Source organism: Phyllostomus hastatus, unplaced genomic scaffold (assembly GCF_019186645.2).
Source record: "Phyllostomus hastatus isolate PE091 unplaced genomic scaffold, TTU_PhHast_1.1 phas_scaffold_12, whole genome shotgun sequence".
Taxonomy (NCBI): domain Eukaryota; kingdom Metazoa; phylum Chordata; class Mammalia; order Chiroptera; family Phyllostomidae; genus Phyllostomus; species Phyllostomus hastatus.
The window spans coordinates 19,166,685-19,407,448 of NW_025334007.1; the positions used below are offsets into that span (position 1 = coordinate 19,166,685).

The following is a 240,764-nucleotide window of genomic DNA, read 5'->3' on the forward strand; positions in this document are numbered from 1 at the left end:
AGTCTCCTGCCAAAATAGTTCCCTAGTATTGCCGATTAGATCATTAAGACTGTTGACCGAGGCAGGAGCATGGTTTTGGAAGTCTGAACCCCAATTTCTGCCCTCTTTCCTAGGCTAAAGTATCTCATTTGTTATCTTTGATTTCCCATTTTCCATTAAAACCCTGTGAAGTTTCTGGTGGCTGTTGATCACTTCCATGGCAGAGTGGCAAGCCTGAAATGCACTTCATTCTGAATTTGTGTACAATTAAGGGTTCAGGAAAGGTCCCCAGGCTTCACAATTGTACTCAAACTGTACCATGAAGAATTTAAGAGGGGACAGAGAAAGAACAAACAGTCTACAAATCTGATCAAACTTAACTTAGAGAGGATTGGGAAGCGCTCATCGAAAGCAGGATACTATACAAGATCAGATGAATAAAATGGGAGGTGACAGCTGATTTTTGAGAAGACATTTTAATTAAGTTTCTAAGTGAAAGAATAGTTGCTGACAGCTGTTGCTACTATGATAGCAGACAATTTTCTTGGCCTTTAACTAAGAAGGCATTTTGTCTTAACCAACATGTCCATATTGCAAATGCCAGACCTTCGGCACATGCAGCACACAGTTCATGACATTTAAAACTTTGGGTGTTGGCCTTCTCTGCTCTTTTGTTCTTTCCAAACCTCCTGCTTCTAATATTTACCTTTCAGGATTACATAGTAAAAGACAGGATAAATTCATTGGTCACAATTTCTAAAACATTAGTTTGCCAAAACTAAATTATATGTCACAAAAATAAATAGAATCTGAGCCTCAGTGCTTGTGTTTTTGCAGGACATGTGCTCCAAAAAGATGGTCAGGGAAGTAGGAAGGGGAAGCTGAACTTCAAAATGCAAAAGGCAAAAACATTCTGTTCATGTCCCTGATTCTGGATGTCTCCTTGGCCTGCACACTCATTTGCAAAGAGAAGCCTTGCAGCACTCATTTTGCTGAGTTTTGATGTACTATCTATAAGATCTGTAGGCTAGCTTAGCATGAGGTGTCAGATGGTTCTTACTTCTTTCAACATCATGATGTTGCAAATGAGATGTACAGTTTGTCAAGCCAAAAAGGATGATTTAGTGTCTGACATAATGCCAAACCAGAGAATGACAAACTAGGGCCCCTAGGGTCAAATCCAACTCACCACCTATGTTTGTGTGGCCCACAGAGCAAGCTGGCACTGTGATCCAGGGGACTAACCAGGGCATCATCCTCCACCCCTATTTCCCCTCTACTCCCAGAAGTAGCTGCTGCTCAGGGTCCATACTGGTTGCCAGTTACACATGGGGGCCTCTGCTGTTGGCAACTCCTGGGCAGTGAGCAGCCCAGGACCCTCCAGCCTGCTTCTTGCTGAGCGGGTTTGGCTCCTCAGGAGGAGGGAAGAGTGTGCTGGAACCTGGGTGGCGGTCACTGAGACATAGATTGAAACTGATCAAGACAGCGTGCCCACCCTGAACCCACCACCGCACCCCTGTTCTGCTCTGTGGCAGACCCCCAACCCTAGGGCTGGTCACTATTCCTCCTTAAGTCTCCTGCAGATGGCATTGGGCACAAAGTTGCCCATCACCCAAGACCAGCCACCTCAGTAAATGGGACAGGGCATGGCAGGACCTCTCTCTTGTTATATCAGAATCTATACAATATCCTCAGTTTTGCCTCTTGGTTTTCAAAGTCAGAAATATTTACTACCTAGCCCTGTGTTGGAAAATCAGAAGTTCTTAATATGCATTCAAAAAAGAAATACAAGCTATATAGTATATGTATACCAGAATGTACACACTTGTGAAAGCTGCATTAACTCTTTAACTTTTGTGTCATTTGCACACCAGCCTTGGTTATATTGGGTATTTGAATGCCATCTACTGGGCACAGATGGCCTCCACTCATTGGACATGATCATTCACCCTCTAGAACAGGGCAGTGACAGCTGTCATGTGCTTGCGTTGCTTGTGCTGGGTCACACTGCACATGGCAGCTGTCTGAAGGCCTTGAAACAAACCAAAAGGTGTTCTCTGCCACAGTCGCCATTTATCAGGTATGGACAAGCAGGGTTCCTCTGCCTCTTTGTGACAGGGGCTGTCTTCTGCTGCGTAGTATGGTTCTCAGCATCCCTGGCTTGTACTCATGTAGTGGGTTCAATGTGATCCCTTCAAAAAAGTATGTCCAAATCCCAACCCCTAGGACCTGTGAACATGACCTTATTGGAAAACAATGCCTTTGCAAATGGAATTAAGTGAAGTGTCTTGAGATGAAATCATCCTAGACTTGGGATAGGCCTCAAATCCAATGACAAGTGTCCTGCTAACAGAAAGAGAAGGGATATCTGAGACACACAGAAACAGAGGGAAAGGCCATGTGAAGGTGAAGGCAGAGAATGGAGCAATGCAGCCACAAGCCACAAAATGCTAAGGACGTCCTCCAGAAGCTAAGAGAGAGGCACAAAACATGTTCCCCTCAAAGTCTTCACGAGGTACCAATTCTGCCAACCTCTTTTCAACTTCTGGCCTCCAAAAATGTGAGGGAATAGACTTCTGTTATTTAAGCCATCCAGTTTGTAGTAGTTTGATAGGGCAGTGTCAGGGAACTAATATAACTCACTAGATGCTAGGAGCTCCTTATCCCAGCTGTGATGAGCAAAATGTCTCCAGATATTCCCAAATGTCCTCTGAGGAACAAAATCACCCCCTGGTTGAGAACCACTGAGGTAGCATTATAGACTCTAAAATGTAAAGGGAAGAAATCTTCCATTCGAACCGGAAGGCAAATAATAGCCAGCCATCACACCAACTGAACCCAGGTTAAGACCTTCCACTTGCTAGCCAGATAGGAAAGGCATATTGAGGGAGTTGGAATGCAAAAACAACCAGTATCTTTCTCTCTGTTCATTAGACATCCTCTCTGAACCACCACTGGACAAGAGCAGGAACCCTTTTTAACCCATTTTGATCACTAAACATTAAGAGAATTGTAATCATCACTTGTTTGCATAGGGCGGGGGGGGGGGGCAGTAGAAGTAAAGTCCAGCATCCTGGAGCTCAGCACCCTTACTCACTCAGGGAGGCTCTCCTTCACAAAGGTGTGTTTTGGAGAAAATGCACCAATGGTCTGCTTTGCCTCCAGACCCTAGGCCTCTCCCACTACCAGTTACATAGAGATGCTGACTTCAGCTCTATCTCTGGGGAAAATAGTAGGTGACAGTATTGTTGCTAATTAGAAGTGGGCTCAAGAGTCATGCTGCCTGGTTTCAAGTAAAGCTCCCATGAAGCCCCAAACCTCCCCAACCCCCACAGTCCTCATCTGTACAAGGGGGTAGCTATGGCCTACTCAGCTCAGAGTGAGTATGCAAAAATGAAAACATGGTGAATGTAAAAAGCACTCAGTCTGGAATCTTACTGGCAGAGGAAAGGGGTCAGGAAATATTTGCTATTATTATGGAGAATAAAACCTATTCTTAAATTATCACACCAATTTGGTGAGAAAATAGAAATTACTGGTGCTGCGTTGAAGGCTCAACTAGAGGTGCACAGGAACTACAACACCATTTTGCCTCAGCCTCCTTGAATCCCCAAAAAGGAGTCAAGTTGCAGTGTCCTGGGATTTGCCTACCGACCCAGAGTCTCCCTGTGAGAATTTTGGGCTGATGGACTTCAGCCACCTTGGATGTCACTTTGCAAAAGATTAGTATGCTCTATCTCTAGCTATATTTTTATTCCCCTGTAGACATGGCTATTAAATATACCTCTTGGATACTTTTCCAGTGAGTAAATAGAATCATTTTCTTATACTTAAAAGAGAGAATCTATTAACCAAATCCAGAAATACTGAAATTTAATCTCATTTGTATGCTCTCTCAACACTGAACACCAAAAGAATTTTCCAGTTGGTGGAGCATTTTTCCCCTTTGATGTGACATGTTCAGCAAAGTCATGAGCATGGATTTTCTAAGCCACTAGTCTCTGCAGATTCAGTTTGATCAAAGATGCACCAGGCCTAGGAGAGTCTTCAGACTCCACCTTCACATTCTGTCTTTGGAAGTTCAAGATCTCTCAGCTGAGCAGCCCTTCTCAGGCTGGGAAACACCAAGTTGATTGCCACTTTCTTTTGACATGTGACATTTCACACAATGGTGGATCTGTCTCTTGTGAGGAAACACTGTATGTCTCCAGCAAACTCTGCCAGGATTATTTTTTAAAGATTTTATTTATTTATTTTTAGAGAGAGGGGAAGGGAGAAAGAAGGAGAGGGAGAAAAACATCAGTGTGTGGATGCCTCTCACGTGCCCCTACTGGGGACCTGGCCCTCAGGCATGAGTGGGAATCAAACTGGCAACCCTTTAGTTTTGCAAGCTGACACCCAATCCACTGAGCCACACCAGCCAGGGTTATTTTCTTGATTTATTCTAAGAAAAAATCAGAACTGAAGAACAGGTTTTCAGCACTTATCCATTCTGCAAAAATATGTAATGATTACCATCAATATACAAAATACTAGAACTGACACTGAAGAAAGGCAATGGAGACAGAGCTCCTTGATCTTGAGAAACTCATAGATTTGACCAACAATCCCAGTTTTCCCCTTCAGAATTCCCACTTTAGGAATCAATACTCTATATTAGCTCTGATCTGAAGAAATAAACTAGAACCACAAGTTATCACATCTGCTTTCAGAGACTGTGCTTTGGAACTTAAAATTAAGCTATTATGTAAAGCAAGGCCTGCTCTCGTGAACTCTCAGAGTCAAACCTGAATGTCAAAGTGCAGATCTGAAACCATCGCCGGCTCACATGGTCCCACCCATCTTGGAAACAGCATGTGCTTGGCAGTCGCAGTCTCGAGGCCCAGTAATTGCACAAACATGCTCAGCTCAATGGCGTTTATTTCCCCCACAACAGCCCTTGCTAGGAGTCTGCAATCACTGTTTATCCTTTCCCATGTCAGTCTGCGGGAGGCCCCCTCTCTGCTTTTCTTCTCCCCTTGGCAGCTGGTGCTGTGTATGTTTGGTTGAAACAAACATTCTTTCCCGGGGCATGCACGTCTGTCCCCTCTCGGCGACCAGCACAAGGCCTTGAATTATGTATGTCTTGGTAGGGTTTTCACATGGGGAATGGCAATGCTTTGGAGGGGAGGCTCTGAAAGGGACCGAGGACAAGGCTGAATTCTTTCACCCTCATGCCACACTGAGGTGTCCCCTCCCCTTGACGAGCCTTGACTGATGATGCCTCTCTGTATTCCATCTCGGGGACAATTTGGAGCTCACATTACAATATGACTTCTGGAGCCTTTGAAGTTCCAGCTGCAGGGGCAAAAGCACTGTAGTGATTAGGGGCCCAGCCCTCTCTGGAAGGGGGATGGCTGTACAATTGAATATGAAATGCAATTAAAAGGAGCACCTGGGCTGAAATCGAAGCACAAAATGGGACTTGGACTCCAAGCAGAAGAGGGCTCATTCAATCACACAAGAATGTTCAGCTCTAAAAAGTGCTTGATTCAGGAAAACCCAAAACTTTACAAAACAAAAAATGAAACAAAACCAAAAAGTCCCTCCAACTTTGCCGGCACAGGAAAGGGATGCATGAATTGTTGCTAACAGCTCCTGGACACACGTAGTCCAAGCATGTTAGCAGAGGCTCCCTTGGACACTGGTGAGATCTTGACTTCTTCCTGCTGCCCTGGTGTCTTCATACTCTGTCAGGTGGCCTTGAATTCTTACTTTTTCCATCCCTTCTCACACTCATTCTGCCCCTGTATATCCAGGGCTAATTTCCCAGAGGCAAGGCCTGTTCCAGGTGCATATTCTCAAATTCGAGCTGCATCCTAATCAGCTGTTCAAACTCAGGTCACTGGGCTCCGTCCCAGGACTTTCTGGTTCACTACATCCAGGGTGGGGCAGAAAACATGCATGTCTAACAAGCTGCTGGTGGACCCTGCTGCTGGTGGGCCAGGGACTGCACTTTGAGAACCAGTGCGTTAGGCCAACCTGTTCGACTAAGAGACTTACGTGAGCAAAGGTGGGTTGTCATGTCGTAGGAAAAAAGATCCTGGACTTAAAGGCACCAAGAAGAACCAAGCTTCAGCTCTAATCAGACTATCACCAGACTACATTTACTTGGGTGAGTCCCTGGAGCCAGAGGTTCTCAAACCTGACCATGCTTTAGGTCTTGATAAAGGTGATGCCAGGCCCCACCCAAGAGTGGTTGAATCAAAGTGTCCAGGAATGGCCCCAGGGCACCGGTGAGCTATGAAAACTCCATAGCTGCCTCTGCTATGCTTTAACCTCTTAGAGCCTCAGCTTCTTACCCTGAACAATGGGTATCGTCATTTTTATTTCACAGGATCATTAAGAGGAATAAACACAAATAAACGTGAAAACACCTTCAAAAATGACAAAGTACAAGTCAAAGGTTAGGGGTTGCTTTCCCTTGCAGAAAACATATTTAAATTTAATAGAGATCACTGATACCTCTTCATATCCAAGTCAGGACAGAGATTTCTGGCACGGGTATAGCTGTGGGGGAAACTTGGAAGGTAGAAAAGCATTTGAACATGTTCATCCTATTCCACCAACATGCACATCTTTACTTGTTTCTGTTTTAAAAGCTCTCCATATTTTCCATCCAGTCTAAGAAAGAAAGTTGTATTACCCCTGATGGCTATCCAGTGGCTTGGTGACCCTAATCTACTCTACTTCAGGAGTCAGCAAACTTTTTCTGTAAAGAGCCAGATAGTAAATGTTTTAGACTTTGCAGGCTAGGCAGCCTCTATTGCAGCTGCTGAACTCTGCCACTGTAGCTCAGAACGAGCCACAGACAATTCGACAACAAATGGGCACGGCCATGTGCAAACAAAACTTGATTTACAAAGACGGGAGGGTGGCAGGCTGCGTTTGGTCCGCGTGCTGTAGTTTGCCAAGCATGGCTCCAAACTCAATAAAGACACAAAAGTGTTCAGAGTCAACTCAAGAAGCCAGCTGGGAATCTTTCTAATGAGATGGAACAAGCAAAGGTCACCGAGGAAAGGGGACAGGGCAGATCATGCAGCCAGCTGAACCAGGGAGCATTCACTTCAAAATCCCCAGCTGGTGTGAGATGTGTGCCCAGGTAAGATAACTGTGATCTTTCCAGGAGCCTTGTTATATTCTCAAAAAGAGGCAAAGGTCCCCTCTTCCGTAAATTGTTGCTTTCTGCTTAAAGGTGGGGGACACTCTTCTCCAGCCACACAGACACACTAAAGCCTGTCCCCAGGCCTTAGACTCCCCACCCCATCTTTGCCTACCACCAAGGAGTTTCACCCAGCTTTATGAAAAACTCACCAAAACTCCCGAACCCTCCCACTCCTGGCCCCATAGCAGGGTTTCCCAAGGGCTGGCATGTGGAACCCCAGTCCCATGAAATGAAACTTACCGATTCAGTTAGCCACAAAATCCACTCTTTTCCTCGGGCACCTAGCAGCATCCTGCAGAAACACTGCCTCCTGGAAGCGCTTTGGGAAGTGCATCCCCACCAGGTGGCGATCTGGTGGTCCTCCCCACGCTGTAATAACTACCTGAGACTCCTGCCCGATGGAGTAACTGGGCACTGGGCAACATCCTGGAGAAAATTCCTCGGTGATCATGTAGACCACCCATAGCCATTCTTGTAAAGGCTCTAGTCTTTCTGGGGACAGCCTGGGTTTGAGAAATGCTTGAAAAGGAAACCTGTTCATCAAAAGGAAGCCAGCACCCATTTCCACTTGGGTGACTATTAGCTGGAAACAGGTGGAAGCCCTAAGAGTGGGTGTGAGTGTGTGAAATCAACATGGAGCCCTGCAGAAGGCAGGAATGTTCTACCACCAGCAAGTGTCCTCTGGATGCAACCTGTCCGGCACTCTGCAGGACAAGAATATATGTATGTGCTTTCAATGCTCTCACAGACTGTTTGGACTGAGGACAGCTGTTTAATCTTTGACATATGTGTTCTACGACAAGCGCTGGAATGACATAGAAATTGCTCCCTTCATTCTGTGAGCCAAACCCTGAGTTTGGGGGTTTGGAAATCCCCACAAGGTGCACTTTCCTATTGCTCATTTGGAAAGAAAAAAAGCACGTCTTTAATGAAATGCAATTTTTAAGAAACTGCCAAAAATAGATGCTCCCTATCTGCCTTCACAGATGGTAGCTTCTTTCTAGCCAATTAACTACCGATGAACTGGGGAAGAGCTATAGCAACAGGCATGCCAGGCTCCCCCGTGCTCAGCCGGCCTGATTGTCCCGGGGAGACACAGAAGTTCCTGGTCCTGTCTCAAGTCATGAAAGCTCAGGAAGAAGGCCGCCCAACCCCAACATTTCTGTGCAAGGCCATTCTGGTTCACTATAGCTAAGCTCCCAGAATTAAACCTGGTGGGTTGTCACCTTTCAGGCAAATCCTGTTCATTTGTTCTCCCTCTCTGGTTTTTAACTACATCATGCTGAATGGAAATATCCAAGGCCCACAAAAGGCTGGTTTTTCATGACTTTTACTAATGAGATTTATTTATTTCTTCATTAACACCATGCTGGTGAGATTGTTCTGTCTGGAAGTGTAGTGGGTATTGGGTTTTTACATTGTCTGAAAATTAGCAAGTTACACACAGTCTTGTGTTTCATGAACTCTTGTTCCAAATTTTAAGCTAATCAAGAGGTCAATATTTACACATATTTATGCATTTCTGCCCCCCAAGCCAATACAAAGCTACAGAAAAAATGGAATTTCCTACCAAGTGGTTTCTTTTCTAATGATTTCCCATTAATTTGGAGTCGGAAAGAATTTTTTTGACATCCCTTAAGTGATCTGAGGTTTAGCTTGTTTTGTTTCATTTTGTTTTTTTTTAAAAAAATGACCTCAGAAAGAGTTGGAAATACAGGCAATTGGTTAGCCCAATCTGTGTTTACTTGTAGGGGTGTTGTAATTAACCTGAAGTGTAATGTGTCCTTTAAGGACATAAAGTTAATTAATTAACAATTAAAGCTACTGGGAGGGCTTCATAACAGGAGATGATAATATCTACCATTTGTGTGGTCTATTCCAAGCCAAGCGCTTTATAATAATTAAATCACTTAATTCTCACAGCTATGCCACTGGTCAAGAACAGTAGTTGACTCTACAGAGATGGGGAAACCCAGGCTCAAAGAGGTTCAGTCCCTTTGACAACGTCACACAGCTAAGAGGCAATGGAGCTGGAATTCAAGTGCAGTCGTCTAAGTCAGTGTAACTCCCTGAAAGCTCAAGACAGTATTGAAAGTTGGTTAGAATGCTGGTTATGTTTGGTCTTAGGATACCATTAGACCACAGAAGTTTCCAGACATGGCTTTAATACCACTGATATACCAATGGCTTGGTTTATGTCTCCAACCCTAATGATTTCCCTCAACACTGCACTTGAGTGTCCAACTAATATCTCCAATGTAACACTTCCAAAATAGAGCTGTTCACCTAGTCTAGCCCATCTCAGTAAGTGGCAAATTTGTTGTACCATTTTATATCCACTCTACCAGCAAATCTGTTGGCTCTATCTTAGAAATGTATATGGAATTCAAGAACCCTGGGGAAAGCCTCCATCATAACTCACTTACTGGCAATAGTCTCCTAGCTTCTAGTGTTGTTTTATGACATCCTAAATGGTTCACGTACAATGCAAATCAAATTATGTCATCCCTCTGAATCCCATGTCTTTACCTGGCCCTACAGGCCCCTGAAGCATCTATGTATATCTACCCTTTCCCACAAGGCAAGACAAAACTAACTTGAAATACCCCACTCCCTCCCCAAGGACCACACATCCTGTAGCCACTCACCCTTAGCAGGTCCTCAGCAGGCTAGGCCTGTTTCCACCTCAGGGCATTTGCACTTGCTGTTTCCTCTGCTGAGGATAATCTTCCCCAAGCTGTCCCTGGGACTGGCTCCCTCCCTTAACCAGAGGGGACTCCTCTCTCTGCCTCTTCTAGGTAAAACATATGTGGGCTTTCTTTGCGCTATTTTGTTTCAAAATTTCTGTGAAGTTGAAATTTTAAAAATAAAAATATAGTAGGAAAGAACATAATTCAAATCCTACGTTCTCAGAGTAATAAATAAAAATGTTCTGTTGAAATAATGAAAGAATGAATGTTAGACCACTACTCAAGCTGTGCTCCCAGGCTCCGTGCACAGAGCAGACACACAGATGGCCTAAGGACAATGGTCCTACCCCATCTTGGGAAACTTGTAGCCTCAGTCTGAATGTTCAGCTGGCCATCATCCACCAGGCTAAGAACAATGGATTCTAAAGCTGACCAAACAAATGTCACAATCTTGCATGACAATGTTAAGACAGGTCTCTAACTTGGCCAGATACTTCAGCAGTCACCAGAATCAAGTAGAAATGCTGTAAAATCAGCATCTCTTCCATTTACATTGTGCTCCTTGAGAAGTCTGTGCTTGTTATATTTTTAAAAATAGAGTTTAAATATTTAATTTTTAATAAGGTGCCAATGTTTACACAGTGTTACAATAAAAAAATTGCTTTGTGGTTGCTCCAACACCAAATGCAAATAGATCTCATAAAAATCACACGTAGGCTCGTTCCCAGCACACCAAGGCTGTTGAAAAGCTCGTTATGACCACATGGGTGAAAATGGAGTCTGCTTCATGCTCCCTGAGTTAGGCATACAGCCTCTCCCCTCCTGTAAATCACTGCAGAGGCTGGAAGCTGAGTCTGATAAGGCACTGCCCAGTGAGATTAAAACAGAGGTGTACTATGACGATTATGTAATTCTCTTCTCCAGCTCGAGTTCCTTCTCTCTTCCAGCTCATCACCTGATAATGAACACTGAGCAATATTTGCACGTGTTGATCACTTGAAGTAACCAGCTCTCACCTAAGTAAAACAAAGTGCTCAAAGTTTTTCAATTTCTGTGACTTATTAGGATCAAAAATGTATCTACTAACCTGTCTTCTCCTTTGTGAGGTCTTTAGGAAGGACTAAATGGAGAAATTTGAGATTGCCTTTTTGTAAGTAACAGCAGACACTAAATGATATTTGTTTCTAGCACATTCTCTTTCTCTAAAAGCCACACACACACCTGCATTTCCAGGTGGTGTCTGACTTCTACGACACAGTTCCTTCCTAACAGAGAGAGCAACAGATAGGTCGATGAGCCTGCTTAGAGAACCCCTTTTCCTTTGTGTACTTATGTCTATTCACATAAAAAAAAGATTCAGAAAGAATCCAGTAAGTTCTACAAATGTTTAAAGCCTTTGGTTCTGGAAATGTTCCTCTGAAAAATGTTTAGTTCATCTCCACATTCCAGCTCTACTCCTCTTGCTCATTAGATCAGCAGGTTAAGTGATGAAGTGCTACAGTAAATACTTTGTGAATCCCTACCCATGTGCTTTTTAACAAGGAGTGACGAAGTTGAACAGCATGTTCCCCATGGAGTGTGATGGGTGGCTGAGTGGACCACAGGGCTGAGTTAGGGCTCCAGGTAAAGAAGGCAATTGGCTCTTGCAGCCCCTATTGCAAACTCCCCCATCCTTGACCTTAACCTGCCTGTCTGACCCTGGCCCTTAGTTGAGAAGAGCCTGGACCCCATAACAAATTGGAGGTTCAACTTATGAAGGAAAACAAGGTTAGGTTATTTAAGTCAAGTATCACTCCCAACTGTTCCTTGTGAATTCACAGATGTCTCTACGTTAAGCATTGGGGTGAAAGACATAACTTCCCTTGGTGACTTTGGCCCAGAGGGAAGTACCTTCTCCTCCCTCTATGGCCTCAGCTGAAGGAGAAGGTCATTCTCTGGTGTCACTGCTCTTTGGCTGTCTTTTCACTGTTTCATGTTTCCTACTGAAGCTCCTTGTTTTCAGCTAAAAGGCTATCCTGGATTATCTAAACCCAGGCTATGACTAATACTCTTTGGAGCGCCACATGGGAATAAGAGGGGAACTACATGAAGCAATCCCTAAGACTTTTTCAGATTTAAAGTCCAGGAAACTCCAGCTTCACTTGCATTTGTTCCATGGAAACCCAATAACAATACTAATATTAGGATCTGTTACTCAATACATACGTGTCATGGATGAAACAACAAATTTTGTTTTATTATAAGAGTGAATACTGAATTCCCTACTCCTATATGTTCATGCTGAAGTAGCCATCTGATATTATTTTGGAGGGAGCCAATTACGGAAACAAATTGTCCATAGTTTGTCAGCGTGATCTAACTTAAACTTTTTAAACATATCAACTAGAAATTGTCATAGAAAACCACTTTTAGGTAGGTTTTTATCCAAGATTAACATTTTTATTTGGGCTAAGAAATTGTGGAATCTGATTAGGAATTCTGTGTCACATCTGAAAGAGGAGTGGAGACTATAAGGTTAGAAGAGAGTGTTCAAAGGGCTTCAGCAAACAAAGGTAAAGAGGATAGGAAGGACAATGACAGGGGCACAATGATGGCATCCAATACAGCAGGCAACACTCCCCTCCCAAGGACCAATACCCCCTTCCTCATTAAGAGAATCTAAATCTTGTTCAGAGAGTAATATGCCTCACTACACACTGTCCTTCCCAGACTCACATGCAGCTGGGGGCGCCATGTGACAGAATTCTAGCCAATGGGTGAAAGCTGGGCATTTCTTGGACAGCTTTGCTTTCTTGATATTATCATTACATCTATTATTTGCCTCCTCCTGCTTAGAAAGCAGACATCACACCAGCAGTTCAGTAACCATCTTGAGACTATGCCACAAAGGATGGTGGGAAAAAATACCAAGGAGTGTGGACCCTTGATGATACTATGGAGATGATAGTCCTGGGTGTGCAATCCCAGGTTTCCTATTCAGCTCATCACTGTTGATTGGATTTTCTTTGATTTGCAGCCAAATGCACCCTTGATACATCAATATCCAATAATGATATTGAGAAGGATGAGAATGACGCAGTGAAAAGAGAACAGACTAAAGAGAAAGAGCAACCAGGATAACTCTTATTCACATAGATCATACAGTGGACCTAAAAAACATAGCTTAATTTCTTCCCCCAGAAAAGACAGAAGTCCTGACTGAAAGAATAAATGCATCATTACATTCAATACAAAGATGCCCAATGCACAAATTGGCTGTCTAGAATTTAACTCCGTCCTTCTGTGCTTTGATTGCTGGTATGAAAATGCATGCTTATACATTAAAGCTGGGCATTTTGCATCCTACAGAGAAGAGAATGGAACAGATTTAGAATCAATTTAGTATTTCTCTTGCAATCCATTTGGAGGAGTTCCCACTGAGAACTCATATGCCTCACCCTCTCTGCAGTCATATTTCTTAAGATCTGAGAGGGAAAATAAGTAGTAACACTGGGTAGCCTGTTCTGATTCTTGTATAGGCTATTTGGAAATTAAAGCACACTTATGGCAAGCTGGCAGCATATAGGATATGGCCCATAGAAAGTGCTGGACTGATCAATATTTAAGAATACACAGGCAAAAGCAATAAATAAGCAAATGCGATGAGGATGCAAATCAGTGATTGGGTGTGTACACTCTCAAAATAAGAATGAACCCCTTTGCATGGAAGGGAATACAGTGCAGCACTAAATGTTCCGATTGTTCACCAGGCAGTCCCAAGATGCTGGGCTTGGAGAGAGAAATGATTTCTTCATACTCATCATAACAGGTGACCCTGATGTAGGTTCAGAAACTGATGGATAAGTAAAATAATAGACTGAGAAAAGAAGCAAAAAATGGGGTAGACATGCATGAACCCATACTTACAGTTTTCACTATGTTCAAATTTAATTTCTTTTTCTATTCCAACAAAGTAAGTGCAAATATCTTTAGTCTGATTCAGTAACATAGCAGCAAAACTTCAGGAACCAGTAAGTAAGGACACCGACACACCAATAGCCCTTTGCCTTATGGACTCAAAGCTTCACAAACATCAGCCTTGAACAGAAGGGCAAACATTTGTTGATTCAGCATTTCTGTTCCATGTCCCTGTACAAACCACATAGTTTACACCCACCCACATGCCCCCATAGCAGTTAGTAAAGTCATTAACAAACACAATTTGAAACTTATAAGGGGTTAAAGCTATAAAAATGCCTACTCATTGATGTATTTTTTAACAAAAGGTTTCATCTGTCTTCCCTTCCTTTCAAACAAAGCTTTTGGATCATTCTTTAGAATTATAACACATCATTTGTTTACTTCTTTTGAAATGACACAGTTGTTGTATTTTTCTCATAATAATTGCCATCTTGTTTCTAATTAAACATGATGGACTCAGGGTCCTGGTTTGCCATCTGGGCCATATGTCTCAGAACATCCTTTTTTGTGATGATGCCAAGAAGTCTCCTGGAGAAGAAACAAAATAGAGAAAAGAGGTCAACCTTGCAGTACTGACTCGTGTCTGTCCCTAAAAACCAGCGCCTCTCTCACTTTTCACCTGGGCATACAGAGAGACAACACTGCCAGCTTCCCTTACAGTTGGATGTGGCCAACTGAGTGAGCTCTGGCCAACGGTATATGGGTAGACATGAGGGGTGCCCCTCCCAATTTGCCCACAGATTTCTTCATACTCTCTCTCCTGATCTACCGAATAGAGGCACAGGAGCCAGTGAAGGACTCTGAGGTAACATGGGTTTGATTTAGGAGCCACCAGATTCAAAGACCTGATCCTTGCATGACTGTGTGTTTACAGCCCAGTTCTGCTACAACCCACACTGGATGTGACATGGGGGAGAAAATAAACCTGACACACCAGGCCACTGACATCGCAAACTTGTTTATTCTAGCAGCAAACTTGTGATGACTAACACTCCTAAATTTCAAGATGAGAATCAATAAAATAAAATGGTTTTATCAAAGCCATTGTCAAAACTTGCCCACCTCACAGAAATTCCAAGTGTAAGGTATTTTAAGTATAGTAACTGATGCTATTTTAAATCTATCTTACTAGAAGGGTACAGTTTCACGTGCATCTCGGACTACATCTGTAAATTACCTCCTCTTCCAAAATTCCATTGCTTTCAACTTAGGAAAACAATACCACCTGCCAGGGTCACTTGTGTAGGGCTGCCTAGACAGTACATTGCACAACTCCAGGGAGAGCCCTTCACAAATACTACCATGTAAATAGTGCCCCCCGAATTATGCAGTGCACACTTGGACATCCATTCACAACACCCCTTGTTTTGCTCTTGATTTTATTAAATATTTAAATGACCACCTGCTGAAACGAATCATGCCTTCTAGCTAGGTACAGTGAAGGGCTTGAAAGAAGGCGATAGACACAACTCCTTTGGAGAAAAGAAGTTCCATTGCAAAATTAGTTTGCAAAATGCTGCTCACCATGTCTCCATCATATCCAAGGAAATGGGAATGAAGAAATAAACTATGGCAGTCTGACACTGTGGGATACCGTAGAGCTATTAAAATGACCAGCTTCTCTGTAGCTGTATAAAATGATGATGTACCAAAAAAGCAGAAAACACAACTGTAACACACTGCCATTGGTCTAATTAAAGCCAAATCAGTCAAACTCATCTCTTACTAATAGAAAATAAATATTCAAAGGGAATTCAAGTATTCAGAGCAGTATTCAAGTTAGTTACATCTGGTAAAATGCACACTGGTTCATGAAATTATCACGCCAAAATTCTGACTTCTTTGTCCCTGATCTCATTGGACCTTAAACAAGCGATTGATTTCTTGTGTTAGTTTCCCTCTCTATCACACTGGGGGAGACAGCAGATACTTCCCCTTCCACATTATCACATAGGAACAACTCAGGAGATGGGAAAGGAGCAAAAAGTGGCCTTTAAAAGCATGTTTAAAAAAAAGAATAATGACAATATGGATGACAAAACACTGAAATAAAGCATCATGACTCTATCATGATAATCAAAAAATTAGGAAAAATGTAGAAAGCAGAATAGAATTAGAAAACCAACATTTTGCAACCACGATGTAAGAATTAGTTCAGTCAATAATTACCAATGGATTCCAAAAGCACTGGGTAAATGCCTGCTGGGAAACAGAAAATTCACATGGTCTGAAAGCATCCCTCCACAGATTCCTTACAAAAATAAAAATGTCCCTTTATAACTGAGGGTTCCGGCCATCACCACCTCATCCAAGTGATGGAGCTTATCACCAACAAAGTCGGAAAAGCTGACGTTATGACATCATCTCCTTTGAAATGTTGCCAAAAACTACTTAAACCAAATCAAACCATGAGGAAGCAATCAAACAAATTCAGAATGTGAAACTACTGGTCTGGACTCTTCAAAAAAAAATCTATGTCACAAATAACAAACAAAATAAGGCAGGGAACTATTTTCAATGAAAGATGAATGAGGCAAAACAACCAAATGCAATGTATGAACCTTGAAGGAATTCTGGATTGAAACTTGGTATGAACTAGATATTGAGTGATAAACTAAGCTATTATTAATTTTGTATAATTATGGTTTAGTGGTTATGTAAAAAGAGTGCCCTTACTCTTAGAAGATACATGCTTCATTCATAATTTCCAAAACTTGGAAGCAACCAAGATGTCCTTTAGGAATTTAAATGGATAAACAAACATGCAGACAATAGAATATTGTTCAGTGCTAAAAAGAAGTGAGTCATCAAGCCAGATAAAGATGTGGAGGAACCCTCAATGCATTTTGCTAAGAGAAGCCAGTCTGAGAAGGCTGTGTGATTCCAATTCTCTGACATTCTAGAAAAGACAAAACTAAGGAGACAGTAAAAAAGACCAGTGGTTTCCAGGGGTTGTGGGGAGGTCAGAGAAGGAGAGATGAACAGGCAGAGCACAGAGGATGTTTAGGGCAGTGAAACTGCCCTATGTGATACTCTGTGTGATACTATAACTGTGGGTACATGCTGTCCTCCATTTGTCAAAACCAATAGAACATGCAACACTAAGGGTGAACCCTAATGTCAACTACAGGTCTTTTCACAACAATATATTGCTATTGGTTCATCAACGGCAACAAATACAACACAACAATGAAGATGTTAACAAGAAGGGAAACTGAAGGTACAAGAGAGGGAATATGGGAACTCTGTACTTGCTGTTCAATTTTTCTATAAACCTAAAACCGCTCTAAGAAATAAAGTCTATTAATTAAAGAAAACAAAACCCTTGGAGGGGAGGGTTTGGCTGAAGGGATGTGGGTAGTGAAGAAGGATAAAGTCTGGAATTGTTTTTCATTCTAGCTGTTTAGAGCTACTTGACTTGAAACATGTTCACATGATACTTTAAATATGTTTCTGAAATTTATCAAAATGCAGTCAAACTGATGATGCCCCAGAAAACCAGATGCTGTTTACTAAATCTTCCAAGCTGAGTCTGAGTCCTGACTCAGTCTACTTGAGCTGCCATAACAAAGCACCACAGACTGGGTGGGTTAAACAACAGAAATGTAGGTTCTCACAGTTCCGGGGATTGGAAGGCTGAGATCAAGGAGCCGACAGGGTTGATTTCTACAGAGATCTCTCTCCTCAGCTTGCAGACATCTGCCTTTTTGCTGTGACCTCACATGGCCCTTTTCTCTGTTTGAGCATCCCCAGTGTCTCTTCCTCTTCTTATGACGACACCAGTTCTATCAGATTAGGGTCCCACTCATGACCTCATGTAATCTTAATTATTCCCTTAAAGACCACATCTCCGAATAGTCACATCAGAGGTTAGGGCTTCAATGTAAGACTTTGGAGTGTGAGGATGACATAATCCAGTGCATAACAGCCTTCGACTCCCTTTAATATAAAAGACGAATAGGCAGAAGGCAAGCAGAATGCCTATAACACGGCACTAAGACAGTGTGATCGCAGTAGAAATGGGAGCAGGTGTGAGCAGCTGGGCTGGGAAAGGTGTGTCGGGACATGGTGGGAAGAGGTTCTGCTGCCGGCAGTTGCCGGCTGATAGATAATCCCTCAACTTCAAATGCTCTTTTGTTCTCTTTGACATGTGTTTTCTGCTTGGAAGCATGGCTCAGGACATGTGCCTCTGCGGCACCTGGGTAACACCACTTAGATTAGATTAGACCCATGTCCCTCAGTGGATGACAAACCCCTGGTCTTTATTTTTAAACACTTCTTGAGCCTTTTCCGGGTCTCCAATCAAATAGATCCTCAGTGAGATGAGCAAACCAATGTTGCTTTTTAAAAATATGACTTGTTGGTGTTTGCAAAGTGCTGAGAACTTGCCTAGACCACACACACACACACACACACACACCACTCCTCCCATATCTTTAAAGCCTGGTTTTTATTTCCTTATCTTTACCCTGGAGACGGCATCAAAGATCAGGCTTTTGCCTAAAGCAGTCCTGACAAGACCCCCTCCGAGCCCTGCAACAATGTCTGAAAGTCAAGCCAGTTACAACAGTTCGGTGGGGCAAATACAAATTCAGGAGCTGCCTTGGGTGCAGGCATCAGTTGTGCCCTGGCCCTCGACAATAATTACCACCGAAGAACACTGCGCATCCATCTGGAAGGAGGCGACATCAAATCACGCAGGGGTCATTAGTACTGTGAAATGTCCCACTTGATTTAAATCAAGACTTTGTACTTCCAGCCCTTTGGGTAGTAGTTTAAATGAATCCAGTAACTAATAAATGGCCAATCTAGGACCATGAACATAATTCAGATTAAAGCAGCTGAACTCTTCTGGGGTCACCTAGCAGATCTTGGGAAAAAGCTGGCACCATCTCCCTGACTCGCTTGTTCTTTCTAGATCCCGTGTGTGGAAAATCCCATCCAAATTCACTCTTTGCCACTGTAGGTTTCTGGCATTCTGGAGACAAAGACTTCTCTGGTTCCCGGTCTGGTTTCACAACTACCTTGGACCCAAGGCCCCAAGAAATCCTGTGGATGATGCAGGCCCACAGGATGAGCTGGGCTCTCAGCTATAAGCAAGGAAGGCACACAGCAATAGAATAATCAAAAACGCGCGCTGGCTTAAGACATGCCTGCCCTGGCTGAAAGCCCGGGGAGATGAAAGGCCCTGCACATAAGGACCCCTTGCCAGCACTAACTTATCAGCATCTGTGTTTGTTTAAAATATGTAAAGCAAGAGCAAAAGAGAGAGTGAGAGAGAGCGAGGGAGAGTGATTTTGTTTTCGCATAGAACATTCGGAGCCAATTTCAGCACCCAAATCTTCACAGGAAAACCTCATGGGGCTCCATGAGGTGCGAGCGGGTGTTAGGAGCAGAATTTCCTGCCAGAACTGGAAATTCCAATGATAACTGACATTGGATGATTATTTGAAAGGGAAAGAGAAACTGCTATGCACTTGAGACGACATGGATGATCACAGTAGTATTTATGCCAAGTGCTGGGAATTCAAGTACAATATATACATGGGCTTCAGTGTTTTGCAAAGTGGGTTCTCCTGACCAACAGCAGCCCTTCGGGGCTTGTTAGAAATATACAGTCTATGCACCACCGCCCGAGACCTGCCCTGGGGCCCAGCACTCTGGGGTCCACTTGGAGGTTTAATCCTTGGGGATTCTGATGCACACTCAAGTTTGTGAACCACTGAGTTCCTTTAAAAGTCACAGCCAAAATAATCTCTAGCCTTAACTATCTGTTTATCTGTTTCCCTATTGATTGCCCTTCCCAAGGGCAAGACACCCCCTGCTCAGCTGTTGTCAGAGCTAGGAGGACACCTGTCCTGTTGGCTAGGCATTCTCTGGGTCAATGTGCAAATCCAACTGCTTGCAGAGCCCTGTGCTGCTGTTGGTAGGACGGTGGGAAGAAGGCTGAATGAGTAAGGACGGCTCAGTTGGTTATTCTCTGGCATCCAACCCAGGGTCACTCAATGGCAATGCTAGTGACATTTAGGGCCCGATGATTCTTTGTTGCAATGGGGGCTGTGCTGTGCATTGTAGTGTCCTGAGCAGCATCCCTGACCTCCACCCACCAGATGCCAGGAGCACCCCTTCCCTGCAGTTGTGGCAACCAAACTCTCGGGGTGGGGAGGAGGCAAAATCAGCCAGGTTGGGAAGTGCCGGATTAAACTGGAGTGTGCTGGCTCTGGAAATGTAAACTATGTCAGGGAGTAAAGCCTCTGGAGCCTATAAAGGCCTAAATCATACTTAGGAGACCAATGTCTCCGCAGCCCACCCCCCACACCCCCTAGCCCCAGCCCATAAAGGAGTGAACTGGGCAGACAACCAGAGACTCTAGGCTACCCTGACCCAGCCGAGCTCTTCCTCCTACCAAGCATCACAGGCCATGGAATTGGGGGTACACCCCTGAGCCCAAAGAATGACCCCAGGGGCATTTCACTGCTCATGTCATCATGACCCTTTGAGCTTTGCAGTGCTGCCTGCCTGGTTTGTATAAACATGAAGCAAAAGGAATGCTGCTGCCGCAGAGACAATACCACGGGACTGCTAAGTCTCTCAGCTCTCCCATAACGTTTGTGCTGAACACATGGACTTGTTTTGACCGCACTGACAAAGCAGGGAACAAGCTGAGCATAACAGAACTTCACATTTGCTTCTGGTGATTTCATCCAGGAGGCACTCCAGGTGAGTGCAGACAAGTGCACCCAGCTGGCCCCCAGGGCACAGGGATACACAAAATGCTCAAGAGCTGTGGCCCGTACAACACTCAGGTCCACGAGCCAACCTCGGAGTCTCTCAAGGTGATGTGACTTATTTATTGTCATATTGCTATATTTCTTAATCATTTCATGTGTCTAAAATGGTACTGCCATTTTCATTACCTTTCCATCTTTCTTTTTTAATGTGTCACTGATGAAGCTTTTGAGTATTATGCCCCTAACTCTATTTTTTTCTCACAAGCCCTGTGCTTTTCATTGCTCAGTTTTGCATATGACCAGCACCGTGATTGTAAGGAAGGTGTATGCCACATCACAGCAGAACAGGCTGTGCCTTCTCCTTGAGCCAGGCTTCACCTGGGTAGTACAGAAGCAGCCCCAAGCTCTTTCTTTTGCCTCCTTCCCTTTGTGGCTCAACCTACAGCCTCATGCCAGATAGCAGTCCCACCTGGAAGCTTCCTGGGCTGCACTAGTCCCTGTGTTTAAGTTCCCACAGCTCCCAGTCATTTTCTTCTCAACGTACCCACAACAACACCCCGCCATCCTCTACCAAGTGCTGGTCCTTGAGGGCCCTAAGGACCAAGACCACGTCTCATCCATCTTGTTCTCCCAAGTGTGGCCACAGTACACATTCCATCAACACTAGTCCAGCTACTCACCCACTGCGTGTCACCAGGCATTGCCGGAGCCCCAGTTTCCGGAAGATATCCACCACTGTCTCCATGGGCGTGTGGTCCGTGACCGTGAAAGGACTGAGGTTTAGGACACGGCGCAGCTTCAGGGGTTGTGGGCTGTTGGCCGGCAGCTCAGGGGGCTCCTCCGTGAAGTACATGATGGAATTGCTCACGATGCCCTCCTGCCTCTGTCTGGCGTTCTCTAGAATGAATGGGCGAGCAGAAGGATGAGCCAGACCAAAATCACTTGCTTAGCAACTGTCCCGACCCCAGAACCACAGGAACACACATCCCCCCACCACCCGCATCCTAGAATGCCACAGAAAAGGGGTTCAGAGGGCAAACTCCACATCCTTAATGAGGGGCTTCAGCCAAACATCTATGAAATCAGCCATTGCTGGGCTAGAGTCCCTTTGCTATGACCCAACCATTCACTGCCAAAGTCTTAAAACATGGGCCTGACCATGAATGCTCCTCTGGGGGAATACATTGCTTCCCCTGAACTCCAGGGCACCCAGAAGGCCCAGAGCCCTCCACCCTCACCTTTCTAGCACTTCTTCACCTCATACCATGGGCTGAAGTCTGACATGACAAGAGACTTCATTTAGCTGCCTAGCGACCTTAATACATTGGTTTGTTTGTTTGTTTGTTTTTTCCACAAACTAACTCACAGTTGGCCCAAATGGTATTTTGAGTCCTGAAAGGAACAAGAAATGAATAGGGCCATCCCAGGCTCACAGCCCAGAGATGTAGCTCAATCCCAAATAAGACCCTTGGAACCAAAGAAATACCCCTAGAAAAGCCGCATCTCCCTCCCCTTGGATCTCCATTCTTAAAAGGGGGCCATTTTGAGGATTTCTCCAAGAAATAGAGTAAAACTGTTATGGTAACAATTAGCCTATTTCTATCTATAGGCAAGGCCATGTAAAAGAGAGCTGAAGAAAAGTGGGGTAACAGGAACTCATTAGAATACAGCTTTCTGCAGCACTAGAAACTCAGGCTATTTTAAGTCACACATGAAACAAATCCATCAGTCTCAAGATATTTCTCCAAGGCAATTTTCCTTCTGTTGGAATGTTAATCTTTCTTCTGGTTCATGGGAAAAGGTTAGGAAAAATGTACAGTGAGGCTTGCCTTCAAATGAATCCTGGTTTTTATAATACAGTTCTTGCTTTCTCAAAGACTACAATTCACCTACACTGTTCGAACTGCCTGCTCTACAGCCATGAACTGCATAGAGTACTCTAATGGAGAACTGGCAGCATTAGGGGTCAGGCGAGTTGGAAAAGGGGTCTCTGTTTAAAAGAGAAACAAGGGGCCCACTGGGCAAATGCCTGCACATTATTTGGGTCAGGTTAAATCTAGTCACCTCACATGGGATATGACTCATCCACAAATGCCAGACGGCATTGAGGCACAACGCATTTTCAAATGGAGATGCCACATGACGCACACCACCCACTTCTCTCCTAAATTGAGATGGTTCTGTCCTGAGCACTCAGGTGGGAGGCAAGAGTCAACACATACTTACTGGCTCATTTTCATACACCAATTGATTCGCCAAAAGTCCCACATAACGAGAATCCCATCTCTTTCAATAATCGGGTCGAAATTAGAAATGGATCAATCCACACACCTCAATCAAGGACTCATCACATGAATTTGCTGAATCCCTTATAAAATCAAATGCAACTTAGTACCCTGTCAGTCCACTTGTTGAAATACATGAGCTTCCATTTCCTTGGCAATCTACTGTTTGGGTTAGAAGCCCCGATCCTAACAACAGCTAATTCATTGAATTCTTGCTTACCAGTGCATTCCCAGTGCCTGAAGGATACCTAGCATACAGCAGACACCAAATACGTATTTGCCAAATGCATGCATGAACCAATCCATCAACAAGTGAGTGAGGAGTGAGTAAGCCCACTAAATGTTGGTGGACTTGGCTTTGCCTGTCATGTAGAACAGAGCCTACTGCACGTAGGAGGCATTAGGAATGAAAGCCCATGAGCTAGTCAATGCTGGACAAGGAATAAAAGGCAGCAGGTGGGGTTAGAGCCGGAGGTCTGAGCTATGCTCCTTGCTATTCCAAGAGCACCAGCTGCTGCTCTCTCCAGACGAGCTCTGCTAGGCCACTTCAGAACTCTATTAGAAAGACACGTTAAAGCTTTGAACTCTGGGGGTGGAGATCCTATGCACAGGCCAAAAGCTGGTGAACAGAAGAGCCAGCAAGAAAGCTCCGCACATCTCTCCATTACAGTGACCAACCCACTCTCAGTTTGGATAAGAAATCTTCATTAGTCACCCAAATGCCTGCAACACACTTGAACATGTAAGTTCACAGAGGGTCACCCTTGAACTCTGGCTCCTAGGACTGTCGGGGCACATGGTGGATATGCAAGAAATATTTCCTGTGTGAAAGGTTACACTGACTCCTCTCCCAGGGAAAGATCTCATGCTATAAGAGACTCTCACACCCCAAATATTCGTGGGAGCCTGTGTTAGAAAATAATCTCCCCCAAACACCCAATGTTTACACATGTAAAAGACAAGAAGGAAATGCACCAAATATTAACCATGGCCTTCTATGGCTTTGAGAATGTGGAAGCCTTTTTCTGCTTGCTATTTTACTTCTGACCTCCCCAATATTCTCTCAGTATGTATTACTTTCACTTTAAAAATGCAGTAAACTTCATTTTTAATTATTTTAAAAATCAAGTAGTTAAACTGTTTTTAACAAGGAGGTTTATTGTACATTGTACCAGAACTGGTATTAATGACCATGGCTTCCGAAAAATGATGTACATTTTAGGAGCACCTGCTAAGGTCATTTGACTTGACATTCCATTTTCTAGCAGCAATATGATCATAATGCCAGGTGCAGGGAGGGTAAGAAAGTGTTGATAAAGTGAATTTCGCAAACTATGATAAGCCAAAAAATTTTAAAAGACTAGAAATAATCACATATTCAGTAAGCTATTACAATGACTTTAGAGCAATGGTTCTTGACTGAGAGCAATCTTGCCTACCCTCAGGGGACATTTAGTAATATCTGCAGATACTTTGGGTTGTCAGAACTGGGGGATGGGCTTCCTACTCACATCTACTGAGTAGAAAACAGAGATTTTGCTCAACACCCTACAGTGTGCAGGCCAACCCCTCTCAATAAAGAATAATCCAACCCCAAATATCACCAGTTTTAAGGTCAAGAAACTCTTTATTTATGTTTTTAGAGTAGTAACACTCCATCCTCCTCATTAAAAATGTTTCCACAAGAACACATGTAATTAACGAGAAAGATTAAAATGGAAAATAGGAAGCAACTATGGTGGTAGTCAGTGCAAAGATGATGGGATAACAAAGTAAAAAGTATTAAGCAAAGAAAGCAGATTATTTTATGATGTTATAGCTCACTAAGGCATGGAGAAGTCCCTCCCTATATATGTTTTATTTCCCAGCAGAAAGAACCAGATAACACCCACTGTTCTCCTGGCACAAAACCTCTTTACTCCTAAATGGCCCTTCTAACAGATCTGACATTTATGTTCTTATTCAGTCCTGGACGTAGATCCCTTTCTGCAAGTAAGCATCTTCCACATGCTGGAGAATCATCATTAAATCATCCACCAGACAAAAAAAATCAGAGTTCCCTTAACTCCTGCCCATAACTCTAACTTTCCATCCCTTTAATCATCTTTGTGGCTTCCCACTGAGTCCTCTCTCAACCGGTCCTCACTTAATTGCAGAACTCAAGACTTGGAAGAGCCTGAGCCCTGCTGAGCAAGGAAAGAGCTTCATATTTGCAAATGGCACTGAGGGGTAAAGTCCCATTTACCAGGAATTTGAACAGGGGTCACATATGGCCCTGTATGCTAGTGTGTAATAGTGAAGAGGGCCATGCTTCCAAGATGGTGCCAGTGAATTATTCTCTAACAAAGACGACAGCCATGGTTGTCACATGAGCAGCTGCTACAATTTTTAACATGACCTATAAGAAAAATCCTGATTTGCCTTGTTTACCATTCTTTTCTTATCCAGACTCTCTCAGATCTATTCTACAATTTTTGCTCCTAATTCCCCTGAAAGCAGAATCTGCATGGGATCATTACTAACTAAATGCTAATGTCATATTTCCATATTCACAAAAGGGTATATATAATTTTGCTAATATAGGTCACACATTTCTCCACCCGAGTACAGAGAGTCTTGTATTTCCACAGACCAGGAAAACAGCTTTTCTGATTGCTCAGAATGAAACACTCCTTGCCTTTCCACAAACCATGTAAATAGCAGCTTCTATACTATCCTTGGTCTGATTGAAAGCATATAGGTATTATTTACACTGTGTGTTGCCTCTTCAGACATTCCAAACATAGCTTCGAGGGGAGCACTCAGTTGGCAAGCTTAAATTTCTTCTCTAACTGGTTGATGACAATTGCTGCTTCCCACTTGATTACAGTAATGGCTTTCAGCAAAATTAGTAAACTGTCTCTTAGCAGGTGTGCCTGGAGCTACACAACAGGTAATGGATTCTATGACATTTATTACTTTATTTTTTTTTAATTTCAACCTTTGCTTAAAGGATTTTAGGGATTGAATACATTTTTTACAGGTTGCTGATTACATTATTTTAGAACAAACCCAACCTTCTTTACAGCTTTTTAAAATTTTTTGTTTTTTTATAAGATGATATTTATGGATAAAAGGCACCTACCTGTTAAGCAACAGGACCTATAAGAGAAGCCTCACTGAGCACTTAAGCACAAATGTGCTATCATGTCTAAAACAGACAATCAGTTATTGCTCTGTGACAGGTAAATACGTTTGAGCAATAACCTAAAATTACAGGATATAGTTTATCTAAATTTATTTTATAAAGCCTTCGATGAACACACTTTAAAGATAGCTCCAAAGCTATTTAACATGTGAAGAGATTTGGGAATTCAAAGGGAGAGCCTGAGAGATAGTCAACAAAGGGTAGGGTGAAACAAAGGGTTGTCCAGTGGGGTGTTCTGCCTTCATACCCAGGTGAGTCCCACTGACAAATTCCATCAACACTCTGAAAAATGGAATATATAGTAAAATCATTGGTTGCACACCTCGGCCACACCATGGGCCCCAGCGTACAGTGAGATACTGGGATGGTATAGAGGCCACAGGGCAGGCACGTGAGCAGGATGGCATTTGTGAATGTCATGCATTGCAGACACACTCGGATGCTCCCTGCCCCGCTGCATCAGGAGGTCCACTGGGACTCCAACGGAGCGAGCCCCCCGAGGCTCACTGCTCCTCCTGGCTGGGGCTCCAACCATTCACACCCAGGCTTTGCTCTTTGGAATCCTTCTCTTCCTATTCCCCCTCTAATGCAATCATTGCTAGAATGATGGGGCGCACAGGCATGCTTGTCTGAGCCACCTATGTTCAGGACACCCCACCCGGGCATGGGCCCCTCCCTCCTCTTCCATCTCACCAGCCTACCCCCCAGCCCAGCTGATTTTAGTTAGCACACGAGGAGGAAAAACGTCACCCAGAACTGACATGACTTCTGCTCATTAACCCACTTGGGCCTCAAACTAGTGGAATGGGACGTAATGTCATAAAATGAAGTAAAAGGCTTGTGTGGACCCAAGGGAGGCACCCAAGGCAAACAGCATACCACCTCAGTAGTTAGCCGGCCTGAAAGTCTGTCTGACAGCAGCTCAGCCCAGGCCAGCCCTGCCTTCCCATAGCTTCCTTCTCAGCTTTGCCCAACAGTGGATTCCATAAAAGGCAGCCACCGATGCTTGCCTCCTAGCAGGACTGGGGCCCAGGTAGCTGCTTGCAAACATGGTGGTCATCTTCCAGCTAAGCATGCCCTCTCAAGACACTTCTCCTCACTGTGTGATGTGGGAACCAGCAGCACAGCATTACTGGGGAGCTTGGCAGAAATGCAGAGTCTTGGGCCCCACTGCAGATCTACTGAGTCAGAATCTGCACTTCAACCAGATCCCCAGGTGACGCAAATACACATTCAAGTATGGGATCCCCTGGCTGAAAGCCCTCTGACCTTTGTACATTCTCTCCACCTTCTTTGAGAATATGAGGGGTACAGAGACTGCCATTTGTCTCTGAGTAGCACGAGAGCTTCCTTCTCTTTACTCACTTATGGCAAGAATCAGTTCCCTCCTCTGGGCAAATCCAATGAGGCGCTCAGAGTCCCTGGAGACCACCACAGGGAAGCCGTTGTAGTCGGTCTCTTTGATGAGCGTCTCCACATCCTCCACGGTCATGCTGTCCTGGGTGAGCACAGACAGTGGTGGCTCTCCCCGCCGAGGCCGCATGACATCAGTGGCCAGGGTGCGGTGAGTGAACTCATCCTTCACATCCAGAAATGGGTACCCATTTAAGTGGATGTGGGCCTCGTAGATGCCTTCTTTCCCAAAGGCATCAGCCACCCACTTGCTGGTCACAGCTGCTGCCATCAGGGGTACAATGTACTCTAGACCACCCGTTAATTCAAACATGATGACCACCAATGACACCGTCATCCTGGTAACTCCACCTGTAAGTGAAGAGAGGAGTGAAATTCTGAAACTCAACCCCAGATACTCAGGAGGACAGGAATTGTGGAAGCTGTCAAGTTGATTGTAGTAAATTCTCCTGACAGGGGAGTATGTAAGGAGACAGTCCCATCCTGTCTCTTCTAAGGAGACAGTTCCACATGTGGCCCATGTTCAGACCTCTGGAACTGCCACCAGGCTGTGTTAAATGCAGCCTCGCATCAGGGAGCCATGAGTCACATCTGACTGGACAACTTGGTTCTCCAGTCACCTAGGACCACATGCCTTGCTTTTTGGTAAGTGGATCCTATATGGGCTATGCAGGTTTCTGACTAAGCAAGCATGAAACCTGGACCCCATAAGCTGGAAAACTGTAGAGACTCTTATGGGCTATAGACTGGAGAGAGACCCACCCTTGTGTCCTTTGGTATTCAAAGAGAGAATCCATACCAACTCCTCATCTTCCAATGAGCTTTAACTGGGGTTTGTTGACCTCAGCACTAAGAAACATTTGGGACCAGATCATTTTCTGTTGTGGGGGCTATTCTGTGCACTACAAGATGTTTAGCATGATACATGGCCCTCACCCACTAGATGTAAATAGGACTTCTAAGCCCAGGTGTGACAGCCAAAAATGTCTCCTCTATTGTCCAGTGTTTCTGAGAGGCACAATAGCCCCCAGTTCAAAACCACTGTTCTAGACGGTACGGCTGCCAGATGGTAGAGACTCCATCAGCATCCATGAATCCCTGAGTGATGACTAAGTGGAGAGAAACCATCTGCTAACTCACACTATACACCCACACACAAGAAATGATTCTCCTTATTTGTAGCAGTTATGATCTATAAAGTCACCACAAACACTGAATTACCAAATTCTGAATCATTGCCCTAGGGGAAACATAAGGTGAGGGTTCTGTGAGCCTCTGGTCACAGCATTTTTGTCAAAATCAATACAAAACTTTATGCAGAGACTTTGTGTTTCTCTTCAGAGCCATCTTAGTTAATATAGGTGGCTGATTCTTTACTGTTGAACTCAACAGCCAACAGCACTGTGTAATGTGTGCCTGAAGGAAGCTTCTGTAGCACATGTATTTTCTCCTTAAGGCAATCCCAGGCTTCTCACCCTGGGAACCTCAGACAGCACCTTGGTGCTTTGCTTGGAGCCCATTGTAAACAGCAAATCATTAACAAGATGCGCAAAAGTGCAAAACATATGGCAGGCACTAACTAGGCCATTAGAAGGACATTTGTGTACAATCTGAGAGCTGAACCAAGCTGAACCAAGTAGACCTTCAACTTGGTCAGCCTCCAATGAGGACAGACACGTGTGTTGGATAACTCCAATTTTCCACTGCTCTGTGACTGTCCAAGAGTGACTGTGAAAGCCCCACAGATATTGACTTAGGGATTATAAACAAATGTTAGCAAGTTGACAAATTCCCAATTATGGATACCACGAATAATGGGGACCAACTGCCTATCACAGACCAGATGTAAGCCTGGGTGTGTTGAGCCACTGAGATTTAGGGGCTTACTTATCACAGCAGCACGACCTCTCCTATCCAGAGAATGCAAGTACTCATGTATTCCTTGTGACCAGTCCTCTAACCAAGATCAGCCTTTGTGTTTGGTCTGTCTCAGCTTTCCTTGGATCTCTCACCCCCACCTCATCCCACCTCTGGCTGTACCTAGGCAAGCTGCCGCTCCCACCATTGCGTAAAGTCCTGGGGTGACACAGTCCGCTCCAGGCCTGCACCAGTTCCTGAAGATGATCCAGTCGTGGTGATGGTAAGCCAGCTGTTCCACGCCAATTCCCACCATCCTGCCCGCCATGGCTCCCACAGCCATGCTGGGGATGAAGAGGCCTGACGGGATCTCCAGGGAGAACACACAGAAAAGAAGTATGAGGCAAGGTGTCCGGATTCCCACCTCCTCACCCCCAGTATACAGTATGCCCCCTCAAAACGCTTGCATTTTGCTTCAGTCCTCAAAGGAGGTGCAGCCCTTCAAAGTAGGTCACCTGGGAAAAGGTGGGACAAGCGATTGCTCCTACTTAGTCAGCCCTATCTACCGTGACTTGGAGAGAATGCAATTTTACACTTTCATTTGCTGGCCTTCAAAAGCCGGCCTGGTCTGCCTGCTGTGGATTAAAGAATGATAAGCCCCACTGCAAACAGCATTCAGAGCAAGCATCTGTCACTTGAGATACTCACCACTTTCTTGCTCCCCTTGCGTGTCCTCCAAATTGGCTTTTAAAATTAAATGTCAAGCCACAGCACGAAAATGGAAAAGAAGGGCCCGCGACTGTTCACAGGTAGAATAAAGAAGCTGAAAGCAGCAGTGCAGCCGCCTGGATCTTCTAAAAAGCTTTCAGCGGCTTACTGCCCTCTTGAATACAGAGTGGTCAAACACCTTTCAGGGGCAGGGGGTAGGGCCCTTTTCCTGACAAAGTCCATTTTCCAAAAAGTGCAGTGAATATTTTCAAGCCAGGTTAGAGGTAGCAAAGACATAGACTATGTGAACGAAAAGATCTTGGTAATAGTGTGCTTTCTATTTTGCTGTGTGAAAATACATTCTAATTTGTCTAGTGATCAGACATGCACTACGGGGAACACACATGAACACTGCACATGAATGCAATGCTGAGTGGGAGCTGCATTTATGCCCAGTCTGGATTGTCATCAATCTCAGGATGCAGGTGGATCTTTAACCACATTCCAGGTAAGTCTGGATCCTTGAGTGTGATTTCTAGAATGTGGGACACTCCTAAGGAAATTGTTCCTTTCCGAGCTGCCCCTTATGCCACGGCCACTTAATCCCCTGTAACTTCCAAGTCAACTTCTCCCAGTAGGCACCAGAAGATGTGGCCAGTGTCTTCCTGACACACAAAAATAAATCCCTTTGCTGGGAGAGGATGGATCGGAAACAGTCAGTTGTTTAAGAAAGTCTGTCCAACCTTGTTCTCAGGGCAAAAATTCGGGTTTGTGTTTGAGCATCACACACTCAATGTAAACTCCATACGTGGTTTCTAACACTTTTTAAAAAAGAAGCAAATGAAAAAATAGCACACAGAGAGCAATGGTGACGGAAAACGATGGGGGTTCTGGAGGAGTCTCGACGTTCTGCTCCTGGTGCTGGGTGCTGGTTACACAGGCATGTGCTGTTCCTAGATGTTCACCAAGCTGTACGCATCTCTATCCCATTACTGTGCTCTGAGCCTTGGCTTTTTCACTTGCAAAATGCGATGAAAACCTCTACTTCATACACTTGCTGTTCATTGAAAGCATAGTTTCTTACTAATTAAAAGAATGTCCAGTGCCCATCACAAGACAACATTCAATAAAGGTCAATTCCCCTTTCCTCCCATCACAATTTTATTTTAACAAATCGGGTACTATCCCCAGAAGGACATGGGTGCCCCCCCACCACATCTTCCTCCCCCTTCATTTACCTTCATGCCAAAGGTAAATATGGTAATGACGATTTTGAAGATCAGCGCCAGGGCCAGCTGCCACATGGCTGTGTATACCCCGAGCCCAGCCGGCCGGTCAGGAATGTCATCCACGGGCCGGGTCATGTTGGGGTCGTTGATATAGTCACAGAGCTGCGAGGACTCAAGGGCCCCGCAGTCATTGAACAGCTCAGAGATGAGCTCGCTCGTGCTCTTGCGTGTGTAGGGGTTGGGGTAGGCGATGATGGCTGTGATGGCAGTCACCACAATGACCTCCAGCACCGGGTACTTCCCCAGCTTGGTGGTTTTGCGCCTCCTGCACCAGGCGATGTTGCAGCGGATAAAGAGGGTTCCCCACAAGCCCCCAAAGACCCCCAGCAGGATGAAGGGGAAGAGCTCGGCCATGTACCAGGGCGTGTGATATTCCACATAAAAGAGAACAAGGCGGCTGTTCCCAAAGGGGTTGATGGATCGCAGCGTGAAGGCCGCCACCAGGGCCGCAAAAAAGGACCTCCACAAGGTCTTCAGGGGAAAGTAGTAACTAACCTGAGACAAACAAGGAGAAAATTAAAGACGGGCCAAAGATGGGCAGTACTCACTTCCTCAGTCTAGGTTTAATTATGACCCAAAGGCACCAACAAAGATACTTAAAGGACTCCGTGACTCTGTCTAAAAGTGGAGTGGATACCAGTCAAGGTGTTTTTGAGCTATGTTTAAGAGACATAAAAATATTGAATCATAATTCTGTTTATGCCACAGAGACCCTTCTAGAAGCAAATAAACCTCTGAATTTGATTCTACAGACAGCAGACTAGACCAAGGGTTGGACTAGCCCAGCAAATGTAGCTGCATGCCACATGAGTTAAGGATGAATTTTACAAGTTTAAATGGTTCATGGGGAGTATTTTGTGACACGTGAAGTATTCAACAGAACGCTATTTTGTGACACGTGAAAATCATATAAAACTCAAACTTGAGGGTTCATAAGGAAAGTTGTGTTGGAATGCAGTCATGCCCAGTCACATATATGTTGTCTGTGGCACCTTTCCTGCTACATGGCTGGGTTGAGTCGCTGTGACAGAGACCAGGAAAGCCACAAAGCCTAAAATATTTCCTATCTGGCCCTTTAGAGAAAATGTTTGCTGACCCGTGGAATAGATCTTTCGGGTTGCCAAAACCAAAAATGCTTAATTAAATTGGCTATGAGAAAGAGAGGATACTGCAAGTCTTCCCCAAAATGTATATTGGCAATTTTTTTTTTCAAGCAATTCTCAAAAGCAGATATTTAGCAGTAAAATCATGGCTCCTTATTGAGCTACAGGAATCATGGCAATACTCCTTTGAGTCTAGTCCTCAGAGGGCTTTCGACAGAGGCCTACTGCTGAGCTAACCATGCACGTATCCTTCAGCCCTCAAAACACACTCCCACAGCCTCCCGTGCTCACCTCTTCTAGACTGAAAAGCACACCCCCAATTGGAGCACCAAAGGCAACAGAGACTCCAGCTGCAGCCGCCGCTGACAGTACCTGCAAGGCAAAGCATTCTGTGTAGCCCAAGGCCTTTCACAAAAACAAGTGTGCGCAGGGGGGAGTGCAAGGGGGCACCCTCCAGAAGATGGGAGCTGGACATGCTCACCTCGCGCCTCTTGCCCTCATTCTTGCTGTACTTGGAGAAGAGGCTGCTGAAGAAGTTGCCACAGCAACAAGCCACATGTACCAGCGGCCCTTCCTTCCCAAGGCTCAGGCCCGAGGACACCACCAGCACCAGGGTGACAGTCTTGATCAGCAGGGTCCACTTACCCAAGTAGCCCCTGATGATGAAGCCACTCAGAATGGTCTTGATCTGCAACAGAGGATGGAGAACTAGGACACGTGAGCTACTTCAATGCCGCAGCTGGGAACTACTTCCCTTGAGAAGCAGTTCTCGAGCTTAGAGTCACTAAATCACATGGAGGAGAGCCTGCTTTCAGTTTGACTTAGCTATACTTTGACATTAACTGAACTTATATTAATATAGAATTTTATGTTCTATTCATAGAAATGGGAAACAATGCACAATACATCTTAATTATTCCTAGAGTAGTAAGATCATAACAAGGGCCAAAGAAGTTCATTATCAGGGTCTCGTTTTATTCATGCATTTTATCCTGTTCACATTAACCCTCTGTTATGTTGAAAAGAGACATGAAGCTATTGATTTAACTGTTCACTTTTGACTATTGAAAGATGTTCCAGATGGAGACAAAGCACAGAGAACAAAATGGAACTTCAGGTCGGGTCTGTGGCCTAAATGCAGCCCGTTGCCTATTTTTGTATGACCCACATGCTCATTTCAAGAGTGCTTTCAACATTTTTCTATGTAATGTGTAAACAAGACTCCTAGCCTTTTCGTGAGAAGAGTGGCTCGATTTTGCCTGTTGGCTTACAAAGCCTAAAATACCGACTCTCTGTCCTTTTCCAGAAAAGTCTGCCAACCCCTGCTGCGGGCCACGGGTCTATGGGTGTTTACAGCCAATTCTTTCAACTTTTCTGTACATGTGAAAATATATTTAATATCATGTTGCAGAAAGGAGATGCTCAATAGTTTCTAATAACACACCTCTGGGGGATTTGAAGATGTTTGAATCCATGACGACCTCCTTTCTTCCAACGATTCCTGCCCCCTTGTGTTAAAAAGGACTTTGACTACTGGTAAAGTTGTCTTGCACCATTTTCAGACCGGCCACATTTTGTAAGTGCCAAATAATGGCGTTCTTCCTAAAGGTGGACATGAATTTGCCTAATGCTTTTAGACTTCAACTAGGAGCCAATCTCAGTGACAAACTTCATCTGTTGGAAAACTGTATTCTTTGGGATACAGAAGCATCACCAGTGGCTAAAGAACTTCTTACCTGAATGGCTGAAATGGAGTGAATGTTTACTGCTGAGCTACCAATTTAGAAACTTGCAATTATAAATGAGTTAAGACACCGAGCGAACCAGCTAATACAATTCACGGTCAAGTTCCATTCTCCCGTTGTATAATATCAATACATACTGGGACAATGTTATCTCTTGTTGGTGTTAGGACATTTATGTCACTTCAGAGTGCCTCCAGGTGGGCATTGCTCTGCCAGGGAATCAATTTCTCAGAAGCTGTTACAGTCCTTTTCAAGCTTAGCACTCACTGGACTCACCGAAAGAATAAAGAGCCCCGGAGATGTGATGTCATTGATCTGAAGTGTATCCTGGGCCTGAGGATTTTTACAGGCTTCCCAGGTTATTCTAACATGCAGCCCAGGTAGAAAAGCACTGACTGCTGTGTTCCCAAAAAGAGCAGTACAGGTAACCCTAATTTCTCCACAGTTAAGGGACCAACCTGAACCCCTCTTCGGCATCACGTCACCTTTGGCAATTTGGAGAGGGTCATGAAGTGAGCTGATCCTCAGAATTTTAAAGGGGTGTGAATGGACCATTTTCATCTCAGAATTGATAGCGATCTGTTTTTTATTTCCAGGGGAAAGATCAAGAGCAAGTGTGCAGGCACGTGTGCACAAAGAACTTGAGGTGGTCAGGTGTGCTGGTGGCACAATCAGATGGTGTCTCCTGCACTAGCCTTTAACTAATGGCAGCCAAACTCGCAGTGGTTATACTGGCCTTCAACTAGTAGTACTTGGCCTATTTGAGCCTGTGCTTTGGGCATCTGTGATCCGTTTATTTAAGGGATGTTTTATTATGCCTGCCACAATCCTGCCCTTTTGTGTTACCTTGAATAAAATGATCTCAAATTTTTTGTCAGTTAGCTAATGTGGATTTGGACCCTAGGGGAGAGTTTAAAAGCATAATACCATTTAGAAAATGACAAGTATCTCAATTACCTGAGCCTCCGCCAGCCATGACATGTGGTGAATGGAACAATGTAATAGGTATTTTGTAATTCTCTACAATGATTTTTATAAAATTGTCATGATCAAATTAAGGACTAAAGAAAGCAAATTCATTCCCAGGAAATGCCAAAATCCAATCACTTGCTTTCATTTGAATAGAGACCAAGTCAAGCAAGGCTTTAATGAGATGAACTTCAGCAGATTGGGGACTCAGTAGGGTTAACTTTAAACCTTTTCTGGTAAACAAATATCTGTGAGAGTGTTCGGGTTTTGTCATGAAAGACCAACTCAAAGTAAGTTCTAACAGGACAGGATTAACTGTGTCTTTCTTACACAGTTAATAATGGTTCTGATAATGAAGCAAACGAAATAGAAAGTGGGCCCCCCTTGCATGGTCCTCCCTAAATCCCCAAGTCCAAGAACGAGCATTCACTTGTAAATGTGCTTTAGACAGCTTAGACAAGAGTATTTCCTACACGGAACATCATTCTCTAAATTTGCATTTAAAAAAAAGTGTTTCCAAAGGAATCTTCATTCTAAGTAATCAAAATGCTTCAGAGGCAAATGCTGGGGAGGACAAGCAATTTTTAATACTTTTTAAAAGATTTTATTTATTTATTTTTAGAGAGGGAAGGGAGGGAGAAAGAGAAAGAGAGAGAGAGAAACATCAATGTGCGGTTGCTGGGGGCCATGGCCTGCAACCCAGGCATGTGCCCTGACTGGGAATTGAACTTGCGATGCCTGATTCGCAGCCCGCGCTCAATCCACTGACCTATGCCAGCCAGGGCACAAGCAATTTTTTAAATGCACACAAGCTCAGTGTGGTCGCTGTTGGTCTGACACTGCACACCCCATGTAGCAGCTTCGAGCGGATCTGCTCAAACAACTCCAGGCACATTTTCTAAGTATCGCAGCGAGTGTCTGCTAAAACCAAGGAGACGGCCCGTATCTGAATTTGAGAGAAGTCATTGTATGTAGTTAGTTGGTCTTGACTGGGAGGAGCTTGTTTTTATCGGGGAACTATTTATTGACATTTACCTTTTACTCTACCCCCTTTGGGAGTACCTACCCCTCCCAAAACTGAGGGTAGGTACTGCACCCTTGGGTTGCAAGTTTCCAGCTCTAGTATAGTAATGACAATGTCGCTGTTACTGAGTCATAATAACCAAAATTGAATTATAAAACCTCTACTGGGTTTCTGATGTTTTAAAAGATGATTGTGAACTCTTTTATGAATGCAGAAACGGGTGGTATATAGTATATGTGGTTAACAGCATACAAATAAAACAAACACCTATGCACCCCCTGCCATGGGTAAGAATGCAGACCTTTGAAAGCCCTGTGTCGGCTTCTTCAGTAGAACCCCCTCCGTCCCCCACTCCGAACACCTCCCTGACTTGCTTTATAGCTTTGGCACGTGTGTGCATCACTGAAGAAGTACTAAAGTATGCTGTTCCATCAATAGCATCCTACTTTATCTATTCTTTTGTGACTTAGTTCTGTCTCTGGACCTCACTGTTTTGCACTTCATCCCCATCAATGCATTCCTTGCATTTTGTCACATAGGAAGCTTTATGCTGAGCATCTTAGCCCTTTTCGGAAAGGCTGCACAGAGAAAGACGCCCACTTCAGATGAAGACCCAGTTCGGGCAGCCCCTCCCACACGGAGCTCAGGTTCCCGCCCCCTGTCTGCAGGATCAGAAGCTAAGCCTGGCACGTCTGCTTCATGGGGGGGGAAGATGGCAGTGCCCATCACACCCTTCAGGGCTGCTTTAAACTTCCTGCCAATTCCCCATTGGCCACCCCCTTATTTTGACAAGGTGGCTTGAATCCGAAAATGCATACCCTTGGCAGCAGGATCCCAAACCGAGATGCCAACAACAATCTGTTCCCTTTAAGGTCCAGGGTGCCTTTACGTCTTAGGTATCAAATAAAATACAGTCACTTCTGCCATCGCATTTGTTTGGAAAACACACATTTGTTCCAATACGTTTCAGGCATTAAGGAAGAACTTGAGCATAACAAATTTCGCGTCTGTTTATGCACAATTTCATCTGGGAGAAACACGGCGTGAACACACAAAAAAAACAGCACCAGCTGAACCCAGCCGTGCAGGAATGCGCAAAACGCACACAGGCACGTGCCTCAAACACCTACCAGGTCACGTGCGCACTAGGGGGCGTGCATGTATCCCTTAACCATTGAACATGTGCAAAATGGTGCTACTGTTTTTACCGGGCTCCTCTTTTTTCCATGTGTCACCAACGAAGTTTCTGCGGGCTGTGCCCCTAAGCCCACTCCGCCAGCAGCTCCGTGTTCATAGTATGCGATGGTGCACAGCATTGGGCTTGTGAAGAATGCAGACTGTGTCAGGGCAGAACTGACTGTATTAAAGAAGTGGGATGGTACTACAGCTGTTTTGGGGGTTCCGGCAGCAATATGTTAACATACACCATCAAAAAGTCAATGTGATATATTCAGTCTTTTTTTTTTTGTATTGTTCCTGAAACAAGACATGTCAAGCTTTTCTTTCGACAATCTTCTAATTACTCCAGCCCTTGCCATGAACCGCCGGGGCCAGCAGCAGTGCTGGCAGCACCAACGAAGCGTGTGGGTGCGGGGAGTGAGGAGGCGCGCGCATCTGTCGCCATAATCGCTCACATCTTGCAACTTACCATCTCCACTGCCTGCGGGCGTGGCTGCGGCACCAACCCAAAGAGAACTGAACTGACTGCTTATAGTGATCACAGAATAACTGAAAGAATTGTTTCTGGCTAAAATGTTCACTGTCTGGGCTTTTCAGGAATTAGCTCAGTGACCGCTATTCTACCAAGAGATCATCCCAAGTTTCAAGTCTAGTCTCAGGCATTCCTCCTGATCGATGAGGTCACTTCCCTCATACTTTGGTTACATGAAAGTGCTGAAAAATGTAACAACTCTGAACTCATGGGGATGCATTCACAGCGCACGCCTTGAATGTGGAATGAAGTTTTGTAAACACCGCTATCGCCTTGTCACCACAAGAGCAAATTGTGGCAACAAACCCCCACTATTGTCTATTTCCACATTACATCATAGATATACTTATGAGCTACTCAAGTGCCACACATATGCGTGTGGTTAATGAATTCTGACTCCACAGGCTTTGAGGGTTATGCGTGGTTTGCAAAGACAAGACTTTAATCATCTGAGAAGCACTAGAGCCTAAATCCCGAATATAGAGATAAACCCTGAGTTCAAGTCCCAGCTGACCAGCTTAGTGACCTAGGGCAAGTTACTTAGCCTCTGTGCGCTGCAGCTCCTCAACTATCAAATGAAGAATAGTAGTACCTACCTCGTAGGTTCATCATGGGGACTCGATGAGTTAAGAGCTGTCAAATGCTTGGAACTGTGCCTGGCCCATAAGTGCTACGAAGTATTTGCCGTTCTCATTATGGGCACAGTAGAAATTCAGCCAGCACTCACCTCCGGTATACCAGAGCCACAGGCGTAGGGCGCAAAGACGCGCACCAGGGAGACAGCCAAGAATGCAAACAGCAAGGCCCACAGGATGTACAACAGGTAATTCAGGATGTAAGCACTGGCACCCTGAACAACAGACACAAAACAAGAGAGAACTGGTGAGCCACAGCAGACCGAGAGCCCCGCTGTCCACTGTGACAGCAGAAGCACGGAACAGATCAGGTAGCTTCTGTGTGGGTCCCGTGTCAATGAAAGGCAGTGTTGCTTTTATCAGCTCTTGCTACTGCCATACTGGCATCCGCACACGCAGCCAGGGCTTCTCCGCAAGCAGTTTGCACAAGCCTTCCACCAGGTGATACAGCTCAGTGACCAGAGAAACTAGGAAGGAGACTTACTTTGAATCACCATTGCGCTCGAGTTCATGAAAGGCGTGATGCAGAAAGTTCTGTATTCAAGCGCCTGCAAGGTCTGTTTTGTCCTGTCTACATGGGTCAGCCTCCCTTTGCTTTCACTGAGGCCACAGCCACGGCAGCCACAGTGCCGGTGACTATGAGAACTGCTGCTTAAATGTGTGCCTTGGACCCCCGGTGGTCAGCACCCCCATGTCCCCTGGCGGGACAGCCATACAGAGTCCCAGGCCCTGCCCCAGAGCTGCTAAATGAGACACTCCAGAACAGGTGACTGGCCAAGTATCTCCAGAGGGTTCGGATACGGGCTAATCCTAGAGAGGCACTTCTGCAGGGGAAGTTTGATCATCAATCAAAGTGAGTCATTGAACCATTTCTCCCAAACTGTCTGATGTGCGGAGAAAGCTTTCTCAAGAAAGCACACAGTTTGGGCTCGCTGGCACTGAGGACCTGGTCCACTGGGTGGAGACCACATTTCCTTAGGCCTCTGCTTCTTGCCGCCATGTGGATCACTCCAGGGAGGGGGAGGGGAAGCAAGGTCACCTGCAAGTCAGGCCATGGACACAGCCGCACGTGTGCCTATTAAATGCAGAAACACGTTCCAGGAGACTGCTCGGCCTTTACAATCACACACATTCACACCTATGTGGTGGGGAAGCGGACCGAGGAACACATGTCACCCACTTAAAAACGTACCTCTTTCAATCTGAAAATAACTTCTCACTCTTGCTAACAGTAATTCTTTGAATCAAAACATAAATCTTAAATCTCTAGAGTATAAAACTGTAAAATGACGGAAAAGATGGACAGCCATATTCCCCCCCCCCAAAAAAAACATACTGCAAGTGGGAGGGAAAAAATAAAATAGGGCGCTCAGCCAGTTTTGCCTGTCCACTGCCGTCAACCCAAGAGAATTTATTTTGGAAGCAATGGCGAGCACTGAGAACGTGTGAGATTTCAAGATCCTGTCTACTTCTGAGAGTTGAAAAAATTAATGTGCAGTTCTCCAAGAACAGGTTTAGCAAAACGGCAAAGGGCACTGCAAAGGTCTTCAGCTGAGCTAAGCCCGCCGGGCACGAAAAGGGGGGGCGAGCCCTGGCTGGTGGGGCTCCGTGGATTGCGTGCTGGCCTGCAAAGTCAAAAGTGGGGACAGGAGGAAATAAAGAAATAGATGACATCTCCCAAGAATAGTTCTAGCTTGAGTGGTCTTCACATTACCCTTCATGTGAATCTTGGCAGCCTAGCTCCCCTCACCAGGGTTTCTGCTCTGTCGGTGACCCACAGTCATTGTTATAACTACTGCCTTTGGTGAGACATTCACTCCTTTCCCAAACTAAGATTTTTAATCAGATCTGAAGCTTGTTGTGCCACGAACGCCAGCTCCCAGTCTGTGATTCACCACCACACCCTGTGCCCGGACATTCCCGCCATAGAAGACCCAGACACATGCGATGCCACCTACTCATAAAATGTATTGGGAGATAACTGAAGCCACATGACATACCACCCACGCCTGCTAAGATGGTTAGAACCAAAAACAAATAATAACAGGTGCGGGTAAGGATAGGCACAATTTGGAACCCTCATGCATTGTGGGTGGGTGTGAAATGGTGCAGTCCCTTTGAAAACCAGTCTTGCAGTTGCTCAGAAGTTAAACATAGAATTTCCACATGACCCAGGAATTGTCCTAGTACAGGGGCATCAAACTCATTTTCACCGGGGGCCACATCGGCCTCGTGGTTACCTTCAGCCACTTCAAGGGGCTGAATGTAATGTTCGGACTGTATACATGTAACTGCTTGGATGAAACAAGGTGGAGGGCGGGATTTGGCCCGCGGGCCTTGGGTTTGCCACCTATGTCCTAGTAGCTATATACCCAAGAGAAATGGAAACATGGCCATACAAAAACTTATACACAAACGTTCAAAACAAAATCATTCACAATAGAGTGAAAGTGAAAGCAACTCATGTTCATCAACTGAAGCATGGATAAATAAAAAGTGGTCTTCCCATACACTGGAATATTATTAAGCCATAAAAAGGAACAGAGTACCAAAATTGTTATTTTTTAAAATCATATCTTATTCCTTTTTTTTAAAGATTTTATTTATTTATTTTTAGAGAGGGAAGGGAGGGAGAAAGAGAGAGGGAGAAACATCCATGTGCGGTTGCTGGGGGCCGTGGCCTGCAACCCAGGCATGTGCCCTGGCTGGGAATCGAACCTGCGACCCTTTGGTTCGCAGCCCGCACTCAATCCACTGAGCTACACCAGCCAGGGCCATTATTCCTTAATTAGAAGGTATAAAAATCAACCTTATTTCTTCAGGAAACCACTCTTGGTAAAAAAAAAATACAACCAAACACAAGACTTTTAGAAATATATACAAGCCTTGTGCACATGAAACAGTAGGGAAGCATTTTTCTTTTTTTTACTATTTTATATATTTTATTTTTAGAGAGAGAGGAAGGGAGAGAGGAGAGGGAGAGAAACATCAATGTGTGGTTGCCTCTCACGTGGCCCTCACTAGGGACTCAGCCCACAACCAGGGCATGTGCCCTGACTGGGAATCGAACCTGCGACTCTTTGGTTCACTGCCCGCGCTCAATCCACTGAGCTACACCAGCCAGGGCAGGGAAGCATTTTTCAACTGAATCTTGAACACTAGAGCGAGAAAAGGCGAAGTCACACCAGTATGAAGCTGTGGGTGATCGATAGAATAGATACCTGAAGGTGAAAGCGCAGACACATTCGCACAGTGCCCAGCAGTGCCCCAAAGCACCTGTTGGATGGCAGGCGTTTCCAGTCAAGGCCCTGCCCGGAAACCCACCTCTGACTGATTCACCAACAGCTCGGACCATTTCTGCCACAGGGGACACTTGTCCCTGTCCTCAAAAGTGGTCTCAGTGGAAGTCCAGCAGCACTGCTCGTGGCTGTACCAGAAGGCAGACAGACAGATTCCCTCCTTCAAGTCGGTCATCCAGTCGACAGCGAGATCGATGACCCCAGCCAAGGTACCTGGAAGAGACAGCAAGAGCCACCTAGAGGGACTGCCACATGATGACAGGGCGAGAACGCACAGCATGGGGCCATTGCAGGGCCAGCAGTCAGGAAGGCCACACACCAGAGAAGGACGTGAACATGCCCCAGGCTGACGCACATATAGGAAGTTTCTTCATTAGCCAGGAAGTCCCTCGAGCATTTAGGATGTGGGCAAGGCAGTGCCCAGCCCAGTGAGGTACAAAGGCCGATGATATGCGGTCTTTGCATGCCTTTAACCATGCAAGAGAGGAAGACACGCAGGTCTCACTCATCACAAGCCACCGGGGCCAGGCAGCTTGCAGAAGACATCTCCTACAAATTTCAGGAATCGGGGACATGCGCGCTACAAAGGATGTAGCCCCACAGCAGCTTCTGGGGCAGGGTGCTGGGATCACACACATTCACAGTTCCCAGGAAAATGTGCCAGCCCAGACAAAACGGAGGCGTGATGACTAGCAGCCTCCTTATTTAAGTCAGGTTTGGCCACCAAATGGGAACTAAACTTGGCAAATCTCAAGTATTAGAACTCTGTGGATTTTTAAAATTCTTGTATAAGGGGTTGTAGGTCTATATAAGTAAATAACTACTTTAAAGGTTGAGAGAAGTAGGATATGAGAGACTATACAGTAGGCCACAAAGGGCTACCTTGGGTCTCTTTCTAGGATAAGCCACTCTAGTCTTTTATGACGGCAAGGAACACTCTCAGCCTACTAAATTTTCCGAACTTTGAATATCACCTCCCCACCTGTACCAACACCGAAAGCGTCCATATACCTGCATCAGGGCTCCCCCTCCCCCGAGTTCTTCCCGTTACATTAAAGCTACATGTTGTTCTTAGGAGGACGCCTGAATTCTCAACAGGTCCCGGACTTGAACAGCTGGTCTGTTGTACCTCTCCAGCCTCACTGCTTTCCATCACTAACTCCCATACCTACCCACCCCATGTTCGTGGAGCCCAGCAGCTCTGCTCTTTACACCAGCTCAGGCAGCACTGCCCTCCCCGCACCTGGCAACCTCCTATTTATCTTCCAGATTCCGGCACTTACATCACCTCCTTCAGGAAGCCTTTCCTGATTTCCTAAATTTGGGCTAGGTGTACTTCCCAGGGATTCACCTATCACCATACGTATCATATCCTGATACCATGGTTTTATAACGTAATATCTAATATATAATGTCATTATTACAATATATATGTATTATACAAAGGCATATCTCATGTTATCGAGCTCTGCTTTATTGCACTTGACAGATGTTGCATATTTTACAAAACCATGCAAGAGAGGAAGACACCCAGGTCCTGAGGCCACAGCCCAGGAGAAGACAAAGGAAGACAAGACCCTCTTCCAGCATAAAGATTATGCCCTGCTTTTATTGTGATATTTGCTTTATTGCCACATTTGCTTTATTGCGGCAGTCTGGAACTGAATCTGCATTATCTCTGAGGTATGCCTGTTTACTCCCACCAGAGTCTAAGTTGGGGCAGGGGGAGAGTCTATTGTCTGGTTTGCATGCCACCGTGGGGATCAGACCAGACGTCCATGCCCTGTGTCCGTTCTAAGTGGGCAAAGGCCATGTGCCTTATCCATTGTTGTGTGCCTTCAGGTACACAGTTAGAAAGATTTATCCATCTTGAGTGAAGGAGTGTAATAAATGAATGAACATCAGAAAACTCAGGTCCATCAGTTTACTCTGGCCACCAGTTGAGCACCTGGTTACTATACACCAGTCACTATGTCATGCCCTGAGCACACAGTAGTGGGCAAAGCTGACTCAGGTCCCTGCTTTCATGGGTGGAGAAAGAAACACTAAACAAAATAAGTAAGTACATCAAGAGCTCTGTTTGAAGGTGATTAGTAGTGGAGAGGAAAATAAAAGGGTGGGCAAAAGTAGATTCATATAATACAAATAAATAATATAATGATGAATAAGTAAATGATAATACCAGGATAAACGCTGTGTTTGGTATACTCACCACTGTAAATCTACTTTTGCCTACACCTGTATAGCGCACTACAACGCTGTAGATGCTTTGGAAACTAGTGTGGAAGTTGCTCAAAAAGTTAAATATAGTTACCATCTGATCAATCAGTTCTACTCTAGGCGTACACACCAAGACTTGCACACCAGTGTTCAGAGCAGCACAACATCAAAAAGTAGAAGCAACCCACTTGCCCATCAACTGCTGAATGGAAAAAGAAAATGTGTTACATTCATACAATGGAATGGTATTTGGCAACAAAAAGGAGTGGGGTATGGTACAGCGTGGATAAACCCTAAAAACATCATGCTGAGTAAATGAAGCCGATCACAAAAGACTAAATATTGTATGATTTCATTTACATGGAATGTCCAGAGTTGGCAAACCATAGAGAGACAGAAAATAGATGGGTGGTTGCCAGGGGCAGGGAGGAGGCTGGGACACTGGAGCTTGACAGCTAAACAGTATGGAGGTTCTCTGAGTGTGATCAAAATATTGTAACACTGACTGCGGTGATGGCTGCACAACTCTGTGAATAGACTAAAAACCACTGAACTGTATACTCTAACTGCATGAAGTATAGTATGTACATTATACCCCAATAAGGCTGTTACATACAAACATACAGCACAGACGTCCAGTGGGCAAGGGGGATGAGGCTCAGACAAGGAGAGGTGCACTTTTAGAAAAGGTGATCAGGGAACACCTCAACTCAAAGATGACAGCTGAACAAAGAACTAAAGAAAGTAAGGGAACAGTCCTGCTGATAGCCAGGGAGCAGACACCCCAAATTCCACCACCATTCATTCACTCGTCGTCACATCATCCTGCACCCAATCTTCCAGGCTGACTCCGCTTCTCACAGTGCTGGGAGTTTCCGCTCCCTTCTAAGTATGAAATAACTACGACGTCCCGTGGTGACTTCCGATAAACACTTCGTTTGTGAGGCAGCAGCGACACCCAGTGGTTACTTTGAATAAATGGTTCATTAATGTTTTCTTTTGTGGAGCAACAGTGACACCCAGTGGTGATTCATAGTAAATGCTTCGTTAATGCCGCTTTGAAATTTCGTTTGGTGGAGTAATGGCGACACCAAGTGGCGAGTTCTCATAAATGCTCTACAGAGGAGACCCTTTTCTGACCTGTCCATCTCAGGAGTCAGAATACAGTGTCCAGGGAATGGGAAAGTCGATGGGGTGCACTTTGCTGACTTTCCCTTCAAGCTGCGCACATCCAGATCAAAAGAACACACTTTGGCCACCTTCACTGCTAGTATCATGCCACTCTTGCCTTCCTCTTATATGCATTTGCTGATGTATCCAGGGGCTAGCCTTTCTCCAGTGTGTTCTTACCCAAGCTGCACATTAGAATCACAGGTGGAGGAGAGGAGGAAGTGGCGTTCTCTACTCAGTGCTAGGATATCATCTCCAAACATACTATTTGAAACGTCACGGAGCATTATTTTTTTTTAATTCCCCAGGTGATTCTTCCTAAAAGAACTGACGGAAATCAGGTTGAGAGTGAAGCCAATTGGTTAATATCAGGTTAAAGACAGCCCAATCAGACTCTTAGATTAATCAATAAATCTACACTGTGCTGTTTACTCTGGCAAGATGGCACAAAATCTATTCTGGATTTCTTCATTTTTCTATTCATGTCTCCTTCCTAGGAGCCACAGATACATACATACATACATACATACATACATACATACAGTGTATGGTTTTATAAATCTATTCTAAATAGGGGGGGTATAAAGGTCATGTCTTCATATTTCATAGCCAATTCACGCCCTGCCTACTTTCAAAATTCATAGCCAACTTGCACCCTGCCTGCCTTCAAAGGTCTTCAGAGAAGCGGTCAAACAAATTGGTGGCAAGACACCATACATCCATAAAATTGAATTTCCCTTCCAGCACTGCTGCTGTTATGTACTGGGAATGCCACTGGGAGAGGACAGACTGGGAGCAACGGACGAACAGCTCCTGAGACTAGAAGGAAAGTAGTCCCCCTTAAGCATTCCTCTTGGCTTTCTGTGACGTGTCAAAGCCGATGGAGCCCCTCCTACAATTGTATATGGAACAAACGAAGAGGCACCTAGGAACTGAAATTCTCAGCAATCACAAAATCTACATCTGTGCCCCATTAGCATTCTGTCTGTCTTAGAGCATTTGCTATTTTCTGCCTGTATTATAGTAATTGTCTGGTCGATCCTATAACCATAACTCTTATGTTATTATAGCTAGGGGGTTTATGAAGGGTATGTGTTTAGCATGCTCAAATTCTTTTTTTAAAGATTTTTTATTTATTTTTATTTTTTAGAGAGGGAAGGGAGGGAGAAAGAGAGAGAGACAGAAACATCAATGTGTGGTTGCTGGGGGTCATGGCCTGCAACCCAGGCATGTGCCCTGACTGGGAATCGAACCTGAGACAGACACTTTGGTTCGCAGCCTGCACTCAATCCACTGAGCTACGCCAGCCAGGGTAGCATGCTCAAATTCTTTACTGTAGACATTAGCATTCAAAGCCTCCTAAAAGGAAGCAAGTTTCAGGAAAGAACTTCCATAGAGAGCTGGTGCATTAGATATTAAAAGGGTAGGTTTCTCTTCCACAGACTCTGCCATTCACTCTGGAAACATGGTGTCGGGATTACAAAAATGAAGGATACAGAGGCCCTGAGGGTCAGAAGAACATATGGGCTGGACATATCTCCAGCTCCTAAGGTGCCTCACATTCTTTGCAGTGTCTTGGGATGTTCACAATTCATTCCAGGGCCTGTCGGTATTAGTAAAGGCCAGCCTCATATGGTATTTTATTATTAGAGAGAAAAATTTGTCCATACTTTTTTGCCTTCTACATACCCAAGTAGTATGGAATGTAAAATGTGTGCTTTTAATGAAATCCAGTATGGCTACAGACCTTCGTCCTGTGTGGAAAGACCAGGCAGGTCTCCAATTACAGCTTTGCAATGACCCCACTTGGGCTCCACCTTCAGATCATGCCTTATAGATGACAGATTTTTTATTATTTTTAAATGTATTTTTAGAGAGAGGAGAACGGAGGGAGAAAAAGAGGGAGAGAAACATCGATGTGCAAAAGAAAATATCAATTGGTTATCTCTTGCATGCCCCCATCTAGGGACCTGGCGCGCAACCCAGGCATGTGCCCTGACTGGGAATCCAACCTGCAACCTTTCGATGCACAGGTCTGCGCTCAATCCACTGAGCCACACCAGCCGGGGCTGGGCTGGGGATTTTCTGTTAAATGCATGGTCATGTATTTTGCTGTCAGGCATTTCAAGCACTACATTCCTCGCATGGGGTAAAAGAGACACACTCCCTCTTCAGAGTACCAACCCAAACAGCTCGTGCTTTGGGTCCCAGTAGCTCAGCTCTGCCCCGGGAGCACCCTCCCACGTACCTGCCAGCAGGCCGATGAGCAGCATGACCACCCATCCTGACCAGGCGTCCAGCAGACCCTTGATGAACTCCCATACAGACTCCTTGCTTTTGCTGGTTATCTAGGAACAGGAAGACACAGTATCATCTGCATACGTTTTCCAATTCAGGCTTCCTTGCCTGAAACCTTCCTCAGGAAACAGGGTGCTGGAGAACACAAATGTAAATGGCCCACCGATTTCCCACGACGTCCTTCTGTCAGTTACCCACCGCAATGACAAAATGGGCTTTCTAGTTCCAAAAAGTCACTCACTTAAACAAACTTACGAAGTGTGATTTGATCTTCGATTATTCAAAAGCCACTTTGAAGGGAGATGTCGATTCAGTGCCACCATTTTGAATAGAATTCTTATTTTAATCGACATCATAACACCGTGTTCACAAAAGAACCTCCTTAACAAAGACATCACTAACTTCTTTTGTTTTTCACATTCAGTGTTAAACACCAGAACTCTGGATGCTCTGGCATGGATGACACTCCCAAGGCAGGTGGATACATGTAAGCACATCGCAAGAGCACCCATTTGCCTCCCTGCCTTAACAGAAGCCCACATTCTTCTGAGACTCAGTATTCTCAGGCCGCCTCTCCCGCGGCCCCTCCCTTCCTGAGATCCCAGCCTAGCGGTGACACAGGAACCGAAGCGTGATCTCAGTAACTGTCCAATGAGAGCAGAGGAGCCCCTTGAACATGTCTCTTATGACGGCCACCTACCTTCCGGTGCCTGTCAGTGTCCCGTGACTTTTCCCTCAGCCAGTCAATGGTGTGGAAGTCCTCATACGTCCCCACATCAGGGAATGGCTCATCGAGAAAATCCATCAGGTTTCCAGAGCCGCTCATCACTCGTGCATGAAACCATGCTAGTTACACCTGGGGGAGAAAGCCTGCGGTTAAAAACACAAGCGGGGTACCTGCACACACCCGGCAGAATAACCCGCTTGTACTATTTTCTCACATGAGGAAGAACTATTTCAGCACAGGCATCTCTGCTGTAATGAAATGTGCACATGCGTACACAGTCTGCCTTAGTCCATACGGGCTGCTGTAACAAAAACACCCTAGACTGGGTGGCATTAGGAATGCTGGAAGTACCCCCGCACTGAGTTGCAGCAGCACTGTAAACAGGGAAATCGCCAATAAAAAGGCACGAGAATGTAGAACATGTGGCACTAAACAGACTGTGGACAGGCGCTTGTTCCCAGTGTGAAAGCTGCAACAGGACTGCGGAGGGCTGCCTTCTTCAGCCCCAGCCAGACGCGCGCACGGCTGGAGACGCAACCTCTTCGCCACTCCGCGCATGCGCATGTGCGTGTGAATGGACGGGGAAAGTGCCACGTGCACCGATGTGGGGCTTATGAATACATTTTAGCGAGTGGGCAAATTCATTCATACAGAGCCACAAATAATAACACTCAACTCTACACATTTCTGAGAAATCTCACGTTCTGCAAAAGCGAGGGGTCAAAATGAGAGAGAAGGCTGGAGGGACGAGTGGGGTTGAGGCATACCACTCAAAATCGAATCATTGTAAGCAAACCAATAACTGGTTGTCCTGGTAGACAGACCACTGAGGCAGACAGCCTATGTGGCTGTCACTGTGGATAGTCAAAATGCAGGGCGACAGTAGAGTGTCCATGCTGGCAATGCTGGAACTAACTGGTGTGAGCCAAGGTGCTCTGCAGAGGGGTCCAGGGAGGTGGACAAGGGGATAGACAGACCATGCTGTAGTCTGAATGTTTGTGTACCCCCACCCAAACGTGTATGTTGGAATCCCAACTCCCAGTGTGATTGCATTAGGAAGTGGGGTCTCTGAGAGGGGTCAGGTCCTAAGGGCGGAGCCCCATGAATGGGAATAGTGTCCTTATAAAAGAGAGTCCAGGAGCTCCCTTGCTTGTCCCTTCCATCCTGGGAGGACACAGCGAGAAGTCTGTGATGGGGAAGAGGGTCCTCAGCCAACCACGCCGGCACCTGGATCTCAGACTCCCAGCCTCCAGATCTGTGAGAAATAAATATCTGTTGTTTATCAGCCACCGGCCTATGATATTTTGTTACAGTGGCCGGAATGACCTGAGGCAAGCCGAGACCCGTGCCAAGCAGGCGACACTCTGCCCTGGGCCAGGAGCTCTGGGTGCACGTGCTCAGTTTTCATTTCTCTTAAAAGACAGTCAGCTCTGGCTGGTGTAGCTCAGTGGATTGAGCACAGGCTGCGAACCAAAGCATCGCAGGTTGGATTCCCAGTCAGGGCACATGCCTGGGTTGCAGGTCACGGCCCCCAGCAACCACACATGGATGTTTCTCTTTCTCTCTCTCTCTCTCTCTCTCTCTCTCTCTCTCTCTCTCTCCCTCCCTCCCTTCCCTCTCTAAAAATAAATAAATAAAATCTTTTTTAAAAATACAGTCAAAAGGGCTCTCGCTGCCAGGACGGTAGCAGAGTTGAGGGTTTACTCCTTTCCTGCATAACAATTCCACTCCCACTGTCCTGGCTCCTCTTCTCTGAAAAACAATTGCAAAGAAACCAACACATTGGCCATGTTACACCGCCATCGGAGCCTGATTACAAATCACACCGGAGCTCATCTGAGAGGGAGAGAATGCTTTGCAGAGATCCAGGGCTCACCAGCAGTTAGCAGGAAAAATATCACACTCTCGCAAAGACAAGAGGTTGGAATAAGCACTAAATAAAAATTCCTTTGGCAAGGAGGATGGAAATTTGAATTATAGGACGAGAACCACAAAAGTGCTGAATAAAGAGGCGAAGGGTAGTTATAAAAATATTTAAGTGCAGGCTTCTCTCGTTGCTTTATGTATTTTTATATACGGAGGGCTCAACCACGACCCGCTGAAACTGCATTTTAATCAAATTGAAAAGTCACTATGGGCAAAGTGGGGTAATCACCTTACAAGCAATAAAGTGGCCATAGTGATTGATTTATCGGCCATCTGCACAACCCAGCTGCCTTAAAACTTGAAAAGTTTGAGGTTTGAGCCATGCCAAGCTGAAACATATACTGGCTGATGAGTGCCCGGGGAAGAATCATGTTGCATAAGTAAGTAGCCTCCAATAATAAAAGGGAAAGAGTAAAATTAGAAAGCAAAGATTTCGCTCTCGTTTTTACAAAAACAAGACGGTAATAAGCCTCGTATGATATGTGGTAAAGAAAAGCTCTGATGGGAGAAAGAAGATGGCAGATTGTGGACCCGCCGAGGGGAACCTCGGGGAGAAAGACTCGGCCCGCAGATAGGAAAACTGCAGGCTCGCACACTGTATCAAAAATGAGTCCTCGTTACCTAAGATCCAACCAAATCTCCAGTGAAGCCACAACGCCGGGCAGTCATGGCTGCAACGAAAACTCACTCTGCCCAAAAACGTCCGGGCCACACATTCGGACGGCGATTTGCAACGAGTGTGCCACAAGGATTTTTCACACACACACAATAGCTGGCGATGTAGTCAGCCGGGGGCACTGACCTCTTTTCCGCGAGTTTGTCAAATAAAAATAATGACAACAGCTAACACAACAATAGCCGTCCGGTGTGAATCAATGAACATTACACCTATTTGGTTTTTGTCAGGTCAGCAGGAATGGAACATGTTTTCTGGTGTGCTGCAGAATCTCAGCAATGAGTTTCTGTGCGCGCGGAGTTGGCTTTGAGTGCGCCGTTTCCTCCACCTGGGCCAGCCTTCCTGTCCTCTATCTGAAAAGCTCCTATTCACCCTCGTGACTCCGACCCGCTTGACCCCATCTGTGGAATGCGCATTAACTTCTCCGGAGGGACCCGGGGGCTTCCTCCCCGGCGATGCAAAAGCATGAAAACACGAATATGTCTGGCGTTTTAAATATCTTTTCCTGAAAACTCCTCAGAGTGTTTACATTATTACAGACTATATTCTCTTTGTTCCAGAGAGATCCATCTATTCGTGACACGGAGACCAAACGTTACCAACCAGCGCCTTTTCACCCCCCTCAGGAGCAAGCAAACGTTTTTGAATTAATTAAAAGTATTTGTCTCTGCCCCAGATACTGGTTTAGCCCATGGGACTTCCCAGAAATTTCAGAGCTATCCTCGCCGCCGACTCTTTACATCAGTCATTACAAAGCAGAAAATCACGAAAGAGAATAAAAATAATAGCACTCTTTGTTGTTGGCAAAACTAAAACGTGGGGTAGTCTCGGTGATAATCCCGCTCCTTCCGCGGCTATCATAAAACCTGTGACCCTTGCCGCCCGTAACACTTAGAAGTGGGCACCGGAAAGTGGGATTTAGAGATCGCTAAATACACACAAATGTATATACAAAAAGCAAGCGGCACCTAAGCTGAAGGATATGGTAGAACCCAGCCCAAGGCCATGGCCATGCTGGTCAATGGGAATTCCCAGCACGGCTGCTACAAAGACTGATTTCTGCCCCCTCGGACCGAAGCAAGACAGACATTAGGGAAATGGGGGATTGAGCTGGGAAATCATCCCGGGGCACATCCAGGACTGAGTTCTCCATCATCTCTTAGTCTGTCCTGTTTTCTGTCGAATGAAAGTGTTAGTAAGCACAAGGAGGAAATCGAACACAGCCATTTTTGTTACATTGCAGAAACTACTCAACCAGCCACGTGCGGGGGACAGGTCTGGGTTAGCTTGTGGTAAGCATTTTCAGAATTCTTTTCGCAAAAAGAACACACCTACGCAGATCAAAGAACAGAACAGGAACAGCCCTCGACGCCCCCTCGTGGCCCCTTCCAGGCCCTGCCCCAGCCTTAAAGGTACCCGCTATCCTGACCCTCACACCATGGCCTAATTTTTCCTGTTTCTGAACTTCGTATCAATGGAATGTCTTATTACCCTCTTCTTTTGTTCTACATTATTTAATAAGATCCATCCACATTGCTGAGTGTAATTATCATTTGTGCATTGTCTTGGCTCCTATCACTGCAGACTTCTTCCATTTAGGGCCAGATAACAAATATTTGAAGATCTGTGGGCCATGTGGCCTCTGCTGGGATGACCGAGCTCTGCCATCGTCACAGAAGAGTAGTCAGAGATAGTGCACAAAGTAATGACTGGAGCTGTTGCAATAAACTTGGACTTATGGACACTGACATTTGAATTTCATATAATCTTCATAGGTCACAAAATCTTTCTGTTGTTCTGTAATCATTAAAAACTGTAAAAGCCATTCGTAGCTCAGGAGTCATATACGGACTCGCCTTGGCCCTCAGGGTGCTCGGTGGTGGGAATAAACCCCTGTGGGTTCCGCCATCATATCTGGAGGGAAAGACATTGGCGTGCCTTTCCACTTGGAACCATGACATGCGGGCTTGCCATCATGTGGCGTTTTTGACACCCACTTGTAGATGTGTCATTGTACGCTTTCCACCGTCCCCTCCTCTCTTGGCCCAGCAGTGACGAGGTGCCAATAAGAACCTGACCACCTTGATGCCAGTGTCCCTCTCCCAAACCCCACCACGTCGCCTTATCTTCCACCTTGCTCTCTTCACTGAGCCCCAGGTGACTTGAGCAGATGGACCGGAAAGCCGTAAGTTGGATGAAAAGACTAAGTCTCCAATCAGCAAGGGAGACCGGCCACCCAAGGGGTAAGTGCCAGCAGATTCCTTTGCCACCAACGTCTCCTCCTTGTTTCAGAAGCCTTTCCAAAAAGCTGTCCTCGTCCCCTTTCTCCACTGGGGGTTGGCTATGTTCCCTGCAAAGAGCCAGATGGGAACTACTTTCCGTTTTGCAGGCCATACAGTCTCCGTCGCAATTACCCCCCTCAGCCACGGGAGTGGAAAGCAGCCCCAGAGAGGGGGGAAATGGAGGCATGTGGCCCGTGTGCCTGTGACACTGCATTTACGGGAACTCGTGGTGGAGTGGGGCTGTGCTTTGACGGCCCCTGCCTTAGGCCAAGCGCGTATTGGACATCTGTGACCTGCCAGGCCCCGGTCCAAGAGACCAGAGCACGCCACAGCCCTACAACCCTCTCCGAGCAACAGAAGCCAGCAAAGAAAGCCCCACGACCCACTGGGAGGAGGCCAGAGATAAGCAGGCACAGCCGTCCCTCACAGAGGTACTGGCAGGAGGGATGATACCACGGAAATGCAACTAAAAGACCTCAGTTGCGATGTGTCAACCTGGAAGCTTTGGGAAAATAAAAGGCAGTCGTGCGCACACATGCACATGCATATACACACTTGCACATACATGTACACACACAGTTTGAGGTTTGTATGATGTCCTACAACCAGAAAAGTTTCTCCAATAAATTAGCTATTTAAATGCTGCAATATCCCAGATACCCTCGGTTCCTAAATAAAAATATGACCACACTATTGCTCTATAAACTGCTTGTGGCCCACGGAGCTGGAGGTCACCCACAGCACAAGGCACCGTGAAAGGTTTTGGACACAGGGAAGAGAGCACCTGAGAACGCAGGGTTCAGAGCCAGACCTTGGTTAAATGGCTGCTAAAGAAAAAAAAAACAAAAAACTTCCCAAAAGCTTCATTTCTCACAGGTTTGCCAGGAGCTCCAACAACAAGTCACGAGCACAGTTTCCAGACTCACTTTCCTTCATCCTACGCGGATCCTACACGGCACGGAGCTCAGGGGCTGGTGTCTGCTGGCTGCCAGCTCCTTGGTGCTCACCGCTCCTCTGAAGGCCACCATGCCGGGTGCCCCAGGTCTCACAGGGGGTGTCGTTGCATCACATGGCCACCAGATGGTGCTGTACATGCAGGTCTTCTGCCTGTAGTTAAGTTGGAGCAGCCCAAAAACACGGGCGGGGAATGCCTCGACCTCTCTCCATGTGCTCCAATATGCAACTCCAACCTCCACTCAAGACACGGCAGGCCACCTTCACACCCCTCAGGGGCTTCTCTTCCTCTGCCTCCCTCTACCTCAAATGGCCCCCCAAATGTACTGGTAACGGGAGAGTCTTAAACACAGCACGTTGACCAAGTCAGACACATCAGAATACAGTGTGTGATCCCACCCATACAGAACCGTATCAATGATGCCGGGCGTCAGGGGGTGACACAGATGTGTCTTTTACAATCCGCGAAGCCATACATTTAGGTGTTGCGTGCTTGTTGGCAACTCTGTGCTATTTTGCGATCTTATTAAGAAGTGTAAAAGTGTGGCCTGCCCACCAGTAAATGCACATTGTTAGGCACAGTTTTCGTGTGTGGTTTTTGCTCAGGGGCACCCACCCCTTCTTCTGGCATCGGTATTGTCATCTTTCTTCCACAGACTCGCCCCCACTCTCAAGGGCCTTGGGGTTCAGGTAGAGGGGACTGTGCTGGAAAGAAAGCCCCTGGTTACATGGGAAGACATGTCAGGCCGTCTAAAAATGCTCACTTTCCCCCCGACTGGCATGGCTCAGTGGGTTGAGCACCATCTCAAACACCAAACGGTCTCTGGTTCGATTCCTAGTCTGGGTGTGCACGTGGGCTGCAGGCCAGGTCCCTGGTTGGGGACACGTGAGGCGCAACCAGGAAATGTCTGTCTCACACATTGACGTTTCTCTCCCTCTCTCCTTCCCTCCCCCTCTCTCTAAAAATAAATAAAATCTTTTTTTAAAAAAAGATTAAAAACGGCTCAGTTTCTTTGGAGGCACGCTTTTTGTTGTCGTTTGTTGAGGCTTCTTGTTTCAAGAAGTGTGCTTTAAAACGGGCATCTGAAAGCAGCACGGGGCGTGACCAGGAGAAGGCAAGGACTTAAAGGGGACGCGAAAGCACTAACGTTGAGAGTGGGGTTGCTGGGGGCGGAGAGGCCCCGGGGCCCCACAGTTAGGTGTGGGCCCTACAGCCAGGCGAGGTGCATCACCAGCCCATTTTCCAGGTGAACATTCGGCAGCCCCAACAGCCAGGCACAATGCCTGCCTATGGGGGACGCGTGGGACCCCCACAAGGCCACACGAGTGCAACGGAGAAAAAGGAAGTGTCTCTTTCTAGGGCTGGTTACCCTGGGAGCCACCAGCCATAGTGGGTGTCTACAGGAGGGGAAAGAAGCCAGGCGGCAGAGGCCAATGGAAATATACCCAACAGGTACTTCTGCCTCCAGGGGATGCTGGGCAATGTCTGCAGAGAGTTGTCACATCTGACAGGGGCACTCCTGGCATGCAGGGGACAGACACCTGGGATGCCGCTAAACCCCCTGCAATGCGTAGGCCAGGGCCATACACAGGATGACCCCACCCGAAATGTCAGCAGTGACAAGTTGAGAAACTGAACAAACAAGGAAGAGATACTCAGTGCCTGAGGCCTGGGGCCCGGGGCCCGGGGCCTGGCCGGGCCAAACCTCGTGTTCTTATCGCGGTGGAGGACGTGACAGGGGAACCGCTGTAAAACTTTCTCAAGAAGCTTCTCTGAAATCAATTTGGATGAGCTAATTCGAACAGTACTACAGGAAACGCCTTCCTGTACAAAGAGTCAGAGCGTTAGACTGCAACCCCACAGATAGAAGAAGCTCCACAAATCCCAATCACACACACACAAAAAAATGAACCAACAGATACATCCTGATCAAATTGTTAAACCAGGGAAAAAGAAGACAGCTGAAAAGCAGCAAGAGAAAAAAGACACGTGCACCAGGACAATTACTCAACTGAAGTGCCCATGAAATACTTTCCTTCTCTTGTAAAATGCCTCTGCCGTCATCTCTGACAAAAATGATCTCCCACTGAAATGGTTCAGGTCAAAAGCTGGCGTTGGTGCGCTTTTTTTTTTTTTCAGGACATGGGCTCCCTGCGGTGTTACAGGTCGGGTCCCGTTCACTAGGGAGGAGGAAACCGGGACATGCCACACAGAAATGCCAGGGGCCAGAATGGATGGCCAGACACCCAAACCCCATTGGCATTTGGGGGCTACTGTAGCGAAGTCTCCAGGCCATGATGATGGATGTGCAGATATACGTTTTCATGAAATATAGGCAACTGTCCATTAACTTAAAGTCAATACACTCAAGCCCTGGCTGGCGTAGCTCAGTGGATTGAGCGCGAGCTGCAAACCAAAGCGTCGCAGGTTCGATTCCCAGTCAGGGCACATGCCTGGGTTGCAGGCCACGGCCCCCAGCAACCGCACATGGATGTTTCTCTCTCTCTCTCTTTCTCCCTTCCTCCCTTGTCTAAAAATAAATAAATAAAATCTTTTTAAAAATCAATACACTCAGAGTCATCATCAATATGCCCTAGGTTAGCATCGATAAACCCAAACCCAGCAAGAAGCTCCTCTCCTCCCCTCACTGAGAGACCGGACACACGCCAGGAACACTCGTGGGGCCATCGGAGAATGGCGGGGCTTTGGAAAAGGCAAGACTGTGGTAACCACAGGCTGGGGAGCTGACCTCTTCTCCCAGAAAACTTCGGGCTCTTACCAGTTGTATTTGCTACCCAGTGCTGCAGAACGCGTTAGGCCAGAACTCAGCAGCTACACATAACCATGTGGGATCTTACAGATTCTGTGAGCCAGGACGTCGGGAGAGGCTTGGTTGGGTCTTCCTGGCTTGAGGTCTCCTAGGGGATTGTGGTCAAACTACTGGCCCTGCCTACAGCCATCTGAAGGGTTAACAAGGGGCAGGAGGTCCCACTTTCCAAGTGGCTCCCAGACATGCTGGCAAGTCGGTGTGGGCTTTTGGCAGGAGGCCTCAGTTAGGCTCCACCCTGCACCTCCACAGGACTTCCCGGTGCCCTCAGGACGTGGCAGCCGGCTTTTTCCAGGGCACGTAATCTGAGGGACAAAGCAGAAGCAGTGGGGTCTATAGTGACCTGGCCTTGGAAGCCATAGCCCATCCCTTCCGCAGTACCCTATGGGTGGCACAGGTCAGCTCTGAGTGACCAGGGTGGGAGGGGACCACACGTGGGCATCAGGGCCCATCTTTTCACCTGGCTTTGCCTGCGACGTCACCCATTTCATTATTCACTCGGAATCTCGGAGCCTCCCTTTTTTCAACGCAGGCACCCTTAGAATACCGAGGGGCCATGCGTCATTTGCCCCTTCCAACTAATCCTCCAGACCACAGGCTGGGGTCCCCAGGAGGGCAAAGACCGAGGGGTAATGACAGAGCAGATCTCAGTGGCCACGCGGTGAGGGGGCCAAGGGCCACAGGACCCAGGACAGGGTCACGTCCCAGTAAGAGGGAAGCTGAGAGACAAAGGACGTGCAGAAACAGATGTGAGAATTCAACTTTCCCCATTTCAAAATTGGGCCTGAAGCCAGTCAAGTGGGGAGGGTCACTTCCTCCTCCTCCTCCTCCTTCCTCCTTGGCCCCCCTCCCAGGCCCAGGTGCTCCGTGCTCCGTCAGCCCTGCCGGGGGCTGCAGGACTGAGGAGCAGGTGTTACCGCTCCAGGGCCGTGCTGCTATCTGTCTCCTTTTGAAACAGGGTCTGTGAATAGGAAAAGGACTCGGGCGAAATCCTGTGGCGTTAGGTGAAACAATGCAGTCAGTGTTGTCACATCCCCACCCCAGGGGACAGGGAGAGGGGGCGTGAGGGCTCTGAGCCCCAGAGACTCCCCCTCACCACAACACCAATGACAACGGGTTGGTCTGGGGCATCCTTCTAAGCCCATCTCCCGTATTCAGTCCCTAGGGCTGTTGACGTGCTCTCAATGATATACGGCCACCCTCGGCCCTTTGTTAAGCAAACTGAGGCAGAGGAAAGGCGAGGTCCCGGGCCCAAGGGTTCCAGACCAGAGGTCCCAAAGGCCCCTCTTCCGCAACAGCCTAGCAGGCTCCGGGGACAAGTCAAAGCCTGCTGGCCTCCCTGTGACCTCGCAGGTGGCCGATGGCTCACACTTCCCCGAAACCACCGCACCCCGTTCATCCCCGCGGGCTGCCACACTCAGCGCCAGAGACTGGATGGCGCAGATAACAGAGCCGCTGGCCTCACAGAGCCGGAGGCCACGGGTCTGAGGTCACCGCGGTGGCACGTTCGTTCCCCGGTTCGTGCAGGGCTGTCTTCTCCCTGTGTCCCTTCACGGGGTCTTTCCCCTGGGCCTGTGTGCATGGAAACTCCCTCTTCTTATAAGGACACCATTGAGACTGGGTTAGGCCCCCCCTAATGACATCATTTTAACTTGATCACCTGTGTCATGACACTGTGTGCAAATAATGTCGCACTCGGAGGGGCTGCAACCTTCACGTACGAATTTGGGGGGACGCGATTCAGCCCATGACAGCTGTTCTGTGTCCCTCACTCACCTGGGACTGCTGCGTACGGACCCCCTCATGGGCCACGCTCTCCCACAACAGTCTCTGTTCTGCTCATGCGGGGTACACTCCCTCATGGAAAAATCAGGTTTGAACAGCTCCTCATCGCTAGCAACTTTGTACAGGGTAAGCGCAGGGAGTCATCGAGTACAGCCCTCAGGTGTTCCTCCCAGTGTCCTTGGAGCAAGGCCACAGAGGAACATGGCCGCAGGGTGGCTTACCCACATTCTAGCTGGGTTGCCAAGGACAGCGCTGAAACGGCAGTCCATTCCTCAGCTCGGGGCCAAAGACGTGCTGGTAGAAGGCGTGACTAAGCGAAGAGGAAAAATGACTCATCTGTCATCGGGGAGGTCAGCCCTCCTAACTATGAACCACAAAGCCTTTCGAAGCAGCTAGCACCTCCAAGGGTTACAGCTCGGGGCGGGGGGGGGGGAATAAGTACCCCATTTAGTCATCTACAGCCAGAAAAGAAACGAAGACCCAAAAGGCAGGGAAGCACAGTCAGCCCATAGACAGACGTAAAAACCGCCGGGTGGGCACAAGGGAAAGAGGCCTGGCCACCATCCCGGCCACCGTGGCCACCACGGCCACCAAGGAAGGGAGAAGAGCACAATGCAGCCACTGTGGGCATGTCCCCCTCTGGCCAAGCCCCAGACCTACCCTGGGCATCGGAGTTGCTGCTGATGGGAGGGTCCAGGGCCTGGCCTGGCCCTCCCAGACTCCCGTGAGTGACTTCAGTCACCTCCCACAGGGAAGGCTCTGGCCTGGAGCTTTCGCCAGTCCAACCAACGGCCAGGGTCCCTGCTCCTGCTTACCGCAAAAAGACCAGCACGACAGGAAGCAAGTGCCCTGTGAGCGAAGCTGCAGAAGGCAATAGGTCCAGGAGGAAGGAAATCCCAGATGAGGGTGTACCATGCCCGGCAAGGGGAGGGGGAGCTCGGGTCAGACCCTGATGGCCCGGGAATGATGGGGGGTGGGACCAGTAAGCGGCCTAGGGACTTAGCCATCAGGCCCTGAAAACAGCCGGCTCACAGAGTGTCCTGGGCTCAAGGGGCAGTGAGAAAGCTGTCTATAGGCATAACTGTGATCTCAACGACCATGGCCACCAAACTGTGGCCTGAGGACTCAGGTGACTTCATCCACAACAGGACAGGCAGAAGGAGACATTTCTATTATCGCATGGAGAACGTACATGCCGGGTCTTTTGCTGTCCGTGTGGCCACGGCCCCGCAAGGATAAAGCTGCCCTGACCTGGTAGGAGAGACCCATCTGGAAATGTGGTAATTACGGGAGCAGAATCCGCCCCCTTTGATAGGCGAGGCCCCTCAGGTGCCTAGCACAACATTGCTGCTAGCTCACTGCTCCCCAGCCACCCTGCTTTCTCCCTTGGCCACCTCCCAGTGAGCCGCCCTTTGGAACACAAGTCTCAACGTGTCCCTCCGCCACCCAAAAGAACCCGGTGGCCCCCCATCACACCTAGAATGATCCAGGGTGGGCAGCGCTGCTGCTGAGCTCCCACTGGTCTGCCCCGGCAACACCTGTGAGCGAGTGCCGTCTGCACGCACCGGCCTCCCTGCGGCTCCTGAAATGTGCGAGGCCCTGTCTCGCCTCAGGGCCCTTGCACGGGCTGTCCCCTCAGCCCTGAGCTCTCAGCTGCCTCGATGGTCACAAAATCCTCCCTCACTTCCTTCAGGCCCCCGTTCCCACACTAGCCCTCAGAGAGGCCTTCATGACCGCCCTAACTAGCATTTTCTTTTTTTTTAAGATTTTATTTATTTATTTTTAGAGAGGGAAGGGAGGGAGAAAGAGAGAGAGAGGTAGAGAGAAACATCAATGTGCGGTTGTTGGGGGCTGTGGCCTGCAACCCAGGCATGTGCCCTGACTGGGAATGGAACCTGCGACACTTTGGTTTGCAGCCCGCGCTCAATCCACTGAGCTACGCCAGCCAGGGCCACATTCTCACTCCCTCACTGTCAGTCCTTGGCCCCCTCCTGTATTTCACTGGATGGCAACATATGGAAAATGGACTTGGTTTCTCTTTCCTCACCATGAGAGTCATTTCCACAAGAGAATGAGCCTTACCCATTTGATTCTAGTATATCCCACTGCCTAGAGTGGTAGGTCTCTACTGGGAGCAAGTGTGCCCACCAGGGGACATTTGGCAATGTCTGGACTTTGGTTGTCACAACTCAGGGGGTGGGGCAGCAGTTACTGGTGGGATGCTGTCTAGCACGTGGCTGTGCGCAGGACGAGCCCCCCCCCCATAGAATATCCATCCACTCCAAATGCCCAAGGTGCAAGGATAAGGAAGCCTGACCTAGACACACCGCAGGGACCCAGCAAATATCTGCTACTTGAGTGAATAAACAATGAATATTGAGGCTCACATCTATGGAAATGCCTGTGCGGTTCTCATGATACTGACGGTCTCTCCTCAGGATACTAGTATCTCGCTCCCTCTTCATTCAACACGTGTTCACTGAGCACACACTGTGCCATGTGCTCTGTGCTGTGTGTGCAGTGGGGAGTGGGCCGCACCCAGGCCCTGACCTCTGAGCTTAGAGGGAAAAAAGAAGATTCTGTAGAGGCATCCAGGGACCTAGGTGCTTCCCCAGCTCTGCCGCTACCAGTCACACGGCCTCGGACAAGTAACCCGACTTCTCTGGACACCTCTTCCTCATATGTAAAATGTGAGGGCTGCTTGGGTGTTGAAGCTCCCTTGCAACATCTGAAGTCTATGCATTTGATGGGTCATAGAGGATCACTTCCTCTTGAGCATTTTTACATCCATGCAATACCATTAGCGTCGATTACAAAAGCTTCAGTGAGCCACATGTCCCGCAACAGGGAACTAGTTCAATAAACGACCGCCCGACCGGACACACTGATGTCAAATGATCTCCAAACAAAGGCACCTGGAGCTCAGGGGGGCAAAACACGCCTCACTCCCAGACCTCCTTGGTCAGAACCCCCCGCATGTCCAAAGAGTCTACATTTCTTTTCTAACCTTTTAAAAAACTTCCTGCCCCGGCTGGCGTAGCTCAGTGGATGGAGCGCGGGCTGCGAACCAAAGTGTCGCAGATGCGATTCCCAGTCGGGGCACATGCCTGGGTTGCAGGCCATGACCCCCAGCAACCGCACATGGATGTTTCTCTCTCTCCCTCTTTCGCTCTCCCTTCCCTCTCTAAAAAATAAATAAATAAAATCTTTAAAACAAAGAACTTCTTATCATAAACATTTTCAAGTGCACAGAACATCATGCAGAGGAGCCCAGTGAAGAGCCCTGATCGACCCAACAAGCGTTCCTATTGAGCCATATTTGCCTCATCTCATCCTGTCTCTGTTTCCCAGAATCATTTAAAAGCCAACTGTTGATCTAGAGCAGTGGTCCTCAAAGTGGGATCTGAGGGCACCTTGGGGGTCCCCAAGACCTTTTATGAAGTTCTATGCCGTCAAAATATTTTTATAATAATCTTAAATTATTTACCCTTCCCATTTTCATTCTCTTATGAGTGCACGGCAGAATTTTGCAGAGGCTACATGACACATAATATTGCAACAAGTTGAATGTAGAAGCAGGTATGAGAGTTCATCTAGCCAGCCATTCGTTAATGGTTTTTAAAATGTAAGAAGTAACTTATTCTATCACGACACTTCACCCCTGACTAGTACAATATGCAACCCCAAAAGGGAAGACTCTGCATACACACAGTGTATCTACCTATTGCTGTGTAACAAAGTATCTCGAAATGTGGTACCAGAAATGAACATCTGACTGTTTCTCCCTCTGCCTGCCATCCAGGAGGGGCTTAGCTAGGTGTCTAGCACACCGTAAGATGATCACATCTCATCAAATCTCCAGTAGTTTCCTCATATCAGCTAATAGGCAGTCACATAAACATAACCCAGCTGTCCCCACCCAAATGCCTATAACAGACCTTTGTTCAGGCCAGAAGCCAATCAAGAGCTACAAATGATATCTGATGACTGTCAGGGACTGAATGTGTCTCCTCCAAATGCACATGTTGAATCCTCACACCCAGTGGGATGGTGTTAGGAGGCGAGGCCTTTGAGAGGTGATCAGGTTATGAGGGTGGGGCCTTCATGAATGGGAGTAGTGCCCTTCTTTGCTTTTTTAGATTTTTTAAAGATTTTATTTATTTATTTTTAGAGAAGGAAAGGAGGGAGAAAGAGAGAGAGAGAGAGAGAAACATCAATGTGTGGTTGCTGGGGGCCGTGGCCTGCAACCCAGGCATGTGCCCTGACTGGGAATCAAACCTGCAATGCTTTGGTTCCCAGCCCACGCTCAATCCACTGAGCTACGCCAGCCAAGGCAGTAGTGCCCTTCTAAAAGGCCAGAGAGCTGGTTGGGTCTCTTCTCACCATGTGAAGACACAGTAAGAAGTCAGCCATGTGCAACCCAGAAGACGGCTCTCACCAAAAACGGACCATGCTGGCACCTTGATCTTGGACTTCCAGCCTCCAGAACTATGAGAAATAAATGCTGATGGTAAGCCACCCAGTCTCCGGAACCGTCCCGTAACAGCAGAGCTGAGCAGGGCAGTTACTCAGTCTCGTAAGTCTCATTGAATGAAGAATCTTCCCTTTTCATTTTTTGGGCCTGATATTGACTTGTTGCAAAGACAGGGCCCAATGGCTCACTGAAGGTGCCAAGCCCTCTAAGGCACACGGGGGTGCATGGGGCCACTCTGGGGTACAGGATACAGAGGAGCTGCCTGGACAGCCTGGAATGTGACCTGTACGGGTAACGGCCAGCAGAGGTTAAGGGGGCTGCTGGTGCCCACCCTTCTGCACGTCTTCCACACTGAACATCAGCCCTCTCTGGGAGACCAAGTTTTATGGGGCCAGGAGAGTGCAAGAGACAGCGGATGGCAGGGGAATGGGCAGAAGGACACATCACAGTCCCGGGCCAGGGTGGGGGGACAAGGACAACTATGCCCCTACCCTCAAAGCCACTGTCATCACTGTTTCCTGCCTCTTGGGAGCTTTCCAGCACATCAACCCCCTTACGTCTATCCGATCCCTGCAGAAAGGCAAGGGAGCAGGGCCAGCACACGCAGCTGGTCCCGTTTTATGGGGGTGGCAACTGCTCTGCAGGGAAGGGCGGCGGCCAAAGCCCCCCTGCCAAGTGGCAGAGCCAGACTTTAGCCGGAAGTCCCACATGGAAGCTTAAAGCATGTGACCCCCCCACTGCCCAGAGAGGGTATCCACGTCAAGGCTCAGGGGCAGTTTGCCTCAGCCTCCCCTCCCTGTGGTCAACACCCCACTGCCACAGCCCACCATCGGCACCAGCAGCTCGGGTCTTTTTGTTCCCTGCTTACACCACCTCCGCCGGCACCACCCAGCCCACTTGTGCAGATAAAGAGGGGGACTCAACACCAGGTTCCACACCAGGCTCCAAGTGGCCCCATACAAGGACAACGTCCAGGCGTGCCGCACGCTGAGTCCAGCAGTGGTGGACACACACTGACCTACTGTCCGCAGGTTTCTTTTTCTCTCACACCCCTTCTGCTGAGGTGGCTTCCCAGCTACAGCGAGCACACAAAGAAGTTGCCCCTCTTTGACAGAAGCTACTTCTGGACCCCACAGCATTTTTTTAATTTAATTTATTTATTTTTAGAGAGGGAAAGGAGGGAGATAGAGAGAGAGAGAGAAACATCCATGTGCGGTTGCTGGGGGTTATAGCTTGCAACCCAGGCATGTATCCTGGCTGGGAATCGAACCTGCAACGCTTTGGTTCGCAGCCTGCGCTCAATCCACTGAGCTACGCCAGCCAGGGCAGCATTTTTTAAAAAGCCTTCACATTGTATTTCCTCTATATACAACACAGTAGAAGGGAATCTGAACTCTGACCAAGGGCTCAGCAACGCACAAATCCCAGGAAAATGAAATCTAGAATACTGGAGCCAGAAGAACATGTACAGACCTTCTAACTCATTGGTTCCCATCTGACCAGTGGAGCCCCCTGCCCACCCCCACCAGGAGGGCAGTGTCTGGAGACATTTTTCGTTGTCACAACATGGAGAGAAGGGAAGGCGTGCTACTGGCATCTGGGGGGTGGAGACTAGCGACGCCGCTAAACATCTCACAGTGTGCAGGGCAGCCCCATGACGAAGAATGATCCAGCCTAACATGTCACTAGTGCTGAGGGGGAGAAACGCTGCTCTCAACTCCTGGGTTCGTTCCAATACGAGAAAACCGAGGCGCAAAGACGCAAAGTGACTTGTCCAGGGTTACACAGCCCCAAGCCACAAGCGGAACCGGGGTCTCCACCACCTCCTTCTCCATTGTCTGTTCTGCTCCGGTTGGGCTGGGGGACAAGCGAGGGTGGGGGACCCAAAGGAAGTCAACCTGTGCCAAATGAAGAAGGCAGCAATAAGGAAATGATGGGTGTGCAACCTCAGAGAGGAATGCCTTCTTCAATGGACAACAGCACTGCCTTGCGGGTCCCCCAACAGTGGCTGGTGGCTCCCACTATCCGCGGTGTGAGTTCCAATAGAGTTCACTGCCGCTGCAGCTCCCAGGGGGCAGCCCGGTTTGCAGGGAAGAACGCCACTTTCTCCTCCTACGTGCGCCCACATGTGTCCTCGCCTTGGGTGGGTTCTGAACCAAAGCAGGGCGTCTACACACACGTCCGGACCTCTCAAGAGTCCGTAAAAATCCCACTGAACCGAAAAGTCACCTGACCCCCCTTCCATCTGCCGCTGAGTCATCGTCAACCCCTCCTGCCAGCAAGCTCATTATTCTGCAAGGGGATTCACAACACCGGGGATTCTTGGGGTTTTGTGCTTGCCTCCACCCCCATCCTCTTCCAAAGACCATTTTGTTCCTAAGAGAGCTGATTCACTCTCTTTTCCCTCACATGTTCTCTTTAGGGGCTACATTGTATCGGAGTTGATATTATTGGCTACTGTTATTTTTTAAATCTACTTCAAACACCTGAAGGGGAGAAAATACATTTATGAGCTACCCCCTTCAAAGGCTGCAACCTTGCAAAATAATGCAAAAACGCTTCGGATTGCATGCCTCGCTCTTTAAACTGCTAATGAAGAAGTTTCCGTTGCATTCATAGCAAAGCAGCTTTTGCTTGAAAGAAATCAGGCTCAATTCTGAGGACAAATCCCGGTCAGAATTCGTAAATGGACCGTTATTTAAGAAGCACAATGACAGCTGGAAATAGCTGCTAGTTACCTTGACCAGGCCCTACTCTCTCCTTCGAAAACCTGTATAGTGGTCATTCCAGATTTTTCCCCTCCTGAGCAAGAGACCAAGTCTTCCTGCCTGGCCCCTGCCCACTTTCCCGGGATGGGCATGCAAAAGACCCAAGTCACGCTGGCCTGCAACCGCCCCTCTCTCCCCCGCCCCCGCACCTGGTGCATGCAAAACTGGAGCAAGCAGACACCCCGCTTTGCCTTCCTGGGGCGCTGCCGGGCCGCAGGCCTGCGGGTGGGACTAGGAGACGCTCGCCCCTTACCTGCAGTGCCGCATGGCGTAGCCCGGCCACCCACCTGCACAGCATCCTAGCTAGAGCATCCTTTCTTCAACGCCAGGGCTGCGAGCGCGGTGACGTCACCGGAGGCGGGCCCCACGCCACCACGTGACAGCCTCGGGGGCCCGCGGGAGGTGGCGAGGAGTGGTGGGCAGGCGGGCAGGCTGGGCTTTGGGGAGACCCCGGGTATCTCTGGAGGTGAGGAGCGAGTGGCGGGGAAGCCAGCTCCAACCTCCCTTCTGGGCGCTGAGCTCGCTGCGCGCAGCTGGCTTGGCCTTCCCCCAACTGTGGGAAACAAACGGCAAAGAGGGAGAAATCCAAATGATTACAGGCTCTGCGCACGTAATAGGATTTCAGGAGAGCTAGCCGTAAGGGGATTAGTAATGAAAGGAAATAATTTAGTGTTTGCAGTGGAGAAATAAGTATATTTTCTGTAAGTGAAATTGACAGTGAAAACATCGAGTGCATGGACATGCTTTACATAGATGTTTTCAATGTTTTCAAATCACATATGAAACAGGACAGCAAACACTTGCATTGGAAGCATATTCATTATGGAATATTATACTAATTGCACCTATGAATCATGCTCTTAATTACTCCCAATAGCTACATTCCAGCATTAACCTGTATTTGCTAAAGAAAAAGGTGGTGGCAACACATATTTATACCACTTCCTTGAACATCTGATTACTTGAAGTCAAGTCCTATTGCATGAGCGTGGCCGTCCACATGTCTGTGTGTGTTTTCTTAAATCTTCTGGCAGAGACTTTTGATCTGTCTTGACATGACAGAGTTAATTCACAGTAGCTCATTATTTCACGTTTTCTCATTTTTATCCCGTTCTGCAGAAGTGAGTCATTGTCCTACTCTAGAAAATATGTACAATGTCAACATTCCTCGTGCACGATCAACAACAGCCTTGCCTAGAAAGCCTCAGACAATTCCAACTGTGGTCATTTTGTAAATTAGAAATGGCATATTTCAAACTCAAGCAGCGAACGTATCAGCCTCGCTCGCCAAACCACATAAACGTTTTTGAACTGTGAAGGGACAAAAGCAAGAGCTGTTTTTATTTGTATTCCAGTTTCACAGAGACTCGTTTACTTGCACTTGCACTGGAATCACCATTTTCACATTCCCTTCCTCGGGCCCCTGGAGGGGATGTGAAAATGGATTGTTTTACAAGCAGGGCCAGGCTTCCTTGCTATTTATTCCAGCAGCTTTCGTGTCCTTCTATATTTAACCCCAGGCCTTTGACTGCCATTCCCTCCAGATGAACACAATTTCTGTTCAGAACGCCAGGCTCTAATTTGGGGGTAAATATGACCCTCTCTCTCAGCCACCGATTATTTTCAACACCAGATTTTAAAAATCCACCAAGTGGCTGTGAGGTTTTCTAGGTCACTCTGCTCGAGTTTTGTTCCTTTGCGTGATAAGCAACTTACCTTCTGCTTTCAGATGCCTGAGAGATAGAGTTAAAATGTTACCGAAATCCCCTCTCCTGTGGGTTCAGGGTCTGATGGAGACAGAAAGTGACAGGCTCACTCTCCTGCCAGAGGTGACAGGCGATTTCAGCCTCACACAGCCAGGCCTTCCCACCCCACCCCCAGCCAGCCGGGGAGTGTCACGTGCTCCGCCCAGCCACTCAGCCCTGCCCAGCCAGCTCTGTCACCTCTTGTCTCTGGAGGCCGCTCAGGCCAACTTCCCTCGCCTACACTGGGGCATTCTTGCCCAGAGAGAACCCAGCGTCCCCAGCACAGGAAGCACTGCGGGGCTGTGCAGACCACTGCGACATAGTTCCCAGAATCAGTGTGGGGCGGGGGTCCTATAAAATGCCCTCCTGCGGTCTGAGGTGATTTGCTGTGTGTTCCGGATTGGTGGAAATGTCGAAAGTAGAGCCACCTTCCTCCTCCGAGGGTGACTTTTTTGCCCATTGCTTAGTTTCACCTTCCGTTTTCAAGGGGACTGCTCAAGTGTCAAAGGCAATACAGCAAATAGGCAATTCAGAAAAGGCCAGAAAACTGTGCAATTTTCAACAGAATGAGATAACTCTTCCAACATCCTCCATGCCCACCGTGAAATGTGTCATTTTGGTAAAGATTTTTTTAATTAAAAAAAAGATAGCACCCATGAGAATGTAAATTGAACAATCTTCCTTGTGGGATGTTTAGCATTTTTTACCAAGAGCCTTCCAAGTCTGCATGTTTGAAAATACTGTGGTCCCCGTGACTGTGGAATTTTGACGTAGAGGGGAAAAGGAAGGGAGTACAAACAACCACTTTGGGAAAGTTTGCTGTAGTATTTGTTATTTATGATCTCAAAGCACCGAAAGCAAATTAAATCTCCAAAAACAGAGGATGGGTTAAATTAAAAAGACATCTGTTCAATGGAAGACTTGAAATTAACACGGAAGTAGATACTTTTGACATGGAAATCCCTTCACAGTTTATTAAATGACAAAAAAAGCAAACTCTAAAGTATTGTGTGTTGATTGACCCTTCTAGCGTACTAGGTGTGATATATTTCTATCTGCCCAAAGACTGTAATATATGAACGTGGAAAACAATTAGGAAGTGAATTCATGAATGTATCAAGCGTGGTATTTCACTGGTTACTGGGATGAGGGGTATTTTGCATGTTTCTTCTTTGTAGTTCAGCTACATTTTCTCATTTTTCTGGATTAACGTGTATTGCTTTTGTAAGAAGAAACAGTTACTGTTGCTTATTTTCTTAAAAGCACTATAGTAGACATGTGATCATGGAATAAACACTTTGGGGTACTTTTTAATGCAGATTTTAATTGAAGAATCTCAGATCTTGACCACAAAGCCCCTAGAAAACAATTCCTAGTCTTCCTAGATTGTTCTGCTCATAAAAAATCTTTCTTTTTTTTAAAAAAAAAAAGCTATGTTCTTTTACTGGAGCAAGATTCCTGACCAGTATACAGTGATACATTTACTAAACAGAGACCTGTGCAAAAATTACATACTATCCATCTAGATAGGTTTTCATGACACTTTGCCTATTGATGGAATAGTTTCATACATCAAATAGCTTTTAATTTGACCAGGCTGCCCATTAATTTATCTCTGAAAAAGTTAAATGGCATTTCATTTTTAGCTGCTATATTTTACATCATTAAAAAGCATAGGTAGCCCTGGCTGGCATTGCTCAATAGATTGAGTGCTGGCCTGTGAACCAAAGGGTGGCCAGTTCGATTCCCAGTCAGGGCATAGGCCTGGGTTGTGGGCCAGGTCCCCAGTAGGGCACACGCAAGAGGCAACCACACGTTGATGTTTCTCTCCCTCTCTTTCCCCCTCCCTTCTCCTCTAAAAATAAATAAACAAAATCTTTTTTAAAAAGCATAGGTATTAGGTAGCTTCTCAAAATGTTGCTCTATGGAACAATGGCATTTAGCGGACAGAGCAGAGTCCACCATCTTGCCCAGACTCACATAGATGGGTCTCGTTTGAGAATGATATGCTCATTCTCAATAGCTGGCACTTAGAGACAAAAGTACTCCTGACCTGAGTTCCTTAACCACCAGTTCGGACTTCTCACTGAAAACCTGTCTTCTCGGCCACATTTCATAGAGCCAATGAGACACGCCAGCAATAGCCCTGTGTATAACTTAGCTTTAAAGCAGCAGGTCTGTGTGATGGTGGTGGCAGGCGCTATTATTATACCCAGGTATATATACATCCACCTTTTTAAAATAGCAACATGAAATACACAATGAAGAATACAATATACTCAGAACTGAGTTTTAAGCAATCTGGTCTCCTGAATGATTTAGAGGTTTCAGAAACTGATAGCAAATTGTACGTGTAATGTTTTCCAGCTATGCAGACCTTAATGCATTGATTCAAATCCCTTTCCTCCATGAACACAGCCCTGGGGTCAGGCTGCAAAGAGCGGGGATTGAACCCACCACCCTTTGGTTTGCAGGACGATGCCCAACCGACTGAGCCATGCCAGTCAGGGGTAAGTTGACAAAGTGTGACAATATGTTATGCAACTCCAACTCGAAAAGTCCTATGTGTTCTGAGAGGGAAGCATCGCATCCTTTGTGTACACATTCAGTTTTACTGTAACAAAGCAACTTGTACACTTTTAACATTTAAAACTCAGCATTGCCCTTCCAGTGAAACAGACATTTTCAAATGAATAGGCACGAAATTACAACAGAGAAATGTCAAGCCCGAATGAGATTGCACAGGTTCTGCTGACCCTCCCATTGAGGGGCAGGGCTCAAGTCCCCATTCGGAAAGAATTGTATTTGAAAAGTGTCATCTTCAATCGCAAGGATGTCCCCTAAACATCACAGTTGAACGTGCCAAAGGGGAAGCTGGCCTATAACCCCTTTTCTTTTTTAGTTCCTTTTTTTTAAACAAGAGAAAGGAGACAGATACGTGTTGGTAAATGCTGACTGTCCATATTCACATAGAGACACAGTGTAATCCCTGAGTCCAATATACAGAGAAAGGAGGGGAAAAAAGCTAGAATTCTATTCGCTGCTACACAGACACCTAGCACCTTCCAGCTTCCAGCAGTGCTAAGGGAGCGGAAGATTTTTCTTTTTTCCCACAGAACACAGTGTGTTGATTCCGTAATGTTTTTGTTGACACAGGAAGGGACAAAAATGAATTTGGAACAGAAAAGGGCAGAGATTTTTCCCCACTTTCTTCTGCTGAACGTACAGCACCCCCCAAATGAGGTGACAACCATAGTGTGAAGGAGAGAAAAGATATCTCAAACGCAGGGAGATCGAGCATAAGAGAAAAAAACAAAGCAAAAAGGATGGCGACTTGCTTCCAGCGACTGGAGAAAGTTAAAAACGAAGGTTGGAATCCATCAGTGTTCCCCCAGGCATCTTCTCCTTCATCTTCCTCTCCTTCATCTTCATCTTCATCACCATTGTCTTCTCCTCCTCCTTCTTTGTCATCCATGTCAGGGACCAAGTAGTACTGTAATGGGTTTGGCCACATGTCAGCGTTGATGACTTCCCCTGACTCATCTGCACCTGCATCAGAATGGTCGTCCGGTTCCTCACGCTGCCTGCCTTCGCTCTGCATTCCACTTGAACTTTTTGTCGTATCCTTCCGAGATTTCCACTTAATGTCAGTGGACTTTGAAAATGAATCACCAGCTCTGGCTGGCGTAGCTCAGTGGATTGAGCGCGGGCTGCGAACCAAAGCATCGCAGGTTCGGTTCCCAGTCGGGGCACATGCCTGGGTTGTGGGTTGCAGGCCACGGCCCCCAGCAACCGCACATGGATGTTTCTCTCTCTCTCTCTCTCTCTCTCTCTCTCTCTCTCTCTCTCTCTCTCCCTTCCCTCTCTAAAAATAAATAAATGAAATCTTAAAAAAAAAAAAGAAAATGAATCACCACTTTCATCTCATTCAGATAAAATTCTCTGGAGAGAATTTTGGTTTTGATACAGGGATTTTCGTGAAAATAGTCATCTATTCTATAACCTGATGTACTATCTTCAAACTCCATCACTTGAACTCTTGGCCAATAATGCAGCGCCTCTTCATCCCCTTTTCCCAGCAGTGCAGACACTTGTGCGTGGTTGACACGTGTTGTTACCCAGAAACTGGGGATTTTGGTAATTAATTCTGACTTCTTCTGGACAAAAAAAAACGGTTGGCAGTTTGTTATATCCCATTCTACTTCCAAAATCTCCTCCCTGGATTGTTCATTAAATCTATTTCATTTTTTGCATTTTGTTAATATGTTCGATAGCTCCTTGCTGTCCCTTCTTTCCCTTCAGTGTTGAGAGGTCGCAGTGTGCTCTGGCTTGGGGACAGGAAGCAGTCCCTTCTTTGATCTAGGTGGGAGCAAAGATGGGCATTTGGGGGCCCTGCCGGGAGGCACGTCTGGGGGTGAGACCACAGGGAAGTCACACGTCTGGAAGAAGCCCTGAGAACTGCTGCTCAGAAACATGAGCAGGGAGGAAAAGGCAAGCCAGGAGCTGGTGTTAACGCTCAGTCATGTGGGGGACCAGGCGCCAGTTGTCTCCCACCTAAACCCACTCCTTACTCTGCCCTGTGGGCAGAGAGTTCATGGTCACCATCCTGCGTGAACAGACTCTTTAAATACTTCAGTCATAACATTTGAGCTTTTATTCCTCCACACTGGCACCTTCTCCCCCCCCCCTCAGATTTCGGCTTTTCATCCCTTTGAATCTTTTTCCTCTTGTGTATCCGCTGCAGGGACATTTGGCAATGTATGGGGACATCTGGCAACATATGGGGATATTTCTGGCAGCCACAACAGAATGGGGGCGCTGCTAGCAGTCAGTGGGTGGTAGGCAGGGGTGCTGCTGGGCAGCCCACAGTGCCCAGGACGGCCTCTCAGCGGAGAATGTTCCAGGCCAGGGTAGCAATCGTGCTGAGGCAGGGAACCCTGCTGTAGAATGACATAAAGGTGATACTCCTGGCATGTGGCACATAACCACCTGTCTGTTCATACACTCTCCCGATCGATGCACAGGACACCGCCAAGGGTGGTTAATCTGGGGCCAAGAACCCAGTGGCTGCGGCGCAGAGGGAGAAGGGAAGTTGTCGTAGACATGGGAGCATATTACACAGTAAACACCAGTGCTCAAGCGCCCTTACGTTCATGCCGCCGATATCACTGGATTCCTGCAGCAGCCTGACAAGGGGCGGGGGAGGGGCGGGAAGCATGCTGTGGCCTGTTTGGAAGGCGGCCCTGACCTGACAGTAGCCGCCTGCTCCACTGCTTGGGGAACGCTGTGCTCAGGCAGGGTCCTCCACCACGTGCCTGAGCTGGTCACGCCGGCGCCCCCCCAGCTCCCTGGGGCCCTCCGCAGCATTTGCCAGGGTACCTCCAGGTCGTTGCCTCCCACACACACCAAGGCTTCTGCAGGAGAGCGGGGAGCTGGGCTTGTTTACCTGTCTTTGAATGCACCAGGACCGGCACTGTCTCTGAAATGCAATGTCACATCAGAACCAAAATCGTCTCCAGATGTCCTCGGCCAAAATGATCCCCTTTTACCCGACACCCATCTCGAAGCAGGACTATGACCGGATTACGGCATTCGTGTCTGGTCTGTTCTGCCAAGCCTCTGCCAGCTTCCACTTTGCCCTGCGCGAAGTGGGGAGCTGTGGCCGTCGTCGCAATAATACTCTGTGGCACGGAAAGAACAGGCAATGCTCCGCAGAGCTGCAGCAGAGCCTGACGCACAAGGCAGGTGTACACCCCCGCACGTGCTCATCAAAATGTCCTCCCAGATTTTGAGCCAAGTGGGTAAAGTGAATAAAGGCTCTACAAACACACATACGCCACTGTATGCAAAGCCCCGTGTGGGCCATATTTACACTCCACCGTCAACCACAGAAACTCAGTCTGCGGGGACCTACAGGGCGTGCAACCCCCAGCTGGCTAGGAATCACTTGTTTCCCTTGCCCAGTAGTGCGGAGTTGTCAAACAAGAATGGCCTGTTGTTATTTAAACATGTGACATTTTGCTCACTGTAAGTTGTTCCACCAAATTTGGTTTTTATAAATATTACCTTGATTAGTCATTTTTTTTTCTTTTGGTGCCCACATACATTTTGCAGCCTTCCTTGCCTCCTCTGAAATGCCAGACCGAGTGTCTGGTTAGTTATTCTAACTAAATGGTGGGTCTTCTAAAACCTGGAGGTGAGGACCTCCTTCTTCTGACCTGATTATGTCCTGAGCTCCTGCGTATCTAGGCACACTCTCCAAATGGATATATGAATGAGCCCACACCTATCTTGGTGCTATCCACGTGGTCAATGCCATCTAAGACTTGAGATCTAAGTGCATGACGGGGGCTACTAGCATATACAATCTAGCCTCCCCTGTGCATTCTGAGCTGTGGTCATAGACCATGGTGGCCATTTAAAAGCTGCAAATGTCACCATCTTATCCTGATGTCTATCCAAAGGGATGGCCTTGGGTGAGGTGACAAACAACAGCTTTGAAAGCCCTCTGCATTTTTAAAATATTTTATTTATTTATTTTTAGAGAGGGAAGGGAGGGAGATAGAGAGAGAGAGGGAAACATCCATGTGCAGTTGCTAGGGGTCATGGCCTGCAACCCAGGCATGTACCCTGACTGGGAATCGAACCTGCGATGCTTTGGTTCGCAGCCCAAGCTCAATCCACTGAGCTGTGCCAGCCAGGGCTGAAAGCCCTCTGCATTTTTGCCGTGGAGCTGTTGTCGTGGGTGCTGTCCCTTCTAGGAAGCCTGGGGAGACAACCTGGATTGCACTAAGGGCCAAGAGAGCCATGCTTCCCCTAAGGAGCCCCTCCACCATGTTCCTCTCCCACAGTAAGCACTGTGTCATTGACAGCGCCTCCTTTTTCTCCCTGGGTGCCAGGAAACTCAGGTTGTCCTAAGGCAGTTCAGTATACCTGTCTCCCCACATTGGGTGTGCTGGTCCAGGTTCAATAACCTGGCTCTCCAAGGGTAGGGAGTGGGGGAACCCTGGTTTGTAGCGTTTGCAGAACCCCATGGTGTAAATTCGCTCACCACAGCTGGCGTCAGGCTACTGGGCGTGAAGTTGGAAGGTGATACAGCCTCTCCCGCGGACCGAGGCGATGGACGTAAGCTGCGTGATTGCACCTGGACAAGGGGCACCTTCTTCCCACCCTGGTCTTTGAGAAAAGCTGATACTTGTCCAGGTGCTTTGCATTGGAAAGAAGAGTTTCGTCGAGCTGCTCTGCTTCTGTGTGGTAGCACAAGTTTCTGCTTACATTTAAATTCATTCCAAGTAATCAAATCTAAAATCCAGTCCCTCGGTCACATTAGCCACCTGTCCAGCAGTCAATAGCCACACCGTGGCTAGCAGCCACCGATATTTTAGAGCAGATACACCACAGTCCTGTCCTCACAGATAGTTTTATTGGATGGTGCTGTAAAGCACTTATTTTCCATTCATTCCCAATTTATTAAATAAAACAGTTTGTGTTTATGACCGAGGCGATTCTGCCTGTAATTGCAGGAAAGGAAGAGCCATCTGGCCGGGGTGTCTGCTGGCGGGAGAGGTAGATCCCAGAAGCCTGCATGGCCCTCGCCACAGGGCCCAGGCAAGATGCTGCCAATGCCACAGAATGTGAGACGGTAGCATCCGACCTTCTGTTGCAAAGCAACCATGGAGACGCCTGATAAGAGTGCACACATATCGGGATAAAGGAGCGCGTCCTTGAGAAATGGGTGCTTCTGTGCACAGCTGAATAATGACGACTCCCCCGCCTCCAAGAGGTTCCCAGCTCCATTCCCAGGACCTGCATGTCTGTTACCTCACGGCACAAAAGAGACTGTGCAGCTGTGATTAGGTTGTAGCTCCCGAGATGGAGAAGGGACCCCGGGTGACGTCATCACAAGGGCCCTTACAGGAGGGAGGCGGGAAGGGCGGAGTCAGAGAAGGAGGGGTGACCACGGAAGCAGAGGTCGCAGAGACAGATATTTGAAGGTGCACCACTGCTGGCCTCGGAGGAGGAAGGAGGGGCGTTAAGCCAATAAACACAAGCGGCCTCTAGAAGCTGGAAAAGGCTAGGAAATGGATTATCCCCCGGATCCTCCAGAAGGAGTGCAGCCCTGCCGACACCATTGTTTTAGCCCAGCGAGACCCCCTAGACACTTGTGAACCCCAGAAAGATAAGAGAATAAATCTGTGTTGCTTTAGGCCACTACATCTGTGGTCACCCGTTGCGGCCCCGATAGTCCCCTAGTAGAGCCCTGACTCACTGACTCGCTGACTCGTGTGCCAGGCTCGAGGGCTAGCTGTGCTTTGTGGTGACCCGCTGCCCTGTGCTCAGAGCTTACCATCCATCGATGGTGGGCAGGCTCTGATGAGGGCAGTGTGGGGCTTTCCAAGTGCAAACGGCCAGTGACATGAGGAGAAATACAAACACCGCCGCGCACAGTCAATGCGCCCCGGGCAGCTCCAGCAGACAAGACCTGAGTAAAGGGACAGCAAACCCACACTTGACCAGCGATCAATAAAGTAGAGCTGCGTGCGTGTACGTATGTGCAGTGGGGCTGAAGGGCGTCCCTCTGAATTCATGTGCACAGCAAGCTCAGAATATGACCTTATCTAAGAATCTTCAAGGTGAAATGTATGGGGCCCAGAAGTCAGAAGATTCCATCCCAGGGGATGGAATCAATTGTCACCTCCACTAAGGCAGAGTGCAAAGGTGAAGACAAATGGAGACTGGACGTACCGCTCTGGGGACGTGGGAGCCGGTCAACGGAATTTGCAGGTGGGATGAACACGAGTTTGGGGGAGCCAGAGGGCAGGTGGTAGTGGCTGAATGATGACCATCAAAAAATACGCCCATCTGCAATGTGTGGGTGTGACCTTCTCTGGAAAAGGGACTTTGCAGAGGTCATGGAAGGTTTGGAGGTGAGATCACCTTGGATTAACCAGTGGGTCCTAAATCCAAGGACTTGTGTTCTCCAAATAGACAGAAGAGGAACTGGGGGAGATGAAGAGGACAGGGCGGTGTGGACACGGGGGCAAAGGTTGAGTGATGGCTCCACAAGCCAGGGATCTCCAAGGACAAGGTGGTGGGGCGCAGGCAGGAAGGAGCCTCACCGGAGCCTTCGGGCGGGACCGGCCGGTGGCCCTGATTTCAGACTTCTGGGCTTTAGAACTACTGACCATAAATTTCTGTTGCTTTAAGCCAACTGTGTGGTAAATGATCCCAGTGGCCAATGCGGATGTTGGTGGGCTGTTGAGATAGATCTTTCAGTGACAAAAGCCAGATGGAGAAAAGTCTGTCTGGTGTGATACCATTTATTAGAGGGGAGTGGATAAAAACATAGATGCGTGTATATTTATGTATGTTCACATGCATATGCATGTCTATTTTGTGTACATGCTTGTATGTGTGTATATATACTTATATATCTGCTTATATTAAAAATAATAATTCAGCCCTGGCTGGCATAGCTCAGTGGATTGAGCGCGGGCTGCAAACCAAAGTGTAGCAGGTTCGATTCCCAGTCAGGGCACATGCCTGGGTTGCAGGCCATGACCCCCAGCAACCGCACATGGATGTTTCTCTCTTTCTCCCTCCCCTCCCTTCCCTCTCTAAAAATGAATAAATAAAATCTTTTAAAAAATGATGTTACAAGTGTTGGCCAAAACGTGAAGACATTGGAACCTTCAAATGCCGCTGATGGGAATGCAAAATGGTGTAGCTGCTTTGGAAAGCTCCCCTGGCAGTTCCTCACACGGCTCAGCAGAGAGTCAGCATATGACCCAGCGATTCCACTTTCGGTTTGAGACCCAGGAGAAATGAAAACATCTGTGTGCACCAAAACTTGAACGTGAACCATCACAGCAGCATTATTCATAATAGCTAAAAATACCCGTCTGGTAGATGGATCAACAAAAAGTGGCTCCTCCATACAAGGCAATGCTATTCAGCGATGAAAATGAATGAAGCCCTGACACACGCTGCAGCACGGATGAGCCTGGAAAACGTGACGCCAAGTGAAAGAAGCCAGACACACAAGGCCACATGTTGCAGGGTTCCATTGATTTGAAATGTCCTGAACACGCAAATGCAGAGACAGAAAGCAGATTAGTAGTCACCGGGGGTGGGGGAGGGGAAAATTGGGTGTGACTGGTAATGCGTACAGGGTTTTGGGGGGGATGATGAAAAAGTTTTAAAATGGATTGCAGTGATATTTGCACAGCTCTGAGTATACTAAATACTGCTGAATTATGTTTTTTTAAAAAGATGTTATTTTTATTTACTTACTTTCAGAGAGGGGAAGGGAGGGAGATAGAGAGGGAGGGAAACATCAGTGTGTGGTTGCCTCTTGTGCGCCTCCCACCAGGGACCTGGCCCACAACCTAGGCATGTGCCCTGACTGGGAATCAAACCAGCAACCCTTTGGTTTGCAGGCTGGTGTTCGATCCACTGAGCCACACCAGCCACGGCTGAATCATATGCTTTAAAAGGGTGAAATGTATGATAAGTGAGTTCTATCTCAAGAAAGCTGTTACTCAAAAAACCAGGTTGGTGGTTGCCAGAGGCAGGAGGTATGGGTCAGGGAAATGGGTGAAGGGTTTAAAAAAATGCATCAAGATTTAAAAATCCCAATAAACAGACCGTATTTGGATTCCGCTGAGTTTAAAGAAGAATGATCTATGAAACGACTGGAAAGGTGACCCTTGGACAGTGAATGACATTGAGTCAGTGGGTGTTCAGACGTGACAAGGACGGGGAGGCAGGGGAGATGCAGACAAAACATTGCCCACGAGTAACCCACGCAGAAGCCGGGGATGGCTGCCTGTGCGTTCATTTTACTATCTCTATACCTGTATGTTCACGTTGCAAAAAATGATATGTATTTTTATATATTTGTCTCTGTAATGACATTGTTGTTTTTTTTTAAAAAAACACACATTTCCATTTTGTTCTTAAGGCAGATTAGTTTAATTTTATAGAAGAAATAGTTTCAAGCAATACAAATGACACAATTAGAACAGAGATGACTACTGATTAGAACTTATTCCCACAACAGAAGGTTACTGATTACAGTGGTGACAATTTCAATGATCAATGAAGTGAAGATCAAATTCCCTTTTCCCCATCTCTGGACTACAACTGCTGACGAACACGCGGCACAGTGCTGCCTATCACAAGGCGTAGCATCGGCGGAGCTAGACAGAAGATGGAACGACCCCGCGTGGGTGTTCGGCTTGGGCGGGGTGGCGGTCTGAACTACTCAAAAGCTGCAAAATCAAGTCACGAGTGAGAAGCCACTCAGGTGCTCGAGTCCTCCTGTGTGCCCACCCCAGCTGTCACCGGCAATGTGCCCTTTCGGGACGGGACAGCAGAGGACGGGGAGGGCCACCACAAGATTGCCTGGGAAAGATAGTGAAGCAGGCTCCCGTTGGCTTCTGGGTTTCTGTTCGAAACCCTCGGGTGGGGAGGCACTCTGACTGTAAATCTGCGCATGCTGGGCAGTGGCGTGTATTGGAAACCCTTGCCGGAGAGCTTTACGCATGCGCATGGCAGGCTTCCCCCACAGTGCCGCTTAGTGGGGGTTGGCAGAAAAGGGGCTTCCACCCACAGGCCCACTGAGAGGCAGCTTCGTGGGGCAGCTGCTGAAAAGACGCGGCCAGTCCGTGCGGCCAGGGGACTCTCCCACGGGAGGGGCTGCGCGCCCGAGGCGCCGGAGCGGCAGACTGTGGATGGTGCGAGTTCCCCAGCGGGGGCACAGAGAGGGCCTGCCATCGTCCTGGCGCGCTCAGTGGCGCTGTGTGCCACAGGACCGCGGGGCTTTGCGTGTCCCCATCTCTGTTGTGGGTATGTTCCCAGAGAAGTTAGCCCAAAAAAAAAACAAAAAACAAAAATCCAGCGAGACTCGAGGCAGAAATACATAGCAAAAGATGACAACTGTGAAAAGCATAGAGGTTTCAGTCTTACCGCCACTGACAAGGTCCATTGCCCGTGACAGGTCGCGTGTCAATGAAATGCTTTTTACAAAATTCACTTTTAATAAATGCAAAAAGGAAGGCGGATTATACAAGGGGGACAATTACAGACTAATGAGAAGAGAGACATTGATTAAAGGGGGCATTTCCAAGGGAGGGGCAGAGCAGTCTAGGACGAGGAAGTTCTCTTTTCTATTTTACGTGACCACCTCGTTTCCTTCTCCGAGGCCTCAGAAAGGAGAGTGCATTCCATATATAATAAATATGCATGAGGCAAAATAGGTATATCATTTGGCATTTTAAGAGAATAATGGTATTTTTTTAATTACATAAAACTTTTTTTTTCATGAACTACTTCTAAGATTTATTAAGAAATATTAGGTACCTTCCAGTACCGGGGAGAAGGATTATGATTTAAATCAAAATGAATCAAACACTCTCCTGTTAAGTGACTTGCCGGGTAACTGCAGCTACCCGCGTGCGCTTCCTTCCACGGCAAAGCGCCTTCAGAGGTCATCATGTCTATGGCAGAACTGCTGTCCGCATCAGCAGGTTCGCTGGCTGATGCGAGGGCGCGTTCCTAGGTCCCTTTCACTTTCCTTCATGACAGAGCAGTAGAACGGGAGCCCCGGCGCCGCCTTCCTGTCGGGCACAGCCGCATGGGGCGCACTGGAAGGGCAGGCGGCTGGGTCCGGCACGGGGCAGGGTGGGCAGCTGCCGCGAGCAGGCAGGGCCCAGCCAGGGCGCCGGGGCTCTGTGGGGAGACTCGGAGGGAGCACAGAGCTGTGCACGCTGACACAACACAGAAATGAGGGGGCTCTCGGCGCGCAGTCACCGTGGAGACGGAGCTCCGCGACGCGCGCACGCGCACACGTGTGAACTACGGCTGAGCCCCCAGGCGGGATCTTAACAGAACACGAGTGTGACAGTGGACAATGTACATGATAAAGGCACACATGAGAAGCTGGCACGAGTGACGAATGTAGCACAAAGTGTTTGCATTTCCGTGTCAGAAACAAAACCGGCCCCAAAGTTCCATTCTACTGCATGACAAATACTGAAGAACAAAATTTCAGTCTTAAAATACATCTTAAAGTCAGTATTTTCCTTCAAGGAAAAAAAAAGTACTATAAATAAATTACAATACAGTGAATTTGCCTGAACTCACTTCGTTTCTGTCTTCCAGCCTTTAAGTCAAATAAAACAGCGTAAAAACTGTACACTCTTAACATGATAGTTGATCTTTTATAAAATAACTTGTCTTCAGAGATGTCAGTTTCACAACAAGGAAAAACCAAGCCCTGTTGCCGTCACTATTATAAAATATATATGTATAGATATGTGTTTTTTTACAAAATGTGTATATTAATAGCTTTGCACAAATATTTTAAGACAAATTTAGCTAGTCTAAGAACTTCATGAAAACAAGACAGGAAGATAAATACTTCACGCGTACAAAGCACTACATCAAACATCATCGGCGGGCAGAGGAGGTACGTTAATCCTTGGTCTGGTAAAAAATGCTATCTTCTCCCTGGGAATGGAAAGAATTACCGGTTAGAAGCTGATAGAAACGCACTGAAAGCTGCCAGGATGCTCTCAATATCGATGACAGCTTTTCTTACTCATAGAACGAACTGAATTTAAATCTGAACAACACACCTGTTTGAATAGAGAGCCTCTACACTTTAATGGAAGTTACGAAGCCCCGGGAGGGCAAGGATTCAGCAAATATTTGCTTTATTAATAAATTAATGAATAAAGCACTGGCTGGCGTAGCTCAGGGGATTGAGCACGGGCTGCGAAACAAAGTGTCGCAGGTTCGATTCCCAGCCAGTGCACATGCCTGGGTTGTAGGACATGGCCCCCAGCAACCTGACATGGATGTTTCTCTCTCTCTTTCTCCCTCCCTCCCCTGTCTGAAAATAAATAATAAATAAAATCTTTAAAAAATAAATTAATGAATAAAAACTATACAAATGAAGTCATTCTAAATCATCATTGAAGGAAGATAGTTAAGCACTTTGTTTTTTTTATGATGGGGATGTGAAAATTCAGGGTCTGAACAAATTAAGAGTAAAGGTTGGGCACGTGTTATTCAGCCCTGAAAAGGAATGCAGCTCTGAGACGTGCTACCATGTAGATGGGCTTTAGAAACATTATCCTGAGAAGCCAAGCACAGAAGACCACACACTGTACGACCCCACTTACGTGAACGCCCAGAGTCGGCCAAGCCACAGAGACAGGGGCAGATGGGGGGGCGGGGGGGGGAGGGAAGAATGGGGAGGGACGGCTCATGGGTGCGGGGCTTCCTTTGAGGGTGATGGGAATGTTTTGGAACTAGACAGAGGAGGTGGTTGAAGGACACTGTGAATGTTCTAAATGGTGTGGAATTGTTCACTTTAAAATTCTTGTGTTTTATTTACTTATTTTAGAGAGAGGGGAAGGGAGCGCAAAAGAGAGGGAGAGAAACGTCCATGTGAGAGAGAAACACTGCGCGTGCCATGACCGAGGACCAAACCAACCCACAACCCAGGCCTGTGCCCTGACCGGGAATCACACCAGCGACCTCTCGCTTTGTGGGACAACGCCCAAGCAACGGCACCACTCCGGTCGGGACTGGAATTGTTCACTTTAAATGCGTAATTTGATGCTATGTGAACAGACTAGGGAAAGCTCGTCTATGATACTCAGATTCAAAACAGGGGTCACTCTGGTGTGGGAAGCCTGAGGCTGGAACATCTGTGCTAATTCCCTGAACTAGTTCACGGCTCCGACATGCACACTCCCCGGCGTGTACATTGTGCCGCAGTCACAAGGTAACGAAAAAGGCCGAGGTTCTACACAGATGCATATATAAGTAAATCAATGTGCTGTGTTCAATAGGGAACGTTTGGGAAGAAGCAGGGCTATAAAATAGAATATTCCTGTAAATTGTATCTACTGGGTGAGCCACGACAGCCAACAAGATGACAGATGGTGTGGCGACACAGGCTATCGCATCTAAACAAAGCTAAACGCACAATTGAACCCACATTATTATTACAAGTAGCATGCAAAAAAAAGTGTCTAGAAAAAAAAAGATTGGAAGAAAGCATGGAACTGCTAATAGCAGCGGGGATTCCTGTTTCGTGGGTTTTCTCAAGGCTGTCGTGTTTCTAACGACAAGTTAGATGGCAAAGAGCGGGACAGCGAGGCCCACACCCCCCTACCTGAACGTCTGCACCTGGATGGGCTCCTTGTGGTTCTGCCCACGCAGCTGGCAGACCCCTTTGGAGGCCTTCTTCAGCATCTTCTCAGCTGCCTGTTCTTGATGGAAGTCAAGTTTGGTCTGTCTTGTCTGGAACGGCAACATTGGATGAACGAGACACTTTACTACCACTTTAAGGAAGAATGAATGAAACCACTCCCAACTCTGGGGACCCAGAGGGGACCCACTCTCCCCAGGGAATCCTCAGAGCACCTACTCAGGGTCCCCGGGGTCATGGCCTCACAGACACGGGACACAGAACACCCCATCCCAAAGCGGGTAGTGGGGGTGCTGGCAGGGGGCACCCCTGTGCGGCAGCTGCAAAGCATCCACATGTGTGCTGGTGCTGCCCGAACAGAGGGAGAAACCCAGCCCCTTAATACAAGTGCCTGGGTCACTTAAGTAGTTTTGTCATCTGCAGTGCTGACTCCCGGGCCACTAGCACGGGAGCAGAGGGCGGTGGGGTGCGGCCAGGCCCCGCGCCTCTCACCTGCCTCTCCGCTTCCTTCAGCAGACTGCGGAATCGCTCGTCGCGCAGCACCCAGTGCGGGAGGTCGGTCTGGCCCCGGAGCTGGGCGTCTTCCAGGCGCTGCCTCAGCTCTCGGAGCGCGCAGATCTCCTCGTTCAGCTGCCTCTGCCGAGTTCTCGACGCCTGGAGGTCCAGCTCCAGGTCCAGGGAGGTGCGGGCCATGAGCTCGGCCAGGGATGACCTACAGGACTGCGGGAGACCACAGCCGTGAGTGCGCGTGCTCACCAAGCGTGCGGGCACCACGTGGCCAGCAAGCTCGGGCCTTCCAGAAGGTTCTCCCGCAATTAAAGAACACAGGTGAACCAGTAATCTAAAAGATCAGCTTTTTAAGTTTTTCTAAAAATAACTCCCAGGGTACGTATAGGTTCCATATTAGCTTACGCAGCACACACCTGCTTATAGCGAAGGGTTCGTCTTTCCAAAGTGTTTCGGACAAAGGGAGACTTCCGGGGCAGTGTTGAACTGTCGCTGTCACTACGATAGAGCTGCACCAAAAAGAATGAGGTTCACAAACACTTTCTTGGAAATTCGAGATTCCTTCTCTTTGCACTCTGAATTAGATTATTTTCTTTCTCCTCATAGGCACTCAAATGTATTTATGAACCGTAGTGCTTTTACCGAGACCCCTGGTTTGAGTAACGAGACTTTTCAGTAAAACAAAGGACAAAGAAAAACAAACCAATGAAGCATACCAAGATCCCCCACTCCCCGCCACCCCGGCCCGCCTTCGTGTCCATCAGCCGGCCCACAGGAACTCCCTAGGCTAATCGAGGCCACAATATTTCTGTTCCACCAATAGCAACTGTGACTTGATAGGATGTGTGACGCTCATGAAAGCCAGCACTGTCCTCAGCGCTTGGCACTCGTCGTCATTGTCATCTGCTGTGTTCCTGGCTTTGGCAAGAGCCGGAAAGAGAGCGCTTTCCAAAACCGAGCCTCGTTCCTGCAGCGGGACGCGGCAGCGGCCCTCACGCCCGCTCTGCCAGTCAGGGGGAGAGGTCTGCCTTGGAAAAAGAAAAATAAATAATGCCTTCTTTATGGGAGCCAAGACATTATGTATTTCATTTGGTGGCGGGTTCCTGCTTCGGGATCAATGTGGATCTGTGTGAGAGCCAAAGTCCCGGCCTTCGTGGCCTTATTTTCCACGCCAATTAACCCAGAACACTCGGGCAGAGCCATGGCATGGCAGCTGCCGGGCCTCCTGATCGTGACAAATGTGTACGGAAACAAAGCGGCCTCTGACAGCGCCGTGAGCGAACGCGTGCTTCTAGGCAGGGCGCCGATCGCAGACAGGCACCGGAAGCCTCCCTCCAGCCTCCCTCCGGGGAGGCAAAGGCTCTCCTCGCGCCTCGACTTTGCAGGGAGCGGGCTCGAATCTGCTCTGCAGCGCTCAGCAAGAGTCCTGGGAAGGCCTGAGGATGTCCCTCGAGCTAGCCTAGTGTCTGCAGCCGCCTGGGCTGAATCCTTCTCCCCGCTCCCCCATTTTAGTAAGTTCTATCACCTCTCTGAATTCAGCATCGTTCAGTACGAAAGTCCACACGTTACTGCAGAATCTGTACGTACTTAGAGAACCCCTGGAACTGACCGTTCCTGGCCTCTGAGCCACCGCTGGGTTCATAGCTCTATCAGACTGAAGCAGAACTGGAAGAAGGGCAGGTTGGGGAGTGACCTGTTGAGACTGCAGGGCCTCAAGCCTCGATGACTGTTTCCCCAAGTGCTGTTTCTGTGTACCTGATCCGCCACGACTTAGGAGGAAGCAACCGGTTTCCTTATTCGGCCTTGCACTGAGGTGCTGTGGGGAAGGCGCTTTCCACTGCGGAGCAGACAGAAGCAGCGGGGCCAGAGGCCGGCACAGGAGCCGAGCCCTGGCGGGGCAGCGGCGCCCGGGCTTCGCTCTGGGCCACCCGGGGCAGCCGTGAGCCCGACACCTCACGTCCGTCCGTGCCAAGAAGAGCAGCAAGTCTCACAATCAGGGCAGGAGTGCGGCTGGGGCCCCTGGGTGCCACTTCCTGCTGTTTGGTGCATGTGGCAAAGGATTAACATTGCCCCAAGGAAGGTCCTTAGCCTGGGAGGTCACCTGGAAGGCCCTGCAATGTGCTGCCTAAGTGTCTCTGGGGACCTGGGGCCCGTCTACATAGTCTCTGCCGACAATGTGACCTATGGTAGGGACCTCTGGCCGTCAGCCTGACCTCTCTGGAGGGCCTGGTGACCACAGTCAGCCATGTACGACTGGATTGGGACAACATGGCCAGCCCCACGGAAAAGCCTGCCCACCAAGGCTCAGGAGACCCTGCCCCATGGGCAGCACTCTGTGCGTGCTGCCGCCTGCCACTGCCGGGAGAGAGACGAGCTGTGTGCACAGCTCTCTGCAGAGACCCGCCGGAAGCTTGTGCCCAGTGTCTCCTGAGCGAGGCCCTACGTGCCTCTCCCTTCTGCTAACTTTGGTCTACACCCCGTCACTGTAAACAACCGTGACCGTGAACATAATAAAGGCTCTGCCCTAATGAAGCCAGCTCCTTGGCAGCCCCTTCAAGTCCAATCCAGAGGAGTGGGAAGGCTCAAGCTTCTCCCCAATCCAGTGTCCCTTTCAGGGCACTGCGTCGAAATCACTTATGCTTAAAAATCCCTTCTCTGTCCTCGTCTGTGCTGTCACTATGACACTGTCGCTGCCTGCCAACCTCCAACATGCTGCCCCCTCTTTGAGAACCACAGTGGACTGGGTCTCCCTGTCCAAGTTACTCGAGGTTCTCAACCCTGTGAGCAAGCTACATCCCAGAGCTCCTATGCCCGGGCCACAGCAGGACCAGTGACAACCCCTGGGGGTGGTACCCAGGCACCCTGACTGCGCTGCAAGGAGCAGCTGGGCCTGAGAGCCAGCCAGCACGTCCTGCCATCACCCGCGGGGCGAGGCTTTACATGCAGGGAGGCAGGACGGGCAGCCCCAGCCCCTGAGTGCTCAGGGCCGCCATCCTCCCTGGGCCTCCCCCGTGGCCGTCCTCCGGCACTTCCGGCCCGCAGGGAGCTGACTTGCCGACCTCAACCCCAGTCAGGATACTCCCTGTTGCAACTCACTCACCCCTAGACTGCGGTGCAAAGGAGTCACCCTGCTTCCTGACCTGAGTCAGTGCACACACGGCACCGCAAGTGTCCCGGGGACAGGGGTTGGAATTCGGGAGAAATCCACTTAGATATAGGTACGGGACGAGGTAGGGCAGACGGGAGCAGCACGGATTTCGTATCACAAGGATGCTGCTCACTGACGGGGTGAGCTGGGAGAACACCTCTGTCTTTCAGCATAAGGAATAAAAAGGAAAACACAACCAGGGAAGCGGCGGGGGGAAGCAAGCTTGGTGGCAAAGGAATTGCAACTTACTCTGCAAACATACTGGCTTCGCGCCCCAGGCGAGAAAGTCTGGGAACGGACAATGGTGCTACTGCGGACAAAGGGTGCCCCTCGGACCCTGCGGCTGGCCCGCTCCTTCGGAAGACTGGCTACTTCTTCTGGGAAGAGGTCTTCGGTGTTGGTTTCCTTATCAACCTAGACAGTAATTCATTATTACCACCACTTTTTTCTAGAACACAGCAGTAAACTTTGTGCGCACACACCTCGTCCCTGCCTTCTCTGCTTGGAACTCGGGCTGCCGTGTCACTCTGAACACATCTGACACTGACTGGCAGTTTTTCTCCCAACCCGTCCTCCTCTGACAAGGGTCTCTGCTGGTCAGTTTTCGTGCAAAAAAGGAAAAAAAAAAGCCTTGGTGTCGTCCTGGACTCTCGTCCTCTTTCACACACCTTGTGTCTGGCCCCAAAGCAAGCCCTGTTGGCTCTATATTCCAGATTACGCATGTGTCGACCACCTGTCACCACCCCTCCATCCGGGTCACTGTGGTTTATGCCCAGTGAGCGCGGTGGGCATCTCGCCCACCTGCTCCATCCCATGCCCGCCCCCCCTCCATCTCCTCTGCACGGAGCACCCGGGAAGACCCTGCTAGAGCTGCAGCCAGACGCAGCCATTCCTTTGCCGTGAGCGTATGGAAAAGACCTGAAAACAGGAGTTCGCTGCCGAGAAAGGAAAGGCTGTGTAGGCGGCCCCAACCTGACCGGTAACCAGGGGAACAGCAAATTCCTACCCGAGGCCTTCCGTGGGGCTGGTCACGTACACTCTCTAACAGTCCCAATTACAAAGATAAATGGTTATAGGAGGCAAAGCCTGTTCTTTCTACATCCTGATAAAGGTTTCAAAATAATTGCTTCCAGGCCCATTCCCATGACTCCCTGACTCCAGACGCTGGATGACCCCACCTTATCTGCACATTCCCTCCGCCTGAGGTCGTCCGTTTCCTTGACTGCACGGGACTTACTCAGACTGCTGACACACAGCTGTCTCTGTCTGTGTCCTCCTGCCCACAGAAGCTCCCGTCACGCACTTGTCTAAAGCTGGACACTGTTTCAAGGTTCCTTGGAACTCTGCTCTCGGGCATGTCCTCAGTGAGGCCCACCTAAAAGTCTTTTCTTAAATCTACAAAGGTTCGAGTCTTCTTTTTTGCGGACAAAACAAGTATTTGCACACGCACGTTCTCGCAGCAGCGTTATTCGAATAGCCGGAAGGGGGAGACAGTCCAAACATGCACAAACAAGGGAGCAGACGAGGAAACGTGGCGGGCCCAGGCGAGGGGAGGCTGCTCAGCTAGGAACAGGGCCGAGGCCCTGACGGCCGCCACAATGCGCGCAGATGAACCGAGAAAGCATTAGGCTGAGTGAGCGAAGCCCGACACAAAAAGCCACATGTCGTGTGATTCTATTTACACGGAAACGTCTAGAATTGGCAAACCCGCAGAGACAGAGGCAGACTGGTGGTTTCCAGGGGCTGGGAGGGCGGGCACGGGGAGTGACTGCTCATGCGGACGGGGTTTCGCTCTGGGGGAACAGAGGTGCCGGGGACCCAGCAGAGGCGGTGATCGCACAACTCTGCGAATGTCCTTAACGCCACCGAACTGTTCACTTGGAAATGGTTCGTTTCATCTTATGTGAATTGCATGTCAGTAAGTTAGAAAGCAATCAACAAAAAACCTGAAGTCAGATCGTGTCACCCCTGGGCTCAAACCAGCCACTTTCGCATAGATCTGAAGTGTTTTAAAATGAAAAGCTGGAGTGGGCCACACCACACGACCTTCCCACAGCCTCGTGCCGTGATCCGGGCCAGTGCTTTACGGCAGCAGCCCGGCAGCCTAGCCTAGCCCTGCCGTGCACGCACCGCGGCGTGGGCAGCTGCCCAGGGGGTGGGTTTCACTCCCCGAGTATTTGCGCTGCACAGGGTGGGAACAAAGTTTCCATAGAGCCTTGGTAAGTCATCTTCCAACTACACTGGTTCCCTGAGACATTTGTCACTGCAAGCCTGAAAGATGACCTCCCTGAAGACTTGGGGATAAAAAAAAAAAAAACGAAGGTCAGGTGAAGAGAAGAGGCAAAAGGATACTTTGCTGTTCTTAACATCCCGGAGGGAGGAGAGCAAGTGTCCAAAACCGTGGCATCCCCGGAACAGCCTGCGCCTGGCTGGCCCTGGAGGCGGGACTGGGTCATCACCAGCAGGCATGTGAAGGAGTTGAAGTCAATCCTTTTTAGTTGTAGTTGTCCTTTCTTTTTAATTCAAAGTTGACACACATTGCTATGGGCCTCTTTATTGATCTTAAGCGTGCTCTCCTGCCGGGCGCTGGGCGACAAAGCACATGGGGTTCCAGAGACCCCCTTGACCTTAACGACTTACCTTTAGAGGACGGGGCTGAGGTTTCCCGGGGCTGTAAGCATCTGCCCGGCCCGCCAGCGGCTGTCCGTGGATGGAGTCCACAGTGGTGCAGCAGGGCTCTGGGTGCGGGGGGCTGGTCTGGGTGCAGCTGCTACAGCCGCTGTCCACCGAGTCGGCCTGCCAGCTCCTAAGGGTGCATATTGCAAAGCCCACAGAACGCTCACCCAAGGGACAGGTCCCTGCTGTGCACGCAGAGCACAGCAGCAGAGACGCCCCATATTCGCTTCCAGTCTTTGCCAATAGCTGCTTCTCTTATAAAAGTGCACGTATGTTTTCTAGGAGGACAAAGCCACGGGGACTTTCTTGAAGAGGCTCTGTCTGTCCTCATCCCCCAATTGCACCTGCTGCAGATGCCAGCGTCCTGAAAATCCCCGCCCCCCTGGGACTCTCACAGCTTCCTGCCTGGCCCTGAGTACAACACTGCCTCCCTGCCCCGGCCATGCACCTCCCTCCGTAAAAGAAAGTGCTCTCAAAGAAATCCAGGAAGAGCTACAGGAAGAAGTGGGAAGCTTTAGAAAGACGACACTCTTTATGGGAAACCGCGGAAGGAAAGCCATGCGAAAGCGCCTCTGGAAAGGGTTAGACAGAAGCCAGTCCGCTGGAGATGCCGGGCATCTGCATTGTTGTTCTGCGGCAGGCGGGGCTGCACTGAGCCAAGGGGTCACCAACAGGCCACTTCCGGTAAAACGGAAAGGAACCTCACACGGTTGCACTGAGATGAAATGTCCAGCCCAGGCAACTCCAGACGCGGCCGGCAGATTAGCAGTTGCCAGAGGCCGAGCAAAGGAGGAATGGGGGTGACCGCTAATGGGTATGGGGTTTCTTTTTGGCCCGATGCAAATTGATTATGGTGATGGTGGCACAACTCTGTGACTGAACGAAAAACCACTGAATTGTCCACTTTAAATGGGTGAATTGTACGGTAGGTAGATTGCATCTCAATGCAGCTGTTAAAAAAAAAACAACTTAAAGGGACCTTATTGTATTCACTCCTGGCGGAGTCATTCAACAGTCCCGCTCTTTAAGAGAAATCCCGCAACAGAGGGAGAAGGTGAAAAGCCCACACAGAGAGCAGGGGGAGCGAGGTCAAAGTCCTGCCCTCGTCCAGATCAGCACTCAGTTTCCCAGGAGAATCCCGCTTCTCTGAATGAGGAAAACAACTCGCACCCCAAGGCGCCCAGACCCGTGGCTGATGAGCACAGCGCCGGCCTGGCCCCGACGAAAGGAGCACCGCCTCGCCTCGCCGCCAGACCCGGGAGCCTTACCGCTCGGACACAGCCTCCACCTGCTCCTCCTTCCGCTCCATGTCCAGGATGCCCTCCTCCGTGTGCTCCAGCTTCACGCGCTCCTCGGCCAGCTCGCGCTCCACCGCCTGCAGCTGCGCTGTGGTTCTGGCCAGCAGCACCGTCACCGCGTCCTGCGGGAAGAGAGGGGCGCGTGTGAGAACCAGCTCGGACCGCGGGCCGGGGGCCCGCCCCTCCGTCAGGCCCCTTCCTCCAGGCTGGCGGCTGAACTTCAGCTGCTCTCCAGCAGGAGGAAGTCCACCGCACTGCTGACAGCTAAAGGCTCAAATTCAAAAACAATAAACGTGCCACGATCATGAACACGTTTGTGTTGAAAAACACTATCGTGAGTGGCCACGCACATCCATACCTTCCACTTTCATGACTTCCCTTATAAGTCTGCCGCTTGCCTGCTACGCTCTAACACTAATCTACACGGAGTCTTCTCAGAGAGGACCTCCCCCAGTCCCAAGCCAGTCCCAAGGCCGGGAAGCAGGAGGGAGCTGCTCTGCGGGACAGACACACGCACCGTCTTCCCAGTGGCGGTGGCAGTGGCGGCGGCGGTGGCAGCGGCGGTAGTGGCAGCTGCGGCGGTGGTGGCAACGGCAGGGGCAGCGGCGGCAGCAGCAGCAGCGGTGGTGGCAGCGGCAGAGGTGGCGGCGGCGGCGGTGGCAGCAGAGGCTGTGGCAGCAGTGTGCACAGGGTCCCGGGCCCCACTTTTCTCAGCCCGAGGATTGTCCCGGGTCCTGGGCAGCTCGGGGCTGGTGAACACCTGGACTGGGTACCAGCGCAGCTGCATTTCACTCAGGCTGTTACAGTCGGCCAGGTTAATCTGGGCAATGCCCTGCACAGGTGTTTAAAAAAAAAAAAAGGCAGAACAGGCACAGAGTGATTTCACCTTACCAACCAACGGGAATCTTCTAAAAACATCAAGGTCACCCCCTCCATCCCGACCAGAAAGCAGGTAAGATGCTTCACTGCCCGTCAACTGACTGCAGTAACGTGAACGTGGTCTCAGAGCAGCCCAGCAGGGATGGGAGCGGCTTCTCGCTTGCTCGATCAGAAAGTGCTGGCGGGGGAACAGGGCCAGAAAATGGCCAGCCTAAACCAGTGGGCTGGGCTCAGGGTCTGCCGCTTGATGGGGCTGACGCTCTCGGGAATTTCTGAAAGCAAGGAGGCCCTGCCGAACCCTGCAATCCCTCACTCTGCTGCTGAGGGGCCAGGACCAAAGGACGGTATTCCAGCCTTGCAAGGAAACCCCTCCGACCTCCAAGTCCGGCCGGGCAGAGGATGGCCAGGGGAAAAACACAGGGCCCTCCAGGTAAGTCTGAATTGCAAACGAGCAACTTTTTAAAAAAGCGTCAGTACGTCACACTCTGTATGCAACATGCTTCTACTAAAAAAGTACCTATAGTGTATTTGAAAATCCAAGTTAACTGACCACCCCATATTTTTATTTGCCAAATCTGTGTACCCTCCTTAGTTCCTTCGACTAAAAATGGGGATGACTCAGAAGCTGCCCAGTAGGAGTTTGGCAAGTATTTTCTGAGATAATACAACATATTTAGAGCACAAAACAGTCCTTTTCTGTAGTCCCGGTCACGGAGACCCTTCTGAACAGGCCGCTTTCGAAGCGGCCCATGACTGGAAAGCGGAAGGAGGAGACCGAGAGGACAGGGGAAGAGGGAGGAAGGCGGAGAGACAAAGAAAGGAAGACAGAACGGCAGACTGAGACTCAGAAAGAGGGAGAGAGTGACGAAGGAGGGCTGAAGAAAGAACGGGAGACAAGACAGACGGACTGATGGGAAGACGGAGAAACGCGGGAGGAGACAGACAAGGGAGAGCTCGCCCATGCGCAGGCCATACCAGCAGTTCTTCCTGCAGCTGCGGATTCACCGCACACACGTATAATTGAAGGGACTTCGACGTCAGCGTGCTTGGATGCACAGGGATTCTGAAAACATCATTAAATACCAGGGGGGACTGGAATTCCACAGACTTGGAGCAGTAGGTGTCTGGCGTGCCCGAGTCCAGCGATGGCAAGTAGACGCGGACATGTCTGCAGGCAGAGAGGAGAAAGCAGCAGACGGAGTCAGGCTACGGACCGTCTGCATGACACCACTCGTGAACACGGGTGCGCGCGCACACGTAGCTCTCCTTGAACGCCCGTGGGCAGAACTGCGAAGTCTTCCGGACAAAGTCCCTTTCTCTGCAGAGAGTGATGCCGAGGAACCTACATGCCCCTGGAGGTTAGAGGGAAACCAGGCCGCAAAGAGAAAGGCTCAAAGGCAGCCATCGGGACTGAGCGGGGTCAAGCACAGGTTCTGCTCGCCCGTCCTTTGGGGAAGACACCTGCGCTGGTCTCCCCAGTGGGCCTTGGCTCCCTGTTCAAGCTCCGCCTGCCCGGCCCGTGGCGCTGGGTCTCCTGCCCTGTCCGCCGCAGCACAGGCGCCGGCACACCGGGGAGGCTGCAGGACACCGGTGAGCCCGCCAAGTGCACCGTGGGGAGCGCTCAGCCACTTGCACCCCAGCTGCTTCCGAGGCCTTGAGAAGACTAGTTTACGAAGGAGAGTCACGGAGGGGAGTATGCCCTTGGACTTGGATGCACCGTTCCAGGCGTGCTCCCCCACCTGGGAAACTGGGACCTCCATCCGGCACCCACCTTCAGCCGCGGAGCTCACAGAGGCAGCGCCTCTCAACTGGGGCCAACTTGTCTTTCCTTTTCCTCCCCTCACACAAGGAGCCCCGTTTCCCAGCCAGAGGCCTCTTCAGGAGCCTCTCTGGATCACAGAGCCGAGTGCGGCTTCATGACCACCCAGCCCCGTGACCTGGATGGACAACTTAAACCCAAATGTAGCCAATGATGGGCACTTTGGCACATGGGTGGCCCGGCTCCGTCTGCCTCAAATAATAAAGCAGACTTTTCTTAAAACTGACGGCCCTGCTTTTAAAGATAGACACTCCCTGGTTTTGTTTTAAACTGGGGTTCCAAACTGGTCACGCCCCCAACCCGAACTGCCGAGTGGCGCAGGCCAGCCAGCGGCACCGCGGGCAGCAGGCCCGGGAGGCCGAGGGCAGTGGCGGTGGGCGGGGCGTCCACTGGCCCTGGAGCTCACATTTTGCAGTCTTCCTTCATGACCAGCCCGGCGAAGTTCTTCAGCTGTAGCACGTTCACAAGGAGACACTCGCTGCCACTGTCATGCCTAGCAAACGAAACACTAGTTCAACAACCGCCGATCCCCCAGGGTGTGTACACGCTTGTGGCTGCACTGCAGCAGCGGCCCGCAACTGAGGGCGGTTCCGCCACGGCAACCCCTGAGCGACACACGCCACGGCCGGAGACACTTTTGGTGTCACGGCTGGGCGGAGGGTGAGCTACTGTCATCTGGTGGGTGCAGACCGGAGATGCCGCTCACCATCCCGCCGTGCACAGGACGGCGCCCACCACAAAGAACGATCCGGTCCCAAATGGCACTAGTGCCAACACTGAGAAGCACCCAGCTGGAATGACAAGAGTGTGCAAAAGAAAAGTTGGGCCGTGAACGTCCTGCCTGGGTATAGTGTGAACACTACTGAAAGTAACTAGAAACCAAAAAGCCACACACGGCACGCCAGCTTGCTGGTTACCGACTCTGGGGAGCAGGCGGCAGGCCCGCTGGCTGCGCTGCGGTGCACACAAGCGACGCTGCGCAGAAACGTGAGAACTTCCCCAAGGCCCCACCTCACCGGGGGCTTTCAGTGTTTCTACGTGATGGCCTCGAACCTCGGGCTGCGTGAGGTGACAGTTCCCAGCGGTGACTCTCAGTGTCGGAGGACAGCAATGGAGCTGCTCTTCCCCAACCCCCCTTCCCACCACCTGGGTCCCCCCGCCTGGGACGGCTGTAGTGGCCTCAGGGTATCCAGGCCAGTGAGCAGCCCCCGGTCACGTAGACCCGTCCACCCGTCCCTCCCGGCCCCGGTGCGGAGGGGTGAGTCGCTGGGCGGGCCCCCATCTGCCGCCGATCACCTTTACGAGCGCCAGGGGAGGAGGCTTCTGCACTCACCAGAACCCGACGTGGATCTGGGGCCCTTCGATGACACAAGTGTCCCCATGTGCGGGCTCGTCAGCATCCTCGCTCCTGAGCACAACCAGAAAGCCACGGCGGTCACTCCGCAGGCAACCGGTGACCACGCGGTGGGCACGTGCTGTCTCACGGGAGGGGTGCTTCATACTGAGAGGGGTTTATTAAACTGGGACATAAGTAAATAAATGCTTCAAGTGACTGCAGGTCCCCGGGTCCATGACACATGTCGCCGGGCACCTGCCTCCGAGCCGGTACGCCTTCAAAAACAACTCCGCATACCTTTCGAGGTCACATGTGATACTTGGAACAAAGTTCAGAGGCGAACTTCTAAGAAGTTTGCAATCAGTGAGATGAAACAATGATGGCAAAGATTCCAAGTACAAGGAACCTCCAGATCCCAGAAGGTGCCTCGTCATTGCAAAGCGATTCCTCTAGCTCGGGAAGGGGGGAAATTCATTTCTACTGAGTGTCCTTGCTACACAAGCAGGTCAAGCAGGCCTCTGTTGCGCACGGATTCTCCTTTTGCAGTTCTGCTCGGCTTATAAATTATCCCTACCAGGGCCAGAGAGGGAAGCCCTAGAACCACAGGATGGGGGCCATCCCCCAAACCCCACACAGAAGCCAGAGGAGTTACCTTCACAGGTTCTTAAGGCCCAACCTCCAGTGTGGAGAGGAGCCAGAAAAAGCCCCACCTGGGTACACACCAAGTCTCAGCACGTGGGATTCTCGGGATGCGTCCCTTCCGTGCTCACCAGTAACACTGTGGGATGGCTGCTTAGGGAGAAGGGGATAGTGAGATCAGCTTCTAACCTTTTGCTCGGAGGTTCAAATACCCCGCTGTCGGTGGCTAGCGAGTAATCAGATGTGCATGCAGAAATGCGGCGCGCTCTCCTCTCCAACCTCTTGGCGCTGTCTTCTCGAAGAGTCACTGCTACAAATAAGAGGCACAGGTCAGGAGGCACAGCACGGGAGGCCAGGGATGAATTCTAGGTGCAAGCGCACACACGGTTACTGTGCTCCAGACACACCCTGTATGTACACACACGTGATTAAATATGCAGCGCTCAACTTTTCTTTTAAACACTGAAAAAGCGGAGAAATACACTTCTGCCTACTTCTCTGAAAGCTCCCCGAACTATGACAAATCTCTTTTTGCCTCCCGAATGAGGGGCAGGGGACATGAGGTGTCAGTCAGGAGCCCCTTCACACTGCACTGAGAGACTGTCACACTCAAACGGCTAGGGAAGACAGGTTCCCCCAAATGCAGGCAGCAGCTGCCTCTCCAAGTGGGGGCGCGCGGTTTTCATTTCCTTCTTTATGCTGCTTGGCACTTTCCATAGTTCATACAATAAACGTCTACTAGCGTCTTTTAATCAGAAAACATAAAAGATTATCTAAGTAAACGCTAACAAAATTGTAGTGACTCTCAAGCCAGAGGACACGGCTGACCCCAGACGCAGCCGTTGAAAACACGCACTTGAGCGTCTGCCCGTCTAACTGCAGTCTCCTCCCGGCCCAGCTGTGCTCCCGAAAGTGCTTTCCTGGGGCGAGAAAGTGGCCGTTTCCATGCAGCTTCTTTTCACCTCAAATCATTTTTAATCAAGAACCAAAGACAACCACTGATATCTTTCCTTTCAGCATTTCCTCGACTGTTTCTACTCCTTCCCTCGTAGCACCAAGTTCCTTTCACAGAACCATCACGAGACAGGCCATCATCTGTCGCTGTGTCCCCCGAGTGAGTGCCTTGGTGTGCAGCTGAGCCTCACTCTGACGTGGCGCTGCCTCCTGTTCGTGACGCGCCTCCTCCGTTGCCTCTGCGCTTTTCCTCGGCCATCCCAGCTCTAGCGACGGAAAATCTAGACATCTGCGCACCCCCTAACTCGAGGGAAATGGTGAGTCTGCCTATGACCACCTCCCTTTCCAATCAAATTACTATTCACACACCAGTTAAATCCGAACGCTTCCGACAACACACAAAGCAGACACGGCTATGGTCCTTGGTCTCGTAATCTCCACTGCAGACGAACGCTGGCCTTCCGAAGGCCTGCAGGGCCAAGCCTGGGGACTACTGGCTCCTCTTCTGGCCTGGGCCAGAGCCACCTCCCTTCCCGGGCGGCTGGAGGCCCTGACTCTCAAACCGCGGGTCAGGATTCCCAAGTGCCACTCTTCTCGTCTCTCCTGCCATCTGGAAGAACCCAAAGTCCCCAGCTCTGGATTGCAGATGGAACCCCTCAGTGTAATGCACAGATGCTCGCAAACAAACACTGCCGCTTCCACTTGCAGCCCTAACACCTCACACCGCTCCGACGCGGCTTTGTGTTCCCCTAACACCGCGCAATAAGCACTTCCCGTGAACCTGACGGTGTGACTCAGACCAAGTTTCTCCCACGCCGCAAGGAAGGTGGATGAAGAGACAAAGGAAATGATCCTCAGTGATCCCAGGATCAGCCACTGAAACCACAGAGCAAGCGGCAGGCAGCAGAGCTGACTGGAGGAAGTGCGGTCAGCCGTTGCCCTGGGTGGGGGGAAAAGCGTACAGCAGACCCCCACCCCCGCCGCCCCCCGCATGTACCCCAGCTGTCTGCTCTCAGGCTTTAAGGCGACTCAAGGCCAATGAACTCAGGAGTGCACAAGCTTCCAAACAGTCGCTTTTAAAATCTCTACCTTTGTCATCATTAAAAAACAGACACACGGACACTGAGACCTAAGGACATCAACGCTGGTTGCCAGAAAGGAAGAAGACAGAATGAAAACCACACTGTAAGCAAAGCGGCCACCTAGCACATTAAAAATAATGAAAGCAAAAAAAAAAAATTAATGAAAGCCATTAAAAATCTGGGGGAAAGTATATAGAAGAATAAACACTTCAAGCTTTTCTTTCGTATACAACTTTAGCTGGCATGACAAATACTAATGTTGAAAGAACATGGTAATTGTTGAACTTCGCTGAGGTACAACTCCGAGCTGTGCCCTCTGGGCCACACCCCAACCATCCTGAGCACACTGATTCACTGCACGAAGATGTGCCGCACGCAGCCTGACTGACAAGGTAAAGGAAAATTCCAAGGTCACTTACAGTGAGCGTTTCTGTGGAGTTGCATGAGAAAAAGAGATAAAAGCACAAAGTGAAAAAACTTCAGAATGTAAGCCAACAATTTTAAACAGTATGCACATCATAAAAACATCAAGGAGTAGATAAGCAAACTCAAGGTTTTCATGGCTTTAGATTAGCAAATACCAATGGAAAATAAAAACTGGAAAGTATTTCAAAATGATGAAACCTTTGACTTTGAAAACTCGGGGAAGATAAAACTGTAGTAAAATGTAAAAAATGTTCCCGATTACAATCTACTGCTGTTCTTCCCTGTACCGCCGTGCCTATTCCTTGAAACTGACTTAAGACAAATTATATCCTAGGGCTTGTCTCGTAGGTTTGAGCAATTTTGAATGTTATCTTCCTCAAACTTTATCTCAGTAAAACTTGCTTGAGGTCAGACGTGGACTGTACTGTTCCTAGCCAGACTGGAATGGAAAGTCAGAGGGAACTCTGTGACCTTGGGCTTCATAAACGAGGGGCGGAGTAACATCATGAGTGCTGAGACCCTCGCTAACTTTGCGAAGCTATGATGATTCTGGGGTCACCAGAATAATGATGCCCCCCAGAATCACGGAAGCAAGAGGTCACTCTGTGTCCGAGTCTGAAGCTGGTTACCCAATCCAGCCCCCTGAGAGCCCCCGCCAGGACCCATTGGCTGGGTCATTTCTAGTTTGCAAGGATCCAAGTCAACTGGCGGTGTCATAAAGGAATATGCCACCAGGGGGCAGTATGTGACCACAGCATACGCTAATACCTTTCAGTCCAAAACGTTGGAAGCCTTATGATGTCTGCCACAAAGGGGAAAGGAAAAATTAAGAAATCAGGATTCGAAATTAAGCAAGTTCTCTTTCCCACCTTGTCTTTCTCCTGGCCCAAAAGGGCCCTTGGGCCTAGCGTGGATTTTCTGCATGAGGCTGATCCTCCTGTATCTCAGCCTTGCAAGAGACATTGGCATGGAAGGCAGGGGCACTGAGAAAGCAAGCTTAAGTAACTAACAACAGATTCAGTCAGTCCCTATTTTGTATTTCCTTTGGGGAATGGAAGGAATAAACATGGAGCCGTGAACTTGTGATTCTAAAAACCAACCCCAGTGAAGATCACCTGCATGTGTACCCTGCGTCTGGGGATAGCGAAGGGGTGTTTGCAAACACAGAGGGGACGACACGAAGTGACAGGTGCCAAAAAGCCCCGGAGCTGAAGAAATATGTAAGTGTTAACAGAGACCATTCTTCATATTTACATGTCTGTGGTGACCAGCGCGGCTGTATATGAAGCCTCGTGGGTACGAGGATGGCGGGGAATGGGAGGGCCCCTAAAGACCACCTCATTCCAGGGCAGGGAAGCTAAGGCTCGGCCATGTCCAGGAATGCGCTCGAGGTCACCCAGCCAGCAAGCCGACGAGGCAGGGAACAGATTCTGGGTCTCTAAGCTGCTAGTCTAAAAACCGGTTTCCACTACACTACTCGCTTGAGGTCAAACTTGGTTTTGTATTCACATTTTACTTCAACCCTTTACTGTGAAACTATTCGACACGACGTGACCAGGATGTCTGAGCCTCAGTGCTAGTGACACTTGGGCCGGATCATTCTCTGTGGTGGGCACTGTCCTCCGCACCGTGGGGTGTTGAGCAGCACCTCTGCTCTCCCCCCACTAGATGGCAGTAGCACCTCCCTACCAGCCCCCGCACCCAGTTGTGAGCACCAAAAATGTCTCCAGACAGAGACTGCCAAGTATCTCCCAGGGGGCATAACGCCCCTGCTTGATACCCACTGTGCTATACTAATCATCTGGTGCTCACCTAACGCAATGCCTACAGCAGTGTTGGTGTGCAAATAAGTTCATCCAATGGGCTGAACTTCAGGAATGGGAGAGCTTATTCTTGATCTTCTCTCAAAGCCGGGGAAGTGGGAGTTCTGGAGGGTGGCTTAGAAAGGCAGGGGGGGTCAAGATGAGGAGAGTTGAAGGCCAGGCCCCGCTTCGTGCACGAGCCATCAGCTGGAATATTGTCTAGACCAGCAGTTCGGTTTTCTACACGAACTATAAGCTGACAGGCCCTGGTACCGAGTAGAAGTTGAGTTCACAGGGACTGGAGGAAGGAAGTTCCCCGTGGCTACATGTGTCTCAATTCAGAGACCGCCAGAGAGACTGACCCGGCATGCCAATTGTTTTCATTTCCACTCTGGACAGAACTACAACCTTTAAAAGTGTGAGGACAGAGGATGGAGAAATGAAATCACAAAGACAAAGGAAGCAGAGGTTTCCCTCACTACGGGCAGACAGCAGCGTGCGTGCGGGCCTGGAGCAGCACACAGGGAACATTCCGTCTGGACACGCCCTGAGAGCTCCCTGAGGCCCCAGCTCGGCTCTCAGGCCCTCGGTCGTGCGGAGGCCCGTGTGGTTCCTCCCCTCCTTGTCGACAGTGAAGCACGTCCTGAAAACCAGCCTGGCAGAGACTACTCTGCCGGCCTCGGTGACCTTCCCGGGACACAGCCAGCCGGCGGCCCCTCGCCCCGGCAGGGGTGCAGAAATTGAAGCTCGCCGTGCGGTTGACACACCAGCCTGCTTCAGTGCCCTCACACACGGTTCCGTCCCTGAATCTGAAGCCGTCCTCCCAGGACCAGGAAAACCCGCAGGGCTGGTCTATACTTACTTGTACCGGTGGCAACAGCGGCCACTGGGGGGCCTCGCTCACGAGGTCCTTCCCCATCGGCAGGGGCGGGGAATGCAGGCGGCGGCGGGGGTGGCGGCAGCGGCGGCGGAGGAAGGGATGCAGCGCCCTGCAAGTCTTCCTCTCCCAGAGCAGAGGTCTGAGCCCGCAGTCTGTCCAGGGCACCCAGGCTTGGCACCTCCAAACTATCCCCCAGCGGGGCCAAGGGCGAGTCTCGAGAGGCCGGGAGGAAGGGCGTATCCAAGGGCGAGCTCGGGGGCGACAGGGAGGACAGGGAGGAGCGGGAAGACAGGGAGGCCAGGGACTGCGGCGTGTCCAGGGAGCGCCTCTGCTTGTGGAAGCCGGAGGGGACGGGGGGCTCTGAGGAGGGAGCCTCCCGTCCCAGGGTGTCGAAGGGAATCACATCGAAGCGCAAAAGCTGGCTGCACTCAGCCTCGGGTTTCTCGTACTGCGGCAGGCCGTAGATGTCGGTGAAGCTGACGGAGCTCAAGGAACCCCGGCTGGAGGCCAGCGAGCCCCGGCTGGAGGCCAGGGACCCCCGGCTGCTCCCCGAAGACATGGTCAGGGTGCTGGCAGACAGGCTGAAACGAGAGAACCCGCACACCCTCAGTCGGCACTGGAGCCCCCGCTGCGCGTGGTGAGGCTGTTCCCGGCAGAACAGACCCCTGCCCCGTTCTCCCGTGAACAGGAGCATGTCCTGAAACACCTGCGAACGCCGTAAAGCACCTTCTAGAACATATCCTCTGTCTCCTCTGAATGGCAGTAGGTGGCAGTAGTTAACATCAAGGAATCGTGTCTGAGTTCAAGGCCCAGCTCAAAGGCGGACTAGCCAGTCCACCTGGCCAACTTACTTGCCCTTTCTGAGCTCCCCACTTTCTCACTGGGGGCTGTGGCAAAGACGGTTCCTCTCACGTGAAACTCTTACAAGGACTAACTGAGAAAATTGTAACAGAAAGCCTTGACCATTATGCTTCACGATACAGTAAGTACTTGAAAACAGGAGCTATGGTGGAGCATCCAAATCTTATTTTAAAATACCCATGACCCGCAAAATACTATCCGCAATGGTTTTTAAAGACCCGGAATAAAAAGGCCTGCCTGCATATGTGTAGGCGGATACACACATTCGGAAGCTGTGAACTGCAAAACCCTTGCATGAATGTGACTTCAGACTCGGTATTCCGCAGCCAGACTCGGTCCCCTCACATTCCTTGAATCATATATTAGCAGCCCCTCCTGAAACTGCAACGTGCCCACTTTCGCATTCTGCATTTCCACCCCCTCTGGTTCTAAGTCCTGCTGGAGAAAACCAAGCTAAAGGGAATTACGAAGTTCCCAGACACGTCATTATAACACGGTATTCATGACGTGGTAATGAAACACACCTTCCTCTTTTAAGGGTGCCTACCTCTTTAACTGGGACTGGAGATAGGATGTTAATCGAGTAGCTTCTTCTAGCTGCATAAGTAGGCAATTTCGTTTTTCCTGAAGCAGGATCCTGTAGGTGAGAAAACAGCCCATGGGTGGGTCTCAAAGACATCAGATATAGTTCCCTAACAAGAAATCCAACGACCAATTCCATCCCGCAAATGATTTCCATTCGAACAGCTAAATAACTAAGAAGCACACTCAAGTCATAAACGCCCAAACAACAGGCTATTTTTGTCTGGCTTGAAAATGTGCCGCCGGCACCCCGAACAGCGCCCGGTACGCCTCCGCCTTCTCTCTGCCTGGCAAGGTTCTCCAGCCGTACACAGGATTACCAGTGGGACTTTTCGGGTTCGCTCTTCACTAGAAGCTGGGTCCTGCTCCTGGAAGTCCGGAGGCTAAGCCCACCTTTCCGTGGCGCCCTGCACAGAGGTGGCGCGAGCGCGCTGGATCTCCTCCTCCAGGCGCCTCCTCTCCTCCTCGAGCCGGGCCACGTCCTCCACTGGCCGCCTCTGCTGGACGATGAGCTGCAGCTCCTGAAGCAGGGCCTCCTTCTCCTTGATGAGCTGCAGCCGGTCCCTGTCGGCCTCGGCCATGCCTGGCCAGGACTCGCTCTCCAGCTGGGCCAGTTGCTGCTGGATATTTGAGACTCTGCAAGGAACGGAGAGAGAAAAATGCAGGAACTTCCAAAACCGTCTTCACTCATTCTCGGCACCATCACGCTGAGTCTAGAAACTCACTCTACTGAGTAAATACTGCAATGACTACTGCACCGAGTGACCGTGAACTCACAAAAATAGTTTGAAAATCTGTGTATAAAAATGAGTGTGATCACCCTGTATATGAGATTCGGGGTGACCACATCATGCTTGTTGCAAAGAACTGACAAAAAGGGCTGGCAGTCCTCCACACACCCATGTGCCGTGTGGTTTCAGACTCGTGGTTTCCTACGCAGTCCTGTCCTGGAGTGGGAGGGAGCCGGCTCTTCGCTCCCCGTCTCCCATCACCACCAGCTAAACGCCACTGCACACGCGAGAGGGCTTCCTGCTTCCCGCCCGCTCGGCCGGCAGTGCCTAACTGCTGACGCCCACCGTGAGAAAGTTCACGAGAGACGTGCGCCCATCACAGGGCTCCTAAACGAGGAGCCCTGAAGCCCGGTGCTCGGTGGGCTCGCTCCTGCCCAGGAGACCTTGACTGTGTGTGAAATTCCGAATGCCGTGCGGAGAGCAGAGAGCCCACAAGGGCTGAGCGCGTGGAGCAGTGAATATCACGCCGGCAAGTGTACGGAAGGGTGCGAGTCGGCCCTGGTGACTGTGCGCGTGGGCGTGGTGCGAGCTACTCTGAGTGCAACCCAGTGGGCCGCCCTAAGTCCGGCGGCACCACATCCTCCAGGTACAAAATGCAGGCTCTGTCGTCACTTTCCACGGGCCTACGTGTCCACGTGTTTGCCCGGCAAACAGACTGCACCACTTTTCGTGTCCTAGGGGATGCTGGCGAACGCAGATCAAGTGAAACAGACGTGGCTCATGGTTTCAGAGCATCCTTTCAAAGCAGGGGGTGGAATGCTTTTAAGTTTAAGTGTGGCTAGACATGAGCATGATCTACTCCCAGGCAGAAACAAGGAATGCCAGACCCAACCCGAACCCAGCACTGCGGAGGACAGAGGTTGGCATGCATGTCCGAACACCAAATCCAAAGACTTCCCTGAGCTCCCGGGGAGCTTCGAGGGAGGCCAGTGTCAGGAGCGCACAGTCCTGCGGCCTCCAAGGCAGCAGCTCTCACGGTGGAGTCCCTGACCCACAGCCTCTCCACCACCTGGGAGCTCGTTACACGTGTGCACCTCAAGCTCCACCCAGGCCTGCTGACAGTAGTACTGTGGGGACCGGGTGGGGAGATCTGGCTTTTGACAAGTCTTCCAGATGCTGGTGATGCCTGCTCAACTTGGATACCCTCTGCTTTCAGGCAGCCGGACCCGATCTGGAGGGCGCTCACTGGCCTTGGGGCTCTTAGGAGCTTGCATTAGGCACCACGAGACGACCCTCACCAAAACGGGCATGGCGAAAGTGCTCCTGAGACTCCCGGTCCCCGTGCCCAGGGCACACATCACTAACCAGAGCTGGCATCCTGCCTGCCGGGCCCAGACTCCAGAATCCTCCTCAACACTGGGCTCCCCATAGGCGCCGACAGTCAGCCAGCACTGGCCCGCGCGTTACAGCCTGCCGGCCGGCCCTGAACCAAAGCGATCTCCTCCTGAACCAGACATGGGCATGGGGGCCAGGCAGCCCAGCCAGAGGACCAGGCGAGATCCCCTCCTCAAGCACCAAACCAACCAGAAAACCCGGAGTCCACTGCTTTCAATGTATGCACTTACTCACCTCCAATTCCCCGAGAAGGTAAAGAAAATAGTTGAACGTCAGTAGCTTTATTAGACGAGGTCTTTTCTAACTTAAAACTAATTTCCTGCAAATGTGTTGGAAAATGGTGCCAAATCATGTCACTGAGAAAACTAATGACAGAGGCAGCTGAACAGAGTTAGGGATCCGACGGCGCTTAGGCGTCCACCTCTGTCTAATTAGCGTAATGAAAATTTATGGCCGTCATATAACCGAAGCCTGAGGAAAATACACTCCAAGCAGACCCATAAATAAGTTAGTGCCAAATCAGACACGATACCCAGTGAAACTTCTGGAACATTCTACTATAGACCAGGACAAGTCAAAGGTGAGGAACGAATACAAAAGAGATGGAGAACAATGAGCAAATCCATTGTGTCCTCATGATGTTTCATTTCAATTTCGTGGGTCCGCAGGAAAGCCCACCTGAGCCCAGCTAAAGGTAGCGCCATTGCCGTGTAATACGTGCTACCTCTCCAACGTGCACTACAAGCAGGCATGTTTTAGAAGCCCCCTTTTTGAGAGTTCTGGGGTTTACACATGGGATCAAGATTCCGTCTGAGTTGGGTCCAGGTTAGCCGCTGTGCTCCACGGATTTGAGTTGCCAAGGGTGACAGAAGATGCAAACCGAGATAATCCTACTCTTTCCCAGAAAATCTCAAGGAACATCCAGTATCAGAACAAAGAATGACGGGGGAGAAGAGGAGTTGCGTGAGGGAGCAAAGGCAAAGGGCAAATTTCAAAAGGTCTGCCCACTGCGGGCATCCAAGAAGTCGCACCGTGGCCCAACTTGGACACTGCGCTGTAACTTTCCGCAGCTTGCGAGAAAAATATGCAAGGACATATGGCGAGGGACAACCTCGGGAGCAGAAAGAAGATCTGGAAGAAGCTGACTTCATGCAACCCATCTGGAAAAGTTGTCTGGGCTGTGCTGAACACCAGGCAAGCATTTCTGTGCTTAAGACTAGTACTTTTAAAAAAAATAGTCCCATTTACCAATGATGCAAATGGCTGCATGTTCCCTTCAGAACCATATGTGACTCTGGGGGAACACTGGCATCTACCGCAAGGTGCTATTTGTCTCCCTATGTCTACACTCCGGAGGCAGACACCCAGGGCCTGCTCTCGGCCAGGTCGAGAGAGACACATGTGTCTGTCTATCTGTACTGGAAGCTGAAGCTCTAGAAGGATTCCCTCAATGATTTCTTGTACATTTGCCAAGGGAGAGGCAAGACAGCTTTGCCTTTAAAACCATATGCCCCTGGCTGGCGTAGCTCAGTGGATTGAGCGCGGGCTGGGAACCAAAGTGTCCCAGGTTCGATTCCCAGCCAGGGTACATTCCTGGGTTGCAGGCCAGAACCCCCAGCAACCGCACATTGATGTCTCTCTCTATCTCCCTCCCTTCCCTCTCTAAAAATAAACAAATAAAATCTTTAAAAAAAAAAAAAACCATATGCCTTGTCTGTCTAGCAGCACATCACCGGCCTGGAGACGAGCCCCCTTGAGGAGCAACCTGGGTGTGTCAGGTTTACTGCGGGGAGCAGACTCGCTGCCTGAGGCTGAGGCCAACGCCGCTCTGACGCCCCTTCTTCTACACCCAAGCTGAACAGCTGACCCCAGGGTCGGAGCCCCAATCCTGTGACTACCATCATTCCAACTGTGGGGAAAACAAGGGGAAAACAATGTCCAGAATGGTTCTTTTCTGAAATATCACTTCAGTGAAATTAAATACATGGGAGCAAAGCAAGGTCATGATTCAAGTTTACAAAAAAGAACGTTTTCCCAGTTCATTTTTAAAGAGAACTAAGAGCCACTTAAAATTGGCAAGGCTTCTTTCTTCCCTACAAGTCAACTGTATTTTTATTGATTCTTATTTTCGATAGGTAATACATTTTATGGCCTATGTATAATCTCTCACAAATGCCTTCAAAAGCTTTAAAATCTATGACCTCGTGCTCGCGGCAGTGAAGAAATGAAAGCAAACCGTCAGTCAAGAATTCAGGTTTCATATTTATTATGTGATTTCCAAATTCTATTCCCTGAACAGGTCTAATGTGGACAGAACTAAAATAAGAATCATTTTTCCTTTCCTAGTTTTGCCCAAACACCTTTTCTGTTACCATCCAGGCACCATTAGGCTGCGAATGGAAACCTGCATTTATACTGCAGCCGTTACTCGGACCTTCCCAATTCACATGAAAATCTCAAATACGATTTGCATTTTTCCAAGAAAACATGCGCTTTCTATATTACACAGTTTGGAGGCATTCTTACATAGCCAGAGTAATCCCCAATTATTTGACTTACAGCAAATTCTGCAGTCTACTATATAATTTCACATGTTCCTAAAATACTGCGGCTTTCTGGAACAGAAATGGCAGTCCAGGCAAGCCGCGGGCCCATGTGACAGTGATGAGACGTGACGGATCCCAATGCCACATTCCAGGACGCCGTGTCAGCTTAGAGCCTCGGGCCTTCAGATTTCAATTACAGCCACAGATTTGATCCTCTAGGCTGCTCTCCTTCGTTTTCTTTTTGTAAGTATCCATTTCAATAAAAATGCGTAACTTCCAGAAAAATCTCAGCTGAGATCTAAGATGAACAACGCAATCACTTCAGCTGACTGAACTAAGTATCGATAAAGCAGCGTCCATTCAGCTCAACGCTCTATCCTACACTGGAAACCCGAGAAGTCTGAATCTAGAATATGCGGCATAAGGGGTCTGCTAATACCCCAACATTCCTCCCTGCCCTCACATCTTTTCCCCTTTGAATGCACAGATCTTCCCAGAGCAACTTCCTTAAATGAAAAGCAGAGCGTCTGCAGGCTTCTTTCTCTTGGCCTGAATGGGGAGAGGGAGCCACGACGTCACGGACCCTTTCCTTTGTGTCTCGTAGCCCAGCCCCACCCCCAAAAGCCAGATACACAGTCACTTGAGAAATGAAGGAAAAATCCAAGCGACTGATCAAATTCCACTGGAATCCTAACACTACCCTGATTCCTGACAACGGATGAACAGCAGGACCCATCCCGGCAACAAACACTAAGACACAGAGAAACTGGATGGGCCGAATGTTTTGTTCCTATCTGGACGGCGAGTGTTTCTATGGAAACAGCTACAGTTTGTGCACAGTTCTGGAACAAGTGCTCTTAGGTTAAAAATAAGGAGCTATCTGCGTCACCGGGATTGCTTCAAGAAGACTTGCTCTTCCAAATTGGCCTTAAAAAATTCTACGATTTTTAACCAATGAAGCCTAACCAATATTCCCATCCTAGAGTCTGCCTTGAGAACCCAAAGGGGTGTCCCTGAGGGGAAAGGAAGCAGCGGATGTTTGGGTGCATCTCACATGACCCAGAGTTAAGAACACAGAGCTAGTCATGAGAGTGCTGGTTTGGTCTGGAGAATTCTCTAGAAATCACACCACCATTTGGAATTATGAGTTGCATTTCCACAAACATCCTTTAAATTCTAATACAGATGAAACCTCTCATTGTCCACAACACTGCATGCTGATGATGTCCCAACTGTGGAAAAACACTCACATCTAGATACACAAGGAAAGGCTTCTCTGAAGTCCTTAAATACAGAAACTTCTCCTGGTTTAGAAATACCAAAGCCATCCTGACCAGGTGGCTCAGTTGGTTGGAGCGTTATCCCATAAACCAAGAGGTCGAAGGTTCAATTCCCAGTCAGGGCACAAGCCTGGGCTGTGGGTTCAGTCCAGGGCACAAGCAGGAGGCACGCGATCTGTCTCTCTCTCACGTGGATGTTTCTCCCCTTCCCCTCGGTGTCTGAGATCAGTAAGCGTGTCCTCGAGTGAGAATTAAAAGAGAGGGAGGGGGAAAGGGCAAGGCCCCAGAGGTTCCGCAGACAGGGGGCTGGTATGATTTGGGAGGACACTGAGCCCATCTGCATAATCCGGGATCTTCTCGCCACCTCAAGATGCTGATTTATCAATCCCACCTGCAGAGTTCCCCCTCTGCCTGCTCCTGTAGGCCTGTGTTGTCCGCAAACAGCAGAAATTGAGGAGCAAGACAAGAGCAAGATTTCCCAGCTGCGCTGCTACTGATGCTCTGGGCCACCTAGGTCCCCACTGTGGGATTGTCTCGTGCATTCTGGGTGTTTGGCAGAATCCCCTGGCTCCACCCACTCAATGGCAGCAGTCACGAGAACCAAAAATGTCCCCCTAGGGGCCAAAAATTGCCCCGTCAACGGTTGAGATCCACTATGAACAGAGGAATGATGGGATCTCACATGCTTTGAAAGGATCATTTGTCTGGAAAAAAAAAATTCAGACATGGCAATTTAAACAGCCCAAAGTCACACAAAATTACGTTGAGCTGCACCGCCAGAGCAAAACTGCACCATTATAACCAGGGAAAGCATGTGACAACTGAGAGAATGTCTCCGCCCATTCCATTAGCAAAATTTACAAAGAACAATGGTATTTCATGATGCTGAGGACACACGGAAACCAGTACTCTCAGCCATCACAGGTGGCAGTGTGAAGTGCTTAAGTCATTCTGGAAGGCAATCTGGGGACATCTATCCAAACTTTCTGTGCGCGAGTCTCTCGGCCCAGACAGTTCTTAGTCGGTATCTGAGGAAACAGTCACCTCTGCGAGGCTGGGTTCGTTAACAGGCACGCTGTTTGTGAAAAGGAAAAACTGGAACCATCTAAATGGCCATCCAAAGGCTAGTGGTTCTCACATGACAGAAGCTATGTATCACATTTAACTACACTGGTCTGAATTTAGTTAAATGTTCACATAAAAGGCTGGAAGGTTTCACACTCAACCATTAATGATGGCAGGTGGGATTGGACAGGGGAAGACGGATGACCTCTATGACAGTGCCTTTGACAGAAACAACGTATGCGTGTATTATTCATATCATAAAATTAAAATACTTGTGCAGATATGCACATATATGCAAACATGCACATGCCATGCATGTACACACACACATATATACCCTGGCCATGTGTACTCACTCACATCCAACCAGGAGTACCCCCACTCCCAGGCAGAACCCCTGGTCTCCTCACACATTTTGGCTAGTTGTGAAGGACTTTATCCCCCAAGCAGATTAAAGACCCCGTGTGCTTACACCACACGAACCACTTGATTTCCTGGAAACCCCTGCAACCGGGCAGGCACGGAGCAGCAGCGCGGCCTCCCAGGCCCCCAGCAGCCCCTCTGTGCGGATGAAGCTGGCGGGTCGGCCACTGGGAAATCCTGCGGTGACGGCCCCGCCGAGATGCCACACCCCTCCAGCGCAGAGCAGGGGTTGTCAGCCTTGGCACTGGTGACACTGGGGGTAGGTCATTCTTTGTGCGGGGCATGCTGGGCACTGGAGGATGGTGAGCAGCGTCACTGATCCTCACCCACCAGGTGCCAAGTGCACCTCCCCCGGAGTTGTAACAACCCAGGCCGTCTGTGGAGGTGGCCGGAAGTCCCCTGGAGAGTTAGTTCCCCTTGCCCCTGCTGGGGACCACTGCGAGTGGGGAACCCCAGGACATCTACATGGCGCATCCCAGAAATGCCTTTCTGGGTCGCCACTGCAGCCCAGAAAGGCATCTCTGCGGAGCTCCTGCTGTCCCACAAAGGCTGAAACTCTGGGGACAGGACCCTCTTCTGCAGCTGCAGTGTTTTTCATACCAAAGTTCCAGCCATCTTGAAGTACCTCTTTCATTTCACAGATACGAGGAAGTGCAGTGTCCTCCCCTGAACAAGTTTCTCAAATACTCAACTGTTTGCCCAAATGTACTATCTTGACATACCATCTCTGGAAAACAAAGAAATCACTTGCTATGTTTGGTAAATGTCACAGCGAAACACGTAACAATTATGTTCCCGAGTGTAGCAACCACCTAGTTTCTGCGTTTTATACAACACAGCAAATTCCAGCGCCCACATTGTGCAGTTCCAGAGGAAACATGTGAGAATGAGCAGAGGAACACCCCAAAGGGACAGGCGCCTGACGAACCCCAGGCAGCTCCGGGGAAGCAATGAGCCTGCGCGGGGAACCTGAGCCCGGAGATAAGCAGCGCGGCCGCAGGGGCTTGGCCACGGTCCACGGGCAAATGGAAAGCCCACCGCGAGCACCTCGGGAAAAGACGGGAGGATGGGGCAGAGGCCCGGCAAACAAAGGCCCATGTCAGTCCCAGCCTGCCCTCCAGCGGGGAGTCAGATGATCGGCTTTTGTTGCTATTTTTACATTTTCTAAAAAGGCAACAAAGTGGATTTCCAGACATCCATGAATGATACAGTATACTGAGCAGACCCAACTACTAAGCTTCCAGAAAGGACCCCCTCACCCCACTTGGCATTCCACTCCTGTTCCCCCACTCCCGAAGACAAAAGGAACTTTAAAAAGATATGCTTTATAGCTTTCCAAAGTACATATTTTCGAATCATTTGGTTTGAAGACTCTTTCCAGAAAGCAAAACAAACAAACAAAAAAACAAACAAACAAAACAGAGTGTCTCTAAAAGGAGGGCATGAACGCCAGGCCAGGGTCAAACTGTTGAAACCACGGCCCTGCACACACGGGGTGAAATGGGACACGCCAAATTCCCGCACGCCTGTGAGGACTACATACCAGTTTTGCCTGTGCCCTATGGTTAAGACCAGGGCGGAGGGAGGGAGGGAGGAAAAGGTAAACTTGAAAATGCACAAACGAGAACAAGTCTCGATTTTCAGAAGGCAGATGATTTACAACGCAGGTTAACAGAAATGATGGCCTTTCAATTCTCACTATCAAAATGAAATAGATTAGGTGACAGGCGGCAAACACAAGGCCCACAGGCCGAAACCTTGGTTTGCCCGGCCCGGCACCTCGTTTCTACCTGACGGCAGCGCAGAGCTCCTTGCCCCTAGTTAAGGAGCAGTCACCTGTATACACTCCTAAAGTTACATCCGGCCCTCTGAAGGCAACCGTGAGGCTGACGTGGCCCCCGGTGACAATGAGTCTGATGCCCCTGGATTAGGTATTACCAGCACCTACCTGTTGACCTAATCCTTATTAGACTGTCTCTCAAACCAAGATACATGACTTTTGCCATTAGCCTATGGAGTAAGAAGCCACACATTTAAGAGACAAAACCGTTTTGCTCGAGGCGGTCTGAGGGGCTGACGCTCAGCTGGAAGGGAAGGAGCTCGGGGTACGAAGGGAGGGAAGGAGGCAGGTCGGTAGGGAGGCAGGGAGGCAGGGAGGCAGGGGGTTCCACGCTACCTGGGAGGACAGGGAAGGCCAAAAAATGTCTCTCTTTTTATTAAATCCTACCTTTATAACTATTTGCAATTTTGAGAGTTTCACCATTTTAAATGAACATGAAATTTTGTCTACAAGGAGGGACCCCCCAAAAAACCCCAGAATTTATTTACAAAAATTGTGTGTTTATCCTTCCATGTTTAAACTTCAGTCCCCTTCAAAGGACTCTCCATCGGATGCAATACACCTATCGAGACATTCTTTCCCACGGCTCAAAACAGTTTTTGAACTCGTCAATTCTGATCCCTTTTAGTGCTTCCGCCCTTTTTTGTGTCACCTCTTCCACGTCAGCAAAACATTTCCCTTTGAGGACTTTTTCCATCCAAGGAAACAAACAGAAAAAAGTCGCTCGGAGCAATATTAGGTGAATAGGGAGGGTGGGGCACGGGGTCGTGCTGTTTTGGGTCAAAAACTGCTGAACGCTCAGCACAGTGTGTCCAGGTGCGCTCGTAAATCACCCGCCATGAAATGGGCAAACGCATTCAGTCTTCAAAAAAAAAATTGCTGAAGCCAAACGTAGCCCCTCACAACACCTCCAACTGGCACGCTGATCCAGATGGGTTTCTGGATCACTTGCCTAGCGGGGGAAGCCTGGGCTACAAGGGGCCCGCTCCCCAGAAGATAATTCTGGTTTTCTGGGGTCCCCCCTCATACGTATTAAGAAGCTACTTTATTTTGTATTCTGTCAGGCACTACCTTCCAATAAGTGGACAATGACACAGTGGGATGCCAGAAAGTCTGTGCACGGGAGAAAGCGAGTAAGCAGAAAGCAAGATTCGAAAAAGGAGTTTCTTACCTCTTTTTGGCTTCCTCGTACTGCCAATTGAGCCTCACTCGGTCTACAAGTCTTGTTTTATCGTCGAAGACAAACTTTCCAAAACAGAGTGGGGCGGGGGAGGGGAAGGAAAGCACATTAAAAACATATTTTCAAAATAGAACATTCATTTCAACTTTTAGCAACAGGGGAGAATATCTGAATTCATCTTTCCGTTTCCACTTTTCAAAGGTCTGCAGGAAACACAGCAAATGCTACTCAGCGGCCACCTCTGATCAGCGGGGCCGGGAGACTTTTGCTTTCCCAACACCGGTGGATTATTTTTAAAACAGTCAAAGTGTACTTATTCATGGTGTCACTCCGACCAATAAATTAAGTTTTAAAAGAAATGTGGAACTACTTGATGAAAGTTGGTACAAAGGCAGAGCAATCCGTCCCATTTCGTGCAGTAGATTCTCGCCGAGCGCGCCAGTTCCCGCGTAACCAGCCGCTCTCCCCTGGCGTTTCCACAAAGCCAGGGGAGAACCTGCAAACTAACCTGTTCCTCTCAAGTGAGTTAAGCCTCTCTAAATTCTAATTCTAACCTCTCGATAAGCAGCAATGACCGAGTCACGCAACGCACTGAGTCCTGTACTTCTTTCCTTCCTTCCTTCCTTCCTTCCTTCCTTCCTTCCTTCCTTCCTTCCTTCCTTCCTTCCTGCCAAAATCTCTGGGCAAAAAATGCCAGACATTTTTGACTTACAGATTCTTCTCATGGTCACCATTAGTCTTTAACCCAAAGATGCCTGGTCACAAATGCCCGATCCTACTTCAAAAAACAATGAGGGCAAAACTGAGAATAAGGCCGGTCCAGAACATCCAGGACATAAGAAGCCATTGTTTAAAATATTAGATTTCCCTCACAGAGGCACTACCTACCAAAATTTGAAAATATTAGCTAACTATTTAAAACCCAGAGGTTTTTGTCAATGGTTCTTCCCTTCCTTTTTTTTTCTTTTTATTTAATTTGAGGGAGGGCATTCTGTATTCCATTGATATTTCACCCTTACTTAAGAAGCCCAAAGGAAAAGAAGCCATCCAAACTGGTTTTCCATTTACAACAAATAAACGATAAACGTCACCCAACGGCATTACAGTAGCAGTGTTTTCCAGCCTTTGCCACCCTGCTTCAGAGATGATTGCCAACTTGATTTTTGTGGCTAACTCAAGGTTTCACTAATCATCAAAAGGGGGCATTATGACATGCTTTCAAGTCCCAAACAAAATTAATTTTAATTCCATTCAATTTCCTGCCACTGTTTTAGAAGAGTAAGAAATAGCACCGAAGTGTAACCCAAGGGTGAGACAGCCACAACGCCCTGAAAAATCACTGGTCTAAGCCAGAGATCAGCAAACTAAGGCTGGAAGGCTCAATCCGGCCCACCCACCTCTTTTTATAAATAAAGTTTTATTGGAAAGGAGCCCCACCCACTATTCACACATTGCCTATGGCTGCTTTGGGACTGCAGCACAGTTGTGTAGGGGCGGCAGAGACGGCATGGTCTACAAGGCCTAAGGTATTTACTATCTGGACCTTTACAGAACAAGTTAGCTGATTCATACTCTAGAAAGTCCCACGTCTGTCAGAAAAATCATCTAAACTCAACTCTCAAAAGGATTCTGCCATTTTTAAAAAACCGAATCACAAAGTTAGAGGTCATAAGCAATTAAATTGTATCCCAGGCCACTGAGCCTTCACAGCTGGATGTGAGAAACGAATTTGTTTCTTCACACTGAGTGGCACAAAAGCCGAAACATTGCCGAAGAGAAGGTGGAAAATTAAAGCAAGTGAGGGGTGGCAACCCAAAAGCAGCCCTTCTCTCCCGACCCACCCGGTCCTCCCCCGGTGAGCATACCTCTCCGATGATGTCGGTCTGAGACCCAGCATCGCAGAACTGATGAGACTCGCCACCAGCGCCCTGTCGATGAGGGGCCTCTTGCGGGTCGGTCAGAGAAAAGTTCTTCCTGAACCCGTCAGTGAGCTTGGCCAGGCTCTGCAGCGGGACGAACAAGCCAGGTGAACAGGGGCGGTGGCGCGCCTCTCCTTCTAACGGCAGTGGCTGCACTGCAGCTGCAGGGCGGCCGCTTCCTCCCCGGAGGGCCGGCCGCCCCAACCCCGTTCTCGTTAGGTTGGAGAGAAGTGTCCAGCACTGCGTGCACCCGGAATGAAATGCTCAGCGATTTAAATCAGGTAGCAATGGAGTCCTCCTGGCACCATGTGGATAATACCGAGAACTGTGGTACCATTCTTATCGGTTTTCAAAACTTTGTGTCTCCTTAAAAAACAAACCAAACCCCATTCCCTCCAAAACACCCCAAACTCCTTGAACCAGAGAGTAGGAGGGTGGCTGCCATTGCCAGGGACCTGGGAGGAGGGGGAGACAGGGAGACGTCGGTCCAAGGGGACAAACCTCCAGTTTGATGACTACGTCCTGGGGAAGTGACGTACGGCATGGCGACGACAGTTAACAACACTGCACTGCGTACTTGAAACTGGCGTAGAGGGCAGGTCTTAAAAGTCCCATCACGCATACACGCGCACACACACCCCGCAAAGGTACTATGTGAGGTGATGGAGGTGTTAACGAACTTTACTGCGGTAATCATTTCACAATCTATATGCGTATCAAATCATCACATTGTACACCTTAATTCGTACCATTTTCGTTCTGAACTGTCCCTCAATAAAGCGAGGGGAGGGGCTTTCGCATCCCAAATGTTCTATCAGTAAATGAGTCTGAGACAAACGCTACCCTGACGTCTTTATAAACCACATGGAAGGTGAAAACAGCTTCCAGACGACTTTTACACATTTTTATAACCTAATTTTTCAAGCGTAATTCTACATGGTCAAAAGTCATGTCATATACGTACGTTAGTTTGCCAAAAATCAGAGGAAGCATGTATTCTGGCACGGAGAACCCCTCTGAGTGAAGGTTAAAGAGAAATCAATTGCCTACCGTTTTTTAAAAAGACTATTTCTGCAGACACCAGGGCACCCAGGTGCAGTCCAGCACGTGCAGCTGGCTCTGGGTACAGACAAAGGCACCCTGGAGTGGGCCAGGATCGTTCAGGTCGTATAAGACAAACAAAACAGCTTAGTTGATTCTACTAGAAGATGCTGCCCTGGAGCTTCTCAGAGAAGATGCTGAGATCCGAAGCCTCTTCAAGAAATCCTATCTTCAGCCTCCACAGTGCAGAACCCAATTCAGGCGACTGGGTGGCTCTGCCCCAGCTCTGCACAAAGGCCAGGGCACGGGCGCCAGCTCCACCACCTACGGCGAGCCCTCTGTGTCCCCGCGGTGGAGCACCACCCGGCTCGGACCTGGGGTTCAGGCTCGGACTGGACGGAGAGCAGCCACAGAGCACCCGTGCAGTGCGCACAAGATGATGCCTCCGTGAGCCGCAGCGGCCCTCCCTCCCTACCAGGGCTGGGGGAAAGCTGACAACCGACCATTTGCCTCTCACAACTGGGGGAGGGTGCCTGAAAATACCGGTTTCTGGGCCCCTCGGCCAGAGAGTCAGTCCAGTAGGCCTGGGGTAGGGCTCAGGAACCTGCCATTTAAAGAGCACCTGGGGACACTCTGCAAGTCCCACCTGTCCTTGACCTTAGGAGGGAATACCCTACAAAGCAGTTATGTGTGTACCTGAGTCGTTTGGCCAATGAACCTGAGCTTTGATGCCCATATCCTTCTGCAGGATCAACACGAATGCCTACCAGGTGCTAGGAGTGAACCTAGTGTGCTGAGCAAAAAACTAAAAGTCGTCACAGAAACAACTGCATGCATGCCAGGGTGGAGTAAAAAGACCAGTGTGTGTCCATGTGTAAAAAGTCAACTTTTTCTAAAAGTAAGAGAAACTACAAAAACTGAAGGTGCAAAAAAGCCAAACAACCTAAAGCTACAGCGATCCCAGTCGTATAATGACATCCCTGCACGTGGCAGAACGTCATGCAGCTGTGTCGTGAGGCTGGAGAAGCTCCGTGCGCACAGATGTGGGGAAGGGAAAAGGCGGGTCCGACCGTTGTGTGGTGGAGCCGGCGCAGACCAGCAGACACAGTCCTCGCTGTCCATGAGGGCAGCTGAGCATGCGCAGAAACGTGAGCGGTGCGAGAAGGGGGAGAGAGCAAGACTCCCTATCATTGACTTTTTAAATTATTTTGATTATTGAACACTACGAATGTATCACCCATTGGTGCGGCTTGAACTGTGTCCTCCAAAAAAATGTGTTCAAGTCCTAAGCCCTGGAACCTATGAATTACAGCTTATTGGAAACAGAGTGCTTGCAGATGGAATCAAGTGAAGACGGGGTTATACTGCATGAGACTGGGGTCTCACCCAATGTCCGGTGTCCCCATAAGGAGAGAACATTTAGACACGGAGACACAGGGAGAGCACCATGTGACAGTGAAGGCAGAGACTGGAACGATGCATCTACAAGCCTGGGAGCGCCGGCAGCCGCCAGGAGCTGGGGGAGGCAGGAAGGGGCTTCCCCTAGAGCCTTCAGAGAGAGCGCCCCCCTGCGGATGCCTTATTTCAAACTTCCAGCCTGTGGATTCTGAGAAAGTCAGTCTCTTTGGTTCTGAGCTCCCTGTTTTGGGGTACTGTGTTCTGGCAGCCCTAGGAAACTCACATGAGTTATTTTAAATATATACGTACACATACACATAAAAGATATATGCATACATAATATTATATACACGCGTATGTCTTAGAATACATATGAATTGTGCATGTAATAAATATAGAATGTGCTTTCAATCCTAAAGGAAGGAAAGAGAGACAAGTGGCAGACAGGTGCACGGGGCCGTGAAGAGCCCTGGCCTCCTACCTGCATCAGGTCCCGCCTCTCCTTCTCGCCTGTGCAAATGGCCTTCTTGATGGTCCGGAGCTCATTCATTATAGCCTGCGCCTCGTCCAGTTTGTAGCTGGTGTGAGCATTTGACATCTTACGGTCAATCCTGGTTAAAAAAGAAAAATACTGTCATTCCATGCGAGATGATCGCATTCCATTAAACGTGACGAAAACCTCAAAGGCTTCATAGGAAGGTAGGAAACAGGGAAAACGAGGTTTTGGCGAAGGAGGACGGAGATCGCACAGGGCCCCCTTGTTGCCGTGAGCTCAGAGATGAGACGTGCGCCCTCGGGTGAGGACGAGGTACGGTCAGGGTTCCACTGGGGATAAGGCAACGAGGTCACCAGCTTGAATAGCTGCCTGAGATCTTAGACTCCCCCCTCTGAGAGGAGGACCAGGTCTTACTCACTTAGCCCCGGCATCTGGTCAAAGCCATCCGCTAAATGAACATACGGCTGCGTTCTGGGTGCAAGGAGGGTGTATGGGAAACAGCAACAAGTAGCGACCTTTCACTAAGGATGCCTTGTGCGAAAGTTGAAAACTCTTATGTATCTCTTTCTTTTATCTCATGCTGGTTCTAATTTATCCTTCTCTCTTACTATACACCTCCTCAATTCTTTCCTTCAATTCAAACATTCCTTCCTTCCATGCATTCAAACTTCCTTCCCTCTATTCCTTCCTTCCTTCCTTCCTTCCCGCCTGCCCCCGTGTGCACGAGGCCCGCTCCCAGGCAGCAGAAGCAGGGACTGACCAAGATGAGGCTCGGCCCTGACCTGCCAAGAGCACGCAGCCTCCTGCACCGTGTCCTTTGTCGCATCTTCCATACCTAAGTCTTGAGTCTTAGAAGACCTCGGGGCTAAAGAACTTGGAGTCCTTCGCTCCAGACACGGAACGCATTCCTCTGGAAAGTCACCGGCGTACGTGGCAGGTTCCACCTCCACCATTTCACCGCTTCTGGTTCTAAGTTGTTGCCCCCGTGTTCACTGAAAATCTCGATCTTAACGGCCAGTCCAATCGCCCTTATTTTCCACTCACACAAAAGCATCCCGGCCTGCTGGTGAGTACAAGTGACACTCCAGCTCTACAGTGGGACTCTGGGCAAGCCACTTCACCTCTTTAAACCTCAGTTTCCTCATCTCACGTGCAGATACTAACAATGTTTCTCCCATTTAATAACAAGGTGTAAGGAAAGGGCTGGTCTGGCAGAGGCCTGGTGTGTGATGTTTGTGGTGATTATTACTATTATCAGGACAATTCTGGATCTACTTGCTCATGGGAGTAAAAGTAAATAATTCACCAACTCTGGTACTTTATTATCATTAACAAATTCCTGGCCACATGCGTCACAACTCACAGCAAAAACTCAGCAACGGAGCTGATCTGAGCTGTCAGCGCCCTTGGAATGAGAGAAGGACAAATAGAACGAGCAGGAAACCATCCCCTCCCTTTGGAGCGGGGCTCGGGGGCTCGGCGGCAGTGCTGTGACTGCCATCAGTTTCAAATCAAATATTTATGAACACTGCTCCCAAGGCCTCTTCCACAGACAGCGGATGCAGGCGCACCACGGGACCCCACACAGTAAATGGGGACATCCCCAAATCCCAACATGGCCTGGCCATGTGTTTTTCCACTTCGGCTTTTCTATGGAGAATCAAGAGTCTCTAACGCAAGACAGGAATAAAGGGCCATCCATCTCACATCTGCCAAGGAAGTGGCCTGACTTTTCTTGCAGGAAAAAAAAAAATCTACTCATTTACATAATAATGTCTTCTTGTATTCATCTTATGATCAAAGGCTTCCCAATACATCTCATTTATGGCACAAACCACAACCCACATAGGCTGATGAACTCTGTAGAAAAGGATTACAGCATTTCCAGACTGAAAAAAACAAAAAAACAAAAAAACAAAAAACAAAAACCCAAGGCCAGAAAAGTCTGATTTGTCTGTAACAGTCAGTGACCACAGCCCCTGCTAACCAGGTCCACTGGCTGCCCCAGAATGAAAAACACAGCCAAGGGCTCACCACCTTGACACTGACAGCCGTATGGAGAAATGGAACCCGACTGCCTTAAACGAAGTTGTTTCCATTGCCCGAAAATCTCTGCTAGTGCAACAGCCACAGACACACAGCCACCGCTCAGGCTGCACTGACGGATGCCAGCTATGTGAGCCCCAGCTTTGTACTTGAGTGTTGTGATTTCCTTTTCACTTTTTAGCAACTATAAAGCCTTAGGGTGGCCACCAGGAAACCCAGGGCCAAAGCCAGCAGTCTGTTAAGGAAGCAGCTTCTATGCTGGGGACAGCTGCCAGACAGAGGAAAATGGGCTGCAATTCCCATCAGGCCGAGGGATCAGCACCCTGTAATCCATCCTATCAGCGGACACCGCGCAGTGCCTAGGAGAAGTCCAGCTTCACGGCCGCAGACGTGGGCTCCGGCCTTAGCTCTACCCGAGCGCCCTGAGACCTTGCAGAAGAATGAAGACTGGCCCAGGGCAGCTGTTTTCACTCAGTTCCAAGGGTGTCCCCACGTGGTGAGCAGGAGTAGCTAAAGGGGAAGCATGCTAGGGCTTGGGGACCATGGGCCCTGCTTCAGCAAGTGCCTCCCCTGCTTTGCAGCCTCAGCTGTTCTGCTTCTGCAGAAGATGATGTTTGCGGGGAAGGGCAAGCGATGCCACTGTGTGAACAGTGCGGAAGCTACCGGGGAGCGTGATCTCAGTGTCCTAGGAATCTCCGCAATACTGCCATTTACAAATGGTGAGATATTACTGTAGAACACATCAATATATGACAAAAATGTCATTATATAACTATAACCTCATATGAATGTCTTATATAGTAGATGTTATTTGGTTACATTATGTAACTATACAAATAGCATATTAAAGTAGTTTAATGTCTCAAGGACCTACTAGGTGACAAAGTGTTGCTGTGTGCTTTACGTTTGTCACCTCCTTTAATCCCCTCAATGGCTTTACAAGATAAGCATAATCTTCTGAGATTTTTTTTAATGAAAAAAAAATTGAGTCTCAGAGAGATTAAGTGGCCCAAGGTGACAAGCTAAAATCTGGCAGAACTGCGACTCAAACCCCCACCTCCTAGTTCTCAAGTCTGCACTGGGGGCCCCCGATACCACAGGTGTACCCTTACTCACAGCGGCCAACGTACAGTCCACAGGCTTACATACAGGCAAGCAATGTTTCAGAGAATTCAAGCCAGCTCCATTTTTCAGACGTGTTGGATTTGCGTCTAGCAAAAACTTGAAAGGCCAGATAACCTCTTCCCTCACACCTGCAAAATCATTTGGGAGTTTTCTCCCTTTTTGTCAAATTCTCTCTAGAACTTGGGTCAAATTCAGAGGATGTGCTCAATGCTTTGGTATTTTCTAAAATAGCAATATATTACATTTCCTAAAGAAAATAATAATTTTTAAATTGTTTAATTAAGAGTTCAAGACTGTGCTTATACATCTCAAATAAGATGATCGGAAATTGGTAACTGCCCAAACAAAAGGTGGTACTGGAATGACCTCCATTATTGTGCAGCGTGCTGTGATCTGAGTGTTTACCCCGCCTCCCCCCGAAATTCCCATGCTGGAACCCCAATGCCCAGCGTGACAGTGTTAGAAGGTGGGGCCTGTGGGAGGTGATCAGGTCATGAGGGAGACCATTCCCGTGAAGGGGGTCAGTGTCTCTACAAGGGGGCCCCAGAGAGCCGCCTGCCCCTCCCACCACATGAGGACGCGGTGGGAAGGCGGCCATTTTTGAACTTGGAAGCGGGCTGTGACGAGACCTGGCCATGCAGGCACCCTGATCTCGGACTGCCAGCCTCCAGAACTATGGAAAATATAATTATGTTGTTTATAAGCCACCCAGTCTGTGGTATTTTGCTATAAGAGCAAGCCAAATGGACTAAGACACATGGTAAAAAAAAAAAAAAAAAAAGGCTAGTACTCAGAATGCCCAGTCTCTACTTTTCACCTCTCAACATTTTGCGGCAGCTTTGGGGAGGCTAGGTGACGTGCTGAAGGTCACACAGCCAGGAAGGGGCACAGTGAGGTCCCCACCGAGGCCCCCCACACCAGCCCTCATCCGTTTCATCACCAGGGGGTCACTACCCTTCTAGGCAAGGCCTCCCAACTCACACCGTGTCAAACCCGAAGGCCACCCACAGAGCCAGTCCACTGTCGTCCCCGACCGAACCTTTTTGGTCTTTCTGGTCTGCCCTGGAAAGGAATGGTTAGGGAGAAGAGACGCGCAGCCCCGAACCATGGCCGTAGTCACTACCCAGAAGGTGGCTCTGAGATGTTTGCCATCGGCCTCTTCCTCCTGCTGCCCTCGAGTTCCCACACTCGTCGTTCAGTTCAAGACGTCAAGAGAAGTGCACCGGCGCAAGTAAAAGCCAGCGACTTCTTCAGCCCACGTCTTGAAGAAAAGGGCTGCCAGGCCTCTAAAGATATTCCATGTTAATACCACACATTACAACCCGAAAGAATGAGAAGTTTTGTTACAACCCTACCTTTTACATCACCAGCTCTGGCAGGGGGCCTTGAATGAACCTCAGAAAGCTTCCGGCAGCTTTCTATCAACAGCAGGTCCTGTGTGGAGCGCCAGACCTGTCCGGCAGCGGGAACAATGCCCTTCTTGTTTCCGCCCCCATTCCTGTGTGTTTTACTGTTATCTGAGTAGTGCCGGGGTTTCGCACGGGCTGTACCCCATGTGCTGTGTTAATGGGATATTGTCGGTCTAAGCCTGTTCTAACTGCGAACAATCTTACTCTCTTTTGAAACCACTAAATCCCCTCGGACGGAAAACGCTAATTCCGATGTCTAATACTGCCTCGTCCTGGGAGCGAGTGCTCGGAAGAGAGTAGGGACCGTCAGGGAAGGAGACGTGGCCTTAACTTCGCTCCTACCGCCCCACCCGGAGAGAAGTTCATCAAGTAATTAAAAGGCTCGAAGTGAAGAGGCCCCGTGGCTCCCAATGTCCCTCATGGAAACTGCTTATTGGAACGTGCAGTTGACAGCCCTTTGCTGTGACTCGAAGAGCAGTAATAAGGAATAGGATTTCTTCAGACATGCTATGCGGCAGGGCAGGGAATGCTGGAGGGCAGTGAATGAGAGGGTGCCTGGCCGCTTTGCAGAGACCGCCCCGAGATCCGTGCGGGCCAGGCCCGCACCCTGAGGGTCCCAGGGTCCCAGAATGCAGTGAACTGTGGGAGCGCTCCCAGCGGGCAGGAGCAGCAACGGCGGCTACTCGAGCACAGCGCCCATGCTATCCCCAAACCCAGCTTTGTTTTTCTCACACCACCAATCACTGCCTGACACGATGGTGTCTATTTTGTTGTCTATCTCTTTGACTTGACTGACATCACGCTGTAGAGGCCAGCAGGGTGGCCACGGGGCCGGGGGGTTGGCACAGGTGAGTGACGGTGAGACCGCAGGGAAATGAGGTCGGGACGGGGGCCGACGCCTCTAGAATGTGGATTGTAGTCTAAGCAAGAGCGAGAAGGCCACTGAGGGTCAGCAGCAGAGGAGACATTTTAGAAGAACCCCTGTGGCCAGAGCGTGACAATGGTGAGCCACCAACACGGCACAGCTGAGCAGTCACAGTGGAAGCTATGACAGTGGAGTGGGTGCCAGGTCTGGAAACAGCACAGCACGAAAGACAGATGGTAAGAAGGGAGCCGGGACAGTGCCCCCCGCCCCAAAGTGTCCTGGGCCATCGCGCCAGCACGCAGGGACGTTACAGGTGTCATGGCGGCAAAAAGCTTCAATGGCACATAAGCGTGGGAAACTCGGAGTGAAGCAATGTTAAATGAGCTTCCTGGCTGCAGGACAACTCGGAATCTAACACGAGGTACATTCCAGATCTGCAAGAGATCTAGCATAACTAGAGAGGGAAATCTCCCTACACCCATTGGCACACTTGGCACGTTCTCGTGCATCAGCCATCTGGGAAACTGCACGCGGACTAGTTCTGAGCCCCCCCTGTGCCCCCGGACGCCGAGCTGCGGTAAGCCAATTCCTCCAGGCGGGCTTCGGGGATGTCCCGGCCGCGCAGCCCAGCAGCTCCTCCACTGAGAAAGCCCGATTTTTCTGAAAACTTGCATTAACCAAAACGGCACTCCTCTTTTCTGAAGACTTTTATAAAGGGCCTCGAGAGAAATGCAAATGACAACTGCACCGAGATACTATCTCTCACCTGTGAGACTGGCAAAAACGCAAAAGCCTGACACCACATTCTGTTGGCAAAGCCGTGGGAACAGGAACACTCACCGATTCGTGCTGGGAATGCACAGTGGAGCGACCCCTAGAGAGGGGAATTTGGAAATACCTAATAACACCGGTGAGGCACTTACCTTTTGACCCAGCAAACCCAGTTTCGGGAACTTGGGCTGAAATCTTCTGTATCTACATGTGCCCAGCACCAGGCGGAAAGCTGACGGGCAGCATTATAAATGGATACGCCGAGCAGACAATGACAGAGCCTACCAATCATCTCCACGCCGCAAAAACAGACCACAGGACAGTGTGTGCCTCCTGATGAAAGTAATACCCGCACCCACAAAGCATACGTGCCCCCCAAAAAAGGGAAGAAAAAGAAACTGAGCTTGAACCAGGAGATGCCCTGCAAACTGATGACCCCAGTCTGGATAAATAGCCGAACGACACCGCGTGCATTCAAGCAGCCAAAACCACTGTCGGGGAAATTCTAGTAGGAGGGCAAATTAGCTGCCTCGACAAAGTTCTCAGAGAGGAAAACACAGGAGAGGGAGGAGAGACGAGGAGAAGGCACAGCAGCCAGGCACACTGTGTGGGCCTCAGTGAACCTGAACCCAAACGAACTAGGGAAATGGGCAAACTTGCTGGGCAAGGGAAAATACGAAGACACAGATTACTATGAGGTGGGGTATGGGTGTTATAGTCATGTTTTCAAAGGAGTCCGGAAGTTTGGGAGAGAGATTTATGGATTAAATATGATGCTGGGATTTGCTTCAAGAAGCGAGGGGATACAGCTTAGGGGATGATGCAGCGTGAGGACAAACAAGATGGGTTGTTGTGTGTGAGTTGCTGGGGTGGGATGAGGGATACTGGAGGGGGTCCATTATACTATTCTCTCTACTTTTGTGTAGGTTTGACATTTTCCAACATTAAAAGGTTATATATATATTATATATATATATAATATATACACACACACACATACATATATATAATATATAATATAATATAAATATAAAATACACACACACATACATATTCTATCATTAACCCAGAGACTGTGCTCATGGCCAGCTCCCATCCACAAAAATTAACAACATACATAGACTTAAAAAAAAATACAAAAGGTTCTTTTTTCCTCACTTGGACCCAAGCGTAATGATGGATTTTCTTGCTGGCCAGGAAAGTTCACCAAGATAAACAAGTTGAGTTTAAGATGTTATAAGCGGCCAAACTCCTGGTGAGGTGCTCTGGAAAAGAATACACTGGATATTCTGGGAAGCGAGAACAGCAGGAATGGTTCTGGAGGCAAACCTAGGGTCCCTGCCTCAAATCGAGGCTGGCAACAATGTCTGAGAAGCCTGGTTACTGACAAGAGCTCGTGTATTCTCTGTTCCTAGAGTTAGACTCTGGCAGCTGGGGCGGGGCAATCACCTTATCAATGCCCACCAAAGGCTTTCAAAACTTCCCAATAAATAATATCACGCTGCCTGATCCAATCCAAACACAAGAGCCCACCTTTAGTGCCCAAGAAATAATGAGGCTGTCTCCAGCTCACGCATAGCCTGTGTAACTCGGAGGAAGGGACCAGGTGACTTTCACTGGCCAAGAACTTGAAGCCGTGAGGCTGTGTCACAGAGGAGAGCGAACACGTACAGTGACAACACGCCATCTGATCAGACGCTGCCTCTGGAGGCTGCTCCGTCTGGAAAGCTGGGGTGGGTCTCTCAGGACCCAGGGAAGGGCCACAACTTCCCCCCATGCCGCTCAGCCTCCACCAGGCCCTGGCAGGAAGTGACGACTGTCCCCTGGCTGGGGGCCTGTTTACCCTCGCTGCTCCCGAACCTAGGACCTTCCTGCAGAAAGCAGAAAGAAAACGCAGGCAGCGCGGGCAGGAGCTGCGCTCATACCCCACGCCGGCCGGCCGCAGGTGTAAAGTTACAGCTCGCCCCTTACCGGCTTCTGCTTCCTGCCCGGTCAACCCGGAGAAACCGAGGCTGCGCCTTCCTATTCTTAAAGCTGCTTCGAGTAGGAGCTGAGTTGACTTCCTAGCAATGGCGAGAGCCTGAGCCCTGGCACTTTTTATTTTCTTCACCGGCAATTTGTAACCTTTTTTATCTCAGGACACACATGAAGTCATTACTGAAATTCTGTGGCACAGCAAAAAAATAACCTATTTTTGACAACAGAACAAAAATAGGTAAAATTTTGATTCATTCACACTGAATGGCTACTGTAGTAGTGTTGGCTGCTGGCATTTTTTGACAATCGAAGGGAAAAGAGCTCAGTGCCCCTCACCAAATACTCAGGTATTGCGCATTTAAAAATCCTTACAGCATACTGGTTCAAAATCATTATTCCGGAGTGTTCCATCTTAGCTGACATGGCAATACGACGTCTGTCTTCGAATAAGGCAATGCAGATGGCCAGACTGACTGCAGCCAGGCAGAGGAACAGGCGCCCTGGCCTGGGAACCCCGCTCCGGAAGCCAGAGCCGGCGGGGGATGGTGTCGGACAGACTCCCTTCTGAGGCTCGGGGACCCTGTGCCCCTCCCAGCGCTCCTGAGCCGCCCTGAACGCTGATCACCTGCACAGCCCACGGGATGCCTCGCATGAAAAGTCAGTGCCATCCAGAGACATCCCCAGGTCGGGATTCTCCCCGGTAATGAGAGAGCGCAATGGCCACATGAGAGGAGGAAAGCAGACTCCAACTCAACGAGCGAGCCCCAGCGACTCTCCAGGACCTACCAAATGAAATGATTGGTTCTGCTTACTTCTTACCCGGCCCCTTAGCAGAGGTGACCGGGAGGGCGGGGCCACCGCACACCCAGAAGCACCCTGGCAGGTGTGCATGCTCTGGCGGCTGGCTGGGCTGTACCTGGGGGTACCCCAATTTTACCTTGGGGTAAAATTACCGAGCACGCAGCAGTGCAATGGGAAACACTGCCGCAAATGGAAAAAGTGAGCGACGACACTGGTGGTTGATATGGAAAAAGCCGCTTAATCTGCTTAAGCAAAACTTTTGAAAAGTTGCAGTGACTGAGGCTAATTTAAGGAAGCCCCACTGCACATCCAAACTGCAGGAGAATGAGCACACGAACTGCTGGGGAATGGGGCAGAAAGAGAAAGGCTGGCTGTCAGGGTGAGACTCCAGCTCACACTCAGCGTGCACCCAAGTCCACGCCCGCCCGGCAGGGCCTGCAGGGGGCAGGGCCTGCAGGGGGCAGGGCCTGCAGGGGGCAGGGCCAGGCGTCAGCACCAGGGAGAGCCAAGCCCCTCCAGACAGGACCCAGCTCACCTTTCTGTTGTGTCTGCCCAGGTACCTATAACATGCCCTTCATAAAGAAATGGACAAATGAATCATCACCCAAATCAATCCTGCATGATTCAAAAAGCAAAGCTGAACCTAGTGTTAAACCACAAGGTTTGACATGCCCGGTAATTACCCTTTATGTGAGGCAGAGATAGTTACGTTTGTCAAATGCTCACATTCACATAGCACCTCCCTACAGAGAGCAATGGTGGAGTCACATCTGACGCCGCCACTGCATCTGCACACAGCATGCCCGAGAGAGGCGCGCTGCGCGCCTCGCCGAGAGCCCCACCCCGCAGTTCCTGCCGTCTGCTGAGGCTGCCTTCTGGGCAAGCTGCTAGGGACTGGATCGTTCCAGCCCCGCTCCAATGGGATGGTGTTGGGAGCTGAGGCCTTGTGTGGCCATTGGACCCAGATACTAAGGTCCTGAGGGTGGAGCGCCAAAATGGGATTAGCAGCCTTAGAAGAAAAGGAAGAGATATCAAAGGCCAGAGCTCCCCCGCCCCCGTGAAGGCGCAGCAAGAAGTAGGAACCGTGGGAAGGAAATGTCTCCCGTTTACATCCCCAGGTCTATGGTGCTCAGCAGCCCGGCCAGCTAAGGCAGGCCCCACCGACCGTGAGAAGGGGAGGCACAGAAGTGGGGACGCACATGCCCAAGTGCAGCGCGTGAGGCCAGGCTCTGAAGGAGGAGAGAAGCTTCACCGACAAGCACATGATACCCTTTCTTGAGAAAATTAATTCTTGCAGACCAACGAGATCACGGCTTACAAAATAACTTTTGTGCACTGAATTTGCTGACATAATAAAGTTCACAAATAATAAGAAACTCATCCCCAAACTCCTAGCAGGGATGAAGTTTTAATTGTGAAGATGCCAACAGGAGGAAGACCAGACTGTCTAACAGAATGGCCTGCGAGGGTGGCAATAGTCCATGAACTGTGCTGTCCAATGCAATAGCCGCTAGCCCACTGGGGCAAATGGCTCAACTGGGGGGTAAATGGGCCCCCCAGGGAACGCTTGGCAAAGTCTGGAGACAGTTTTTGCTGTCACAAGTGGGCAGGAGGGTGCTACCAGCATCTAGGGGGCCGAGGCCAGGGATGCTGCTAAACATCCCATGATGCACAGGACAGCCCCACCGCAGCGAGCTCCCTGGCCCAAAGCGTCAGTGGTGCCGAGGCAGAGAGTCTACACTAGCCACATGTAACTGCTGAGCATTTCAGATGTGGCTCCTGAGACTGGGGGGTGTAATTTTTAATTTCATTTTAATTCATTTGATTTTAACCTTTAGAACTGAAAAATGTAAGAGACTAAAACTAACGAAACTGGAATTCAAATGTAAACAGCCACGTGCAGCTCTCGAGAATGTGCATAAATATAAAATCAAGGTCCCATTTCCCCAGTAGTGTCATTTAAAGGAATGAAGACTCCTCAAGGAAAAGAGAGATTCTGAGGGTGGCTCAGGGCTGGGAACGAAGGGGCATTGGCGAAAGCGCGGAAGCGGGCGCCCCAGAAGTGTCAGGGCGCCTGTCCAGGCGCCGGCGAGGTCAGCCCAGAAGGAAATCGCGGGACGCTCCCTCCCACAGCCGCAGGCAACTCACTCTTGCAGGGTCTCCACCCCCTTCTCTTTGTACTGCAGCTCTTGCTTCATCTGGGCCAGCTCGCGCTTCAGCCTGGAAAGCTAAAGACAAATAACATGTTTCTCACCAAAGCTTGCTGTGAAAAATTATTTCTACAGTTGTTGTTATCACTGTCATTGAACTTTCTGATTAGCTTGCCATTCACTGTATCATCTACTGTCTCCATGAACTTCCATTCACACGCATAAAAAACAGCCACCCTGGAAGAATGAACTGCTTTGCTTGCTTTGCTTGCTTCGAGAGTCCCAGACTGTTCCAAGGCAGGTGGAATGGCAACTATTTTCCTTTCCGAGGTATCCATTTGCTTGTTACAATTAGCAAACTGTGTAACGCTTTGTCCATCTTCCCTTTTACTTGCTACTCACAAGAGCCCGGTATGAAGGCCGACTGCTGAGAGCACGGTCTTATTTAAGCAGGTTCTGGGACCCGCCCCGGGCCCGTGTTAAAGCTCAGAGGGTAGGCCCGGGAGCGTGCCTGGCTAACCAACTCTCGGGGTGCTTTCCTTAGGTGCACCAGAATTTGGGAGCCACTACCCCAAAAGATGCCCCTTGCTTTAGGGGCTGAGGCGCCAACCACAGCAGGAGGCTCCATCTCCAAGGTGTCTCCCAGGCTTCCAGGCCAGTGCAACAAAACAGACCCCCCCACCCCCGCCCCGGCAACCAAGACCAGGGGCCGAGGGGGAGAAAGGTGGGTACACACAGGAACACAGGCGACTCTTTTGTTAGATGGGCTGAGGTTTTAAAATGCAACATTTCCCCTCCTATTGGAGACAAGTGGAGAGCACAACCAAATGCAATCGTGGTCCATGAAATCGAAAACCTTATGAAATAACTGTGAGTGTTAGAGACACTGACCACCCCAAAATAAACCCGGATAAGTGATGTCACATAAAAATACATACGGGGCATGTGGTTGCGAGAACATGTGTTTTACTCACCCTATCCCGGCGACTTGCTATTTCTGCTTTAATCTGGTGTGGGTCATATTTTGTATTTGCTGAGTATCCAGAGGAGGCTAAAGAGAAGGGAAATATCGTATATTATAATGGATCCTTTGAAATAAACGAATACACACAGATAGGAACTTCTGATTCACTGTGTTAAATAATTAAGTCTCAGATTTACAAGTTGGCACTGGCTCCCAAAGGATCAGCACTTCCCAACCTCAAGTGTGGATGTTTGAGTTTTGCAGGAGGCCTCTCTACAGGATCCCAGAGTGAAATAGGTGGCTATAGGTAAATCGAAACTGTGCTCACTCCGACTGCAAGACTAGTAGGCTTAAAAACCACATACACACGGGGAGGGAAAGGTATGATTAACTATGGAAAGCTGCTCTTACTGTGTAAATAGTACAGGTACTATGAATCATTTTTACTTTCTTTTAAAATGCACACACACGGAAGTCTCTGGGAGGAGAGAGCCAAAAAGTCAACTGTGGTTACTTTCAATGGTTTCATTACAAAAGATTTGCTTTTTATTTCCTTCATATCTATAGTCCCCAGATGAACAATTTCTGACATAAGAAAGAAAAAAAATACTAGAGATCCGTAAAATGAAAAAGACAACTTTCTAGTGGTGTGCCAGTATCTGACAGGCTTGAGAAAAAGCTACTCTTCCAGGCTATTCCACACGAACTACAGGGAAGCACCTTTTGTTCTGGCGCCTTGTTTTTGATGGCTGTTTAGCTACAGTACGTCACATCACTAAACGTGTTCTCAAATGGCGCAGTGCGCAGGCCTGAACCGCCTTACGGCCATGGCATCTCTGTGTGGAGCTGATATATGGGGGTAGATGAGACACAAAGAGACGTTCACCTGTGGGTGCCAAGCAGTCAGCCAGTTTCCACCCGCACTGAAAGCTACAAGCCCCTCTGCCATTTCGGCAGCTGCAATGGCGACTAGCTGCTTCTCACTCCACCACCCCACCGCCCCTGAGCATGGCTAGCTCCTGATGCTTCCCTGCCCTTGCTCTGAGGCGCCTCAAGCCATCAGCCCCTGGGCTACAGGGACTTGCATTCTGTCCCCTCCTTAGGCGGTGCAACAGTCCTCTGTCTTCACCTATGGTCACCCACACTGGTGTCCTCTGCCTCCGGATCATTTTCATCAGTGCCGCCTGCTCAGAATACCCACCCACAGGGCCAGCAACCTTTCTTTTACTCCTCTGATCTGGGGACCGAGGGCTGCCATTCAGATAACCAGCTGCCAACACCTAGAAAGTAGGTTCAAAACCACGTCCTGACTTTCTACCGCAAAGGATGGCCCAAAGCCGTCACATGGCTTCAACAGCGAGACTATTTAACAGCCCTAATTATATTCAAAGTTAATCTGGGCAGTTGAGATGCCTCTTTTTTAAAAAACCAGTTCCATGGCAAATCTGCTCTGTCAGAATTCTGAACCTCTAGAACCCACTGGAAATAAATATCTGGAGGAGCTCAGTGTTTGCCAACTTTATGTTCTTATATTTAGAATCGTAATCTCTCAAGACATGGAATAACATGGTTTTTAAGTAGAATTCCTTCTTAGATGAAGAATGTCTATTTCCAAATCCTACAAATTCTACTTTGTCTGACTCTTTGGTTTCACTGCAGATCAGTAATGAAAGCTACACCTCAAACAACGCCCTGAAGAGGCAGAAATCATTTCTATAAAATTTCCACATTAAACTCCTGGGACTTAAAAGTTTCTCAGACCCGAGCTTAAGGGGCTCTCACTTGGAAGCCAGACAATATGCAAATGAGCCTAAGGTTTGCTGACTCCTCACTTCCACTGTGTCAACTCGTCACCTCGCAGTGGAGGAAGACTGTGCCAACTATTACCACGTGGGATCCTTCCCACCGGGGTAGAAAGTAACCCCACCGCCAAAGTCCAGGGAAGTTAACCGCGATGTTCCGACATCGGTAGCGATGACCTGAAATCACTGCCACAAGACCTGAAAGGCACATGGGAGGCGGGGCAGGTATGCTTGGACCAATGCACAGCAACCTGCCCCCCCTTTCCCTTCCTAACGACCAGCGCCCTGGGGCTGCTGCGTGTCCCCCACCCCTCCCCAAGGAGGCTCAGCGTGGAGCCCGGCCTGGAAGGAGAGCTCGATGCAACACGACATCCCTGAGCCACCGAGGCCACCAACGGGAAGCCACCCCGCCTTGGAGGACCTCCTTACTGTCTGGGCCCATGGGAGTTAGTCTTGCCTGTGACTTAACAGCTGAAACCACCCTAAATGATAGACTAGGTGTTACTTCCATTGACACCATTCACGTTAGCCTTGCTACAGCCTCTAAAATTATAAAATTCCAGGACTGGGATGCAGGAAAAGTCAGCTCAGGTACCTAAGACCATGAGTACACCTTATCTTCAAATGCTAAGGAGAGCTGTGAACACTGGTCTAAGTTTTAGTAATATAATTCGATTTATGTAAATTCTCAGTTCCTTATGTCTGCCAGTAAGTCTGATGGAATCCACTTCTGGAATCCAAGAAATAGCTCAGGAGTCTAGACTCTGTTTTTAACAGCATGTGCTGTACATCATTTAGAGAAAAACTATCTTCGTCTGTTAAGACATGTCTCCAATCTCAGGGTTTACGATAAATACCAGACTTTCACCTCTGAAGCTTTCTTCTCTGTTGAAGAGCTGAGTGGGCAGAGCTATTAAATAGCTTAAGGAGTCCACTCAGGTGCACACTTTGTTTTCGATGATATAATAACAAGGTTTTAGTTCATCTGGACCACAACAATGTAAATTATTGGTCCTTGCTATTATAGGGTGCCTTTCACATTTATTTCATCTATTCTCATAAAAAGCTTTGTGAGAGGTGATGATGATGATGCTCCCCCACTTTATAGATTCCGGACTTGAGTGTGCAGTGACTTGATGTGCATTATGCAGAGGGACCTGTGTCTGGAACTTGGCCTCCTAGGGGTCGGCTATCCGACAGCCTCTCATCAGATGAGCTTTTCCAGTGGCTGAAGAAATGGCCCTCTGGCTCTCCAAAGCCACTAGCTTTGCCACGAGCTGAACTGGACCTGTGCTCTTAACACTCCAAGTGCTGCAGACCGCAGTACTTATCATGGATTTCTATCGCCCAGGCTACTGAAGGAGGGAAACTGTGTCTGTCTGTCTGTGTCTGTCTCTCCAAAGACACCCCCGGACGATGGCTCAAGCAAGACCGGGGCAGCTCCCGCACCAGCACTGTCGGGGGTTGCCCCAAGGAGCCAGCGAAGGCTGGCGGAAAGGAGGCAAGCCCTGACCGGCTCCGCGCTGACAGGTACTAATTACCAGAGCAGGGATGACTGAGGCCAGCGAAGGAGGGCACGCAAATTTGTAAAAGGCACCCTAAGCAAAGGGTCAAAAACGTCAGGCCCACTCGAGAGCTGCAGAAGCCAGGCAAGGAGCCACCAGACGCCCAGAGAGCGGGCCGGGGGATGAGCACTCGGTAAACGCGTGTGCCCCGCTACGACATTCGAGACCGAGTCTTGCCAACTAATACCTGTGAAAAGTGCTGCGTGATCCATTTTCCCCTGCCTGCTCCAACACGCTCCGAGGAGGGAAAACAAAAGGCTAAATGGATGGACTTTGGCCCGAAGCCTAATCGAGATAGTAGATGAGAAACCCTTCACCAGAGAACTAAAGGAAGATAGTCCTTGTGGGAGGGCCTTGGGGCTTCAGAAGGAATGTTGGCAGCGCTGATCACTGATAAGGCCAGGCTTCACCACCACCTAACTCAGGAATTCAGGGTGGATCAGCACTTTCCCGACACAGATAAGGCTGACTCTTTCCCAGCCGCCCAAAGAGGCTTCTGGTGCGGACTTCTGGGAGCTCCTCGGAGCCGAGGTAACAAATAAAGCCATATTCCTGCTGCTAAAGGAATCCATCTAAACTAGTGGACCTCAACTCTGGGAATCACTTGGGGAGCTGTTTACAAAAATGTCTGGCCCCACTCAAGGCCAATTAAATGAAAATCTCTGCCCAGGCGGCAGGGGGTTTAAAAGCCCTCCAGGAGATTTCCATGCGCGGCCAGGCATCATTGAGAGCGACTGGTGTGCACCAGGGGCTGGGAAACTTTCTCTGCAAAGGGCCCGACAGTGAATATTTTGGGGTTTGGGGTCCATACAGTCTCTGTCTCGTCTCAGCTCTGCCGCTGTAGCTGCTACAGACAATGGGTCAATGAACAGATGTGGCTGAGTTCCAACGAAACTCTATTTACCAATACCCTGAGTGGGCAGGCTTTATAGTCGGTGGGCCATCCATAATTTGGTGCACTGTGGTTAGGACTATAGTTTACCCCATGCAAGAATCCCTTCCAAAGATGCTGTAAATGGTCATATACTTCATCTGAACGCATCCGGAGGCTAGAGTTTCTCGGGAAGAATGAAAGAGTAACTCCAGAAAAAAAAAGTTTCTGAAATAACGAATGTATTTGATGTGAAAAGGAAGGCAAACAGGAGAACATGTTAGCATAAACAAGGGAGACGAAAACGCTGCAAAATGGAGCTGTAGAGAACATACCAGGCCCAGGTACCAAACAGCTAGCTCACAAGTTCACACAAATAAAGTTGGGCTCTTAACCTTCTGGGGACAGGCACGCTCCAATCCACCGAAGCGTCTAAGTCTGCTTCGGTCAGGGACAACAAGTCAAGTCTTACATATCCTTAGATAGCAGATGGTACACTGTACGGAATCTTCTCTCTCCGATGAATGGAGTTTTATTCTGGTGAGTTCCATAACCCAGGAAGCTCCGTGAAGGGTGTGAGCTTCTCCTCCCTCCGCCCTCCTCTAGCTCCTTCTGCCCCAATATGAGAAATGGCTGTTCTAGTTCATTCCTTTGTTTACCACCATTGCTTCATTTCCCCCTATAATTAGCCATGAGGCATAAATTAGGTCCCCAACATTTAGAGTATAGCAACACCAGGTGCTACATAAATATCTCCTGAAAACTAAATGAATAGTTTAGCAATCCTACCGTGGACCATGAGAAAGTCAAAAAGTAGAAAGTGCTCTGCCTTCCACTTGCCCCATTTAGTGTTGCAAAACAGATGACTTGTCAACTTACAACCGGTCTTTAATTCCAGATAACTTGAACAATGGGAGGGCAAGGTGTTCCAAAAACACAATCGGTTCTTGTAAGCTGCCTCTTCCATATCTAGGAAACAGTACAGAGCACTGAAGACTACAACATACACAACCAGGTCTGGGTTCAAATCCACGTTCTACCATTTACTAGGCATGTAACCTCCAAGTAGTTCAGCCTCCCCACTATTCAGCCCCGCGTGTGGCCAATGAAGGTAACATTGCAATGTGTGCTTCACAATGTTGCAATCATAACAATGCACAGAAAACAGTAGTTCACTGAATATTGCTTCCCTTAGCTTCAAATCATTAACAATGAAGGAATAATGGGAAATGAGTCCACATGCTATTCTGTTTCTGGGAGCAGGGCAAGGGCACACCTCCCCACTTTAGAGGACCAGCGCTGAGAGCGGACCAGGCTGCGAGAGACCCGGGTGGCCGCGTGCGGCTCGGGAACGCTTTGGACCCTACCACCAGCAGCTCCTGACGTGGGCCCAGACCTCGACAGGCGACATCGGTTAGATCATGACGATTCAAGCCAGTGAGATCACGCTCTTGAACTTTATTTTGTGGCCGAAAAGAATGCATTTGAGTCATATCTAAGAGTTTTCCTCATTGCGTCTGGTACTTTAGGTTAAATGGCAAATTGATAGAGCTTGGTCAAAACCCCAGGGACAGCAGGAACCTGATAAACCATCTGGATTGAGTCTAGATTCCATTCATAGTCTCTGGCATAGGGCCCGGCAAGGTCCAGTGGCATCTCCAGCCCCTCATGAGGACAGGCAGGCCCAATGTGACCTCCAAGGCAACCTACACAAGTAGATGCGGAGGCTGCGTGTACGCAGAGACTTCCAGTAGGCCGGGAAATGGAACTGATGAGCATGTTAGAATTCCAAGTCAACACCAGAGTCACCTGCTTCCTGTACTGCAGGTTCCTTGACCCCCCACTCTGAAGACGGCGTCTTCAGAGCTTCTGTTTCACTGGGCACTAACAAAACTCCCTGGAGCACAGGAAGGAGCGTAACTGACTGTGATTCCCTACTGGCCCACATGCGAAGGGAGTACAAGCCCATGGAAATATGAAAATGGATGCCGGTGGATGTCCCAGCTCCACAGGACTACAAGTTCTGAATGCCCTTAACCTAGAGCCTCGCTCCCCCTCGGGCCGGGTGTGGAATCCCAGGGCTGCAGAAAGGTCCCCCTGTATTCGCGTCCTCAAGGGCTCCCGTCCTGAGTCCCCAAGCTCCCTGCAACGGACGTCCTGGCTGCACTGGTACATGGTAGCCAGTAGGTAAGACACACCTTCCCTGGGCAGTCTTTCCTTTCCGTCACTGGCAAGAAACTTCCTCTCAAGTTTTCCTGATATGTCCTTGTCTCCCGTTCCATCCTTGGAAACACTGATTGGAGAGCCTCTTTGGAGACCTATCCAAAAGGGACCATGGAACAGAAAAGGTGTCTGAAGGTTGAATCATATGAAATCACCAATATTCAGCCCGTTGTCAGCTACAGAAATGACAACTTTATATGGTTCAACCTAGCTCCTACTGAGTAACTTTCTGAAAGGTTTAGGATCGCTAACTGTAACGCTCTCAGAAAGAGTTCAAAGCCAATGCTTCAGCGGGCTGTGCCTTCGAGGAGCCAAGTCCACACGCGCTTCCCACCCCACGAGGTCACTTAAATGGGACCGTGTGCTGGGCCGTAAAAGTCGTCTTAACCGATTTCAAAAAACTGAAATCTTACACAGTGTAGTCTCCGACCCCGGTGGGATTAAATTAGAAATCAACAACACGACACCTTTAGAAAGCCCCAACGGCATACTTTTCCAGGACCCATGGGTCAAAAAACAAATCACAGAGGAAATGAGAAAATTTCTGGACTGACTGAAAAAAGTGAAAACACCCAATTTTGAGGAATGCAGTTACAGTGACACTTAGGGAAGAACTTATACCTACAGAGTCCATGTGAGAAAATAAGAAAGGTCTAAAATCAATGATCTGAGATTTCACTTTAGGAAGCTAGCAAAGGAAGAACAAATTAAAGTCAAACTAAGTAGAAGGAGGGAAACAATACAGAGGAGAAAGCAATAAAATAAAAAGAGACAAGAAATAGGGGGAAAAGGTAAGCCAACAGCCAGTCGATTGTAAAGACAAATACAATTGGTAACACGTCAGCTAGGATGATTAAGAGAAGGAAGAAGACACACGCGATAAAGATCAGGAATGAAAGCGAGAGGACACCACCTCAGAGCCCCCAGGAATAAAAAGAGCTACCAGAGAACTCGGAGAAAAGCTGACAGACCTGACTAATTCCCTGTGGGCTAATCCCAGCTTGTTCCCTGTTTTTTATACTTCTCTCGGAACAAGCCACACACATGGTCTCTGGCTGCTTCTGCAGCGTGACAACAGGCTTGAGGAAGTAGCTGCGACTGAGTCCACGTGGCCCACGAGGCTGCAGATACTGATTACCTGACCCTTGAGAGGGAAGTTCACTGATGGTTGGGCCCGGTGAGGTGGACCCACGCCTTGACGCACACAACTACTAGAACTGGTTGAGAAAGAAACGGAGAAGCTGAGCAGACCTCTGTCTAGGAAAGGAACTGATTCCGCACTTACACACATTCTCACAAAGAAATCCATGCCCAGATGGCTTTTCTGGTGAGTCCTAGCAAATGGCCAAGGAAGCGTTAATCCCATCCCCACACAAACTCTTTCTGGAAAGAGAGGTGGAAGGAACACTTCCCAACTCGTGCTGTGAGGACAGTATTATCCTGATACCAGAATCAGAGAAACACGTTTTAAGAAAGAAAGAAAGAAAGAAAGAAAAACTATGGAGATAAGAAAGCAGCCTCTAAAATTTAGCACGGAGCTGACTCATCGCATTCTGATGGGAGGTTAAAATAGAAAAACAAAAACCCAAAAAATATCTGGGACATGCCAATATCTGAAGAGGAAGAGAGAAAACCACCCGGAAACAGCATGCCACTACAGCTGAGGCCCTGCGTTCTCTCGAGGCGTGCGGGGAGAGAACAATCTGAAATTCCTGCTACGGGGTGGGGGAGAAGCCTCACCTCTCTCTCCCCCACAGCTCGCATGACTTATTCACCTTCAACAACAGCTGCCATAAAAAAAGACCTACGGCCCCTGAGCCTTAACTCCATTCTGACTTGCAGCACAGAATAAAAGCTCTGACTGTGTCTCTAACGTTCAGCGCTGTGTCGCCAGAGCCAAATACCTGGCAGCATGGCAGTCGCGCCACAGGGAAGTCTTTTCGTGTCTCAAGTAGACTTGGGTTTTCTAAGATAAAACCCAGTGGTAGCAGTTCCCCTCATTCTCCCCAGGCTCCCTGGCACCCAGGGCAGCCACGGCCACGTGCACCCGTGGCGGGCTGTTCCGTGTGGCCAGGGACCGACTCGGGCAGACTGGCGGGGTTAACGACAGAATGCTTTGACTTCTTAGACCGGACCTGGCTCCTTCAAACCCTGAGTATCTGCTGGGTACTAACGGAACAGGGGTGTGCCTTTGGCAGCTTCCTAAACTAAGAGGGGGTCCCTTTGAGAGCATCAGTGTGTGTCCATCTGGCTAGAGAGGCAGAAAGAGTTCCCCGGGTTCCCTGGGTTATGCCGAGGCCCTCCACCCCAGGTGCTGCCCAAGAAAGGACCCTCCAGAGAGACAGGTACATGGCATGCGAACCATTGTGCAGATTCCCCAAGGGTCACCCAGCACAGTCCTAACTGCAGAGGTCTCGGGTAAAGGCCTTTTCCACAGTGACAAACAGGAGACACGAGGTTGTAGCACGGCACTACCTGAAAGGTGCTTGTTTTCCACCTTCCCCACCTGAATGTAAGCTCCACGAGGGCAGGGGCCCGTCGTCTCTTAGGCGCCACGGTATCGCAGTGCCTGGGCACACAGGGGGCACTTGATAAGTATTTGCTAAAGGAGTGGCTAGCAGGTGACCATCTGATTCCACTGCGGCCTGCTGATGACCTAATGGTACGGGAATAAAAAATGGATGAAGCACTCTTGCCCGAGTAAAGTTTGCCGTTTGCAGATAACCTAGCAGGGAAATGGCTTTTAAATGGCACGCGTTCACGAAAGGAGGCGGTCAACTCACAGCTGGCGTACGAGCGGCCGTCGTCCTCACACATTCTGTGCAGCTGCTGGTACTCCTCCTGAGCCAGCTCGAACCGCTGCTGCTTCACCTGGTAGATTTCTTTCTTGGCATTGAGAGCCTCCTGGGCTACAACTAAATATTCCTTCAACATCCGTTCCTGCTCTCGCCTCCACTGTTCTCTGGGGTCCTCAATCTGGGTCAGCTCTGAAATGAAAAGCGTGAGATGTAAGTAACACACACACACACACACACACAAACACACAAAGAATGCGAGTGACTTCAAAGTCAAATCTCGAGGTTGACTAATAGCCATGCGGTTATGGGACGCGTCAATAAGAAAATGAATTACCAAGATACACATTACGAGAGAGTCTACATAACAAACCCCCCCAGAGTGTGGGGCACTTCTATTTTTACACCCACAGTTAAAATAAGGAGAAAACTCCATAAATATGAAATAGCTGACCGGAGGGAGAAGACAACACTAGATAACTTTTCAAACTGTAAACAAATGTTGGCAGAGACGAACGATTTCCAGCCCTCTTCCCCCTGACCTCTTTGACTGGGGTGCCGGCGGCTCCGCCGCCTCGGGCCGGATCGCTCCCACACCACACCTGCAGCCGGCCTGCATTCCTCCTGCACTTGCTTGTCTCCCCCGACCCATAAACTCCCCTCTTCCCAGCCCACCTTCCTCCCCCTGCGAGCTCCCGTAGGACTCACGCTGCCTGCCTCTGCCTCCAACCTCCCTCCCGAGCTCCCGTCTTTGCTTCCCAGCTGCCTCCTCGCAATGCTTCTCCACGTGGACAGACCCAGAGAAATCCTGAGTCCTTCGTCCAAAGCAAAAACCCATTCTCACACGGCACCCTTTTGCTCCTCGGAGCGAAGCCAAAGCGAACAATGGCACAAGAGCAAACACCTGCCTTTCCTCACCCTCCGTCTCAAAGTGAGTGGCATCGTCTGGATGCCCACCCTGAGCCGACCCGGGAGTTCGGCCTGGACTTCATCCCCAGAGAAGCCCTGCTCCTGTCCCTCACCCAGAAGAGGCCATGAGTCATCAAGAACTGGCCACTCCGGCCCCTGGATATAATGGCTGACTCTGTACCCTTCTCTCCGTCCCCCCTCAGCTCAATCAGACCCTCGTGACCCCTCTGCAAAAACACGCAGGCTCACAGTCTCATCCACCAAAAGGCATCCTCCGTGCGCTCGCCAAAGCTGCCTTCCTACCTCTGCTCGAAATTCCTGAACACACGGACCTCTTTTAAAGCACGAAGTCCAACATCCTCCGCGTGTGATGTGGGTCCTGAAACTCAGCTGCCAGTTTCTCCGTCCTCCTCCCCACAAACATCCTCTAGACAGACTGACTTGTCCCCCGAGTCCCCATCTTTGGCATTGTTCCCTGTGTCTTTATTTGCTCCTTCTGCCCACCGAGGACCTCACCCTCTTCCAAGTCCCTTTGCCAAGATGCCTCTTCTTTGAAGCCTTCTCTGCCCTCAGAGAACACACGCCTCTGTACGATGGCTACCACTGCTGGTCCTCCCACTAGCATGTAACTGTTTTTATCTTCGTTTCCTACACAAAGTGCGAACCCCTGCAAGGCAGGCGCACAGCCTCAGTCATCCTTATGTTCCCAGGACCCTTCATCAGCCTGAAACCCGGAGAGCCACCCACTGTTGACTGCAGGCTCGCTGAATGAGGAACAGAAGAGACAGTCTGCTCCGAGGACACAGGACTACAGTCCTGACATCAGACCCTTGCGCCGAGGGGGCAAACTGAGCCAACAGGCGAGACGCCCAGATTCCTGCAAGGAAGGCTAACTCTCCTCGTGCAAGAACTTTGCTGGCGGTGGTTTCGACATGAGTGAAAAATGGAAAGCAATGTCCCTGTCCCATGTTTAGCGTCCCCAGGCTACGGTGGTTCCACTATCATGTTGACATGTTGATAAGCACATGCAGGTTGCTGGCAGCCAAAACAAAATATGAGATAGTTCAGAGGAGAGAAAGGCTGTTCCAACTCCCCCCACCCAGACCCGAAATAAATAGGCAGAGCAACCCCTGCAGTGGGGGCTTGGGCAGCACGATCACAACCCCAACCCCACCCTCTACTGAAGAACGGATGAAAAAGGGCAATGTACCCACCACTGAGTATTATTCAGCCGTAAAAAGGAATGAGGCACTGGCACAGGCTACCACGTGCTTGGACCTCAAAGCCGTCATGATGAAAGAAGCCAGATACAAAGCATCACATAGTATCTGGTTCTATGTACATGAAATTCCGGAACAGGCAAACCCATAAAGACGGAAAGGAGATTGATTGGTGGCTGCCAGGGGCTCAGAGACTGGGGGGAAACGGGGAGTGACTGCTCGCGGGCTCGGGATTTGACCTCGGGGCGAGGAGATGTTCTGGAACCAGACAGAGGTGCCAGTTGTATAATGCTGTGAAGGCGCCAAACTCCACTGGACTGTACACTGTATAATGGTTAATTTCATATCCCGTGCATTTCACCTCAAAATGGTTAAAAATGGAAATTTTATGTCTGGTTTACTTTAACACACACACACACACACCCATGAACGCTTCCTAGGATGTTTCAAGTTAAGTTCCTTTAAACCCCCTCCCACCAACACCCCTCACCCCCCTTCACACTGCCCCCCCCCAGGGCCCTCCTAGAAAGCCATCCCAGGCCTTAAAAGCTCACGTGGGGAAATAAGAAACCAGGAACACAGCAAAAAGCAGGGTCTGGCCCTAGCCCCGGAGTTCAGATTCAGCGGGCTTGGGGCAGCACAGTCACCACTGTTTGTAACTGCGCCGTGTCTCTGACGTTTGTTCAGCTGGGAGACCCGCTGCGATGATCAGCACTGTCAGCACTCTGTCCGCAGCGCCGGAAGGTCCCGGGCTCCTCAAGGTGGTCAACCCAGGGCCCCTCTGGGCCCTACCCCACTGTCGACCTGCACAGTTCCAATGGACAGAATTGCCTCCTCGGGTCCTGTGCTTTCTGAAAGCTGTGCCACCGAGAGCTGGCTCCTCAGGAGTGAGCTTTCTGCAGTGGGCTCTTTGGCCCCCTGCGTACAAATTATTACAATGATAATAACCTTTCTTGTTCCTGAAGAAAAGAGGTGGGTCGTCTGAAGACCTCAGAGGAAAGAGGTGGCATGAGCTGGGAGCTGATGTGTTTACCCGTGTCCCCTCTGTGTCACCCCAGTTATGCTCAGCGTGGCACTAAAAGGATGTCCTTAATGTCTAGAGTGTGCTGTCGAATCCTTGAGGGTGGAGACTGGGTTTCATTTTCCTGCGTCCCCAGGGCCCAAAGAGGGGCCAGAACAGAGACCTCTACAACACGTGCTGTGAATCAGCAGCAGAGGAGCAGGGGCCGTGGAGGGATGAGTTTATGAGGGACGAGCCGGGACAGGCCCCGGGCCTCCAGCAGCAGGCAGGCCGACTTTCCAGAAAGGTTGTGCAAGGCGGATGCCTTTGCCGCTCAGTCACACCACCTGGGCCCTAGAGGCGGAAAGCTTGGAGCTGAAGCTCTGTGGTGCGCAGGCCCAGAACACAGCGACCAGGCCGAGCAGCCCGCACCTGTGGGAGTGGCCTGCACCTGTGGGAACTGCCCTCCCCTGTGGGCGGGGCTCTCCCCTGTGGGCGTGGCCCTTCCCTGTGAGAACGGCCCTCACTGGTGGGAGGGGCTCTCCCCTGTGGGAACTGCCCTCACCTGTAGGAGCTGCTTTCACCTGTGCAAGCTGCCTTCGCCTGTGGGAGTGGCCCTCCCCTATGGGAACTACCCTCCCCCGTAGGAGCGGCCCTCAACTGTGGGTGCTCCCACCAGCAGCTGGGAAAGCAAGCCCAGGTGGCCAGACACCTCAAAGACACACTAGCGGGTCACCCGGGGTGGTGAATCCACCTAGAAGCCCTCTTGCCACCCGGATTCCTGCCTGGCAGGCCGGGCAGTAGCCATGCCGAGTGCCCAATCTTTGGGTAAGCGCTACACCAGAGCGCGAGGCCAGGTGCCACATATGAGAAATGGCACGGCCCCAGGGCTGACATGGGAAGCCTGGCCATTCAGGTTTCTTTTTTTTTTTTTAGCTCAAATTTTTTATTATCTGATTCAATGAACATAAAATTAAATTTTAATAAATAGAACTAGAACAAACATAAAAGGGAAAGAGAAAGTCATGACTAAAAAAACTTGTTCATTAAAAATGTGCATTTAAGATTAATACTAAGAATTTCTACAACTCATTTCTTGTTCTTCCATTGTAACTGAAGAAGTTATGCTTGAACTAGTAATTCTCTAGATTAGACCAGTTTTGCATCCTTTGAATAAACACCATGCATATTAATAGTTTTAAGTTTTTAATGTGACAAATGAGTGTGTTTCTTTATTATTTAACTATCTAATCCAGATCAGGTGGACAACAGTATTATCCTCAGAGAATGATGTGTATCTAAACCCCTATGTTTTGTTTTGTTTTGTTTTTCAACTGCAGTTTACATTCAATATTATTCTGTGTGAGTTTCAGATTAAATATCAGGAGGGCCACTCTGTGAAGTACATGACCGCCACTCACGTTTGCCATTCACAGGGTGACTTGGCAAGTGACAATGAAGCAGTTGACCCTCAAGGCACCAACCTGGGCCAGTCACACTAGGGGGACTGGGACTAGCCACGGGACTAGAGTGAGGGAAGAGCTTCGAAGTCACTCATGTGAGGGCATGGGGCATCATTGGGCTCTCCGGCCTGCCCCGCACTTAACACACCAGAGGACAGAAAACGCAGTTAGGGGAAGCCATGCTTTATGTCCCTGCTAGTAAAAAGGACAATGACAGAAACACCGCAATGAGTCAGCGGTGGAGAACAGATCTAGAATGAAATGGGGCCTGCGAGGCAAGGCGTGTCGCCCTCGCCGCACCCTGACATCTGGGGTGGGCACATTCCCCCGTGGGGCCATCCCGTGCTGTGCACTGCAGGTTCGGCAGCGTACCTGGCCCCTCCCCGCCAGACTCCTAGAGGCCCCTCTGCCGTGTGTGACAATTGACTATTACCAGATATTACCTAGTGTCCCCGGAAGGCAAAATAAGCCCTGGTAAGAACCACTGCTCTGAAGAGCCCTACAGAGCAGGCGGGTGTGGTCAGGGACCCGCTGTTTTAGCCGTAGTCTTGACACCATTCCCTCCCTTCTCGGAGATCAAAAAGGTTTGATGGATTCCAGTTACACGTACAAGCCAAAATGAAGTTAGGGTAACCGCTTGGGCAGTTAATTATTCCAAGAATGTGTAAGCCTCCACTTCGTGATAACCAACCTTTTCATTTATGAGAGGTATTTCTAGGTCCAAACTGTCTGGAAAAGATATTCCTTATGTTAGATATTATGACCCTCCATTAAACATACATCAGACCGTCCTCAGCAGCATACACGCAAAGCAGCTACATAACTGCTTCATTTTTTTTAAGGAGTCAGCTAATGAAAACTTCAGATTACATTTATAAAATCCAGTTTAATGATGCACTGGGCAGTCAAGATCATTTTGCTCTACAAAAAGAGTTTTTAGCATCTTTGAGATCAACATGAAAACTCACTCACTTATAATAACTCAAATGTGGCATTCTACTTACTATTTATGTGGTCCATGTAATAAATTCCAATTTGTTTATCATATACAGTTTCCCATCCTAAAGGGAGTTCATCTCCAACACAATCAGCAAAGGTTAGTGGCTTTGTTATCCTGCAAAATAAAATGACAAGAGCAAAGTTGAAGATCAGGTCAATTTTGTGTAAGTTTGCTGAGTCAACTCCAGAATCAGGTTTTAATACGAAATGCTGTGTTATTTCATTGACTGGTCTTGGCCCCAACTTTTGGAAAATTAAATCACTGCCTTTGCCTAAGTAATAATCAATAACAATATCAGTACACTCACAGTTAAAGTCACTGCTGTCTCATAGTGCAACTTTAAATACCAGCAAGAGCATATCAAACATTACAGAACAGGTCAGACAGGCACCTTCTTCCAGGCAGCGCATGTAAAGTGTAATGAGGTGGTGACAGCGGAATGCGGCTCTTCCACAGCAACAGCACAGCAGCCCCGCTTTGTTCTCCATTCCTGCGAAAGGTCCCCCCTCCCCATTGCCATACATTGCAGCTGCGATCTAGCTAAAATGTAATGTTTCTACGGCCGGTGGTCATGAGTTAAGGAGTGAAACACAACAGTTGACCGAGCACAAAAATCCAAGCACGCGCGGTAACAATACAAGGAGATGCCTACTGACTGCTGCCTGGGTGCCTGGCGCAGTGGGAATCAAGATCAGAAAGGGGCCTTCTTGTTTTCTGGAGAAGAACAACAAAAGCAAGTTGTCTACAGACCTCTCTCCTTGAAGTAACGCTAATTTAAAAGCTTGGTTTGACACAGAGAGGTAAAGGAAAGGTTTCCAGATGGGCTTCTTTCAGTAGAACTCCCCCTCCCCACACCTCACCATCACACTGATTGACAAGACAGCTCTTGTATAAAACGGGCCACACCTGCAATTGTCTGAGTCTGGGCAGCTATCTACTCGGTAGTCTCCATAAATGCACGGACTGACATGCATGGGAAGCCGATAACCTAAATTTTACTCACTCACTCCTCCCACATCCTCTGTTTGTGTCCCTGGCCCCAGGAAAGTGAGAGGCCACAACCACGGCCAAGCCCCACAAGACCACTATAAATTCTGAACATGTTAGTCTCCTAAACTGGTCCGCCAACAAGGCTTTGCCTCTCCCAGTAGCATTTAGAAATTGATGAGCACCATCAGAAAGGCACTGATTGGAATTCGTCTCCATTTTAAACATATAGGTTTAAGAAATTAAATTAGAGCCTGTATCAAAACAGAAACATGCAAAGGTAAAAGTCACCATGGGCATCCTCCCACATGCGATGCACTCAAAGCCCCACAACATCACACGGGCCTTTCATGTGCCGGTCCCGTCCCACAACACAACGTCCACAGCACAATTCCTTTACGGGTCAGGGACCCTGTGCCGGTGGTCTGGTTCCAAGTCAAGCAGGTAACAGCAGGATTTTGTGTGTGATTCAAGTCATAGATGGGACAAAACCACAACAAAGACAACGCTACTCTAAGATGAGCTGAGTCCTGAGCACACCTCCGCTATCCTAGATTCACGAATAAGCCTAGAGAAAAGTGCCCAGTCGCAGGCAGCGTCTAAGCATGTTTGCATCCGTGACCTCATTGAACTCGCAGACGCAGGTGGGAGAGTGACCTCACAGTACTGCTGAGCCTGCCTCACTCACTCTGCAATTCAGAACTCTTATGAAAATATTCTAAGTTCACCCTTTGCAACCCTTTGCTTCACAGGCCAGCACTCACTCCACTGAGCCACACCAGCCGGGGCAGCAATTTCTTAAACAGTTAAACAGCTTCCATATGACGCAGCAATTCTACGCCTAGGTGTAGACCCAAAAGAAATGGACGCATGCCCACACGCACACACAAAAATGTCCACAACAGCATTACTCACAACAGCCAAAAGGTGAAAACAACTGGGCTGGCCAGTGATAAATGCATATGTAAAACCTGGTCTATCCATACAATGGAATGTTATTCAGCCATTAAAAAGGATAAAGTACTGACACAGGCTATAACACGGATGGACCTTGAAGTCATGGTGCTGAGTTCAAGCAGCCAGAGACAGAAGGCCACATGTGTGTGGTCCTATCTATAAGAAATGTCCAAAACAGGCAAATCTATAGCCGGGTAGTAGACCAGTGCTGCCGGGGGCTGGGGGGAAAGGGATGGGAGTGACTACTAATGGGGACGGGGCTTCCTCTGGGGGAGATAAAAAGTTCTAGAACTAGATAGTGGTGATGGTCACACCACTTCGTGAATATACTAAAAACAAACTGTACAGCCCTGGCTGGCGTAGCTCAGTGGATTGAGCATGGGCTTCCAAGCAAAGGGTTGCGGTTCGATTCCCAGTCAGGGCACATGCCTGGGTTGCAGGCCAGGTCCCCAGTCAACCACACATGGATGTTTCCCTCCCCCTCTTTCTCCCTCCCTCCCCCTCTCTAAAAATAAATAAATAAAACCTTTTTTAAAAAACTGTACGCTTTAAATGGTGCATGTCATGGTATATGCGAACTATATCTCAGATTTTAAAGCTACAAATGAAAGGAACATCTCTGTGTGTGAAGCTCATAATCTGTATTTACAATTATTTTTTGAAAGAGTCCCAGAAGTAAATTTATGAAGTCAAAGATATGAAGCTCCTTTAACCATATCTCAAATGTAATGTGAAAAATCCAGACAGTCAAGTACAAAGGAGAGGCCATGAAGTCACCTATAATCCAGAAGCCCTGCTTATTTTCTCTCCTCCTGCTCCCCACATTTTTCCACAGCTGATATCATGCTAGATACAATTTCATACACTGATTTCTTTTGTTTGCATATTTCTTCGGGCTCTTTAACTCTTTGTTAGCACCCCTTTCTAGCGCATTGGAATCTTCCATTGGGTGCGGTAAACCATAATTTATTTACCAGGCACCTCAAGTCCTCTATCTAGGCATGTTCCAGTTTTCTGCCCTTTATTGTAAGGAACAGACAGGAGCTTACGGTAAACACTTGATGTGTACTGCCAAGGTGCTTGACCATCATCAGCACACACACCTACCCGCGAGGTAAGGGGTGGTCTTTCTCATCGCCCTCTGGGGATGCCTTTAACGCATTTGTTCAAAGGCTCAAAACAGATCCATACAGCACGAGCATGCTTTACTTTCAAGGAACAAGCTGGTAGGGAGTACAGTGTAAGTTTAATAGCATTTTCAGAATGTGGAGGAGTTGGAAAAACATGGTGAGCAATGAAGTGATAAGCGGGGTGCCCGCTGTTCCCACGCCTCAAAGTGTGCTCTAACATTGTATCTCAAGGTCCCGGGGCCGGCTCTCACTGGTCTCCTTGTTCTGTCTCCCCGTCTGAGCAGCCTCCACCGGGAGAGACGCCCCCTGTCCCTGCTCCAACCCCCACTCAGAGATATTCCCATTCCTGGCCCCAGCACAGAAGAGGGATACATGTTGGATGTTTCCCAGAGTCGGTCCACAAGAAGGGAGAGAAGGCCGGGTGGCACCAACAACACTGGACTTCTTTTCATTCCCTTTTGCGCGGTGCATCCTGCACGGCTCTTTTAGAAGCAGCCCGGGGCCACTGCAGTCTGTGCCAGCTCCCAAAGAGCCCGGTTTCCTGATCTTGACAATGGGGATGGTCAGACAAACCTCACAGGGTCACGTTAGCTGCGACGGCCTCTTCAGTTTCTGCAGAAACCAGCTCCGTCCCCTCCACCTCCCGCCTCCTTCTCATTCCCCTAGTACACTTGCTTCACACTGTATGAGTTTCCTTTTGCTGCTTATTAACAGAGGACCACAACCTTGGTGGCTTGAAGCAACACGGACTTATTATCTTACAGTTCCAAAGATCTGAAGTTTGGGTTGGTTTCTCTGAACTTAAACCGAAGAGTCAATAAGGCCGTGTTCCTTTCCGACGCTGCAGAGGGGAATCCATTCCCTTGTCCAGTCCAGCTTTTGAAAGACTGCCTACCATCCACAGCAGCTCCCTCGGCCTCCGAAGCCAGCCACTGGCGGCTGAGTCTTCCTCAGGAGGCCTTGTTGTCTCTGCTTCCTCCTCTGCCTCCCTCTTCCACTTACAAACACCCTTGTGATTGCACTGGGTGCCCCCTGACTAATTCAGAATAATCTGCCCATTATAAGATCCTTTAGTTAGTCACATCTGCAAAGTCCCTTCTGCCACATAAGGTAACATCTTTACCAGTTCTAGTCCTAATCAGGACACAGACACCTCGGGAGGCCATCATTCTGCCAACCGCGGACAGCCGCTGGGGACACCGCAGGGCCAGAGGCTGGGCAGAGCAGGTGGCAGCACGGCGCCTCGAAGACCACGCTCATCCTGCTGGCCAGGCTCAGGGGCCTGGAACACTTGGCATCGGCTACATCAAACTGCGCAAAATCAGAGGTGGGCAGCAGATAATGGGAGCAGAGACAAAAGTATGAACAGGGATTCCTAACACATTTTCTTTATCACACACAAAGGCCAGAACAGCCCTGCGGCAAGTGGGCTACCCTCTCCAGTTTCCTGGAACAAGATGACTTTTGTCTTTCCACGTCCTACGTGTTCTACTCACAGAGGATCTTCTTCATTTACAATTTCAGTCCCAGACCCACCTTCGAGAAGTAGTAAAGACTTCCTTCACCTTCTCGAACACGCCCGGCTCCCACTGAGCTCCCGAGCCCGCCAGAACATGGACACCACGCGGTGACTCAGGCCCCGTGTGCCGTGCTTTCCCAACTCCAGTGACCTGGCGTCGACACTCGACGGCCAGGGTCCCTGAACTCCCCCTAAAGTCGCACTGAAACAGACGAGCACAGTCCAGGACTTCCAGCATATTCCCAGAGACGATAATCACCTCCCAGAAACAAAGTTGAGAAGCTCTCTAATTTTTTTTAATTATTTTATCGTTGTTCAAGTACGGTTGTCTGCATTTACCACCCCCATCACTCCTCCCCACCCCAGCCATCCCACCTCCCTCCCCTGATCCCACCCCCCTTGGTATTGTCCGTGTGTCCTTTATGGTTGTTCCTGAAAACCCTTCCCCTCTTCATCCCCATTGTCCCCTCGCACCTCCCCTCTGGTCACTGTCGGGATTGTTCTTAAGTTCAATGTCTCTGGTTCTATTTTGCTTGCTTGTTTGCATTATGCTAAGTGAAATAAGCCAGGCAGTGAAAGACAAATACCATACGATCTCACCTTTAAGTGCAAAATAATCACTGAGAAGCTCTTTTAGAAAGATTCCTCATTTCTCTGTCAAGGTTAAAAGAGCAGTGAATGTATCACAAACCTACCACATTCATCTTGAAAAGTCACTCGAGTGATCACGACATTTACATTTGAACTCCACATATTTATTTGGAAGAACATATTGACTGGCAATTGTCATCGAGTCCCATTCTAGAATTTCGGCTAAAGAGTAACCACACCTAGAACTCAGTCGAAGCACTGCAACTGACATTTCAGTGTGTTAATGCAGCACGAGGGGCCCGATTCTAGTGCTAAGAGTTTTACAACCATTCTTGAATTACATTCATGATTTCTGTGTGAAAAGATTAAGTCTTCTTGAGAATAAAAAATAAATGATACGTCATCAGTCTTTTCATCAACTTCAAGAGAAAGCTAACAGTTACGGTTCATGGACAGATTTCCAGACTAATCTGAAGAGCAAACGGCTCCTCAAAGACATCTCCAGGAAAGAAAAGACATGGAGGTTTTATGAATGGCAGTGTAGCCACAAGACAAATGATCACTGAGAATAGGATGCGGGTGAATCCCTTTCCCCAATTAGCCCAAAACTGCATTTGTGGGAGACCTCCAGTCTCCATAGCTTCATTTCAAAAAAAAAAAAAAAAGGTCCACCAGCAGACTCGCTGCTTTAGTATCAACAGGTTTTACCACTAGCCTTTATGCCTCAACCAGGTACACCTCACCTGGCTTCTCCCAGGTGTCATTCCTCAGAACAAAACACCATTTACGGGAGCATTTGTCTTCCTGAACTTCCGCACGCAGAGCCAGGGGCCAGCACATTCCGAGGGGCACAGCTTTTCACAGTGGAGACACGGACTGACTAGCCCGAAGGGAGACAGATGGCAGAGTCTGTTCACCATCAATTCACCTGAGTTAGAAGGTCAATGCTGCCGATATTTGCACGGGGATATTAAGCAGGTCACAGCACTCCACTTCAGACCATGCCAAAGGCATCTTTTCATAGTCACAACAGAACAGCCGTGCCCCATCGGGTTGAGCTGATATTTAAAGGCTGCCCCTGCTAAGTTAGCATTCGTTCCGCCAAAGCAATGGAGGAGCAACAATGCAACAATTCCGCCAAACCCCTCCTTCATTTTCCTCGTGGGCACACCGAAATAGCACATCTCCCCACGTCCTGGACAGCTGGGTGGAGCCATGAGACCGGGCTCTGGCCAATGGGCTGGGGGACAGGGGTAATGCACACCCCTTCCTGACCTGTCCCCTTCTTGCAGGACCCTCCATGCCCCAAGTCAGGCAAGCCAGCAGGGGACGGCCACTAGGGTCTGGATGTTTGTGTGCCCCCAAATTCATGTGTTGACATCCTAATGCACGTCACCCAGCAGGGTCCCTCTGTCACAAAAAGAACAGAAAAAGAACTTCGCATCAAGCCCATCAAGTACACAGTCCTAAGAACACTGCTCATTTCCGCATAGAAGCTCTAACGATACAACTTAGGGTAAAATCAAGACACACTTGGGCCCAGTTGGTAAAGAGGATTTTCCAGGGCAGCATTATCTAATAAAAAATACAGTAAGAGTCACACAGTTATTTCAAAAACTTCCAGTAGCCACAGTTTAGAGAGTAAAAGAAACCAGAGAAATTAAGTTTAATAACATATTTTATTAGACCCAATATATTAAAAGCACTATCAACATGCAATGATTATAAAACTATAAACAGGATATTTGGCATCCTTTTTTGGTACGAAACCCTTGAACTCTGCTGTGTGTTTTACACTGAGATCTCATCCCAGTCCAGGCTCCCCACGACGCAGGTTTTCGGTCGCCCACGTGGCGGCGCCGCCTGCGCCGGGCAGCACAGCTCGGGGGCCTCGTGCAGCTCCACAATTGACTCTATGAAGGGTCACGGCAAAACCCACGAGCTGAGGCTAAGAGCATTTAAGAATTGTCTGGCCTGAGAACCATCTTCCACAAGCCCCTGGTGGGAACCTTAAAGAGTCAAGTTTCTAAGACCATAAAACCTTACGCAGGGGAGTCTCAGCTTCCCGCCCCACCCCCTTCGGTCCCTCTGTATTCCCAGCAACCTGCGAAACCCACTGTGGCCCAAAGGGGACTACTCTCTCCCTCTGCCATGCTTTCCCCGCCCCCCAATTCATGTTCAGATCCTTAGGCATCTTCCCGGACGTGGCCCGGATTCCCTCTGCCCAGGCCCAGGCCATGCCAGTGGGAGTAAGCGGTCCTTTCTCTGGCCGGCCTCAGCACTTGCTCTCTCCTCCTGCGCATTCATTAAAACGACAAGTAGAACCATGAGTGGTTATCTGCTCACGTCACATCTCCCCCAGTGTTGGTTAATTCTGGGCAAGAATGGCCTTTCCTGCAGCTCTGTCTCACCTGCCCAGTAGGTGCTCCGCTGCCACACAGGGCGAGCCACAGACTCGACCTGCGCCACGGCAAGGGGGGTCTGCCACCAAACCTGTAACTACGGCAGCTCAGAAGCTGCATTGGGGTGGCGCTGTCTTGCGAGAATGTATGCCCAAGAGCAGGTGTGCAGATCTGGGGCTTGAGAGGCTGGATGTGAGAGAGTGGGCCGCAGCGTGACGGATACATTGCTTCCTCTTTGGGGATGGGACTAACAGGTGCTCAGGATCTGCTTACCAGCGCAATAGGAAACACAGGCTTGTCGAGTTAGGAATGGTATCCCGGACGGACGGTGTGAGAGCAGGAGGCCAGTGCAGGCTGGAGGGCCCTCGCAAGGAGACCCCCAAGTCTGCTCTGGACCAGCCAACACTCCACAGTTGCCCCCCCTTGCACACAGACCAGCCTTCAGTAGCCAGCCTTCTCCGGATGGGCCCACGTGGTCCTCCTCCCTGGGCCCCCAACCACGGGAAGCCGGCCACCAGGGAGAAGCCCGGCCACTGCGGTCCACTAGGCAGGGAGGCTGGAGAAACGATGACTCCCAGGAGAGCCTGGCTCCTGGAAGCCGCCTTTCCAAGGGGGGGCCACAAAGGCCGGCGTTCCGAAACACACACGCAGGCAGAGAGCGGGTCAGCGGTTGTTGCGAAGGGGACGTGGGAGGGGGGGGCGGGCAGGGAGGATGGGAGGTGGGGATGTTCTAAAACCAAGTCACAGGGATGGTTGACCAGCCATGTACATTTACTAAAACTCATCAAAGTACACAAAGATGGGTGAGTGTTGTGGTACGTAAATGACACTTCACTGAGCTGTGTAAAAAATGCGCTCATGTGCACCCATGCACACATATTGAGGCTTCTGGGTTGTTGTTGTTTTAATCTTAATTGAATTTTTTTTCCATTACCATTTCGGCCCCTTATACCCCCCTCCCATTTTGAGGTTTCTAGTAAGAACTTCATTTACAGTTGGAGGAAACGATTTCAGGGTGCGCAGTCACCTGAAATACCCGGGAGAAGAAACCCATCAGAAAACTCGGGGACTATCGTTAGCTTCGCTGCCACCTCACTCACTGTAAGTAGGCTGCCACACACAACTGGGGATTCTGACCCACAAGCCCCAAGTCACGGCGTCGTGAAACTGCTTCTGGGATGTGGAATGGACACAACACGATGTCCTTCCCGCTGGAAGCAGGCAGCAGCACTCGGAAAGGCAGCGCTCTGGGCTATGCCTCCAGGTGAACACGTCCAGTCACACAGCACCGAAGAGGTCGGCGCACGGCTTTCACACACAGCACTGAGCGCGTGCAGCCACACCCAGCGCCCCCGGGCAAAGCCCGCATCGTGCTCGGCCAGACAAGGAGAGTTGCCTGTAATCGGTTTTCAAGAGGTAGGCCCAGACGAGGAGAGTTTCCTTTCATCGGTTTGAACAGGTGGGCCCGTTATCCCAGCCCTCCTTTACCGAGCAGGAAACTGGGCTCGGGGTGCGCGCCCAAGAGGTGGGTCCCGGGCACTAAAGTGGGCAGTGCAGACTCAGGAGAAGCCCACTCGGGTACCCAGAGGCTCTCTGTACTCCCACTGCACTGCACTCAGGGAGGAAATTTCAAGCAAAAACCAATTGGTTCCAAAAGCCAATCAGCCAAGCAACCACCATCCCTGAGGAAAACTAGAAATAAAGGTGCCATACGACTGCTATAAGAATAAGCAGACGTGTACCATTTTCCTCCCTTTTTAATGATATTGTACCTCCCTTGCCATCCTAACAAATTTCTGATGATTCCTCCGATGAGGGTACAGGTAGGGAAGTCACGACTGCCGCCTTTTCGTGTGTGCAAAGCACTGGATGATGGTCTCCACACAGTCCTTCAAAATAAACAGTATTACAAAGGTTTGGTTAACTTACTACTGAATATAATGGACAGGAAAGGACACATAAAAACTGAAAGGGGAGGTTTTAAGGAAGGATTCTGGAGAGAGAAACAAATAGTGACAATTGACGGAAGAAGTCAAGTCAGCTGAAACGGGAGAGGAAAGCGGGCCGGCCAAGGGGAGTGAAGAGGCGACCGCATTCTTTAGAAATGGCATCACGGGAGGAGGCGACCCAGACGGTTCTGGCCATCTGTTCAGACAAGCGGCACACAGCGGCAGGGACGTCATAGTCCTCGGGGCTCTGTGAGCTCACTGTGGCTCTGCAAACAGCGCCAAGATCAAACTGTCCGTGTGTGCTGCACCCGGTTGCAGAGCGCCCTGCGTCGGGCTTCCGACAGCAAGAGCACGAGGACTTGATCGCCCGCCCTCTTCTACATGAATTCCCTCCCCCTCCCCCACCCCTCAAAAACAACTTTTAGCCGTCACTTCATCTGTTTTCTTTTTGGCACGAGAATTCCACTCTTTACAGATGTCATCTTTGCACGCATCACCCACCGAATCCGTGCACGAAAGCACAGGGGGAATGCCTGAGCATCTGAAGACTTTCAGTCATCCATCAAGCTCATGAGAAATGCCATGTGCCAGGACAGGAGAGCTTGCAGGGACAGTGGTGCTTTCAAGTCTTGGATCTCTCTGGGAACCTGAGATAAGCCGTCAATCTCCTCCCTAGAAAAATGTGCCTACACATACACCCAAAATGCTGCCCTCGTATATGCGCGAAATGCTGCCAGTCCGGCAGGTCCAGTTTCGGGGTGCCTGTTTCCAGCTCCCCGCCCAAGGGAAGAGGCACCAGGTAGGGAGCGCAGCTCCGGTGGGGGAAGGGCTGGTTTCACCAGCGGTGGGGTCAAGGTCTCAAACCCACCGACACAGCCACTTCTGAGCTGCCCAGAAAGGGCAGGGGATGCCACTGACGGACTGCGGACCTGCCCCGGCCCCACGCAAGGGGCGAGGGCGCAGGTGGCCAGACAAAAGGAAGCCTCCCCACACCCCCCGAAGGCGTGGGCTGTCCAGACAAAGATCAGGGAATGGGAGGCAGGGCGGGGGCTATCATCAGATCTGCTTTGTAGAAAGATCTCTGCGCGGCAGAGAAAGTGGAGAGCAGGGAGTGGGGCTGGAGCTGTGGGCAGAAAGTGATGACACCCGAAGACTCCCGGGTCAGGGACGCAGTGACAGGGCCTAGGTCCCTGAGCTGTTGTGGAGCCACGCACCGGCCCCCGAGCAAGGCGAGGTGTGCATCACCATCTCAGGTGTGTGCCGTGCAAGCGTGATGGGAACACAAGCATCCCTTGTAACCACTTGTGCATACGTCCACGACCCTGATAGTTTCCCTTCAAAGGGCCATGACGGAGGCGCTGAGTCGAGGTCTTCTGCAGTGTACCCGCTCTAACGCATGCCTGCCCAAAGGGTAACTCGTTATGGGTATAAAGGTTTCTGCCCACACCAGCTCCCCTGAGACTCTCCAAGGAGGCAGGAGCAAGGGGCTGCTGCCTTCCTCACAGCATCCCCCACGGGGCCGGAGACATGGCCGCGAGAACAAATGAATGAGTAAGGCAGTCCAGGTGCGGCCGGGCTGGACTCAGGGCGTCCCGTAACGTCTGTAAAACCCCCACCAGGGAGCCTGTGGAATCGAGCCTGCAAGGACGCCGGTGGCTGTGCCTGCCCCCCACCCCCTGCTGATGCACATGGCTACCTGAAGCTCCGGCCCGGGGGTCTGGCTGGGCAGCACCCCCAGCCCATTAAAACAAAAGCACAACACCCGGCCGCCTCCAAACCAGAAAGCGACACTTCGAACACCTAACTCATTATTTTTCTGCAAGACATTTGTTCTGTCAAACTTATCAACGCACATCCCTGAGATCACGTCACCTGGAGGCTGAGCCATCTCACAGAGTTCAGTACTGTCACGAAAAAGCAGTGGTAAGGTAAATGGGGCCTGCTTAACTACCCACGCAGAATGATCTGGTCCCTCACACCAAGGGAGCACTGTATCAAGACTCTACGGTGAGTTCTTCCGCTGAAGCAAACCTCACGTTCCAGAGATCTGCTTCAGGGTGGCAGAGAGACGTGAGGAAGCGAGGAGTTATTCCAAGGACCAGAAACCAAGGAAGCCCAAGGGATCATACCTGCCTGGCTTTTGGGCATAATGAGCAGGCCACCCAATTGCAGATAATGAGACTGCAAGGACACAGGCCCGTCTTCGTACCCCCCAAAAACCCGGCACAATGCTCTGAGTCCAGAAATGATGTTAACTCATCTTCGGGCTCCAAGCGCCCACAGCCCCCTTCCCCTGGAGAGGCTGCCCCGCCACGAGCCCAGGAAACCTGCCCTCGAAATTCTGCTCTGCTCTGAATCTTCACTGAAGGGCAAATGTCTTCAGGTACCCCAGCCAGACTTTGCCCACCACTAAGTCAAGTGTTACAGTGGTCTTGCCCTCCCCTCTCCCCAGTACCTAACACAGGCCCTGACCCTGCAGCAGGAGTGAACTAGGCTCGAACGGATGGAGAAATGGTGTGACAGAGAGATGAATGGACAGATGGAGGGAGGAAAGAAAGGAAGGGGTGGACAGAGGGAAAGGAGAGAGAGAGGAAAACACTGATGGAGGGATGAATAAAAGGAAGAAGGGATGAACTGAAAGATGGACAAAGGGATGGATACAGGGACAGATTAAAGATTTGGATCAGTGGGTGGGTCCACGGAAGGATGGATGGATGGCTAGGCACACAGATGAACAAAGGATGAACAGGAGGATGGATGCAAGAATGGCCGGGTGGACAGAAGGGTGGATGAAGTAGGGATGGGTAAGAGAGTGGCGGGACAAAGGGAGGGAGGGCTAGATGGAGGGGCGGGCAGACAGATGAAGAACCCATCTACACAGGCCAGTGGGGAGGAAACCTCTCGAACAGGAGGAAGCAAATGTTATTAGTCAAGAGAAGACTCCCACCTCGTATCAGGTCTCCCCTGTAAGCCAGAATTCCCAAAGCAGGTCCCTCGGGATTCACAGGCAAACACATTCCAGGCAAGCTCACGGGGCCGGACGGCGGCCCGGTTCCTCTCTGTCTCAGCTGTGCTGATCCCCTTCCATAGATCGCTTTCCTAACTGGGACACTGGAAGGTAGCCAAAGAAGGGGCCAAACCCAAGAGCAGCCACGCACCAACCACGGACACATTGCCCCCAAATGTGCTAGTGATTTGATTTTCAGCAGGGCTGCTGTGAAAATGAGTGGGTTGTTTTGGGGTGCCACAGAGAGAGATTTTCCTGCACTGCCCGTGTGGCAGTCACTAGCTGCATGAAGCTATTTGAAGTTAAATGAATTAAAACGAAGGAAAACGGAACGCGCATTCCTCAGCCGCACCAGCCACAGTTCAAGTGCTCAAGAAACAAGCAGCCAGTGGCTGCCATGCCGAGGACCTCCCTCATCACGGAGTGCCCCACCAGACGGCGTGGCTGCACGCAGTCCAAGGGCACGGAGAGGACACGGTCTCTCATGGGATGGAGAGTGGGCGAAACGGGGGAGTAGGGAGAGGCAGCAAACCGCAGCTCACTGAAAGACCTTCCCCAAGCAACACGTATTTGAAGGTTCAAAATCTTAAACATAATCGGCATCCTTCCGGTCACAAACCCCACTAGCACAGTGGTTCTCAAAGCAGGAGCCATTTTGCCACCTGCGGACGCGCGGCAATGTCCGAAGACATCGTCGGTCGTCCCGAGGGCTGAGGGGAGGTGCTCCTGGCATCTGCTGGGGGGAGACCAGGGATGCTGCTCAACACCCCACAGTGCCCAGGACAGACCCACCACGGAGAATGACCCAGCCTAAAATGTCAGCAGTGCACCTATGAAAACGATCTAAAACGTGTGAAGACTTAATGGATCAGGGGGTGCATCACGGTACTGTGCACAATAACAAGAGAAAGGAGACCAGCCAAGTAGCCAACAATAAGGATGGGATCCACAAGAGTGCCGCAAAGCCACAATCATCTGATAGTTACGCGCTGAGCACCTACTATAATACACGCCCAGCTCTGCTCCAGCGCAGCAGATGGATGGAACAGAAACTAAATTGAATTCCCATCCTTGGGAGGCCTACCTGGGATCATTTTTAAAGTGTGCTTAATAACACTCCCATACACTGTGATACCTTGTAAGTGCTTTGGTTATTCGTCAGGGCGAAAGGATGGCCATAAAAATTGCTTGATATACGATCAAGTTTGGGATCCCTTGTTTACAAAAACAAAACAGACCAATGAAGACACCCAACGTAGCAGTAATTGTAGGCAGAGAGCGGGACAGGACTGTTTATGTAAATAAAAGGAGTCATTTTTTTTTAAAGGAGTTTACCCTAAAAGAATCTAGCGTGGACTCTTTTCCTCCTCCCATGAGCCTCAAGGACAAAGGTGGCCACCACTGCGTGCTTCCTGGGCTCCTGCTCCTCTCTGCCTCAGAGGAGGGCAAGCCAGGCAGCGAGGGCTGGAAGCACATGACTCCGAGACCGCCCAGGGCCATCTCAGCCTCCAGACGTGTTCTTTCTGGTTTGCCGTGCTGGCCCTGGGAATGTTCTCCCCAAACCCCAACAGGGTGCCAATGCTCAAACGCAGGAGATTTCATTACAAACACCTGGATGTCTCTCCTGCCACTGAGAAGAGCTGGAACACAGGGGTTATAATCCCCAGAGGCAGGAACTGGCTAAAGCTGACCAGGGCCACTCACTAGCTTGCCCAGTGCCCACTACTCTGTTACCTTTGACATCTGACCGCTTGGTTGGGAGCCCAGCCCTGGTGAGCGCTGGAGCCTGCAATCGCCACCCCAAGGTGAGGCGCAGAGGTGGCAAAATCCTTCCTGAGGAACGGCCTGGAAAACAGAAGGTGCGGGAGGGAGCCCCTGCCCAGCGGAGGCAGGCATGCAGCCTGGTAGAAATGATGCTCACAGTCTCAGGCATGCGATCTTGGCTGAGGATGAGAGAGCTTGGGGACCCCGCCCCAGGAGAAGCACTATGAAAACTGTAAAGTGCTATTCGTGTGTTTAGAAATTCGCTGCAGGAACGCTATTTGAGATGCTAGATGCCAGGAGTTAACCTCAAGGAATTCAGCTCAGCCAGGGAGCAAATAAACAACAAATCACCACTACACGATGAATTCCCTGAATGGTAGGGGCACGGACAGAGGGCTGTGGCAATTCAGAGGAGGAAACGAGTCAACATTAATGTAAACTATGTTTATGGTCAGCAAAGTATCACACCCATGTCCCCATCTCACACTCCCAAACAATAATGCAATGGCGTTTTATAGCTATCTGACCTTTCTTTCCCCTTTTACAAACTTCAACATTCCTAGTTTCCAAGGTCAAGGCTTATCTGCCCGAGTTTCATGCAGGGGTTGAAATCATCCACAAATATTCATTTATTACTGTGAACAAGATGGAGTCCCATAAGACAGTGGATTCCCACGCTGGGGACACTGGGGTCGGCCCAGGAGGCCGGGCGTCCCCGATCTGGGGTAGGGCATGAGCAACAGTAGTTTTTAAAGGTCCTTCAGATGATCATAACTTGAGGTTTGGGTTCATGCTCCGGAGTAAACGGTCACCTGCACCCTGCAGCACGGCAGCTCCACGGCAGGGGAAGACGGCAGGTGAGCGCAGCCAGGAACCATATATGGGGAGCACACGGTCAGTTCCTGCCATCAGTCTCTGCTTTTCAAACCGAGAATTCCACCTTCAATATTGCAAATATCTTTAGGAACTGGAACCAAATAATTACCGGTTCACCCACCCGGGGGTGAGTGATGGCACTGCTGGTTGTCAAGGGCAGGGAAGGCTCTGGGAAACGAGAGAGATGAGGACAAGCCCCAGATGGCCTGGCAAGGTGGGGGGCAAGAAACGCGCCAGTGGGACCCGTGGGCACAACGCGCTTCATGAAGGTATGTGTCCACGTGGTAGAATGCCACACCTGCCCGGGGAAGGGAGGTGGTGGTCCTAAAACAGCCACCAATTCTGGAAACGGGCACGGGGAGCACGTGCTAAGCATGAGGTGCGCAGCCAACCAGGAGCGTATTCGAAGCAGGCTCGTCTGCCTTCTTTCTCTAAGGTTGGACACGATTCAGCCCGTAAGTGAAATGATCTACAAAAACCGCCCAGGCCACAATACCCTTCACCCTGACTTGAAATTTCAGAAAACCCGTGCACTTCTATGGAATTGAGTCCCTGGATGGTATGTTTTTATTCTCCCTTCCCACCCATCAAAATCTGTTCTTAGGAATCCCTGCATTGTTTCCAAAGTGTGGGTGCGAGAAGTCATTTTGGACCAGCAGGAGACAGGGGAGGGCACCCAGGTGGTGGGCTGGAGCAGGGGGTCTGCACAGGGAATGTGGCCGGCCTGCAGCGCTTAGGAGCCCAGGGGCAGAGGGGCCCCACTGGGGTGATAAAGGATGCCCTGCCTGGTCTGCCGGGGTCTTTTCTCTTAAGAGACTCCCAGAAGCAGAGAACCTGGGGGATCCCACCCTCTCCTGCTCCCATGCCCAGCTACCTACCACGTGAGCCCTTCTTTCACTAGAAAGCTCCCCTACCAGCCCCAGGGCCATCCTACCCTCTCAGCCATCCTCTGGAGCTAAGGGTACTTGGAGTAGGGGAAGTAGGCTGATGGTGTCTTTCTTCGGAGGAGAAAGCCACAACACACCACACTCGCATGACTGAAGTGATGTTTCTGGCGAGCAGTGCGCTCTCCATCAGAAGAACGTGAAAAGAAACGCGTGCAGAGCTCAGTGTCTCACACGTCAATGCCATGGTGCCCTTCCCGTGGGCACAGAGGGAACCAGCGGACAACATGGCACGTCCTGAGAGGCCTGCCAACATGACAAGTCTTGATGGGACTTCAGGGAGGCTGGGCCAGCCTGTAACGCAAGCAATCGTGATGAACAGCTGCCACGGCCCATTTGACAAAGGCTCTGCACAGTACTTTCTGGGGAATGGGGAGCAGGGAGCCGCAGCCGGCCAGGTCTCTGTGGAAGTACCGGATTCTGTGTTTTGGGGTGAAGGAGGGGCTTGGCAGAACACCCTGAGCAGTCCGAGGCTAAGGAGCTGCATTTGGGGGTTTTTTGGTGGTTGTTTTTTTTAGGAAAGCTTCCCTGGCATTTTGTAGGAAACCCCAAGAATCACTGGTCCGGATCAGGGGTTCTTAAGCCTGGTGGCTAATCAAACCCACCAGGGGAACATTTTAAAAAGGGACACCAGTTGCAAATCATACATCTGGAAAGGGTACAGTAACCAGAATATATAAATAACTCCTAAAATCAACGACCAAAAAGGACAACCGCCCAAAGCAAAAGTGGGCAAAGGACTTGAACAGCTATTTCTCCACGATCTACAAGTGGCCACCAAGCGCAGAAGATAGATGCCCACTGTCACTAGTCGCCAGGGAAATGCACATCAAAACCGCAATAAGGCCCCGGCTGGCATGGCTCAGTGGATTGAGCGCGGGCTGCGAACCAAAGTGTCACAGGTTCGATTCCCAGTCAGGGCACATGCCTGGGTTGCGGGCTATGACCCCCAGCAACCGCACATGGATGTTTCTCTCTCTCTCTCTTTCTCCCTCCATTCCCGCTCTAAAAATAATAAATAAAATCTTTTAAAAAATGCAATAAGATGCCACTTCACACCCAAGAGGATGACCATTTTTTAAAAAGCAAACAACAACAACAAAAAAAACAGAAAATAACAATTGCTATCTACCCTATAATGAAATGGTATTCAGCCATGAAAAGGAATACATCCTCATCCACGGTACTACATGGACGAACCTGGAACACACGCTAGGCACAAAAGACCACATACTCGGTGATTCTACTTGTAAGAAATGTCCAGTGTTGGCAAACCACAGAGACGGAGAACAGACTGGTAGTTGCCAGGGGCTTGGGAGGAGGGAGCAATGGGGAGTGACTGCTTAATGGGTACAAGGTTTTCTTTTCTTTTCAGTGGTGAAACTATTTTGGAACTAGATGGAGGTGGTAGTTACACAACACTGAATGCACTAAATGCCACTGAATTAACCATTTCACATGGTTAGTGGTTCATTTTATGTTATTGAATTTTACCTCAATCTTTAAAGATGGGAGGAAATTAGGCCCCTGGTAGGGTGCTCAGTTGGTTAGAGCATCATCCTGATACACCAAGGTTGCGGGTTCAATCCCCAGTCAGGGCGCATACAAGACTCAACCAATGACTGCATCAGCAAGTAGAACAATCAATGTCTGTCTGTCTGTCTGTCTCTGTCTCTCTCCACCCCCCACCTTCCTTTCTCTCTCTCTCTCTCTCTCTAAAATCAAGAAATAAAAAATGTGGGGAAACAGATATCAGGGGGCTACCTGGGCCCTGCTGATCAGAATCTCCGGGGGTAGGGTGGGGTATGTATGTAGGTGTGTGTACACATGCACATATATAGCTCCCCAGGTGAATCTTACATGCGTGTAGGACTGGAGAGCGTGCAACCTGAAATTTCTATAAAAATGCGAGCACTTCTGTGGCTGAGACCTCAGAGACTTACCTGACGCAACGCGCACCACGGGCAAGGAGGGGCAAGAGTATGGCACGCTGCCCCATCCTGTCTCTGGAAAACAACCTGTGCATTGCAGAGCAACAGAAATAGGTGTGTCACGTTCACAACAATGAAGGCAATCCCAGCCATGAGGCCTGCAAGAGCAACATAACCAGGAGGTTACGTGAATTCAAAATCACGCTCCCAGAATGACGGAAGGGCCCACGGTTCAGTCCGCAAAGATGAGCACAAGCCAAATGAGAGAGGTGTCCCCCGTTATCAAGGAACCATGCCGTGCTGGTCACAAATACCCAGTCAGGGCACACGTTGACAGACTTTCATGAGAAACGACGAGGGCCAAAGGGGTAGGCGAAGCTGTAGGCAGGACCAGCTCAACAAAGAAAGAACGACGGAACCCTGAGCTGGCTAACGACCCATGGTTAGAGATGTCGTTGGGCAGAAAGGACCAGGACGCCTGACTACTGACGGGCGCCATTTAGTCTGTGGGTCCTGTAGGGGCCTGATGAGCGAGGCCGGGCCTGAAACAGAAGTGGCGCCTGCGGCTTCGAGCCGATGATGCTCCAGTTCTGTTCACTGCAGATGGTCCCTGGAGGCAGCTCAGCCATCCGGCTTTACCGATATCGGTCAGAGATGGGGAGCCCTCGTTCCACTCAGCAAGCCGGCTGCGGTACTCCTTTGCTCCTTTAGAAACGAACTGTACTACAGTGGGCGCGCGCTCTCCAGCAATTTCTCCTTCGTGCCTGTGGAGAGTTCTGCCTTTGAGCCTCTCTTTCCAGTAAATGTAAGACCTAACTCAAAAGTCCGATGGCCTAAAGGTCACACTTCTGTCTCACCTTTACTTTCACGGGAGGGAAAAAGAACTGAACTTCGGTTTCTTGGAAACCCATTAATTAGTACAAGAACAGGAACTCTAATGTAGGACTGCTTTTTTGGTAAGAGGGGAAAAAAAAAAACTCAACCGCTTCTTAACACCTCCCAGCTTTGCCAACAGTACCAGCCAACTGCTTCCCAACACCAATTCCAGTAACTCATACGTCTGTCGTACCATTACGGCACTGGTCTGCTTCACAGAAAATTTCCCAATTTTCATTTATTTCAGTATTCTGGAACATGCCGAGGCACCTTCTTTAGCTCCGGGTGGAGAGAGGCAAAGCAACCAAACGCCCCTGAAACACGGGAGACCGCGTGAAAGAGCAGGAAGACACAGGCGCATCGAGCTGTTGCGCTTATGCAGCGCCCGCCCCCCTCTGCTGACACTGACTGCCTGTGGTGGGACCCAAGGTTAGCTCTTGCTCCTACCCCACCACCTGGCTGGGATTAATTCACAGGGTTTTAGAACTCCAAAAAGGATTAAAAAAAAAAAAAGTAGCCATCTGTCCCCGAAGTGACACGCCAGGGTATTATTTTGAATGGTGCAAAAAGGGATGGCATCCGCTCCACCCATTGAAAGAGTGGCTACTAGCCACCCTGAAACAGATGAAAAGCCAGTGATATGTTTCTTTACTTTACTTAACAAGATAAAAATTAGCCCATCTGAAGGAAATGCAGACTTTGGACTCCAAATATTTACTGAGCTGGCACTAGATTTAGAACTGAGTTGTTGACAATGACTCAGGAAAAACAAGTATTTTATTGGTTACATGTTTATATAAAACTGTATAGTGATCCATATTTTTAAAGGAGCTGGGTGATACATGGCAGAAGAAAAAGAATTCTCTCTATTAATAATTTCAAAGGTATGATAAGTACATGAGTTCTTATTTAAAAATTGAAAGTATGTCTGAAGCCCCGAGATAGAGCTGAGGGTTGGGAGTTGCTCCAACAGGAATTATTGGTTCTGGCCACCATGGTAGCACTTAAAATGCAAATGCTACTCCGTACTTCTCCCCTGAGTACATGTGAACTCAAGAAGCTATTTTTGGTAATCCTTGACATTTTTGTCAATATGCCATCTGCATGGTGACATTTTGGAGGTTTATAATATTGGAGGGGGGAGGGCTTGATTTCTGGTGCCTCGGCTTTTAATAGTGAGATTAATGGCATGACAGTTTGGGAGCGACCTGAGCCAAAGCCAGCACAGCACGACCTCCCTGAGATGCCTCCTGAAGCATACAAAATGGTGTCGCAGTGCTTCCGAAGAAAAGTCACAACGTCAGTAAACTCCGCGGAGCTGGCCCCTGTGTGCTGGAGCTGCATCGTTTCAGATCCCAAACCACCCAACCGTTCAAAAGCAACTGGCCGCCACTTTTCCTTTAAACAATAATGAAAAACATCCGTCTGTAAATGGGGCATTATAGGGGCATACCAAGAGCATATCTAAATCTTCTCTAAAGACATGTTCTTCAGGTACACAGTTCAACTGCTAAAAGAACAAGAACGAAATATAGCCACCACACACACATTTCCTGTTCCAAATTGTCCTACACCCAAATTCTCCCAGCAACTAAAACTCTTTGTAGCATTCAACCATAACTTTGTATTTTAACTGTGTATTTGTTTAGCTTTAGTGAGATACAATTATACAACTGACATACAACACTGTGTACGTTTAAGGAATACAATGTGTTGATTTAATACACTTATTTGTTGCAATACGATTACCACTGTAATTAGCTAACACTTGCATCACGTCACATAATTGTCATTTATTTTTTTTGCAGTGAGGATACTTAACATCTACTCTCTTAGCAGCTGTCACGTATACACGACCAATATTCACAATCAGATCCCCAGAACGAACTGTATTTTTAATGAAAATCTTTCTAAAAGTGGTTATTTTCCTGCCTTATTATATAAAGTAGTCTTACTTTGCATGTTATTTAAGTGATCTAACTTCCCCTGAATGTCTTAGACACATGCAACATCTTTTTTCCTTGGGGGGGTGGCGAGGAGTTTCTCCTGAGGATTCCCTGACTAACAACAGGTCCCCCCTCGCCCCCACTGGCTCTTATGATTCTGAGCCCCTCCTCTCTTGTTGGTCAGACTTCCCTCTGGGATCTTATCCTGAACCCCACATCCCACCCACCCCCACTGACCAATGGTTACCTTGATTAGACCCCGTATTTCCCTAAGATCGGGGGTCAGCAACTGTTTTCTTAAAAGGCGAGATGGTAAATATTTTCAGCTTTGCAGCCACAGGGTCCCTGTTCAGTGACTCAACTTTGTCCTTGCAGTACAAAAGCAGCCACAGACAATAAGCACGCGAGCATCGCCGTGCTCCAATAAAACTTTATTTACCAACACTGAAACTGGAGTTTCACATAACTTTCACAAAATACTTACTACTCTTCTCTGGATTCTTACTCAAGCATTTAAAAGTGGAAATCTTGCGGGCTATACATAAACAGACGGTAGACGGGATTGAGCCCCTGGGTGGCTTCCCGGAAAACCTTGTCCTAAGGCCCTCTGGGGTCGGCCATCATGATCATTTGGGAAAGAGTTTGCACTCAAAAACTGGTTCATCGACTGATGATAAGCATTGTCGTTCTCATAGTACATGGGAGGAAATCTAGCCACCAAGAAATTCAGGGACTTGCGTGGCGGCACGGTGCAGGTGGTAGGAGCCGACTCTCCCATCCTGACTCCAGGGCTGACCCGCCCCCCTCAGTGGGTTACTATTTTCTGTAGGTCTTTTGCCTCTGGCCTGCCTTCTCTCCTCCTTGAGGAAAAGGCCTAGGTGAGCTTAATGTTTTTTTATGCTCCATCGCAGCATTCATGTCTCACCACGCATTCGTTTTTTGGCTTCCTGTCCCTCATTTCAGAAAGAAACATGAAATGTGTTATAGTTCTCTCTTTCTCAAAGTCACAAACTAAAAGCTAAATTAAGTTGATGTCTTCCCTTTGATCCTCAATTCATTTGTCTTAAAGGGTGCCGGCTGCTTCCATGGGCAAAGTTCGCACAGCTGCCCTCAGTTAGGATCACAAGATGGTGTGTCCCCTGCATTAAACCAAAAGCAGAAGCACAAAACCAGATCCCTACAGCGTGGATGAACCTCAAAAACATGATGCCGAGTGAAAGAAGCCCGACACAAAATGGCCACATACATTGTGTGATTCCATTTGCATGAAATGTCCAGAACGGGCAAACCCACAGAGACAGAAAGCACACTGCTGGCGCTCAGGGGCTGGGGGAGGGGCGTGGGGCGTGACTGCTAGCGGGTACGGGGCTTCCTTTTGGAGTGAAGAAATGTTTGGGAACTATACAGAGGGAGTAGCTGCAAAACTCTGTGACTGTACTGAAAGTCGTGGAATTGTTCACTTTAAAATGAGTAATTCTGTTATGTAAATTTGACTTCAATAAAAATACATTTTTAAAAAGAATGGTGGTAGCCCTTGCCTGTATGGCTCAGTTGGTTGGTGCATCGTCCCACACACCATAAGGCTGCAGGTTCGATCTCCAGTCAGGGCACAAATGGGAGGCAACCAATCAGTGTTTCTCTCCCATATCGATGTCTGTCTGTCTGTCTCCCTCTCCCTGTCCATTGAAAATCAATATATTTTTAAAACTTTTTTTAATAAATAAAAATAAAAAGAATAGTGGCAGCTCTGTGGATTCTATTTTCTTCTTTTTTTTAAATTGACATGTAATTGACATGTAACACCATTTTCGTGTCAGGTGTACATGATTTGATACATATATATATATACTGCAAAATGATCACCACAATAAGTTTGTTAACATCTATCACCACACATAGACACAAAAATGCTTTTCCTGTGATGATACCCTTTAAAATCTACTTCTTTAGGATCTTTCAAATATACACTATAGTATCGTTAACTATTCAGCATGCCATAGCTCTCTGCATTCTGAGGGTGGAAAGAGCACCTAGACATATTGTTCGGTGAAACTGGCAAGTCACAGTAAAAACACTAGTAGTATAATCCCATTCGTGTAGAACCCCAGAACAAAAGTCTAGGTTTATGCACATATAGTTAGATAGAGGTGCAGAGGAGGGACTAACATGGGTGTCTGAACTGTGGCCCATGGGCTGCATGCAGGCCAGGATGGCTGTGAATGCAGCCCAACACAACATCGTAAGTTTACCTAAAACATGATGAGATTTGTTGTGTGTGATTATGTGTCAGAATGTATTTACTGTGTGTGGCCCAAGACAACTCTTCTTCTCCCAGTGTGGCCCACAGATGCCAAAACGTTGGACACCCCTGGACTAGAAGGACACAAAGCATGGTGTCGTTCTCATATGTCAAGAATGCTTCAATGGGTCCCTGTGTAATAGAAACAATACCCCAGGTCCCAGTGGACCTGAGCGTTTTAAAGGGCGCCCACAGTCAGCTGCAAGCACATCTGCACTGGAGTGCAGCGCCAACCGAGGACTGAGAGTGAGGTCTGCAGGAGACGAGCACAGCTGGTTGCAAAGAAAACTCAGAGCAGTTCTTTGGACACCATGATGCTGAGCAACTCACCATAATGCTTGCTCTGCATCACTTACATGCAGTGCATCAAACTCCATACATGAGTACAACGGGCTTTGTAAGCACCTACTATTGGGACCGCATCACCTCCTTTTTAAAAACTTTAATTCTCTCTTAGAAGTCGGCCAGTGTGCACAGAGGACATTTCAGCACACAAGAAAATGGAGGGGAGGGTGGGAATATGAGCACTGCAGCCAGATCACCCCTGAGCTGCTCTCCCAATGTCAGGCCCCGTCCTGGAGATCGAAGCCCGGCAGACCAGCGGGACATGGCCCTGGCCGGGCCTCTGACCTACAAGCAAGGTCTGCCAGTCATCTTGGGCCGGGAAGCCCATAACTCCCCCATTCCAGACCTTCACGGGCTTCGCTCAAGCATGCCCACCTGTCCCAATATAACTGCCACTTCCAAAAATTCCCGAAGACCCAGGGGGAAAAAAAAGGGCAACAGAAAAGTTTCAAAAAAGGATGGGATAGGCAATTCTCATGTGGTATGCAGTAAGTTTTTGTTACAATATTGAGATTCCAAATGCACAGTGACAAACTGAAAATATCCACCTACAATTAACATCGTTACACTGTATTGAATTGCTAACATGACCATTAGAAACCCAGTGTACTCAAAGCTAAAGTTAGGGAATAAGAACTTGCCTGAGAAATTTACCTGCAAGTGACAGAGTTAGATGCAGGAAGGGGCAGTGGGGGGCCGAGGAGCAGCAGCAGCAAGCGCTTCTTAAATTCACATGGATAATACCACCCTGTTCTCCCGTGCCAATTTCTTTTTCATTTAATTCTTTGAAAAGTTCACGTAGTCACATGGTTCAAAAAGCAAAAAGGATAAAATGATCTATTGCGCACCCTTGGCCCCAGCGCCCCCATTCCCACCACATCCCCCAAACAGAGACACAAACAAATCTGAATACAGACCCTCATTCCTCCCTCTTAAGGCAACACGCCCGGCCCCTTCTGCGCCTGCGCACACCATGGGCTTCCTCATCTCTGTCCCCCAGGCCAGCGGCTTTCCAACCCGGCTGCAATGTGGTGTCCTACATGGGAACCGTTCAAGCCGCCTTGTGGCTGGGGCTGCCACGGTGTGTGGCGTGTGCGGCGTGTGGGATCCAGGCTCTGCGCACCACCCCCCTCCCTCGCGGGCCTTCGCCACAGCCCACGTGGGCCCCAGTGTCTATGTAAGAAAAGTGAAGCTCAAAGAGCTTCGAAGGATGGCCCAGTCGGATAAATGACAGCCACGACCCTAAGGCAGGTTCGCCCAGCTGGTCCCCAGAACAAGGGCACCTTCTCCTTGAAAAATAAACAAATAATCATCTTTGCCCATTCTGCAGAGAAAAAAAAAATCAATCAACTCATAAAGTCTCTCATTTTAATAGATTTCCAACTCCCATTTGGTTCAACGCCAACACATCCTATATCACTTTTCCACTAGCCCTGGCGCAAAACGGTTGGGACTCTCGGCTGCACACTGCAATCCCCAGGGGAGCTTAAAACACAGGGCGGCCTGGGCCCCGAGGGCAGAGGACACCGGGATACCTGAAGCTCCCGGGCCGGGCCGGGCCGGGCCGGGCCGACTGGGCACCGACTGCCCCAGCAGGAAGGCCCAGTCCTGGTTATCAAGGAGCCGGAGCCAGCAGCCTACGAACAGAGCAGACAGCTGACCGTGGCCAGCCCAGATCTCGTTTTTTCCATCGAGTCCACGAGGTCATGTTTATATTCTGACATTGTAAACATATGAATGGTCATTTTTCTGTGAGTAAAACAGTTGGGAGTTGACATAGCGGAATCCAAGACGTAGCTATTTCCTGTATTCTGCAGGGAACGCCTCAGCAGGGAGGGCACCTCGGGGCGGCTCCCAAATGTGCTCTCGCCGCACAGGGGAACAGCGCTTGGCAAGGGAAAGAAATGGAGCGTGAGCCACGCTGCGACACAGATAAACCTCGAAAACAGTGTGCTGAGTGGGCTAAGCCAGACACAAGGCCACAGACTGTATGACCCCACTGATGCAAAAAAACTCCAGAACAGGCGAATCTATAAAGCCAGAGAACAGAGGAGTGGCTGCCAGGAGCTCGGGGAGCCGGGGAGTGACCGCTCGTGGGCACAAGGTTCCTCTCTGGGATGATCAAAATGTTCCGGAACTAGATAGTGGCGATGGTTGCACAACCTTGGGAATGTATTGAAAACCACTACATTGTGTATTTTTAAACGGTACATTCTATGATATGTGAGTTTTACCTCAATTGTTTCAAAGAGATGGCGATCATTTTCAGGGCAAAGCCAGTCCACCCACACACTCAGGGCTCCCCCGCACTGGGGCTTCCTTCCCACAAGCGGAGCTCCCAGAGGCAAAAAAGAATCCATCTCCCGCAATGGCTACCTGGTGTCCTGCCCGAGCTCCACGTGGCCTGGAAACGTGCTTGGCCTGGCCGTGCTCTGTCTCCTGGTGGCACTGGGGCTAGGGTGCGGGGTCACTCAGAAGACCTCCAGTCTGACTCCTGACCCGCCCCATGGACTGCAGGGCCTGTCTCCCAGGAGCTGGCTAGCTCCCTTCCCCCTTCCCTCTCTCCCTCAGCCCCTCGAGCTTTAAGGACATAGAAAGGCCCCTCCAGATGGGAAACGCTGGTGATTCCACAGCTCCACAAGCAGCCTTTCAAGGCACCCCTGCCCTGTCCTCTAGGGCTTCTGAACAAAGGTGGAGGCAATCCTCACACGGCTCCTTCGTGCACAGAAGGAACCAGAATGTCTGGGGGCATCTCAGGCAGACCGCTCCCCCTACCCCTCCACCTACCCAGCCCCCCCCACACACTCAGAAGGCCAGGCTGGCGCTCCGGGCTGCTGCAGAACACTGCAGCTTCCACAGATTCATTTTCTTCAGGTCCACCATGCATGTGTATACACCTGCCACTCAGGAAGAACCTATCAATTGAGAACATTCTCAAAATTGAAGAACACACTCGTACTACAATACAGCCCCAAAGTTTCGTGTGCTGGTATTACTATTTGTTGTGGTATAGTAAATTCAGGGTTTTTCATTTAAGTGCGTTTAACATCCATTCTTCATGGAGACATGCAAATCGGGCCTTTGCGGTCTTCCCCTCTCATTTGTCACAGCTCAGAAACTGTCATGTCAATCCGCTTGAAACCGCCTCAGCTCCTAAAGCTGAATCGCTGTAACCAAGTGGGCAAAACTAGTTCGAGGTTTGCAACCAGGCCGTACTGCCCCCTAAGCGGACACTGCGCAATGTCTGAAGGCAGGTGCGGATGTCGTGACTTGGAGGGGTGTGCTCCTGGCATCTATGCCTAGAGACCACGGATGCCGCTAAACATCATCCACTACACAGAACAGCCCCGCAACAAAGAATTATCCAGCCCCAAATAGCAAGCGTTGAGGCTGAGTGCTCTGCTCTGGAGCAGCACCTGCCCACGTCTGGCCACATCTTAGGACACTGCCCATCAGCAATACGGTAAGGCGAGCAACTCAACACACTTCCCTATGTAACCAGGTCCCCAAACACACACAACCAACAGCAGCGGCCCAAACAGTGAAGCTTTATGAGTGGGGTCAATAGGTGGCCTTCGGGTTGCCCACTGGTAAGTCTCAGCTCCTCCTAAGGTGCCAGCAAGATTCCCTTGGCCCCCTTCTGACTCCACCCGCCTTCCTTCAAGCATCAGCTGAATCCCGGGCACTTCTTGCTGCCTTCACAATTCCCCTGACATAATCCCCGCCTCTTCCAGGCCTAGTGCCCCGGATCTCTCTAGCTCAGGCCCATCACCATCTGTGAAAACCGCTGACAGTTTCCAACTGGCCTCTTCTGTAGGAAATCCACCCCACCCACCGTCCCGTGTTAGGGCTAGCTCATCAGATCTCACTCGGTGCCTAATGCGAGCAAGACTCCAGGCTCAGCCCACAAGAGGGGAGGACCCCTAGGGGTGCTGTGAGGAGCCAGGGAGACAAGGATATAAAATGCTTGGGAAGATACCCCGTAAGCACGCAACGAACATCAGCTACTGGGGCTGTTACCAAAGACACCAGGCTGACCAGATGCTTCCAGGCTCACTGGGAAACCAGCGCATGGAGTGCATTAGTTGCCTGTTGCTGCTGTAACAACTTGCTACAAACCAAGTGGCTTAAAACATCGCCCACGTGTTATCTCACAGCCCTGGAGGTCCCAAGTCCGAAAGCAGCGTTATTCGGCTACATCGAGGGGTCAGCAGGGCTGGGTACCATCTCCAAGCTCGAGGGAAGAATCTAGGTCCTCGCCTCTTCCAGCTGCTCGAGGCTGCCTGCATCCGTGCCTCCCGGCCACGTGACTCCCAACATCTGCTTCTGCTGTCACATGTCTTCTTCCGACTTTGACCCTCGGGTCTCCCTCTTGTAAAGACCCTGTGATTACACTGGGCCCACCAGATAATCCAGGATAATCATCTCATGTCGAAATTCCTAACTTAATCCCATCCACAAGTGTTCTTTGCCATGGAAGGTAACTTATTAACAGGTTTCAGAGACGGGGACAAGGACATCTTTGGGGGGCCGTATTCTCCCTACCGGAGGGAGGGGTAAAATATCAACAGTGAATGCAAGGCCAAAATAACCGGTGGGTGTAACACCGTGCAGGGGGCAGAGACCTGTGTGGCCAAGGGAGGGCTGAACTGTGCAGATGGACGGGAAGCAAGGTTACGAAGTCGCGCTCCCTTGGCCTGGTTTCATCACCTGTCCACCTACACTTGGGCGGCCATTGTGGGCTTTCAGTAAAAGCATCCACGTGCATGCCTAGAGCACTGGGCACGTGGTAAGCACTCCACATATGTCCACCATCACCACAGACCCAAGGGATTCCAGCGGGGGGCCTGGGAGGCAGCAACGGCATGGTGAGGCCTCAGGGAGAAGGACTCCAGCGCATGTAAGCCCCATGGAGGCAGGGACCTGTCTGCTGGTGCGCACCATGGAGTCCTGAACCCTGGGAGAGTGCCTGACATGGACAGGCTGTGCAACAGCGAGGGGAGGGAGGGAGGGAGGGAGGGCGGGCGGGAGTAGGTGCTGGGCAGTTGGGTGGCATAGTGGAAGCTCCTGGTCAGATGGCACAGCGCAAGTCCCCGTCCTTCCAACTCCCGGAAGGACGCGCCCCTTGACTGTGGCCCGCAAGTGAGAAACGGGGAGCTTAAACAGGACAGCCCTAGCTCTTCCACCCCCAGCGCTGTGGGGTTCGAAGTTATGTGCGCTCTTGCGCAAGCCTTACCTCCCTTTCAAGGACTCTGGGACAAACTCCCCGACCCCTCATTTACTCCGAACACACCCAGCACTTCCTCATCTCCAGTACTTTTCTCACGTTTCCACTTCTCTTCCCCAGCGCTGAGAAAGCACAAAAAACCCTAAGTCCAGGGGAGGACGGAGGAGAATAAGGATCCCCCCAGGCTCAAGTGAGCCCTCCCTCCATTTCCTGGAAGCCGGAGGCAGCTGATAACAGCACCTGGTAACTAGCTTTGTCTTCATTTTCTTTGTCTCTTATCTCCCAGACCAAGTCTCCATCTACCACCCCAGCACGTAGGACACCAAGATCCGCTGTAAATAGTTCCTCATTTTACTGGATTTAAAGGGGAATAACTGGACTCCGTAGAAGCTAACTCTGCTTTTATTCCCTCAGATTGACTGTATTTTAATTTGTTGGAAAGACAGCCAACATTAGCCAAAGGACCTGGGCGAGAAGCAGCTTTGCCAGGCTCACCAGGTGACCTTTAACAGGTCACTTGACGCAAGGGCTCCTGAAGTAGAAGCTACCAGAGAAGGTGAAGCACATTATTTCCACTTCCAAAATCAGAGTGAAAGGGGAGAAAAGGAAACTTAGAGATTTCCAAACATCCGGGAGCTATTTTTGGAAATGAATGACTTTTCCATTCACTTAAAAAAGAAAAGGAAGGAAAGAAAAGGAAAGATATTAGACCAAGAACAGACCAAGAAGTGACTGTTGATCTTCTAAGTGGAAGAACTTTCTTCTAGGGTCCCACCCCTGTGTCCTTAAAACCAAGACCATCCCCCGTGTTCATATGAACACTACCTGTAAGTGGAAAGTGGAGAAATCGTTACTTGTTTATCCGAGAGTTTCTAAGATCCCAAAATAAACTCGGTGTGGTAAATATAGTAAACATCTTATTAATTAATACTAAATAAGGGAGCAATCAATGAGTCATCTGGCTCTGATCTGTGGGGCTCCAACCTGGCAAATTCCCGAACCATGGACTGCTTTCTCCTTAAAGCAATAGCCTGTCCAGAGGACTTTTAATATGCCACAGAATTCCTTTATGTGACGCACGTCAAATCTACCAGGTGCACAAATGGGTCCCTAACAGCTCCTGCCATGGTATCATCTGGGCCTTCCACCAGCACCACGACCATTTACCCTCTGCTTGGGCCTCAGATGTGACGTGGTCCCCATCCTGCAGCTGCTCGCACTTGGCATTTCCAGTAGTGAGGAATAAAAACTGAGCCAGAGAGCCCTGGCCAGGTGCTTCGGTTGGTTGGAGCATTGTCCCACACACCAAAAGGTTGTGGGTTCGATTCGAGGGCAGGGCACATCCCTAGGTTGCAGGTTCAATCCCCAGTCAGGGCTGAACAAGCAATTGATGTTTCTCTCTCACATTGATACTTCTCTCTCCTCTCTCACTCGCAGTCTCTCTTTCTCTCTCTTTCCCCCCCTTCCTCTCTCCCTCTAGAAGGTAATAATCAATAAACATATCCTCAGGTGAGGATTAAAATATATATGTATCTAAATAATAAAAAATAAAAATGAATGAGCTAAGGCAAACAGAACAAAGTTTCAACCACCCAGTCCATCGACAGGATAATACCAACAGCACCCCGAAGGAAGCGTACGTGTATATATACACAACCATAGGAGGCACTGAATTTTTCCAAAGGAAGCAAAAATGTTCTTCCCATATTTTCCGCCTAAATGGTAAATACCTTTTTATAAAGTGGTCATTGAACTCTGAGTTAATATATGTAGTACACATATGTGCCACTCATGTAAACCACATAAGACTCACCCACAGAAACGACCAGCCACAGAAATGGTGAATTAACTGTTTTTTAAGAAAGTTTTTGGGTCCAATCCCAAAAACTCTGAAAGTTATACTCACAGTGCTGATCTGCAGGGGTAGTAAACTTAAACCTAAGGCGGGTTGGGTTGATCATCAAACTGAAAGAATCCTGTTTTGAAAATAGTGGGATGTTTATAGCCACATCTGTAAAGATGTTTCCTTAGGCTTGCAACCCCTTTGTTGTGACTTGAAAAAGAAAGTCCAGCTACAATAATTCACCAGCACGCCCTGAGCTGGCAATATCAAATGCTGTTAAATACAACAATGAATGGAATGAATAGAAAACTCTAGAAGAGATTGTTTACCACCCTTGGCCCTTGGTTACTTTGCTTGCAGCAGTCTATTTTATGCTGTTCCAGTTCACGCTAAATTATATATGAAGTGTTTTAGGTCAGCAACAATGTGCACCTAACCGACTACACTGAAATTCCTCCATAATTTCCATTTCATTTTTCATTTTCTTTAAAACCCTATTTGTGTGCCTTTCTCCTGTCAGTTCTCTCTTTGGGAAGCTGTTTGGGGGGGAAGTCCTCACGTCTTGAACACTGTTTTCTGACTGTGTGAATCAAGGCGACTCAAAAGGGGTTTTAACTGTCAGATGCACATGGAGAAAACATGCTCCAACACAGTTTTCTCCATATAACAAAACAATTGCAACTTTAAAGGATACCCGGTCACCTATAAAGATCGGCAAGGGTTCTGTTTTGAAAGAAGAAGGAGAAGAATGACTATTACACCATTTACACCCTTCAGAGACTCCCCTTAAATGTTTGTGGCTTGCCGAACATTCCATACATATTTCGGGCAAGGTATTATGGGAGCTGAAGTGCAAGCTGTCCCCTGCTGAATTTTCACTCACTATAAAAACAATGTCTCATAAAAGTATACACATGTTTTTACTTTACAAAAAAATGTAAAATATCCACTTTTGTTCGCTCAAACGACACTTTTAGCATTAGAAACAAGGCTTTTTAGTATATGTGCTGCCGAGGCGAGCGCTGGAAACAAGACTTTTGAGAAATCTCTCACACAAGCGATGTCTGCAAACGGGGAGAATGTCATTGGGTAACACATTTCTGGAAGGAGAGACACAGGAAACGTGCATGAAATGAACGGAAAGGAGGGTTCCACACGCTGGCTTGTGTAGGATCTGCTTACCTATGTCCTGGGTCATACCATAAAGAGGGAAATTCTTACATTTACACGTTTCATCATGAATCTCCACTCCAATGTAACCACAACTGTTTTATATTACCCTCATAAAATGAGCCTTAGCCTTTTCTAAGCAAAACGGTATTTTTAATTGGTTCATTTTCCAGTTGTTTGGGTTTTTAACACACATACAGCATAAAAGGGCACCACATTCCTAGCAGTTCTAGCAATTCCAGAACCATCCAAGGCTTGATCAAACAGCTGTGGCTCTGGCCTTTGGTTAAAATTATAATATGATCTCACCTGATTTTCAAAATAACTAAGCATCCTTTTAACCCATAAAACTGCGCCAGCATTATCTGAGTTTCTGAGTTCAGAGTCTGCAATGTTCAGAGAGAGTGTTAGGGAAGCACAAGCCTTTTGCTTTGTTTTGCTTTGTTTTGTTTTTCTCTATCTGAACCCAGAGAAATATTCAAACAATAATTCAGCAGCTTCCCTCCTCCAACGTTTATTTTCAAACGCTAGTGGCATGCAGCGCTGCCTTTCCTGCGCAGGTAAGAGGAAGCAGGCACAATGTCACCACTCTTGGCCTTTTCAAGTCTTAAAATCACTGGGAAACCTGGAGTATATTTCCTTTCTGGCACCCAAGCAATGGACAGGAGTTGGTCCAAACAGGACAAGATATCACATAACCACTGGAAACACTCAGGTTCAACAGAATTCCCAATCCCACAAAAAATGCCTCCCTCCAAATGCTTCCCTCCCTGAGCCATTGAAAGAGTTGAAGAAAAGCATCCTCGTTACATGAACACAATTAAATGCAAGAATCCGTTTTTTACTGCATGGGATTTATTTACATAAATAATACGATAACGTCGTGCCCTGTTCATATCTTGCACAAAGAGGAAACCCAAAATCCAACTCTTGTTTTTCGATTTTTCCAAAAGCATCTGGGTCTAATCATAATCCATTCTGGCCACAATACACAAGGCTGTTTCAATCAGAATTTTAACTCAATGTTTAAGGCGCTACAGAGTACACTAACCATCCCGGTCTGGGAAGAGGCTCTCCCCACTCGCACAGGACTGGGAACCCCGGAGGTTGTCCCGACTGGCCGCAGTCTTCGGACGGAAACGAGGCTGAGCCCGCCAGACAAGGAGCCCACACCGCCCAGCTAGGGCGCACGTTCGTGCTCCAAGGTGACAGCTCATCTGGCCACGGCGGGGGCCGGAGTGCCCGTGGGGCCACAGCCGGGGGTGGTGGGCCGCACAGGCCCGGCAGCGATGGGCGAGGCCGCGGCGGAAAAAGGAAAAGAGGGCCATCCGTCAGCCCCGGGAGAGGAAATTCCAGGCGCCCAGCTCCCAGGCGCCGGTCAGCGGGTGACGTGAGGGAGCCCAGTCAGTGTGTCCGCCGCGGCGAGCACCGGGAGGAGGCTGGGGCTCCGCGCTGCGGGGCTCGGAGCCGGGACAGGAGGCGCCTCGATCCTCGGCCAGAGCCCCGCGGATGGGGGCGTGTGGGCTGCCCGTTCGTCGCCCAGACCCGGAGACCTCCCCGCGTCCCCGAGCCTCTCCCAGAACCCGAGGAACGGCACGTCCGGGACGGGGGCCCGGGGCCCGCACCCCCGCCCGCGCCCTTACCGGTCTCGGGGGTCGATCCACGACGTCTGGCGCGTGTTGTGGTCGATGTAGAAGACGCGGCCGTCGTAGTCGCGCGCCTCCTCCCAGCCGGCGGGCAGCGGCAGCTCGGAGCTCTCCCGGGCCCGCAGAGGGATCGCGGAGGGCGCCGTGGGCACGGGGACCACGACGGGGGTCGCGGGCTGCGGCGGTTCCCGCGGACACTGCGCGGACGACGGCGGCTCCCGCGGGGCCTCGCGCGTCGGTACCCGCCGCCGCCGGCGGCCGCCGCTCAGCCACGGCATGACGGCGCGGGCCCCGCCGCCGCCGCCCGGCCGCCCCGCGCGCGCCGCCTCCTCAGCCAGCACTAAGGCCCGGCGCCCGAGGCGCGGGGGCGGCTGCGGGGAGCCGCCCGCCGCGCCCGGTGCATCCTCCGCCCGGCGCCGGTGTACCGGCGCCCACCCGACGATCGCCGGTCCGGCGCGTCGCCGTCTGCGCGGCCGGCCCGCTCCGCTCCGCTCGCTCCGCTCGCTGCCGCTCGTGGAGTCACAGCTCTGCAACTGCCGCTGCCGCTGCTGCCGGCGACTCTTCAGTTCCCGCGGTGCGCCCGGCCATCTTCGTTCCTCGGCGCAGCCCGGCGGCGATGGGCGGGGCGCCCGCCGGCCCCGCCCCGGCCCGCCCTCGGCCCCGCCCCCTCCCGCTTCGGTCCCAGGCCCGCTGCGACGCCTTCCATCTCCCACAGCTGCTCCGCCCCCACTCTCCCCCGGGGCGCCTCCGCTCTCCCCTCCTCTCCCCCCAGCCCCCACCCCACGCGCCGCTTCCACTCCTCCGCCAGGCCCGCCGCTCCCGCTCCCCCAAGCCACGGCTAGTCCTCCCCGCCGGCGCCCCGCGCGCTCCTCCCTCTCCCCTCCCGCTCCACCACCTCCTCGGGCCTCGCCGGGAAACCGCACGGGGGCCAGGATGGGCGCCACCGCGTCCGTCCGCCCCCGGGCCACCGCGGAGAGGAAGGGGGGCCGGGAGGACGGCGTCCCACCCGGGCTGCAGGCGCGGCCTGCCTCGGGCTGCCTCCTGGGGCCCAAACAATTCCCGGGGGAGAGGGCGGTCACCTCACTTCACCCACTGCCCGAAGCCTGGGGTGATGTGCCCTGGGTCTTCCCAATATCCAGGATGGTCTCAGGAATGTGGGTAAAGCCCCCGAGGGGAGACCAACAGAGCTCGTAGCTAGACGAGGAACCCGAGGCCGGTCCCCTTGGGTGGGGCAGGGAGGACTACCTGGAAGTGGACAGCTGGGCAGGTGGCCACTTCGTGTCCCTGTCAGGAGAGCCCCAGAAGGACTCTTTCTGAATCGCCACTGTAGGCCAGGCCACCTGACCTGCCCTAAGCATTTCCACCTTCCAGTCGAGGATCCCGTAGTGTGAGTAGAGACCCAAGTAGGCCCCTGCTGGGGAGGAAGCCAGGACAACTCCTAAAACGTGAAACCTCAATGATCATTTCTGTTCCGCTCACATCTCGTAGCTAGGAAACTGAAGCCCAAAGTTAGGGTTCTCTGCTGCTCCAAAACCCCCAGCTACTTAGTGCTCCAGATCCCTGGCCGCAACACTGAATGTCAGGAAATGCAGGAAACTATCAGGGAGGTTATAAAGCTGCTACGGTGACACAACACTATCTGCTAAAAACTCCAACAGGGATGCAAACGGAGATGCACAGAGAAAGAGACTAGAGGGAAGCGATCCAACATGCTCACGCTCCTTTGCATTCTTTCAGGGGAATGAATTTTTTTTCTTAATTATTTACCTTCCCAATTGTTTGTAAAATGGTAATATTACTTTTAGAAGGGGAAAGTTGTTTTTTAAAAAAAAGAAGAATGTGAAGGCATGGAAACTGCTCACTGGGACATATCCAAGGAAGAAGGCCTTGCCTCCCCTCCTCCCACCACAACACAGAAACTCCCTTGCTGCCCGAGTCTCTGCACCCCCCGGCCCCCCTGTTCTACGCCGGAAATTCCATCACTGGAGTCCTTTTAGTGAAACCTGGACGGTTATGAAATGTCCAAGGGAAAGTGGGGAGAGTATCAAAAACCCAAATGCTTGGTGATTGTGTAGTTCCAGGGAATGCTCTGACATCTGCCCTGCCGATGGGCATGATTTATGGCCCGGACGGCTGCCGCTGCCTTCTCTTCCCCTCTCTTCCTGACCCCCTGCGGACGCCTTGCTACCTGACATGGCTCTCCCAGGCACCCTGTCATCTCAGAATGTCACAAATCCGGGCACTCCCACTGGAAATGCCCCGAACATCTACAGACGAAGGTGGGAAGAGAGGCAGAGCACCCCCACACAGCAACAACTCCCAACTCCCGGAAGAAAAGGCAAACAGAGACGCATCAATAAAGAGGAAGGGGCCCTGGCTGGTTAGCCCAGTTGGTTAGCTCATCATCCCCAATACACCAAGGTTGTGGGTTCAATTCCCCAGTCAGGGCACATACAAGAATCAACTACTGAATGCATTTACAAGTGGAACAACAAAGCAATGTCTCTGTTTCTCTCTCCCACACTCCACATCCCCTGAAGCTCCATCCATTAGGAGCTGAGGCCTTCCGCTGAGAGTGACAGGTGGGATGGTGTGATGTAGCCATTCAGACTGGCAGCAAGGACACACTGCGGACCAACCGTGCGCAGGCATCGTGCTGGTGTTGGGGTGCCGCAGAGAACAGGACAGAGTCTGTGCACTCCCCATGGCCCAAGTCTGGAACTACACAAAGCAATAAGCACTTATGACTTTGACTTGTCTACAGGTGAAGCCAGGGCGCCAGCCTCACACTGGAGACTCAGGAGGCCGTGGGAGACCGAAAGGAAGGTGTCTCGGGTGAGAAAACCCAGGCACCGGGACTCAGGTCTTCAGATTCCTGAGTCCTGAGCCCTGATTCCTCAGCTCGTGGGGCTGCTGTCATCAAACACTTGTCAATCTGTGTAGCAAATGCAGCACCCCACCCAGACCCCCTTAGCTGGGGCTGCACCCTTTCAGAGGCCTCCCGGTGGCCGACAGATGTGTGAAACGGCCTGCCCACCCTACAGGGACCCATTTTGCCCTACGGCAGCCCAATGCCCTTGCCCTGGTAAGACAAATGCTAATGCCCTTCATGCTCCTGAGCTGCCAAGGACGACGCTGGCTTTGCTAGCTCCTCCCCACCCTAGCCTACCTCCATGCCCGCATCAGCCAGCATCCCCAATCAGTCACTCACTCGGTACAAGAACCCCCAGCTCACGTACTGCTTCGAGGAGGCCTGACGTAAGTAAGACAATCTGCTTCCCTGGCTCTCCTCCAAGCACTTAGCAAATATGAATCATTTGATCATCCAAATGACATCTGCATACCTGTACCCTAACGACACTTGCCTGCCAGAGACGACAGATCATACACGTCACTGAAGAAGCTTTATTGGCAGCCCCTGGACTGCTCTGATGCAGGTAAATGAAGGAGGCTTTTTTTTTTGTCTTCCTAAAATGAGCCAACTTGGAAGATGCCAGAACTTGGGGTGACCAAGGTCTGCCTACTGGCCCATTCATCCTTTTGATTTGTAATGTTCGCCCAGGCAGCTGCTGATTGTCCTTAAAGACCTGTGTGGGGCTGGGTAAGATGGAAGAGAAGTTGGGAAGGGGTAAAGGGTCTCTTAACTCCGCAGCTTTGCCGTAAGTTGGGAAATCGTGTGTGTGTGTGTGTGTGTGCGTGTGTTAATTGTTAGGGAGAATAAGGCCTGTCTTTCTTATAGTCAAGTGGGGCTTTCCGTGTTGGACAAAAAGCACATGCACACACAACACACTGTAGGGGAAGGAATCTTTAGTCTTAGCTGAATGCACAATTATGCATTCTTTATTGCCTCCATATGAAAACCTCAGCCTCGCCAACGACAAAAGCACAAACATTGTAGTGACCTCTCCTCCCACCAAGAGTTCGGATGGAAAAATGGCTCAGGAAAAATCCACTTGGGCGCTGGGTCATCGAGATGCAAATCCTCGTCCCCCTCACAGACCCTCTGGGAAATCCCTTGCAGAATATTTTCTGTAAAAATGCCGGTTGAGGAGTCAACCCAGCACACTCCTTGCATGTCAAACAAGCAAGTACAGAGTTGGAAGACTTTTTTACTCTCAGTTGGATTCGGCCTCTTCCCCCTGCCCCTCTTCCCAAAGGGTAACCTTTGTTTTAGGAAGGAAGGAACCAAATTGCCTCTGTACACATTCAATACTTGAGAGGCTTCTAGAAAGGAGAGCACCGAGAAGGCTGCGATCATCGTGTCTAAAATGAGAGAAATAAATACTGCCAAAGAAGTTCTTGCTTACTTGTGTAAACAATCAAGTGTTCTAGGAAGTGACACATTGGGTAATTCTGTACAATGTGCTAAGAGGAAAACGGAAATGGGCCAGATTGGGTCTGAAGAAGAAATGGCTCATTGTTTGGCGTTCTTCAAATGCTGTAATAATTACTCGGGTATGGGCGCTTCCCATGTATTTAAATAATGCAAATCCACGCACTTGGGAGGAGATTAAATGTAATTCTTGCTAATTCCTGTCTTGCTGGTTTAGGGACTGCGAAGGAAGAGAGAAATGCGGAGGTCCCTAAGTCCACACCTCTCCCCCCCACCCCCACCCTCAGGCTCAGGAATTGGAATGGGGAAGGGCTGGGGTTATTCCTGGGGCCTTTATTTCACGCCTTTATCTCTTTAACTTTAGACACTTATTTGACTTGTGATCGGAAGAGCCGTTGGTGAGATTTGATGTGCGGATGGGGAGACCGGGAGCACTTTTCTCAAATGGGACTTCCTTGATTGGTATAGCTGCAGCCCGTCATCTGGAGATGAAGGGTTTTTCTCATTTGCTAGTCCGCTGCTGCCAAGAGATGCAGGGTATTCCAGAAGAGCCAGCTGTGTGGCTAAGCCAGGCAGTCTGCGTTTGGTCCATTTTAGTGTTTCATCCTGCTCTGTGTCGGCTTCTCAGAGCAGAGCAATGTCCTTGGAAGCGGCCCATGGCCGTCCTATTGTAGGTGGACTCCATTCGTACCTGGGTGATTAAAATCCAGAATTTAAAAAAAAAAAAACACACAAAAAACCGCTAGACCAATTTCTCTCCCAAACTTAGAACACACCCACTTCCTTCAATGTCCAGGTCTCCTCTCCTAAAGCTCCATTTGTACTTCTTTTCCTTTGCAACCCGGGGGTTATGTTCAACAAAATGCTAACAAGCCCATTGGAAATGGATTGCAGGCAAACCATCATTTCAGGAAGACACAGCTGCCGTGAGCCAGCATACTCCAAAATGCTTCCTCCTGGCTGCGTTCTCTCCTGTTTAGGATTATGACTCTGGTCCCCCGTGTATTTGGGAAAACAGATTCTTAAACTGCAGACCTCTGCTTTGGGAGCCAAGCAGAGCAGCTTGGAAGTCTCAGGCTTACGGAAACAAGCAGGAGGATTTAGCCAACACAGAAATGAACAGTCTCTGGGTCATTAACAATTTTTTTTTCATTTGATGACACTAGCGTTATAAATTAGTCTCTTTTGTAGCATGAATGGAACCGTTTTGGAACACATGTAACCTCACTAGATCCTAGAGCAACAACCCGAGATGGTGGTTATATATCAGTGGTTGTCAGCCGGGCGACGGTGGCCCCCAGGGAACACTTGGCAGTGTCTGGAGACATTTTTGGTTGGCATGACTGGAGGGAGGGGTCCTACTAGCATGTATGGAAGCTCAGCTACCCCATCTGAGCTCCATAGTGGTCACGGTTCTCCAGACAAACAGAAGCAATAGGGTGTGTGTGTGTGTGTGTGTGCGAGTGCACACGTGTGTGTGAGTTTCAAGATTCATTATAAGGAATTTGCCCACGTGATTCTGGAAGCTGACAGGTCCCAAGATCTGCAGTCAGCAAATTGGAAACCCAGGACAGCCGATGGCATAGTTCCAGTCCAAGGCCGGCAGGAAGAACTGACGTTTCAGTTCAAGTCCAAAGGCAGAAAACATTGAGGTCCCAGCTTGATCAGTCTGGCAGGAACAGCTCCCCCTCACCCGCGGGAGAGGGAATCTCTCTGTTTGGTTGGGGCCTTCCACTGATCGGGTGAGGTCCACCCACCCATGCGATCCTTAGTCTACGGAATCAAAGGTTCAGCCCAGCCAGAAGCACCCTCACAGATGCACCCAGAACCACATTTGACCCAAGGTCAGGTTGGCACATGAATGACCCATCACACCCCCAACTCCATCACCAGTTGCTCTGTTTCTAGGACTCGTTCTGCTCGCAGAGCGGTTCATGCAACAGCAGCACAGGGGAGGAGCTCATTAAAGCCTGGCCCCATTAGTTTGCGAAGCCCTGTACTGCACACACAGAAGAGGGTGGGCATGTGGCAACCAAGAAAAGTGATTTGACAACATTGATTCAGAGAGCCATCTGGGTAGTGTTCCCACTACTCAACCTCATAATCAACAGGGGCAAGTTTTTCAGCTAAGAGGTACCAAGCCCTAGCCATGCCACCAAGCAAACCCTCACACTCGTTCCACAAAAGCACATTTAAGAACCCGGATCTGTTTGTCCCTCAGCTATAGGTCATGTCTCCATGAAGTTCAGCCAGACTTACCCAGCACGGAAGCAGACATGGGCAGAAAGCCAGCTCCAAGCCAACCACACTGCAAGCAATGCTGGTGTTTTGCCTGATTGGATTTTCCTGGTGTCTCCACTCAGGACTGGCTGTATAATTTGGGGTCTATGTTTTGGGGTACAAAATGAAAATATTGGCCCCTGTCTTAGTTCACGCGGGCTGCTTTCACAACATACCATACACTGGGTGGCTCAACAACAGAAATGTATTTCTCACAGGTCTGGAGGCTGGAAGTCCAAGATGAAGGTGTGGGCAGGGCTGATAGAGGACCCTTTTCTGGGTCACACACTTCCGGTTGTGTCCCATATGGTAGAAGGTGCAAGGGAGCCCTGTGAGGTCTCTTTTAAAAGAATATCGATCCCACCCTGGACAGTGTGACTCAGTTGGCTGGGGCTCATCTGGTACGCCAAAAGGTTGTGGGTTCAATCCCCAGTCACAGCATGGTATGGGAGGCAACCAATCCATGTTTCTCTCTCACATGGATGTTTCTCTCTCTCTCTCTCTCTCTCTCTCTCTCTCTCTCTCTCTCTCTCTCCCCCTTCTACCCCCTACCTTCCTCCCTCTCTCTCTCTCCCTCTCTCTCCTTCTCTATGTCTAAAATCAATAGACACATTTTTAAAAAATTTAAAAATACATAAAAGAACATGGATGCCATTCCTGAGGCCCCACCATCATGACCTGCCAAAAGCTCCACCTCAGAAAGCAAGGACGGGGGAGGGCAAGGACTACTCTATAATTTGCAATATCCAAAAACGTACGTGCTCCTGTTGAAGCCGTAACAATAGGGACACTGACACATGAAATGTCCCTGAGGAAGGAAACACAACCACCTATGAGTCAATTTTGCCCTAAGAACCAAACCCAATCTTATCAAAGCATCTAGAAAGATTCCGGGACTCCAGAGGTCTTGTTAGCAGATAAAGGGGTATCTTACGATTCTTGGAGACCAAAGGTCTTTAGAGCTGGAGGAAAAGTACATATTTTGCACGTAAATGCAAAATCCAGTCCAGGGGTCAAGCCGCCCATCCTGCAAATGTCCCTGGGTACACGGAAGAGTCAATAATGGGTACAGCTTCAAACTAAGGGTCAGGGTCTTGAGGCCACCCCCTGGGAAGTAGGGCATTGTGGACATAGCAATCATTAATAGGCTTCAAGTGGCCCATTAGGGTCACTGACAAGAATCTAGCCAGGGGCCGGCCCCAATCCAGAGGTGTGTGCAGGCCAGTCACAGGATGGTGACTACCACCACGATGGGGGCGCCTCTCCAAACTCCCCGAGCATTTAGGAAAAGTACAGAAGCTTTCAGAGACTCAAAACTATAGGTCTCACATTTGAGGTGAAGAAGGAATGTGTGCACAGTTGACATTTTTTGCTTTTGTAAAGTTTCAAGGGATTTCTGGGCTTTGGAGACCATTGTAAAGTGTCCAATTGGGTAATTAGTATAAACTTGTGATTGTAGTTGAAAACTAATTTTATATAAATGAGTGGCACATTTTAAGAGAACTTAAGTTTCACTGTATTTATGAGTTTAATTTATTGGGTTTAAAAGTTATTTGCATTCTTGGGAGTGTATTTGTTCATTGAGACAATCGAAGTGATTAAGAAGACAACTGAAGGTAGTAGACTAAGGGTTTTAAACGTACTTGGAAATTCATGCAAGTGTTGAATTAACTAAGTTTGCAAGTGGAATCAAGTATTTTCCAAAGGCCCCTTAAAAGTCATTGCTATTGTTTGCTAGACTTAAACACGAATTTTAAAGCAAAGCATAATGAAGATTCTAGGCTGAACTTACAAGGTTCAAGAAACACTAGGCATCTGAATTCGTAACTTAAATAAGCTGACTGAAACTTGTAACACTATATAAATCTTTTTGTGTGCATGTACACACACCACTTTTGAGAGCTGTAATCGCCGCTTCTGAAGGGCAGTACAATGTCCAAATTACGGTGCTTACATTAAAAAAAATCACAAGTCCATCTTTGCAACCCTATGTCAATAATATGATCAAACACCAATATTGTTTATCAAATACATTCCACCCAAACTCAGAAACCTTGCTTAGCCCTCCAGAGTCTGCTCCAAGCTGATAAGGTCTGATATGATTCGAGTTGCATTCCTCCTAAAGTGCTTGCATTTCTGGTTTTGTGCATGAACCTGAATCTAATTTTCTGCCCTTGTCATGTTCTCATCCATTTATAGATTTGTGTGTGTGTATGTGTGTGTGATTGGTTGTCATCCGAATACGTTATTTCATCCCTAACCGACTGATTTATGTTTCTTATAAAGGACCAGCTTAACTCTAAGCCAATTTAACCAGGGGGTGTTTGCACCAGTGTGTGCTTTGGAAGGCACTGAACTCCAACTGATTGAATTACAATGTGGTCTGATTGTGCCCAACCATGGTGAGCGTCACACTCTGTGGCCCACAGAGCAGCACAATCAGGCCTCACTCCACACCTACGGAATCAGAAAGTGCTTTTTAACAAGAGCCCCAGGTGATTCCCATGCACATTAAAGTTTAGGAAGCATCGGTCCAGACCAGAGCTCAGGCAGCAGCACTGTTATGGTAATGCTGTGTTGCTTGAGTTTCATGCTCAGCAGAGTAGATCATGGCGTGTATTTTCGATGAAAAGCTGACAAGTTCCAATTCAATTAATTCCAAAAACTGTCTCTACAAATTATTAAAGTATGTGTGTATTTGTTGCTGAGTTTGTGCAAGTGGCACTTGGATGCTTGGAACATAGACATGTTACACTAATGGGTCAACAGAAGTCTCCCATACCACGGAAGGGGCAAGGGATATATCTACTATAATCAGCTGAGGCTCTAGCACCCCAGAAAGTGTGATAAGTTCCAGCCAGCTCAGCTTCTTATCACCCTAGATAAAGTTCTGGGTTGCCCTGGCTGGCGTAGCTCAGTGGATTGAGCGCAGGCTGTGAACCAAAGTGTCGCAGGTTCGATTCCCAGTCAGGCCACATACCTGGGTTGCAGGCCACGGCCCCCAGCAACCGCACATGGATGTTTCTCTCTCTCTCTCTCTCTCTCTCTTTCTCCCTCCCTTCCCTCTCTAAAAATAAATAAATAAAATATTTTTAAAAAATTAAGTTCTGGGTGGATTCAAGAAGGTCGCAAATGCATTTCTGTTGTTCCTATCAAGAAAGGGGGTCTATTCGCCCTCGTGTTGAATGAGCACACCTCGTGACTTGCTTGCCCAATCCAATCTAATATGGTGGAAGTGATGGTCTAGGGCCTCCATCCCCAAGCTTAAGAGAACTGGCACTTCCATATTCTTGCTCTTGGAAGTTAGCCACTATGTAAGGAGCCTGCATACTCTGAGCCCATCATTGCTAAGGGCTGCCCAGGACAGCCATGTGGGAAGGGGCACTGAAAAGTCAAACTCTGTAAGTTAAGGTTTCTTGTGTTTCCCATCCTGGACAGCTGTGCAGCCCAGGGCATGACTACAGCAGAAGCACCTCTTAGCTGAGCCACGCCTGACCCACCAAATCATGGGCAAACAACCAAATATTGTTGGTTAAGCCATTGATTTGGGAGGTGATTTGTTACACAGCGATACATCTCTGCCACAAATGCATAGACCTCTATAACACCAACCTACTTCCTCAGAGGAGTTCCTCCCCCTAACGCGGGGGCAAGGGGAGGTAGTAAGGATGGAAAGCAATGAAAGCTGAAATAAAGAAGAACTAAAAAACAGAAAGCGAGAAAATGCAGAAGAAATATTGGCCTGCTTTGTCCTGGCCGAGTAGCTCAGTTGGTTAGAGCATCATCCCAATACACCAAGGCTGCAGGTTTGATCCTCAGGACACATACAAGAATCAACCAAGCCCTGGCTGATGTAGCTCAGTGGATTGAGCACGGGCTGTGAACCAAAGCATCGCAGGTTTGATTCCCAGTCAGGGTACATGCCTGGGTTGCAGGCCACAGCCCCCAGCAACTGTACATTGATGTATCTCTCTCTCTCTCTTTCTCCCTGCCTTCCCTCTCTAAAAACAAATAAATAAAAATCTTTAAAAAATATATATATATATAAAGAACCAACCAATGACTGCAGACATAAGTGGAACAACAAATTAATGTTTCTCTCTCTCTCTCTTTCTCTCTCTCTCTCAAAATCAATCCATCCATCAATCAATAATTGTTGGCCTGCTTTGATTTAACTGTATGTTCCCAGATGTGACCATGGGGTGCCTCCTACCCCCATCCCTTTTTTCCTTTCTATACTTTTTGTGGAAGTATCACTTACCCACAGGTAAATGCACAGATCGTAGGTGTGGACCTCAATGAATTTTCCCGAAGTGAACTCACCCATCTAACCTGCACCCAGATCAGCACTGGCGATACCCCCTCATGGCCTCTTCTGGTCACTGAACTGTCCCTCACAGGGTCCCCACTCTCCTGACTTCCATCAGCGAAGGTCCGTTTTGCCTGTTTTTAAATGTTCCATCAACAGGATACTTACTACACGTATTATTTTTGCATCTGGGCTCTTTTTCTCAACTCCATGTTTGTGAGATTCATTCACACCGTTGTGTGTAGTTGTCGTTCGTTCGGTCTCAGCGATGGTGTCAGTGCCATCGTCTGACTGTACTACAATGTATCTGTGGATGGGCTGATTTGACCTGGAACCAAGGCTCGCAAACCTCGTCCGAAAATGGACTGATTGTAAACGTTTTAGGTGTTTCAGGCCATAGTCTCTATGGAAACAGCTCATCTGCCCACTGTAGCTTAAAGCAGCCATAGACAATATATGAAGGAATGGATACTTTTGTGTGCCAATAAAACTGTCTTTATTGGCCCTGAAATCTGAACTTCATGTCATTTTCACATGTCACACAAATTTAGTCTTCTTTTGATATTTTTCTAAGCAGTTAAAATGTAAAGAATAATGGTTTCACACTTTATTTTTTATCGAACTAAATGGTGATTTTTTTTAAAGTTCCCAAATGTCAGAAAGGGTGCAGGAAAACAGGAATTCGCAGGGAATGTAAAGGGGGGCATTCTTTGGGGTTGGCAATGGGACATTATATATATCAAACACCTTAAAAATGTTCATACTCTGACCATTTCTAGGCTTTTCTCCAAAGAAAATAACCAGAGATGTGCATAAAGATTAATGGGCAAGGATATTCATCATAGCATTATTTATAATATTAAATAATTGGAAACAGACTACAACTTTCAGTTCTGGCAATTGGGCAGATTGAGTAATGCATCCCATGCCCCTCATATTTCTGCAAATACATAGACATGTTGTATAAAATATAATACAAATATGAAATACACAAACTAGCCAGAGAGAAACAGCACTTTCCTGGGTCAGAAAGGGGACTGTGTCCCAATATCGCCCGTCACTATTAAGGGCTGGGGTTTTCATGCCATCATAGGAGTAGAAGATGTGACATTGACCTACCGAGACAGGGAGTGGTTTTACCATTCTACGTTTTCCTACTATGAATGGTCTGCTTTCATCCCATCCAGTCAGCAGTTGGCATTGCCACTATTTTTTTTTTTATTTTAGCCTTTCTGATAGCTCTGTAATGATATCTCATTGTACTTTGAATTTGTATTTCCCAAATGGCTAGTGATGTTGAACATCTTTTCATGTGTTTGCCATCTGTTTATTCTCTTCAGTGAAGTGTCTGTTCATGTCTTTTGCTTGTTCCCCAATGGGCTTGTTTGTTTTCTACCGTGGAGTTTGGAAAGTTAGCTTTAATTTGGTCTCCCCTGTAGTGGAGGCTTCGGGTTGTCTACCCAGCATCCGCTCACTCCCCTTTCTACCCAAAAGAGTGCAAATGTTGCTCATGGTGCACCCCCTGCAAGTGCATGGCAGGTTTCGGAAAGGAACAGCCAACTCCTTCTCCTGCTTCAAGAATCAACTCAGGCCCTGGCTGGCGTAGCTCAGTGGATTGAGCGCAGGCTGCAAACCAAAGCGTCGCAGGTTCGATTCCCAGTCAGGGCACATGCCTGGGTTGCAGGCCATGGCCCCCAGCAACCGCACATGGATGTTTCCCTCTCTCTCTCTTTCTCCCTCCCTTCCCTCTCTAGAAATGAATAAATAAAATCTTAAAAAAAAAACAAATGTGCAAACTTAAAAAAAAAGAATCAACTCAGTATGACTAATTTGTTATCTTCTGCCTTGTTAGTGATGTTTTCAGGAAAGCCAGTGTGACCCAACTCTAGCCACTGAGAGACGAAGGGAGCCTGATAGGAAGGCTTTTGGGAGAAGTTTCTTCTCTTTTTTAAGAGCGTCATTCAACAGCAATATTTATCTCTTCAGATGTCGTACCGGGAGTGGCTACAGATGTCTGGTTCCCCACATGATTAAAACAAGAGGGACAGCAGAGAAGAGAAATGGTCGAGTCTAGGTCCATCACACCACCAGGAAGCTGGCGATGCCACCAACCTGGGAGACAGACACATCTGGACTTCTCATGAAAAAAGATCCGCGTGTCCTCACTGCCCGACCCAGAGAAGTCCCGCTTTCTGACACTTGCAGTGGCGGACATCGGGACTCCTGCGTGTTCTTATTGTGGAGTATTGTAGCTGCACTCTTTTTCTTTTTCTTTTTTAACGAACGCTCACACACACCATGATCCAATTAGTCTCTATTACCCTTGCCGTTTATCTTGAGCCAGCGGCCCCACTCAGGAGCCAGCATACGACAATGAGTCCATATACACGTGGAACATTTACCAATATGGACCAGGTAGAAGTACCTACAGCAAGTCTGAATGCATACCAAAAAAGCCAATATGGAGCAGACCACCTTTCCGTAGGAAAGGCAGGCCATAGTGTGAAAGAGGAAATTTGCAAAGCACCAGACCATTTACAGTGCCTGGAGCCTTTCCTGTGCCCCTGTCCAACCTCCACTCGCCCGACCTGCTCTGTGCCTGCGGGGCTGACCCGTGTGACCTGAGCCAGGTGCTGCAGTCCCCTCCGGTTTCCAGGTGGAGCACCGGGGGAGCCCAGGAGGCAGGTGGTGTGTGTTTCCTGCCCCGGCTCCTGCCCCGGGGACAGCGCTGCCTGGGCCCCACCACAGAAAAGCAGTTCCTGTTAACACAGTCACATTCCCCCGGGCTCTGCTCACTTCTGGGACGTCAGACACTATGAGGGCTCTGAGCTTTGGCCCCCTTGCAAGCTGACCAGTCAGCTGCCCAGTTTCAGGGACGTGCCCTGACTGAAGGCACCAGAGCCCCGGTCAGAGACACAGGCTGTTCCAGCAAAAAAGCAGCAGCCAGAGCGGTATCTTGAGTTGGTACCCAGCTGCCCGGTTCCCTCAGCGCTACGTGACAAAGGGCCCATGTTCACCTGCTCGGGTGGGAGGAGGCAGGTCGGGAGAGGAGCTCTGAGTTAGGAAACTCGGCTGTTATCAGGACTGCCGCAGGCCTGCCCATCCTCCCCTGCAGACAGATGCCGCCATCCGGAATGCAAGCAGATCTCCGAGGGGCCTAGGGGAGGGCTGTTCAGGTCTGCTTCCCCTGGAGGTGAGCAAAGGTCTCACGGACGGGGAGGACAAGGCTTCAGGATCCTGCAGTGTCTCCCCGATGGGCTAGTTCTTTATCTTTATTATGTCCACTATCTCCAGCTCTCAAGGCTGGCTGCTATCCAATCATCTTTGAACAAAGCTTCCCAGCGCCCTTTGCTCAGAAAAGCCGGACCAGGCGGAAACGCCCAGAAACCCTGGGAGAATTGTTGCCCAATACTTACCGGGCCACTGGGGGCCCGAGGTGGTGAACACTGCCACCTGCTGCCCACTGTGGATACTGCACTGCCCCTCGCTGGTTTCCCAAACCTGCCCCTGCTTTTGTACATAGTCCCTCCATTAAGTTCACCTTAAATTACCGGGTCTGTACATACCACATGTCCCCTTTAAGGGACCCCGTCTGAATCCGAAATATGTAAAAAAAAAATCTTGCCTAGCTGACATAGCTCAGTGGATTGAGCGCAGGCTGCGAACCAAAGCATCGCAGGTTCGATTCCCAGTCAGGTCACATGCCTGGGTTGCAGGCTGGGTCCCCAGTGGGGGCCACATGAGAAGCAACCACACACTGATGTTTCTCTCTCTCTCTTTCTCCCTCCCTTCCCCTCTCTAAGAATAAATAAATAAAATCTTTAAAAAACAAGATCGTCTTTTAAAAAATCTATTGTACAAATCGGTGAGAAAAGACAAACAACTCAAGAGGATAATAAGCAAAGGGTACGAAGTGGAAATGCTCAAAAGACAAAATTTGCTGGCTAATGAGTGTGAAAAGATGCTTAACGTTGAAGACGCTGTAAGAAAGCCATGCCTCATACCACACATAGGATGTGAGGAAATGGGACTCGTTTCACGACCGGCTGGACTATAAACTGGAGTGCTTTGGCAGGGCGCCTCAGCAGTGTGTGGCAGAACGGAAGAGGCTCACCCTCTTCAATGAGCCCTTCATTCTCCAGGCACAGCTCCCAGACTGACCACGCACACCTGCCCCATCAGGACAGCAGTGGTTCCCAATGACTAGAAACAACCTAAATGCATACCAATAGGGGAAGGTTAATAAATGATATTTATAGACGATAATAGAGCAGGTAAAATTAACTAGGTCTGTATCAACAGTGGTAAATCCTGAAATCGTGTTAAGTGAATAACGACTACTCACTCATAATTACATTTGTGTGTAGAATTTAAATACTCAAACAATCTTCTGTTGCTGAGGGAACAAACTTTTGAATTAAAACCTGACATCAAGGATGGGAAAATGAAAAACCAACTTCAGACTAGAGGTGACAGTAGCACGGAAAGATAGAAATTAATTGCATTGAGACACCTTCAACTCTACCCGTAAACTTGTCTTTCTTAAAAATATGTGAAGTAAATGGTGGTAATTAAAATGTATCACATATGAGTACTGATTAATTGGGCAACGATTATTTCTCTCCATGTGTATTGTGTACCTGGGAAAGCTTTTATAATTTAACGCCAGTTTTAAAAGCCTATCTGGCCAATTTAAACCAGTTACACAAGTCACAATGTGTCCACAGGCTGGCAACACCAGGTGAACTATAAAAACTACCATATCTAATGATTTACGGAAACAGGGACATCCTCAAGACACATGTGATGAGAAAGGGTAAGTTAGAAAACAATTGTATACAGGGCACATTGTATTTAAAACTGTACAACTCCCTCTTTTCATCACATATCTACAAACATGAAGATAAATACCAGATTGTCCACCTTGTCTATGTCCGAGTAATGTGACTAGAGGTGAGATGCTTTCTCCTATATATCAATTTTTACAATTCATATAAAATCATCTCATCAGAAAAAGAAACAATTTAATGAATAATTTGTTTTTGAAAAAAAGTAAAAATCACTGAAATATTCATAAATTAGGCAGATTCCATTTTGGACCAAATACCCTAAAACCATTTTTTGTGCTTTATTTGATGTTCCTCTGCTGCCATCCAGTGGAAAAATAGAGAAATGCTCTATGAACGTAGAATAATTTTAGTTTCAGATCCAATACCCTGAAGCCATTTTTGCTATTTATTTCATGTGCTTATGCTGCCACCCTGTGAAAATAGAGAGGAGTACTTCATAGATGTAACAATTTATAAAATCTAGATGTGTTGTATACATGGAGAAAGATACCACCTATAAGTTATTAATAATTAACACATACTCATTAATAGAAATTTTCGAGTACCCAGAAAAGCATAAAGAATGAAACATTCACCAATAATCTCACTTTGCCCTTGGTTCAGTACTCTGAGTTCCTGGCAGGGGAGACAGAAAGATCGAGATGCAGTTGCTCTTCCATATAAAGTCAGGTTTTCAATTACTTGGGTGCTAAGTTTGAACTTGGTCTTGATACTTGATTCTTGCTTTGCTCCCATGTCATCAAGACTCTTAGAAAAAAATACTAATTTGACCCTGTTCAGAGATTGGTTGCTTCAAGTTTTGTCTCTTGTGTTTGGTTTTTATTTTATTTGCTATGATGAAAAAAAAATTTTCAATGAATATTTTATATATAATCTATATGTGAAATTACATAACTATAGTATAAATTCCAAACAGGGGCTTGCTCAGTGGGTACATGCATTCCTAAATTTACTACGTATTGCCCTGGTTGGGTAGCTCATTTACTTAAAGCACAGGTGGCAAACACAAGGCCGGCGGGCCAAATCTGGCCCTCCACCTTGTTTTATCCGGCCCTGCACTTTGTTTAGGCCTGGCAGCAGTGCCAAGCTCCTTGCCCCTAGTAAAGCAGTAGTTACATTTATACAGTCCTAGAATTACATTCAGCCCTTTGAGGGCAACCGCAAGGCTGATATGGCCCCCGGTGAAAATGAGTTTGACACCCCTGACTTAGAGCATTGTCCTGATGCACCGAAGTTGTGGGTTTGGTCCCCAGTCAGGGTTCACACAAGAAGCAACCAATAGGTGCATAAATAAGTGGAACAAAACTCATTCCTTCTCTTTCCAGCTCTCACCATCTCTCTCACTCTCACGAGCTCTCTCTCCTTCCTCTCTCTCTAAAACCAAACAATACATTTAAATTTTTTTTAAATCACTGAGTTATATAACAGGCACATTCGACTTCAGACCAAATACGTTGAAACCACTTTTGCTATTTATTTCATGTGCTTATGCTGCCATCCTGTGAAAAAAAAGAAGAATGCTTCACGAATGTAGAATAATTCCAATTTCAAGCCAAACACTCTAAAGACATTTTTGTTATTTCATAGGCTTATGCTGCCACCCTTTGGAAAAATAGAGGAATGCTTTATGAAAATAGAATAATTCATAAAATCCAGATGTGTTCTTTATAAATTGATAAAGGTAACACATATAACTTCATAAAAATTAATACATGATAATTTTAGAAAATTCAGAATACCAAAAAAAAGTATAAACAAAGAAAAATCGCTGAGAATCTCACTTTGCCATTGGTTCAGCACTCCGAGTTCCTGTGCAGGGAAGATAGAAAGATCAAGGTGCAGTTGTTCTGTGTGTGTGTGTGTGTGTGTGTGTGTGTGTGTACACACATATATATAGCTAAGATTTCTGCTATTTGGGTGCTGACCTTGAACTTGATTTTGATATTTGATTCTTGTTTTTTCACCTACCATCAAGCTTCTAACAAAAAAAAAATGTTAGTAATTTGACTCTACTAAGAGACTTTGGTTCCCCACATTATCTCTGTAGTTATTGGTTTGGGGGCACTTTTTTGGTATGATTAAAATATTGCAATCAATATCTTATATATAGTTTGTGAATATATTTGTATGTATATCTTCCAAGAAAGAGCAAGAAATTGGAAATCTATTTGAAGAAACACTGGGGGAGAGGAAGATGGTGGCAAGATAGATGGGAGTGGAGTCCACTTCACCCTGCACATGGGTGAAACACCTAGCTGAGGAACAGAGTGAACAGCCAACAGTACCCCGGCTTATATAAAGATTGGAGAGCAAAAATTGTAGAGGACATTGAAAAATCAGATGAGTAGGTAGAAGCTATGAACACCAGGATACCTGCTGGAAGAGGAAACCCACCAACAAAGGAACCACCAACAGATAACAACAGGAGGTGAAGGAGGGTGTGGAAGCCACACTAACTCAACCCAAGACCTATCTGGAAATACAGCTAAATGGTAGAGAAATTACTCAGAACAAACAACTGAACAAGAGCAAGAGAGAATCCTCAAAACCTTGTACACACAGAAGAACCAGCTTCAACACAACCTGCCCACACCTGTACAACAGAATACAAGAGGTGGTGGACAGAGTGACCCTCAGTTAACCAGCTGGAGGGAAGGACCCACCAAAGACCCAACAACATTCAAAACCCAAGGACAAATACAGAGCCGACTTAAATGACAGCCCAAGACCAGTGAGCTCGGGAGATCAAGGAGATGGCACCACTGAATCTTACAGGTGTTCTACCATAGAAGTTCACACCATAAACCCAGGGAGTCAGAACAGATCAATTTAAGAAGCAGAGGCCAACAAGCAGAGTCTCACAAACAATAGGAAGACAAAGAAACAATCTCCAAATGAAAGGAAAGGAGGAAGCCTCAGAAAGAATCCTAAATGAAATAGAGGCAAGTCAACTATCAGATATTGAGTTCAAAGTAATGGTTATCAGGAAGCTCAGTGAGATCACAGAGAATTACCAAAAACTACAGGGAAACTACAATGAACTCACTGAAAACTACATCAACATGAAAAAAGAAATAGAAACTATCGACAAAAGCGAAGAGAAAATGAAGAACACAATCTCTGAACTAAAGAACACAGCAGAAAGAATCAAAACCAGGCTTGATGAAGCAGAGGATTGGATCAGCAAGCTGGAGGACAAGGTAGAAAAAAAACACCCAGAATGAACAAGAAAAGGAAAAGAGGCTCAGAAAGAATGAAATGAAGGGGTCAAAGGAAATGCAGGATAACATGAAATGTAATAATATCCATATAATGGGGATAGCAAAAGGAGGAGAAGAGCAAGGGATAGGAAACCTGGTTGAAAAAAGTAGTGATGGAAAACTTCTCTAATTTGATGAGAGAAAAAGTCACACAAATCCAGGAAACACAGAGAGTCCCAATCAAGAGGAACCCAAAGAGGCCTACTTCATGACACATCATAATTAAAATGGCAAAATTCCAAGATAAAGAGAGAATCTTAAAGGCAGCAAGGGAAACACAGGAAGTAACATACAAGGGAGCCCCAATAAGACTAGCAGCTTACTTCTCAATGGAAATGCTCCAAGTCAGAAGGGAATGGCAAGAAATATTCCAAGTAATGAGAACTAGAGGCCTGCAACCAAGACTACTTTATCCAGCAAGGCTCTCAATTGAGATAGAAGGCCAAACAAGGAGCTTCCCAGACAAAAGAAGCCTCAAAGAATATATCTCCTCCAAACCAGCTCTGCAAGAGATGTTAAAGGGTGTGTCATAAGAGCAGGAAGAAAAACAGTAAAAGAGAGGAACACAGGTATGAAAAAATGGCAATGGGTAAGTACCTATCAATAATAACCTTAAATGTAAATGGATTAAATGCCCCAATCACAAGACACAGAATAGTGGAATGGATAAGAAAACATGACCCACACATATGCTGCCTACAAGAGACCCACCTCAGGATAAAAGACCTACACAGACTGAAAGTGAAGGGCTGGGAACAAATATTCCAAGCAAATGGACATGAAAAAAAAAAAAAGCTGGGGTAGCAATACTCATATCGGACAAAATAGACTTCAAAAAAAGAAGCTTAAAAAGAGACCCAGAAGGTCACTTCATAATACTGAAGGGAAGAATCCATCAAGAAGACATACACATTGTAAATATATATTCACTCAACATAGGAACACCCAAATACATAAAGAAAATCTTGAAGGACTTCAAGAAAGATGTTGACAGCAACACAATTATACTAGGGGATTTTGACACTCCACTGTCAAAAATGGACAGATCTTCCAAACAAAATATTAACAAAGATATTGTGGCATTGAACAATGCCCTAGATGAAATGGACTTAACTGATATATAGAGAGCCTTTCATCCCAAAGAAGCAAAATACACACTCTTTTCAAATGCACACGGAACATTTTCAAAGATAGAAATTTCCACATGATAGGTCACAAAACAAGCCTTAACAAATTCAAGAAAATTGAAATCATATCAAGCATTTTCTCTGACCACAAGGGACTGAAACTAGAAACCAACCTCAAGGAAAAAAAAAAACCAAAACACTCAAACTCATGGAGATTGACTAGCATGCTATTAAACAATGAATGGGTCAAGAATAAGATTAGGGAAGAAATCAAAAAGTTTCTGGAAACAAATGAAAATGAACTCACAACAATCCAAAACTTATGAGACACAGCAAAGGCAGTCCTGAGAAGGAAGTTCATAGTGATACAGGCCTAAAAATAGAAACATTTCAAATAAACAACCTAACCCTACACCTACAAGAACTCGAGGAACAAAAACAAACACAGCCCAGAGCAAGTAGAAGGAAGGAAATAACCAAGATCAGAGCAGAATTAAATGACATAGAGACTAAAAGCACAATTCTAAAAATCAATGAATCCAGGATCTAGCTCTTTGAACAGATAAACAGGCTCATCAAGAAAGAAAGAGAGAGGACCCAAATAAACACAATCAGAAATGACAGAGGAGAGATTACAACTTATACCACAGAAATACAAAGGATTGTAAGAAATTACTATGAAGAACTATATGCCAAGAAATTTGAAAACCTAGGTGAAATGGACAAATTTCTAGAAAAATATAATCTTCCAAAACTTAATGAAGAAGAATCAGAAAGCCTGAACAGACCAATAACAGCAGATGAAATTGAAACAGTAGTCAAAAAGCTTTTGACACACAAAAGCCCTGGACCAGACGGTTTCACAGGAGAATTTTACAAACCATTTAAGGGAAAGCTAATTCCCATCCTCCACAGATTATTCAAAAATATTCAAGAAGATGAAAGACTCCCAAACTCTTTTTATGAAGCCAGCATCATCCTAATTTCAAAACCAGATAAAGACATAACAAAGACAGAAAACTTCAGGCCAATATCGCTGATGAACATAGATGCTAAAATCCTCAACAAAATATTGGCAAACCACATCTAGCAATATGTTAAAAAGATCATACACCATGATCAAGTGGGATTCAACCCAGGGGTGCAAGGATGGTACAATATTTGCAAATCAGCGAACATAATACACCATATACACAAAATGAAAAACAAAAATCACATGATCATATCAATAGATGTGATAAAGCATTTGATAAGATACAGCACCCATGTATGACAAAAACACTCAGCAAAGGGAGAATAGAGGGAGCACTCTTCAACATAATAAAGGCCATATATCAGGGACCTACAGCCAACATCATACTCAATGGACAAAAACTTAGAGCTTTCCCACTAAGATCAGGAACAACACAAGGATGCCTGTTTTCACCATGCCTATTCAACATAGTACTGGAAGTCCTAGCCACAGAAATCAGACAAGAAAAAGAAATAAAAGGCATCCAAATTGAAAAGGAGGAAGTAAAACTCATTGTTTGCAGATGACATGATAGTGTACATAGAAAATCCTGTAGACTCCTCAAAAAAACTACTTCACCTAATAAATGAATTTGGCAAAACAGCCAGATACAAAGTCAATACTCAGAAATCAAAGGCATTTTTGTATACCAACAATGAAATATCAGATACAGAAATCAGGGGAAAAAATCCCATTTCATATAGCAACAAGAAAAATAAAGTACCTAGGAATAAACCTAACCAAGGAGGTAAAAGACCTGTTCTCAGAAAACTATACAACACTGAAGAAAGGAATTAAGGAAGACACAAACAAATGGAAGCATGTACCATGCTCATGAATTGGAAAAATTAACATCATCAAAATGTCGATACTACCCAAAGTGATTTATAGATTCAATGCAATTCCTCTTAAAGTACCAATGACATATTTCACAGATATAGAACAAACATTTCAGAAATATATATAGAACCATAAAAAAACCCTGAATAGCTGCAGCAATTTTGAGAAAGAAGAACAAAGCAGAAAGGATCACAATACCTAATATCAAACTGTATTACAAGGCCACAGTAATCAGAACAGCCTGGTACTGGCATGAAAACAGTCACATAGACCAATGGAACAGAACAGAGAGCCCACAAATAAACCCAAGTCTCTATGGTCAATTAATATTTGACAAAGGGGGAAGAAGCATAAATTGGAGTAAAAATAGCCTCCTCAACAAATGGTGTTGGGAGATCTGCACAGCTACATGAAAAAAAATGAAACTCTATCACCAAATTACACCATACACAAAAATAAATTCAAGGTGGATAAAAGACTTAAATATAAGTCATGACACTATAAAAGTCCTAGAGGAAAACATTGGCAGGAAAATCTCAGACATTCCACGCAGCAACATCTTCACTGATATGCCCCCTAAAGCAAGGGACATAAAGGAAAGAGTAAACAAATGGGACCTCATCAAATTAAAAAGCTTCTGCATGGCTAAAGAGAACAACATTAAAATGAAAGGAGAACCAACTATATGAAAAAACATAATTGTCAATGATACCTCCAAAATATATAAAGAACTCAAATGATTCCACTCCAGGAAGATAAAAAAAAAAAACAATTAAAAAATGGGCAAAAGACTTGAACAGACACTTCTCCAAGGAGGACACTCAGAGCCCAGAGACATATGAAAAGATACTCAGCATCACTAGCCATCAGAGAAATGCAAATTAAAACCACAATGAGGTTACACCACCTCACACCAGTCAGAATGGCCATCATAAACAAATCAACAAACAAGTGTTGGAAAGGATGCAGAGAAAAGGGAACCCTAGTGTACTGTTGGTGGGAATGCAGACTGATGCAGCCACTGTGTAAAATAGTATGGAATTTCCTCAGAAAACTGAAAATGGAACTGCCTTTTGACCCAGCAATTCCACTGCTGGGATTATACCCTGAGAGCTCTGAAACACAAATCCAAAAAAACCTATGCACCCCAATGTTCATAGCAGCACAATTTACAATAGCCAAGGCTGGAAGCGACTTAAATGCCTGTCAGCAAATGAGCGGATCAAAAAACTATGGTACAATAGTGTCGCAGGTTCGATTCCCAGTCAGGGCACATGCCTGGGTTGCAGGCCATGACCTCCAGCAACCGCACATTGATGTTTCTCTCTCTCTTTCTCCCTCCCTTCCCTCTCTAAAAATAAATAAATAAAATCTTTTTTAAAAACTATGGTACATTTATACAATGGAATTCTACACGGCAGAGAAAAAGAAGGATCTCCTACCCTTTACAACAGCCTGGATGGAACTGGAGAGCATTATGCTAAGTGAAATAAGCCAGGTGGTGAGGGACAAATACCATATGATCTCACCTTTAATTGGAACATAATCAACAAAAGAAAAATGCAAACAAAATATAACCAGAGACATTGAAATTAAGAACAATCTAACAATAGCCAGAGGGGAGAGGGGAGGGGACAGAAGGGAGAAGGGTTTTTAGGACCAACTACAAAGGACACACAGATGAAACCAAGGGGGGAGGGTGGAAGCAAGGGAGGGAGGGAGGTTTGGCTGGGGTGGGGAGAAAATGCAGACAACTGTAATTGAACAATTAAATAAATACATACATACATACATACATACTTTAAAAAAAAAAGAAAAAAAAACAATGGAAGAAAACTTCCACGATTTGGTGAAGGAAATAGACAGCAAGTCCAGTAAGCACAGAAAGCCGGAAACAGACCCACACTAAGACAAATCATAATTAAAATGCCAAAGGTTAAAGATAAAGAGAGAATCTTAAAAGCAGCAAGAGAAAAGCAGTTAGGTACCTACATGGGAATTCCCATAAGACTGTCAGCTAATTTCTCAAAAGAATCTTTTCAGGCTACAAGGAATTGGCAGGAAATATTCAAAGTAATGAAAATCAGGGATCTACAGCCAAGATTGCTCTATCCAGCAAAGCTATCATTTACAAGTGAAGGGCAGATCAAGAGTTTCCCAGACTAGAATAAACTAAAGGATTTGATTATTACCAAACCATTATTATATGAAATGTCAAGGGAACTTATTTAAGAAAATCAAAACTATGAATAATAAACTGGCAATAAGCATATACTTACCAACAATCGAATCTAAAAACAAAACTAAGAAAACAAGAAGAACAGAGAGAGAACCATGGATATAGAGAGTGTTTTAATTGTTGCAAGATAGGAGGAGGCTGTGGAGGAATGGGTCAAGAGGTGAGGGGATTAAGAAATACAAATTGGTAGTCACAGAATAGCCATGGGGATGTAAAGTACAGTGTAAGAAAGGGAGTAGCCAAAGGACTTATATGCATGATCCGTGGACATGGACAATGGTGGGGGGATTGCCTGAGGGAGTAGGGGTGATGTGTGCAGTGAGGTAAAGGGGGGAAAATTGGGACAACTGTAATAGCATAATCAATAAAATATAATTTAAAGAGAAAATGTGCAGTTGTTATTCCATATGAAGTCAACTTTTCTGCTATTTTGGTATTAAGCTTGAAATTGGTTTTGTTACTTTAATCTTGCTTTGCTCACCTATCATGAAGACTCTTTAAAAAAGAGTAGTAATTTCATTCTTCAAATTTCTGTCTCAGAGATTTTGGGTTTCTTCAAGTTCTGTCTCTTGTTTTTTATTATTGTTTGGTTATTTGCTATGATTTAAAAAATCGAACTTATGGTCAAGATGGCACCATAGGCAGATATTGCTCACCTCTTTGCACAACCACATCAAAATTACAACTAAAATATAGAACAACCATCACTCAGGAATGTCAGAAATCAAGCCTAATTAAAGTCTGAACACTATGACATTGAGTTGAATGTAAGTCTGACAACTATGGAATTAAAGAAACCATATCCATCCAGACTGGTAGGAGGGGTGCACATGCAGAACAGGCTGGTCCCACAACCATGTGGATAAAAATTTGATAGGAATATCTTAGGAGAGAGGAGACCCAAGCCCCACAGCCCAGGATTCCAGTGCCAAGAAGATAAGTCCCCACAACTTCTGGTTGCAAAATCCAGTGGGGATTGAGTCAGTGGAAGAAACTTCTGGAGCCTCAAGCAGTTCCTCTTAAAGAACCCACACATGGACTCGCCTACTCAGACTCACTCCCTCTGAGTCCAGCTCTGAGGTAGCAGCTTGAAAGGCAGCATTGGTACACAGGGAGAAACTGAAGAGTCTGGCATCAAGGCAAGCAGAGGCCATTGTCCCATTGCTAAACTCTCCCCATACAGAGCCACAGAGCTGGAGCCATATCTTAGACTCCATCAATCTGGCTCACACTCTTTGATCCACCATGGAGATCCCCAGAGGCTCTGCCCCACCCAAATTACATGCCCACCCAAGTTGCTTTTCCTTATGAATAGCTGGTCTTGGCTCCTAAAACCCATCAAACAAGCAACAGCTGGCTTCAGTGAGCCCTAGTCTGGCAGCCAGATTAGATTCACAGCTTGGCTTCTTCTGGGAACCTCCAAGCCCAGCACAAGTAGCAGCCATCTCAGATTGCTTTATAGCTCAGGTAGGGTGACACCAGGAAAAACACAGGTGGGGTCTGACCTTGGTTTGCACCATCTGGGAAAACCCAGAGCCAGCACACCCAGTGGACAGCTACAGACCATGTCGGAGCACCACCATGCTGCCCCTGCATAGCTGATCCTCCACAGAGGGCAGAGGTTGGTGGTGAATGGTCACAGCCAATCCTTGCAGCTGACTAGTCTGGGCAAATCCCTCCCACTGATCTTCCAACAGCAACCAAGGCTCATCTACAAGAGGAGAGTGTACTCGTCCCACACGAAGGATGCACCTCATGTACCCAGCTTGGTTGATAGGGGAGGCTGTGCCATTGGACCTTACAGGACACCTACTACATTAGGGCCACACTACCAAGACACAGAGTCAAAACAGCTATACCTAATACATAGAAACAAACATGGGGGAGGGCTGCCAAAATGAGGAGACAAAGAAACAACCCAAATGAAAGAACAGATCAAAACTTCAGAAAAACAGCTAAATGAAATGGAGATAAGCAATCTACTAGTTGCAGAATTCAAAACACTGTTTATAAGGATGCTCAAAGAACTTAGCAATGACCACAGCAGCATAAAAAAGACCCAATTAGAAACAAGTGATACAGTAATTGAAATAAAGAACAATGTACAGGGAAACAACAGTGGAGTGGATGAAACTAAGAATCAAATCAATGATTTGGAACATAAGCAAGCAAAAAACAACCACACAGAAAAACAACCACACAGAAAAGCAAGAAAAAATAATCCAAAAAAATGTAGATAGTATAAGCAGCTTCTAGGACAATTTCAAGGGGTCTGACATTTGCATCATAGGGTTGCCAAAAGGAGAAGAGAAAAAGCAAGAAATTGGAAATCTATCTGAAAAAAAATACGGAAAGAAAATTTCCCTAATTTGGTGAAGGAAATAGATATGCAAGTCCAGGAAGCACAGAGAGTCCCACTTATGATGGACGCAGAGGCCCACTTCAAGACACATCATAATTAAAATGCCAAAGGTTAAAGATAAAGAGAGAATCTTAAAAGCAGCAAAAAAAAAGTTAGTTACCAGATGGTTGCCAAATGGTAGCCGGGAGGGGTAGAATGGGTGAAGAGGTGAGGGGATTAAGAAATACAAATAGGTAGTTATAGAATAGCCATGGGGATGTAAAGTATAGTGTAGGAAATGGAGTAGCCAAATAACTTATACATAAGACCCATGGACATGAACAATGGTGGTGGATTGCCTGAGGAAGTAGGGGGCACTGGGTGGAGGGGAGGCAAAGGGGCAAAAATCAGGACAACTGTAACAGCATAATCAATAAAATGTAATTAAAAAAACATTTCAATGAACATCCTATATATAACATGTATGTGTGTATGAGACATGATCTATCTGAAAAATGTCCAGCCATTGTAAATATAATGAGAATAGTTGTGTGACATCGACGTAACCTGGCAGCCAAGGAGAGTGGACTGGAATGCACATGTGTGAACAATGATGACTTCACTGTACTAGTCCCTGGGGGTGGTAGACGCCATAGAGTGAGCGTGTGTACTGTGTGGCTGTTGCATTCAAAATGACTGAGCAAGTAGAGTAACAAATCTACATCAAATTTTGCATTAAGCTTGAGCATTCCTCTGCATAAATTATTTGGATGATTCAGAAGGCCACAGCTATGGGAAGCTGCTGATTGGCAGCTTCATCACAACAGTGCACCTGCTCATACATCACATCTCGTGCAGAGTCTTTTGGCAAAACATAAAATCACCCAGGTGACTCAGCCCCACTACAGCCCAGACTTGGCACCCTGGGAATTCTTGCTTTTCCTAAAACTAAAATCACCTTTGAAAGGGAAGAGACTTCAGACCCTCAATGAGATTCAGGAATAGAACGGGGCAGCTTATGGTGACTGGGAGAATTGTGTGAGGTCCCAAGGTGCCTACTTTGAAGGGGACTGAGGCATCATTGTCCTATGGACAATGTTTCTTGTATCTATATCGTCTTCAATAGATGTCTCTATATTTCATATTACATGGCTGGGTACCTTATGGACAGACCTCGTATATATCAGTAAAATTACATAACTATACTTATAGTGTAATTCCAAACAGGGTCTTGCTCAATGGCTACATGCATTTATAAATTTAATAGATATTGCCCTGGTCAGGTAGCTCACTTAGAGCAATTCAGATATGTGAAGGTTGTGGGTTTGATCCCATAAAGGGCTAATACAAGAATTAACCAATGAATGTATAAATAAGTGGAACACAAATTGATGTTTCACTCTCTCTCTCTCTCTCTCTCTCTCTCTCTCTCTCTCTCTCTCTCTTTTCCTGTCTTCTAAAATCAATCAATCAATAAAATTTTTTTTCAAAATTACTGAACTGTAAAATAGACTCATTCAATATCAGACCAAACATTGAAACATTTTTGCTATTTAACATGCTTATAATAGATGTGTTCAATTTCCGACCATATACCATGAAACTATTTTTGCTATTTGATGTGCTTCTGCTGCCATCCAGAGGAAAAATAGAGAAATGTTTTATGAATGTAGAATAATTTCAGTTGTAGACCAAATACCCTGAAACCATTTTTGCTATTTATTTCATGTGCTTATGCTGCCACCCAGTGGAAAAATAGAGGAATGCTTCGTGAATGAAGAATAATATATGAAATCCAGATGTGTTCTTTATGTACTGATAACGTACCACATATAAATCAGTAAAAATTAATACATAGCTCATTCTAGAAAATCTAGAGTATCCATAAAAGTACAATGAATGAGAAAATCACCAATAATCTCACCTTGCCCTTGGTTCAGCCCTCATCAAGGTGCAGTTGCTCTTCTGTATAAAGTCAGATTTTGTGCTATTTGGGTGCTAAACTTGAACTTAGTGTTGACACTTGATTCTTGCTTTCCTCTCTTATCATCAAGACTCTTAGAAAAAAATACTAGTAATATGACCCAGTTCAGAGACTTTGGTTGCTTCAAGTTTTGCATCTTGTGTTTGGTTTTGATTTTGTTTCTTGCTATGATAAAAAAAAAATTGTTGCCATGAACATCTTATATGTAATATACAGAAATACATCGGCCAAGTTACATAACTATATTTTAGTGTAAATTCCAAATAGGGTCTTCCTCAATGGCTCTATGCATTTATAAATTTAAAAGGTATTCTCCTAGCCGATTAGCTCACTTAATTAGAGCATCGTACCAATGTGCTAAGTTTGCAGGTTTGATCCACAGTCAGGGCACATATAAGAATCAACCAATGAACACATAAAAAGTGGAACAACAAATTATTGATTTTCTCTCCAGCTCTCTGTCTCTCTCATTCTCTCTTGCTCTCTCTCCTTCTCTCTCTCTCTCTAAAATCAAACAATACACTTAAAATATTAAAAATCAGTGAAGTATATAGCAAGCGTGTTTTATTTCAGACTGAATACTCTGAAACCATTTTTGCTATTTATTTCATGTGCTTCTGCTGCCACCCAGTGGAAAAAGAGAGGAATGCTCCATGAATGTAGAATAATATGTGCAATCCAGATGTGTTACTTCTATATTGATAAAGATACCACATATAACTTAATAAAAATTAATGCATGCTGACCTGGAAAATGTAGAGTAGCCAGAAAACTCTAAAGAAAGAATAAATCATCAATAACGTCACTTTGCCTTTGGTTCAGTACTCTGAGTTCTTGTGTAGGGGAGATAGAAAGATTAAGGTGCAGTCGTTTTTCCGTCTAAAGTCAACTTTTCTGCTATTGAAGTGCTAACCTCAAACTTGGTTTTGATACTTGTTTCTTGCTTTGCTCACCTATCACCAAGTCTCTTTTTTTTTTTCAAAGTAGTATTTGACACTGTTCAGGGGCTTTCGTTGTTCCAAGTTCTGTCTCTAATTATTGGTTTTTGTTTTCTTGTAGTACAAAATGTTGCCATGAACATCCTTATGTATAGTACATCAAGTTCATTGCTAGGTTTTTGAGTTTGTTGCTTTTGTGCGAGGCCTTTGCTTCCACTCTGATTTTAAGCGTTGTTGATTTTTGTGTACTTAGTATCCAGCTGTGTACCTGAGCTTTCTCGGGGACTAGCATAGCTGCTCTTGGCCTTTTTCCAGCATGACAGCAGTGCATCAGAACAGTGACTTATACCCCCATCTGGCACGGTTATACTTCTTGGCTCTGTCTCCTGACTTAAGTCACCCTGGCTAGAACTTCCAGCACCGTCTTGGGTTAACAGTGCTAATGACGAGTTTTTAAGCCTGGGTCCTTATTTTCCAGGAATTGCTTTAATCCAGTGATTCACAGATGAGGACTCCAGGGTCAGTGGAGCTGAGGGGGGAGCCCTACTCATTTGCAAAAGCCCTACAAGTGATTCTGAAAAGGCCCCCACCACACCGACCTTAGGAAAACCTGTATCAATGTTTCCCTCTTAAATATGTACGAGTTTATTTAAGATAGAAAAGATTAAGTAAAGTGCCTTTGTTTTTTTTTTTGAAGTGTCTTTTGTTTCTTAGTTTACAGTGTTTATCAGGAATTACTCGTGTAATAGTGTTCATCTCTGGTTCTCTACAGGATAGATAGGTAGATAGATAGATAATAGATGGATAGATGGATAGATAGATAATGGATAGATAGATGGATAGATAGATGGATAGATAGATGGATAGATAGATAGTATAACAACTTTACTGAGCTATAAGCCACATACAATACAATTCACCCATTTAAAGTGCACGATTCAGCTGTTTTTAGTACACGCATATTCACAGTGAACTGTCTCCACAGTCAGTTTTAGAAGTTTTGGCGCCACAAAAGCACACCTTCTCCCCATGAACAGTCACTGTGCATCCCAGGTCCCCCCTCCCAGGCCCTGGTAGCCAGTAGCCCAGCTTCCTCCCCTCTGAATTTGCCGTATTTGTGCTATTTCCTGCCAGTAGGACCCCATCATTATGGGGCCTTTTGCACCTGCCTTCTTTCCCTTCTCATCATGTTTCCAAGGTTCATCCACGTAGTTTTAGGAGGAAAATGAAGCCATTTCCTGACTTCCAACCAAGTTCAGCCGGTTCAAGGAGCTGGAGATGCAAACAGCGTGGCGGTGGATATCCTCACGGATGTGGGGCACCCCATTCCGGTCCGACCGTATCCTAGATGAGCCCCATTCACTGGCCCAACAGAGTTCTTGCCCCCGCTTTGGTTTGGGATCTATAAACACACCCTCTGAAATTACAGTCTGCTCACAGTTACCAAACTGGCGAGTTCACAGTTGCCAGGCAATCAGAGGCTACGGGTGCATTTGTCAGCTAAGATCTTCCAAGTCTAGTTTTGAGTGGTCTCCCTCAAAGCTCAGGCATAATAGGACAGGTCAGTGAGTGCTTATGTTGCTCAAGGGGGATGTGTGGGTTTTGCCTTTCGTCACCACACTTGCTTAGCCTCTATTTCTCAACAACCCCCAGTGCTGGCACTCCTGCCTCTTTGATCTGTCCCTCTTCCCTCCGCCAGCTGCCATGCCCTTGGCTCAGCCCCTCCACCTCCACATTGTTGTCCCACCCCGACAGCAGCCACTTGCCCCAGCTCTGCCCTCCCCAAGCTCTGGTGGCTCTCCAGCCACCTGCCCTCAGCCCTCTGGGTGCCGCCTGGGTGCATGGCAGGTGGCAGGGCTCCATCTCCAGCCACATCCTTCAACACATCCAACCGTTAGGCTCCTACCTCTGGGCCTTTGCACAACCTGTTCCTCCTCTCCTGGAAGAGTCTCCAGACCCTGGCATTCCCCTCACTCCTTCCCTGGCTACAGGCTCCTCCTTTTTCAGTGTGGCTTTACTTGTCCACCACCCTCCTCAGAGCCCTTTCTTCCCGGTCTCCTTGGCCAGTCTCAAGGCCTCCATTGTTCCATGCATGGGGCTGGTCACACGCATGATAGCTGGTATAGTTTGCTGAGCTGGTCCTATGGGCCAGCACTGTGCCACAGCATCCACGGTCCTTTCCCTTTGCCACAGCTCCATGAGGTCATCTCACTGTCAGGGAGGGAGCTGATGCTCACAAAGCGTTAGCAATTTGCCCCAGGTCCCATAACTTATATGTGGCAGAGGGAGAATTTGAATCCAGCTCTTTCTGACTCCAAGCCTGGGCCCTTAGTTTTTGGGCAATGTGCCAAGAGAGTGTCTGGCACTGGGCACGTTTGCTGGGACAGCCCAGAGGGGACAGCCAGAAGGGGACAGCTAGGACATTGGCAGTGTAGGGAGCTCCTGCCACAAGCTTTTGTCTTCATACGCCTGATACGAAGTAAGGGGCAGAGCCTTAGGTGTTTGCTAGGGTAGGGGTAACCCACATCACTGTGACATGGCGCTGTCTGTAGGGGAGGGGTCTGAGAGGGAACAATGCTGCTTGCTCAGCTCTTGCCCCACTTTCAGTCACTTCCCCTGCTACCCACAAGCAAATTGGGCCCTTCTGGTGCTGATTCCCAGGTGAGTGGGCTTGTGTACGTTCTAGGATCCTGTGGGTCTCTCCAACAAACTCTCCCGTGAGGCTGGGAGTTTCTCCCATCACCACAGCCCCCACAGGTTTTTACAGTCAGAGGTTTTGAGGCTTTAATTCCCTGCACTGGAACCCTGGGTTGCATGGTCTGTCTTACCCCTCTGTCTTGTTCCTCCTGGTTTATCTGCACACAAATGTAGGACCACCTGGTCTACCAGCCGCTGCCTGGCCGTGCATCCTCTCCACCTCAGCTGCCCATCACCACCCCTCCTACCAGTCTGAATGAATGTTTCTTCTTCAACTCCTCCATTGTCGGACTTCCATACACTTCTATTTTCTGGCAGTTCTGGTTATTGTTTTTGTTCTTTAAATTTGTTGTTGTCCTTCTTTTGATTGTGTGAGGAGGCAAAGTGTATCTACGTATGCCTCCATCTTGGTCAGAAGTACCCCTCCCCCAGCAGTTCTTAATGAGGAGCAATTTTGTGTCCCCCCAGAGGACACTGGGAAATGTCTGGAGTCATTGTTCAGTCTCTACTGGAGGGAAAGGGGTGCAACCACCATCTACTGGGTAGAGGCCACAAATGCTGCTGAACACCCTGCAACGTACATATGGCCCTTTGCCCCTAAACAAGCCAGGCTAAAATGTCCACCGTGGTGAGGTGGAAAAACCCTGCTCTAATGTAACCAGTTACGATGTCCTCAAGATTTGTAAGGTTTTTTTAAAAAATATTTTATTTATATTTTTAGACAGAGGGGAAAGGAGGAAGATAGGCAATGTGTGGTTGCCTCCTGCACACCCCCTAGTGGGGACCTGACCCAAACCCAGACATGTGCCCTGACCGGGAATCGAACCCGCTATCCTTTGGTTTGCAGGCTAGCACCCAATCCACTGAGCCACGCCAGCCAGGAATTGCATCTTTCACTTGCTTTTAAATGTTGACAGTTTCTACAGAATGTTTGCCTACAGATTTGAGGACGTGAAAACCTTGAAAGAAAGGAACAGTTTTGCAGAACAGAGCAGAAAAGGAACACATAAACTTCAGACACATGTTGGGAAACCAAGTCTCTTTTATTGGGGATGACTGGGTGATGAAAATAGGATGTGTACATAGGAAATGTCCTGAAGAAAACAATTGCCCCAGCCATTCTAAAGAGAAGGCCCTGTATTCAGTCCTCTTTTTGTAAATCTGTCAGCACAAGAATTGGTTTCTCCTGGCACCACTGTACGTTTGAATACCAATCATAGGAGAACAACAGGGCACTCACTAGTGCGAGGCTGGCAGATGTGATGCCTAGTGGCAACACATAAGAAATGTACTTCACTTTTACCATGTCTTTTCCCACTGGGAAACCAGGTGGGAAGTCAAGGGTGGTCTTGCCAAAAATGTCTACAATGAAATTCCAGCTCACGGTGAGAATGATACAAAAGCTGCTAAGGAAGAGAAACAAGGCAGAGATGTTATAGCAGACTTGGAAGAAATCTGGGTACAGGGTTTTGGTCCAGCTGGCCCAAACGGCCAGGGAGCCAAAGTACAACGTGATCGGTGTCATAAAGTTTGCCAACAGTAGGATATCCTGCCCATAGTAGATTTCGCTTGGAATGTTCCAGCTGTCATTGAACATGGCATGCATGGAAACATTCATCATTTGGCCAGACACGTTCATGCTTTGCATGTAAGAAGCTTCCCAAAGTCCAAAGTACATCGTGGAAATGACATCGCTGTCAAACTCCCACACACGCCAGGATTTGCTGATGGCTATGCTTATGCTGAAAGCCCAGGACACATAACTAAGGACCAGGGCCAGCCTTTTGCCAAACAAGCGCATTGATCAGGTTTCACTGAAGACGAGGCCAAGGCATCATCAAGTCAAGCCAGGAACAACCAAAGAGAGAAAAAAAAAAGACTCAATGAGCCATGTACAGAATGCTAAAAGTTCACATCTTGTGCTTCTTATCTATAAGTTATATTTAGGGGGCTCACATACAGATTGATCTTCAGTTAGTGTCCTACATGTTTCATATAAGAATAAAAAATGCCAAGAAGTCTGTGACCCTGGTGAGGGCATTGATCTGCCAGGCGTTTTGGAAACACAATTTGACAATAACTTACAAAAAGTGAGATGTTCATACCTCTCCTCCACCACCTTTAATTCCAAGAATACTGAGGCATGTGTAAGAGTTGTGAAAATGTATGTGGAGAAATGTTCATTTTATCACCATGTATTACGGAGAAAAATTGAAAAGAACCTAAATGTTTGTTAATAGAGGAATGCTTACATAAATTATGCTACATCCAGGAATATAGTGGCCATTACCAAGAATAAACTGAAGAAATTTCTGCAGTATACTGAAAAAAGCACAATGTGAATAAATAATACATATGGTATGATCATTTGTGTCAAAAGAAAAACAGGTATCATTTTCTTTATTGATACAAATAGATATGTGAATTTTTTTTTAATTTAGAAGGGTGCTCACCAAAGCAGTAATTCTAGGCAGATCAGTTGAGAGCGGTAGACTTTCATTCTGGTTTATATATTTTTCTGTAATTTGTATGGCTTGTCATGAAAGAACACATGGACTTTTGTAATGAAAAATAAGCATGACCTTGAAGATCTATAATATGTTGCATACAACAAATCACACCTGTTTACTTTATTACCCATCACTTGCTCAAGACTCCACCTTTAGATGTTGGCCTCTTTTGGGAGCAAATTCAAAAGACTCTGATGCCTTTTGCATGAGGCAAATACGTTCTATGAAGCAAACCCTAGATTGTGGACCAACTGATTTGGGTTTCTTTTCCATTGGAACCCCTGGAAGAAGTTGCTGGGCTAATCAGAAGAGGGTGTGCCCAGGGCCTCTCTCTCTCTGCTGATTAACTCAAAAGAGTGAGGCAGAGTTCGCTCAGAGGGGAGGCTGAGGCACATGCCCATGCAGAAGCACTCAGCATTCTCCACACTCCACCCCCTTGCCGTGAAGCCTGCTATCCTCAGCAGGGTGCCCACTCTTGCACAGTCTGGGGCCATGCACGAGGCTGGCAGCATTACACTTGGGAAGCTCCCAGGTGTTTCCCTGAAGACTAAACTTGAAAGACTGCATGTATCTTAGTTTAAAATTTTACCAGCTGTCAGCGTGGAAGAAACGAAGCTTTCAGGAAGATCGGAGCACAGCGGACGCTGTTCGTAGCAGTAGGAAATGTTGGACGGGAAGGGGAAGGTCCAGCCCACGTGAAGCGATCCCCAAACAGTGATGAATCACCTGCAGTGGAAGAGGAGTGGTTAGATAGAGTTTGGGGCTCTGAACAACTCCCTGCCCCTCACTGAAGACTTCCTCTGCATGCACCTTGTCTTTTGTACAGGTCATGCCCTATTTCAAACACCTTATGAATGAATATTAACACATTCAGTGCTCACGATCACACAGTGATAGATAGTTATGACCCCCATTGTATAGGAGCTGGAACTGAGCACAGACAGGTTAAGTAACTTAGTCAAGGTCACACAGGTGTAGATGGCAAAGCCAGAACCCAAGGCCCTCGCTATTGGCACAGAGCTTTCTGGCTCTCCTGATATCAAGCAACAGTTATTCAAATCAAAAGACTATCAACAAAAACACAAATCTGCCCTGACCAGTGTAGCTCAGTGTGTGGGGCATCATATTGCAAAGCAAAAGGTTCCTGGCTCGATTCCCAGTCACGGCACACACCTAGGTTGTGGGTTCAATCCCCAGTCGGGACATACACAAGAGGCAACCAACTGATGTTTCTTTCCCTCTTTCTCCTTCCCTCCCCCTCTCCCTAAAAGTAAACAAATAAATTCTTTTGAAAAATACAGGACCGAGACCCTGTGGTTGGGCACCTCTGTGCCTTCCATTTCTAAGGCCCACATTAGGCATTTGCTGTCCCACATGTACACTGCCCCCCCCGCCCCCGTCACTGTCCCGTGGAAGCACATGTGAGAGTGGAAACGACATCACCCAGCGCTGAGAGTCATAATTCACTCTCAGATGATACTCAGGTGGCTTCTGTTGACAAAGCTACAAGCAAAGAGGCCCAGAGGCGAGAGAATGCTCATTTCCATCCAAACAAAGGCGACCTGGGCTCCCTCCCAAGGCACTCACCGGAAACCTCTCCACAGAGCCCATGAAACGATGAAACTAAAGGAAACCCCTGCCTCCCCACCAAAACTGCCACGCTCTTCTTAAGCGGGGCAAAAATAAATAAACCACACTCCTTCCCCAACAAATACAAAAAGGCAGGAGGAGAATTTGTCAGACTCACGAACAGTAGTAACTGCCAAGGTCTAACAGAAATAGGGCACTCCAAACATTCTTATATTTCCATGGCTACCAGGGCTGGCTGTTGACGAGAGGTTCCTTAAAGGGCCAGAGTCATGGAACCCCTCTTGCAAAGTTAAGTCTCTCTAGAATACAAATTTCTTTTTTCAGGTCCTAGACCAAAGAGTCACTGTAATTCATGAGAGCCTTAAGGAGAACTGTTAGAAGGGCCACAGGGTTTGTAAGAAAGTTGTGTCTTGGTGGAAGCCAGGGTCAAGGCCAGCAGGAACACGCCTTCCTGAAGGGTCCTGGACAAGGAGCCATGGATCCACACTGACGTAGGCCCCTGTGGGTGGCTTTGTCCTGTTCCCACTGCACAGATAAGTGTCACTCTCCTCACAATCTACTCTTCCTTCAGTGTGGCTGTCACCTGACAGCGCTTCCACTTCTAAATGTACACGGTTTTCATTGAACCCTTCCATCTAGGAACTTACAACACGAAGCATTAGCTATGGATAGAAATGGGCAGAGAAGCGGGGGAAGGCAGATGGGACATGGCAAGTAGGGAGAAAGTGGAAAAGTCTTGCGGATTTATTTAAGAAAAGTTTAAATTAAGTTTCTTCATTGACCATATTTGATCAGATTTAATTTAAAAATATTTAATCCTCTCCCAAAGATATATTTACTGATTTTAGAGAGAGGGGAAGAAAGAGAGAGAGAGAAAGGTCAATTGGCTGCCTCCCGTACACTCCCCAACCAGGGATTGAACCCTCAACCTAGGCATATGCCCTGACTGGGGATTGAACCCACAACCTTTTTTTAAAAAATATTTTATTTATTTATTTTTTAGAGAGGGAAGGGAGGGAGAAAGAGAGAGAGAGAAACATCAATGCGCGGTTGCTGGGGGTCATGGCCTGCAACCCAGGCATGTGCCCTGACTGGGAATCAAACCTGCGACACTTTGGTTCCCAGCCCACACTCAATCCACTGAGCTACGTCAGCCAGGGCTAACCCACAACTTTTTAGTGTATGGGACAATGCTCCAAGCACCTGAGCCAATGGGCCAAAGCTTCCTGGTTTAATTTTTATTTTTTACTTCTTTTGGTTTTATATTTTACTTGAGGTGTAAGTTACAAAGAGTGAAACATACTAATCTTGAGTGTGCAGCTCAAGCAATTTTTTATTCAATTTTTATTGTTATTCTATGACAGTTGTCCCAGTTTTTCCCTTTGCCCTTCTCCTCCCAGCCCCCACCCCCGCTCCCACAGTCAGTCCCCATCCTGTTGTCCGTGTCCATGGGTCGTTCACACTTGCTCCTTGCCTAGTCCCTTCCCCTTATTTCCACCCTCATCCCCACCCCCTGCCTGTGGTCGCTGTCAGACTATCCCATGTTTCCATGCCTCTGGTTCTGTTTCGTTTGCTAGTTTATTTTCTTCACTAGGTTCCTCTTGTGGATGAGATCATATGGTATTTGTCTTTCACCAACTGGCTTATTTCACTGAACATAATGCTCTCCAGTTCCATCCATGCTGTCACGGAGGGTAGGAGCTCTTTCTTTCTTTCTGCTGCGTAGTATTTCACTGTGTAAATGTGCCATAGTTGTTTTTTTTGTATGCTACTTATTTTCGGTACCTTTTCCCCCTCTCTCCCCCTCCCACTGTTTTTTTAATATATTTTATTGATTATGCTATTATAGTTGTCCCATTTTCCCCTCTTCATTCCCCTGCACCCTGCATACCCTCTCCCACCCACATCCCCCCCATTTAGTTCATGTCCATGTGTCATAAGTTCTTTAGCTTCTACATTTCCCATACTATTCTTGCCCTCCCCCTGTCTATTTTCTACCTACCATCGATGCTACTTATTCTCCGTACCTTTTCCCCCTCTCTCCTCCTCCCACTCCCCTCTTGCTAACCCTCCATGTGATCTCCATTTCCATGGTTCTGTTCCTGTTCTAGTTGTTTGCTTAGTTTCTTTTTGTTTTTGTTTTAGGTGTGATTGTTAATAATTGTGAGTTGGCTGTCATTTTACTATACATGTTTTTTTATCTTCTTTTTCTTAGGTAAGTCCCTTTAACATTTCATAAAATAAGGGCTTGGTGATGATGAACTCCTTTAACTTGACCTTATCTGAGCAGCGCTTTATCTGCCCTTCCATTCTAAATGAAAGCTTTGCTGGATAGAGCAATCTGGGATATAGGTCCTTGCCTTTCATGACTTGCAATACTTCTTTCCAGCCCCTTCTTGCCTATAAGGTCTCTTTTGAGAAATCAGCTGACAGTCTGATGGGAACTCCTTTGTAGGTGACTGTCCCCTTATCTCTTGCTGCCTCTGGGATTCTCTCCTTCATTTTTACCTTGGCTAATGTAATTATGATGTGCCTTGGTGTGTTCCTTCTTGGGTCCAACTTCTTTGGGACTCTCTGAGCTTTCTGGACTTCCTGGAAGTCCATTTCCTTTGCCAGAATGGGGAAGTTCTCCTTTATTATTTGTTCAAGTAAGTTTTCCACTTGTTGCTTTCCCTCTTCTCCTTCTGGTACCCCTATGATTCAGATGTTGGAACGTTTAAAGATGTCCTGAAGGTTCCTAAGCCTCTCCTAATTTTTTTTTGAATTCTTATTTGTTCATTATTTTCTGTTTGGTTGTTTCTTTCTTCCTTCTGGTCCACCCCATTGATGTGAGACCCAGCTTTCTTTCCATCACTATTGGCTCCCTGTGTATTTTTCTTCATTTTTTCATCTAATTTGTGACCAAAATCAACCAATTCTGTGAGCTTCCTGATCACCAGTGTTTTGAACTGTGCATCTGATAGGTTGGCTATCTCTCAGTCGCTTAAAAGGATGGGTTCTGGGGCTTTCATTTGGTCTTCTGTTTGAGCCATCTCTTCTTTTCTTTTTTTTGGTCTGGTCACACCTGTTACAGTGAGGGGTGGAGCCTAAGGCAGTCCTGGATTGTGACGTTATATGTGGGGGCGGGGTCAAGAGGGAACAATGATGCTCCATTTTCCATGGGACCTCAGTCCCTTCTGCTGCTTCCCCCGAGCAAACTGGGCCCCTCTGGTGCCAATTCCCGTGTGGGTGGGCTTATGCACGCTGTGGGACCCTCCAAGGACCTGTCCTGTGAGGCTGGGTGTCTCTCCAAGTGCCTCAACTCCCATAGGTGTCCTCAATCAGTGTCCGGAGGCTCTATTTCCCAGCGCTGGGATCCTGGGTTGCATGCAGTGCCTTGCTTCACAATCGCCGCCTCACTGGGTCCGCCAGTTGCCACCCTGGGCCAGGGTCTGCCAGCTGCCACTTGCGCACTCAGGGTCCACCCGCTGCAGTCTTGCACACCCTGGATGCCTTACACACCCAGTCCCAATGCTCTCTGCTCTCCACACCGTGACTGGCTGCCTAACTCTGCCCCTCCTACCAGTCTGGATGAATGGGTCTATTTCAACTTCTTGGTTGTCTGACTTACATTCAGATCAATTTTCTGTCAGTTCTGGTTGTTATTCTATTTCTAAATTGTTGTTGTCCCTATCTTGGTTGTGCGAGGAGGCACAGTGTGTCCACCTATGCCTCCTCTTGGCCAGAAGTCTGTGCAGAAGCTTTTTAATTTGATGTAGTCCCATCTGTTCACTCTTTCCTTTATTTCCCTTGCCCTAGGGGATACGTTGGTAAAAATGTATGAGTTATCTGAAATTTTACTGGCTATGTTTTCTCTTAGGACTTATATATTATCACAGCTTACAATTCTGTTATCCATTTTGAGTTTATTCTGGTGTATGGGGTAAGCTGGTGGTCTAATTTCATTTTTTGGGATGTACCAGTCTATTCTCCCAATGCCATTTATTGAAGAGGCTATTTTTATTCCATTGGATGCTCCTGTCCCCTTTGTCTAATATTAATTGACCACAGAGACTTGAGTTTATTTCTAGGCTCTCTTTTCTGTTCCATTGATTTATGTGTCTATTCTTATGCCAGTACCACACTATCTTGATTACAATGGTCTTGTAGTATAGTTTGATATCAGGTATTGTGATCCCTCCTCCTTTGTTCTTCTTTCTCAAGATTGCTGAGGCTATTCGAGGTCTTTTTTTGGTTCTACATAAACTTTTGAAATATTTGTTCGGGTAGTACGGACATTTTGATTATGTTAATTCTTCCAATCCATGAACATGGTGTGTGTGTGTGCGCGCGCACACACACACACACACACCCATTTATTTGTGTCTTCTTCCTTAATTTCTTTCTTCAGTGTCCTGTAGTTTTCCAAGTACAACTCTTTTACCTCCTTGGTTAAGTTTATTTCTGGTACTTTATTTTTCTTTTTGCTATAGTAATGTTTTTTTTTCTGGTTTCTGTTTCTGATATTTCATTGTTGATATAATGAAATGCCCTCGATTTCATGCCCCTGGCTGGTGTGGCTCAGTGGATTGAACGCTGGCCTGTGAACCAAAGCATTTCTGGTTCAATTCCCAGTCAGGGCACATGCCTGGGTTGCTGGCCAGGTCCCCAGTAGGGAGCACATGAGAGGCAACCACACACTGATGTTTCTCTTTCTCTTCCTCTTCCCCTCTCTCTAAAAATAAATAAATAAATATTTTTTAAAAAGAAATGCCCTCGATTTCTGAATATTGACTTTGTGTCCTGCTCTTTTGCCAAATTCACTTACCAGGTTGAGCAGTTTTTTGGTGGAGACTATAGGGTTTTCTCTGTACACTATTACATTGTCTGCAAACAATGCTAGTTTTCCTTCCTCCTTTCCAGTTTGGATGCCTTTTATTTCTTTTTCTTGTCTGATCACTGTAGCTAGTCAAGGAATTTTTATGTGTGTTCCCTGTAATCTCCACTCCGATCAAGAGACAGAATATTCCTGTGTCTCCCCAAATTCTTTCATGCCTTTTGCCAGTCAGTAGCCACAAATGCTTGACCTTTCTGTCCTCAACCCTTGCCCTCACGAGCTTTGGGTTCCCTTTGCTGAACATCACGTGTTTGAGGGCCACCTGTGTTGTTGAGTGTCACATCACTTTGTTTATGTTTATTGTGTAACACTGCAAGTCTGCACAGACCCAATCTGTATAGCCATTCTTCCACTGATTAATGTTTAGGTTGTCTCCAGTTTGCAGCTATTATGGGGAGAAATTTCTCTATATATCTATTTATTTATTTAACTTTAGGAACAGAGGAAGAGAAAAAGAGAGAGAAAAACATCAATTTGTTGTTCCACTTATTGACACATCCATTGGTTGAATCTTGTATGTGCCCTGACTGGGGATTTAACCTGCAACCTTGGTGTACTGGAATGATGCTCTAACCAACTGAGCTACCTAGCCAGGGCCAGGGAGGAATTTGTTGGTAATTTCAAAAAGAAGACAATGTTTTCTCTGTAATTTATGCTTCAGCAGCAGCAGGAAGAAATCTATGCTTGTTATGTTTAGGTTTCTAACAGAAGTGAGGCCAGTCAGGAGTCTTGGTAGCCATTTGAAATTTCCCAGAGTGCCATGCATGCTACCATGGCAGGCCTGGTTGTCTCTGTTGGGGGAGCCCGCCCCCTGCACCCCAAGATGAGGAGTCTAGGCAAGGCCAACAGGGGTGATCTTCCATCTGCTGTGACCCATCTCCCAGAGGGAGAACAGGTGTCCTAAGGAGAATATGCAGAGGACACCATGATGATATGTGACATCTCCAAACAGACACCTCAGTCATAGGAAAAATGACCTTTAGGATCAGAAAATATCTCTCCAGCAGATGCTAATAGTATTACTGGCTCTGATTATGATGGCAATGGACTGCATCAAGAAGACCTGAGGATTTGTCCCAGCACCACCTCTGACCAGAGACAAGCCACTTAGAGCCTCTGCATTTCATTTCCAGCATTGGGAGATGGAGCCACCTGCCCAGTGTCCTGTCTCTGTCCCAAGAACAGCAAACCTCCTGTTGCTGTAGCCTGCCTTGCACAGGGCCCAGGGCTGCCCAGGGACTGCCAGGAAGAGAAACGTCAAAGTGATCCATGAACCATGAAACACTCCACCCACTGGGCATTCTGACAATTGTCACCTGTGGGTGTTTCCAGGGAGTCCAGGCTGGGACTGAGGGGACGGCTGGGGCAGGAGATGGGCATGGCCATCAGTGGCCTTTGCCACTTGCTCTGCTCTGTCTCTCACTGCAAGTGCTGTCACTGGGGGTGCCTTCCTGCCTGGTGTCAGCAACAAATGCCCTGGCTCTTCAATGTGTGCCTGCAGCCCAAATACCAGGAGGCACCCCCTGGCTCCTGCTTACCTTGGAAGGATTTCTAGGGGGAGGAAGAATGAAAGAGATCCTGCCAGCCCTCACAGCACTCTCTGTATTGCATTGCCCAAAGGGAAATGCAGAGGACACATTGCCTTGCCTTATTCCTGTAAAAAAATAACCTGTGTAGCCCTTAAAAATCTCTCCAAAAAGACCTTCAGAAGGTCTTGAAATTCTTTTCCCTGCTACCCCAAAGCAGACCCTGCCAAGGTGGTCCCCTCCCCACTTTTTAAAAAATTCCTCACCTGAGGATATGTTTATTGATTTTAGAGCAACAGAGAGAAACATCAATGTGACACAGAAACATAGATCGGTTGCTTCCCATACACACCCCTTCTGGGAATCGAACCCACAACATAAGTAATGTGCCTGAGTGGGAATCAAACCCACAACCTTTTGGTTTACAGGATGACACTCCAACCAAGTGAGCCACACAGCTAGGGCTCCCCTTGCTTTTTGTGTCTAAAGCCTTTAGGATCCATCACCTTGCTCTATGTTGAGACTTAAGGCAGAGGAGGATCAAAAACCACTTTTCACAGCCCAAACCAGTTCCATCACTTCCCCCAGTGACCACCAGTTGGCAAACATGCCACTGTCTGTGTGGTGACAATGCAAGCAAACTTCATAATAAGTGTGTCTCCCAAAAGCTCCTTTTTTTCCCAAGTAACTTGTGGTTTGATCCACTTAAATAACACATATCCTCTTTCAACCCTATTTGTAAGGTTGGCCTTAAATAGACCTGCTATGTGGGCAAGATTTCATTGGAGGAAATGAGATTTTTACCTAAGAAGCATTTCACAAGCCATTCTTGTAGTTGCACAAAGAATGGGTAAGACTGAGGCCAAGGCCAGCCCTACAGGTCCAAAGGGGACTCAGAGGTCATACAGCTCCTTCATACACATGCAAAGGAAGCCAGGATCTCTAACTAAATGCAAAAGCATGGGATTCCCTTCCAGTTCTAAGGAGATTATGCAAATAATGGCCAGCAGGGAAAGGACATTTATCAAAGAATGCTGTCACAATTTTACAAAATCTCCATCAGAGAGGAAGAGCCAGTTGACTACAAATCAGTTCATTGAAGCATTATTTACAATAGCCAAGATCTGCAAACAGGCCAAGTGCCTGTCAGTAGACCAGTGGGTAAAAAAGCTGTGGTACATCTATACAATGGCATACTACTTGGCCATACAAAAGAAGGAAATCTTACCTTTTGTGACAGCATGCATGGACCTGGAGATTACTTGTGCTGAGTGAAATAAGCCAGAGAGAGAAAGACAAGTACCACAGGATTTCACTTATATGTAGAATCCAATTAACAAAATAAACTGATGGACAACATACAAGCAGAGGTATGGACACATGGAACAGATTGACAGCTGTCGGTGGGGGGGTGGACCTAAATGAAAGAATATACACATAACCCATAGACACAGAGGGAAATGGGGTATGTGCAGGTGGGCAAAGGGAAATGAGTGGGGATGGAAAGACTTTGCTTGGGGCAACGGGAGCACAGTGGAGTGTGCAGATGATGTTTTGTGGAGTTGTGCACTCAAAACCTGTAGATTTTGTGAACCAATGTCACCCCAATAAACTCAATTAAAGAAAGAATTTAAACCCCAAAGAGGCAAAGGGTCTCTTGAACATTCTAGCAGAACACCTATCCCTCCTGGGACCATAGGCAGTGTTTTGAGAACACGTATTTAAATAGCTGATAGACTAGCCCTGGTTGGTGTGGCTCCATGGATTGAATGCCGGCCTACAAACCGAAAGGTCGCATGTTTGATTCCCAGTCAGGGCACATGCCTGTGTTGTGGGCCAGGTCCCCACTTGGGGGCATGTGAGAAGCAACTGATTGATGCTTCTTTTTCTCTCTCTTTCTACCTCCATTCCCCTTTCTCTAAAAATAAATAAATAAATAGAAGAGCTGATAGACTTGTCATGGGGAAAATTGTTCTCAAACAGTGTGCTCTCACAGACCTGAATGTGTTTTGAGATGAAGGACATTTCAGGTCAGCCCTCTGGTTTCTGTCCTGGGAACTCCATGTGACCCTCTGTGTATGACTGAGACACCAGGAAGAGCATCTAATTTTTAATCTACGAGCAACTTTTCCCCCCAGTCATTGTTTAGTTTGGATGGAGTCCTTTTAAACTTTGGAAGAGCTGTGAACCATCAAGTAGAGGTTTGTGACATGTGTATGTTATGCCCCCCAAAGTTCTTGATTGAACGTTTTGGGAGGCACGTCTCATGCAGAAGACATCCAGTTAATATTTGCTGAAAGAAGCCATCAGTGAGTGAAGCAGCTGGTTGTTGTCTCTCCTGGCTTACCCCTAAGCATAATTCTGGAATGTAATTGATCGAGGGCATTAAAGTTAGTTAGACCACCCATGAAGTTTGAGAGAAGAAGGCATCTTTTTCCCCCCAAGGGCATACCTATTGCATGGGCTTCTGGGAGCAGTTACCGAGATCTGTATAAACAAGACCTATGCTTCTAATGCAAATTTTGTAACCATTATCTGAACTGTGGTATGACTAATCCCCAAAAGAGAAGAAATACCACCACGACCCACAAATGACTATAGATGTTGAATGGAGTAAGTAACCATGGGTTGACGGTGTGAGAATGACTTACCACATGCCCCAGCCATCCTGCTCCACTGTATCCAGAGAGATGAAAATTTGCATTCATGTTAAGTCCAAGTGCACATACTGACAATTTGCACTCACACATAAGTCCAAGCACACTTGTGTACAATAACTTTTTTCATAAGATCCCCATTCTGGAAACAACCCAATGGAAAGAAAACTGCTTTACACATTCCTCAAAACACATTTAAAAACTTGAATATAAGGCAAGACATATCACATTCTTGAAGGAGTCAATATTATCAGTATGTCAATTTTGCCTAAGTTAACATAAACAGCATCATCCTCATAAAAACAGTAAGACTTTTTTTCTCAGTCTGGAGTAAAACAAATTGATTTTGTTTTCTTTTTTCTCCCCATAGAAAAATATCAAATATACCCCACATAGGGACCGGAGCTGCAGTGATTGGCTTCTGTCGCTTTCTCCAGTGTCTGTGACCAATAGTCCTCCTCACCCATCCCAGGTGGCAGTTGCCAGACTCCCCTCCTTAGTCTTGGTGACATTGAGGCAGCGTAATCCCTTGCAGGGGGTGGGGGAAGGGAGAGTGTGAGGGGCTGTCCTGTGGCTGTTTAACAGCAAACCTGCTTTCTGTCCACCCAATCCAGCCCTGCTTTCCCAGGTGTGGCAACAAAAATGTCAGCAGACATTGTTGAATGTTTCCTGGGGACACAGTGGCAGTTGAGAATCTTTGCTATAAAGACAGGAGGTAGTGGCAAAGCTTTATTTATTGATTTGTTTGTTTGTTTGTTTGTTTTGAGAAAGAGATGAGAGAGAGAGAGATTGATTGATTTGTGGTTCCACTTATTGATTCACCATTGGTTGATTCTTGTATGTGCCCTGACCAGGGATCAAACCTACAACCTTGGCATATGTTCTAACCAACTGAGATACCCAGCCAGGGCCTTTTTTGTCCATTTTAAACTGCTTGTTCTTTTTATCTCTTTAGCAAACGTGCATTATCTGAATTTTCCCCCCCTGCAAGTCTCTGATGCTCTCTGCTAACTAGTTGATGGACCCTTTTGAAAAGTTTGATCCTTAAGCAACTTCAGCTAAGTGGTTGCAAACTTCAGTCAGGATATTACTGACTCCACTTTACAAATGAAACCAAATATTCTTCTGTATGATGAAACCAATCTTAGGGAAAATAAAAAAAAAAAGAAATCGGTGAGGAAATGAGTTAGAGAAAGGGGAAGTAGAGGAGATTTCCACCTGTGCCCCTGAGAGAGTTTGTCCTGTTAACCAAGTCCTGGTGTTTTTGCATTACCAAGGTTACTGGGTCACCTTCCAGGGAACTGATAAAGCAAGAGAACTCCTCACAGCATGTTTTATCATTCAGATTCCATTACAGTATCTCAGTGTGTCTCTCATAACAATTCCCAATATTCAGCAAACTTGCTTTGTCTACTTTTCCTTCCTTGTACATTTTACTACAAATTTTTTTACTTCAAAAGAATGATGCCTTTAGGATTTCCAGCCAAGGTGGAGGCATAGGCAGATACACTGTCTCCTCGCACAACCAAAAGGACAACAAAATTTAAAAATAAAAAAATGAGAACTGCCAAAAAATCAAAATGTATGGAGTCCGACAAACCAAGAAGTTAAAGAAGAAACATTCATCCAGACCAGTAGGAAGGGCAGAGATGAGCAGCCAGGTGAAGAGGACTCATGGCCAGGTGGAGGCTAAAGGACTGGGGTGGGTGAGGTGATGGCTGGCAGAGTGGGCAGTCCCACATTTGTGTGTGGATAAACCAGGAGGAACAACTGGGGAGTGAGAGAGACCGCTCAACCCAGGGCTCCAGTGTGGCAAAATAAAACCTCAAACCTCTGATTGAAAACACCTGTGGGGGTTGAGAAACTCCCAGCCTCACAGGAAAGTTCATTGGAGAGACCCACAGGGTCCTAGAACGTGCACAAACCCACCCACCTGGGGATCAGCACCAGAAGGGCCCAATTTGTTTCTGGGTAGCAGGAGAAGTGACCGAAAACTGGCAGAGAGCTGAACAAGCAGCATTGTTACCTCTCAGACCCCTCCCCTACCTACAGTGCCACAATGCAGCAAACTGGGTTGCCCCCAGATGGTGAATACCTAAGCCTCTGCCCCTTACTGTGTAACAGGCAAGCTAGACAAAAAATATATATATATGGCCCAAATGAAAGCACAGATCAAAGTTCCAGAAGAAATACAACTAAGTGGCAAACTGATAGCCAACCTGTCAGATGCACAGTTCAAAACAATGGCAATCAGGATGCTCACAGAATTGGTTGAGTATGGTTGCAAAATAAAGAAAAAAGTGAAGGCTATGAAAAGTGAAATAAAAGAAAATGTACAGGGAACCAACAGTGACAGGAAGGAAACCAGGACTCAAATCAACGATTTGGACCAGAAGGAAGAAATAAACATTTAACCAGAACAGAATGAAGAAACGAGAATTCAGAAAAATGAGGTGAGGCTTCAGAGTCTCTAGGACAGCTTTAAATGTTCCAACATCCAAATCAAAAGGGTGGAGGAGAAGGAGAAGAGGAAGAGCAAGAAATCAAAAACTTATTTGAACAAATAATGAAGGAGAACTTCCCCAATCTGGCGAAGGAAATAGATTTCCAGGAAGTCCAGAAAGCTCAGAGAGTCCCAAAGAAGTTGGACCAAAGGAAGCACACAACAAGGCACATCATAATTACATTACTCAAGATTAAACATAAGGAGGGAGTCTGAAAAGCAGCAAGAGAAAGGGAGACAGTTACCTACAAAGGAGTTCCCATGAGACTACCAGCTGATTTCTCAAAAGAAAACTTACAGGCAAGAAGGGGCTGGAAAGAAGTATTGAAAGTCATGAAAGACAAGGACCTACATCCAAAATGACTCTATCCAGCAAAGCTACCATTTAGAATGGAAGGGCAGATAAACTGCTTCCCAGACAAGGTCCAATTAAAGGAGTTCATCATCAGCAAGTCCTTATTATATGAAATGTTAAAAGGACTTATCTAAGGCAAAGAAAAAGATCAAAACTATGAACAGTAAAATGACAACAAACTCACAACCATCAACAACTGAACCTAAAAAAAAACAATAACAACAACGACAAAAACTAAGCAAACAAATAGAACAGGAACAGAATCACAAAAATAGAGATCACATGCAGGGTTATCAGCGGGGAAGGGTTGGGGGAATGGGGGAAAAGGTATAGGGAATAAATAGCATAAATGGTAGGTAGAAAGTAGAGAGGAAGAGACTAAGAATAGTAAAGGGAATGTAGACGCCAAAGAACTTATATGTACGGCCCATCAACATGAAATAAGAGGGGGGAGGAATGCGTGTGTGAGGGGGTATGCAGAGCAGAGGTGAATAAAGGGGGGGAGGAAATGGGATAAGTGTAATAGCATAGTCAATAAAATATATTTTTCTATGTTCTCTTTTTTCAGATTTTATTTATTTATTTTTAGAGAGGGAAGGGAGAGAGAGAGAGAGAGAGAAACATCAATGTGCGGTTGCTGGGGGTTATGGCCTGCAACCCAGGCATGTACCCTGGCTGGGAATCGAACCTGCGACACTTTGGTTCACGGCCCGCGCTCAATCCACTGAGCTACGCCAGCCAGGGCTAGTCAGTAAAATATATTTTTATAAAATGATACCTTTAGACCTGCTTCAGAGCCAATGATAATATTTGCTTTAGATAATTATTACAGTATTCTAAATAGAATCATATTATTTTGAATTTATATACATTTCTCTGTTGATAAAAAATAAAATAAATACATTGGCCAACACCAAAGGTTAACAAGGGCATTTTCCCTCCTTACGCTAGAAATTTAACAATGGGGGGGGGAGGAATGATGCACTTACCTTACCTCTTTTAATAGGAGCTGAATTTTAGAATAACCAAGGAGTCATACTTGGTGAGGGAAAGTTTTTCTTTACTGAAGCCTCCCAGCGAATAAATCTGGCAAGAATGTTCGAGTTAGATGGTAACCAACTGCTTGTAACCCTCGGCGCAATAATTGATTCAAACAAGGAACGTCATTCAGTAGATGGTCAGTGAGGCGGAAGTTGAGTCAAAGTTACAAGAGGGAGTGGCCTGTCCCCTCCTACGTGTACCTGTCCATCTTAGGGTCGCTAAAAAGAACGATTACCATTTGTCATCAGTATAATGCCCTTCCATACAAGGCACCAACTTTGAAATACTCTTCCTCAAAGCGCTGACCCAGAATCTCATCCAACCTCCAGAGGTAGTAAGTTTAAAGACAGGACAATTGAATGACTGTGTTCTGTAAAGCAGGGGTTTTTTTTTTCCTTTTTTAAAAAAATTGTTGTTCAAGTACAGTTGTCTCCATTTTCCCACCATCATTTCTTTTCTTTTTATTTTGTTTACAAAAAAAAGAGTGTAGTGGGGGGAGTGCTTTAAATAAAGACTTAAGAGGCTGTGTTCTGTGAAAAAATAATAAAACTGTGGAATTCCTTTCGAGGCATTTAAGAATTGTGGTAAGAATTTGATGATAACTAGAAATAACTGTTACTTTTTAAGTTATAATATGGTTATGCAAGGAAATGTCCATTTTTTTAGATAATAATATTTAAATGTATAGGAATGAAGAAACCTGACATCTGGGGTTTGCTTGAAAGTCCTTTGGAGAAGCCTGGCTGGCATAGCTCACTGGATTGAGCACGGGCTGTGAACCAAAGTGTCACAGGTTCGATTCCCAGTCAGGGCACATGCCTGGGTTGCAAGCCACAGCCCCCAACAACCACACATGGATGTTTCTCTCTCTCTCTCTCTTTCTCCCTCCCTTCCCTCTCTAAGAATAAATAAATAAAATCTAAAAAAAAAAGAAAGAACGTCCGTTGGAGAGCCCTGGCCGGTGTGGCTCAGTTGGTTGGGCATTATCCTGCGAACCTACAGGTCACAGGTTCAATTCCAAGTCAGGGTACATGCCTGGGTTGCAGGTTTGGTCCCCAGTCAGGGCGTCTACAGAATGCAACCCATCCATGTTTCTCTCTCACATCGATGTTTCTCTCTCTCCCTCTTGCTGTCTCTAAAGTCTACAATAAAATATTGAAAACATAAAGTCTTTTGGAAATAGAAAAATAGAGGGTCTGGCACAAATAATGCCCCTCTTATCATAAAATCTTGTATTACAAAATGATGAGCCTGTAATTCTGTAACATAACAATATTGCACCAAGCATACCCTATGACATTTTAGGTGAAATATTGAAATAAAAACGATAAATTGTGACACCCATATCATTACCCTAACCAGCACACTCAGGCAGCCTTACTTTCTGCCCGGACCCTGCAGATTCAGAGGGGAAGAAAGCAGAGAGAAAGGTGATAGGGCAGAATCTTGGTAATTGTTGGGTCTGGCAGTGGGCGTGGGAGACATTGCTTATACTACTGCACTTCTGCACACTCGGAAAAAGTTCTGAGATAGAGGTTACTAATAACTAGCAGATAGGTGCCACAGGAAATAAGGCCTGTCGTTTTTAGCCAAAGCGTAAAAGACGTGAGGTTCTCAGAAACTCTTACTATTCACTCAGCAGGAATTAAAATTCGGACTCAGTAAGACAGGTGGGCAGCTGGTCTTTGGGGACTTTTTTATATATTTTTTTTTAATGAAAGGGCCTTAAGTAATCAATGCGTGAGCCCCGTGCGCACAGAGCCAAGGGACACTTGGCCCCCGTTTCCAGACCTTGGAAACTGTTTGCATAGAGCACCCTGGTCACACTCCCCGTACACACCCGGTCGTCTCGCAGTTGCAGAGCCGGCGCGACCAGGAATCTCATATCTCCGTCACGACGGGATGCACTTGGCTCTCGGGGGGCACTTTGTAAAAGAAGGCGAGCAGGCCGCTCAGCAGCATCATGAGGGCGGCCAGGACCGCCACGCCACAGGCGTTCCCCACGTCCTGGGCCTTCGGCTGGAAGGGCAAGGCGAAGGAGGGCGGGAAGGCGATGCCCGCCGCCCTGGTCACGGAGCAGTAGTTGCAGACCACGGCCACGGAGATGCAGGTGCCCGCAGTGACCTTCAGAGCGCCCGCGGCAAGAAAGAAGTTCTGGGCGGCGCCCGAGTGCAGGCTGCCCACGAAGACGTGCCGCAGCCCCAGCACGAGCAGCGCTTTGCCCACGAGCCCCAGGAGGCTGGCGGCCAGCAGGAGGTTCTGAGCCGCGCGGATGTCCGGGGGCGGGTAGGCGTCCGTGTAGCGGTACAGGTGGCAGGTGATTCTCTTGGAGTAGCCGCTGGGGCGGTAAATGCAGACTTTCCACATCCCCACGCAGGCCAGGCCCACGGGGAGAACGGGCGTGTGCTCCACGTGCCACACCCGCCACTCGGCCAGGCCCATGGACATGATGCAGAATATGCAGCCCAGGGTGCCGACGGCGAAGCCCGCCACTGGGCGGTGGGCACTCTGCACCAGCAAGCTCATGCTGACCACGTCTCCCAGGGGAACTGCGAAGCAAGCAATGGAAGGCATCGTGAGTGTGGGGCCCGCAGGCCCGGGACAGCCCCTCGCAAGAGCCAGCTTGGGTCTGGCCCTTCTGACTTTGCGCTCAAGGTTCACCCACGCTGCGGAGTCGTGTTCAGGTGTACGGGTGCACCACAGTTCGTTCAGGCGCTCCTCAGTTGTGCGGACGCTCGGACCGGGTCTACGCCTCGGCACTTACCAGTCACGCTGCGATGAACACTGGCGCCTAAGACCTTGTGCGAGCATACACGTTCTCATCTGTTGCGAGTGGCTACCCGGGAGTGACACGTGGGGGTCATACCGTGCGTGTTTAACCCTGAACAAAGTGGTAATAAAGCTGTTTCTCCAAGCAGCTGCCCCTTGGAGATGATGGTAGGAACTGCCCATCGGGAGATTTCTACATTCCCCGCCCCCCCCACCCCCCAGCTATGTGCGACGGTTACATTTTCTCATAGCTTCTCCATTATTGGACCGTTTTAGTCCTTTTGATTATGGCCATTCTTTCCGGTCATTAAAACATAATGTGACCAGCACCCGCTGGTGTGACTCAGTGGATTGAGCATTGGCCTATGAATCAAAAGGTCACCGGTTTGATTCCCAGTCAGGGCACATGCCTGGGTTGCAGGCTGGGCAGTTGGGGGCGTGTGAGAGGCAACCAACCAAAGTATCTCTCACACATGGATGTTTCTCTCGCTCTCTCCCTCCCTTCCCCTCTCTCGAGAAATAAATAAATAAAATCTTTTTAAAAAAAAATCATCAGCCCTGGCTGGCATAGCTCAGTGGATTGAGCACGGGCTGTGAACCAAAGTGTCGCAGGTTCAATTCCCAGTCAGGGCACATGCCTGGATTGCAGGCCACGGCCCCCAGCAACTGCACATTGATGTTTCTCTCTCTCTCTCTCTTTCTCCCTCCCTTCCCCTCTCTAAAAATAAATAAATAAAATCTTTTAAAAAATCATCATATGACCGAAAGGAAGATGTTCAAAATATACCAAGTACAAGCGGCATGTTGCAAACTCATGTGTGCAGTAGGATTGTGGATATGAACAGAATGGAAGTCTTTGTGCTGAGTTACAAAGACATTTTAACTGGGCTACAGGGATGATGTGTTTTTCCAGCTGTTTGCATTGTGAGCAATGGCACACATAAAGAAAAGCACACAAAATCTAAGTGTACAACAAAAATGCACATTGCCACGACTCAGCTTCAGAGATAAGATATCACCTCGTCCCTATTTGTCATTAGTTCTTCCCCTCAGCATGTGTCCCCAAACACCTTGGTTCAGTTCTGCCTGATTTTCAAGACAGGAAGCATGCCGTAGGCACTCCAGTATGACTAGTTTCCTGCAGTCAACACGGGGTTCATGACAGCAGATTATGACTTTTTTTAAGTAATGTGTGGCTGTGCAATACTTTCAGATATTTGTCATGACCGTAATTTTTTTTTGAATTAAAAAGAAAGAAACTTGTGAAGTAATGGAGCATTAATTCTGGCACATAAATACACTGCAATACCTGGTAGGTATTAAAGTCATTCATTCAGACTTCTGGCCAAGAGGGAGGCATAAGTAGATACACTTTGCCTCCTCACACAACGAAAAGAAGGACAACAGAACATTTGAAAACAAAAAATAACCAGAACTGCCAGAAAATCAAACTGTACAGAAGTCTGACCACTGTGGAGTAAAAGAAACACTCATCCAGCCTGGTAGGAGGGGCAGACATGGGCAGCCAGGGTGGAGGGGACATGTGGGAAGACAGGGACAGGAGGACTGGGTGAGCCAGCAGTGGCTGGTGGAGCAGGCAGTCCCACCATTGCATGTGGATAAACCAGGAGAAACAACTGAGGAGCGAGACAGACTGTGCAACCCAGGGTTCCAAGGCAGGGAAATAAAGCCTCAAAACCTCCAACTGAAAACACCTGTGGGGTTTGCAGTGGTGGGAGAAATTCCCAGCCTCACAGGAGAGTTCCCTGGAGAGACCCACAGGGTCCTAGAACATACACAAACCCACCCACCTGGGAATCCGCACCAGAAGGGCCCAATTTGCTTGTGGGTAGTGGGGCAAGTGACTGAAAGTGGAGTGAGAGCCAAGCAAGTGGAATTGTTCCCTCTCGGACCCTTCCCACACATACAGTGCCACAATGCAGTGATGTGGGTTGCCCCACCCTGGTGAATACCTAGGGCTCCACCCCCTACTACATAACAGGTGCTCCAAGACAAAAATATAATGTCCACATGAAAGAACAGATCAAAGCTCCAAAAATAGAACTAAACAATGAAGAGATAACCAACCTATCAGATGCACAGTTCAAAACACTGGTAATCAGGATGCTCAGAATTGGTTGAGTGTGGTTGCAAAACAGAGGAAGTGAAAGCTATGAAAAGTGAAATAAAGAAAACATACAGGGAACCAACAGTGATGGGAAGGAAACTGGAATTCAAATCAACAGTTTTGGCCAGAAGGAAGAAATAAACATTCAACCAGAACACAATGAAGAAACAAGAATTCAAAAAAAAATGAGGAGAGATTTAGGAACCTCCAGGACAACTTTAAACATTCCCACATCCAAATCATAAAGGTGCCAGAAGGAGAAGACAAAGTGCAAGAAACTGAAAACTTATTTGAACAAATAATGAAGGAGAACTTCCCCAATCTGGCAAAGGAAATACACCTCCAAGTAGTCCAGGAAGCTCAGAGAGTCCCAAAGAAGGTGGACCCAAGGAAGCACACACCAAGGCACATCATAATTACATTACTCAAGATTAAACAGAAGAAGAGAATCTTAAAAGCAGCAAGAGAAAAGGGGACAGTTACCTACAAAGGAATTCCCATAAGACTATCAGCTGATTTCTCAAAAGAAAACTTACAGGCAAGAAGGGGCTAGGAAGAAGTATTGGAAGTCATGAAAGGCAAGGACCTACATCCAAGATCACTCTATCCCGCAAAGGGATAGGTGGCATTTGGAATGGAAAGGAAGATAAAGTGTTTCCCAGATAAGGTCCAGTTAAAGGAGTTCATCAACACCAAGCCCTTTTTATATGAAATGTTAAAGAGACTTATCTAAGAAAAAGAAGAAGATCCAAACTATGAACAGTAAAATGACAACAAACTCACAATTATCAACAACCGAACCTAAACAAACAAACAAACAAAAAACAAACCAACCCTAAGCAAACAACTACAACAGGAACAGAAGCACAGAAATACAGATCACATGGAGGGGAAGGGGAGGGAGAATGGGGGGAAAAGTACAGGGAATAAGAAGCATAAATGGTAGGTAGAAAATAGAGAGGGAGAGATTAAGAATAGTATGGGAAATGGAGAAGCCAAAGAACTTATATGTACAATCCATGGACATGAACTAAGGGGGTGTGGAAATGCTGGAGGGAGGGGGCTGCAGGGTGGAGGGGCTATACAGGGAGAAAAAAGTAGGACAATTGTAATAGCATAATCAATAAAATATACTTAAAAATAAAGTAATTCATTCAGTGCGGTATGAAGCAGACGTTAAAATAAAAGAGCATTCAGCAACATGGGAAAATGTCTGTGGGTGGAGCGCATTGAAAATGAGGACAGCCCCTGGCTGGTGTAGCTCAGTGGATGGAGCTCGGGCTGCGAACCAAAGCATCGCAGGTTCGATTCCCAGTCAGGGCACATGCCTGGGTTGCAGGCCACGGCCCCCAGCAAGCGCACATGGATGTTTCTCTCTCTCTCTCTTTCTCCCTCCCTTCCCTCTCTAAAAATAAATAAATAAAACCTTTAAAAACAAGAAAAAAAAGAAAATGAGGACAACAAGCTCAGTGCATTAGAGCATTGCCCCGTACACCAGAAGGGTGCAGGTTCAAGCCCCAGCTGCAACACGTATGGAAGACAACTGACATATTTCTCTCTCTCTAAACCCAATGAACATATCCTCAGGCAAGGATTTAAAAACAAATGAAGGTAAGAAAACTGTAAGCAGGTATCATGCATGCTGCTATTTTTGTGCATCATAGACTATATGAAAGCTCAAACAACTGGGGTTACTAGTGAGTTTTGTTTTGTCTCTGTATTTGAAGGTAAAAGTCCATTCCTCTTTTTTTTCATAGGAGAAAACGGGGTTACATAGAGCAATAAAAGGACAGAAGGGGGGCAAGGGGGAGCAGCAGGGGACATTGAAGCTGCTTCATAGAGCACATCGTGGGGTGCAGACTTCATCCTGTGGGTCCCCTCGAGAGGCACAGGGCGAGAGACCTTAGCGACCCACAGTAGGAATCCCTCCACGTGGCCAGATGTTCATAGAAGATGCATATTTAGAAAGATCATTCCTGCCCTGGCTGGCGTAGCTCAGTGGATTGAGCTCGGGCTGCGAACCAAAGCATCGCAGGTTCGATTCCCAGTCAGGGCACATGCCTAGGTTGCAGGCCACGGCCCCCAACAACTGCACATGGATGTATCTCTCTCTCTCTCTCTCTCTCTCTCTCTCTCTCTCTCTCTCTCTCTCCTCCCCTTCCCTCTCTAAAAATAAATAAATAAAATCTTAAAAAAAAAAAAGAAAGATCATTCCTTTGGGCCAGGTCATCCTGAACAAATTCTTTGGAAGGAACACTGTAACTGGTGCGTCGGCAGGATCGAGACAGTCAGCTTGAGTGTATTGAGTGGGCGAGTGGGCTGGGAGTGTTTCTTCTGCGATAAATACAGCACCCGGCGGCTGCAAGCTGGCTGCGGGGGGTGCGAGGGCTGGAGAGCAGGACCAACATGCTCAAGGGGATGGAAGGTGTTCGAGAGGAAATTCAAGTGCGGGGAAGAGACAGCATGCCACCTCTGCTGCCACACAGCCTCAAGTGGCTCAGTCTGTCACCAAGGGACAGGGGACCATTCAAGCCCACTCGCCTTTTGTATGGGACAGTCAAGAGAATAATCCCGAGACGAACAGCAAATGTCACGAACAAGCGAAAGTCCCGGCCTCCCTCTGACGTCCCAGGCGTGGGCCAGAGATTCCGGGGCCTGCACCCCGAGCGCCAAGCCGCACTGTAGTGTGGGCAAAGCCACATTCGAGAAGTCGCTTCGTCCTCAACTCAGCGGATTCTTCCAAACACGATTGTGTCGCAGCCCTGGCTGTCCTGCTGAGCAACCCCACAGAAAAAGGACTTCCAGGGACATGTGTCTGCCTGGTGAGGGGGTTTTGCAAGGCAGGGAGAATGAGGACGGGTGAAGGCGGTTTGCACGGGAGCAGAGGCGGTGCAGGCCCCCCGGAACGCGTGCTGGAACTCGGGGGCGTAAGACCTGCAGGATCGCTGCGCACTGGGTGCTGGCATGAATTACGATGTCCACGCTAGATTTTTTTTTTTTTAACGACTTCCTGCCCAGAGCTGATGAGCTGTTAAATCGGAACTTCTAAGCAAGAAGCCCAGCATCTCGGCCACCCAAGCCACATGGTCATCGCGAGGCACGGGACAGCTTTGTCACTCCGATATAAATCGTATGAATCTCCACGACCTCATGCGAAGGAGGGAGAGAAACGGACACTTTGGCTTTCGGCTCCGGAAGGCGAGGCTTCTGGCCCTCGCTCTGGGCTCACTCGCCCCAGAAACTCGACACTCCCTTCACACACCAGCTGGCCCCTTCTCTGCTAATGGGGCCCCTTCCAGCCCAGCCCCCGACGAGCCCAAGGGGACTGGGAAGGGTGCTGCCACCCTGGTCTAGATGTCCCCTCATCAAACTTCTGTGGGTCCCTTACGTACCCGGTGCACGCGACACGTATCTGGCACTTTAAAACCCTTGAAGAAAAATTTGGAATACGGAGGCTTCTCGTCGTGGAGCTGAGTGGAAAGGGGGCCGCTTTGTAGGTTCTACACGGTTTGCTCCAGGGCAGGAGCACCTCAGAGAATCGTAAAAAGGAGACACTGTTCTGCTGTGGCTCACAGGCGCCTGCAGCTCTTCCCCCCCCCCCAACCTGGGCACATTTCCACCACAGCTCCATTGTGGTTCCTTTGTCAAAACAGCTCAGCCGAGACCTGGCTGGCGTAGCTCAGTGGATTGAGCGCGGGCTGGGAACCAAAGTGTCCCAGGTTTGATTCCCAGCCAGGGTGCATGCTTGGGTTGCAGGCCTTAACCCCCAGCAACCGCACATTGATGTTTCTCTCTCTCTCTCTATCTCCCTCCCTCCCCTCTCTAAAAATAAATAAATAAAATCTTTAAAAAAAAATGAGAAGTGGCCATTGAATTAAAAAAAAAAAAAACCCAGCTCAACCGAGACATCCTTCGCACACAGGAAACCCAGCGTTGGCAAGTGTACCGCTCAGTGGTCTCTGCATCTCCACAAGCCTATGCGACCACCGCCAGCCTCTCGTTCCAGGATGTTCTCAGCCCCTGTGGGCGGTCACGCCTCCTCTCCCAGGCTCTGGGGCTGCCCTGCCCTGCTTTCTGTCTCTGCACATCTGTCTGTTACAGACACTTCATACAAACGCAGCCACACGACCCACAGCCCTAGGGCCTGCCTGGCTCATCACCGAGCACCGTGTTTTGGGGGGTTCACCCTTACATGCATCGGTACTTCATTCCTTTCCACGGCACATAGTGCGCTGTGTGCCTGCTCCAGCTTATTGACCCATGTATAGCAGTGGATGGACCGTCGTTGACATTTGGGGGCTATTTATTATAGACGATGCAGCCCTGGGCATTCATGTGTGAGTCTCTGTGTGGGTGTATTTGTTCAACTGACTTTATTTTTCATTTGTTTTTTAACCCTCACCCGAGGATATGATGATCGTGATTTTGGAGAGAGAGAGGGAGAGAGAGAGAGAGAGAGAGAGGGAGACGGAGAGACACAAACTCCGATGTGAGAAACGCCGATCGGTTGCCTCCTGCACGCACCCCGACCAGGGATCGAACCCGCAGCCTAGGCATGTGCACTGACCGGGGATCAAACCCACGACCTTCGGTGTGTGGGCATGACATTCCAACTTACTGAGCCACCTGGCCAGGGCTGGATGTATGTTTGAATCTCTCTTGAGCATGTACCTAGGAGCGTCATTGCTGAGTTGCAAGGTGACTGCTTTATGTATTGAGGACCCCCCTCCGTGTTCCCCAAAGTGGCTGAACCATGGGGCAACCCCACAGCCACACCTCCCCCGAGACACTTCCTCCTTCCTACCTGTTTGGCTTGGGTGGCTGCGTATCTGAATCGCTATGCCCTCTTGGTGGGCAGGGACCTTGGGGGTAAGGGGCACTTTGAAAGTGATTAAAACACAAATATCTAGCCAGACTCCGGCTCCTAGCCTGAAAGGCCCATGGCGTCCCTCCTTTGGAATTAAACACGGCTCTCGGAACTGTGAAACAGTTTCCCTAAGATGGGGATCCTGTGGGTGCAGTGTCCTGGGACACGCTGGCGCCCAGTGACGATGGCCACAGAGCCCTTACACACGGCCCAGGTTCTGCGGCGTCCCTGGCTCAGGGGAGCACCTCCAGGAGCTAAGGGCGGGGAACAATGCCCACAAAGCCGCCTCTTCTCAAGGGCGGTCCGATTTTTTCCCCGCTAGACAGAGAGACTCCCTGGGTGTCAGATAACTGGGAACACAAGCGAGGAAAGGGAACAAGGTCAAGAAGACACATCGGGAGAGGTGGATGTTGTCAGAGCGTGTAAATGAACTTGAACCGGGGCCGTGAACTACCAGCAACCTAGAACCATTAGGATGGCGGTTTGACGATGACAGCACGAAAGTGCCCTGTACCAAGGCCGCAGAATGGGCACGGAACCCGCTGGGTGCCACAGGGGCATGAGGCGCCCTGGGGGGAAGGGCACTGTGGTCCGTGACTGGTTCGCTCCTCCCACCTCCTTTAGTCTCCACAGGTGGGCACGCTCACCTTCTGCTGCTTGAGTCTGTGCCCCAAGGGACCCACCGACGGGAATCAAAATGTAAACAACACCCAGACGCAGCCGGTAACCATCAAGAGTGAGTGAAACAAGCAGTGTGTGGCCAGGGGCTCAAAATACAATAAAGGAGGACCAAGAAAGCACAAGAGAGGGCCCCAAAACTCGTGGAATTATCCCCAGATCCGGCCACCCCACTTCTGGATACATACCCCCAAGAGACCAAAGTAGGGACTCACACAGCCCCTCGCACGCCCGTGTTCAAGGCAGCATTATTCACAGTAGCCAAGAGGCGGTAGCGAGCCCCGTGTCCACCCACGGATATTTGGAGACAGAAAATGTGGTCTGTTTACCCGGGGGGAAGAGTCCTCGGCCATGAAAAGGAAGGGAATTTTTGTACACGCTCTGGCACGGGTAGACCATGAAGGTGAGTCTGCCCAGTGAAACCAGGCAGTAACACAGAGACGAATACAGTCTCATGCCACTTATTAGGAGGCACCTAGGCCAAAGCCATCCGCTGGAAGCGACCGCGGTTGCCATGGGCTGGGGAGGGGGGCCGGGGAGCTGGCGTCCAGTGGGGACAGAGTTCCAGCCCGCGGGGGAGGGTGAGCAAGTTCCGGAGATGACGGCAGGGCCCGAGTGACCGTGAACCGTACCCTTCACAAACCTGAAGGGGATAGGGCACACGTTTGTTACCTCGACTTTCCCACGACAGGGACACACACAGCAAAGGAGGCGGGGCTCCACTGACCGGCGCGGCGTCTCCCCGGCGCGCGGGCGTCTGCGCAGAGCCCCCAGAGGGGGGTGGGGGTGGGTGTGGGTGTGGGTGTGGGTGTGGGTGTGGGTGTGGGTGTGGGTGGGCCCACCCTGCGTCTCTGGGAGGTCCTGCGAGCGGGCTCCCGGCTGTGGGCAGGCCGGATTCTCCGCCACGCCGCGGGCTTCCGGCCCGTTACCGCGTTCCACCCCACCGTCAAGGTTCTCAGTTGCTAGGCCGCACCCACCATGACCTCTGCCACTGCGCTCGATGACCACAGCCTCGGCTGGTTTTCATCAGTGTGTCCCTGCTGGGTCTGCCCACTTTCCAGGGCGGGGGTGGGGGGGTGTGGGGTGGGTGGGGCTCAGCAAGGACCCATCAGAGTCCTTTCAGGGTGTGCTTGACCTGAGCCGCGGCTTCTCATCATGCTCTCCTGCCCCCCCCAGCAATGGTCCCCAACAGATCCCCTGCTTGAGAAGCACAATGAGAACGTACCTGTGCAGGTGTTGGTGGAAGTGGCCACCAATTGGGTGAGGGTCAAGTGAGGAAACGCCAGGGACGGGGAACACAGAAGGAGAGGCGCCCTTCAGGCGTGGGACAGGACCCGCGGCTCGGGTCTTGGATCACCGCGTTCTTGGAACCCGGTCCGCGCGGGAGCAGGGCGGGAGGGGATGTGTCAGGTGACTCCGCACCGTGGGGAACTGGCCGGATAAGCCTGGGGATAGCGGCGGATGGTTTTGTGTGTGTGTTTAAATATAAGAAATGAGGCTGCCAAACAGACACAAAAAAATTTATTTTTTAATAACTTTATTTATTGTTAGAGGGAAGGGAGGGAGAAAGAAACATCGTGTGCCTCATGCGCCCCCTACTGGCACCTGGCCCACAACCCAGGCATGTGCCCTGAGTGGGAATCGAACCAGCGACCCTTGGGTTTGCAGGCCGGTGCTCAGTCCACTGGGCCACACCAGCCAGGGCTGTATCTTGTTTTATTATTATTTTTTTAATATTTATTTTTAGAGAGAGGGGAAGGGAGGGAGAAACAGGAGGAGGAAAACATCAGTGTGTGGTTGCTCTCATGTGCCCCCTACTGGGGACCTGGTCCTCAACCCAGGCATGTGCCCTGACTGAAATCCAACCTGTGACCCTTGGGTTTGCAGGCCAGCACTCAATCCACTGAGCCACACCACTCAGTGCTGAGGACTAAATTTGATATGGGGGTTCAAGCTCCCCTGGAATTTCCTGCTTACACTTTCTATGATCTGGGTATTTTTCTAAGCAAGCCAACAGAGAGGGGTACAAAGATGTACGTGAAAAACACACCTAATGAACTTCCTGGGGTTACAATGGGGGCAAACAGAAAAGGAATCCTAAAAACCCCACTTAGAGAACACGTAGTAAACCACTTTATGTCTTTATAATGACATATTACACAGGAGAGTTCGACGATGTGTTGAAGAATAATTTGGGGGAAAGTTTCTAACAGTGTTAGTAAGAAGCAGGTTCCAAAACTACAAGATCAGCCCTGAGTGGTGTAGCTCAGCGGACTGAACGCCACCCTGTGAACCACAGGGTTGCCGGTTCAAATCCCAGTCAGAGCACATGGGGGAGGGGGGATTTCAGGCCAGGTCCCCAGTAGGGGGTGCACTAGAGGCAACCACACATTGATGTTTTTCTCCCTCTTTCTCCTCCCCTTCCCCACTCCAAAAAAATAAAATCTTTTTCAGAAAGATGGGATCAAGTGTTGCAGGTTCGATTCCCAGTCAGGGCACATGCCTGGGTTGCAGGCCATGGCCCCCAGCAACCACACATTGATGTTTCTCTCTCTCTCTTTCTCCTTCCCTTCCCTCTCTAAAAATAAATAAATAAATAAATAAATAAAATATTTTTTAAAAAGAAAAAGAAAGATGGATCATATAATCCTGTTTCTTTAAAAAAAAAGGCGGGGGGGACAGTGAGGGAGGAAGAATAGAATGCGATGGAGAGAGAGAAAACAGGGATGGGGGAAGCAGGTCCATGAGGCATCACCAGGTCCCGGGCACTGCACCTCTGAGGGGTCTCAGTGTCCTCACCTCACAGGAGCGAAAAGGGCCACCGCAGGGGTGGCATGGGACAGCACCCACAAGGGACCTGAAAGACGTCATTCCTCCGAGCAGCCGGATGCTAGTGCTGCCCTGGGGCTGCCAGCACAATGCAGCTGGCGCAGGTGGTGCAGCTGGCGCAGCTGGCCGTGGGGAAGGCGGGGCTGCTGGGGAGACAGATGTGGGAGAGGTTGCAGCCAGAGGCCTGCCGTCTAATGCTGGCTGTGCCGTCACTGGTAGGCGGCTCCTCGGAGTATCTGAAATGCTCAGTTGGTAGCCTGGCACACACATATGGGTAAAATATATTGTTAGCTCTGGACACACAGGCACACGTGTGTGTGTGTGTGTGTGTGTGTGTTCTAGCATGCCCAAAGCTTATTTGGATAGACATCTACACAAGAATATGTGTAAAGGCCATGAACTTGCCATCCTCAGAACCGTGTCTGTCAAGATATGCTGGCAGTTCCCTGGCTGGCGTAGCTCAGTGGGTTGAGCGCGGGCTGCGAACCAAAGCATCGCAGGTTTGATTCCCAGTCAGGGCACAGGCCTAGGTTGCAGGCCACAGCCCCCAGCAACCGCACATGGATGTTTCTGTCTCTCTTTCTCCCTCCCTTCTCTAAAAAAGTAAATAAAAATCTTAAAAAAAAAAAAGGTATACTGGCACTTGAGGTATTAATCTTGTAAATGCAGGGTGGATGCAACTGAGGCTCCCATGTGCCTGGGATACCCCAAGTGAACATTTAAAATAGAGTCCTCACCCAAGGACATGCTGACTGAGTTTAGAGGTGGTGGTGGGGGGGAGGGAAATGA

General features: G+C 48.3%; 4 protein-coding genes across 14 annotated transcripts; all 4 read right to left on the reverse strand.

Annotated features, from left to right (window-relative positions):
- Positions 1-12,975: 12,975 nt before the first annotated feature.
- Positions 12,976-67,771, reverse strand: CLCN4 (chloride voltage-gated channel 4). 6 transcript variants are annotated; one of them, XM_045856030.1, is made up of 14 exons: positions 67,614-67,771; positions 66,860-67,036; positions 66,185-66,450; positions 48,178-48,333; positions 47,428-47,527; positions 41,815-42,002; positions 38,583-38,705; positions 32,888-33,094; positions 32,698-32,778; positions 31,253-31,798; positions 29,490-29,676; positions 27,402-27,800; positions 21,245-21,461; positions 12,976-14,361 (listed from the first exon to the last, which is right to left on the reverse strand). In XM_045856030.1, the coding sequence occupies exons 4-14, from the start codon at positions 48,301-48,303 to the stop codon at positions 14,271-14,273; spliced, it is 2,265 nt and encodes a 754-aa protein (XP_045711986.1). In that variant the 5' UTR covers positions 48,304-48,333; positions 66,185-66,450; positions 66,860-67,036; positions 67,614-67,771; the 3' UTR covers positions 12,976-14,270. The 6 variants fall into 6 exon arrangements, with proteins under 6 accessions (XP_045711986.1, XP_045711985.1, XP_045711983.1 ...); XM_045856029.1 differs by having other exon boundaries at positions 66,793-67,036; XM_045856027.1 differs by lacking the exon at positions 66,860-67,036.
- Positions 66,246-72,247, reverse strand: LOC123829972 (protein SET-like). The gene is given in 6 exon segments (XM_045855872.1): positions 66,246-66,450; positions 70,981-71,319; positions 71,567-71,884; positions 71,886-71,949; positions 71,952-72,050; positions 72,214-72,247. Coding segments are annotated over 6 exon segments (1,059 nt in total).
- Positions 72,248-78,592: 6,345 nt separating this feature from the next.
- WWC3 (WWC family member 3) lies at positions 78,593-178,033 on the reverse strand. Of its 6 annotated transcripts, none has more exons than XM_045855910.1 (26): positions 177,434-178,033; positions 144,032-144,141; positions 138,424-138,627; positions 138,147-138,296; positions 135,616-135,735; positions 134,297-134,386; positions 129,190-129,266; positions 128,214-128,293; positions 117,057-117,186; positions 114,083-114,220; positions 112,209-112,282; positions 102,151-102,393; positions 101,723-101,812; positions 100,297-100,895; positions 95,360-95,477; positions 94,529-94,603; positions 93,602-93,688; positions 92,352-92,544; positions 91,015-91,329; positions 90,468-90,619; positions 89,164-89,329; positions 86,773-86,937; positions 83,792-83,884; positions 83,361-83,588; positions 82,833-82,960; positions 78,593-81,154 (listed from the first exon to the last, which is right to left on the reverse strand). In XM_045855910.1, exons 1-26 carry the CDS (start codon positions 177,712-177,714, stop codon positions 81,088-81,090), a joined length of 4,173 nt encoding a protein of 1,390 aa, XP_045711866.1. In that variant the 5' UTR covers positions 177,715-178,033; the 3' UTR covers positions 78,593-81,087. The 6 variants fall into 6 exon arrangements, with proteins under 6 accessions (XP_045711866.1, XP_045711865.1, XP_045711868.1 ...); XM_045855909.1 differs by having other exon boundaries at positions 95,360-95,480; XM_045855912.1 differs by lacking the exon at positions 135,616-135,735 and having other exon boundaries at positions 95,360-95,480.
- A 50,552-nt stretch (positions 178,034-228,585) lies between these two features.
- Positions 228,586-229,278, reverse strand: CLDN34 (claudin 34). The gene has a single exon (XM_045855873.1). The coding sequence runs from the start codon at positions 229,276-229,278 to the stop codon at positions 228,586-228,588; it is 693 nt and encodes a 230-aa protein (XP_045711829.1).
- Between the last annotated feature and the right edge of the window lie 11,486 nt (positions 229,279-240,764).

Excerpts from the sequence above, each read along its gene's own strand:
- CLDN34 (XM_045855873.1), bottom strand. The coding sequence starts at position 229,278 with ATGCCTTCCATTGCTTGCTTCGCAGTTCCCCTGGGAGACGTGGTCAGC.
- CLCN4 (XM_045856032.1), bottom strand. The coding sequence starts at position 48,303 with ATGAGCGGCTCTGGAAACCTGATGGATTTTCTCGATGAGCCATTCCCT. Across the intron at positions 31,799-32,697 it reads TGCTTTTCAGTCTAGAAGAG|GTTAGTTACTACTTTCCCCT; the intron begins GTGAGCACGGGA and ends TGTTTGTCTCAG. Across the intron at positions 14,362-21,244 it reads TGCCTGGTGACACGCAGTGG|GAGACTTCTTGGCATCATCA; the intron begins GTGAGTAGCTGG and ends TTTCTTCTCCAG.
- WWC3 (XM_045855909.1), bottom strand. The coding sequence starts at position 177,714 with ATGCCGTGGCTGAGCGGCGGCCGCCGGCGGCGGCGGGTACCGACGCGC. Across the intron at positions 112,283-114,082 it reads AGACCGACATCATCGGAGAG|TTTGTCTTCGACGATAAAAC; the intron begins GTATGCTCACCG and ends TGTTTTGGAAAG. Across the intron at positions 95,481-100,296 it reads CGCTGTTGCCACCGGTACAA|CAGTGACTCTTCGAGAAGAC; the intron begins GTAAGTATAGAC and ends TCTTATTTGTAG.